Genomic DNA, 288358 nt, shown 5'->3' with positions numbered 1-288358 from the left:
GGGGAGAAAAATAAATACGTTTCTCCAAAAGCTGCTCAGAAATGGGTACCAAAGAAGACCAATAAAGCAACGAGTTCTATTAAGAAGGATATCCCAGACAAGAGTTCGACAAGGGATAACATCTTAAAAAGGTATGGAACATTTATTGAAAGTTTCAAGGAAGTTGTTAAATTCCTAGATTTCATGTTTGATATTGTTTCGAATACTTGTTGTGAGCAAGATCTTGCTCACCTCAACACAACCTGATTGTATTGAAAGTGCATCCTCACCAAGAAGCCCTACTAAATGCGGTGAGGATTTCAAAAGAATTGGGGCGCACATATTATGTTGGGAAATTTCTGAATATGTGGAACAATTTATTGTTTCGAGCTGAGTTTATCTCGCTTACATATTCCTCGAAATATGTGTTGGTAAGCTTTTCGCTTCAACCAAGTTTATCTTCACCTAGTGACGAAAGTCATAATGTTTGAATCACTTTGAAAATCACTTTGACGAGAAATAGTGTAACAACTATATAACGTCCTCTAAGAATATTTCAATGGTTGGAATGAGAGTTTAGGTCAATATAACCAATGATGGATATAAGCATTGTGTGGAAACACATATGTGCATAAGTCCTATTCCTTAATCCGAAGTTTGCAAACTTTGTTGATTGAGAGAAACCGGAGGAATTGGCTTTGCCAAGTCCGCGAACTGACGAAAGTTCTTGTTCTGAGAATTTCTGCTGGGATTCCAAATTCGTTCGTGTAGTACAAGTCCGCGAACTCAGTCCGCGAACCTAGTCCGCGAACTGGCGGAAGTTTCTTTGCCGATATTTTCTGCTGAGTTTGGAAACTCTGCCGGTTGCCTTAAGTCTGCGAACTTGTTTGTGAACTTGAGTGGGTTATGATCTAAAGATGTGCTCTGAACATGAAACTTAAATTACTAAGGAATGCAGTATGCAAACCGTGGCTATAAAGTTCATGAGCCGATTCAATCGAATCGAATCATCTTTGTTTCAATTGTGTCTTGTGTAGTTACATAAGATCTCATAGCAATTGAACAACTCTCTAACTAGTTTGTATTGAAGTCAATTGAAGTCAATTGAACTAGTTATGGTGAATAAGAATATGGTTAGATACCACATGTATAAATCTTAATTACCTAACTTGATTTGTGATTGAAATTCTTAAATATAACAGGTTAGAAGCAATTATCAAAGCCATGGATGTTGGTTTTTATTGTCAAAGAATATTTTTCATACTCTTATGGTAACCATTCTTGGTGTAAATCCTTATGGAAATGATTATTCTTCCTTCTAAGAATATAAATTCTTGTTCATACAAGTTTGTATCTTAGAAAAGATGATCACAATATTTGATCTTCATGATTACATATTGTGTATTATTACCATAAGATAGTTCTTTTGTTCAGTAACATGATCTCATGAGAGACTTTCAATGATTGGTTCTCAGTTCGCATCTCCTTGTGGGTTTTCTAAAATCCAATTTATAAATCCTTATCTCTGGAGTAAGGTCACTCTTGTTGTTCTTTCGGGAATGACATCAAATGGGGGAGAGTTCTTTTGAACTTGTGCTTAATGGTAATATCTTGCGGGGTGTGCGGCTGTTGAATTTTATAGGGGTTATCTTGTATCTTAAAACTCCTTGATGAATTCATTTAGCTCCGGCTTTATGATTGCATCTAAATTAAGTTGGTATGTATTTTTTTCTTTTAGTTTATGAAACGTCTCTTCTCGGAAATTTCATTAGGATCCCCTTCTTGTACCTTTGCAAATTTTATTGACAAAAAGGGGGAGAATTAATGTGTAGTTCTACTACATATATATATGGTTTTCGGATCATTGTGTAAGGGGGAGTGGTTTCCATGTGAGATGGAGTATCGACTAAGGGGGAGTGATACATATCACCGTAGTATTATTGTCAAAGTTGTGATACAATGAAACTTTGATGCTGTGTAATAATACTATGATGGATCTTCAACAAGTACAGGATGAACACATGAAGAGTTGAAGAACCAAGGAAATCAAGATTGTCGTTTTTACTTTTAACAAGTACAAGCCATATATAAAATGGTTTTGTCACTAAAATTGACAAAGGGGGAGATTGTTAGAGCACTGCTCGGTTGAACCCACTAGCCTTGGTATGTCAAGTTAGTTTTCAATTTTAGTTGCCAAAATGCATTCTTGATTTAGCATGCTAAAGATAGTTTCGGACTAGATTAGGTCTAAGAAGTTGAATCGAAGCTATCCGTAAAGGATGAAGATTGAAGATTGAAGACTACAAGAAGACATCAACAAGTACTTCATCAAAGGTATGTGATTGATTTCATTTGGATTCTTGTTCTATTCTACCTTTCTAATCTATCAAGATATATGCTCACTATATGGAACAATTTCGATGACGGTAAATGTACATTTATGTATATATACTTGAGGTTATTTGATTCACGACCTTGGAGACAATAACCTTTATCCTTTTAAAGAATCTCATGTTATAGTGAATGGGCTTATGAATCCAACGAGCCAAGAATCACTCAATTCCGAGTTATAACGATGAAGTTATGAGTGATTTATTAAAGTATCAATTATAAGTGTTGGATTGTTACAGTTCGTTAGTAGGAAACAATCCATGGACTGTTTGTAACAGTTCAAGGACTTGGGCCCAATTACGTGACTAAAAGGCATTTTTGGTCAAGTTGGTGATGTTTTCTTATCTAGGCAAGTTAGCAATTATTCCAAACATCTTTGATTACCACATTAAAGTGTTTGTGATTCCTTCCTAATTTAATTTGTGATTTATTCACAAAAATACATTTTTCTAAATTAATTAATTACTTAATTATTTTGGCAAGAGTTGTAACTTAGGAAAGACTCCCTTATTTAGTAGAGTCTTGAAAAAGGAAAATAGCTTTGCTTAGCTTCCAAGCTATTGCTCACTATAAATAAAGGGTTCGTGAGTTTACACAGTTTTCATCCCTTTGGAAAATTGACATAAGCTCTGCAGGTTGTTTTCCACGTCTTCCGTTCTTCGTGAACGAGAGTGAGATAAAAGTCTTTGTATTAGTGATCACAAAGCCAAGTTGGATTTAATCTTCGTAATTGATCATACAACTTGTAATCTAGGTTTTTCACCTCTTGTCTATTCTAAGGTTTTCTCTTATGATATAAAACCATCCAAGAGTTGTTGATCATAAACCATAGGTTTTGATAGATTTCAGTTTCCGATCGTATACCAACAATTGTTAGTCGAAATCGGAGACTAGAAAGAAAAACTTCTATTGAGGCATCTCGTAAAAATCCTTGAGAAGTTTTAAACAAGATATCTCTAGATTTATTCTAGTTGTTCTTGTTGTAGAATTATTAGGATTTTCTTAACTTGGAAATTGATCTTTGGAATCACCCAAGTTTACTTACGGAAATCAGGTTCACGGACTCCTTGTGTGTACGCATACGGATTGTAAGTTAAAACCCTAATCTACAAGTTTATTTTGATATTACTTTTACCTAGTAATTGTTTTTATCAAATTAAACACAAGATTTTCAAAACCTTGATTCACATCTAAAGGGAAATCGAAGCGGTGTTTTGTGCATACAAGATATCGAATCGTATCAATCGTGGTGGTGTGTCTTCTAAAGAGAACTTTGGGTTCTGCTAAAAGATTTGTGTGAAGAGTTCTTTAAGAGAATCGATATTCTGCTAGGAGTTCTACAAGTGTTGAAGAAGGTATTACATCTAGTCCGAATAGGTAGTAGGAAATTGGTGTAACAGCTTACTGTTCAGTGTGTGTTTATTCTGGACTAGGTCCCGGGGTTTTTCTGCATTTGCGGTTTCCTCGTTAACAAAATTCTGGTGTCTGTGTTATTTCTTTTCTGCATTATATTTTATTTATATAATAGAAATATCACAGGTTGTACGTTAAGATCAATCAGTTCTTGTATCCGTCCTTAGGGTTGTTGAGTGAATTGATTGACACTTGAGCATTGGTCTTTGGTACCGTTCAAGTTAATTCTCTTATATTCAATCGGGCTCGCAAATTCCTATTTGGTGATTGCGGATTGAATCAAGAGATAGAGATATAAAACTCTTTGATATACTTTTCATAGATTGAGTCTAACTGTCTAGTTGATTCTCTTGAAAGTATATTGGAGTTTGTCTATTCAGATTGCCAAACGAAATATTGGGTGGTGTTGTTAGACCCCCGCTTTTTCAGTTAGCTTGGTAACAAAGAATTCAATATTCACCGTTAGATGAAAACCTGATTAGATTCAAGCTAATATCTTTCAACCGTTAGATCGAAAACTAGCTTCTTACACACAAATGAAATGCACGTTTCTAGGCTTGTGTAACCGTACCCAAACTTGTACATTTGTTGGTTCAACAATAGTCAACCAAATGGTTAGTCATATGATCACTTTCATATCAACCATATTCTTCTTCACCATAACTAGTTCAAGTGACTCAAATGAACTAGTTAGAGAGTTGTTCAATTGCAAGGAAATCTTATGTAACTACACAAGACACAATTGAAACAAAAACGACTTGATTCACTCGAATCGGTTTATGAACTATATAGCCACAGTTTGCAATTTGCATTCCTTAGTTTATATAAGAATAAGTTCACAAATATCGTTTTTAGATATAACCTACTCAAGTTCGCGGACTGGGTTCGCGGACTTAAGTTCTCGAACGGAGTTCACAAACTCCAGCAGAATTTCTCGGGTCGAGAACTTCTGCCAGTTCGCGCACTTGGCTCATGCCACCATTCCGTTTCTCTTGATCAACAAAGTTCGCAAACTTCGGTTCAAGGAATAAGGACTTATACATATATACATTTCCACAACAATGCTTATATCCTCCAATGGTTATATAATCTAAAATCACATTTCAATCATTGAAACATTCTTAGAGGACGTTGATATTCTATAGTTGTTATTCACAAACTATTTTCAAAGTGATTGAAACTTGTCATGACTTTCGTCACTAGGTAAAGATGAACTTTCCTAAAGCGAAAGCTTACCAACACATATTTCGAAAGTTAGATAGGAGAGATAAACTCGGCTCGAAATAGCAAATGTGTATACTCTAAGTTTATATAGCAAAACGACTTTTGTCTCAAGATAGGAGATAAATAGACTTTTGAGTGATAGATAAGTTCAAGTCTCCACATACCTTTTAGTCTATGAAGATCCATCGGTTCCTTGAGTAGTCCTTCGTCTTGTATGATGATTGCCATGGAGTTCTTGAGCTCAACTACACTTTCTATCCTAGTCCGAGACCTTAGATATAGTAGACTAGAAATCAAAACTTATAGTTTTGATCACTAACATTGACAAACATGCTTGAGATAGCAACGCATGCGAGTTCGACCTAGCAATGCTCTAACAACCTCACAATAATTTTAATCGTATGGAAGCGAAACAAGATATTGTGGAATCACAAACGATGACAAGAAGATGTTTGTGACTACTTTTTATCTTACCTACCAGAGATTAAATCTCGAGCAAATCTTAGAGAAGATAGTACTCAATACGATAGAACAAAGTAAGATCAGAACACACAACTACAGAGAAAATAGTTGGGTCTGGCTTCAGAATCCCAATGAAGTCTTTAAGTCGCAACTAGTATCGCACAGGAGGTGTGGGGATTAGGTTTCCCTGTTGCTAGAGTTCTCCCTTATGTATTCTTCAAATCAGGGTTTGATAGCTTTGAAACAAAGCAATCAATATTCACCGTCAGATGAAATCCTGATTTAAGATTCAAGCTAAGTTTGCTTAAAACCAAAGCAATATCTCTCCACCGTTAGATGGTCTTATCTTATTACACACAAATGAAATATACCTTCATTTAGATATGGGTAACCGTACCTAAACGTGTATATTGAGTTGGCTCAACAATAGTTAACTGAAGTTAGCCATATGAACACTTTTCAATTAACCTCATTCATATATCTAACTGAGAAACCGGGGATCTAACAACCACACCCAATATTTCGTTTAGGCAATCTGTATGAACTAACTCCAATATAATTCCAAGAGAATCAACTAGATAGTCAGACTCAATCAAGGAAAATACATCCAAGAGTTATATCTCAATTTCTCAAATAAATCTGCAATCGAATAGATAGAAATATGTGATCCGGATTAATATGAGAAATAAATTGGAGTGTACCAAAGACCAATATCTAAGTTTCAATCAACAACCAAAGGTTGTATTTACCAATTGATTGAACTACGCACAACTTGTGATATTTCAATTATATAAACATATAATGCGGAAAAGAAATAACACAGACACCAGAAATTTTGTTAACGAGGACACTACAAATGCATAAAACCCCGGGACCTAGTTCAGATTTGAACACCTCACTGTATTAAGCCACTACAGTCTCTAGCCTACTACAAGTTAACTTCGTACTGGAATGTAGTTGAGCCCTAACCAATCTCACACTGATTAAGGTACCGGATTCTATGTACTTGATTCCTTTAGATGATCTCACACACAACTAAGAGTTTCTACGACCCAAAGTCGAAGACTTGATAAACAAATTTGTCTCACACAAAAAAAAGTCTATTGAATGGATAAAACTGTCTCCCACAGAAATACCTTGTAGGATCAGAATCTCGCAGCAATAATGCCTCAGTGAAATTATCAACAACACAACACAACAGTGTCGCAGAATAATAACAGAAATGACATAATAAACGACGTCAGCTAAATCATGAGAAAAATGTGATGATCCTGCGAAAATTAGAGAGTTTGCAAGATTAACATTTGTAAGGTTGCGAGAATGTCGCAAGCCATATCCGAAAATAAAGGACAGATTAGCTGTCATCCACTATGTAATTCCCTATAAATATTCGCTCAGTTGTAAAGAAAAGGAGAGAGATCTTTTCTGAGTGAGAAGAAAGTAAATAGGAGAGATCTTTTCTGAGTGAGAAGCAAGTAAATTGGAGAGAGAAAATCGAGAGCAGTGGTTATTCTGGATTCCTTTATCTTCTCTTGTAAGATTGTTCAAAGATTCATCAATAAAATTAAGATTGTTAATCTAAAATGAGTTGAATGTTAATGAAATCTTGTGAGGGGTGCAGTGTAGGATTTCCTGCAACTAAATAATGGCGCTAGAAACAGGGAGGCTGAAGATTGAAAGTTGAAGATTGTTGTTGAGATTGTTCAAATCAAGAAAGTGATTAAACAAATCAGTGAACCAGTTAAAAGAAAAATGATTAGAGTCAATGAAGATGACAAAAGATTGGAGTGTAATATGATAACAAAAACAATGGTTAATGAATTCCATGAAAACATCAAAGGAAGGATACATAAACGAATTTTGAAGGAAGGAAGGTTATGGCGGTAGAAAAGACATCACCCTTGAAAGATTGGGAAAAGCAAAAAATCACATTCATGGCGGCAGAAATACCAAAAGAAAATTTGAACCACACATCTCCATTGGTTATTACAGTGCCTATTACGCGAAAAGAGAAGGGGACAACAACAAAATCCACGGAAGAATGGATATTGAACAGAACTTTAGTCGATACAGGAAGTTCAGTGGATATAATATTTTATCATGCGTTCAGGGGAATGGGATTTAAAGATGAAGAAATGTCCAGTTCAACATATCTTGTTCATGGCTTTGGAAAATCCACAACAAAACCTAAAGGAGAAATAGTGGTACGAATTCCACTAGGAGAGATCGAAACACACGTGACACTATGCGTGGTGGATATGGAATCGCCATATAATATGTTGCTAGGACCATGGATACATGCGATAAAAGTGTAGTATCAACGTTGCATCAATGTATTAAATTCCCCACACCAAATGGAATAGGTGAAATCAGAGGAGATGTTGACAATGCGAAATTATGTCATCAAATTGAAGTAAAGCATTATGAAGGACGAAAAAAACAATTTCGCAGAAAGTTGGCAAAGGAGGCAAAGAAAGAAGAAGAATTTAGAGTACATGATAAGGGCAAAAGAAGGCAGGGGAATACCCAGCGAAATTTCGGAAGAAGGAAGAAGGACCTGTGAAAACAATAAAAGAACCAACACCAATGGGAGAACCCAAGTCCAGTTACACTGCCGCAGAACCAACAAAAGAAGTAAACGTTGGGACTATAGAAGAACCTCTAATATTGAGAATTGGAACCAAGATGGATGTAGAAGAAGAAGAAAGAACTGTTAACCTTTTGCGAGAATATAAAGACATTTTCGCAGGGAGCATGGATGAGATACCGGGAATAGATCCATCAATTGCATGTCACAAGTTGGAGATTAACAATGTGAGACCATTTAAACAAAGAATAAGAAAAATCGCAACAGCCTACCATTCCCAAATAGAAGAAGAACTACAGAAAATGCTTGATGCAGGAATTATAAGAGAAGCTAAATACCCAGAGTGGATAGCGAACATGGTCATTGTCCAAAGAAAAACAAAGGAATAAGGATTTGCATAGATTTCACTGATTTAAACAAAGCTTGCCCTAAAGATAGTTTCCGTTACCAGATATTCCTCAAATGGTGGAATCAGCAGCGGGAAATGATAGGGTATCGTCTTTAGATGGGTACAAAGGATATAACCAAATCCCTCTCGCTGAAGAAGATCAAGAGCATACTGCTTTTTCGCCCCTAGAGGTTTATATTGTTACACGAAAATGCCATTTGGTTTGCGAAATGCGGGAGAACATACCAAAGAATGGTAGAGAAGGTGTTCGCGAAATGGATACACAAAATTAGAAGTATACGTGGACGACATGTTAGTAAAGAGTAAAGAAGCCAAAGACCATGTACAGGACCTGAGGGAGATTTTTGAACAAATGCGGCAGTATACATTAAACTGAATCCTGAGAAGTGTACTATTGGAGTTGCATCGGGAAAATTTTTAGGCTACATTGTATCAAAGGAAGGAATACAGGTTGATCCAGAAAAAGTGCAAGCAGTTCGTGACATGCCAACACCAGCAACAATAAAGATGTACAGAAGTTGAATGGACTTTTAGCTTCGCTAGGGAGATTCATTTCGCGATCATCAGACAAATGCAAATATTTTTTCGATATACTCAAGAAGGGTGCGAAATTCAAATGGACTGATGAATGCGAAAAACTTTTCAAGGGATCAAAGAACATCTTATGAATACATCTATTTTACAAAAGCAGAATCAGGAGAAGAATTATTATCTATCTTGCGACGACGTCGCATGCATTAAGTGTCGTGTTATTGCGAATAGACGCAGGAGTGGAGAAACCCATCTATTACATTAGCAAAACTTTTAATACTGCCGAGAAGAATTACTCAAAGATTGAGAAGCTATCTTAGCATTAGTTATGCATCATTTAAGCTCCGCATATATTTTCAAGCGCACAAATAAAGGTATTAACAAAAGTACCAATTGAATCAGTGATGAAGAATTCAAAAAGATCAGGAAGAGTGGAGAGATGGAATGCACAAGTAGGCCACTTTGATATTAAATATGAAATTTTATCTTCACCAAAATCACAAGTTGTTGCAGATTTCTTGGCAGAATTTCCTTTAGAAGAAGATGAAGCGGTAGAAGAAATGATGGATATAGAAGAAGAACACGGAGATCCAAAAGACTTATTAACAGAACCAGATAGATGGGAGATATTAGTAGATGGATCATCAAATGGAGAAGGCAATGGAGTTGGAATTGTTTTAATTTCGCCAGAAGGAGCGAAGATGGCTTTTTCATTCAGATTGGAATTCGCATCCACTAATAACGAAACGGAATATGAAGCTGTGATACATGCCTTAAAGTTCGCAATAGAAATGAAACTAGAAAATGCCAGGATCACTAGTGATTCGCAGCTAGTTATTCGCCAAATAAAGGGAGAGTACACTACAAATGAACCATCCTTGAAGAAATACAAGAAGCTCGTTGAAGAATAGTCAGCGAAAATCCCAAAAATAAAGTGGAGGCATATTTCAAGGAAGGATAACAGACTCGCAGACGCTTTTGCTTTCATCTCAAGCATGATGACAGATCCAACTGCGAGATGCATAAAAATACAAACACTTCTGTCACTATCAATCAATAAAGAAGAAGAATAAGTGGACGTGATGATAATAGACGGTGGAGAAGAAGAACAAACGAACAATATCGCAGATTGGAGAACAGAACTTCATGCATATTTGGCGAAAGGAGAAACACCAAGAAATAGATTGGAAGCACATAAGTTAAAAAGCCGAGCAACAAATTATGAATTAAGAGATGGGCTGCTATACCGAAAATCCTTTAATGGACCATCACTCAGATGTTTGACACGAGAAGAAGGAGAAAAGGTGCTAAAAATGTTACATAGTGGGGATGCTGGAAACATAGCGGGGGAAGATCTCTGGCACATATAGCAAAAATGCAAGGCTATTACTGGCCATACATGCATGAAGATGCAAAACAAATATCAAGACGTTGCGAAGATTGTCAGCGGCATGGAAAGAAAATACATGCACCTGGAGAACCATTGTCATCTTCAACCAGTGTGTGGCCTTTTGGAAAGTGGGGCTTAGATATTGTGGGGTCCATTTTTACCAGGATCTGGACAAAGAAGATACTTAATAGTCGCAACATATTATTTCACAAAATGGACAGAAGTGAAGACAGTACAGCATATTCGCGACAAAGATATCTTTACATTCATATTCGAAAATATCATTTGCAGATTCAGAATTCCTTCGCAGTTGGTATCTGATAATGGGAAACAGTTTGAAGGACAGAACATAGAAATGTTACTTAATGTATTTAAGATAAAATGTGGAAAGTCTGCTCCTTTGTATCCACAAGCTAATAGGCAGGCAGAGACAACAAACAAAACAATTGCAGATATATTAAAGAAGAAATTAGAAGTACATCATAGAGCATGGTGCGAACAAGTACATAATGCAGTATGGGCTTATAATATAACTAGAAGAGAAGCTACTGGAATGTCACCTTTCTGTTTAACATACGGAGTTGAAGCGATGTTACCTACAGAAGTTGTTATTCCAACAACAAAGAGAGAAACTTGGGAGAAAAATCTTAGTGCGGGTTTGATCTTAAGCAAACTTGATGAATTAGAAAAAAAAAAGAGTTTTACAACATATGGAGAATTATCAGCGAAGATTAGCCCGAGAATATAATAAACGTGTCAAAGTACGCGAATTCCAACCAGGAGATTTAGTTCTGCGAGAGACACCAATATATCAGCGAGAAAATGGTGGAAAGTTAGCGAAAAATGGGATGGACCTTACATCATTAAGGAGATAGTTGGAACGAGAGCTTATAAATTAATGGATCCAGAAGGTAGAGATGTTGGTCGTAGACTTGACAGACCATGGAACAGATTGTACTTAAAAAGATATTATCCGTAAGAAGCTTTGAGAAGTTTTGGATTCTGAAAGAATAGTTGCAAGATTATTCATATCAAAACAAGATCATGATGTGCGAAACTTTCGCAGAGATAATCATAGAACAATGACATAAAAGAAAGGGGCTAACCTTTATGGCGTACACCCTAGTTCGCGAATAAAATTTCGCAAGAGGCAAATGTAAGACCTAAAGTACGTCATATAAGGGGGTACCTGTTGCATGGCTCAGGGAAAGGCTACACCGCCACCGGAACCTGAGTCATGGAGATTTGGGGTCAATAAAGCCCATCCAGGAGAGGCACCTTGGATTCTCAGCTTAAGCATATGACTTAGGTTGGGCGAGTAAGGTAATAAGGACTCTCCCAAGGAGTGCAGAATCTGACCAAGGCGCTGAGGTACACGGTTGAGTAAAGAGTGCCAGGGGCGTCTGGAGCGTACCTTGCCATTCTTGACAAGTCTTGGCTTATACTGCACTCGGCCCGAAGAAAACCCCACTTAGGGTGCAGTCTCGTAACCATAAACCCTATAGGTAAAAGGGATAAGAGGCTGCGAAAACAACTGGTTGTTGTTAAGACCGGATGGGAGGAGCCAACCTTGTATGGTAGAGGTACGCCTCCTTGAAGGGGCAACCAGGGGGGGAGATAAGGGCGACACCCTCCATTAGGGAGATGATAAGTGTCTTAAGACGCAAATGTCATGAGGCTTTTTACTCGCAAGGGTATTAAGTCTTGTCATATTTGTGCAACAATCCTGAAGAGGCAATAATACTAGAGAAAAAGATAAGACGAGATCAATGGGTTTTCGCATGAAAGTACGAAGACGTCCTGCAATTTCGTCGCAAGACGGCAATGTAATGGGACTTTATTTTCGCAAGAATATTTAGGCCTATCATATTGTCGCAACATTCCTTAATAGGCAATAATACAAAAGAAAATTTTAAGGCAAGATCAATGGGGTTTTGCATGAAAGTGCAAGGACGTCCTGCGATTTTGTTGCAATGACAAGAGGTGGCATAATAAGACATTTAATTAGGAAGGCAAAATAAGACCACATGACAAAACAAAATATTTATAAGTATTCATAACAGATCGTTTCTTGCAAGAAAGATAATGAGAGGCGAGTATGGGAATCAGTAAACAAGAGGCATTATCTTTCTCGTCAGAAAAATACTAAAAGAGAAAATTAATTCCAAGGTTGGTTGAAGAATATTATTCGCAAGAAATAATAAAGATGAAACAATTCAAGAAGATAGAACTAGATAAAAAGCTCATGCTTCAGTATTAATTCCAGTAGAACGAGACAATGGACGCTCTTCGCCAATGTTCTCATTATCGCCAACTTCTTCTTCATTTCGATTTTGATCTTCACCAACAATAATTCCTTTGAGAGGGACTTCTTTTTCGCCGCCACCTTGATTATAGCCAGCAGTTACTTCTTTAGAAGAGATTTTTCTTTCGTTTTCATCTTGATTAGCACCAGAAGTTGGTTCCTTAGAAGGGATCTCTTCTCCATCTTCCAAAAGACTATTCTCTCCACCACTTTCATAATCATAATCACTGTCAGCAGGACGAGGAATTTCATCATCATCTACTTCCAAAGGATCGACTGATATAGGAGGAAGAGATTTGGACAATAAAATATCATTTACAAGGACTTCAGCCCGAAGATGAACTTGACAAAGAAGTGCTCTCTGATGATTCCTATCTTGAATATCCTTAAAGTAAGCAAGATAATCAAGTCTTCTTTATGCTCGGTCGTGAGAACCAGTAAGGACAGAGACGAGTAGTGCATTTTCTTTGCGAATTTTAGCATATTTAGCCTCCAAAACAGAAATAGAGGAATGAAGATTTTTCTCAGACTCTGCGAAAAGTAGAATACAAAATTTCAGTAAGATGAAGAACTCAGAAAGATATGACAAAGAAAAAATAGTTAAGGCAGTCAAACTATTATGACTACCTTCCTTTTTCGAAATAAGGTGTTGAATCAAGGTCAGACAACTATTCTCCCAACGGTCCATCGCATCATCAAATTTATCTCCAACTAAACCTTTAAGTCGAGACTGAAGATTTTTCTCTTTAGAAATAAGAAAGGCATTTTTCTTCGCAAGAGAAGAATAAGATTCTTCTAATTTGGAATATTGTTCTTTAAGTTTATTCTCCTTTACATTTAAAGCTATTCTACCTTGAATGAGTGTGTCTCTTTCAGCGATAGATGACTCTGTTACTTCTTTAAGTTCATTTCTCAAAGAGCGAAGAGATTGTTCTTGGTCATCACATACTTTCTGGAGGATGCTAAGTTGTTGCGAAGATATCGCCATCTTATTTAAACAAATTCTCTTCTCTTGAGATAGAGTTTTATTCTCATCTGATAAAGATTTCATCCGTAGATTAGCTTTAGTTAAAGAATAAGAGAGGCGAGATATTTCATTACTTAATAAATCTTGCCTCCGAACTAATTGGGTATTTTCATTGGTAAGATTATTTATATGATCAACAGAGTATAAATAGAGGTTATCTAACTGGTTATATTGATCCATCAAAATCTCTTTATCAACACGGGCTTCTTCAACAGCAGATTCAAATTGATATCTCTCCATTATTCGTTTCTGGTTTAAGGCTTAACATGCGAAAGAGGGATTTCAAGGATAATTAAACATGGAAAGGATAAAATCATTAGAAATGCAAATTGAAGACACAGATAAGGAAATCATACCTCTCAGTTCATCATTCTTCTTGCGAAGATTGTCACGATCCAGCAAAACATTCTGGAGCTTTTGGTTTTCGAGATGAAGAGCATTACACTCTTTTTCCAAAGTTGTTTGCGGAGCAGCTCTGTCAGAGCCAAAATACTTACTCATAATCAAGGGGATACTTCTTGCCATCATCCAGGACCTCAGACAAAACTTTGAAAGCAATATCTATTCCTTCCACGGTTTCTTTCGAAAAAGGAAGAGGATCAGATAGAGAACTGGCAATGATAGAAGGTTGAGAAACATTATCAATAGGAAGAGAAGAAGTTTCATTCACAGAAGGATTAATAAGGGGGGTTTCAATCATTGAAAGGTCATTTGAAGAAATGAAATCTGAGGCAACCTTTTTGCGAATTGGAGATAATGATTTAACTTGCGAAGATGTCGCGAGAGATTTTGAAGAGATAAGTAAGTGGAATGGAACAGAGGTTTCAACGATTTTAAGGTGGCGAGATTTCTTGAGAGGTTTGTTGGCATCCTTATCACCCTGCGAATCATAATCCAGATAAGAAACAGAGGCAACAATATTGTTATTAGAAAAGAATAATGTTTTTTACTACTATAGGATCAGATTCTCGCAACAATTGTATCTCAGCGAAATTATCAATGGAATTGCACAATAGCGTCGCAGAACAGTTTCAGAAAACAACGTCAGCAAATATCATGGGAAAGATGTGATAGTCTTGAAAAAATTAGAGAGCTTGCGAAGATTAACATTTGTAAGGTTGCGAGAATATCGCAAACCATATCCGAAAATAAAGGACAGATTAGCTGTCATCCACTATGTATTTCCTTATAAATAGTCATTCGAGTTGTAAAGGAGAGATATATCTTTTTTGAGTGAGAGATAAGTAAATAGGAGAGAGAAAGTTGAGAGCATAGATCATTCTTGATTTCTTTATTTTCCTTGTAAGAATATTCAGAAATCAATCAATAAAATTAAGAGTGTAAACCTAAAAATAGGCTGATCAACAATAAAATCATACGAGGGGTGTATTGTAGGATTTCTTGCAACTACATAATGACACTAGAAACAGGGACGATTGAAGATTGAAGACTATTCTATAAAAAATTGAAGATTAACATTGAGATTTGTGAAAATTTAAAGTAGTTGATTAAGAATTTTTCATAATTTCTTGAAACACTATTAGCATTGAAGAAATGTCTAGAAGAAGAAATACATCCGAACAACCAACTACTATTAGAAGAAGCAAAAGAATTGCTGGAAGAGAAAGAAGTGAAATGGGAGAATATACTAGAAGGATAAATAATAGAGAAAATATAATTCAATCACCTATTCAACAAACACTAGTTCAAGAGAGGAATACAGATTATGACAGAGTGAGCGTACACACTTGGCGATCAAATTCAGCAGAAGAAATAGAAGAAGAACAACAAAATAGAAATTATAGACAGGAAGAGAGAAATCAAGAAGCAGATGAAGGAATAATTCATGGAGATGAAGAAATTGGAGCGTTAGAAACATTGAGACGAAGAATGCATGAGGAAAGAAGAGCTGAGGCGGAAGAGCGTGCAAATTTAACAAGACAAAATCACGAATTAAGGATGGAGAATATCAGATTGCAGAATAGAAGATCGAGAAGTATTGAAAAAGCATATTCCAGATCAACTAGAAGATAAATGAGGCAAAATTCACCTACAATCAATGTTGTAAACAATATTCAGGAAGAAATGTCAAATCCTAATGAAGAATATCGTGAAAATAGAGAAAGAATTGATGATCGTTACATTCCACAAAATGAAACTTTTGATGATAGGCAAATTAGAGGAAATCAAGAGAACGGGCAAATTCAAAGACAAAGTAACCAAGATGCCGAAGGAAATCAAGAGGAGGGAAGAAGAATTTTACATGTGAGAGAAAATCAAAGAAATCAACAGACAATTGAAGAAGAAATTGAAAGACATAATGCTGAACAAGCACGTTTAATCTGCGAACGTGAAAACTTGAGAGCGGAAATGGAAGAGCAAGAGCTTCAGGAGACAATTCGACAGAACAATCATGACAACCGAGAAAGAAGGCGTATACAAAACTGGAATAATGATAATCTCAATGAGGAGTATGATAGAGTGAAGAGAATGGCTGAAAGACAGCGAATTGAGTTGATAAGAAATGAACAAAATTATGGAGGGGAAAATGAACGACATCATCACTTGCGAATTCAAGATAGGGATGAGGAAGAGAATCGCAGAAGAAGACGAGATGAGGATAATGAAGAAGAGATACAAAATTTCGCAAGAGAAGATAAACGTGAACGCAGAAGAAGAGAAGCAAAATTAAAGAGACCAATGGGTCAAGATTCAGGAGTAAATCAACAAATCTTGAAAGAATTAGAAGAAATGAGAGGAATGTTAAATAACAGAGGAGAAGTAGGTAGAAGACAATTGGATGAAGCAATAGAAGAAGCTGCGAAAACTCCATTTACCAGAGAAGCACAATTAGGAGGAATACCACCGAAATGCAATTTGCCCGCATTAACCAGCATTTTCGATGGAACAACTTGTGCAATTCAACACATTAAAGCTTATGTGAAGTGCATGTTACAATGGGAAAATCATGATGCGGTATTGTGCAAATATTTCGCATCCAGCTTAACAAGAGAGGCGTTAAAATGGTTTGAAGGTATACCAAAGAACACAATAACCTCCTTCAATCATTTGCAGACCACATTCTTGGGAGCATATATAAGTAATAATTCCTCACGACCTAGTATAGAAGATGTGTTTGGATTAAAACAAAGGATTGGTGAAAGTTTGAAACACTTGACTAAAAGATGGAGAACCATGTGTAGCGAAATGGCTGGCCGTGTAGATGAGAGATATCTCATATTATCATTTATCAATTCTATGTTTGCAAGAAACCTATTGTATGTCCAAATTTTCAGAGTCAAGAATACAATTACAATGACTGAATTGCGAGAACTTCAAGAAGAATACATTGCTTTGGAGGAAAGACAAAATTAAATGGAATCATATCCAGTTGCGAATACCATCTCACAAGCAGCGAATGCAAGCTTATTACCCAAGCAAATAAATACAGTGGCGAATACTTCGCAAGTACAACAAGAAAAGGTGACAAGTAACAATCAGCAGAAGTTGGTAGCTAAGGGAAGTCGATATCAAGAAGAGTATGAAAGAGAAAGAAATTTCTATAGTCGTGGAGGAAATAACAAGATTCAAAGACTCGATCAACCGCAAGAAACTTATGGAGGTCAAAGACCAAACTTTAATAGAGGACAAGGAGGTCATAAGGTAGTATGGGAAGAAATCAAGATGCCACCTATAAATGCAAGTGTGGAGAAGATATGGGAAGATATAATATTGATGGAAAATATACCAATACCGTGGAACATGGGAACGAAACCACATCCAAATCACATAAGTCATGAATTTTTTTCTTATCATCATTTTCATGGGCATACCACAAACGATTGCAGAAATATAAAGAGGATTATTTTGAGAATGATAGATCAAGGGAAATTAAACGACTTTCTGGTAGGGCATCCACAACCTCAACCATTACCACCACCACCAGAACATCACAAAGTGAATACAATGAAAAAGAAAGAAACATTCTTCATATAAGTGGGTGCAAAAGCAAAAAATCTATTTTGTCACTCTATCGTACATTCATATAAGACAATTGAAGACTTTCATGATAATGTTTTTAGTCGAGTGTTCGCAAGAGATAATAATGGAAAAGAAATTATGAATATTGCGAAAATTTCGCAACTAGAGGAATGGCAGAAACAGATAATTTCCTTTACCGCAGAAGAAGTTCCCGAAGGAGAAGAGATGCATGACAATCCATTGGTAATAAATTTAGAGATTAATCCAAAAGCAAAAGAAGATGAGGATGATGAAGCTGAAGACTCATGGGCAATCAATAGAATCCTAGTCGATACTGGAAGCTCTGTGAACATCTTATTTTATCATACTTATAAAACCATGGGTGGAAGAGATGATGATCTTATACCATCAACATATAAGATATATGGTTTTAATGGTACTGCAAACAAGCCTAAAGGGGAGGTTACTATGCAAATTCCATTGAAGGGAATATCTTCAGAAATATCATTCTGTGTTGTTGATGTAGAATCACCCTACAATGCGTTAATTGGTCGACCTTGGCTACATGGGATTCTGGGTGTAGCTTCAACTTTCCATCAATGCATAAAATTCCCTCACCCCAATGGTGTAGGAATCATAAAGGGAGATTGGGTTGAAGGAAAGAAATGTTACGAAACTGAAATAGAATCTTGCGAAGGAAGAGCAAATAAGAAGGAAAACTGGCGACATAAAGTCAAGGATGTACAAAGAAGTGACAAGTTGATGGTGGATACAATCGAAAAGAAAGGAGAAGAGATGTTACAAAATCAATGCTAGCTCAGGGTAAAAAGGATGAACATACCATTACTAAGGAAGCAGTAGCAGAAAATCATAAAGAAGCAGAGGAGGGCAAAAGTAATAAAAGCAAGAAATGTATGAATGATTAAGTTGTTGTGATAATCTCGCAATAAGTAAAATTCTCAAAAATACATTTGATTGAACAACAAAATTGAGATTGCGAAATTCAGATACAATATTATGAATTGCGAGACTCTCGCAGAGATAATGAACTTTACATAAAATAATCAGAAAAGAATGACAAAAGAGAAAGAGGCGAACCTTTATGGCATACACCCTAGTTCGCGAATAAAATTTCGCAAGAGGCAAATGTAAGACCTAAAGTACGTCATATTAGGGGGTACCTGTTACATGACTCAGGGAAAGGCTACACCGCCACCGGAACCTGAGTCATGGAGATTTGGGGTCAATAAAGCCCTTCCGGGAGAGGCACCTTGGATTCTCAGCTTAAGCATATGACTTAGGTTGGGCGACTAAAGTAATAAGGACTCTCCCAAGGAGTGCAGATTTGATCAAGGCGCCGAGGTACACGGTTGAGTCAAGAGTGCCAGGGACGTTTGAAGCGTAATTTGCCATTCTTGACAAGTCTTGGCTTATACTGCACTCGGCCTGAAGAAAACCCCACTTAGGGTGCAGTCTCGTAACCATAAACCCTATAGGTAAAAGGGATAAGAGGCTGCGAAAACAACTGGTTGTTGTTAAGACTGGATGGGAGGAGATAACCTTGTATGGTAGAAGTACGCCTCCTTGAAGGGGCAACCAGGGGGGATATAAGGGAGGCACCCTCCATTAGGGAGCTGATAAGTGTCTTAAGACGCAAATGTCATGAGGATTTTTATTCGCAAGGGTATTAAGGCTTGTCATATTTGTGCAACAATCCTGAACAGTCAATAATAAAAAAGAAAAAGATAAAACGAGATCAACATAAGCATATGACTTAGGTTGGGAGACTAAGGTAATAAGAACTCTCCCAAGGAGTGCAGATCTGATCAAGGCGTCGAGGTACACGGTTGAGTCAAGAGTGCCGAGGGCGTTTGAAGCGTCCTTGCCATTCTTGACAAGTCTTGGCTTATACTGCACTCGTCCCGGAGAAACAACTGGTTGTTTTTAAGACTAGATGGGAGGAGCTAACCTTGTATGGTAGAAGTACGCCTCCTTGAAGGGGAAACCAGGGGGAAGATAAGGGCGACACCCTCCATTAGGGAGCTGATAAGTGTCTTAAGACGCAAATGTCATGAGGCTTATTATTCGCAAGGATAATTAAGGCTTGTCATATTTGTGCAACATTCCTGAAGAGGCAATAATACAAAAGAAAAAGATAAGATGAGATCAATGGGTTTTCGCATGAAAGTGCGAAGACGTCCTGCGATTTCATTGCAAGACGGCAATGTCATGGGGCTTTATTTTCGCAAGAATATTTAGGCCTATCATATTGTCGCAATATTCCTGAAGAGGCCATAATACAGAAGAAAAATTTAAGGCAAGATCAATGGGTTATTGCATGAAAGTGCAAGGACGTCCTGTGATTTTGTCGCAATGACAAGAGGTGGCATAATAAGACCTTTAATTAGGAAGGAAAAATAAGACCACACAGGAATGAGATTTTGAAAAGAAACAAAATTCACTTCGCAAGAGCTTGAAAAATTGTACAATAAGAAAAAGTTTATGAAATCTCTCATTTGGATTCAAATAACAGAGGCAAGTATGGGAATGTATGAAATTAGAAAATGCTATTTGTCTCCATATGAGAGATTTACTCAAAAATTCAAGAATTAATGATTATATCGATTAACTGTATTGCAAAGAAGAATTGTTTTAATTTACGCAAGCCAAAATGAAAGAAACACAAATATACAGAAAGAAGAAATAAATATACAAGTGCTACAAAGAATCAAAGAAGAAATAATGACTATTTCTTGGTTAATCCTTCATTATCTTCATCAAACTTATTTCTTTCTTCATCTGCGTCAGAATCCTCATCACCATCAGAACTTCCATCACTATCAGATTCTTCATCGTCAGCTTCACTATCAGATATAATCAAATGGGAGTATTCTATGGGATTTCCTCTAAAAGACAAGGGTAATCAGAATGTGGGATATTATGATCATCACAAACCATCTGGATGGTTTGATTGCGAAAATGCGTAGCATCATTCTTAAAATTTTCAATGGTGATTTTGATTTGATTCTTCAATCTAGAATACTTGTCGTTGCGAGAAGAAAGATTCTTTCCGAGTTCCTCCTTTTCAGCTTCAAGTTCTTCAATCTTTTCACGATATCTATTTTCAGAATCTGCGAACAAAAGACAACCAATTATTAATTTGATGAAAATCTATAAAAAGCAAAAGATTAGTAAAGAAGAGCAATTAGCAAACTTCTCTGTCAGAAATCATGTCTCTAATCAAGGCTGTATGTTCAACTTGGAGACTAACATTTATGCCTAAATCTTTTTTAGCATCATCTAAAATTTTCGCAGCCCAGACAAATTCTTCCTCACTACTTATGAGAAGACGAGAACGAATTTGATTTTCCCTTTCGCAGAGTTCAATATTCTTGCAGTTAGCTTCATCTTGCTCAAGTTGAACTTCAAGGAGAGCCTCTTGGAATTTCGCCAGAGCCTTGGCACCTTGATCAGAGATACGATCTTTATCATCTATGAGACCGCTAATCTTGGTTCTCAACTCATTGGTTTTATATTTGGAATCAATAAGGAGACGTTTAAATCTGTTAGCTAATCCTAAACTGGATCTATGATCAATTTCTAAGAGGCGAAATTGTGATCTAAGTTCATTTAGAGAAAGAGATGAAATTCTATCATTAGAAAAGCTATTTAAGGAATTGTTAAGACGTTCAAGAAGGGTATCATTATCCAAGGCATTAGGAAATGAACGAAGAAGGGTAGCTTCATCAGAAAGACCATAAATGTCTGCATAAAGGATCATTTAAATAAGATAAAACAACAAGATGAATGAATAAAGAGAAAAGAGAAAAGTAATATACCGTAAAGCTGATTATTAGCTTGTTGAAGACTAGAAATTTTGTTCTTATAAGAGGAAGAATCAATTTCTAATTGTCTATTCTTCTCGCGAAGACCTTTAACTTCAACTTTCAATTCTTCATTCCTTTTGCGAAATTGAAGATTCTTCTTTTCAAGAATTTCGCGTCTTCTCTCTAGATCTGAGGCAACCGCAAAAGAAGCTTTTCCAGCCTGCGAAAAGAAATAAAAAATATTAATATAGAAAGATATTTTGAGTTATAACAATGAAAAAGTAAAAAGATGAAAGTATACCAAACTATTGAGAGAATGCAAGAAGTCGGGAGTCACTGATCTAGAAACTCCGTAAAGAGAGCTATCACCATCTAGTAAAGGGACATTTCAAAGGGTAGCGAGAGATTTGCAGGTATTTGAGAACTGGCTATCTCCCATTCCTTGTATTGAATCAGAAAAGAGGCCAGAAAGCTTAGCCATAGAAGATTCGGGTGGAGAATTTTCAGTTCCAGCGAGATCATCATTATCCTCATCATCCTTGTCACTTTCGGAATTCTCGTTAGGAAGAAAATTTGAAGGAGAAGAAGAACGCACTTTTCTTTTCTTTGGAGGAGGACCAGTTGATTTTTCCTTACGAAGAGAACCTTTACCTTTATCACCAATCTTCGCAGCATCAGCAGATTCTTCTACTTCAGCAATAATCTTCGCATACAGATAGAAGTAAGAAACGGGATCATGGGAATGACAGTACTATTTAAATTCATAAGAGAAAATTTCTTAACTTATTTGTATATGAGCGAAGAGCTAACAGAGTACTAGATTTCCCAGTCATGTTATAACTATCTTTTAGTTTTTGGATCTGCGGAATATCGCAAGAGTTAGCGAACATAATAGTAAAAATCAATAAAGAAGTATAAAATGAGTTAAAGGGGAGAAGTATACCTCCTTCTCCTTTTCGGGCCAGGAGAAAACCCAAGGTTCATATGCTGCGAGATTCGCACGAAGAACGTTTGACCCAGCAATGTAGGGTCCCATTAGCATTAAAGGAAACACGCACCATTTATCGTCTTTGGATTGGCGAGGAGTTGTGTTTTTACCAGAATGCCAGTCAATATCTTGCATAAGAATTTTGGCTTCATCAATGTTATCTTTCCTTCTTAATCGAATACCCCAGCGAGTATTCTCTTTCTTCATGGAGATAAGTTCGTAGTTTTCAAAGAAATTCACCATTGTATACTTCTCAGCAACTATCTCTAGGTTTGCGAATTTTGGATCCCTAAGTTCTTTGGAGTAAAGAGATCCTCTACCAGCACCACGATTAGCGAACTCTAGCATCAGACGGATGCAGTCCCCACTTAGTTGGAAGATGGCTCGCGAAAATCCCGGATGAGCGAGAATTTCATAAAATAAAGGAAGTTCTGGGTTATAAAGAGGAATAGGAAGACCTGCGAGAATCTGACCTAGCAAAATTATGATTGATTGATCATCACAATTTTGATTAGAGAAAAGCTTGACGGAAAGAATTGATTTGGCATTGTCACCAGGAATGGTGGAGAGTGTAAAACCTTTATCAGCAAGATCTTTTTGGACATCTTGTAAATTCTTCTCATATCTATGACCACTTGGAGCCATGTTTGAATATAGAGTATGGGAATGTATGGGAAGTAAAAGGATTGAAGGAAGGAAAAATTACAGCATCAGAATTTGCAGAAGAATAACAGAGTTGCAGAGATGAGAGAATAAAAATAGAAGAGAAAGTAAAAAGAAAAGTGGAAAAAGGGGGGATAAGAGTATATAAAGAAAATTTTTTACTCGAAGAAATAAACACCATTAAGATGAAGAGACGTGAGCGGTTGAAAAGTAGCGGTTACAGAAGACGTGTCAAGAAATAAATGGAAGAGAGAGTACGTGTGATAAATGTGGAATATGAAAAGATAAGCAGCTGCGACATTTCTCACATCATTGTCTACTTTGCAGAGAAAGATATGAGAAGAGGCAAGATGTAGGATCAGAATCTCTCAACAATTATGTCTCAGCGAAATTATTAATGGTACATCACAGTAGCGTCGCAGAACAGTTTCAGAAATGATAGAATAAATGACGTCATCTAAAGTCATGAGAAAGATGTGACAGTCTTGCGAAAATTAGAGAGCTTGCGAAATTAACATTTGTAAGGTTGCGAGAATATCGCAAACCATATCCGAAAATATAGAACAGTTAGCTGTCATCCATTATGTATTTCCTTATAAATAGTCATTCGAGTTGTAAAGGAGAGAGAGATCTTTTTTGAGTTAAAAAACAAGTAAATAGGAGAGACAAAGTTCAGAGCAGAGATCATTCTTGACTTCTTTGTTTTCCTTGTAAGAACATTCAGAAATTAATCAATAAAATTAAGAGTGTAAACCTAAAAATGAGCTAATCAACAATGAAATCATATGAGGGGTGTAGTGTAGGATTTACTGCAACTACATAGGAAACCGAAAATGCAGAAAAACCCCGGGACCTAGTCCAGATTTGAACACCACACTTTATTAAGCCACTACAGACACTAGCCTACTACCAAGTTAACTTCGGACTGGAATGTAGTTGAGCCCTAACGAATCTCACACTGATAAAGGTACAATCGCGTACCTTACACCTCTGAATCCCAACAAGACTCTGCATACTTGATTCCCTTAGCTGATCTCACCCACAACTAAGAGTTGCTACAACCCAAAGTCGAAGACATGATAAACAAATTTGTCTCACACAGAAAAGTCTATTGAATAGATAAATCTGTCTCCCACAGAAATACCTATGATTTTTTGTTCCTTCTTTTGATAAATCAAGGTGAGCAGGAACCAATTGATACACCGGTCTTATATTCTTGAAGAACAGCCTAGTAATATTAATCACCTCACAATAATCTTAATCGTATGGAAGCAAAACGAGATATTGTGGAATCACAAACGATGAGACGAAGATGTTTGTGATTACTTTTTATCTTACCTACCAGAGATTAAATCTCGAGCAAATCTTAGAGAAGATAGTACTCAATACGATAGAAAAAAGTAAGATCAGAACACACAACTACAGAGAAAATAGTTGGGTCTGGCTTCAGAATCCCAATGAAGTCTTTAAGTCATTAATCTATAATGGTTTTAGGAAAAACCTAGGTTAAAGGAGAATCGACTCTAGTCGCAACTAGTATCGCACATGAGGTGTGGGGATTAGGTTTCCCTGTTGCTAGAGTTCTCCCTTATGTAGTCTTCAAATCAGGGTTTGCAATCAATGCTACCTTGGTAAAAAAACATTCAATATTCACCGTTAGATGAAAACCTGATTAGAGTCAATCTAATATTTTTCAACCGTTAGATCGAACTTAGCTTGTTATACATAAATGAAATATGACTTCATTTAGGTATGAGTAACCGTACCCAAACGTGTGCACATAGTTGGCTCAACAATAGTTAACCGAAGTTAGCCGTATGAACACTTTCATATCAACCTTGTTCATCTTAATCACAACTAGTTCAAATGACTCCAATGAAACTAGTTATAGAGTTGTTCAATTGTTTATATTTTTCATAGAAGTATACAAGACACAATTGAAGCAAAATCGATTTTGATTCACTCGAAATTCATGAACATTCTAGCCACGGTTTGCAAAAAATTGCATTCCTTATTATATAAATATATTTTTCATGAAAAAATCGATTTTAGAACTTAACCCAATAAAGTATGCAAACAGGTACGCATACCTAAGTAGGCAGACTTGGTCTGGGTTCGCCAGTATGCGAACGGGTATGCATACTATCGTACGTGACCAAACTCAGTTGAATTCCCATACTTGAACTTTTAAGCCAGTACGCATACGGGTCTGCATACTAAGTCCCCAGACTTCAACTATCAAACCAGTACGCATACGGGTATGCATAATATGGTTCCCGGACTTTGAATAACTTGCAACAGTTAGCATACAAGTACGCATACTGTGTTATATCCAATCAATGGTTGATCGTTCTAAACTCCATATTAATCATTGAAACATTCTTGTAAGACGAGAAGAGTGTCTCACATAAACTATTAGCTTCAAAGAAATTTTCAAGTGATCAATAGATCAATACGAAACATTCTGAGTCTACATCAAATGTCTATCTCACACAAATCATGTAAGATGTTACCAGGAGATTTTTACATGATCATCTTTGACTTTCGTCAAGAGTAAAGATGAACTTGGTTAAAGCGAAAGCTCACCAACACATATTTATGTCTCACACAAAAGCGAAAGCGAAAGCTTTAACCAATTTCATCTTTTGACTTTCATCAAATGTCTGTCTCACACAAATCATGTAAGATGTTACCAGGCGATTTTCACATGATCATCTTTTGACTTTCGTCAAGAATATAGATGAACTTGGTTAAAGCGAAAGCTTACCGACACATATTTTGAGAAATATGTAAGCGCGTTAAACTCAGCTCGAAATATCAAATGTGTATAAAATAAAGTCTATATAGGTATACGACTTTTGTCTCAATAGGAGATGGAATAGAACTTCTGAGTGATAGATGAGTTCAAATCTCCACATACCTTTTGTTGATGAAGTTCCACAAGTCCCCCTTAGTAGTTTTTGGTCTTCAATCGATGAACGCCGTAAAGTCTAAATCTCAACTACACATTTTATCCTAATCCGAGACATAGTTATAAGTAGACTAGAAATCAAGATTTATAGTTTTGGCAACTAAATTTAACAAACAAGCTTGAGATAGCAACGCTTGCGAATTCGACCGAGCAGTGCTGTAACACTAACACTTCCAGATCAAATAATAATCAAATGAATCTAATTATGTTACTCATAGAGTTTTTCAATTGTTTATATTCTCATAGAAGTATACAAGACACAACTGAAGCAAAATCAGATTGATTCAAAAGAATCAGTTCATGAACATTTAGCCACGGTTTGCAAATATTGCATTCTTTATTTTCTATATATGTATTTGTTCATGAGTATGAAATCATACTTAACCGATTTTAGAACTTAAACCAACTTAGTTTGCAAACGGGTACGCAAACTTATGTTCCGGACATTGGTCATATACGATAGTTCGAAAATGGGTACACATACTGTCGACCCGGACCGAACTCAGGTGAAACTGTTCGCATACTAGTATGCATACTTCGTTCCCGAACCTGAATCACACTACAACAGTATGCATGTTGTGTTATATCCAGACAATGGTTAATTGTTCTAAACTCCCATTTCAATCATTGAAACATCCTTAGAAGAAGACAATAGCTGTCTCACACAAACTAATAACTTATAAGTAATTTTCAATTGATCAAATGATCAATACGAAACATTCCGAGTCTACATCAAATGACTGTCTCACACAAATCATGTAAGATGTTTCAAGGAAATTTTCACATGATCATCTTTTGACTCATTGCTTAGTTTCCAATAATAAATTGTTTCCAACTAAACTCATCAAGAATAATGATGAACGTAGTTAAAGCAAAAAGCTTTCCAACACATATTTCGAGAAGGATATAAGCGAGTTAAACTCAGCTCAAAATATCAAATGTGTGTAATGTAAAATCTATATAGCTACACGACTTAGTTTGAAAAAACGGGGGTACAACAACCTCACACAATATTTCGATTAGCAATCTGTATGGACAAACTCTAATATACTTTCAAGATAATCAACTAGACTCAATCTTAATAAAGTATATTGATAAGTGAATAATTCATATGATTTTAGTGTTCATTCCATACTTGTTTTAGCTATTATTCTTGCATATTTTCATATTATTACTCTTGTTTTCTCTTATTTTCCTCCAATAGGTGAATCATCCAAAAAGGAGCTGCAAAGTGCTGAAAAGATCTAGGAAGAAAAGTATTCCAAGCATTCAAGTGCCAAAGTCCAAGAGAAGTGGAAGAAAATGAGCAAAACACTCAAAATCAAGACTCAGGCCAAAGACCGATCTTAAATAATTCAAATTAAGGATTTCTCATCATAATCTTGAAGAGAAATGAAAGATAAAAATAATGCAAAAATAATGAGGTCATTCCGAGTTCGGACGAAGAAGTTGTGACCAAAACGAGTTTTTATTGAATACCGAAGACACTCGTACGCGTACCCTAGTTCCGAAAATTTCTGTAGGAATTTGAGGTACGCGTACGGGTACGCGTACCTAGTAAGTAGGAAAACGTGTATAAACTCCTTGGAAGGCCTAAGGGAACGTTTGGGAATGTTATTTCGTTATTTTGGGTCGGGTTCTTGAACCGAACTAAATACGTGAAGACCAAGCAATGTAAACCTATAAAAAGGTGTTAGGTTATGTAAAATGATATCATCTCATTAGGTCACGAAATTGTAATTCTTGGAGAGGAGAAATATCAAAGCTTGGGTTTCGGAGCGATTCTCAATCGTAACGCTATCTCTTTACTTTTCTCATATGTATATCATGGATGTTTCTACATCCATGAGTAGATAAACACCTATTGATTAAGGATGAATTCTAAGTTGTAAACAAGATTTGAGTTATTATATTAATCTACTTTGGAGTTCTTCGTACGATTATCGTTTGTTTATACAAATTAATATTTATGATTGATTGATAGATTGTTTAGGTGGCCAACTAAATTGATTTGTTGATTCAATCTATTGCTAGTATTGAGTTAGGAGATAAGTAATCGTCGAATAACTTGTACACAAGTAGAGAACACAAAACCTTGCAGAGGGATTCTGTGAAACGATTGTGTGTATAAAAAACACTAAAAAGTGGACCTTGATCTAAGAGTCTAACTAGTAGGATCAATCTATAAATTCACAAAAGATAAAGCATTCGATTGGATTACACCTTGAGTGATCTACTACTTGGTGGTTCGTTGAACATAATCTGGTAGGCGAGAACTTCCGTATCCAGTGATATAAGGAATTTAGGGTGTAGGATCAGAATCTCGCAACGATAATGTCTCAGCGAAATTATCAACAACACAACACAACAGCGTCGCAGAATAATTTCAGAAATGATACGATAAACGACGTCAGCTAAAATCACGAGAAAGATGTGATGGTCCTGCGAAAAGTAGAGAGCTTGCGAAATTAACATTTGTAAGGTTGCGAGAATGTCGCAGACCATACCCGAAAATAAAGGACACATTAGCTGTCATCCACTATGTATTTCCCTATAAATAGTCGTTCAAGTTGTAAAGAATGAGAGAGATCTTTTTGAGTAAGAAACAAGTAAATAGGAGAGAGAAAGTCCAGAGCAGAGGTCATTCTTGATTCCTTTATCTTTTCTTGTAAGAACATTCAAAGATTGATCAATAAAATTAAGAGTGTAAACCTAAAAATGAGTTGAGTAATAATGAAATCATATGAGGGGTGTAGTGTAGGATTTCCTGCAACTACATAATGGCGCTAGAAACAGGGACGTATTGAAGATTATTCTAGAAAACATTGAAGATTAATATTGAGATTTGTGAATATTTAGAGTGATTGATTAAGATTTTACATAATTTCTTGCAATATTGTTAACATTGAAGAAATGGCTAGAAGAAAAAAACATCCGAACAACCGACTACTGTTAGAAGAAGCAAGAGAATTGCTGGGAGAGAAAGAAGTGAAATGGGAGAATCTACTAGAATGAGAAGTAATAGAGAAAATCAAATTCAACCACCAATTCAACAAACACTAGTACAAGGGAGGAATACAGATTATGATAGGGTGAGTATACACACTTGGCAATCAAATTCGGCAGAAGAAGTAGAAGAAGAGCAACAAACCAGAAACCATAGACAGGTAGAGAGAAATCAAGAAGCAGATGAAGGAATAATTCATGGAGATGAGGAAATTGGAGCGTTAGAAACGTTGAGACGAAGAATACATGAAGAAAGAAGAGCTGAGGCAGAAGAACGTGCAAATCTAACAAGGCAAAATCACGAATTGAGGATGGAAAATATAAGACTACAGAGTAGAAGATCGAGAAGTATTACAAAATCATATTCAAGATCGACTAGAAGAGAAATGAGGCGAAACTCACCCACAATCAATGCTGGAAACAATATTCAAGAAGAAATATCAAATCCTAATGAAGAATATCGCGAAAATAGAGAAAGAGCTGATGATCGTTACGTTCCACAAAATGAAACTTTTGATGATGGGAAAATGGTAGAAATCAAGAGAACGGACAACGTCAGGGACGAAATGACCAAGATGGCGAAGGAAATCGAGAGGAAGGAAGAATTTTACATGAAAGAGAAACTCAAAGAAATCAACAGACGATTGAAGAAGAAATTGAAAGACATTATGCTGAACAAGCACGTTTAATTGCGAACGTGAAAGATTGAGAGCGGAAATGGAAGAACAAGAGCTTCAGGAGACAATTCGCCAGAACAATCACGACAATCGAGAAAGAAGGCGTACACAAAACCGGAATAACGGTAATATCAATGAAGAGTACGATAGATAGAGAGGATGAAAGACAGCGAATGGAATTAATAAGAAATGAACAAAATCATGAGGGGAAAATAAGAGACATAATCATTGCGAATTCAAGATAGAGATGAAGAAGAACTCGCAGAAGAAGACGAGATGAGGATAATGAAGAAGAAATGCAAAATTTCGCGAGAGAAGAAAGACATGAACGCAGAAGAAGAGAGGCGAAATTAAAAAGACCAATGGATCAAAATTCAGGTGTAAATAAACAAATCTTGAAAGAATTAGAAGAAATGAGAGGAATGCTAAATAATAGAGGAGAAGTAGGCAGAAGACAATTGGATGAAGCAATAGAAGAAGCTGCGAAAACTCCATTTACAAGGGAAGTACAATTAGGAGGAATACCACCGAAATGCAATTTGCCCGCATTAACCAGCATTTTTGATGGAACAACTTGTGCAATTCAACACATTAAAGCCTATGTGAGGTGCATGTTGCAATGGGAAAATCATGATGCGTATTGTGCAAATATTTCGCATCCAGCTTAACAGGAGGCGTTAAAATGGTTTGAAGGTCTACCAAAGAATACAATAACATCCTTCAATCATTTGCAGACTACATTCCTAGGGGCATATATAAGTAATAATTCTTCGCGACCTGGTATAGAAGATGTGTTTGGATTAAAACAGAGGATTGGCGAAAGTTTGAACACCTGACTAAAAGATGGAGAACTATGTGTAGCGAAATGGCTGGCCGTGTAGATGAGAGATATCTTATATTATCATTTATCAATGCTATGTTTGCAACAAACCTATTGTATGTCCAAATTTTCAGAGTCAAGAATACGATCACAATGACTGAATTGCGAGAACTTCAAGAAGAATACATTGCTCTAGAGGAAAGGCAAAATGAAATGGAATCATATCCAGTTGCGAACACCAACTCACAAACAGCGAATGCAAGCTTATTACCCAAGCTAATAAATACAGTAGCGAATACTTCGCAAGTACAACAAGAGAAGGTGACGGGTAACAATCAACAGAAACTAGTGGCTATGGGAAGCCGAGATCAAGAGGATTATGAAAGAGAAATAAATTTCTACAATCGTGGTGGAAATAACAAGATTCAAAGACTCGATCAACCACAAGAAACTTATGGAGGTCAAAGACAAAACTATAATAGAGGACAAGGAGGTCACAAGGTAGTATGGGAAGAAATCAAGATGCCACCTCTAAATGCAAGTGTGGAGAAAATATGGGAAGCTATAATTTTGATGGAGAATATACCAACACCATGGAACATGGGAACGGAACCACCTCCAAACCACAGAAGCCATGAGTTTTGTTCTTATCATCATTTTCATGGACATACAACAAATGATTGCAGAAATGCAAAAATAATTATTTTGAGAATGATAGATCAAGGAAAACTAAACCACTTTTTGGTAGGGCACCCACAATCTCAACCACTTCCACCACCACCAGAGCATCACAAAGTGAACACGATGAAAAAGAAGGAAACATTCTTCATAGAAGTTGGTGCAAAAGCAAAAAATCTATTCTGTCACTCTATCGTACATTCATAAAAGACAATTGAAGATTTTCATGACAATGTTTTGAGTAGAGTGTTCGCAAGAGATAACGATGGAAGAGAAATTATGAATATTGTGAAAATCTCGCCACTAGAGGAATGGCAGAAATAGATCATTTCTTTTACCGTAGAAGAAATTCCCGAAGGAGAAGAGGTGCATGATAATCCATTGGTAGTAAAATTAGAAATTAATCCAAAACCGAAAGAAGATGAGGATGATGAAGATGAAGATTCATGGGAAATTAATAGAATTCTAATCGATACTGGAAGCTCTGTGAACATATTATTTTATCATACTTATAAAACTATGGGAGGAAGAGATGATGATCTTATACCATCAACATATAAGATATATGGTTTTAATGGTACTGCTAACAAGCCTAAAGGGGAGGTTACTATGTGAATTCCATTGATGGGAATATCTTCTGAAATCTTATTCTGTGTCGTTGATGTAGAATCACCATACAATGCGTTAATTGGTCGACCTTGGCTACATGGGATTCTAGGTGTAGCTTCAACTTTCCACCAGTGCATCAAATTCCCTCACCCCAGTGGTGTAGGAATCATAAAGGGAGATTGGGTTGAAGGAAAGAGGTGTTACGAAACTGAGATAGAATCTTGCGAAGGAAAAGAAAACAAGAAGGAAAACTGGCGACACAAAATCAAAGATACACAGAGAAGCGAGAGGTTGATGGTGGATGAAATCGAAAGAAAAGAAGAAGAGATGTTTCGAAACTGATGCTAGCTAAGAATAAAAATGATGAACATACCACTACCAAGGAAGCAGTAGTAGAAAATAATAAAGAAGCAGAGGATGGCAAAGGTAATAAAAACAGGAAATGTATGAATGATTAAGTTGTTGCGACACTCTCGCAATAAGTTAAATTCTCAAGAATACATTTTATTGAATGATAAAATTGAGATTGCAAAATGCAAATACAATATGATGATATACGAGACTCTCGCAGAGATAATGAATTTTACAGAAGATAATCAGAGAAAAATGACAAAGAGAAAGAGGCGAACCTTTATGGCGTACACCCTAGTTCGCGAATACAATTTCGCAAGAGGAAAATGTAAGACCTAAAGTACGTCATATAAGGGGGTACCTGTTGCATGGATCAGGGAAAGGCTACACCGCCACCGGAACCTGAGTCATGGAGATTTGGGGTCAATAAAGCCCTTCCGGGAGAGGCACCTTGGATTCTCAGCTTAAGCATATGACTTAGGTTGGGCGACTAAAGTAATAAGGACTCTCCCAAGGAGTGCAGATTTGATCAAGGCGCCGAGGTACACGGTTGAGTCAAGAGTGCCAGGGACGTTTGAAGCGTAATTTGCCATTCTTGACAAGTCTTGGCTTATACTGCACTCGTCCTGAAGAAAACCCCACTTAGGGTGCAGTCTCGTAACCATAAACCCTATAGGTAAAAGGGATAAGAGGCTGCGAAAACAACTGGTTGTTGTTAAGACTGGATGGGAGGAGATAACCTTGTATGGTAGAAGTACGCCTCCTTGAAGGGGCAACCAGGGGGGATATAAGGGAGGCACCCTCCATTAGGGAGCTGATAAGTGTCTTAAGACGCAAATGTCATGAGGATTTTTATTCGCAAGGGTATTAAGGCTTGTCATATTTGTGCAACAATCCTGAACAGTCAATAATAAAAAAGAAAAAGATAAAACGAGATCAATGGGTTTTCGCATGAAAGTGCGAAGACGTCCTGCGATTTCGTCGCAAGACGACAATATCATGGGGATTTATTTTCACAAGAATATTTAGGCCTGTCATATTTTCGCAACATTCCTGAAGAGGCCACAATACAAAAGAAAAAGTTAAGGAAAGATCAATGGGTTTTTGCATGAAAGTGCAAGGACGTCCTGCGATTTTGTCGCAATGACAAGAGGTGGCATAATAAGACCTTTAATTAGGAAGGCAAAATAAGACCACACAGGAATGAAATTTTGAAAAGAAACAAAATTCACTTCGCATAAGATAGCGAAATTATACATAATTAACTGCGAAATTGAGGCATAAAATAAGAAAAATTTATAAAATCTCTCATTTGGATACAAATAACAGAGGCAAGTATGGGAATGAATGAAATTAGAAAATGTTATGTGTCTCCATATGATAGATTTACTGAATTGCAAGGAAGAATTGTTTAACTGTATTGCAAGGAAGAATTGTTTTAATGATTATATTGATTAACTGTATTGCAAGGAAGAATTTTTTTAATGAATGCAGGTCAAAATGAAAGAAATAGAAATATACAGAAAGAAGGAATAAATGTACAAGTATTACAGAGAATCAAAGAAAGAAACAAAGACTACTTCTTAGTTGATCCTTCATTATCTTCATCAGACTTGTTCCCTTCTTCGTTTGCGTCAGAATCTTCATCACCATCAGAACATTCATCACCATCAGATTCTTCATCATCAGCTTCGCTATCAGAGATAATCAGACTGGGAGTATTCTGTGGGATCTCTTCCAAGAGACAAGGATAATAAGAATGTGGGATATTATGATCGTCACAAACCATTTGGATAGTTTGATTGCGAAAATCCATAACATCATTCTTAAAATTCGCAACAATGATCTTGATTTGATTCTTTAATCTAGAATACTTGTCGTTGCGAGAAGAAAGATTCTTTGCGAGTTCCTCCTTTTCAGCTTCGAGTTCCTCAATCTTTTCATGATATATACTTTCAGAATCTGCGAGCAAAAGACAATCAATTATTAACTTGATGAAAATTCATAAGAAGTAAATGATTAGTAAAGAAGAGCAGTTAGTAACCTTCTCTGTCAGAAATCATATCTCTAATCAAGGCTGTATGCTCAACTTGGAGATTAACATTTACACCTAAATCTTTTCTGGCATCATCTAAGATTTTCGCAGCCCAAACAAATTCATCCTCGTTACTTATAAGAAGACGAGAACGAATTTGATTTTCCCTTTCGCAGAGTTCGATGTTCTTGCGGCTAGCTTCATCTCGTTCAAGTTTAACTTCAAGAAGAGTCTCTTGGAATTTCGCCAAAGCCTTAGCACCTTGATTAGAGATGCGACCCTTATCATCTATGAGACTGCTAATTTTGGTTCTTAACTCATTGATTTTCTCTTTAGAATCAAGAAAGAGACGCTTAAATCGGTTGGCTAAGCCTAAACTAGATCTATGGTCAATTTCTAAGAGGCGAAATTTAGATCTAAGCTCATTTAGAGAAAGAGATGAAATTCTATCATTTGAGAAACTATTTAAGGAATTGTTAAGACGCTCAAGAAGGGTATCATTATCCAAGGCATTAGGAAATGAACGAAGAAGGGTAGCTTCATCAGAAAGACCATAAATGTCTGCAAAAAGGATCATTTAAATAAGATAAAACAACAAGATGAATGAATGAAGGGAAAAGAGAAAAGTTAGATACCGTAAAGCTGATTATTAGCTTGCTGAAGACTAGAGATTTTGTTCTTATACGAAGAAGAATCAATTTCTAGTTGTCTATTTTTCTCGCGAAGACCTTTAACTTCAGCTTCCAATTCTTCATTCTTTGTGCGAAATTGAAGATTCTTCTTTTCAAGATTTTCGCGTCTCCTCTCTAGATTCGAGGCAACAGCGGAAGAAGATTTTCCACCATGCGAGATAATATAAAAAATATTAATATCAAAAGAAATTTTGAGTTATGATAATGAAGAGATTAAAGGATAAAAATATACCAGACTATTGAGGGAATGAAAGAAGTCGGGAGTCACTGATCTAGAAACTCCACGAAGAGAACTATCACCATCCAGCAAAGGGACATCGCAAATTGTAACGAGAGCCTTGCAGGTGTTAGCGAATTGGCTATCTCCCATTCCTTGCAGAGAATCAGAAAATAGGCCAGAGAGCTTAGCCATAGAAGATTCAGGTGGAAAATCTTCACTTGCGGCAAGATCATCATTGTCCTCATCATCCTTGTCACTTTCGGAATTTTCATGAGGAGGAATATTTGAAGGAGAAGAAGAACGGACTTTCCTTTTCTTTGAAGGAGGAGCAGTTGATTTTTCTCTGCGAAGAGCACCTTTACCTTTATCACCAGTTTTCGCAACATCAACAGGCTCTTCTATTTCAGCAATAATCTTCACACACAAATAGAAATAAGAAATGGAAGCAACATTATACTATTTAAAATCATAAGAGAAAATTTCTTACCTCATCTGTGTATGAGCGAAGAGCTAACAAAGTACTAGCTTTCCCAGTCATGTTATAACTATCTTTCAGTTTTTGGATCTGCAGAATGTCGCAAGAGTTAGCAAACAAAATAATAAAGACAAATAAAGAAACATAAGTGAGCTAAACGGGAAGAAACATACCTCTTTCTCCTTCTCTGGCCAAGAGAAAACCCAAGGTTGATAAGCAGCGAGATTCGCAGGAAGAACATTTGACCCAGCAATGTAAGGTCCTTTTAGCATTAAAGGAAAAACACACCATTTATCATCTTTGGATTGGCGAGGAGTTGTGTTCTTACCAGAATGCCAGTCAATGTCTTGCATGAGAATTTTAGCTTCATCAATGTTATCTTTCCTTTTTAAGCGAATACCCCAGCGAGTTTTCTCTTTCTTCATGGAGATCAGTTCATAGTTCTCAAAGAAACTCTCTACTATGTATTTCTCAGCAATTATCTCTAGGTCTGCGAATTTAGGATCCCTAAGTTCTTTGGAATACAAAGATCCTTTACCAGCACCACGGTTAGCAAACTCTAGCATCAGACGGATGTTGTCCCCACTCAGTTGGAAGATAGCTCGCGAAAATCCCGAGTTAGCGAGATTTCATAGAATAGAGGAATATCTGGGTCATAAAGAGGAATGGGGAGACCTGCGAGAATCTGACCTAGCGAAATTATGATTGATTGATCATCACACACTACGGGAAAAATATACATCTACAACTGGAGATTTACAACACTTCGATATACATCGTAGAAAGTCATATGTTTTACAACTGGTTTCAAAGGAAGAGTTGTCGTATATCATCACTACCAACCCTTAGGAACAAGGGGTTGCGCTAAGAAAACAAATGACAACTCCTTTAGCAAAACTGTTGTGACGACATTCAGGTATAACAACTTTGTTTCATAAGTGTAGTGACTTAGCCTATCACAATTCTCACAAGTGTTGTTGAAGAACACAAAAATATGATAATGAAAAATACGTTAGAGGGGAGATTCAAACATGAACCTAATGCATGGATGTCTAGCTCATCAACCATCCTTACAGTTCACAAGTTTAGGTTTTTTTTTTTTTTTTAATAGAAACGTATAACAACACTTATAAGTGTTGTTGAAGTTAAAATATAGAATGTGGGAAAAAATGAGGTTTGGGGGATTCGACGGCCAAGTTTCGATCTTGGATCCGGGTACGCATACAATATGCAGAAATATGATTTTTTTAATGTTTCATAGAATATCTCAAAGGAATCTTACCTGTAAATGGATGAATTCGTCGTTCTTACCAAGTTTCTGACTTATAGTAGTCAACTCACGGCCAGGTTTCGATCTTTGAGCCTGGTACGTATACAATATGCAGAAATAGGTTTTTTTAAAGGTTTCGTAAAAAATTTCGAAGGAATCTTACCTGTAAATGGATGAATTCGTCGTTCTTACCAAGTTTTTGACTTAGAGTAGTCAACTCACGACCAGGTTTCGATCTCGGATCCTGGTACGCATACAATATGCAGAAACAGAGTTTTTTTTAAGGTTTCGTAGAATATCTCGAAGAAATCTTACCTAAAAAGGGTCTGTTTAAGGTTTGGGAGAATTACCTGAGAAGGTCCGAAACTCTTGTTTGCGTACCTAGAATGCGAACACAGTGGTTAAGTTCTAGAATCTGTATTGTATGATTCTCATACTCATGAACTAAAACATTTATGATCTAAGGAATGCAAAGTTTGCAAACCGTGGCTTAATGTAAAGTTTAAAACAAAATTAGATTCATTTTATTATCTTTTATGATCATCATATTTGATCTAGAAGTGTTAGATAAATATGGTTAAGTTAAAAGTGTTCATGTGGCTAACTTCGGTTAACTATTATTGAGCCAACCCAATATACACGTTTAGTTACGGTTACCCATATCTAAATGAAAGTATATTTCATTTGTGTGTAACAAGCTAAGAACATATAAAAGTGGAGATTGATATTCCTATGAAAGTATATTTCGATCTCGGAGCTAGTTTCTTTCTCGAAGTTGACGAATTTGTGTGTGTTTAAGTTTTCGGAGAATATTCCTATGGAATTTTACCCGTAAATGGTTGGATTCATCGTTTTTGCGAACTCTCGAACTTATAGTAGTCCGCTCCTGGCCAGGTTTTCAGAGAATATTCTGATGTATCCTGCTAAGGTTGAAGTCGAAACCCTCTCGGAGCTTCTTGGTTCATAGTTTGTATGACGGTATACCACATTTGAAGTTCGAATCGACACTGAGCTTCATATTTATCGATTTCGATGATGTATCGTGCTAAGTTTGAATTCAAAACCCTCCCGGAGCTTCTTGGTTCATAGTTTGTATGACGGTATACCACATTTGAAGTTCGAATCGAGACTGAGCTTCATATTTATCGATTTCGATGATGTATCATGCTAAGTTTGAATTCAAAACCCTCCCGGAGCTTCTTGGTTCATAGTTTGCATAACGATATACCACATTTGATGTTCGAATCGACACTGAGCTTAATATTTATTGATTTAGATGATGTATCATGTTAAGTTTGAAGTCTGAACCCTCCTGGAGCTTCTCGGTTCATAGTTTGTATGCCTTTATACCACATTTGAAGTTCGAATCGACATTGAGCTTCATATTTATCGATTTTGATGATTATCATGCTAACTTTGAAGTCAGAACCCTCCCGGATCTTCGTTCTTCATAGTTTGTATGTCTTTATATCACATTTGAAGTCTTAATCCATCCGGAATTTCGTGGTCCATCTTTAGTTATCATATAACCCGAGTCTACAAGTATGAACTAAAGCTACTTCATGACATGTATGTCTAGTCAAAATTATTTCATGACCTATGTGACCAGTCGACATTCAAATCGGAAGCACAACGAAAAAGTACAAAAGCACAAAGAGAAAGCACAAAGAAACACACCAATTATCGAATTCATTTTCATTTTCCCTATTTATTCTTATACATTTTTTGGATTTTTTATATCAAATTGTCGATAAAATGTCCTAAATTTATTAATATTTTTTTTGGATTTTTTTCGGGTCGAAGGTTGATGATAAAACCGAATACATGAGTTCGTACACATGTTTCTTAATCCGTATGAGCATCCCAAATGCAATCTCAACCGTCAAGATCTTTTCTTAATCCGTATGAGTGGATCAAACGAAACCTGGTCCGTCGATTCTTTTGGTTGTATCACCAAACCCTCCCTCAACACTCAGAACTCTAATTCCTATCATTTTTTTTTCTTCCTCTCCGTCTCTTTTCTTTCTCAGCCTGCGCCTTTGACTCTCCCTCTCTTTTTTTTTCTTCTGCATATCTAATCCGTGGTCTTGATATTTACTTCTTCCATATGGATCTGCAGAGTTCTAATGAGTATTCATAAAGAGAGACAGAGAGATTAAGAAATCAGGGTTTCAGTAGATAGATGAAAAATTAGGGTTTCAAAAATAAAAATTTCTTCGTCTCTGACAAAAATCAGGTGAAGGTTATGCTGCATCAAATCGGAATTAAAGGGTTAGGTTCTGTAGGAGTTGTTCTTGAAGGTTGAGACCTTCAATTTTTGGAATCTGTTGAAAATTTGTTGGAGATGAACAGAGAGAACAAATTGGTTCAGATTCAGGGTTTTCTATTGAATCCGAGAATAAATTTAGATTAGCAGAGGCACGATGATTATCATGGGTTTCTGATTAACTGGATTTTTTGATTAACTCTTTCTCGCATCCATGGTAAGTCCTTCGGATCCATCTCTTCACTCAATTATTGTTTCATGATTGTTTTGATCTAATCGTTATTCTTTCCCATGTTTGATGATTCCAGAGTTTTATTTTGATTTTTATCTTCACCGAAACGAGAGTTTTTTCATTTTCTTATGTTTTGATTAGATTCATTGAAAATCCAGACTGGATTTGGGTTTGGAGTTTTGTTCAATCCTCGTCATATTCAACAACATTTTGATGTAAGATTATTTTTTAAATTTAATTTTTTGGATTTTTTTTGATGAATTTGTGAGTTTCTGAATGTGGGTTTTGTTTGAAATTGAAGTATTTATATGAAGATTTGTTTGATGAGATGAGCAAGTACGGAGATTGAAAGTCTTAATATCAGTGACAATTTGGCTGATCATATGGTGGGGAATGTTTATGTTCAATTTATAGAGGAAGAAAATGTTGCTAATGCTCTTAAGAATTTGACGGGAAGGTTTTATGCAGGTAACCATTTTCCGAGCTATCTTGGTAGAATTATTTGGTTTGTGTGAACATTGGATGCCTGTGTTTGTGTGTACTGATTTGGTTTTATGTTTTCAGGGCGTCCTACATTATTGTTGATTTCTCTCTTGTGACGGATTTTCGTGAAGCTACATGTAGGCAGTATGAAGAGAATACTTGTAATCGAGGTGGATATTATAACTTTATGCATTTGAAGAAGATTAGCAGGTTAGTCTCAGTTTTTATTATATTGCATGTGATGTTAGCAGGTTAATTGATTGTAGAGCTAGATTTTACAGTTTTTTATACTTTTGTGATTTCTTGGCTTGGAAAGTTATTTTGCAACTGATGTATTTTATCTGCGGAATGTCAGGGAATTGAGGCGGCAATTATTTGGTAGGTATCGTTCAAGGCATACCCACAGTAGAAGCATAAGCTGCAGTCCTCACAGGCATCGAAGTTATGAAGAGCGTTCATATGGTGGTCATGGTTATGATAGAAGGTCTAGTGATCGGGGTATTAGGAGGACTAGGAGCCGAAGTCCCGGAAGGTGAAACAGGAAGCTGGGATTGACAGAGACTGGTGCTGTTAATGACTGAGATGTGATAGTGTGTATGGGAATTTCAGTGATGGGTTGAGCTGGAACTGTATGTTAAGATGGGTTTATGCAGTTCAGTGTTTAGATTGTAGATCTTTTTTTGAGTGTTTTAGTGAATGTTGGTTTCTTTTTTTGCAGGCAATGCCAGCGAAGAACTACCAGCCTTCTTCAGCTGTTATTAGCTTTTTCACTGCAGTTGCTGTTGAGGTACTTGGTGCTTTGAAGGTTATAGATGCTGATACCGTGAGAAATGTTATCCCCTTTGTACTTAATGGAGTTGATCTAAATGCGAATGGAGGCTCTGACCACAAGGTAAAAGGCTGCATTTATTTTATGGATTTTGAATTTGGATGAGTTTTACTTTGTGACATTATTTGCTTTTTTATGGATGTACTGTACATTTAACTTCTTTCTTTCCGTTTTTAAACGTTTCTATCAAACTCATAGTGTTTGCAGTATGTTTGTTTTCTGCGTATGTCGAAATACATCTGATTGTCCTTGAATATTGCTAAATTTATGTAGTTGGCTTAAAATTTAGCTTACTGCATTTGGTTTGTGTTCCATTTGTATAAGCCACCTATGTTTGGCTCGTGCATTTATAATTCTTGTTCTTTTGTCTCTTTGTGTTTTGTCAGTCACAGATTCAGATGTTCCCAAAGAAAGCAATGGAGAGCCTTAATGAAATTAGGTAGTTCTCTTGGAAGTTGGAACTGAACTCGAATAATTTTTTTTATTGTATGACATGCACTTCTGTCACTTGCTAACTATCTGCTGCAATCTTTTTCATTTTCTTGAAGGGATTTTGTTGGAGTACTTTTTGAGAAAACTAACTTGTTTGAATCTCTTGGAAATTCCACAGGTGTTAATTACTAAGTAACCTCCAACTGCATCTATCCAATCTGTGCAAAAAGCAGACTACAAGTTGTGGAGATTCAAGATTTGCTGGTTTGCTTTACAATTGTATCCAAGACACATTAATACCATTAGCTAGGACTTGTAGACTTGGATTTTTTTTTTAAAGTTAAGTGCTAACTAATGAATTGTAGAATGAATATTGATTTTTACATAAATGGTCATTTGGATTTATGGATGCAGGTTTCATTTCATTATAATTTAAATAAATGGTCATTTGAATGAATGTAAATGTGTTATACTGGCAGCTTAATGTGAATGTGAAATACTTTTTGAAATTCGGTTTCAGCTATAAATTTTTTTTAGAAAATTTTTTATGCACACAACTTATGATAAGAGTTGTGTTCCATATTTCAACTACACAAATTAGGTGTTGTCCAAGATAGTTCTACAACTCTAACAAATGTAGTGCAAATCTTATTCATAATACTAATAAGAGTTGTTACACATTTCTACGATACACATTCTAGGTTGTCCAAGATAGTTCTGCAATTTTAACAAGTGTTGTGTTACATATTTGTACCATACACATCCTTCGTTGTCCAAGATAGTCCTACAATTTTAACAAGAGTTGTGTTACATACTTGTACGATACGCATCCTTTGTTGTCCAAGATAGTCCTACAACACAAGCAAGAGTTGTGTTAGGCTTTCAAAAAAAATTCGAAAGAGAATCACAACTTTGGAAAAATATTGTCGAACCATGAATCACATCACTCTTTACAACTCTTAGTCAATCATTGTAGAAAAGCTTGGACTTTCTACAATACCCCCTTCCACAATGCATAAAATGGAGTTGTCGTAGGGGTACTACAACTCTAATATGTAGTCGTCAATGATGATTTTTCCCGTAGTGAATACTGATCAGAGAAAAGTTTGACAGAAAGAATTGACTTGGCACTTTCACCAGGAATGGTAGTGAGTGTGAAACCTTTCTCAGCAAGATCTTTTTGGACATCTTTTAAATTCTTCTCATGTCTATGACCACTTGGAGGCATATTTGAATATAGAGTATGGGAATGAATGAAAATTAAGAAGATTGAAGGGGGAAAATTACAGTAGCAGAACTTGCAAAAGAATAACAGAGTTGTAGAGATGAGAGAATAAAAAGAGAAGAGAAAGTAAAAAGAAAGTGGAAAGAAGAGTATATAAAGCAGATTTTTTTTACTCAAAGAAATAAACATCATTAAGACGAAAAGACGTGAGCGGTTGAAAAGCAGCGGTTACAGAAGACGTGTCAAGAAACATATGGAAGAAATAATACGTGTGATAAATGCAGAATATGAAGAGATGAACAGCTGCGGCATTTCTCACATCATTCTCTACTTTGCAGAGAAGATATGAGAAGAGGCAAGATGTAGGATCAGAATCTCGCAACGATAATGTCTCAGCGAAATTATCAACAACACAACACAACAGCGTCGCAGAACAATTTCAGAAATGATACGATAAACGACGTCAGCTAAAATCACGAGAAAGATGTGATAGTCCTACGAAAATTAGAGAGCTTTCGAAATTAACATTTGTAAGGTCGCGAGAATGCCGCAGACCATACCCGAAAATAAAGGACAGATTAGCTGTCATCCACTATGTATTTCCCTATAAATAGTCGTTCAAGTTGTAAAGAATGAGACAGATCTTTTTGAGTAAGAAACAAGTAAATAGGAGAGAGAAAGTCTAGAGCAGAGGTCATTCTTGATTCCTTTATCTTTTCTTGTAAGAACATTCAAAGATTGATCAATAAAATTAAGAGTGTAAACCTAAAAATGAGTTGAGTAATAATGAAAGCATATGAGGGGTGTAGTGTAGGATTTTCTGCAACTACATAGGGGATTGCACTGATCTAGCTGTTATTCCACGGTTGGTGATAATCCATGATTAACGACAAGTAGGAAATTATCATAACTCATTGACGGTTTATTAATGAAGAAGGATTCCTCGATCATATCTCTCTCTATTGATTACAATACAACTTTATTTGCTTTGATTATTTACTTTGTTCACAATCTAAAACAAAACCCCCCTTTGTGACACTTCGACAACTAAAACTCACTGCTCTTCGTGGGAACGATCCTTACTTCCATTATATTACTAGTTAATTGTGTGGAAATAAGATTATTAATTTGTTGAGCCTACGACACCCATCAAATTTTGGCGCCGCTGCTGGGGAGCAGTCGGTAGCTTTAATTGTTATTTCTTTTAGTTTTTTTTAATTGTTTTTAGAATTTCTTGTTAGTTTTTAATTTCGTTTTCTATATTTTTGGTTTCAAGTACTTAATCTCTGGCACCGAAAGGTTGGGATTATTTGAGGTGCGGTATTCGAACCCGTAAAGGAACGGTACTACAAGCACGTCAGCAAACAAAACAAGAACCTTTAGAAGAGATGGTAGACGGAGATAATCCACCACCACCTCCACCTACGACGAGGCCTCTATGACGCCCCAATTACTAAACCTGCTTAGCTAATAGGATTACAACCTAACTGAAGTATCAAATATAGATTGTTGATCATAAGAATCATAATTACATAAAGTTCTAACAATAAAACCCAAAGTCTCTGATATGGTATAGATGTATTCCTTCTGATAGATATGAATACAATAATGTGTTGTTTTACAGAATAAAGATACATATAATAAAAGATACACAACATCTTTATATCGATAAAGCTCTAAGATACGGAAACGGAAGTCTTCACGTACATCGTCTTATCTGGAAAACTGAAACTGAAGTGGGAACGAGTGAGCACATCATCCCAAAGGGTTCTCAATGAAAACATATAACTCTCAAGTAATCACTAACATGTTTCGTAGTTCTAAAAGAATATAAATTGAAATAAACAAGAAGTAACTAATCGTTTAACTATTTATGCATCATGAAGCAGGTGTCACTCTAGCCTCGCCAAAATCATTGGAGAAGACGACACAATAGCAACTCTAATCAATAATAATAACATCGTCCACACAGAATTCCCATACAAACCATGATTCAAAATATTACCATCAAGATTAGAAAGTTAGACAAACAAGTATAATATGCACACGAGTGATTTCCCCAAAATAAAGTAGTATATATAATAATGAAACGGGGAAGAATCCGCCCTACTAGGTAATATTATAACGGGGAAGAAGCCTCCCTACTATATATTATTTATATACTATCGAAACGGGGAAGAAGCCGCCCTAAAAATATATTGAAACGGGGAAGAAGCCGCCCTACTAAGTAATATTAAAACGGGGAAGAAGCCGCCCTACTAAGTAATATTAAAACGGGGAAGAATCCGCCATACTTAACTTAGCAAAGAGCCGTGGGGAATCACAGAAACTCCTTGCGGGGAAAATCATACAACGCATATTACACGCACATCGAGACACATACAAGTATTTACATAGATAATAAAACACACAAACATGCCAAAAGTAATAAAGACTCATCATGCTAGCAATAGAAAGAATTCTCAATGATTACATGAAGGTTACAGAGTTCCCACATGATTTGATGACAAGCCACGCCTACCTCGAGATCCTCAATCCACTAGTTCATTCTTTTAATCGATCGTTTTTAATACAGATTAACTCTTAATCACACAATCACTCGAATAGTTATCCAAAAGGCTCATATATGGCTCATATCATAATTCATGCAAGTCTCTAATTAAAGACTAAGGGAACTATCTAATTGCTCTAAGTCCATTTCTGGTTCTACAACTTTCATTCTTTACCTTTAACATATCTAAGGTTTACTAATTTCAATTAGGTTGGTTATATAGTCCATTCAATAGGTCTTATGAAGATCCACAACTCTGTAGAAGGAACCAAAGGATAATTCGGACCATAAGGGGTCATCAAGATAGGAAAACTAATCTAAGCCCAAGTTCACGGGCCTGATCCGGCACGACCCACTAGTCCGTCCCATTACACAAGGCCTGGACCAACTGGGTTAACTAACGGTCTCTAGCTGTCAAAGGATTCATCTAACAGTCAACGTCTAAGTCCAGTCAACGGTCAAGTCAATGGTCAAAGGTCAACTCGGCCCACTGAGTCTGTACTGAGTCGAAACGATTCAATTCAGTCAGATACACTGAGTCAGCTGAGCTGACTGGCTGACTAACAGGCCAATGCATATGCCAAAGCCTTTGCACAGCCAAAAGAAACGGTTGCACCATCATGGTGCAACAACAACACAAACCTGCACCAAACACTAACCAAAACTCTATTTATAGCTTCACTTCTCACAAAAGCTTCACAAGAGCATTCTTAATCACAACTCATCTAATCTTCTTCAATCCATACATCAACCTGCCACCATTAATACTCACAGCAAACCCTTTAACATATACCTCAACACCATATTCAGAGCCCTTCAATGTCTTGCATACACTCTTCTACAATTGTGCATTTGAACTGCAACATTCTCTAAGACATTCAATTATAATTATCTTCATCAGAACTGCAACAATCCTAACATTCATCAATCTAGAGTTGATACCACCCTCAACTTCAGTAATAACTACTCTTCCTTCCCAACATCCAAGTATTTCACATCAGCATATCTCCACAACTAAGCTTAGCTCATACACCTTAACTGGAATATCACTTAAACTCAATATCATCATCTCATCATTTTCTTAGACACAACGCACACACACCCAACACAACTCTCCCTTCAGTTTTGTAGTTTCAATTCCAACTAAGACCAACATCATCATTTGAACAATACCCAACTACAGTTCCAGCTCCACCGACATCTTCCCTATTTCACCATTTAACTCAACTCTTCTCTGTAGTAACCATTAGAGCAGTTCCTATGGAATGAACAAACTTTAAGTTTTTTCATTTTGATCCCATTATGGGATGAACAAACATGAAAAATGGATGTTCAAACCAACAAATCTGTTGGTTTGAATATTGAGTCGAAGGAACAACCGCGCGTTTTAATGCATGACGGGCGTCATCGTCACTGACGCTGGCGCTCAAAATAAAAACGCCAGCAACCGAACCCTGGACGCACGGTCTTGTCTATGTCGCCCGCGTCATTCATGATGACGCCAGCGGCTAACCTAATGTCACCAACGGATGCATCTGAACGGCTGGGAAATCTTGTGATCCAACGGCTACATTTTCTAAAATCTATAAATACAACTCATTTCAACTCCAAATTCACACATTCTACACATTCTTCATTCTCAAAGAAACTACTAAAATACCTCCCAGTATTCGAGTTAGTGCTGTTAGATTCACTCAACAAGAGGATTTAGCTATTTGTAGAGCCTTTGTTTTTCATACATAAGATGCTGTCATGAGTAATGTAGCTGAACCGACGATTACTTTCTGGGAGAAAGTTTACCGAACAATCACTGTTGAAACGGGGAATATATATGGGTGTGATTCTAACGGATTGCAGCATCGTTTTAGTGTAATTAGTATGAATGTATTGGAGTTCATGGCTTTACTGTTTGAGAATCACAAAAATAGGCGCAACGGTGAAGCCGAACCTGAAGTGGAACCCAAAACCCTAACGATGTGGCCAGTAACTCACGGGGGTCGTCCTTTCGACTTCCATACTTGTTCCAACATTATTAGGGTGCTCAACAGATACAATCCCCTACTGTTCCAGAACTAGGACGCCTATGTAGTACTTGTTTTAATCTAATGTATTTCTTTTATTTTCATGTATGATGTTGTTGTTCAATGCAGTACGTTTTTATTTATGATATTAATATTGATGGTGCAATTTTTAATCCAGGAAAAATTTAAATTACTGATGTACAAATGTGAAGATAATCGTAATAACATAATACCATAGTGAATCGATTTGTCCCACAACTTCAATCAGCCCACTCCACCAAAGAACACCTGGGACATTCCTAGAAATGCCTTCCACATGTGTCTTCTTCAGAAGAAGTCCGCAAATGCATAAAAATCCTGCAACCGGACTTTGAGCATGAACTGATTCTCTGTGGACAGTGTTTGTATTCGTAACCTCCATATACACAATGTTTTCAGTGTAATAACTCATTCTTCATTTTGGCCTTAAGTTTGAAGTTTTTGCAGAGTGTTGCAATCCTTTCTTCTTCTTGTTTTTTAATCTTCATATCATCATATAGCATATGTGCTTCCTCTGGACAATTGGGATCTTGACATTGCAAATACCTGAGCTTTTCCGGTTGTGATTCAATCACCATTCTGATGCGTGAACAACCTTCCCGCGGACACTTTAAGCGGAAATCTATTTTCATTCATTGATGTCATTTCTTTTACAAGATATAAACGTAGGCAATAATAAAACGAACTAAAGACTACTTCAATAAAAATCGAGTACAAGTTTTGGCCTCCTGTTTATCTTCATTTGACGTATCTTACATTCAACGCGCTCTTTCACAGTTTCGCCTTTGTTTTAGAATTTTTTGTTGTTAACTTTCAAAACTGGAACTCTTCCTTGCCTTTTAGCGGAACATTTTCTAGGAGCAACTTCTAAAACTTGCACTTCCCTCTTACAATTTTCAATCTTTTTATAATTCTTACATATCTTAGAAACAGAGGCTTCCAGTTTTGCATCGTAAAAAAGTGTGATCGCTTTTTCAGCCATTTTAGAAGAGAAAATTCAAGAGAAGTGAATTTGGTGTGAGTGAATTGTTTGAAAATGGTGGTAAAGTAAAAAGTGAATTTCTAAATTTTGAAAACTACCCGTTGGCGTTCACCTACAAAATGCCAGCGATATTCTTTGTGACGCCGCGCTCGTTATTCCAGCGCCAGCGTTCAGATTTCGGACGCCTGCGCTTGGCCTACTAACGCCAACATTTTTCTCTGTGTCGCGCGCTTATTTGTCTGACGCCCACTACTTTCCATAGTGGAAAACTTTGTTTGGCCATCCACCTGGCTGAACAAAGTATTGGATTTGTTCATTCCCATAGGAACTTCTCTTGGACCTAGCAGTCATCTATACTCATCACTTCAGTTCAAATAGCTTAACCTAATCATTCATCTAAATTTCATCCTCTTCCAACTGATTTACATCGACTCCCTTACAGATCCACCATAACTAGTTAACACCTTTCAGCTCCACTATTCTCATTCATAAAACCTGCAACCTCGGTAAACTTCAGTTGCACCACCAAGCCACCATATACAACCAATCTGTTAATACCTTGCCATTATCTTCTCATCCATTACTTCCCGATTAAAACAACCAGAAGCACCAGTTCAACTGAATCGGAATATCCTCTTCACAGTCTCAAGTTGAGACCACAATTCAATCTTCATCTATCACCCAAACTCAGGAACCCAAGGTGATTATAAAAACCCTAATTCCTAAATTGATTTGATATAGAAACTAAAATTAAACCTCGACAACCCCTTAAAATATAATTAACAACAAACCCACAAAATACATCACCAAATTATACTAAAATTCATAAAGAAAAACAAACAAAGTCGAAACCCTAAATTAATCTCCGATTTACCTTATTTGTTGATTTTGAGTTCGCCAGAATAATCAACCACCACCATCAACTAACCCTCGATCGTTCCCTGCTTCTCTTGATCATCTAAATCGCTAATTTAGATTCCTAATTCACCAACAGGTGAAGAATGAGAAGAAGAAAACAGAAGAAGAAAGAGAAAAGAAGAATAAAGAAGAAGAAAAAAGAGAATAAGTACCGAGTTTATCTTCTCAAGTGGAATATAAGGATGACGAGAATTATTAAGGAACCCAAGAATTTGATAAGGGCCAAGCGGTTTATAAGAGAAATGGTTATTCTACCCTTCACATTAATCTGATGATAACTTCTTCCTCCGGTGTCCGAATGACACGCTCGGGTAGTCCATCTCGCATAATTTTTTCGAGTTCTATCTAACGGTACTAGTTTCGTATGTAGATCGTTGTTAGGTTAATTTCTATTAAGTAAGGTTCATCTCTAATTAATTGAGTCATTAGCGGCTTAATCGTCTCTTGACTAGTCTAATAGCGTTGACGGGTTGAGGGTCCTTACATTCTCCCCACCTTATTCATTTTCGTCCTCGAAAATCGAACCATCCTTCTAGTCATCAAAACTTCCCACATTATATAGAAGTACCTTCTCTCGACTAAATACAAGTACTTCTCATACTTACAAATGCGCGAAAACTAACTCATTTCAAATGAGTTCAAAACTACATGGAATGAAATACGAACATACAAGGTTTTCTACAATCAAAATCTATAATTTGTAGCTCTAGGTTCAAAAGTCTAATTTCTATTTCCAATGGACTATTGGTTCTAGTTATCTAAAAAGATAGTTTATAAGCTTCTAAATAAATTTCGAGATCTATTAGTTCACTAATAGAAGCAAGTTTTCCTTCTATGCCTAGAAATACAAGAATGTTGTTGCCCTGTCTAGGTTAGCTAGGCTCGATAATGCTTTCCTACGAACAAAGATAACACAAACATTCCAGAATTACAAACCTCACTATTCAGCACTGGGAATTGCTAAGTGATAAATAATTAAGACTAATTAATTACTATTTCTCAATTGAAATCTCTACCTACAATGTAATTTGTTTCAACCTACAATTTTTACTTCATATTTTATAAATTAACACACACGAAACAAAGAACAAGCAAATCAACATGTTACACAAATCAATCAATCAATTCATTTCAAAAATATTTTAGTTCTTGATTGTTTTTAGTGTTTAAGATTTATCTCACAAAATCAACCAAGTTCTAAACTAATCTATTTTACTAATTGACACTGGCTATTATCTATTGTTTCCCATGTAAGATCTAATGGTGAGCTCTGATACCAACTTGCGACGCCCCAATTACTAAACCTGCTTAGCTAATAGGATTACAACCTAATTGAAGTATCAAATCTAGATTGTTGATCATAAGAATCATAATTACATAAAGTTCTAACAATAAAAGCCAAAGTCTCTGATATGGTATAGATAAATTCCTTCTGATAGATATGAATACAATAATGTGTTGTTTTACAGAATAAAGATACATATAATAAAAGATACACGACATCTCTATATCGATAAAGCTCTAAGATACGGAAACGGAAGTCTTCACGTACATCGTCTTATCTGGAAAACTGAAGCTGAAGTGGGAACGAGTGAGCACATCATCCCAAAGGGTGCTCAATGAAAACATGTAACTCTCAAGTAATCACTAACATGCTTCGCAGTTCTAAAAGAATAAATTGAAAGAAACAAGAAGTAACTAATCGTTTAACTATTTATGCATCATGAAGCAGGTGTCACTCTAGCCTCGCCAAAATCATTGGAGAAGACGACACAATATCAACTCTAATCAATAATAATAACATCGTCCACACAGAATGCCCATACAAACCATGATTCAAAATATTACCATCAAGATTAGAAAGTTAGACAAACAAGTATAATATGCACACGAATGATTTCCCCAAAATAAAGTAGTATATATAACAATGAAACGGGGAAGAAGCCGCCCTACTAGGTAATATTATAACGGGGAAGATGCCGCCCCTACTATATATTATTTATATACTATCGAAACGGTGAAGAAGCCGCCCTACTAATATATTGAAACGGGGAAGAAGCCGCCCTACTAAGTAATATTAAAACGGGGAAGAATCCGCCATACTTAACTTAGCAAAGAGCCATGGGGAATCACATACACTCCTTGTGGGGAAAATCATACAACGCATATTACACGCACATCGAGACACATACAAGCATTTACATAGATAATAAAACACACAAACATGCCAAAAGTAATAAAGACTCATCATGCTCGCAATAGAAAGAATTCTCAATGATTACAAGAAGGTTACAGAGTTTCCACCTGATTTGATGACAAGCCACGCCTACCTCGAGATCCTCAATCCACTAGTTCATTCTTTTAATCGATCGTTTTTAATACAGATTAACTGTTAATCACACAATCACTCGAAGAGTTAGCCAAAAGGCTCATACATGGCTCATATCATAATTCATACAAGTCTCTAATTAAAGACTAAGGGAACTATCTAATTGCTCTAAGTCCATTTATGGTTCTACAACTTTCATTCTCTACCTTTAACATATCTAAGGTTTACTAATTTCAATTAGGTTAGTTATATAGTCCATTCAAAAGGTCGTATGAAGATCCACAACTTTGTAGAAGGAACCAAAGGCTAATTCGGACCATAAGGGGTCATCAAGATAGGAAAACTAATCTAATCCCAAGTTCACGGGCCTTATCCGCGACGACCCACTAATCCGGCCCATTACACAAGGCCTGGCCCAACTGGGTTAACTAACGGTCTCTAACTGTCAAATGAGTCATCTAACAGTCAACGTCTAAGTCCAGTCAACGGTCAAGTCAAGGGTCAAATGTCAAGAGTCTAACTCGGTCCACTGAGTCTGTACTGAGTCGAAACGATTCAATTCAGTCAGATACACTGAGTCAGCTAAGCTGACTGGATTACTAACAGGCCAATGCATATGCCAAAGCCTTTGCACAGCCAAAAGAAACGGTTGCACCATCATGGTGCAACAACAACACAGACCTCCACCAAACACTAACCAAAACTCTATTTATAGCTTCACTTCTCACAAAAGCTTCACAAGAGCATTCTTAATCACAATTCATCTAATCTGCTTCAATCCATACATCAACCTGCCACCATTAATATTCACAGCAAACCCTTTAATATACACCTCAACACCATATTCAGCTCCCTTCCATGTCTTGCATACACTCTTCCACAATTGTGCATTTGAACTGCAACATTCTCTAAGACATTCAATTATAATTATCTTCATCACAACTGCAACAATCCTAACATTCATCAATCAAGAGTTGCTACCACCCTCAACTTCAGTAATAACTACTCTTCCTTCCCAACATCCAAGTATTTCACATCAGCATATCTCCACAACTAAGCTTAGCTCATACACCTTAACTGGAATATCACTTAAACTCAATATCATCATCTCATCATTTTCTCTGACCAAACGCACACACAGCCAACACAAATCTCCCTTCAGTTCTGTAGTTTCAATTCCAACTAAGACCAACATCATCATTTGAACAAAACCCAACTACAATTACAACTCCACCGACATCTTCCCCATTTCACCATTTAACTCAACTCTTCTCTATAGTAACAGTTGGACCTAGCCGTCATCTATACTCATCACTTCACTTCAAATAGCTTAACCTAATCACTCATCTAAAGTTCATCCTCTTACAATTGATTTACATCGACTCCCTTACAGATCCACCATAACCAGTTAACACCCTTCAGCTCCACTATTCTCATTCATAATACCTACAACCTCGGTAAACTTCAGTTGCACCACCAAGCCACCATATACAACCAATCTGTTAATACCTTGCCATTATCTTCTCATCCATTACTTCCCGATTAACACAACCAGAAGCACCAGTTCAACTGAATCGTAATATCCTCTTCACAGTCTCAAGTCGAGACCACAATTCAATCTTCATCTATCACCTAAACTCAGGAACCCTAGGTCTGATTATAAAAACCCCAATTCCCAAATTGATTTGATATAGAAACTAAAATTAAACCTCGAAAACCACTTAAACTATAATTAACAACAAACCCACAAAATACATCACCAAATTATACTGAAATTCATAAAGAAAATCAAACAAAGCCGGAACTCTAAATTAGTCTCCGATTTACCTTATTTGTTGATTTTGAGTTCGCCAAAATAATCAACCACCACCATAAACTAACCCTCGATCGTTCCCTGCTTCTCTTGATCATCTAAATCGATAATTTCGATTCCTAATTCTCCAACAGGTGAAGAACGAGAAGAAGAAAAGAGAAGAAGAAAACAGAAGAACAAAGAGAAAAGAAGAATAAAGAAGAAGAAGAAGAAAGAGAATAAGTACCGAGTTTATCTTCTCGAGTGGAAGATAAGGCTGACGAGAATTATTAAGGCACCCAAGAATTTGATAAGGGACAAGTGGTTTATAAGAGAAATGACTATTATACCCTTCGCGTTAATCTGATGATAACTTCTTCCTCCAGTGTCCGAATGATACGCTCGGGTAGTCCATCTCGCATAATTTTTTCGAGTTCTATCTAACGGTACTAGTTTCGTATGTAGATCGTTGTTAGGTTAATTTCTATTAATTAAGGTTCATCTCTAATTAATCGAGTCATTAGCGGCTTAGTCGTCTCTTGACTAGTCTAATAGCATTGACGGGTTGAGGGTCCTTACATCCTCCTCCAAGGAGGACGCTCAAAGATCTAACATCTCCATCGTTTGATCAACAAAAGCTTGCATCAACTTAGATGATTCTATTAAACTCAAATCTCAGTTGATACATTGGTTGTCGAAGTTTAAAGGGCTACCTGGAGATGATCCGAATAAACACTTGCAACTATTTCAACATAGGTTGACAAGTTTGAAACCAACTGGAACTGATAAAGGCAGAGCTTTACTTACAACTTTTCCATTTTCTTTGACAGATTCTGCGGAAGAATGGTTTTACAACCTTTCACAAGGAAGTATTACATCATGGAATGACATGCATAAATTGTTTTTAGAAAAGTACTTTCTCGCTTCCAAAGCTGCAACTATTCGTAAAGAAATAAGTGGAATTGAGAATATTGTTGGTGAAACTCTTAACGATTAATGGGAACGGTACAAGAAGTTATTATCTAGCTGTCCACACCACCAAATCAGTGAGAAACTCATAGTGCAGTATTTTTATGATGGTATGCTTCAATCAGAGAGAAATCTCATAGATGCTGCTAGTGGTGGCGCATTAACCAACAAAACCATTGATGAAGCCACGGAACTGATCGAGAACATGGCTGCAAACACGCAACAATTTAATACAAGAGGCACATCGATGTCTAGGAGGGTCAACGAAGTCATTTCTTCTTCACACTTAGAGGAAAGAATGGGTAATATGGAGAAGATGATGCAACAAATGGCGGATGTGATCATTCCTGCTTATGAAGAAGAGGCCGAACAGGTGAACGTTGTTTTCCGAATCAGAGGCAAAGGTATGATCCATACAATAATACTTATAATCCTGGCTGGAAAGATCATCCGAATTTCAGTTATGCAAATAAGCAAGCTGCAGTTTCCAACCCCGTTTTCGGAAGACATGGTGGTTTTCAACAATCACAATTCCAACCACAACATCAACAGCAAAATCAAATCTCAAGTTTAGAAGAGATGATGAAATCCATGATGCATAAACAAGATGAAATATTACAACAGAACACACATTATCAACAAAAGAACGATGCTACTGTCAAAGATCTACAATTACAAACGGGGCAAATAGAAACTGATGTGAATTTACTGAAGGCACAAGCTTCAACAAATTTGCTATCAGAACCTTTCTTAAACCCAAGAGAGCACGTCAATGCAGTAACATTACGAAGTGGAAGACAAGTTGAGGAGACGCAACAACAAGGTTCTAATCTGGATACAAAAGAAGTACGTGTACCAAATGACGATATTGAAAAGGAAGTAGAGGCGCAAACCTTACCAACGGAGAAGCCAACCTCAACCGGGAAACCTATGGATACAGTTCCTACTTTTACCATACCACCTACTTTTCCTAGTCGTTTTGTTAAATCCAGAAAAGAAGCTCAAGACAAGGAGATCATGGATATTTTCAGCAAGATACACATCAACATTCCATTTATTGAGGCCATCAGAACCGTACCCAGGTATGCTAAGGTTTTGAAGGATTTATGTACAAGGAAGGATAGGTTGATTGCTAATGAGATCACTCAAGTAGGCGAAAGTGCTATAACTATGTTACTTAAGAAGATGCCTACAAAGTGTGAAGATCCTGGCGGTTTTATGGTACCGGTTATCATTGGTAAACGAAGATTTGAGCGTGCTTTGCTTGATTTAGGAGTATCCATAAGTGTTATGTCAGCCGATGTTTATGATTCTCTGAATCTCGGACCTTTAAAAGAGGCAAAGATCACTATTCAATTGGCTAGCAAGTCCAATATATATCCTAAGGGATTCGTGGAGGACGTGTTAGTTCAAGTGAATCAATTAATCTTTCCGGTTGATATTTACATTGTGGATATGCACAATGGAGATACTTGTTCATCTACTTCGTTACTTCTTGGGAGACCGTTCATGAAAACTGCAAAGACGAAGATTGATGTTGATAGTGGTGCACTCACTATGAAATTTGATAAGGAGATCATATGTTTCAATATTTTTGAAACTATGCGCTATCCTAGTGATATTCACTCAGTTTTCTCCATTGATGTTATTGGTTCGTTAGCACAACAAACGTTTGATTTGAATGTTGAAGATGAACTTGGAGTTGTGCTACGGAATAACATTGATTTGGACGTTCATGGACATCCGAAGATGGACGTTGAGATATCCAAAGAACTGGTGGAGATGTGTGGTTCCTTAACAACACTAAAAGAAGCAAAAACGGGTAATATTTCTCATATTTCGTTACCCATAACTAATGAGGTTCCATTACCTTCTATTGTGCAGGCACCGAAACTAGAACTGAAGCCGCTTCCAGACCACCTAAAGTATGCGTACTTGGGTGATAAAGAATAACTTCCGGTGATCATTGCAAAGAACCTCACCCCAATACAAGAAGAACGTCTCCTTAGGGTTCTGAAAGAGCACAAAACGGCTATTGATTGGACAATTTCTGATATCAAAGGCATTAGTCCATCCATGTGCATTCATAGAATCCTAATGGAAGATGATTTTAAGCCTGTACGTGATGCTTAGCGTAGTCTTAACCCCCCAATGATGGAGGTCCTGAAGAAAGAGATCCTCAAATTACTAAATGTGGGGGTAATTTACCCAATTTATGACAGCAAATGGGTTAGCCCGGTTCAGGTGGTGCCTAAGAAAGAAGGTGTCACTGTTGTTAGAAATCAAGATGATGAACTCGGTCCTACAAGAGTTCAAACAAGATGGAGAGTGGCATAGACTACAGAAAGCTTAATGCCGCAACCCGAAAGGATCACTTTCCTTTGCCTTTCATTGATCTGATGTTAGAGAGGTTAGCAGGACATTCACATTATTGATTTTTGGAAGGTTATTCGGGCTACAATCAGATTGTTATTGCACCGGAGGATCAGGAGAAGAATACTTTTACTTGTCCTTTTGGTACGTTTGCCTATAGACGGATGCCGTTTGGTCTTTGCAATGCGCCTTCCACTTTTCAGAGGTGTATGGTCAGTATATTTTCTGATTATATGGAACACATCATTGAGGTATTTATGGATGATTTTAGTGTTTATGGTGATTCATTTGTTTACAAAATCTTGAACTTGTGCTTAACAGGTGCGTAGACACTAACCTTGTTCTTAATTGGGAGAAATGTCATTTTATGGTAAACCATGGCATAGTGCTTGGTCGCATTATGTCCTCTCGAGGTCTCGAAGTTGACAAAGCAAAGATAGACTTAATAAGAAACTTACAATATCCCACTTCGGTGAGGGGGATTTGTTCTTTTCTTGGTCATGCAGGTTTTTACAGGCGGTTTATCAAGGATTTCTCCAAAATCTCAATGCCGATGTGCAAATTATTGCAAAAAGAGATTATTTTTGACTTCAACAAGGAGTGCAAGGATGCCTTTGATAAGTTGAAAGAGTTTTTGACAACTGCACCAATAATCAAGTCACCGGATTGGAGTTTTCCATTCGAATTAATGTGTGATGCAAGTGACTATGCAGTTGGAGCCGTTTTGGGTCAATGAGTAGACAAGCTGTCTCATGTGATTTATTATGCATCTAGGACCCTAAACGATGCGCAAATCAACTATTCTACCACCGAGAAAGAATTTTTGGCTATAGTGTTTGCACTAGAAAAATTTAAATCATATTTGGTGGGTTCAAAAGTGGTTGTGTATTCCGATCACGCAACCCTTAGGTACCTACTAAAGAACAAATAAGCTAAGCCAAGACTTATACGGTGGATTCTACTATTACAAGAATTTGATTATGAAATAAAGGATAAAAGAGGTGTTGAAAATACTGTTGCTGATCATCTTAGTAGACTGGTTGTTTCCGAAGAATAACTTCCTTTACAAGTTCGTTTTTCAGACGAACAACTTTTCTCAATTGAAGATTCAACACCTTGGTACGCGGATATAGTGAACTATTTGGTTACAAGACAAGTACCTAGTACAATGTATAATTTTCAAAAGCTTAAGCTTAAGAAAATAACCAAGCAGTATGTGTGGGATGAGCCCTACTTGTGGAAATACGGTTCTGATCAAATCATCCGCAGGTGCGTACCTAATTCTGAATTTCGGTATATTCTTACTTTTTGTCATACATATGCATGTGGTGGTCACCTTGGTTCTAAACGTACTGCTTTCAAAGTACTTGAAAGTGTCTTTTATTTGCCTATGAAGATGCATATATTTTTTTGTAAATCTTGTGATAGATGTCAAAGAACGGGCAATCTAGGTGCTCGAAATCAAATGCCACTCACACCAATTCTTGTTGTTGAAGTATTTGATGTGTGGGGAATTGATTTTATGGGTCCTTTTATCAATTATAATAGAAAATTTTATATACTTCTTGATGTGGATTATGTTTCAAAATGGGTGGAAGCCAAAGACATCCCTACTAATGATTCTCAAGTTGTTGGTGAGTTTGTGAAGGAATATATTTTCTCTAGACATGGTACACCAAGAGTGGTTATCAGTGACGGAGGCTCACATTTTCAGAAATCCTTGCATGCTCTACTCAAGAAGTACAACATAACACACAAGGTTGGTGGTACGCCATATCACCCACAAACTAGTGGGCAAGCCGAAATCTTGAACCGTGAGATTAAATCCATTCTTGAGAAAACCGTAAACACTACACGGAAAGATTAGAGTTATAAGCTTAATGATGCATTATGGGCTATAAAACGTCGTACAAAACACCGATTGGTATGTCTCCATATCGGTTGGTTTATGGCAAAGCTTGTCATCTTCCGGTTGAACTTGAACACAAGGCATATTGGGCAATAAAGATGTGCAATACAGATTATAACAATGCGGGGAAACAAAGGAAGTTACAACTTAACGAGCTAGAGGAGATATAATGACGCTTATGAGAGTTCTCGTATTTACAAGGAGAAGACGAAAATTTTCCACCATAAGATGATTTCTCGAAAGAGTTTTGTTGTGGGGCAAAAAGTTATTTTATTTTATTCTCGTCTTAAACTATTTCTTGGTAAGCTAAGATCCAGATGGATTGGACCGTATGTCGTTACTAATGTTTATTCTCATGGCGCAGTTGAAATTTCTAGTCTTAGAGATGGAACAAATTTAAAGGTGAACGGCCATAGATTGAAGCCATATTATGAAAGCATTGCTTAACGTGGATATGGATGTGCACTAATTTCATGATTATCTCCCCCTGGAGGAGTAATTGAAGGATGCCAAGTCGGGCTGAGGACATTAAACCAAGCGCTTCGTGGGAGGTAACCCATCGGTTTTGTATCTCTATCTCTTTTGTTTTTAATTTTCATAGTTTTTCATATCATATCTTGCATTCCCATCTTAGATTCTACAAAGTCCTATATTTATAATGAAAGTTGTGACGAAACTATTCTCGTCAGAAAATTCCGACTGCGTACTTGTCACGAAAATAGCTCTCGAGACTTCATGGAGTCCGATTTGAGTGGTTGACCCTAAATTTTAAATAGGACAGACTCACCTTTATTTTCAAAATTAAAACCTGAATTTGGAGTCTGTTAAGTTGGAGCGATAGGCCTGGACATTTGAGTTTCGGTATTTTTACAGAACTTTTTCAGATTGCATGTCAGTCAGTTCGGAGGCCATAAAAGTCAGCCCATTTATCGAAACATTGTGCCCTTTTGACAGGTTATAGAAAATACGTAGGTGAACAAATTTCGTTTAGGATGTTTTTCCTAGTTCCCTACCCATTGGTACAGTTTTGTTTTTTAGGGATGTTATATCAGAAGTCAGAATTTTCGGTTTTGAACATTGAGGACAATGTTGAGTTTGAGTGTGGGGGAGCATTTAGTGTTACACTTTATGCATATACACATAATAATAATACTCTTTGATTTCTTGCATTCTTGTGACTTCATCTTTTGGAGTTAATTATGAGCTATTTTGGATGACACTCTAAACCTTTTAAGGTTGAAACAGTTCTTATGGCTATAGATTGAGTTCCAATTTATCGTTCTTCAATCCTTAATTATATATACGTTCATAATTGATTGTGAAACTAAGATATGGTATCCGTTTGAAAGATTTATCCTCGCAATAAATCATTACTGAATCACTTCCTTTTTATTTTTGCAGTTATATGTTTCTCTGAAGTAATTTGGTGGGATCCTGATACTGCCGTGGATGTTGTAGCAAGGTAATCATTTGTTGAGTTTACATAAGCCCCATAAGACAATTTGTCTTACACTCATAAAGAGTGAGCCGAAAGAAGAAAAAAAAAAAAAAACTCTATGATTTTTCTTGGCCTTTTGAAACTTCATCTCTTTGAGGTTTTTGAGCTAACTAGGATGACACCAAATCTTCCTTCCGGGATGATAATTTCGATTCTTTTCGATATAGAATTTATTTTCATATCCGAGAAAACTCAGTTGCTAGAAATAACATGATAGTCGTAAAAACATCAAGACAAGAACTTGTGCATGCATTACTCGTAAGTCGTATTCTATCAATACTGAATCACATTGTTTTTAATTTTGCAGTATATGTTTCTCTAAGTGATTTGGTGGGACCCTAGTATTGCTGTTGTCGCGAGGAAAAATCGTTGGTTGAGATAGAAGCCCCAAAGATAATGAAAACCGATCAAATTAGTTGGTTATATGTATTAATTTATGGTGAAGATCACATCCTAAGAAACGATGTTTTACATTTGTTTAAAGGAAGTAAGTTCGTGAACTTATTTCATGAATTGAAAGGGAAATCATTAGGTATATTGATCCTAAGTAATCACCATGATATGGTATGATCGATCCTTGTAATTGGTGTGACCGATCCTAGTAATTGGTGTGACCGATCACAAGAGCTTGTGTAACCGATTCTTGTAATTGGTGTAACCGATCCCAGTTACTGGTATGATTGATCACAAGTAGGTACCAAAATAAAAATCAGTCTTGATTACCACATTACTACTATTTGTATTAAATCCAAAAGATTTGAGGTGGTATTCGACACTTGATGACAACAGTGTGTGTTCTCCCTGTCTCCGTCGCTTAAACAAGCGTGGAATGCAGGATCCATGGGAACTATCATGAGTATGTCGTTGGATCCAAAAGATCCATATTGGTTAAGTTGTCGATAATTGAGATGAAACTACATCATTATTTATTGCGATCCAAAGCAAAAGGATTTGATATGGGCATACGTGAGTGAAACCTATCATCATTATTTAGCAAGTCAAAAAGATTGTTGATGAAGTTCTCGACACTTGGATAGAAGTATGTGTGAAACGTTGTCCCTGTCTCCGTCACCTAAACAAACGTGGAACGCAGGATCCAAGGCAACTATCACATACTTGCTGAAAAGAACATGCGCTTAGATAGTATCTAATCATGTTGTCGAGTTAAATGAGTTCTTATCTCAACTAATGCGCTAAATACATTTATATATCCTTTGACGACATTCATACAAGTACTATGAGTAACATCGTTCATTTTAATCTACATTTGCACACTTCATTTTTCCATCCATTCTCTTATTATCCATGTGATTCAAGTTTAAATAGATACGCTAGTACTATGCGTAACTGATGAGTCCTAAAAAGTGCATATTTCTATATCTTTTTGTTGGCATTTAACTCATCTTTTGTGCATTAATTCTACATTTTATCCCATATTCTGTATTTTCTTTGCTTTCAAGAATAAATATTTTTATTAACTAATTTTGCATTTTTAGGTAATAAATAAAGTTTGGATGAATAGCGGAGCAAAAAGAGCAGAAAAGTGGTGGAAGCCAAGAGGAATCACACAAGGAAGCCGCGAAGAATGTTGTGCGCAAGACCAAAAGGCTAGAACTGGGCTTGAAGAGGAAGAATTGTTCTTAAAGAAGATATGGGCTTGGCATACCCAAGGCCCAAAACCCTCACCCAAACCCATTTCCAATATCCATACCCGCCTTCATATTCAGCCGTCGGATTGGATCATCTCAGCATCCTACGGTCGCTTCATCGTCGATCATTGAAGTCTGAAGCTCCTGTCAAACACTACAGCACCTAACTCCATCTTGAGCCGTCAGTTTCGTTGTATCGGGCATCCAACGGTCGCTTCCCGCTTCCTTCCATCTCGCCGTTAGATCGATCCATCATCTTCGCATCCAACGTCTCATCCTCGCTATTCATCAACAATTGCTAAACCCACTCAACACCCTAGCATCTAGGTTTATAACCCAAAACCAAACAAACCCAATCCATTTTCCATCGATCCATCTCCTTCTTTCCCTTTCTCTTCCTCTACAGACGCCATACCACCACCATTTCCACCACCTGCTCCGCCACCAACTCTCTATCACCACCTCAACCATCATCATAACCACCACGTCCATCAAAGGAACCTAATCCCATCATTTTCCCTTCTCCTTAGCCACCTATTTTCTCAATTTCTGCACGTTTTCTATCAGAAACCCTAGCGTGTAAAATTGGGAAATTAGGTCGAAATTGAGAAGCAATTGAAGCGTGGGGAGCATCAGGAGAAGAATTGGAAGCATGGGTGAGAGTTATCATTCGTTTTCAGAGAGTTGGTAAGGAGTAATTTTAAAACCCTAATTTCACTGTTTTGGGGAAGAGGGTGTTAACCCTAATTTTGGATTTGTGTATAAATAGGGATGATGGGTATGTGTTAGAGGTATGCCTGGGCTAGCCAGAGCTTCACCCAAGAGGACTGGACTAGCCAGTTCCTCAACTGTCCTGTTTTTAGTTCAACTGTTTTGTGTTATTTTCAATTGTTTTGCACTATCAATTATGTTCTAACCTGTTCTGCTAGGGTTGAGATGAAGCCCTAGCTTATTGCTTGTTATTCATGCTCTTGTCAGTAGCCATGATGTGTGTAAATGCTCATAGTGAAACTCCATCTTAGGGCTTCAACACTAGTCTTTCACATTGGATGTCAGGCATCCATTGTAGTTAGAATCATCTAGTGTTGCTGAACTGCAACTCATGCTTAATTTTATATATTGTTCTTTTGATTAATTGTGCTTTAAACAGACAGTTAATACTTAGGGAAGATACCTTAGTTGTGATAGGAGATTTCATACCAAAATGACCCTTGATATATAGAGGATTGACATCCCTCTTGCTGGTGGTTATAGAAAAACAAAGTTACTGTCAGTGATGAATAGTCAGTGTGAGTTAGAGGTGGATTCAAAAGCCCTAACATGTTCCTGTTTACTTGCTTTACATTCTACTGTTTTTCAGTTCAGTCACTGCCATCATCTCAAGTGTGTTTTAACACAACCAAGACTCTTTGTTACAACTCAGTTTTAGTGAAACTCTAAGCTTCAACTACACACACCTTGTCCCTGTGGATTGACCCGTATTTGCATTGTTCTACACCTCGACACCGTGCACTTGCGGTATTAGTTTGTAGGTCTTTTAGAGAGCCACCAAGTTTTTGGCGCCGCTGCCGGGGAGTCCTAAAAAGTGCATATATCTATATCTTTTTGTTGGCATTTAACTCATCTTTTGTGCATTAATTCTACATTTTATCCCATATTCTGTATTTTCTTTGTTTTCAAGAATAAATATTTTTATTAACTAATTTTGCATTTTTAGGTAATAAATAAAGTTTGGATGAATAGCGGAGCAAAAAGAGCAGAAAAGTGGTGGAAGCCAAGAGGAATCACACAAGGAAGCCGCGAAGAATGTTGTGCGCAAGACCAAAAGGCTAGAACTGGGCTTGAAGAGGAAGAATTGTTCTTAAAGAAGATATGGGATTGGCATACCCAAGGCCCAAAACCCTCACCCAAACCCATTTCCAATATCCATACCCGCCTTCATATTCAGCCGTCGGATTGGATCATCTCAGCATCCTACGGTCGCTTCATCGTCGATCATCGAAGTCTGAAGCTCCTGTCAAACACTACAGCACCTAACTCCATCTTGAGCCGTCAGTTTCGTTGTATCGGGAATCCAACGGTCGCTTCCCGCTTCCTTCCATCTCGTCGTTAGATCGATCCATCATCTTCGCATCCAACATCTCATCCTCGCTATTCATCAACAATTGCTAAACCCACTCAACACCCTAGCATCTAGGTTTATAACCCAAAACCAAACAAACCTAATCCATTTTCCATCGAGCCATCTCCTTCTTTCCCTTTCTCTTCCTCTACAGACGCCATACCACCACCATTTCCACCACCTGCTCCGCCACCAACTCTCTATCACCACCTCAACCATCATCATAACCACCACGTCCATCAAAGGAACCTAATCCCATCATTTTCCCTTCTCCTTAGCCACCTATTTTCTCAATTTCTGCACGTTTTCTATCAGAAACCCTAGCGTGTAAAATTGGGAAATTAGGTCGAAATTGAGAAGCAATTGAAGCGTGGGGAGCATCAGGAGAAGAATTGGAAGCATGGGTGAGAGTTATCATTCGTTTTCAGAGAGTTGGTAAGGAGTAATTTTAAAACCCTAATTTCACTGTTTTGGGGAAGAGGGTGTTAACCCTAATTTTGGATTTGTGTATAAATAGGGATGATGGGTATGTGTTAGAGGTATGCCTGGGCTAGCCAGAGCTTCACCCAAGAGGACTGGACTAGCCAGTTCCTCAACTGTCCTGTTTTTAGTTCAACTGTTTTGTGTTATTTTCAATTGTTTTGCACTATCAATTATGTTCTAACCTGTTCTGCTAGGGTTGAGATGAAGCCCTAGATTATTGCTTGTTATTCATGCTCTTGTCAGTAGCCATGATGTGTGTAAATGCTCATAGTGAAACTCCATCTTAGGGCTTCAACACTAGTCTTTCACATTGGATGTCAGGCATCCATTGTAGTTAGAATCATCTAGTGTTGCTGAACTACAACTCATGCTTAATTTTATATATTGTTCTTTTGATTAATTGTGCTTTAAACAGACAGTTAATACTTAGGGAAGATACCTTAGTTGTGATAGGAGATTTCATATCAAAATGACCCTTGATATATAGAGGATTGACATCCCTCTTGCTGGTGGTTATAGAAAAACAAAGTTACTGTTTGTGATGAATAGTCAGTGTGAGTTAGAGGTGGATTCAAAAGCCCTAGCATGTTCCTGTTTACTTGCTTTACATTCTACTGTTTTTCAGTTCAGTCACTGGCTCACTGCCATCATCTCAAGTGTGTTTTAACACAACCAAAACTCTTTGTTACAACTCAGTTTTAGTGAAACTCTAAGCTTCAACTACACACACCTTGTCCCTGTGGATCGACCCGTATTTGCATTGTTCTACACCTCGACACCGTGCACTTGCGGTATTAGTTTGTAGGTCTTTTAGAGAGCCACCAAGTTTTTGGCGCCGCTGCCGGGGACTTGGCTGTTGTTTTGTTGAAGTTTTTCTTGTATCTTAGTTTGCTGTTTTTGCATAACTTGCTGTGCATCTTACTGTTTTGCATTGCATCTTAGGTTAACTGCATCTTAGTGTAACTTGCATTAGCATCTTGCATATTGCATATTAGTTTGCATCTTAGTTTGCATATCACTGCTGTATTGATCCCTCATTGCTTCTTTTTCAAGAGAAACTTACTTCTCTTTTTGAGCCAACAGGTGTTGCTGGTGCTGCTGCTTCCTGTTGCTGCTGCCAGCCTCTGCTGCTGTGCTGCTGCTGCTGGGCTTGCCACTTGCTGCTGCTGGTGCTGAGCCTCTGGTGCTCTTGCTGTTGTTGCTGCAGTTGTGCTGCTACTTTCTTCTTCTCCCTGCTGCTGCTGCTACTTCTTCCTGCTGCTGCTGGTGCTTGGGCCATTGCTACAGCCAGCCTCTGGTGCTGGTGTTGTTTTCCTTCTGCTATTGTTGAGTTGCTGGTCTGAGCTTGTTGCTGAGAGCCAAAGCCCAACTGGGCCTCTCCAACAAAAGTTTAGGAAGATCCCAAGCCCAACTGGGCTTGTGCAACTTAAGAAAAGGGATAAAAGCCTAACTGGGCTTCCCTCCAAAAAGGTAAGCCTAAACCCAAACCCAAATTTTTTGGGCTTGTAATTTTTTTTGGTTTGTATTGTTATTCTCTTTTGGGCTTGTAATTGTAATTATCTTTTTGGGCATGTAATAATTATTTTAATTTTATTTCTTTTATTTATTTGGGATTGTAATAATTTTAGTTTTATTTTTATTTTATTTTTTTTTGTGGGTTTGTAATAATTAGTTTTATTTTTATTTCTTTCTTTATTTGGGCTTGTAATTTAGTTGTTTGTTAGGCTTGTAGTTTCTTTTAAACTAAAATTTGGGCTTCAAAACCCAACAAAAAAAAAAAAAAAAAAAATTTGCTCCTAATTTCGAAAACCAAATTTTTAATCCCATAAAAACCAAAGTTTTCAAAACCCATAAAAACCAAAATTTTCCCATAAAAAACCAAATTTTTGAAAACCCTTTAAAACCAAATAGTGGGCTTTGTGTCTTTTCAATATAGGCCAACCTAGTGCTCTCCATGAATACATGTATCCCACAATAAAAATTCCATTATCATGTATTGTCTTACCTCAAACCAATAACCCTTTTAAAATAAATGCAAGCATGATACAAATACTTCCTTATTTCGAGGGTTCGATTCTGAGAACCCCTATACTCATGTAAGAGAGTTTGAACAAATTTGTCGGACTATGCAACCTGATCATATGTCCGAAGACTCTGAAATTGCGTTTGTTTACATTTTCTCTAAAGGAAAGGGCCAAAACATGGTTTTACGGTTTGAGACCACAATCAATCAACACTTGGGACCAACTCACAGATCTATTTTTTAAAAAATTCTTTCCACATCATAGGACCATCGCTATTCGTCAAAGTATCAATTGTTTTGTCCAATTGGATGAGGAAACTGTTTTTGACTATTTTGAACGTTTTAATGATTTGTTGAGCGAATGTCCACACCATGGATTTGAGAAGTGGAGACTTGTCGCTATCCTCTATGAGGGACTAGACTTTAAATCTCGAGCCATGGTTGAGTGTATGTGTAATGGTGAATTTTTGATAAAACTGTGGATGATGCATGGAAATTTTTAGCTGAGATTGCGGAGAAAACCCGTCAATGGGAATCCATTAGGGAAACTGAGACACTATCACATGATATAGGTGGTAATGAATTGAACTTTGAAAATAGCATGTCTAGTCCTTCTCATGTGTATGATATTGAATATGAACCTAATCTAGAGGAACATGAGTTGACTAATGACACCACAACTGCTAATAGGGACAAGTATGCATATTACTATGATGATGATGATGATAATGTTATGTTAGAAGAACATGTCTATGCTGAAAATGTTGTGGAACCTTTGGTTTCAAATACAATAGGCTTTTCTGCCCCGACCTTCATGAATGATATTTCTTCTAATATTCCATATGCATGTGATGTTGATACTGATTTTGATATTGTGCAATTATCCTGTGAAGAGCATGACTTAGGTAAATCTTCTGTTGACACTAATGATCCTATGCAGGAAAACATAGTTGATGTGTCTGATTCCATACTTAAGCCACAATATATTGCTTCTGTTGATGATAATTTGAATATATCGGATAACCACGATTCTGAATTAGGACTTGTGCAAATTTTTTGTGATGAGCATGCTACACATCTTGAGTGTGACTTAGATAATGCTGATGTGACTGATAATATTGATACTCTTGATCTCATGCATGTGAGACACTTAGATGTCACTTTTTCCTAAGTCACAATCTGATAGCCTTCCACCCAACCTAGAGTTGGTTTGTACCCATATTGTCAAACCAATTTTTCTGAGAGTCCCTAATCTAGGTTTGGAACTGTGTGCTTCCCAAGTCCTTTTGGACTATTTTGCATCTAAGTATAATATCTTTGAGGAACCACAGTTGGAATTAGCATGTGTACCCGTCCCTAGCAAAGTTCATTTCGAATTAGACCTTGTGCATGATGAACCCCAAAAACTGCGAGATTTTGTATCCAAAATTTTATCTGTTGAAAAATCCAGGTTTGGGGGTAGCTCATTTTGTTTCACAGCTTCACTTGCATGCCTATCATATTATTATTGTGTGAAGCTGTTGAAACCTCTACACTTTGTCTTTTGGGTTGATCCTCAACTCTTTAGATTGTTAGTGTACGGTGAATTTTTTGTATATAATCCAGTAGATAAAAATTTTAAAAATCCTTTTGTTCCTTTTGTATATATTTTGCTAATCCAATATGATCTCGGCTGACATTTGTTGGATTCTTGCCTTGAATAACGGAGTTCTAATCTTGCTTTCGCCGAGATCGGGTATTCTCTTTCCTTTTTCTCTACTCAACATGATCCTCTTCACATGTTGTTTTATAATTTTGTTCATATTTTGAAACATTGAGGACAATGTTTAGTTTAGGTTTGGGGGTATAGAGTAGATACCACGATCACATGTTATAATTGAAAACAAGAACTCCTTCTTTTTTTGAAAAAAATTAAAAAATAAAAAAAATAAATAAAAAATAAAAAATCATAAAAATGGAGCTCATTTACCTTGAAATGTTGACTCTTTTGCAAATATGTAAATTTTAGGAGTCTTAGTCTAGATATTTAGGCACCCTGATTCTAGCACAATTCACATGTGATAAGAAACTTGCACGCGCACGATCTACCAATACATGTATAGCCTTGATCTTCAAGGTGTTTGATAGGAAGTTAGATTGCCAATCACTTTAGAATACTGAATGAGACTTGACTAGCTTGTTCTTTGGTTGGCTGGGATAGAAGTTGGAGGATACGTTAAGAAAAGCAACCATAGAATTTGACCGGATGCATTCGATAAGGGCCACCTCTTGCTAAGAGTCATGTAATTATGTTTTTCTTTTTGTTCATGTATCAAAGTGTCACTATGTTGTAAAGATCAAAGTTATTTCTTCAAAAAAAAAAAAAAAAAAATCTGAAAAAAAATCAGAAAAATTCAGAAAAATCAAAAAAATATCAAAAAAAAAAAAAAAAGTCAAGTATTAATTTATTCCATGTTTTGTCATGTTAAAGACAATAGTTCTCTCTTGTTCCAAAAATAAAAGAGAGTAATCAATGTAAATAAGAGTCATGTAAAGAGTCATCTTTTTGTTGTAAATAGTCTTGTAATAAGCAAGGAGGGTGCAGCCATCGATGTATAACGCGGGTAAACTGAAATATCACCAACACATTGGGTGAACATTCACAATTCTCGTAAAGCCGGACAGCTAGCTTGGCTTAGAATTCGGTTCTTAGCCTAAAAACTATCTCTTGGTGATTAGTAGTCATAACTTCAGGTCATTCTAGAAACATGTGTAGATACACTTTACACTCTTATCACGTGTCTTTATTTGTTATCAGTGCTAGGATTGTGCCTTTGATAGCTAGATTGACATCTCCATTTTGCTGTGAGCTTAAACTGTCTTGCACATGTCACATTTGATGGAATATGAGCTTATATTTTGTCCTAGAACTTTGTAGGTACGTTCTAAGCAAACCTTCACGAGAATTCACTCGTCCACTAGGGACACTTAGTGGTTTAAAAGGCTTAGTGCATATGCTAATGCATTCGAGAGACCAGCGACAGTGGTATAGGTAGGATTTCCTTAGTTTTGTTTTACTTGAGGACAAGTAAAATTCAGGTTTGGGGGTATTTGATGAGTCCTAAAAAGTGCATATTTCTATATCTTTTTGTTGGCATTTAACTCATCTTTTGTGCATTAATTCTACATTTTATCCCATATTCTGTATTTTCTTTGTTTTCAAGAATAAATATTTTTATTAACTAATTTTGCATTTTTAGGTAATAAATAAAGTTTGGATGAATAGCGGAGCAAAAAGAGCAGAAAAGTGGTGGAATCCAAGAGGAATCACACAAGGAAGCCGCGAAGAATGTTGTGCGCAAGACCAAAAGGCTAGAACTGGGCTTGAAGAGGAAGAATTTTTCTTAAAGAAGATATGGGCTTGGCATACCCAAGGCCCAAAACCCTCACCCAAACCCATTTCCAATATCCATACCCGCCTTCATATTCAGCCGTCGGATTGGATCATCTCAGCATCCTACGGTCGCTTCATCGTCGATCATCGAAGTCTGAAGCTCCTGTCAAACACTACAGCACCTAAATCCATCTTGAGCCGTCAGTTTCGTTGTATCGGGCATCCAACGGTCGTTTCCCGCTTCCTTCCATCTCGTCGTTAGATCGATCCATCATCTTCGCATCCAACGTCTCATCCTCGCTATTCATCAACAATTACTAAACCCACTCAACACCCTAGCATCTAGGTTTATAACCCAAAACCAAACAAACCCAATCCATTTTCCATCGAGCCATCTCCTTCTTTCCCTTTCTCTTCCTCTACAGACGCCATACCACCACCATTTCCACCACCTGCTCCGCCACCAACTCTCTGTCACCACCTCAACCATCATCATAACCACCACGTCCATCAAAGGAACCTAATCCCATCATTTTCCCTTCTCCTTAGCCACCTATTTTCTCAATTTCTGCACGTTTTCTATCAGAAACCCTAGCGTGTAAAATTGGGAAATTAGGTCGAAATTGAGAAGCAATTGAAGCGTGGGGAGCATCAGGAGAAGAATTGGAAGCATGGGTGAGAGTTATCATTCGTTTTCAGAGAGTTGGTAAGGAGTAATTTTAAAACCCTAATTTCACTGTTTTGGGGAAGAGGGTGTTAACCCTAATTTTGGATTTGTGTATAAATAGGGATGATGGGTATGTGTTAGAGGTATGCCTGGGCTAGCCAGAGCTTCACCCAAGAGGACTGGACTAGCCAGTTCCTCAACTGTCCTGTTTTTAGTTCAACTGTTTTGTGTTATTTTAATTGTTTTGCACTATCAATTATGTTCTAACCTGTTCTGCTAGGGTTGAGATGAAGCCCTAGCTTATTGCTTGTTATTCATGCTCTTGTCAGTAGCCATGATGTGTGTAAATGCTCATAGTGAAACTCCATCTTAGGGCTTCAACACTAGTCTTTCACATTGGATGTCAGGCATCCATTGTAGTTAGAATCATCTAGTGTTGCTGAACTGCAACTCATGCTTAATTTTATATATTGTACTTTTGATTAATTGTGCTTTAAACAGACAGCTAATACTTAGGGAAGATACCTTAGTTGTGATAGGAGATTTCATATCAAAATGACCCTTGATATATAGAGGATTGACATCCCTCTTGCTGGTGGTTATATAAAAACAAAGTTACTGTCAGTGATGAATAGTCAGTGTGAGTTAGAGGTGGATTCAAAAGCCCTAGCATGTTCCTGTTTACTTGCTTTACATTCTACTGTTTTTCAGTTCAGTCACTGCCATCATCTCAAGTGTGTTTTAACACAACCAAGACTCTTTGTTACAACTCAGTTTTAGTGAAACTCTAAGCTTCAACTACACACACCTTGTCCCTGTGGATTGACCCGTATTTGCATTGTTCTACACCTCGACACCGTGCACTTGCGGTATTAGTTTGTAGGTCTTTTAGAGAGCCACCAGTAACGTCGAAAGATATTGCATCAAGTATATGTCAATGGCTATCTTAGTAGAGTTTACTTATTTTTATGAATGTCACACGCAAGAAATTGCTTGGGTGTGATGATTTGAATTCATGTGGGATATTGATAGCTAAAGAACATTTGCAGGCTAATTATTTAGCTTGCTCATTGTCAATCCTTAATTTCTCTTTTGTGGCTAGAACTTGGAGTAGGTTTTGTGGGTATACCTCTTGTAAGCCTCACGAGACTACAACTCGTCCACTAGGGACACCTAGTGGTTTAAAGGCTCGTTGCACATGCTAAGTGCAACCGTTTTCTCAACGATATGGAGTTGTTGCGAATTAGGATTTGGTTTTAGTTGGGTAGTTTTCTCGAGGACTAGCAAAACCTAAGTGTGGGGGAATTTGATAAGTGCATAACTTACTATACTTTTGTTATCAATTCCATGCTTGTATTTTCTATATTTCTTGTGATATACCTTGTATTATTATTGTTTTCTTTTGTTTGTCTTATTTAGGTAGAATCATCCAAAAGAGAGCTAAAGCGGACATAAATGTGAGATTGAACTAAGGACCAGGAGGAACTCGACCAAATTCAAGAGTATTCAACTCTATTCTGTAGAGAATGAAGAGACAAAAATAATGCAAAAAGAATGAGGTCATTCCGAGTTCGTATGCAAAAGTTGTGGGCAAAACCGCGGATCAAATAAGGACAAATTCTTACCTACGTGTGTGACCGATCATACCAACCAAGTATCAGGATCAGTTACACCCTCCAAGAAATGACGAAAATAATTGCCAAAATTGGTTTTCTTAGTTCCGAAATATTTTCAAACCCAAATATTCTTAAGGATATTTAAAGATACTTTCAAATACTTTTCAAGGGAGTTCCAAGGACCAAACAGAGATATAATCAATAGATATGGAAGTAAAGACAAGAAGACAAGGAGTGAAATCTTGGGTTTTGGGTTCTTCCAATATCGAAACTATTTATCTTTGATTTTATCATATGTATATCATGAGTTTCACTAAATCCATGAGTAGCTAAACTTCTATTTGATTGAGGATGAATTCTAAGTTCTAAACATGATTTGATTTAATATATGAATCCATTTTGATTTCTTCATATGATTATCGTTTGTTTCTACTATGATTAATATTTATGATTGATTGATTGATTTAGGAGGCCTACTTAACTGATCCCTTGATTGATCTATTGCTAGTAACGGATTAGGATATCCGTAATTGTTGAATAACCCTTACACAAGTAGAAAACGTGAGACCTTGCAGAGGGATTCTGTGGAGCAATCGCGTGTAGAAATAATACTAGAAAGTGAACCGATCGTACTGAGTTTAACTTCTAGGACCGAACCTAGATTCATAAACCCTAAAGCATTCAATTGAGTTACATCTAGTAAGCGTACCTCAAGGTGGCTCAGACGGATAGAATCCGATAGATAGGCGTACCTGTTATTCGGTGATATTAGGAGTCTTGGGGGTAGCTAAGCGTACCTGTTACCCTACGGTTGGTGATAATATATGATTAATGACGAATAGATAATTACATTACTTTGATGATTGTTTAGTAACGAAGAAGGATTCCTCGATCATACTCCTCATCCTTGATTACATCTTAATTTATTTGCTTTGATATTTACTTTGCTTTATTTACAACCTACAAACAAAACCCCCCATTTGTGACATTTGACAATTGAAAACTCCCTGCTCTTCGTGTGAACGATCCTTGCTTCCATTATATTACCAGTTAATTGTGTGGAAATAAGTGATTAAATTTGTTGCGCTCACGACACGCATCAGTATTAATCTTCTTTAAAATGGGTGATTTGATGATGACTGGTGCACTTTGGTACTATAAATGTATAAGCACGACAAATATTCAAATTAAACTGGATGGTGCCCCTGCTCTCCAATCCAACATGAGGATTAAGGAAAGGGGATCCTCTATCCCCTTACAATTTTTCTCTTGACCATGGAAGTTTTGCCAGAGCCCTTGTCCATGCAGAACAGAACAAGATGATTCAAGGTGTCAAAATAGCTCGACATGCCCCTTGGGTATCACATTTTCTATTTACGGGTGATTGTTTGTTATTCACCAAAGAAAACATTCATAACGTAAATAACCTCTTGATGTGACTCATGCTTTGACGTAAAGTTCAGGCCAACAAGTGGATTTTCAAAAGTCATCTATTTTCTTCTCAAAGAATGTGCATCCAAGACACCCTAGAATTTTAACCAGAATACTTAAGGTAAATAAGATGAGTTAATATGAGAAGTATCTTAGAATTCCATTATTTCTAAATAGAAGAAAGACTACTCCCTTCTCAAGTCTGGTTGACAACATGAGATCAGCTCAGTGGAGGGGAAAGTTTATCAACCAAGTAGGGAAATCTACTCTAGTAAAGACAGTCCTTAACGATGTACCAGTTCACCAAATGAGTATCTTCAAAATCCCAGAAACTATTATTGAAGAAATGACAAGATACAAAGACAATTTTACTGTGACAAAAAATCGAACAAAGGTGGAAGTATTGCTGTTTGGACTAGACTTTGCTAAAGTAAAGAAAGAGGTGGTTTAGGTTTTCGAGACTTAAGTTGTTTCAATGATGCAATGCTTGAAAAAATAGCATGGAGATTATGTAATAGTGAAGATCAGCTTCGGGGCAACGCTTTTAAGGAAGACTTCCCTAATTCCAGTTTACTTCAAGTTGAAGATAAGAAATCTGCTACTTGGGTATGGAAGAGTCTTTACAGAAATGTGAATTCTATAACCAATATAGTGTATTATAACAATTATCACTAGTTCCAAAAAGGTCTTAGATATGAATGGACAAAAAATCAAAAAAAAAAAAATTGGCTTAGAAATGGAAAAAAAAAATCAAAATTTTGGGATGACAAATAGGTCTTAGATATGAATCATCCACCGGCTCCTAATAATTAAGCCGAGCAATACATCATGGTTTCCCAACTTATAGACTTTATTTATAGAATGTGGAAATATGATATAGTTAACTCCTTGTTTGAAGATGAAATTGCAAGGAAGATCTTGAGAATTAGAATTACCGTAAGCTCTAAACACATGTTGGTATGGACTCAAACTAGAAATGAGGCATTCACATCAAAATCTGTCTACTATAAATTGATGCAGTTAAAAATAAGAAACCAACAAAGAAATACAAATAAAAAGACATGGAATAAGTTCTAAAGTCTGAAAACAATGCCTAAGATAAAGCATTTTATATGGAAATGTCTATCGGATTCTGTTCCTTCTAGTGAAAGACTGGTGAGGAATTTTAGGGGAGAAATATTAACTTGTGTTGTTTGCAGTTAGAGTTATGAAACAACAGACTACAAGAGAAGTGCTAATGTCTGTCCCTGGTAGCAGCATATCAATGGCAGGATTTAATAATGCTCAATCTTGGATTTCAAGTTGGTTTGCAGAGATCAATTCTGACATCTTCATGGATGATAAATGGATTTCCCAGATTTCGGTGACGCTGTGGGAAATCTGGAAGGAAAGATGCACATGTGTCTTTGATTGGCCTAATCGTTAAATTTTTTGCAGGTGTACACCAATTCTCAAGATGTATCTACAAGATTGGACATCTAGATTCGAAGGAGGCTAAATGTGATGTTGTATTAGAAGCAGTTCGATGAGCTATAGCTTTGGGAATACAAAATCTGCAAGTGGAAACTGACTCGAAGAATGTGGCAGCTCCTATTAATGAAGAAATCACAAGCTTATCCTGAGAGAATCAAAGAATAATAGAAGACATAAAAGTCTATCTTAATAGCTGGATATGCCAACATGTTAGTAGAGATTGTAATAAACCTGTTGGTTCTATGGTTAACCATGCCAGAAAATTCAAAATTCTTCCCAAATTACATATCTTAACAAGTGATTGCTGAGATGAACAATGTAATTTTGGTTTAAGAGTCCCAATAAACTTATTTTTGCATCAAATATGAAAAAAAAAAATTGCTATCAAACGCTCGTATAACGTGTCTATGAGATACAAACGCTCATATTACGTCCACAACCAATATCCAATATCCAAAGCCCATTTTCCAGTAGCAAGTACCAGGTTGGGCAGAGATAATCTCTCGTAAAGGTCTTATCTCCAAGATATGGTTAAGTTTCTACACCGGCTCACCTGCCTGGGAAACCTGTCGAAGACAGTAGTAAGTCCTTGGCACCTTTCGTGTCCCGGGTGGAACAGGGGGTGGTCGCACCATTTTAGTAGGGTTTACGAGTTCGCGACCGTTAAAGTAGCATACCCACTTTATCCCTGCCCAGAGCAAGCAGGGCTACAGGGAGGAGTCCCCCTTTCAAGATCCTGTTGCCTTGCATAGCCACAGGAGAGAGTCCCTCCTTTCACATATGCTAGGATGGTTTCACATGTTCACTGTTGTAAGGGACAATAGTCGATAACTTTTCGACAGCTAAGCACAGGGGACCAAACTATTCTTTCTCTCGGATAACCGAGGAGAAGGCTGAAGAGGTAGTCGGGCTAGTTGTCGCCGCGTGAAACTGGGGCCAACCAGCACCGAAGACCAAACACTACTCATACGCCAACACGTATTTTCCCTTTAGGAACGACCGTCTCAGGAAGAACTAGCAACTCATGTCAGTGATGACAAGAGAAACACGCGCTCCCGGGGCAAATCGATCCCAATGAACACGTTGTACGCAGGGACGGAGCCAGCCCATTGCAAGGGGCGCACTTGCATCCCCTGCCCAGCTGGTTCGAAAGCCCATTTCAAGCCTGATTAGAAATTCTTTTAATATCCAGCCTATTTTTACATTTTTGTACCCAAAAAAATTTATTGCACCCCATAACAAATTTTTGCACCCATCCAACATTTCTTGGCTCCGCCCCTGACTGTGCGTGAACAACCAACCTCATATAATTTGCATAGGCGTTTCATTGGAACGTATTTACCGTGTTTTCACGAACAAATTTACTTATATCGCTTATTAAATCTCTGTCGCAATTATTAAATATATTTCAATATAATATTTCCTTCACCAGTGTGCCAAAACACAAAAGGTAAAACTAAGAGCTGTATCCGGCTTAACTATTTGGTTTTCTAGCAACTCTTGACTGCATGTGCTCCTATACAAAAGGGCTTAGATGGAGAGTTTCTAATGGTTGGACTAAATCCTAAGTTGATGCCTTCGGCTGGATATCACTGGCAAGTTGGACAAAATTCATTGCTCATTCAAATAATTGGGTTAGTTTTTGTGGTTATGAATCAACATAAGTTTTTGTGGTTATGAATCAACATAATAATAGATTCAACCATTGAATAGATTGTTTTCACGAGACAAATGATGTGTGCAGCATAGCCAGTGTGCTCATACCGATCTGTTTACTTACGTGAAATGGGTCATTTGTCCAAATATTTTTAAAACATGATTCTAATGGATGAATAAAAATTAATATGGGTGAAATGGACACCAAAAAAATAGCAATGATGAAACTGGATTCATCCCGATTTAAACTTAAAAAATAGCGAGGATGAAACTGGATGCATCCTGATGTAAATTAAAAATAAGAAAAAGTATTTGAAAATGGGTAGGATGAAACTGTTTACATCCTAGCTATTTTTACATTTTTGTCCATTTAAACAGTATAAAATTTTACATGTCTTTTTCACCCAGAAATTGTCGTTATTGGGTTAATTGACCAATTTTGTGTTTACTTATTGAGTGCATTTTTTTTTCTTTCCCTGAAGCATGAAAATTATCGGATTAAACTGAAATTACACGAGGATATGTTATCTCGGTAGAGTGTTCTTACAAAAGTACTTATAGAAGGTGGGGTTACATGATCCCACGGTATTGTGACGGAAATGGGTACTTTTCTTTAGTTATTACTTTCTTTAGCCGTACTTTCATGAGAATAAGTTTCTATCCTACCATATGTAACATTAATGCAGTTTGGTCTTGTATCTTTGTTTATAGAGAATGTAACAAAGCAGCTGATGCTCTAGCTAAAGCTGCTAGAAAAAATAATCTGTGTGGGAAATGGTAGTCTTATCCACCTGAATTGTTAATTTCTCACATAACTAGTGATGTAACTTCTGTTCCTGTGTAATAATATGTTGGTTGTTCTGTTAAAAAAAAAGTTTCTATCCTACCGTAAAGGCTGTAGATATGTTGATAGTCAAGCTCATGCATGATTCTAAACATCCTAGCCAACACTTGTTTGGGATTTTCGCACCGGTGTCGAAGAAACCTCTGAAAGGCAATTAATCAAACAACAATAATAATAGTTATAAAAAAAGAAGAAGAAATACAGCGATCATAATAATTATAAAGAAGGGAGACATAGCACCTAACCTCCTTGAATAGATGGGAAAAGGAAAAAAGAAAATATAAAAAGAAGAAAATTCTCATAAAGTATCACATTTTATTATTGACCTCCTCCACCAAAATATTATCAAAGATCCAAGACTTTTCAATAGATGAGGTAACTGTCAACTTACACTTAACTAGTTGGAATACACTTTTTGAATTAAACAGTCAAAATTAAAAATGGCTAAATTGGGGCGTATGGTGATTAATTGGGGCCTATGACTAAAAAACAAAAGGGTCATTAAGAAGTAATCTCTAAAAAACCCTTATCCAACTATTTTAATTAATGACTAATTTGTCGTTGATTACTTAGCGTTAATTTAGTTGATTAGTAGTAAAAAAATCGTGTTAGATGTGAAATTAACTTGTGTTAATGAATCATCTAAACATGAAAAAATTTAAAATTTTGACATATTTTTAAGAACACCAACCAAGAATCGTTCTTTGTTCACATTAGTATCAACCAATTGTAACTTCAAAAACATACATAATTTTTTTGAAATTTGCTTTTACCCAGCATCATTATCCATAATCGGTTTATATGGACATGAACATAACCCGATTCTGGTAATTTTTTTCTTTTTGATCGGGAAATTATGTGTTGTTAAACATCAAATACAACTAACATTTATTCTACTCCATACATATACTCAAGTTAAGAATGAGTATGATTTCATACTCATTTTCAAATCGCTTGAGAAGTTATACTCGTTTTCAAGTTGGGTGCAAAATCATACACATTTTCAATTCGGGTATAACACTATTTTCACTTGTACTCGAACTGAAATCGAGTATGATTTCATACTCATTTTGTGATCGAGTATTAACTAGAAGAAAAAAATGGGTTAACCAGAATCGGTTTATGTGGTCTTTCACATAATCCGATTCTAGTAAAAAAAACATACAGAAGACTTGATATTTCACATAATCGGTTTATATGTGAGGCATATAAAGACCGATTCTTGATTTCTCTACAAATCCAAACTTGGACTCAGAATCGGTTTATGTGCGCATTAGTATAAACCGATTGTGGTTGATGTTCATCACATCAACCCAGAATCGGTTTATGTATGTGTACACCAAAAACCGATTCCTGGTAACATCAACTACAATCGGTTTATTCTAGTGCACATATAAACCGATTATGGGTTGATTTTTCAGAAAATTAGATGAAGAAATTTCAGAGATTCATTGTTAAATCATTGTTGAGTTTCTCTAAAGGAACGGATTAAAGGGAGTTAACTCAATCACTCGAATTTGTTTGTCGTCGAAATTTTTTTCAAAAACCAAAAAATAGAGAATTGACTTGTTGTTTGTGATGTAGTTTTAGTTTTTTTTTTTTTTGATGAATTCGGTTTTAATTTTTGATTGAAGATTGTTAATAGAAATGATTTAGATTTTAGAATTTGTTTTAGGAATTATTCATAACGTATAAGGATAACCTAGTATTTTAATACACTTTAGACACGCCTTATCATTCTCTATTGGATGGATGAAGAAATCCATAGATCCAAATTAATCGTCATAGGCCCTAATTTAGCCAGGTTAGTAAAGTCAAAAAAATAAATAAATAATTGGAATTGGGAATAAAATTTTAGTGAACTAAGACAAGTGGCGTGTGTGTGTGGGGTGGGAGGGGGGGGGGGGGGGGGGGGACATCTCTATTTTTTTTTTCACACTCCTTGGTAAGTAGAGAGTTCCACCAACAAAGAGCAGTAGCAAAGGCTCCGAATATAACTAAGACAAGTGGGGGAGCCAGGTTATAGGAAGGGGTGCAAAAATTGTCCTTACCATGCTAGGGGTGCAAAATGGGCTTGTGAGACTATTTTATACCAAAGAAAAGCCTAAATAGCTAAAGTTTGGATTGAGAGCCGGCTAGGCTTCGCCCATCACTAAGAAATCCGCACAAACATTACCTTCCCCGTAATTATGGAACTCAATTATCTTCACAAAAGTGGAAACAATTTTCCTAATGTGTTCATAGTTTTGAAGGCACTAATGGAAAACGACATTCATGGAATTACATGCTACAAAATACAATGAAGATTACGAGCTTTTGCTATATGTTTCGCTCCCCAAAACTCAGCTTTAACTGAATTATAAATGCCACTAGAAAGTAGAAACAAAACAAAACGGCTGGATTTCCGGCAGAAAAAGTCTTTAACATCAGCATCAACAAGTACAACCATAAAGTATCAATCTTTTTGTCAGAGATTATGAGTTTGTGGCCGGTATCAACATCATCAATATCTCTTTAATTACCGGCCACAAACCCATCATCTCTAACAAGAAGATTGAAGCCATCATCTCTGACCAGATCATTTTATAAATTGATTCTTGGTACCCGCAATTCTTCTCTTCTCTAGAATATCCAGTTCTGTAACCACCTCAGGAAATTCAATGTCAGTCCAAGTAACCTATCAGCGATTGGCTTTAGTATCTCCTTTCAATGACCGGGCATGCAAGAGTACCAAACTGAATATTGTCCGATGCAAAAGATCCTCACATGCTAGAGTGTCCCATCCGCCAAACCCTGATCACCAAACTACAACTCCGATTAGTACTGGGGTGGAAAGAGATGGAAAATTTTTATTGGTGAACCCTAAGCCTAAGAAAGGAATTGCTTCTCAGTTCTTTGATTTTTTTGAGAACTTGATAGTCAAGCTCATGCATGATTCGAAACATCCTAGCCAACACCTGTCTGGGATTTTCGCACCGGTGCACGAAGAAACTCCGCCTCAACCAAATCTCTTGTTAAAGGATACCTTCCCGTAAGAACGAATAATCATCCGGCACATGTATATATTTTGAGAACTGTACGACATACCTTACATACACACATATATATATCTCGCCAGTTAACCGATTAATTTTATGTGATGCTATACATACAGGAAGGATTGAATGTAGAGTTGCTAATGGTCGGTCCAAATCCCAAGTTTAAGCCTGTCGCTGGATATCACTGGCAAGTTAATTAGACGAATATCACTGTTCATTAACTGGTCGAGTTTTTGTGGATATGATTCATGTGAATCGATTATATTTGATTACATCATTTGACACTGTGCAAATTATTGAAGATTATTGTAAGTTTCTTGTCCGGTACCTTGATAATAACTGTTTAACTTATTGCGTGCAGGTACGATGGAGACGGGTACGTGTATCTTGTTCTTTCTTTGTTTATCGATGCTATTATTTTCCCTTTTAACGTCCAAGAGTGCTGAAATCTGCCTTACAAGTCAAACCCGACAGTTATGCTGGTCTACGAGTGCTCAAAGATAATATGTATATTGGTTCAAATGCTTAAAGTAGGACAAATGCCTGCACCCCGTGCTGTACTTTCCTGTTAATATGAGTTACGGTATGCTGCAGAATGGTTCATGGTTTGCGAATTAAAGATGGAAAGGCAACATATGTTTCACGCTACGTAAGGACATCTCGTCTTAAGCAGGAAGAATATTTTGGTGAAGCGAAATTTATCAAGGTATATATCTGTACAAGTCGTATACCTGCTTTTTTCTTCAATTGCTGTTTTCATTGTTTTCGACCATGTGAAAAAACTTCTCCTTTAAGATATGCATATAACTGAGAACGTAGCCACTTCATTTTTCGGCTCTACGGCTGTTATATATACATAAGACTTATCAATCTCGACTGTCTTTACGTGCTCTGGAATTGTAATGCCATTTGCAGATTGGAGATCTTGAAGGACTATTTGGATTGTTAATGGGTAGAATGTTTCATATGGATGGGGACAGAGTAGGTTTTCCATTGACAATTTTCTATTTACTAGTATTTTCCTTTTATAAAGAAGAAGTTTGTATTCTTAAAAAAGACAATTACTCCGGACAAATCCGTCCATTGAGGTTATACCAAAACCGCATAGACATATGAAAAGATGAGGTCGTCCATTGAGGTTATACCAAAACCGCATAGACATACGAAAAGATGAGGTTATACCAAAACCGCATAGACATATCAAAAGGTGGGCCTTGTGCCCCAGAAAAACAGATGATTTCATATGTGGATTTAAGACTGCACAGGAACCGGATCGGAATCGGAAAACCAGACCGGCACCGGTAAATTTGGACCGGAACCGGGAAAAACGGTACAGCAACGGGAATAAGTTTTAGAACCGGTGTAGAGGGGAACATGTACTGGTTCGCGGCCTATTCCCGGCAGTACCGTACCGAAAAAACCGGTTAATCCTTACTATGGGTGTAAATAAATCCTAACCTTCCATTCTAGGTATTGACACTCTTCTTTGCTTCTTTTTCTTCTTCGGTGCTGTTATCTAATACTCCCCAAGACTCAGACGCAGAGAAAAAAGAAAAAAAATTGAAAGAAGAAGCCATGGGATGGTTTTCCTGTTATGGGAAATCAGATAAGAAAGCAAAGCTCGAGAAATAACCATTTGAAATCAAATCCTAAGAAACAACCCATAGATCAGATCCATTTTAAGTCTACAGGTATCTTATCAATTAAATTATTACAAACTCTCAACAAGAACAGTTTCTTAGTTTAATAGTATAACCTTATTCAATTTTAGCATATGTATGATTTTGGATTGTACAGGTACGTCTATCTGATTTCTACTGTTGGGAGATTACTTATATGGATGAACGATGAGTTGAAGAAGTAGAAGTTTGGTTTAAGCTCGGTTTAAATCCAGAAAAAGATTGTTGATATAGCCAAAATTGTAAGGGGATCTGAAGCTGTTATGGTTTATTGGTGGTTGAAATTGTGAGGTTTGATTTTGCATGTATTGTGTTTTACTAATTTGGATTATTTCTTTTCTCCAATTTGAAGAATTATCATGATTTTGGTTTTGCTTTTTCTTTCTGGGGTGGGATTGAATCAAGATGTGAATTTTTGGGGTGGGATTGAATCAAGATGTGGATTGCACGTTTACTGATTTTTCTAAGGTTAGATGGTAAAATTCAGCTAAGATACGAGAGTAAGAGTGTGGATAGGGGTGTAAATTCAGGCAGGCCAGGCCGCCCGGCCCAAAAACTAAGACAGGCCGAGCAGGTCAGGCTTAATATTTGTGAGCCCGTAAACAAATTCAGGCCGGGCAGACCTGGTAAAAGTAGATAATTTGCTACCCAAAGACCGCTCAAAGCCCGCTTTTTATACGGGCAGGCCAGATCGGGCCGGACATGCCACTATTTTGAAAAAAAAAAATTTAAGTTTAAATTTTCAAATGAATGGTATTAAATATATTTATTTTTAATACAATATCATTTCCTTTCTAACATTGCATACCGTAAGTGATAGTATTATTTTATGTTTAAATTATAATGACAAACTTTTAAGTTTAGCCTATAATAAATAATTAATTAGAGTACAATAAACTTTCTATAAGAAAATTTATTATCATTAATGTTTTGAAAAGACTAATTATAAGTAAAAACAACTGTATATTTTATTTTTCTTGATACAAAATTGACAATTATAAAATGGTAACTTTTAAGTCTTTTAAGAGGATATTAAATGATTAATGACACATAAAAGGCTTTCAAGTCGGGCACCAGGCCGGGTATCAGGCCGGGCATCATAATTAATTGCAAAGCCCGAGACAGCCCAATTAATTAATCCAGACCAGGCCAGGTGGCCCATGACGGGCCATAACAGGCTTTGGGCTACTTCGGGTACGGACGGACTCGGGCGGGTACATGAAAGCCGAGTATTTTCGGGTATTATTTACACCCCTAAGTGTGGAGACCAGAAATAGGGTAAAAACCCGGTACCGGACTGGAACCGGACCGGTCTTACAGGTCCAGGTACAGGTCCTCAGAATGAGGTACCGGTCAACACCAGGTACAGGGACCGGTTCCATAAGAAAATCGGACCGTACCGGACCTTGTGCAGCCTTATGTGGATTTGTTTGTGTCTATGCAGTTTTAGTATAGTCTTAATGGTGGTGGATTGTCCAAATTTTTTGCAAAACTAAACCTTTGGGAAAAAGAAAAAGGATGATTCTAAACAGACCGAGAAAGTAGATTGCACCAAAACAATATCTCATTTTTTGTCTCACAATTTTTTTGTGTGGTCCCGGTGGGCCTTGCGGAGGATAGCAGGGGGTCCCATTTTTTGGATTTGTTGTGTCTAGTGGTTTCCGTGTGGTTTCAATCACGCGGTTCACCAAGAATTTTTGAAAGAAAGGGATGATTCTAAACAGACCGAGAAAGTAGACTACACCAAAACAATATCTCACTTTTTGTCTCACAAATTTTTTGTATGGTCCTGGTGGGCCTCGCGGAGGACAGCAGGGGTCCCATTTTTTGGATTTGTTGTGTCTAGCGGTTTACGTGTGGTTTCAATCACACGTTCACCAAGAACCGAGAAAGTAGACTACACCAAAACAAAAAAGGGTGCCTAGGGTGTTATGTGCCGTCACTGTCGTGTTGTGTTGTGCGTTGTTGTGTGTAAGGATGCACAAGAGTCGGTACGGTCCGATTTTCTGTTGGAACCGGTCCCTGTACCTGGTGTCGACCGGTATCTTATTTTGAGGACCGATACATGTACCTGGAGTTGTACCTGTACTTGTAAGACCGGTCCGGTACAAGACCGGCACCGGGTTTTTACCTATATTTTGACACATAAATGGGAAAGAAAACTTCACTTGAATGAACCTCTAGAAGCCTGGAACCAAAAAAAAAATAACACTGCAGTTTCAATCATACGACAACATCATTCCAAACTTGACCCTAATTATTTGAGCTGGCTACACAAGATACTAGTTCATGTTCAATACTAGTAAACAAATTTCAATCACACATAGAGGTAGCCGGATAAAGAGACACAAAATCACACAAGAGAGATTGAACAAAGACCGTCAGAATGAGTCCATCAACAACCAGCAATCGGGATTGACGATATTTTACTTTCAGTTCTTCAATCGGCTTGAATCTCGAACAATGATTGTGACCCTAATTTCACTTTCAGTTTTAGAGACTCAGACTGCGGCTATGGCGATTCGTTCTTCTTCTTCTCTGTTGTCAAATCTCAAAAAATACCAATCAAAAACACATCTTTTCTCTCCTTATCCAGAGCACCATTCTCTTCTTCATCATCAGGATCTGTATCATTAATAACCAATCATATCGAAGAAGAACCAGAGAATCAAGAAAATGGTGATAATCTCAAAACCAGATTACCCAAACTCAGATTCCCAAATCGGAGTGCAACTACAACTATTCAAAATTGGATTAACGAAAGAAATCAAGTCACACTTCCAGAATTACGTCAACTCGCTAAAGATCTTAACAAATCTCATTGATTCAAACATGAACTTGAGGTAAATCAATCAAACAGTATCTATCATTTAATTTCTCCTTGTTCGATTTCAAATATGCAAAAAGTTCAATCTCAGATCTCCATCTCTTCTTCATATCTTCAATGACAGTATCAACATGAATTAAACTTAATATCAATTGAAACCCATTATTCATTTCCATCTTTCCCTTCTTAACGATTGCAATAACACCCAAAATCATATTCAGACCAATTTCTTCTCACGGACCATCAATATCAACAACCCATTCAAATCCTTGTCTTGATTATTAGCAGCAACAGAAATCCCTGACTTGTTGTTGTTGATTGAATAAGAAGAAGCAGAAGAAGTAATTGATTTCTCTTTAGAAGAAGGTGGTGGTGGTGATGAAGAAAAAGTTGAACTTGAAGAAGTGAATCTAAGAATTGTGCAACTGTTTTTATTTCAGTTGAGAGAAAAGAAGAAGACGAGTGAGAGAATGAGAAAATGATACTCGATACTCTCTAATCTCTATAGATAAGACCTACGATTGATGGATGAGATTAACTAATTTGGACGGCTTATATTAACCGGTTCTTATGGTCCGGTACAAGCCGGTACCTACCCAAGAACCAATCCCTATACCTGGTCCTACACCGCTTCTGATTTACATTCCCGGTCCCTGTACCGCCTACACCGGTTCTGGTACGGTTCCGTTCCGATTTTTTCGGTTTAAGTACGGTACTTGGACTTCTGACCGGTTCTTGTGCAGCCTTAGTCTTGTGTGTGCTTTTTAGTCAAAAGCTAAGCATGACATGACCTGCGGATGCAAAACACACAAAACCAGGGGTTGCGCCGTTGCATGTTGTGACAACCCAATATTTTATGTTTTTCAGATGAAACGTTTTCCAAATATTTGTATAGGCTTCTCTTATTGGGCATGCCCCAGTTAGCAATTAGTTTGGGGTAACCCAAAGGGCCCAAACTGATTGGTGTACATAGAAATTTAAGTGGACTTGATTAAAAGGTTAAGGGGTGTCCAAACATGATAAAATTAACTAACTATCCTCACCAAATTCTATTTTTTCCCGACCTCAAACTAATTTCATTCTCCTTCCCAACCTAACAACAACTACTTTATTTTTCCATCGTCTTCTTCTCCTTTTCCATTATTTGTTCTCAAGAAAAACTCGTCTCTCAAAAGTAGTTGCTTGTTTTTATCAAACTCAAATGAATCTGTTTTCCTTCCCAACCTAACAAAAACTACTTTATTTTTACATCGTCTTCTTCTTTTTTTCCATTATTTGTTCTCAAGAAAAACTCGTCTCTCAAAAGTAGCTGCTTGTTTTTGTCAAACTCAAATGAATATGTTTTCCTTCCCAACCTAGCGACCATCATTTTTATTTTTTGTTTGAACGTTAAATGAGGTCAGAAAATTTTTAATTGTTGATTTGCATTTATGTAGTCTTCATGGTATCTCTTCATCGACCTTGACGAATTTCCAATATCGTGACGACTTTTCATCACTGAAAGTAATGTTCACATGGTCCCCATGATATTCATCCCAAACCTTGAAGACTAGTTAACGGATATGATTAGTCGTCAGGTTATGAAAATCTAAATCATTTCGACTAACACTTTCAAAAACTTATTTTACTCGTGTTTGTCCCTCTTTGTGTTTCATTGTATGAATCATTTCATGAGCCACAATAATGTTGTCATGAATATCTCTTCCTGGGACAAAGGCTCTTGATAAGGAGCTATAAGATGTTTCAAAAATGGCTTAATTCTATCAGCAAGAATTTTAGAGATCACTTTGTAAATAGTATTACATAAGTCTATTAGCCTAAACTCAACAGGTTTAGTAGCACTATCAGTTTTAGGTATCAAACTTAGATAAGTTTGATTAAAAGAAGATGGCATAAACCCTGTTTCAAAAAGGTGTTGCACAACATTAATAACATCTTGTCCTACTATATCCCAGTTATACTTATAAAAGCCTGGCTGAAAACCATCAGGTCCAGAGACCTCCAAGCATTCATATTCTTAATAGTTTGAAAAATTTCATCACTTGTAGGAGGTCTATTAAGAAAAGAGTTATCCTGAGAGGTAATGACAGTTGAGATGATATCAAAACTTATATCAATAAACCTAGGATTAGAGGTTTTACTAACCTGTTCAAAATGAGAAACAAGCATGTTAGCAATCTCAACATTATCATCAATCCAAGAACCATCATTAGTACAAAGACAATCAATGTTTTTCTTAAACATTCTCCTATTGGCCAGGATATGAAAATATTTAGTATTCTGACCCATATCAGTAATGAAAGAATCACAGATTTTTGTTTGTAGAATTCAGTCTTAATGTTGAACCATTCATCAAGTTTTTTTGTAAGCAAAACAATGTTATCATGTTGAGAAACAGAATTATGGTTGTTCTGGGCAGCTTCAAGTTGAGCTTGTAATCTATCAATATTTCTATCAATATCACCAAACTCAATTCTGTTCCAGTGAGAAAGTTTTTTCCTAGTACTTTGTTGCTTAGCAATAAGTTGAAAACCTGCAGAACCATGAGTATTAGTATTCCAGGCTATAGTTAACTAATTTCTAAAAGCATGATGTTTCATCCACATTGCAAAAAATTTGAATGGTCTTCAAGAGTTATTACTTAAATTTTCTGGAACTAGTAAAATTGGGCAATGATCAGAGCCAGCCTGAACAAGATGATGAAGTTTAACATGAGGAAAGGAAGTACACCAGTAGGTATTACCTATAGCCATATCAATTCTATACTTTCTAGTACATGTTCCAAAACTATTACTAGTCCAAGTATAGTGTTTGCTAGTGTATCCTATATCCATCAAACTACAAATGTTCATTTTATCTTGAACATATCTATCCTCCATAGAAAAATTTTCAGCTTCAGATAACTCATGCATATGAAACTTTAAGTCACCTATAACCAACCAGGGTTGGCTTATATTTTCACTAATCCTTTGAAGATAGTCCCACTGTTCTTTCTTTTTATCAAAATAAGTGGAACCATACATAAATGTAATAAGCACTTCAGGCTTACTAGGATTAAGTTTAGTGACCACATGTATCATGTCATTAGAAACACTTGTATTTCACAGTTTATTCCATCTTTCCACATAAATAAGATACCTCCAGCTAGGCCAAATCTGTCTATAAAGACATAATTGCAGTAGTTTTGACTATTTGCTTGGGAAATCATTCATGCACTATCTATCTTGGTCTCTTGTAGAAATAAAAAATCAGGAGATTGTTTCTTGACTAGAACAAAAAGTTGATCCCTAGTAAATTTTTTAGCTAAGCCTTGAATATTCCAGGCCAAAAGTTTCATCTTTGAAAAAAGAAAGCAATAAAGATAAGAAAAATTAATTTGTAAAGGAAGAGTTAAGAATTTAGTTGCCACAGTTGCAGAATCCTCAGCCATTTCATGAGAGTACTCTCTTTCAGATGGTCCTCCCTCTTCAGCCAAGTCATGCTCCATGCCATCAAAGTGTTCCAATCTCACAGTAGATCCAATATTAAGACCAACATTGTTTGTATGAGTAATATGAGTCACCCTGGAGTCCATATTTTCTTCAACATCCTCATTTCTAGCTCTATTTGCCTTCCTTTCTTCCTCTTGCTTCTCAGCTTGTTCTTCAATTTGTCTTTGGCTAGCTTCACAAACTCTTTCCAGCAACAAGTCAAGGTCCTCAATAATTTCAACACCATACGCCTTTGCAAGATTGTGGCAGTAAGTGACATATTCTTCATTAGTATATCTCCTGATTTTTAGATCCAATGCAGTGTTTTCACATTCTTCATCATCATGATCTATAGTGTAACAATCCTTGCAGAGCAGATGTGGCTGCCTTTCCCAATGATATCTAATCCAGGTAACTCCTCCATCTGCAGTGTTCCACCATCCTCCTCTATGTATAGGCTTCTTTAGATCAATATTGACTCTTGCAGTAATCATTGAACCATATCCAGGTCGACAGTTATCTGGAACAGTTCTAATTTTTTGACCCAAATCAATTAAAGCTTCATCAATTACCTGAACTGAATGATGCTCAATAAGAATATTCTTAAATTGGACATTCCATTCTTGATGAGTAAAGGTTTGATCATTCACAACAATGGTAGGGTCGTATTTTTTGAGATTGAGATGGTATTTTTTAACATTCCAAGGACCCTTTTTGAGAATAGCTTTAACAACTTCATATGTTGTAAACTTGAAAAGAAAGATGTTCTTTGCCAGAGCACGCATATTGAGAAGTTTATATTGTTTCCAGAGTTGAGTTACTTCCTTTATGATTGCATCTGTCTCAAAAGTATCTTTGGTGAAGAGCTTTCCAATAAGAGTACTGCCCAAATCTTCAGTAGCTGCTGAGATAGCTCTGTTGGAACCAACAGATTTTCTGACTTGCCTAGAGCTGAGATCTCTAAGCTTAGTAGCTTGCATCTTAGAGGTGATAAGAGAAACTTGATTGTTTGAAGAAGACGACATGTTTCTGATCTTCCAAAGTTGAGACTTTTCTTGGGAACATATTTTAATAAAAAGCTTCACTTTCTTTATATTATATAGATGGAGATCGAAAATATTATAACTAAAATTAGTTATATTGGTATAAATATTCTGAGATATTCTTGGAATCGATATCTTCTTTTGAGATGGAAGAATAATGCTGGCATTCAATGAGATATAGGTCAACTGATATGTATTCATGACTATATTGCATGGCCATCTATTACGGAGAGTTATAAGGGGAAACTTTGAATTTTGAAAATTCAAAAAATTCTTCGTGCAACAATGGATCAGACTGTTTAACTCGTAGAGACTTAAAAAATCTAACCCGTTGTGATCATAAACATAATCTAAACTAAAATAATGGATCATACTGATAGAAACCACCTTTTGATCGATGACTTGCAAAACTGCTGTCGGAGCTGAAATCAAAACTGTCGTTGGCTGCAACAATATAGTTGCCAGTGTGAGATACCACCATACTGAAGTCCAAAAATTGATGCCCGTCATGATTTAATGGATGAGGTCCTGCAAAAGAAGTTTAGAAAGCCATTAGAAGATAAAGAAAATTAGATGAAAGGAAAAATTGAATGGGTAGAGGAATTGTAACAAGAGATGTTAACCAGTCTAGATAAAATTATGAAAACTTGATTTATAAATCCTTGAAAGAGAAAACCATTAGGATAGTATGAGAAGACATAGATGCACAAATATTAATCAAAGCAGAGATCAAAAACTATTGAGAAAAGATTAAAATCAAGATCGAAATCAAATTGTTTTGGAACCGAGTTGACTCATAATCGCCCTGAGTTTAGGAGAGAGGGGAGAGCTCCTTTTGAAAAAGAAAACTCCAAGCTGCGTACTTAAGAGATCAAACTTTACCATTTCCTTTTCCATCCCACAGAGCTGCCCCCGTATAAACCCTAGGCATCTATCTCCTTTGGTAAGTATCGCCCCGATTTTCAGTTATGTTCTTATTTATCAGTCTATCAGATCTGTGATTCGTGGGTCTGTGTTATTTGGTGTTTGCTTCCGATTTGATATGGTTAGAGAGGTGATAATGGGTAACAAAGCTAAGAGGAATGGCAGGAGATTACTTAAACTCAATCTAGCTAGTAAAAATTTTTACGGGAAAAAAAGGAAGAGACATGAGAGTAATGATACCAGAAAGAGTAATAAGTGTAGTAGTAGTGCCAACCCAGAACTTGTTGTTGGTAGTAATAGTAGCAGCAGCAAAAGGGAGGGGGAACATGAAATCATCGAACAGAGTAAGAATAAGAAGATGAAGTGTACTGACGACAAGGTTAGGGACAGCAGCAATAGTATTTTCGATCACTATGGAATATTGCTTGAGATATTGAGCTGGTTCCCGGTCAAATCACTCATGCGTTTCAAGTGTGTAAGCAAACATTGGCAGTTCTCAATTTGCCAAGATCAAGGTTTGATTGATTTACACTTCACTCGGTCAAAGCAACATTGTCCAGACTCTTTATTGTTGTTCCAAGTTATATCAAGGTTGAAATCTCTAAAAGAAACGGGTATGTGGGTATGAGGGACTATAAGTATAAACAGTCTGTTTTGCTAGGCAATTTGTTTGAAAGTGGAAGATTGCAAGCCATAAGAACTACTGTTACAAGATTAGAGCAAGAGTCATTTTGTTATACTGAGATTCTAGATCCCGTTAATGGTTTGATTTGTTTTGTTAACCGTCGTTTAGCTGCTGTTCGCATACTGAATCCGAGTACCAGAGAATCAACACCATGGATAGCTTCGTCACTTCGTCAAAACAAAAACTACAATTTCATTGCAGATTATTCTTGTGGTATATGGTTACCTATCTATTTCCTTGGATTTGATCCAGCCACCAAACAACACAAAGTTCTATGCACTTGGAGGGTACGTGGGCCGGTGACACGCAATTCTAACGTCGTAACTATAGGTAAAGACATACAGTGGATTGACTTTTGTGAGGTCTTGACCTTAGGAGAGAACACTTGGAGATACATCGACGAGAAGGTGCCATTTTCATATACTGTAAAATTTTCAGTTTACGCAAATGGTTTTATCTATTAGGGTAAGCAATCCATTGGGATCCCGGAAATATTAAATGCATTTGATGTTGGACAAGAGAAATTCAAAGTGATTCAGGTTCCTCAAGAAATCAGAGACAAATGTAAGAATCCACCAGGAGGCGATAGTTTGGTCCTTTCGATAGTTTAACAGACGTGGGTGGGCATATAGCTTTACTTCAGAGATGGTCTGATAAGGTTGTAAAGCTATGGATTTGTGGTGATGTTACTTCGACTGGCAGGTACAGCAAGTGGACTGAAATTACTATGGAGTTACCTTTTAATTGGGGGGAAAGGCATGGTAGATACCCTTACTTCCATGGTGTTGCAGGAGAAGACCGGATTATTATAGAATCCTACCCAACTGTGACTAGAGATATAACAAAAGTCTCTCTACATTCTTATGATTGGAAACAGAAGACGTCAACAAAAAAGGCTAAAAGTGGTGTGGTTACGGAATTGGTTTCTGCTTCCTTATTTTCGAAATTAGCTTCTGCTATCCTTATTTAGATCTTTTGCGCAAGCCTTTGGCCCGTTCGAAAGCGCCCATTCAGACACAACCAAGAAGTGAGTAATTTCCTTATTGTGTATGTTTTTGTTTTCCTCTTGACATTCATTAAATATTAATTCCTTAAATTTGCTTGATATATGATGAATGTTTGCATGCTGCAAATGTAAAGATTGCCTCAAGTTTGTACAGATTACTGGTCAGTTGTCCTTTTTCGCAGGCAGTAATGTTTGGTCGATGGTGTTTTGTATCATGAGTCTAGTAATTGTCACACAGTGAATATTGTTATCTGAGTTGCGATTCCCTTTCTCAATTTTTCACGTAGAGTAGGTTTTCTTGTTACTAATTCACGAGCACCTAGAGGAAAGATGAATTAGAGAAGAAAAGGACACACGATATAAGGGCAATTTTATGTGAATATAATTCTATGTGCACTTTTTTTTTTTTTTTTTTGATAAACAAGGAACCTTTTCATTAATGGGATTTCAAGGTTACAATGAGTTTAAGATCGAAAATAAGAGAATACAAAGTAACAAGAACATACCGTAAGAGTATAATACCGAGAAATCCGACAAGAGAGAGAGAAGGATTACCGGAGTAAGACAAATACAAGTATGAATAAGATCCGATTAAATCGGAAGAAGAATGGTTTTTCTCGGAATTAAATTCCAACCATTTAGTTTGTTTTTCTTCTTTAGAAAGAAATGCTCATAATGTAGGAGTGATTTGCTCAAATCTCTTATAACTAGTGATGAAGCTTCCGTTGTCAAAAAGACCACCTATGGAGATTCCGTCGCCGGATAAATTGATGATGAAGATTCCGTCGCCGGAGACAACCAAAATGAAGATTTCGTCGTTGGAGAACATGGAGAGCATCACTATTGATCTTACAACCCAGCCCAATAACCAAGAATCGCCATTAAAGCGAAGATAAACCTCAAAAGAGTACATAAAACCACCAAAATAGTGTAGATAAGTAGAAACATAATAAAAACCAAACTAATCTACTAACTAACCTAGAAAGCAAGAAAAACTGAATAAATCTGCTCAGATATAGTCCAAAAATGGACTAGATCCGAGCAGAGAAGGGTTGTTTTTGATGATTTTGTTGGAGAAGAAGGAATAAGAGAGAAGAGAGAGAGAAAAACTCTATGTGCATTTTGATAAACATGATATTTGCGGTTAGTGGCGGACAACGTGGATAAAGACCTCTTTTATTTTATATCAAATAATATTACAATGTGATCTGATTTTTGTAAATGTAAAGTAAAAATCATTTGCCTCTTAGCTAACAAACATTGATATGTTAATTGGTGCAGATAATCAATAGTGAATGTAATTGATGCCAAAACAATGTCAGTGGATCCAGTTGCTGTTGTTGAGCTTCCAGAAAGGATTCTCTTCGGATTCCATTATTTCTTTGTGACCGAGGTCAGTCTTTATAGCTCAGGTTGAAAATCTTTAATAAGTTTTTAACGTGTGAATTCGGAGGATTATGAATTTTGGGGGAAAATCTAATTTCATTCTACGCGTCATAAATATTTTTTGTCAAAATATGATAATTTTGTTAATTTTACTATATCAACGGATTTTACCACATTTTTCAATTGCATATGGTTAATTTGGTTTGGGATTCAGTAATCTACCCAATAGAAAAAGATTGATTCAGTAATCTACCGAATAGAAAAAGGAGGAATGTGCCTCGGGTTAACATGGGTGCACAAAGTCGCACTCGCTTTTTTGTAATAGTTTAACTAATCAACGTAAAATCCAAACTCAGTAACGAACAAATATCCGACCGGGACACTAAATTACTAGAATAGTAAGAGAATGTTTAGGGTGATAAAACCGGTGTTGGAATCATGAATAGTGTATCGAGAAATGTACTTCAGAAAAATCAGATGGCCTTTTATAGCTGTTCTTCCATTGATATTTGTGCCGTATAACTGGCCCTTTATAGACCATGTGGGGTAAACTGTTGAAGGTTGTGTGCATTTACCTATAGTAGGTAAACAAAGACAACTGACTCCGCTTGTCTTTAACTGGGTCCATGGAGTTCTGGCCCAGGATAAAACAGTGCACATACCGAATATTTTTGTTGGCACCGTGGCACATTAGAGACATAACATAACAAAATTGAAGAAAACTATTGCCGTGATTTTGAGTTCTTTTAGAACATTTTAACTTGGTGGTTGAAGAAAAGTAAAAAACGAGAGAAATTTACACAGGGAATGACGGGATACGATGAAGAGAGCAATACGATACCGATCCAGTTTGGGAAGAACTGGTTAGAAAGTGTAGCTACGGGTCAAAAAGGTCGCCAGATGGAACGTCAAGCTGTTCAAAATCTCTACTCTGTTCATGTCCAGAAAGGCTTAATTCATTGCAATTTCATAGTACCGAAAAGCATATTTGTGAACATAATTAAACCCATAAAATTTAGTGGTCTTTGCCTTGATCTTGTTCTGGATTGAATTGAAATTCTGGTGATATTTTGATATACTTATGTAGGATGGAGATGGGAATTGGCATGTAGGATGAAGTAAAAATTGAGGCTAAAGTACTGGGACATCAAGGAAATCTTTCTTCAGTGATGGTGGTGATTAAAATGAAAGAAAATGGTGATTTGGTTGCTATAGGTAAACTATGGATGTCTGCATTTGATATCAATCTTAAAAGCGAGATGTAATTTGTGCAAAACCTCTTATTCATGGATCTTTCTAATGTAGTTTATATTTGCTCAAGATGCACTACTTTGCCTTCTTGTTCTAGTTATTGGGGTGTATTTTTTTTATTTTTTTTTACTAGTAAGTAATTCTCTCTGGTAAGTATCGGATACAGTAACAGGCATGAAACAGTCACACAACCATGTTAATTGCGGCCTTGCTAATGGAAGATAAAAAATCCCGGAGTTAAGCTTCTTTAAAATGGGTGATGAGATGAAGACTGTGCTTGCTAATGAATGCAGACAGTTTACCCGGATTCCATTTTACTGAAAATGCTGCATTATGGTTTTATGTGCAGGAATCATAGTAAGTTACCACGGTTTCCAATTTCTACTGGGACTGCTGCTGTAAGGCTTAAGCTTGAAACATAGTTATAGTTATAGAGAAACCAATTTGTGAGCTGATAGTTTAGCTAAATAGGTTTTTGATTGAATGGAGGCGAGAGGGCAGAGGGAAGAGTGTAGTGTCGGACTAGTTTTCTAACTAGGATTCAAAGGCTGGAGGTTTCTTATTTTCGATTTCTATTGGAAATAGTTATTACCCTTTTGGTTTTAGCTTAGGACGAGAATATAATCATGATGCCAATTTGGCTATTCCAGGTACCGTGATTTTTTTTTTTTTTTTTTTTGAAAAGCCATTGAAAAATTCATAAAATCTAAACCTCAAACCATCAAAGATTCCTGGGATCTCACTATTAAAGAAAATCATCCTGAGTCTCTGATTTTGAATCTTCAAAATTTACAAACTAACTTAGAATTTTGGAAGAAAAACATTTTTGGTCTTCCTTCCAAACTGATAAAGCAAACTTTATCCCAAATTGAAACACTGAATAAATCTAGTTTTGTGTTCCAAAAAGAAGAAAAGGTAAAAGACAAACTTTTATACCTAGAAAACTTTTATGCCACCCAAAAAGCCATAGCAAAACAGCAATCCAGGGATAATTTGGTTAATGTAGGAAAAAAATACCAAATATTTTCGTACTAAAACTATGAAGAGAAGGAAGTGGAATAATATTGAGTGTCTTAAAAAGAGTAATAATGTTATTACTTTTAAAAGAGAAGAAATGCACAAATCCTTGATGGATCATTTCTCTAAACTCTTTTCAGCTCCCTCTCCTCCTCTAGTTTCTGACCCTTTGTTATTTCAAAGTATTCATTCTTGTATCTCCCATGAGGAGAATATTTCCTTAAATTCGATTTCCTCTGCTGAGAAAAATTGGTTAGTCATAAAAAAGCTTAAACCAAATAAATCCCCTGGTCCTGATGGTTTTCCAGCTAGCTTTTTTAAAATGAATTGGGAAACTGTATGTGAACAAGTAGTCCTTGCTAGTCAACAATTCTTTGAATCAGGAAACCTTCATCCTTATTTCAACACAACTTTTCTTTTCTTAATACCTAAGAGCAAACATCCTAAAGATCCTAGCGGCTTCAGACCTATTGGCCTTTGTAATACTATTTACAAAATCATAGCTAAAATTCTCTCAAACAGGATCAAGCCTCTTCTTAATTCAATCATCTCACCTTTCCAAGCATCTTTTCTATCTAAAAGGAAAATTTCTGATAACATTATCATTGCCCAAGAGATAATTCACTCCTTTAAAAAAAAGTGAAGCATGCTGAAATGGGTATCAAGATAGACATGTATAAGGCTTTTGATAGAATAGACAGTGACTTCTTATTAACTGCCATGAAGGCTTTTGGATTTAATAATAAGTTTTGTAATTTAATTCATCAATGTATTTCAACTTCATACATTGCAATTTTACTCAATGGTTGTCCTGGAGAATACTTTTAACCATCTAGGGGGCTTAGACAAGGGGATCCCCTTTCCCCTTATCTCTTTATCATTTGTATGGAGATTTTCTCTAGGTTGTTACTAACTAGTGAACAAGAAAAACTTATCAATGGGGTCAAGATTACCCCTAAAAATAGTCCAATTTCTCATCTTTTCTTTGTTGATGATTGCCTCTTATTCATCAAAGTTGACTTTAAGGAATGCCACGACATTCTTGCTCTTATTGAATCATTTGGCAAAGCCTCAGGTCAGCTTATTAATTTTGAGAAATCAGGGGTCTTCTTTAGTAAAAAAGTTCAACCAAAGCACCAGAGAATGATTAGTAAAGTCCTAAAAATCAAGAAAATCAACCCTAAAGACTCCTACCTAGGAACCCCTCTCTTTATCAGTAAAGTCAAATTAAACTGTTTGAAAATTTAGTAGAAAATATGGAACAAGAGATTCAAGGTTGGATGGGTAAAATTCTTGCTCAAGCCAGTAAACTTATTCTTAATAAGTCAACTTTGGCAAGTATGGCTAGCTATCAAATGAGTCGTTTTATCTTATCCAAGAAAATCACTAATAAGATAGATGCCTTACAAAGGGATTTTTGGTGGGGCAAGGAATCAGAATATAAGGGTTATTACCCTAAATCTTATTCTTGTCTTTGCAAACCAAAAAGTAAAGGAGGTCTAGGTTTTAGGGATGCTCATAAATTTAACATTGTTATGATAACTAAACTTGCTTGGAGATTACTAACTGAGCCAGATGCTCTGTGGGCGTCTCAGTTAAAGCCTAGATACTTTAGAAATACTTTTGTTTTTAAAGCTAAAATCCCATCAACTAGTTCCTGGATATGGAAATGCATAAGCAAAGGTATTCACTTAATTGAACAAAATAGCATCTGGGAAATTGGGGATGGTAACAATATTAACATTTGGGATGATAGATGGATACCTAATTTGGAAGGAAGCCTTCGGAACTTTATAACTCCTGCTAACTCTTTTTTAACACTTGTGACGGATCTGATTGACCCTCTCACAAAGAAGTGGAATTTAACTTTAATTTTCGAAATGTTCCCTGCTCACATTGCTAAGAGGATCATCAATACTAGAATAGCTAGTAACAAACCAAACACTCTGAGATGGCTCCTCACAACCTCTGGAGTATATACAGTGAAATCTATGTATAACAAACTCATTGAAAGAACAAACCTCTATAACTTAGGACAGTCTGCTTCTTTTTGAAATAACTTGTGGAAACTTAATGTGTCACAAAGAATCAAAATTTTTGCTTGGAAATGTTTACAGGGTGCTCCATCAACAAATTCACAACTATCAAAATTCATGGAAGATGTACACCCTAATTTTTTTTTTGGTTGTGATATAACTGAAACCATAGAACATCTTCTGATTGCTTGCCCTTATGCCAAATCTGTTTGGGATTTAGAGCCTACTCCTGTTGTTTTTAACTCAGATAATATATTTTCTTTTCTAGAAATCTGCAAAACAGGGATAAGGAGAGTAGAGTCTGAAATACCTATTGAAATGATCTTGACAAAAGCTTGGTTTATTTGGAAAGAGAGATGCAACTGAGTTTTTGAACAGAAACAGCATCAACTAGGCTTAGAGATATAAAGATTTATAGACTTCTGGTACAAGGGTAACATGCCTTCAAGACAGTTCTCTAAAGGAAAATTGAAGATACAAAACTGGTTTTTGCCTAAAAGTTCTCAGTTAAAGCTTAACATTGATGCTGCATGGATTTCCATAGATTTGCCTGCAGGTTTTTCTTTAATTCTTAGGAATAATGCAGGGACTTCGATCTTGGCGGGAAGGATCGTTCACAGCCTCTTCCCCTGAAGAAGCGGAAGCCATAGGATTACTACAAGGAGCAAACTGGGCAGTTGACAAAGGGTTGTCAAATTTCACAGTGGAAGAAGACTATAAGAATCTGTTCAATTACTTAAATGGGAAAGTTTCTCAAATAAGTTGGCAGAATAGATCTATTATGGATGAAGTCAAAGAAAAAATTTCTCAGTTTCAAAATTTGTTGGGTTTTTGTTTAGTTCTTAGGATTGCAAACAATGTGGCAGATGTACTAGCCAAAGAAGCTAGAACATTTTAAATTGGAGAACTATTCTTCCCTCTTGTATTATTCAAGCTATAGCAGTAGATAAATCAAATGTTAGGGGTGCTTCTAATAGACTAACATTAGATGGCTCTACTCATTCTGTTGTAAGGGATACTAACCCCCTAAGTTAGTCTTTTGGATTGCATTTTAACTTACAAAAAAAAAAAAACTAAATGTAACATAGTTTTTATTTTTTTTCTAGCTTTGGGGGCGGATCCACTCAAATTTTAATTCTCGCACTATCTCACACCTTGGACGTTATCGTTTTCAATAAAACCAAAATGCTTACGGATTTGAAAACTATTGTTCTTACACTAACTCACAATTCATCAAAACATGCTCTAGAATCTAATCTAGAAAACAAACATTTGCAACTGTCTTACACAGAATACGCTAAACATAATGGACATGTGTATATAATCATAAATTACTTCTATTTAAGAACTTAAAGGGACAAGTGAGTTCTCACTTATTTTTCAACCTTAATGTAAATTTGGTTGGTTTTTCTGAAATTTCGAGATATTACAGGGGAAATTATATAGGGTCGTACTCCAAGCCTGCACGACAAAACTACCTCAACACACTTTTTAAGGTTCCTAGATACTAGCAAACAAATCCGAAAGACCAAAGTCCACAACAACCCTCAGAAGTCTAAAACACCCTTTTCTGTTGTTAACATGTTTGTGAAAATTCCCGATTGAAAACCTTATCGAGAGCCTTTGATTGCACCTAATTTGATTATTCTTGAGAGCTTTATCTTCTGATATAAGGTCATTCAAACTAGATCAATGTATTGACGGGATCTTCAGAACTTTTTTTTAATCTGAAGACAACTTGTGATCATCCATTGTTAGCAGACTACATTCAGTATGTGATTGATCATAAGTGGATTCAATTTTGTGTGGTGTAGGTACAATAAAAGGTAATTGAAGATTTGAATACAAGAAGGTTTTTATTGTTTTTTTTTGTATCTCGTGATTTGTGCACACATCTTGATCGTATGGGATCAGACTAAAATCTGATTTATCTTTGATAGATTTGATCATATAGTCGTTTAAATCGTCAACTATCATTTGGTGGTATTCTTCAATATCTGAGTCTGATAATTGTGAATCTAGATCTTATTATTTTTGGACTTGGATTGACCTTACGCGGCAAAGGAGTTTACTAGTTTCAACGGAATAGCCTTTGTCACAAAGTCAACGAATCTTTTCTAAAAGATTATTGGAGTAGTTACCAAACAGCTTTGTTCCTTTGATGTTTGGAAGATGCTCAAAACGAGTTGAGTGCTTAACACTTTACATCGGTAAACAACTCAAGATAATGATTTTTGTCTTGGGATTCACGTGTGTTGGCCAGACGGTTGTAGGCGCTGGGATATTGAGGGGTAGATTAATTGGTCTCAACTAAGTAAACAGGGGTAGATTATTTGGTCTCAACTATGCGAAGTTGGATTTGTTCTTTGTACATCGGCTTAATTCTGAGAGTATCCAAAACTGGACTAGGTCCTTTGGTTTTTATGCATTTGCGGTTTCCTCGTTAACAAAATATTGTTGTGTCATTTACTTTACTTCCGTATTATAAATGTTTATTATAATAAAGTAAATAACACTTGTACGTTAATCCTAATCACTTGATATTGTTCCTATAGTAAATCGGTTTCGGACCGTAACTATTATCAAGTGAATATCTTGAAGTTGTATCGTCCCGACTTTGTCTATAGACGATCACTTAAGATATCGGACTTATAGGTTGAAACGAAAATATTGTGATGTACTTGAGTACCCTCGTCATTTCAGGAGTTTTTGTTGTTTTCTTCTTCTATTTTTTTTTTTGCCACTATAGCTTAGTAAAATTTCGAAATTGATCGAGCAAAAAAAATATATATATAACAAAGAGATGATGTTGACGAAATTGGTCTAAGAATTGACTAGCAAACTTATTCACGATCACATGATAGGACCCAATATTCCAATGGAACAAATCACCAAAACGTGACAACGTGGTATAATATGATGAATGCATGTATGCATATGTTCCACAAATTTTGGGAATTGAGTCCGAAATTCTCGTAGCATTAGCAAGCTTGCATAGTTCTTTGTAGTACGATAAACAAGAGATGTAACAAATTTTTAAAATAATAAACAATTGAGTTGTGAAAGTTATATAAACATTACCCTCAGGACCTTTTATCGGTACCAATATAATATATGCTCATTTCTCACACATTTGATCAGCTCCATAATAGTTGTTTTCTCGTTTTTCCCATGATAATTTTAGATTGGCATGCCTCGCTCGTTATAGTGTTATGAATACTGACATCCCAATCGATAGCATTTAATTAATTTTTCAAGTCATCAACAAGTTTTTGTGCTCTATATTCAAAGAATTGGAGCCGAGACATTGAATGATATATTATAACCATAATTTCATCCATAAGAAACATGAAATCCTAATATTTATCCAGCGTCCGAAAAAGTGGATGTTCAAGAATATTGGTGGGAAAGTGGAGATATACTTCCAGGAGGTGCTTTAAAACTTGTTATGGTTTTATCATTAGCAAATAGACAATCATGTGGGTTATTAAATAATCGCCAAAACAAGAAGAGAACATGTACAAGTAACAAAGCTATACAACATACAAACTAACTATACAAAAACCTAAACAGAATCAAAAACATTGTTAAATTTTTTCTAATTATCAACGGTAAATACTAAACATCAAAAAAGTGGAAGGAAAAAAGGTTGGTCGTTAGTGCAAAGAGTACATGAATTATTGGTGATTCATTGGCTTGTTACAGGAAAAAATCACAATTACACAATACTGTAACACTAGCACTATTTTAATAAACCAATTTCTTCGATAATGAGTTTCACAATTTCATAAATTTCTTGATGTAAACTTGCGTATTTTGAGTTCAACGTGAGGTATATTCAAATTCAATTTGCAACCCAAATTAGAAAGAAGTTTTCACCCAAGATTGTTTCATAAAGGGAAACAATTGAAGCTTAAAATTTGGTATGAGCAACATATACTTATTTCGAGCATCAATGTCCAACAAATATATTTAGCTTCTTCACCCCAACCTATTTTTTGATTTTTTAACCGAATTGTATAATGTGTCAAATACTAGCTTAATCTAAGAAGGTATGGTTTATAAGAAGGTTATGATCCTTGAATTATGGAACTAACCGACTTTATTTGTGTTTCCCAAATGGAAAAGACAATTGATGCTCTTTTGAATGAGGTATCCCCCTACCTTACCTTCTTATCCGAGGATATTGATTCCAGCTATTTCTCTCTAGAACCAAAGAAAAATGGGTTATATCCACAATCTTCTCATCAGCAATATAACCCAACTTCAACCCATTCCCCACAAACGATCTTTGAAGATTTAACTACGACCAGAAAGTGGTGGGATTTATGACATAACCGTACTAAGTTAAATTATTCTAACTTTTATAACTTTATCGTTTTTCCCACGATAACTTGTAGATTGTTAAGTGATCATTATAGTGTTAGGAATGTTGACATCTCAATGGATAATAATTAGTTAATCTTTTAAAATTATCGACAAATTTTTGAACTCCAAATTCCAAGAGCTGAAATCGCGTGACTGAGTGAAATTATAATTAACAAGAACTTATTAAGCAAAAATAATAATTAACAATAACTTCATCCATAAGACACGTGAAATTCAAACATTTGTTTCTCTTGTGTCCAAAAAAGTAGATGTTATAGAAGATTGACAATATTCTAAGTAGACTAAAATTTGAACTCTTAAAGTTAGTCAACAAATACATATGAATCTGAAAGATTGATCAAGGCAAAGAAATACTAAGAGAACCTCATATGATATCCATGAAATTCAAACTTAGAGTAAAAATGGAAATACAGATAAATAGTCAAACTATATTAAATTATAAAATAGAGAAAGATGTATTTTACACATGAAAACCCAGAAATTACATGTACAATACATATATAACTATATTTATTTTAAGAAAAACTGATATTGAAGATTTCATCTTAATCTTGTTCTTCACCAACACCATCAACACCTCTTTTTCCTTCTCCTCTTGCTGGTGTTACCATGGAATTACCACCGAACCATAGAACTTCTTCTCTAAGTCCAAGCTTAAACTTTTCCATGATCAAGTTTTTACATAGCTACCAGAATCACCTCACTTTAACCACCCCCATTGGTTATCCTCAAACTAGATAAAAAAGACAAGTAAAAAAAATAAAATTTAGTAGATTAATTCGAAATGTTTGGTGTAGATCCAAAGACTTATCGAATAACTTGACTTACATTCTGCATAAGAGAAACCTTGACCCTAAAAAAATTTCACTCATCCCCAGTAGCGGACAAAATCATTGTCTCATCAATTTTGTAAACTTTTCGCACATCTGTAAAAAACATACAGTGAGATGTGTAAAAGCACATGACAGTTGACAAGATATAGTTAGACCTTGTGCAAATTCTTCCAATAGATATGCAGTTATGTTATAGATATTTGTGTATATGTGTTTACCATATTAGAAAATGCATTCAGGATATTTGAGATGTTGAGGATCAATTACCACTGAATGTGATTTTTTCTCATACTCTCTGAAAGTGTGAGGAAGTTATATAAATGGTATCAGACGTAGGTTAGGTTTGATCCCATTTTATTTTGTTTACTTTACTTTTTTTTACCTATATCTCTAATCTTTTATAAGGAAATATTTTCTCTACCCTAATAGGATCTACTGAAAATTATACCTCAATGAGTTCTACTAATGATTCTGTTATTTCTTTACCATCTAATATTCATCATTTGATAGATACAGCACAGTAGCTGTAAAAGCAAAAAATAAATAAAAAATAAAGAACAATTTTTTTTTAATGGTAAAACTTACCGACGATTTATGGTTCTACTAAACTGACCACAATGCTATCTTCATAATTATCATCAAGCTCATATCTACTGGGTTTTATTGAAACGCTATCATCACCCATAACGACGCCATCTTTGGGAACTAACCCAACAAGGGTCGTCCCGTGAAATATTTCTTCTTTAACCTCTGTTTTTCTTTGTTCTTCAGTCTATTCTTCTTCTTGAAAATCATGATTTTAAAAAAACTTTCTACTTCAAATCCAAAAATCCTCATTCAGACATCAATCAATAATAATCGATAGGGAGAAAGATAATTTAATTTCTGATACATATATAGTTTTTTTCATTTTTCTTCAAAGTTCAAACCCAAAAATCTATTATCCGTAATCTTTACCTGAGAGGTGAGATGTAGAATCGCAAATGTACCCACTTAAACCCTTTTTTTTTACAAGAACAAACAAGATTTTGAAAAAAGAAAAAACACATCTTTTCCAAAATAAAAAATAAAAATTAGTTCTCAATATCAATCTTAGTCTAGGGTTTGTAAATTATTTCTCCGTCCCCATATCAGCTTAGAGCATTCAAACCAAAATCAAAAATTAAATTTCAATATATCAACAAGGTTTTGATAAACGTCTTTTTTGGTAGAAATCGGCATATGATTATAACTCTGATTATGATATTTTGATAGCACATGAAAAATATTTGATTTAGAGTTTTGATTAAACAACTTAATTTTCGACCCACAAAGAACATTTATAGATCAGAATAAGAAAAAAAAGTAAAGGTTATAGAAGAAGAGGCAAAGACTGGGAACCAAGGGACATAATGGAGATAATAAAATATTAACATCTACGTTACGTCACTAATCCATGGAGGCCACATGATTTTCGGCGGTTTCAGGGTGGGTCTAGAATCACCCTTTTTTTGGGGGGGGAAATAATTGTTTTGTTCATTTATATTCTAGCGTTTTTAGGGGCCACTCAAAAGGAATTAGGGGCCACCTTTTATTCCCATCCATTGAAGGAGGTTAAGGGATGTCTTAAAAATAAAAATTTGTCTATATTGTCCTTCACCTTTATACTAAATCTAAACCTATATCCTTTATTTTCATAACCATATCATTCCACTTCTTCTTCTCTTTTCCACCCATTGAAATTTTTTTCCATCATTTTAATTTTGATTGAAAACAAAGATCATCGATCAAAAAAATGTTATGATTGATTGTTTAAAATTAAAACCCAAAATTCATTAATCTTAAAGTTGAAACTTAGAACATCAAAAAAAAAAGGAGTTCAACAAACAAAACGAATAGATGATAGTAGTTGTGGTTCAAAATTAGGATTTGATTACTTGAAATCAAAAATTTGATCCGAAAATTTTCTTGGATTTACAGTAGCAGAAACATAATCGGTAGATAACTATATATTTTACCTACCGATTATGGTTGATGTTCTTGGATTTACACTAGCAGAAACATAACCGGTAGATAATAATCTACTTTACCTACCGATTATGGTTGATGTTCTTCGTTTCTTAAGAACATCAACCATAATCGTTAGGTAAATTGATCGATATCTACCGATTATTCTTGATTCTAAAAATTAAATTTCTCTGTACAAAAAGTTACGCACAATCGATAGATAATGAACACCATTAACTACCGATTGTGAAAGTAGAAAATTTTGAAACTTTTGTTAAGTTTTGAAAATTTAAATTTGAGGCCATGAAAACAGTCGGCAGATAATAAGCATCACTTATTAACACAATTCACTTCCGATTATGGTAGTACTAAAATTCGAAAATTTAGTATATTCGGAGGTTAAAGTAACACACTTTACTACCGATTATGGTAGTACCAAAGTTCGAAAATTTTAGGATTTTGGCAAAATCATATTTTGGGGCCAATATACATTCGGAAGTCAAATTTACTACCGATTATGGTAGTACTAATATTCGAAAATTGAATATATTCGGAGGTTAAAGTAACACACTTTACTACCGATTATGGTAGTACCAAAATTCGAAAATTTTAAGATTTTGCAAAATCACATTTTGGGGCCAATATACATTCGGAAATCAAATTTACTACCGATTATGGTAGTACTAATATTCGAAAATTGAGTATATTCGGAGGTTAAAGTAACACACTTTACTACCGATTATGGTAGTACCAAAGTTCGAAAATTTTAGGATTTTGGCAAAATCTCATTTTGGGGCCAATATACGTTCGGAAGTTAAATTTACTACCGATTATGGTAGTGCTAAAATTCGAAAATTTAGTATATTCGGAGGTTAAAGTAACACACTTTACTACCGATTATGCTAGTACCAAAGTTCGAAAATTTTTGGATTTTGGCAAAATCTCATTTTGGGGACAATGTACATTCGGAAGTCAAATTTACTACCGATTATGGTAGTACTAAGATTCAAAAAATGAATATATTCGGAGGCTAAAGTAACACAATTTACTACCGATTATGGTTGTACCAAAGTTCGAAAATTTAAGGATTTTGGCAAAATATCATTTTGGGGCAAATATACATTCGGAAGTTAAAGTAACACACTTTACTACCGATTATGGTTGTACCAAAGTCGAAAATTAAAGGATTTTGGAAAAATATCATTTTGTGACCAATATACATTCGGAAGTTAAAGTAACACACTTTACTACCGATTATGGTTGTACCAAAGTTCAAAAAAGGAAAAAAAAAATCCCTCAAACTTTTTTATCACCCGAATCCTGCTCAAACTACCGAATATCAAAGGGTAATTTTGTCATTACGAAATATGGGAGATAAGGGGTGAACACAATTTAGGATTGGGTGACCCTTTTTGTTTTATTGTTGGCCCCTAATTCCTTTTGAGTGGCCTCTAAAAACCCCAGGATTTATATCTGGGCCCATATCTATTTGGTCCTATGGGAAAACGCGTATTCTATCTGGTCTATAATTTTTTGAAAATATAAAATGGAAAATAATACCCTCACCTAACTGTTACTGCCATAAACACAATCACATACCAAAAGAGCGTAAATTCTTCTTTCTCCTTTTTCAATCTCTTCATTTTCCCTTTGCAAAAACCTCTTCTCTTTATTATCTTCGTCTTCTCTCTTCATCTTATGTTAATTTTTAAAACCAAAAATGAACATATCAAAAAACAAATCAAAACCAACATCAATTATCAATCATCAAATCCAAAAAGGAAACAGATCAAAAAAAAACATCTACCAGCAAAAAACCGAGAAACTAAAAAAATAAAAACTATAAAATGAAGAGATCGAAGAAGAAAACAATCAATTAATTGTAGTTGAAGAAGAACCAGTTTCAAAAAAATCAAAATCAAACAAAGCAGCAAAAGAGACGATAAAAAACCCTAATTTGAAGTATTAGAAGTTGATTTTTGATGTTGAATATTCTTCTCTAATTGAATTGTGATATTGAATATTCCTCTGAATGCATATTCATCATATTTTCTGTTGTTTTTGCATGTTGATTCAGTTATATTCAGCTATGTGTAGGGCATATCTTGTCGGAGTTCACAGAATAGGATGAAGTCTAAAAAGTTGTAGATCTATTTGATGTTTGATGTTTGCTATAATCCATTCTATTTGATGTTGATGAAGTATAAGTCCTTATTTGATTGAGTTCATTCTATAAAAATGAACTTCAATCTTCTTTGAGAGTTCAGGCAAGAGAGTGAAGTCTAGAAAAATTATAGGTATAGATGCTACAGTTCATTCTATAGATTAAAGTCTAGAAAAATTATAGAATGAACTTCATCCTTCTTTTAGAGTTCAAGGAAGATAATGAAGTCCTCAAGTATTAGTCTTTCTTTTCTATATAAATAGTTCATTTTATTGAATGAACTCCGAACTGCTTTCATCTTTGAGAGTTCATTCAGTAGAATGAACTAAGTATTGGTCCTTCTCAAGCTACACTTTATCTTTTTTTATCATCTAATATTTATGAAGTGACCATTAAATTACTTTTTTTTTAATATAGAAAAGAAGATAAAGTGTAGCTTTTCTGCACTCATTTCACTTGTTGACAAAATTAAAGCACTAGAAAAACAAGAGGCTTTGAATGAAGACTAGAAAAATGCTTTGTATAGTAGTCCATTGGGAAATGTAATGAAAGTATTTCTGGAGACAATATCGTTGCCGATGAATAGAATAAGACAACAAATGATGTAAAAATTCTCTGTAATGTACACCAGTTTATTCGTGATATAAATGATGATACCTTCGTTTTCATATTAGGGGAGGAAACATATGTTCAAAGATCCTCACCTGAAGAGTTATTGATAGTGTTTGGAATTCCATGTATTGCTGGAGGAGGAATAAAAGAATCTAGACTCAAGAAACCTCACAGAGTACACTTGTGGAAGGTTCTACAAACCTACAAATTTGTTCCCCCAACAAGAAATAATCTGATATAAGAAACAAATATTTAAAATAAAAAAGTCATTGAGTTGATCAAGAATAAAAAGTCTAATTAAGATCTTGTAACCATGTTTGAACTATTTATCTTGTCAACAGGTTTTCTTACTACAGGTGATGGAGGTTCCATCCACACCAAGTACCTATGTGTCCTAGAGTCAGTGGGTAGAGTATCTTTGCCACATCTCATACACAAACATTTGATGGAAAGCTTGAGTAGAGGTTCTACTAAAGGATGTTACCTTTACTTTTTGGTGAGATGAAAACTTGTTAGATAATTGTTCATAATTTTTTAGTGGTTCATTTGTATATTTTCTTTTTTATATTGGTTGCTGATAACTGACTAGTGTAATTCTTCTTTTTACAACTTTGGTTTGCTGAGCATTCAAACAAAATAACACCTAGGTGGAAGGTGCAGAAAACAGTAGAAGATAGAGTCTATTGTCCAAGATTTTTAAGGTGTAACATTGACACCATTTGCAAACACTTAGAAATGAATATTGAATATTATGGAGAGGTAAGAGTTCATTCCACAAAAATGAACTCTTACTGTTAATGTACATGCCTATGAATTTGTAGTTCATTCTTTGTAATGAATTCCGACTATAGGTGATGCTTAAGATAAATGTTTAATAAGGATGCAATTGGGGTTTCATTGTGTGAAATGAACTCTAGATATTGTTGATGATATCTGACTATTTGAACTTTGTGTGTGCATCTATCACCAAAATTCATGGTATTATACACTAACGCTAAGAATGAAGTACTCCAACAACAAAAATCCAAGACAAAAGTGGAATTGCTTGAGGAAGAATTCATGAATATGACCTCTCAAATAGAAAGTTTAAAATCGACATATTGTCAAGAGATAGAGAACCTAAGAGTTAAACATGTTCAAGAGATGAAAACATGCTGCAGAGATGGGGAATCTTTTATTAAAGCAAGAAGAACTTGAGAAATCACTTGCAGAAGCAACAACTTCAAACAAAGCTTTTGAAAATAAGATGGAATGCCTTGCAATACACTTGGCTTCTAAGCAAACTGAAATTTATGCATTGCTGGAAAAAGACGGAAATGTGGCAAAAATTCATGGTAGAGCAAACATCAAAATTCATGCGTACTATTTTCATCTCTGAGTACAAGAGTGCATTGTTGGGTGATCAAATAAACACAATACTGAATCAAGTTGTGGATGAAGGTATGTAAGATGGTGGAGGTTATGAAGGTGTTGGGATCTCTGAGAATTAAGCTGCTGAAATACCACATGATGTGAATGAAGTAAATGGAAGCAATACCAGATGCTGTGAATGAAGGAATGCGAGCTGATGAAATGGAATCTGTTGGAGGTTCTGGTAAGCCTGGGAACATTTTCCCTGTCTTACCTATTGAAAATCTTTCTAATGAAGTCGCTGGAAGTGGTATTCAACATAAGCTCCTCGATACGATGACTGAAGAACAACTTCCTTCGTTTCCGATAGACAACATTACTGATGGAGTTCCCTTTGATATTGATCAATGTGTGGACCTAGGTAAGAATTCCAAACATTTTTGTTCTTTCTGTAAAAAGTTTATCGTTTAGAGGTCGGAGTTCATTTGTATGGAATGACTCTGACTGTTAATGCAGAGGTTGGAGTTCATTCTGTGGAGAGAACTCTGACTACAATAGAGGTTGTGGTTCATTATGTGAAATGAAATCTGACTGTTAATGCATAGGTTGAAGTTCATTCTGTGAAGTGAACTCTGACTACAGTATAGAGGTTTGGAGTTCATTCTTTGGAATGAACTCTAACTATCAATGAAGAGATTAATCATTGATTTATGCCTCTTCAATTATCCTTACAATTCTGTAACCTTATAGTTTTCCATTATTACGAAGGCAGATTCAATAACAAAAAAAATATCTGAAATTATCGTACAATGAAAAAGTAACTAAAAAATGTTTTGTAGGTTATTTTATATCAACACTTATTTTCGGCTTGTCTCTCATCATTTTCGTATATATATTCCTTGTGTGATAGACGGAGGCTGTCTTTATTTATCTTGTAAAATAATAATGCTCTCTCCATTTCAAAATAATAGACTGGTTTCATATGTAATTTATACGTGAAACCATCGTAATGAAACAGAGGTAGCAATAATAATAACAATAAGAAGAAGAAGGTAAACGAAGACAACCGACTCTGCTTGACTTTAGCTGGGTAAACGGTGAACAGTTCACATATCGGATAATTTTGGTGGCACCGAGGCACATTAAAAATATAAAACAACCAACAAAAATTATTATCATTTCCAAATTCTGATTTTTATATCAACGCTTATTTTCACTCGGTGGTTGAAGAAAAGTGAGAATATGAGAGAAATTTACACGGAAGAATGACGGGAAATGATAAACATACTAGTACAATATCGATCCAGTTTGCGAAGAACTGGTTAGAAAGTGTAGCTACATGTCAAAAAGGTCGTGCGATGGAACGTCAAGCTGTTCAAAATATCTGCTCTATTCATGTCCAGAAAGGCTTAATTCATTGCAATTTCATAGTACCCAAAAACTTATCTGTAAATATAATTAAACCCATAAAATTTAGTGGTCTTGGTCTTATTCTAGATTGAATTGATATTCCAGAGATTTTTTGATATACTTATGTAGGATGGAGATGGGAATTGGCATGTAGGAGCATTTGCAACCTTTATTGACACTGTTGGTGCTTCTGCTGTACATACCATACATGCAAATATCCATGTTTCTGTTGATTTCAATATTTCATATTTTTCATCTGTTAAAGTTCAGGTATGTACCTTTTAATTCTTACACTCCACTGAAGTACTCCAAAAATTATAATGAATTTGTAATTTTCGTTTGAATAGGAAGAAGTAGAGATTAAGGCTAAAGTGCTGGCACATAAAGGAAAACTTTCTTTAGTGATGGTGGTGATTAGAAAGAAAGAAAATGGTGATTTGGTTGCTATTGGTAAACTATGGATGTCTGCATTTGAGATCAATCTTAAAAGTAAGATGTAACTGGTGCAAAACATCTTGTTCACATTCTAATGTAGCTGCACTACCTTGCCTTATTATTTTAGTTATTGGGGTGTTATTTATTGTTTTACTAGTCCGACTAATTCTCTTTAGTAAGTATCAGATACAATAACAGTCGATGAAACTATCACACAACTGTGTTAATTGCGACATTACTAATAAATAATCCCGGATTAGAACCTCTAATTTTGCTTCATTGTGGTAAAGATCAAGATATAGTTTTGCAACTTCAGTGATATCATACAAAGCTGATTAGGGAGTGTGTTCAGCTTTTTAAATCCCAATTATCAAAGAAATATGCCTTATAGCAGCTTGTGCTACAATGATGAATCTCTTGCTTAGAAGAAATAAGGTAGTGCTTGAAAATTATGTTCCAAATGTGAGGAATTTGAAGTAATGCGGTTAGTCGAAGGGGTTTATAGAATGAAGAACAACATGTGGAACCAGCAATATGAATTGTAGGTGTTAATCTTCTTTAAAATGGGTGATGACGTAAAGACTGTGCTTGCTAATGAATGCAGACAGCCATTTTACTGAAAATGCTGCATTATGGTTTTATGTGCAGGAATCATTTATGTCAAGTTGTTGTTGCAGTGTCTGGTCACTGGTGGAATTGGAATAGTAACCAACCATCTGACTGAAGTTCATGCTAAGATATATGCACTAGAATGGGGAACAAGTAAAAACAAAAACAGCAAGACAGTTTGTTATAAGCTGAAATCTGTAATTTTGAACTTTTAAGTGGTAAATTACAATGGTTTGCACTTGCTAGCGAGACTCTTAAATGTAACAGTCTAGTTCCATTAAGTTTTATTCATGGTTATAGATAAGCCTATTTCTGAGCTGATAGTTTAGTTAGATAGGTTTTCGATTGAATAGAGGCGAGTGGGTAGAGGAAAGAGTATAGTGTTGGACTAGTTTTCTAAGTAGGATTGAATTATGGAGGTTTCTTATTTTCGATTTCAATTGGAAATAGTTATTACCCTTTTTTGTTATTGGTTTTTGCTTATGTTTTGTTTGGCTTACTTGCTTCGAGTATGTTAAAGCTTACTCTTTTATAAGTTCTTGTGGACATATGGTTTTGATTAATAAATTTGTGGTTAAAAAGAAAACCTTCTAATTTTGTAGTTTGGTTTCTGTAGATGGTGAAATTTAGAGAAAGGGTAAAAGTGTCATTTCAATCCTATAGACAGAATTCAACTCTCACGGGAGAGATTAAGCCCTTGGTCCTCAAGGCGTCCTTAGCCAAGATTTCTAGTATACGTCCCCGCGAGACACTGCTGGTCGTGATGCCCTGATTCCTAGCGCACATCCTCAACGAGATACTTCTGGTCACGTAAGTTCTGTAGAGCGTAAAACGTCCCCGGCAGACTTATGAACCAGAACAACCACAATTCCAGCATGTTTTCGCGAGACACAACTGATTGTGATGCCATGATTCCTAGTATACGCCCTCAACGAGATGCTGCTGGTCATGTAGGCTCTGTAGATGCGTAAATACGTCCCCGAAGGACTTATGACCCAGAGCGGAGATTTGCATATCTCCTGTAAGCACGACTCACCCTATTTGAGAACAAAGACTGGTTCCAAGTACATCATCGCGAGATACACCGGTCATGTCTGCTCTAGGCTCTGACTCGACTTACTGAGGTTTCCGGATAACTCATAGGACATCCCCGCGAGATACGCTGGTTATTCTACCTCTGAGCTTTTTCGACAGACTCCTAGAACATCCTTTCGAGATACACTGGTCTTGTTGGCTCATCATATGGACACACAGTTGATTCCTAGCACATTTCTGCAAGATACGCTGGTCAAATACAAGTGAGCCAAAGTCTCGCAGAGACATTAATCGGGCGTACAAAGCCTTATCTCTCTCTCTCTCTCCAGGACGAGTCCCAGCTGACCACAGAGAGATACAGATCCGTTATAAAATCTTCAGAGAGATTTTGGGCCGTCCGCAAAAATCTCGGAGAGATTTTTGGTCGTCTGCAAAATCTCAGAGAGATTCAAATCTCTTCACAAAATCTCGGAGAGATTCAAATCTCTCCTCAAAATCTCAGATATATTCACATGATTGGAACACGCCTTACCTAGTGCTCAAGCATATTTCTCAGCCTCTCAAATACACTCACGGTTAGTAAATTGATCCTGAACTATGCACGGCTGTCCAAAAACGTGGATAAGCTCTCTTGAGCTCTGCATGCTCAACAAAGGGACCCACAAACAATAATACGGTCTTCACATGACATATGTGACCGCCCATGGAGAGAGGGGGATCAGCCTCAGCTCCTCTCACACTCTGCACACGACTCCTAAGGAATTCCATGCCTTTTCACGTGACTCATCCTAGTCACTCTCACAAATCAGAGAATATCTCTCTATCTTGGCCAACTCGGATACAGAGAATATTTATCTCTCAACACATCATCACAAAGGCTGACTCACATTCACACAAACGGGGGTATATCAATTAGGGTTTTGGTCTGGCGGTCTATGACACTGTGAGAAATAGCCATCTTATTTCTTACCGCAGAAGAGATTAAAGATGGCGGAATAATGAGATAAACTCGACCTAGTTTATCCCTATTCCCGAAGAGACAAGAGAATTTTTTCGCACGACACGGAAAATAATTCTTATCTTCACCGACTTGAGATTAGAGAATTCAGCTATAAATAGGTCATCTATTTTCCAAGCTACGATCATCTTTCTCATAACCTCTCAGAGTAATTCTTCTTCAAACCCTAGAATTCTCTGATCTCTCTCTTCGCCTGCTTCCCTCCCTAAGACCAGCCCTAAACCTCTTCCCTGTGACTGAAGAATCCTTTGAACGACCATTGTGCCTGGTTTAGGCAGAGACCGTACGTGCTCAACCTCCCGTAACTCACTTTCAGAAACCCTAGAATCCCACTTCTAATTAACCTCTCTCAGATTTTAGGTAACTACATTTTGGCGACCACAGTGGGAGGTTGTCCACTCATTCACAGTTCCAAATCAATCCCAGATCGTATTTATCAATCTTAATCATGGTCATTATCAAGATGGGAAGCTTTATCAATTCTAATGGAAAACGATCTATGGAAACTAGATCTGATCAAGACAAGGAAAAGTGAGGCCCATGTCCCCGATTTCTTGATCAACCCCATAATCTAGAGGAAGACGAGATCCAGGATGCACCTCCCCAACTGCAAGATGCTACGGCGTCCAGAACAGATACTCTTGAAATGGTAAATGCTGGAACTGAGATGAATCTCCCAGACCTATATCTATCAGTGCGTCCATGTCACCAGAAGAACGTATAGTATTGGTAGCTTTGCTCAAGGAATACCAAGATATTTTTGCATGGACTTATGAAGAAATGCCAGGGCTGGACGAAAAATTGATAACGCATCATCTTCATATAATTCCTGGATCTAAACTAGTGAAGCAGCATCCAAGACAGTTCAGACATGAAGTAGAAGAACAGATAAAAATTGAAGAACAAAAGCTTCTCACAGTCGGGTTTATCAAACCTATCCAACATCCTACCTGGTTAGCGAATGTTGTACCAGTCAAGAAGAAAAATGGGCAAATAAGGTGTTGTGCATATTTCCGGGATCTAAATGAATGCTGCACGAAAGATGATTTTCCATTAACAAATATCGACATGATGGTGGATTCCACTAGCGAACATGCCATGTTCTTTTTTATGGACGACTATAGCGGGTATAATCAAATACAAATGTTCGAGGGAGATGCCGAAAAAACTGTGTTCCTCCTATTGGGAATTTTTATTACACTATCATGCCTTTTGGGCTTAAGAATGCAGGAGCCACTTACCAAAGAGCAATGACAGAAATCTTTCACGACATGATGCATAAACAAATTGAAGATTATGTTGACGATGTGTTGTCAAGTCAAAAACCATAGCGTCCCATTTTGAAATTCTCCGACAGGTTTTTGAAAGATGCAGGAAGTACAATCTTCGGACGAACCCCTTAAAATGCGCTTTCAGGGTCTCTTCTGGAAAGTTTTTAGGGTTTCAGGTGAAGGAGGAAGGAATTAAAGTGGATCCCAGTAAATCTCAAGCGATAGCTACTATGACTCCGCCGAAAATAGCGAGAGAACTTAAAAGTTTTATGGGGAAAATTTCATACATTCGGCGATTCATTCCAGGCTTGGCCCAGTTCGTAGCTTCCTTTGTCTCATCTTCTTAAAAAGGATGCTCAATTCAGATGGACTTCATCTCAACAGCACGCCTTCGAACAAATTCACCGGTTTTTGCTCTCTCACAATGTTATGAAATCCCCATTGCAAGGAAGGCCATTACTCCTATATATGTCTTCGAGTGATGCAGCAATTGGTGCCTTACTCGCTCAAGAGGATGATGATGGGACCGAACACCCAGTTTACCACATCAGTCGTACGTTGGAAGAAGCAGAGTTGAGATATCCGAAGGTAGAAAAGGCGAGTATATCCCTGGTATTCGCTATCCAAAATCTCAGACAATATTTATTGGAAAATAAGGTCACGCTCATTACCAAAACAGATCCCATAATATTTCTATTGGCGAAACAGGTTCTCTCTGGGAGGACGGCCTGATGGTTATTACAAATGTATGACTTCGACATAGATTGCATTAATCCGAAGGCAATAAAATGGCAAGCCATAGAAGATCTTCTAGCAGCTTTTCCAGGAAAAGATACTACCACATTACATAAAGACGTATCCGGAGAATTCCCAGAGATCTCTTTAGTAAAAGGTGATGAATGGCTCCTCTACCTTGATAGGTCAGCCACCCCTAGCACTAGAACAGAATGAGCTGGTATTGTTTTGGTATCCCCAACTGGAGAAATATTTTCTCACTCATTCAAGCTCGACTTTAAATGTACCAACAACTCGGTCGAATATGAAGCATTCCTGACAGGATTATCATTAACCAAGCAAGCTGGGGCTTCACGTCTTGAAGTCTAGAGGTGATTCTAAATTATTGATAAACCAAATGAATGGGTTGTAGTCGTTAAAGGATATTACATTGGCGCAATACAGATCCGAAGTACGAAAGCTCCTTTCACATTTTTCTGAAACAGTCATGATTCACGTGGGGCGAACAAGTAACAGTCATGCTGACTGTCTTGCTACCTTGGCATCAAAACGCAAACTCGAAGAAGCTGAAAAGACTTTCACTGTTCAGAGGCATACTCTCCCTTCAACATGGCTTGAGCAATACACTGATGAGAATAACGACTGGAGGTCCTCCATAATTAAGGAACTTAACGACCCAACGTGCGAGAAAAAGGTTCATCTCAAAGAACTTAAGAATTTCTTCATGCATCACGGAGTATTGTATCGCTAGAACCCTGACTTGTCTTTATCAAGATGTGTTGGAGAAACGTAAGCACAACAACAATTAGAGATGGTTCACAAGGAGATATGTGGTCATACATTAGATATTACCCTATATAGAAGGCTACAACGTCCGGGTTACTACTGGCCTACAATGGAAGTTCAAGCCCGAGCACTACAAGGGGCATATCCTGATTGTCAGGTGCCTCCTCATCAAGACGAAGCATTTGTTATCAATGATAGTGAAGATTGTCTAGAACCTTTTATCCTTTATCTCAGTGATAATGTCTTACCTTCAGACAAACGGGCGGCTGCTAAACTTTCCATGTGTAGGATCAGAATCTCGCAACAATAATGCCTCAGCAAAATTATCAACAACACAACACAACAGCGTCGCAGAACAATTTCAGAAATGACATAATAAACGACGTCATCTAAAATCATGAGAAAAATGTGATGGTTCTGTGAAAATAAGAGAGTTTGCGAGATTAACATTTGTAAGGTTGCGAGAATGTCGCAAGCCATATCCGAAAATAAAGGACAGATTAGCTGTCATCCACTATGTACTTCCCTATAAATAGTCGTTCTGTTGTAAAGGAAGGGGAGAGATCTTTTTCGGAATGAGAAGCAAGTAAATAGGAGAGAGAAAATCTAGAACAGTGGTTATTCTTGATTCCTTTATCTTTTCTTGTAAGATTATTCAAAGATTCATCAATAAAATTAAGATTGTTAATCTAAAATGAGTTGAATGTTAATGAAATCATATGAGGGGTGTAGTGTAGGATTTCCTGCAACTACACCATGAGGGCCAAGAGATTTATTTATCATGATGAGATATTGTATCGGAAAAGTTTTGTAGGGGATTTATTACGTTGCTTCGGAAAAACTGAAGCGGATACTGTCCTCAAGGAAGTCCATGAGAAGGAACACCAGGAAAGAGAAGGTTGTTTCTTCAGGTACACGGAAAGTATTATTGGCCGACAATGGAAGACAACGCTGCGTCTTTCATTCGAAAATGTCACAAGTGTCAGACTCATGCGGATTTGATCCATGCACCAAGCGTTCCCCTACATTCCGTCAGTAGTCCTTGGCCATTTTATAGTTGGGGACTTGATTTAATTGGAAAAATTAACCCACCTTCTTCGCAACAGCATGAGTACATAATAACGGATGTGGAGTACTTTACCAAATGGGTAGAGGCTATCCCTCTTAAAAGTACAAAAGGGGTTACAATTGCAGAGTTTATCAAGGAACATATAATTTGCAGGTTTGGTGTCCCTAAATATATCATATCTGATAATGGAACCCCGTTTGCTAATCAAAAGGTTTATGATATGCTTCAGGGATATGGTATAAAGCATATTTTTTACACCCCTTACTATCCCCAAGGAAATGGATTGGCCGAAAGTACTAACAAGACATTGATTCGTATTCTAAGTCGAACCGTGCATGATAACCCTATGTCTTGGCATGAGAAATTACCAATGGCATTATGGGCGTCTCGGGTTGCGCCTAGGACTTCTACAGGCGTGTCTCCTTATTCTTTGGTTTACAGAACAAATGCAATTCTACCTGTGGAAATTAAGATTCAGTCAACTCGAGTTGCTATGGCAAGCGGAGTTCAGTGGGACGCGACTGAGGCATCACTCTCTCAAATAGAGGATTTGGATACGGTGGAGGCCAGACGTGCTAAGGCAGAAGAGCATCCTGCTTTCTACAAGCAACGACTTTCGCGCACGTATAATAAAACACTAAGGCCAAGAATTTTCCAAGTTGGGGACTTAGTTTTGATGACAGCAAAACATGTCCGGCAAAATCAATCATCTCCGAAGTTTTCACTTAATTGGGAAGGGCCATTTATCATCTCGAAGGCTACAACTAGTGGGTACTACGAGATAGTAGACATGAACGGCAAGCAGGAAGGTATCACAATCAACGGAAAGTGGCTTAAGGCATATTTCGTTTAGAAATTGAACACCTCCTTTCTTAATAAAGTGTAATATTGCAATATCTCATGGAAGTTTTAAGTAGTGTTATTTCGAATCAAAACCTATTTAGATAATTGAGATCATTCAAAAGAAAAAAAAAACCTTTAGAGGAAATCTCCCAGCACTTTCTTCTCCCTGCGTGCCCATGTTCCAAACTTCTGTAAATAGGTTGAAACTTTCTTGTCAAAATTCTCTTTCATACGTCCAAGAGCCAATCCTTACTCGACCAGTTGCTGTTCTTCCAATACCAAGACAGGATATGAAAAATCGGGGAACTCTCGAAGAGCCGCATACTCTTTTTGAATGGACTCAAACTTCGAACGCAACCATCCTATGTTGAAGCGAACGCCTTCGCAAGAGGAGATCATCTATTCCCATCTAGATATTGATTCTTAGGTAACCTCATTGAAGGATTTTGAACGCATTTCCTCCACAGTAGACAAAAGTTCGTCCACAAACGTAACAAGAAGAGGTCTGTGTTTTAAAATCTCGGTAGTAGCAACATGACCAAATTTTTCCTATATTTCTAAATACAGCAAGACATGACGACTTGAAACGCGAAAGCCACCTATAATTTCATAACCAGGGTAAGAAGTTTCCATGCTCGGAACGAAGTAAAGTCCGCCCGTCAAACCATCACCAGACAACTTGGCGGGTACGGTCGTAAGTGAAGGAGAAATTAGAGCTTCCACGTTCGCTTCAATATATTTCAGAGGACGAGGGTTACGCTCTATGATATGACTCGAATTCAGGGTAACTCCTATTCCACTACCAGTTTCGGTTCTCTCCTTTGCATTAGAAACCTAGTGTTATGAAGAGTATTAGATTCATAATGGAAGAGTATAAACGGAAAATCAATTGAAAGGCATGTTTCCGATTAATTCAAGGAGATCTACTGAAGCCATCATACTCAAGGGATGACGTTTAAACATTGGGTCATGTCAAGAGTCCAAATAATACAAGGACTCCCTTATCAGCTCGGATTACTATACAATGAGGAGCAACGAATTGGAAAACTGAAATCGAAAGTGCATGCCTAATTGGTTAACCTAATTGAATCAGAATCAAGTTATTCCTTTTGCGTCGGTTAGCTTTTTCTATTTCTTTCCATAACATGGGTTCTAGGTTTCCAAGCCGAATATGCATGGACGACTATTTTGAGCACTTTAAATCTGGCTTTATCACTAAAGAACTAAAGCTTGAGCTCTAATGAATCAAGTTCCTGGGAACAAAATCGCAAGACCAACCTAGAGTTTATCGTGGAATTCTTCCAGGATAGCTTGGCAAGAAAGAGTTCTGGTTCGCCTGCCCGGGGACTCTGGCGTGTGTTCGGGATCACTTGCCTGAGCATTATGTAGTTTTCCAGAAATACATGTTCTGTCAGAATGTGAAGCAATAAAACGAGAAATAGTGAATTAAGAGTAGGGATGTATACCTGCACAGAAGATTTGCGTTTTACAGCTGAGGTAACAGAGTTCGCGGGTTTCATTGAACTCTGGTAAGAATGGGAGGAATCTCTGATACTGTTAATATCACTGGAGGACATAACGTTGAGCGTGTTTGAAAACATGATGGAAGTTTTAGTCAAAAGAAGAGATAATGTGAATGAAGTCTGCTCTTCTATAAAAGAAGAAAACAAAACTGTTCACGAAATCCAACTGCACATGCGTATATATATGAATGCCATAGCCAAAGATATGGAATTCTAATGAAAATAGAATTCGTGAAAGATGGTGGATCGGTTTCCATGGAGCTAAAAGAGGAAATCGAAAAGAATTTGGGTCAAATAAGGAAACCAAGGTCTTTTCTCCTTCCAAAATTCTTCCAAGCCGTGTCCGAGCCTTTCCTATGTGTGGGAATAGTTTTCTAGGACAATGGGACGTCACTTATTCTCTCGGATTTTTTTTCCAGAAGGATTGAAAGTCTAAGAGAATTAGGGTTTTGAGGAAAATAACCCTAATTTGGCTCAAATAAGGAAACCAAGGTCTTTTCTACTTCCAAAACTCTTACAAGTCGTGTCCAAGACCTTTTCATTCGTGATGATACTCTCCTAGGCCAGTGGGACGTAATTTATTCTATCGGGATTTTTGCAGAGGGATCAAAGTTGAAGAGAATTAGGGTTTTGGCGGAAAATCCCTAATTTCAAGAATTGTGTGAAAAAAAAGATTTATTTTAAAAAAGAGAGGAGATTGGGCATCTCCCATTCTCTTAGACGTTTATCTAAGCCTTTATCAATCCCTTTTAGCTCATTACTCTTCAACGACAAAACGAGCTCATAAGGAATTTTGACCAAAATACCCTTATATTGTGGTTTTGAGTATTTTCGAAGAAGAAAACCTTGATACAGCTAGAAACCGACCAAGCTCTCATCTACTCTTCCAAAGGGACTCATACACGTGAATATTGAGTTCTCTAAGTGTTCGAAGAAGGATGGGATTGAAACGGAATCCAGAAAAGCAGAACTTCGGGGAAAATAAAGGGAATCTGGCTCAAAACAGGGAATTCGGATTCATGATTTCCAAAACCAGGACCAGAGATGCGCCAATCCCTCTTTCAAGACGAGACTATGCGTAGGGAGGCTCCATGCTTCTCTCATGCCAAAGAAAATCAAGCTCATAGTGGTTTTTAACGAAAATACCCTTAGTTTCAAAGGTATGTACTTTCTCTAATAAAGAGAAGTCTGATTGGTACAAGGAATTAAACAAGATCTCATCACACAAGGTGCTGACCCCACAAGATAGATGCACGCCTTCCAAGCCTTGTCAAGCCTCTCTAGAATGTCGGAGGAGTCAGACGCGAAGAAGAGAGAAATTAGGGTACAACACAAGCCTGGATTCAGAATCTAGATGGGATAAAGCGCAAAAATGTCATTTCAACCCTATAGATAGAATTCAACTCTCACGGGAGAGATTAAGCCCTTGGTCTTCAAGGCATCCTTAGTCACGATTTCTAGTATACGTCCCCGCGAGACACTGCTGGTCGTGATGCCATGATTCCTAGTGCACATCCTCAACGAGATACTGCTGGTCACGTAGTATCTGTAGAGCGTAAAACGTCCCGACGGACTTATGAACCAGAACAACCACAATTCTAGCATGTCTTCGCGAGACGCATCTGATTGTGATGCCATGATTCCTAGTATACGTCCTCAGTGAGATGTTGTTGGTCATGTAGGCGTTGTAGATGCGTAAATACGTCCCCAATGGACTTATAACCCAGAGCGGAGATTTGCATACCTCCTGTAAGCACGACTCACCCTATTTGATATCAAAGCCTGATTCCTAGTACATCATCGCGAGATACACTGGTCATGTCTGTTCTAGGCTCTGACTCGACTTACTGAGGTTTCCGGATAACTCCTAGTACATCCCCACGAGATACGCTGGTTATTCTACCTCTGAGCCTTTTCGACGGACTCCTAGAACATCCTTTCGAGATACACTGGTCTTGTTGGCTCATCACATGGACATATAGTTGATTCCTAGCACATATCTGTAAGATACGCTGGTCAAAGACAAGTGAGCCAAAGTCTCGCAGAGACATTAATCGGGCGTACAAAGCCTTTTCTCTCTCTATCCATACCGAGTCCCAACTGACCACAGAGAGATACGGATCCATTAAGAAAATCTTCGGAGAGATTTTGGGTCGTCCGCAATAATCTCGGAGAGATTCAAATCTCTATGCAATAATCTCGGAGAGATTCAAATCTCTCTGCAAAAATCCTGGAGAGATTTTTGAGCCATCCGCAAAATTTCGGAGAGATTCAAATCTCTCTGCAAAAATCACAGAAAGATTTTTGAGCCGTCTGCAAAATCTCGGAGAGATTTAAATATCTTCACAAAACCTCAGAGAGATTCAAATATCTCCTCAAAATTTTGGATAGATTCACATGATAGGCACACACCTTACCTAGTGCTCAAGCCTATTTCTCAGCCTCTCAAATACACTCACGGTTAGTAATTTGAGCCTGAACTATACATGGCTATCCAAAAATGTGGATAAGCTCTCTTGAGCTCCGCATGCTCAACAAAGGGATCCACAAACGATAATACGGTCTTCACATGACATATGTGACAGGCCATAGAGAGAGGGAGATCATCCTCAGCTCCTCTCACACTCTGCACATGATTCCTAAGGAATTCCATGCCTTTTCACGTGACTCATCCTAGTTAATCTCACAAATCAGAGAATATCTCTCTATGTTGGCCAACTCGGCTAAAGAGAATATTTCTCTTTCAACACATCATCACAAAGGCTGACTCACATTCACACAAATGGGGGATATCAATTAGAGTTTTGGTCTAGCGGTCTACGGCACGTGTGAGAAATACCCGGCTTATTTCTCACCGCAGAAGAGATTAAAGGCAATGGAATAATGAGATAAACTCGACCTAGTTTATCCCTATTCCTGAAGAGACGGGAGAATTGTTTCGCACGACACGGAAAGCAATCCTTATCTTCACCGACTTGAGATTAGAGAATTAAGCTATAAATAGGTCATCTATTTTCCAAGCTACGATCATCTTTCTCATAACCTCTCAGAGCAATTCTTCTTCAAACCTTAAAATTTTCTGATCTCTCTCTTCGTCTGCTTCCTTCCCTAAGACCATCCCTAAACCTCTTCCTTGTGACTGAAGCAGCCTTTGAACAGCCATTGTGTGTGGTTTAGGCTGAGTCTGTTCGTGCTCAACCTCCCATAACTCACTTTCGGAAACCCTGGAATCCCACTTCTAACCTCTCTCAGATTTTAGGTAACTACAATTCCGAAACAGATACCTATAACTGAATATCACATTGTTTCTCTCGTTTATAAACTAGCAGGGCTGCAACTTCTCGTCCTTGTTTGTTTGCATCTGACTCGGTGTCTGGGTCTGATTCAACCCATGACTCGCACCGAATCAGCAGTCAAACCGTTTGTTTTCTATTTTGAGTCAGATCTGACTCGACCTCTGACTCAGACCCGTTTGAGTCAGGTAACAAAATACCCCTGACTTATGGGACCAAACCACTGACTCACATATTTTTGAGTCAGATAAGTCAGATCTGATTTAAAACAAACATATCGAGTCAGATCCAGATGAGTCAGGTGATTTCACTCAAATTCAGATGACTCAGATCCAGACGACTCAGATGAGTCAGGAGTAAACAAACATGGTATTCCTCAAGTAGAAAGCGACGCTCCGTCAACACATCAAATATGCACGGAATTGTTTATAGAGTCTGGAATATCAAAATTGAAGGACGAACTTATAACTAACATCTGAAATGGGACAAGAATATAATCAGCGCGTCAATTTGACTATTTTAGTTACCGTTACCTGCGTGAAAAATTCGTAAATGCTTAACCTAAAAGTTGAATTTAACATAATTTTTTCTTTTACTTTTAAGAGTGGATCCACTCACACATTAATTCTCACACTATCTGATATTTTGGACGCCATGTTTGTAAATAAAACCAAAACAGTGATGGATTCGAAAATCATTTTTTCATACTATATCACACTTTTACTTTTTGAACTTCCGCTCTCTAGATCGCCAATTTTTTTTTTTTTTTGCAACTGGTCCTTATATTCTATCTCTAGTGAGCTATATATTTGCCTTAAATAAACTCCTACACAACAACGTGCATAACCTGGTGACCACCTAATATTGCATGCTACCATTATCGTTTTATTTTCTCTATTACCTCATTATCCGTGCGAAAACATGTTCTAGAATCTAGACAGCTAACATTTACACCCGTTGCTTACACAGAATGTGCAGAACATAATCAACATGCGTATATAAGCATCAATTACTTCTACTCATGATAAAATTGTACTTATAACATGGTGGGGTTAATAATAAACTTTATAGATATGGACAAGTGAGTTCGCACTTATTTTTCAATCTTAATGTAAATTTGGTTGGTTTTTATGAAATTTTGAGATGTTATAGGGGCAATTAGCCTGCACGACACAACTGCTATTTCAACACACTTTTTAAGGTTCCTTGATGCTATCGAACAAATCCCAAAGACCAAAGTCCCCGAACCCAACAACTCTCAGAAGTCTAAAACACCCTTTTTCTGCAGTTAACATGTTTGTGAAAAATCCCAATTGAAAACCAATACTGATTTTCTAAGGTTTTAGTTCAGTTTTTCGTGTTGGGTTTTTGAAGATGAAGAAGATTATGATAGAGTTGAGAGATTCGTTATATTTCCTTTGCTCCATACAGTTCTGGAGAATGGGAGTGTTATGGACATTTTCTATCATCTACTCTTACTTACAACTATGGCTAAACAAAGTCCTGTTTCGAAAGTGTAAATCCTACCCTCGTTGCTCTCTGAAACTATCTCCATCAGCTGCTAAGCGACCCGTCTGCGTCGTCACCGGGGTAATCTCATCTACTTCAGAATTTTTTATTGAATTTATAGCTATGAAGGGTTGAGTCAGAATTTTTTAATTAGCTAAACGAGATTGTTGATCTGTCAACATCTTGGTTATTTACTAATAGAGCTCCGATCCAGACCAGAAAAGTTTATTAATCTATTGTGCATTGATTGCAGGCCACATCTGGCTTGGGTGCAGCAGCTGCATTGTCACTTTCCAAGGAGGGATATTACGTTGTTCTGGGTATTTCTTCGATTCACGCTTGCAATCTTTTTTTTTAATTTGTATTTCATAGCTGATTAATGTCAAGTGGCACCTAGAAAATCATGGTGGTAATTGAGCACGTATTAGCTTAAAATTGATGAATTGAGCTTTAAAATTCTATTGTACCTGTAACCATATAGTGCAAACATGGAGAACAGCTTTTCTTATGATCAATGTATTCTCATATTAGCTGGGATTGGAAGCCTGCCTAACTCAAGTTTTAATATGTAGCTGAGGAACCAAATTCTATGTCTAGAAAGAAAGAAACTCTCTTTCTCTTTCAGTCAAGTTCTGTTTTAGACCCGGTTCCTTTATGCACTGCTATTATATCTAGTGTTCCTTTATGCACTAGATATGCTAAAAACACTTTTTCTTTCTACGGAGACTTGGATATGGATTATCTTGGTATCATGGCTATCTAACTTACATATATCATCATCATTGTTGCAGCTGGACGGAATGCACAGAAGCTATCTGAGGTATGTTTGGGTCATTTTCAAATTTGATATACCATTTTGTTTCCTTTTTTTTTTTTTTAATTATTATGTTTTACTTGGTTGCGACATAGGCAGTCAAAGATATCAAGCGTAGACAACCAGATGCATATCTCAAAACATTTCAGGTTGACTTAACATCTTTTGAGTCAATCCTGATGTTTAAAAACTCACTTCAGCAGTGGCTTCTGGATTCAGATATGCATCCTTCTATCCAACTTTTAGTTAACAATGCTGGGATATTGGCAACATCGCGAAGATTCACAGCCGAAGGCTATGACCAGTAACATCTCATTTCTTGGAACAACCTAGGTTTACTTATGTACATTCAATACTTTTTTCGCTCTATACGCTGATAAAAAAAATCCCCTTTCTTTTCTTTGTATATGCATTCTTGAAATACGTAATACGTGCATAGACATAGGTACTCTGAAGTACTTGATTGGTGGTTGAATTACATGATGTCCATTATGTGACCCTTGAAAAACAGAGATATGCATTGGTACTCATCTTAGTTAGTCAGTATGAAACAAAGATTTCATAACTTTGATTTGGATTTCTCACTTCACATGTTTCTCCAACATCTCTTGCCTTTTGTGGTCAGTAGGTCTCTATCAACTTTTCTGTATGAGAGCCGAGGATGCAGTTGTTTTGTTTCTTGTTTGTTTCGCTGACCTGAAGTATACAATAACCTACAATGTTACCCAGTAATAGGCGAATTTGAGAGATAACACTTTCTTTTGAAGCCATGAATCTAATGCTAATAAGTTCATGGTTTGAATCCCAGGATGATTACGACGAATTACATCGCTGCATTTTCTGTTACCAATCTTCTCTTACCACTGCTGAAAAATAGCAGTGCTCCTTCTCGCATAGTGAATGTGACCTCGTTTACCCATCGGTGTGGTATGCTTCTGAACGAGGTCAGGCAGATCCATTGATTTGATGTATAATTAATAAGTTTTGAAATATTGTGGTTATCCTGCAGTATCTGGTATAGACGTCTGCAGAAAGGGATTGACTGGGAACGACTCCCTGGCATCGAAAAGATACCCTTGTGCTCAAGTTTACGAATACACCAAGTGTAAGTTGCATGGAAAAAGAGCTTAGAAGAGTTTTCTTTATTTCATACTGCTGTACTACTTTCCTAGATCTAACTGCAACGTATAATTTGTCAACAGTTTGCTTACTGATGTTTTCTTTCCAACTACATCGGCAATTTTGCTTGGATGGACATTCTCATCAGGTCTCTGTCATGTATGTATTTTCATTGTCTCTCATACATTTTTAGCGAGATTTATTATAAGAGTAATGGATCTTAAAGCTGTTGTACCATAAAGTTTGGTTTACAAATGTATTCTCATAAATTATGCTGCACACGGAGAGTCTTCTACATTCAATTTGCTTAATTTTTTATTTAGCGTGCTTCTAGCAAAGACGTGTACGAGGAACAATTTTGACCCATAGATTATTAACGTAAATTGTATGTAAGGGTTTCTATTCCAATCCCACGCTGTATCCGTCCTTCCGTGCACCATTAGGTCCATCACCACCATTGCAGAATTTAATGTCTCTATCACAGACGTGGTTTTGACCACGCAGAGGCAAATGACACGCTTACACAGTGAGGGCTAAAACCCGCAGTTGTGATGAGATCATAGAGAGAAGATCTATAAGTACGGATAGGAGTAGGAGGTTGAGTAAATTTAGGATTTCTTACTGGCTTTTCGCGGTGTTCGCCTTACAAAGTTAAATTGGGTTTCTGCAATGGCCAGAACATGGATTAATGGATTTGTATCGAAGGGTCAGTAAACCTACTAGACCCAGTCTTGAATCAAGTGCAACCTCAAATTGTAGCTTCTGTTTTCATGTCAAACATATAGGTGATTATTTTGCTTCAGCATCTTGTAGTCATGGGAGTTACAGTCCTTCGCTGCAATCAATTTTCAAGAAATTCTTATATCGTAACTACTTTATCATTGCTACTTAAATTTGTACAGTGCGGCAGATCCAGGGGTAGTTGAAACAAACCTCATGCGAGAAGTTCCTTCACATCTTTCCTTTCTGGCTATTCGCATCCTTAAGTTGTTGGGCCTTCTTCAATCTCCTGACAATGGGGTTGAAGCTATAATTGATGCATCTCTCGCTCCTCCAGTAAGTTCAGTTTACTTATATTTCATTTTAAAGATGCTACAGAGTATCATGTTCTGGTAACTTGTATGTAGACTGCTGTTTTACTTTCTTGCACCAATAGAGAAGATAGTGTACTCACTTCTTTCTTCTTCTGAGTATCCCATTCGAGCCAATGGTTGGTATGTGTTAATATCTTGTTTCCTAGGCTCCGTTGGCATAGAGAGTAATAGATTCTTGAGTAGTTTACACATTATCAATGATCACCACTACTGTAACGTGCAAGGAAAAAGAGTGCCCTTACTGATTTTTTTCAGCCTTGAATGCACTTTCGAGTTTCGAGCAAAGTAAATTTACTTTGTATTCAAGATGTTTAATATGGATTTCCTGCTATTATTGCAGGAAGTATCTGGAGAATACTTCTTTGGGGGAAAGGGAAGGGTGACAAAATCATCTTCTCTATCTTATGACCCCAAACTGGCAGAACAGCTGTGGACTACTTCCTCTAATCTCTTTCTGGAACTTCAGCTTTCATACAAGAATCCGGCAGAAAAGGCATAAGAAAATTCAATATAATGATGGCAGCATTGAAGAACAGTTGGAATTGAAAATTATTTTTCTGCACAGATCTAAGTCTAAGCTTGTTCTCCTATCAGGTAAAATTTAATATCAAGTATATACATGTTGTATTCAGATCACAGATTCAAATAAGATAGCTTGATAGTTGAAGCATTACAATTCCATATTCATGAATTTCTGATTTTTACTATAGCATATGATTGTTAGATACAAAATGACGGGGGTCATTATTTTCTTACTGTGATACTTGGATGACAAAAACTAGAATACAATCGAAAATATTTTGTTGATAATTTCAGTTTTGAACATTATAGATTTTATTCTTTTCGAGAAATTATGGGTTTTATCTTGTATATTGGGAATTTACCTGCTCAAAAGCTAATTGTAAAACTCTTTCATGATTCATATTCTATAGGAACAAGTCTTTAAGCCTCTAGAGCGTGGCATTCATGGCCTACGAAGGTTGTTGGTCTAGCAATTTCTCTCAATACACCATACTGATCAATAAAAAACATCAGCATTTTCAGCAACGAATGAAAAATCAGTGGTTGGTCTATGCCACCGCCAAGTCCGCCATTGCCAAGCCGCAACCAAACGTACATTGGTCCAACCACTGTGGTTGTCCCTGGACAAGCCACGGCCATATCCGTGTTCCCTGAACGCCCATGGCCAAGCTATGTGTATTCCCAATCACAGATTTATCAAAGGAAAATAACCAAATCCCTCTTGGCTATGAAGATGTGCAAGTTGCATTTAAATCTTAGAATGCAACTTGATAATACTTTTGAAGAGTTTCCCGGATTCATAAGCTGATTAGTTGCCACCCTTCACTGGCCGGTAACCAGGAATTAATAATACAGTTATGCAATGGAAAATGAAGTTACATACATAAACAGATAAATAATTTGGAAGATTAAAAATCACAATTGGAAGAAGTGACTTCTCGCTCATCAATCTTTCCAGCAGAAATATGTCCAACTAGGCTTTGACTTGTATCTCCTTGACTAGGCTCGTTTCAACTCGGTACCTCTTCGATTGAAATTGCTGATATAGCTGGATGGTTTACTTTCCTCTTGTGTTACATCTCCAACTCTAATATCCTTCAAGCCTTTCAATACGTTTGGGAAGATCACATTTGTACCTTATAATTGCTGACCATCCGCATCAGAGTTGTCTGAAATCGAAGTAAAAATACTAGGATATTAGTCCGCCTTGACCATGGCTTTTCCGTGGAAATGCTTAACCCCAAAGGCATAATGATCTGTGAATCAAGCAAAATACCAAGATGTCATCAGTTGGATCATAACAAAAAAACCAAAAATGCACAGGTAGTTGTTGTAATAGTAATTGCATTAATTGAAAGTAAACCGAATACCTTTTAATCGCACAAGGGGCCTCATGAAATACCTGCAGAGTTCACAGATCCAGCAAAACAAATGTAAGATTTTTTATTTTTTTCTTTTATGAAACTAAAAAAATCACTTGTTACAATGACAGCAGAGAGTATTGTGATCATCTTACCCATTTGTTGAGAGCATTTTTTTCCCATACAAAACTCCTTTTCAATCCATGACCCGTTGGTGATTTATTGCCCCTGATTCAAAAAATAATTAAGGAAAAAACCATTTCAACACTAGAAAGTAAAAAAGAAAAACCATTGAACATTTGAAAGACTAGATCAAAGCAAAGATCAGAGACGGAGTAGTAAAAGAAACACCTTTTTCTCTTCCTCATCAGCTTCTTCTTCTAGTTCTAGTTCACCCAGAAAATTTAAGTTAAGACTAGTTAAGCAGTAGAAGTGTAAACAAGTTTTTGACAGAGAAAGAGACCAGTGAAGTTGTGGATACAAAGATGATAAGATTTTTATAATAACTGGGGTGAATTCCCAAGGTTTAACCATGGTAAGGTTACTTCAATTCAGGGTAAATTAAAATGTAAAGGAAAACCTGCAAAGTGTACCATATGACAGAAGCATTCATTTTTTTAAGAGTGCATTTCAGTTACCGGGGCAGGAGTGGACTGGGTTTCTTGTACTGTGTTCAAGGAAATGCTGAGTTGATTGCTGTAGGGAAACAATGGATTGAACACTTTTAGGTGTTTACACCCTAATTAGCAATTTGCCCAATCATTCGCGAATAATACGCGAATTTTATGAATAATACTCCCATCCGAATGGAACCCCGACTCCTGTATGCGTGTTTTATGAACTTTTCGAATTATACGTATAAGAATTCGCCGTATCCGAATAATACTCCCGTCCGAATGGAACCCCGACCCCTGTACGCGTGTTTTATGAACTTTTCGAATTATACGCGGATTATATGTATAAGAATTCGCCGTATTGGTTCGGATACAGTTGAGTAGCTTAGCTCCAAACATATAGGCCCATCTTCGCAACCCAATTATTAATAATCAGCCCAAACGATCTTTTATTCCAAATTTCCCCAAAAACTGATTCCAAGGGGAGTCGAACAACAGCGTCCAAAGCTCGTTAGACAACATCCACACCACTGTTCCACGACCTTGTTGGTGCACATTATTGAAAATAGTACCTATATATTCTAGATATTGCAAAATCACGTCATCCACGTACATTTCTCCACTAAAATGTGTTTTCCTATCATTTAACATACCCCGAATTTTGCGTGCCGAACTCATATTTCTGAAACGATTTATACACGTACGTATGCCATACCGATTCATAGCCGAATCACGAACCGTTGACCGGACTATTGACCTAATCTGACTTCTAAAAATCCGAATAATACTCGTACGTTTGCCGTTCCGTACGTTTCCCAAATACCGAATTGCTAACTAGGGTTTACACCACCATCCATGAAGTTTGTACCATTATCCCTTCTAAGATTTCAAAAAATTACAATTAGTCCCTGGTCACCAAAAAAAAAAGGAAGATGCAAGTAGTTGATGGATCTTTAATCTTTTGTCTCCTGTACGGTAAGACACTAATGAGCAGTGGCGGTGCCAGATTTTTTAAATTAGGGGACTAAAAAAGGAAAACACTAAGGCGGTCGAAGGCCGCGGCAAATTTTTTGGACGTGATGGACCAAACTAGTGAAAGTGGTGAGCTGAATGTTTTAGCCCCTTAAACTTTCCTTCTTCGTCTCTTCTGTTCTCTCTTCTTCCCACTCTGCAAATGAAATCACCAAGCCATCGATAGATTTTTGATTTGGAAGGTGGATAATAGGGCTTTGGTGGACAGAATTACTGGGAACATGTGGACTAATTTAATGGATCAGGTGGACTAACTTAACAAAATTTATTTTGTAAGGGGTAAAATACCGATATGGTAGGGTTTTGTAAGAAAAAAGGGAGGGCTACGGCCAGGGTTAGTCCCCCTTTAATTCCGCCACTGCTAATGAGTGTGGGTGAGAGGATAAGAATGAAGATACTCGAAGGGAAAGACAGGCTAAACAAGACTGCTAATGGGGTACCAATTTGGTTGGGGGTGTACCAACCCAAGGTAAATGTTGTTTTGTCTTGTTTGTATTTTGGTAGATCCCCAAACAAACAGATCACCCCTATTAGCAACCTTGAGTCTAAAGATCTCCCCCAACTGCATACACATGTGATTAATATTAAAAATGTTTCAACGGTGCCCCTGCTGCTTTATTCGTGCTGGTATGATTGTTGCTGGTTCGTCATTTAATGTTGCTCAGTTGGCAAATGTATTTTTGATCTTAAGGCTCCTAGTTGGGCAGTTGGGATATATATTAACTGCAGTAACTCGTAAACGATGTTATCAAATCATGATCCTGTTGCCCCTTAACAATTCGCATACACGTCTATATAAGAGGGAAATTGTTAATCCAGAGTCCAGACGCACAGAACAAAGATCTCTCTCTTTCGCTCTGACCTCACAACTATAGCTACTTACATTTTTGTTTGTTGCTCATCGTTCAAGCAGGATTTGATGTATTAGGAGTCATTGAAACCTGTATATATAGAAGAAAATGTCAGCGACTAATCCAGGGATCTTCTCTGGACTGTTGAGTGCCATGAACTCAGAAAATTCAATGTCAGTCCAAATGACCCATCAGCGGTTGGTGGCTTTATTGGTTCCTTAGTAATGACCGGACACGCAAGAGTACCAAACTGAAAATGGTCCGATGCGAAAGATCCCCTAGGTCAAGAGAAGGAAGAGTTTTGTTGGTGGATCCTAAGCCTAAGAAAGGACTTGCTTCTCAATTCTTTGATTTTTGTGAGAAGAACGATTTTTTAGGGGCCATGTATTTTTTGAAGGGACCGTGGTTTTATTAGGCCACCTTTCCTATAGTTATAAGGGGTGTCCTAAAGTATTGAAATGACTAACCTATCCTTAATCTAATTTAATTTAAAATCAATCCAATAACCACCTATATATATATATATAACCACCACCTCCTCCCACCACCACCTCCCACCATCGCCGATTACCACCACCACCACCTCCGATTATCACCACCACCCACCACCGATTACCACCACCACCGCCGCCCATCACCACCACCACCTCCGATTATCACCACCACCAACCACCGATTACCACAACCACCTCCGATTACCACCACCACCACCAACCACCACCACCACTATATATATATATATATATAGCTTAATTTAAAACATTAACAAAGATATTCTCACAAACCCATTACTTGTCATTCGTTTTTGGTTGAATAAATGAGAAATAATCATTAAAATGAGTTGAAAATGGAAGTTGCAGAGAGGTTTAATGGAGGTTTTTTTTTTGCAGAGAAAAGTTCGATTATCACGAATTAATTTCTTCTTAACCGAACTCAGAGTTCGGTTGATTCGCAAAAAAATACTTTTAACCGAACTCCTTGTATTAGAACAACACAAGTCCATAAGTTCGGTTCATTCGCAAAATAAGGATATCACCGAACTTTAGTTTACGAAAATAATGAGAAGTCCACAAGTTCGGTTCATTCGCAAAAATGTTAAGTTTTCTTTGTAACCGAACTCTACCTTTGAAACTTCGTAACCGAACTCTACCTAATTCTCCAAGAAATAAATTTCGTAATAACCGAACGTTTGCCTAATTGCATATATACATATATAAGCCCAGTTCGGTTGATTCGCAAAATATGTTGAAGTTTGCGAACCAACCGAACTTCTAACACTAGGTAACTTTTAACCTGCAGTTCGGTTGGGAACTTGGTTGCGTTGAAGTTTGCGAACTAACCGAACACACAAGATGTACCCAAATAAATTATTAAGTTCAAAGTTCGGTTACCTACCATTTTATCCTAGGTAACCGAACATCACACTGTACGACCAAAACCTCCATTAACGAGCGAGTTCGGTAACCTGCGTGTTTGGAAAACGTAACCGAACTACACTTTCAGGTGTGTTCGGTTACATGTTCTTGACATATGGTAACCGAACTGGCCCAAATCTACATAAAAAATTTCATTTTTTTTTTTTGAAAGTTTGGAGCAATTCAACCAACATTATCTAAGTTTGAAGCATACCTGGGTACCCAAATACCCTTCCTTCGGTTGTCGTTGGTAAAATCCATCGTTTTTCATGTTTTCCTTCTTCATCTTCTCTAACTTTACTCTCTCAATAGTTCTACTTCTTTAAAAAAAAAAAACCATCTGATTTTTTAATCTCACTAATTATCTTTAACTTAATCATCTTACTAATCATTACACTAACTATTATTAACACTAACTAATCATCACCCAAAATTAATCAGGAGGGTAATTTAGGTATTAATATAAATATCTAGATAAGGGGTGACCTAGATTTACTTCTAATGTCTTTACCCAAAATAAAACCATGGCCCCCAAAAACCATGGTCCCCAAAAAAATCGTTCTTTGAGAACTTGATAGTTAAGCACATGCATGGTTCAAAACAGCCTAACCAGTACTTGTCTGGGCTTTTCGCACCGGTGGACGAAGAAACTCCGCCTCAACCAAATCTCCTTGTCAAAGAATATCTCCCGGTAAGAATGATAGTCATCCGCACTTACGGATTTGGAGAACTATATATATCCCGTCTGTTAACCGCTAGCTTATTATATCATGATATCAGGGACGGACCCAGAAATCTTGCATGGATAGGACTGGAACATCATCAGTTGGCAATGCGGTTGGAGGCCGCAAATTTTTTTTTGGAACAAATCGAATGATAATTGAGATGTGCCTATAAAATACTAAATAGATGACCAATGAAAGATAAAAATAAATAGAATGTATATGACAAACTCAATGGGATAAGAAAAATATGGTTTAGGGAAAAAAAATGGAAAAATAAATATGATTAAAAGAAAAAAAATTATGTTTTAAAGAAGATACTTCCTTTGTCCTAAAATTTCTGTCCTCTATTCTATTTTCGTCTGTCCTAAAATACTGTCCAGCTTCTGTTTATAATCATATCTTTTAGTCAAACTTTCATATTTACCCTTCAACTTTTATTAATTATAAAATTATTTGTAATATAATCAATCTAAAATCTTAAATGATATCTTCCCCAATAGGAAACAAATCTACTAAATCAATCCATACAAATTTTTATTTTTATCTTCTATTTAAACATTTCTATAAATAATAAAACTACCAAGTATTTATTTATCTTACACACTCCATAATTCGTATACTCCTTTTAATTTGGGTAATAACATAACATTTAATAGGGGTAGTTTTGTACAGTTCTCCGGTCTCCTTAATATCTTGACTTAGTCAAAGCGGACTAATAATTTAGGATGGAGGGAGTATTAGTTTTAGTTTTCTAATAACAAGGGCTAAACCTATTTGGACAAAGAAAATACATTAGCTAGGTATAACCATGGGAGGGCTAACCACTAATTTTCAAAAAATTTACATAACTAATTTTTTGTTTGCCAAATATAGGGACGGGCTATAGCCCGGGTTAGCCCCTTGCTAGGCCCGTCCCTGCATGATATGCAGGAATTTGATTGAATGGAGAGTTGCTAATGGTTGGTCCAAATCCTAAGTTTATGCCTGTTGCTGGATATCACTGGCAAGTTACTTACACAAGTTGCACTGTTCATTATCGAGCTTTTGCAGTTACGAACCGATTATACCTTAATTAAGAGACTAACTTGATTAAAACTTCGAAAATAAATTTTATGTATACTTTATATTTCATTCAAAGTTTAGCGAGGGCATTTGATGCACGCGCCAGGCATGGGTAAACTCACTTTTCAACTGGCAAAACTTACAAAAAGTCTGTGATTTCGTGTTTTTCATTTATTGTTTGCGGTACACATAATAAATATCATATTATTTTCTGAATAAATTCAAGCAGATGAAAGTATACAATAATACATATTGTGCATAATTGACATTGGGGATACAAAATTTTAAGTGAGACTGAAAATTATTGAAGTTTAATGTATCTTGTCCGATATCTTGTTACTAACTGTTTTACATATTGTGTGCAGGTTCGACGGAGATGGGTACCTGCATCTTGTTCTTTTTTTAACTGTGCTTTTATTTTCACTTTTAATGAAGAGTGTTGCATTTGGCCTCCAAGAATGATTGGTATATCGCGGGTTGAATCCTGTGGTTTATACCGATTGAAAAAAGAGTCCCAAACGCACCCCAATGGACTAATCCTGCTAATTCATGTGGGTCGAGTTGGAGTCCCACCCTTTCTCTCTCGATTGGTATATCCCGCATTATACGGCCAGCCTAGGGTTGCACAAGACCCGTCCACGATACCCAAACCCACCCGTACCCGCTAAGTCCGTGGGTTTTTAATCCATACCCTCCCGTTGTGGATGCGGGGTTGGTTATGAAAAAAAAAACCCGCTGTCTGTGGGTGCGAGGTTGGTTTAAGCTAATACCCGCCCATACCCGCCCAAAAAACCCGCAGATTATATACCATTAGATAAAACTAATCCTAGTCGTTCATTATGAAACCCTAATACTAGTAGATAGGATAACTGATAACCCTCATTCACTTTCTACACTCTTCTCTCTGTTCGGCATCTCCTCTTCTTCCTCCTCGGTTCTTCTTCTTCACCTACGAACGACAATTACCAGAAATCTTCACCAGAAATCGACAATAACAACTTCGAATCTTCACCAGAAATCGACAACAATCGAAAAATCAACAGATTCAACACTTAATCTTCATCTGTGAACTTCCTAGATATGAATATTTTGGGGGTTTTGGTTTTTTTTTCTCACTTAATCAAGGAGAATAGAAGTTACTCTAAATACTTGAATATAAAGCGGGTTTAAACCCGTTTAAACCCATACCCGCCCAACCCGTAGCGGGCGGGTAACAAAACCCGCCCGCTGTTTGTGGGTGCGGGGTTGGTTATGAAAAAAAAAAACCGCAGTATGTGGGTGCGAGGTTGGTTTTAGCTTATACCCGCCCATACCCGCCCATGTGCAGCCATAGGCCAGCCTCAGTAGAAGCAAGGTTTGAAAAATAGGTCACGACTCAGATCACGGCCACTGGCGCGACCGTCTCGACGTGTTTTGACGGGTGTGAGCACGCTTTGGGAAAAAAAGCGTTATTTAGTAAAAAAAACGCGTTTTTTATAAGTCATTCTAAAATAACTAGCGTCATGACGGTTAAATAGAAAATAAAAAAGAATTATGGTTTGAAATTCCTATCTAACGGTTACAACGTGCATAAAAGCAGTTATAAAGGGTTTAATAACGTTGTTATAACGTTTTCTATGTATTATTATTTTATTTTTGAAATTTTAATTTTTTAATCTTTAATTTAAAATATAAAGAATCGTAACATAATATTTTTTATTTTCTTAAAAAACGGCTATAACTGACGTAAAAACGGAAAAATGATCTAAAAAACTTGCGTTAAAATGTTATTTAGAAGAAAAATACGTAAAATTCAATTTTAGAAAAACAATTATAACATGCGTGAGAACGGTTATGACGGGTCTAAATAACACCGTTATTTCCTATTTATTGGTAATATATAGACATGGATGTCGGTGACCTTCACAGACACGCTACATAAGTGTAACCGTTTTAACGGCAGTTTTTTAAGAAATAACAACCGTTTTTCAAACCTTGAGGAGAAGTACAAATACATTTTGCTATACTCGCTCGAGTAAAATACAAATTTTAAGGTCGTAGTTCACTCTAGTGTGTGCTTCGCTTCCAAACTAAGGCACTTGAGTAAAATTATTGTATATCGTGCACTCATTTTGGAACGGAAGTGCACACTAGAAAGATTATCCACATTTTTTGCGGCATGCTTAAAGATAATCTGCATTGCAGTCCCAAAACATTTGTCCAAAGGTCTGAAGTACAACAAGCGCGTGCATGGCAAGTGGAAGATTCCTGTTAACATGAGTTGCCCTATGCTGCAGAATGGTTCATGGTTTGCGTATTAAAGATGGAAAAGCAACATATGTTTCCCGCTATGCAAGGACATCTCGTCTTAAACAGGAAGAACATTTTGGTGGAGCTAAATTTGTCAAGGTATATATAACTGTAATCCATGCACGTCACATATCTGCTCTGGTCTTTAATATACATATCAATCACCTCACATAGTTTGTAATGCCATTTGCAGATTGGAGATCTTGAGGGACTATTTGGAATGTCCATGGCTAGCATTCATTTTCTTAGACCAATATTTAAAGTATTGGATTTTTCCTATGGATGGGGAACAAGTAGGTATCAACCTCGGAATTAACAAAAACAAGAAAAGAAAGTTCCTTCTCAATCATATATACGTTGTTGAAAACTTCGTCTTCAAAACACCACAAACATTAGCAAGTGAATGACTAGCATTTTCAATTTCTCAGCTGTTATATATTATTACATTCCCGTTTTGGTGGAATTTATTCATGACTTATGCCAACAGATAATACTAATCTCTCACGTATCACCATGGAAAGCTTTTGGTTCTCGGAGAAATGGACAAACCCTGTAAGTAATTGTTTATATTGCAAGTTTGGAACATCAGGTGCCAAATTTCAAGTTTTGGACAAAAAGAAAAAAAAAACAGACAAAACAAAACAAAACAAACAAAGGCAACAATCATTATCCAACTTATCATTGAAGATGCGCACACATTCAAGAGAATCAAATAATAGTATAACAATTTCAAACTCATTAAAGATCAAAACTTGTATCATTCTTCTCTTTTACAATTTTTCAGATGTTCTTAAAATTTTAGAAGATGGAAATGTGCAGACAGTCGGAGTGTTAGATTATGACAAACAATGGGAACATCCTCTTACTGCACACCCAAAGATCGATTCACTGACTGGTAAAGCTTAATTGTGTAGCTAGCCCATTAATACTCATGAAATAATACCTCCTAGTTTTCGTTTGATATAATTGTTATTGTTGATTGAAGGCGAGATGTTTACCTTTGGGTGTCAATTCACTCCACCTTATTGTACATATCGGGTCATTTCTAAAGATAGCTACATGCATGATCCCGTGCCAATCACATTACCAGAGCCTACCTTGATGCATGACTTTGCCATTACAGAAAACTTCGCAATTTTCATGGATTTGCCTCTGAAATTTCGACTGAAGGTAATTAGCTTTTGTTGTTGTTGTTGTTGATTTAGAGATTTAATGATTATCTTATTATTTCGGGCTATATATAATAATTATATATAATTTTGTGGGCTTTGTAGAATGATTATAAAGGTCTGTTTGGTTAGCATAAACACTTATTTGGATGGTCTATGGTTAATAAATGTGTGGGCTACATTAAAGAGAAGCCAAAAAAAAAAATTCTAAGATGATATTCTTTTCTCCCAATCATGATTCCATTAAATTGAGTATTCTTAAAAATCATCAATTATGCCATAGTCCTTACATAATTTTAATTATGAAAATTATTTAATTAACTTTTTTTTATTTTTTTATTTAGGAATTTGATAATTTTGGGCTATATATAAAAATTGTGTATAATTTAATGGGTTATGCTAATAATAATAAGAATCCGTTTGGTTAGATTAATGGCTTATTTTATGTGGATTATAGTTAATAAAAACATGAGCTATGTTTAAGAGAAGCCTTCTTTTAAACTATGTGGCAGTGTGGATTTCAAGAATAATCCCCTAAGCTTGCACGGTATAAACATTTACAAGTAATTAAACCTGTTGTCTCTTAAAACACAAGCTGGCTAGCATAGCACAAAACAATTTTCCCAATATTATGACTTTCTTTGTTATTATATTTCAGAATTTCGTGATGGGAGAACCCGTTCTCGCATTTGATGCCACAAAGGAAGCTCGCTTTGGTGTTCTTCCCCGATATTCAATTGATGAGCATAAAATTAGATGGTTCAAACTTCCCAACTGTTTTATATTTCACAACGGTAAGCCATATTGTTTCACTCAACACTCTCTTGAAAAGCACAGGAGTAAAAAAAATTAGGGTCTAGGAAACCGATTAGAGACAATGCGTAGCCGGCATATCACAAGTCCTAAGATCCATACTCGCCAAATGCCTATGGAAGTTCTAATTAAGATTCATATTTTCCGACCAAGGAATTGTGTTTTTGCGCCAATATTTTTCCTTTTATTGATTGAAAAACTATGTACATTTTATTCGTGGTTAAGCTTGTTGAGATTATTAGTCCCACATTGTGTGGGTTATCTAAGATCCTGCGGTTCATAATTCTTAGGGCCTCTCCACTCATTGCCAATTGGTTTTGAGTTGGATGCCCATATTCTAACATGGTATCAGAGCAGGCTATTTGCCGCGAGTCATTGACCGCGCCTTACTCCACGTCACTCGATTTATTGTCCACGTGTTAGACCCAAACGAGGCTACACGTGAGGGGACGTGTTGAGATTATTAATCCCACATTGTGTGGGTTATCTAAGATCCTGCGGTACATAATCCTTAGGTCCTCTCCACTCATTGCCAATTGGTTTGAGTTGGATGCCCATATTCTAACAAAGCTAACCACTCGAGTGAAAAACGAATTAGTAGTTTCCATTTTTTTTTTATTCTGATGTATATTTAGTCCAATGATTAGTCAATGCTTGGGAGGACGGTGGTGAAGTAGTTTTGATCAGTTGCCTCCTTCAAGATATAGACTCAATGAGCGTCGCCTACTGGATTGAAAATCCTTTCGATTTCAAAAGTGAATTGTAAGATGTTTAATTTTTCCTACGCATGAAAAAATCTGTTTACCTTGCTTTTTTTTAACATTGCTTCTGTTTGCTACCAGGTATAAGATGCGGTTCAATATGAGAAATGGTTTAGCTTCACAGAAAAAAATTTCGCTATCTTCTGTAGATCTTCCCCGGATTAATGACTATTACATCGGAAGGTAAGTTTCATTTTATTTTTATCTTGTGATATTTTCTAACGATGGTTCTTGTTTGGATAATGCATCATCTATAATTCAGGAAACAAAGGTTTGTGTATGCAACTATAGTTGGAAAAAGGACAGGAATAATTAAATTTGATTTGCATGCTGATCCATTGCTGGGAAACCAAAATTTTGAGGTAGGAGAAAATATTAAAGGTATCTTTAACTTGGAACCTGGAATGTTTTGTGGAGACACTATTTTTGTTTCTCGTGAGTCAGGAATAACATCTGAAGAAGATGATGGGTACTTAATATTCTTCGTATATGATGAGAACACTGGGTAATTATTGTCTCATCTTTTCTGAATTCTCATCCTTATTGACAATTTTCCTTTTCAATAATGGCTAAATGATACATATAATTATATGAACCTAACTAGAGATTAGATAAGAGCAAGACAAAGACAACTGAGAATGTTCTTCAAGATTTCAGCCTTGCCCCATAAACCATTCTTCTAATTCTCATGTCACATAGCTAATAGCATGGATAATCTTTTTTGTTGTATACTAGGAGCATGTATCTCTGTGAGGTTTGGCTTTACCACGGCCGTGAGTATACGACCATTCAAGTATGATACATTGCGATGCCAACAATACTTGTTCTCACCATATGGTTCACAACTTCACATAGACATGGTCCCAAGTTTGCTTCCAAAGTATTTCATTCCACTTCAAATTTTCTGTTTAATTACTAGGAACAAGTTGATGTTGAATTATATTTTGCTATCATTCATTCTCTATCGGCTAACAAATATTGGTATGTCAATTGGTGCAGAAAATCTGTAGTAAATCTAATTGATGCCAAAACAATGTCTTCTGATCCAGTTGCAGTTGTTGAGTTACCCCGTAGAGTTCCATTTGGACTCCATCATTTCTTTGTAACAGAGGTCAGTTTTTAGTTCAGGTTGAAATCTGTAAGTTTGCACATTGTTTTTTCTAGGCCAGGATCGCCAAGTTCAATTACTGAGCTGTGTAGAATTGAGATGTCTTAGGTTCTCACAGAAGTACCCGATTATTTAAAATGATATGTAGTCTTTTAAGTTACCACAATTCATAATTTATTTATGGAACTATTTTTTGGTAATATGGCTTTTTACGGGGACCACTGAATCATTAGGCAACCCGTTGTTAAGAGATAAGGGATGTCTTAATAAGAGAAAATGACTAGATTGTCCCTTTACTTATTTACAATTTCTTTTTTAAATTTCTAAATTATCTTTTTTGTTTTTGTTTTTGATTTTTTTTATTAAGTTATATTCGGGTAGCTAAAGGGAAAAAAGACAAACCTAACAACTGAGCCTAATAAAAAATTTCAAACAAAAAAGGGGAAGATGAAAATTAAATTAAATATAAGTTAAAGTTTTAAAAAATAAAAATAAAAGCATTTTAGCCACTCTTATAAATATATGAATAAGAGATTTTCATTTTTACATCATAATAACCAAGTAAAAATTTGAGGAACATTCCCCTTAAATTTTTAATGACGCCAGAAAATCGTTTTATTTGAGCTACTGCCATTTGCATTTAGGTCATAGACTAGGCCCACTGCCTCATTATCTCGTATTATCTTTTCTTTTAGCTTCCGGTTATAATTTTGTTTTAATTACCGTGTGTTAATTGGTTTAGGATTTTATGTATATGTACAGGAGCAACTCCAGGCACAAACACAATTTTAAACAATGAAATGCTCGGTGATTGCCACTATAATATTGGGTAATGATATTAGTGATCAGGAACTGCTCAAGATGTGCAAAATATTCATGATTTATAACGGGGATATCAGTTCTATTAAGTGTTGATACCGTTTCATATAGGACAAAAAATTCCCACCGACATTGGCCGTTGGATCGATGAAATGTTATCAGCACTTAGTAGGACTGGTATCCCTTTATAAATCGTGAAAATATTGATTCAACACATTATGGGTCTACTTTTATGCAAACTCTTTAAAAAAATATGTAATTCTAACATCTACATGTGATTGGCTATTTTTACCTCGTATACTAGATTGAACAGAAAAGTTAACTACATACCACAGGATGATGTTGTTGTCAGAGAAGGCCAACACCCTATCCATGTTTAGATTTTCATAAATAAAACTAGGAGGTTCGGACCGGATATGTGTTGTAAACTTGTAATTGCATTAACGTGGTAAAAATTTCATCTCTCATTTTATTTTATATAACTTTAAAAATCGAATAATTCAAAAGACGGAATTCAGGGGGCACGCTGCCAGACCCTGCATTGGCTTCTACTAGATTTTTTTGAGTTGTGGTTCTGTAGATTTTCCCTACGTTGAAAAAAAATCCAGTCTACTCAGGGAAGAAGGTGTCGACTGTTGACAAAGCATTGATGGAAAGTCGGAAACAAAACGTAATCTTTGTCCTGTCCAAGTCATACTCAAATCACTTCTTTGTACTATTTTTTTTCTTATGGAGACAAATTGACTGAGAAAAAACAAGGAGTAAAGATGGGAATGAATCGATCAACATGGCAAAAGACTGGAAACAAAATTTAGCTCAAGGTCTCTGTTAATTTCAACATATACTACCCCTCAACGTACGGCTAAGATTAACGTAAGACTTGTTCGGTCAAACTTAGTTGACAAAGTTAAGCTGTTGAACCTATTTTGGTGGGCAGTTCGTTAAATTTGTTCTTTTATTTCTAAGGTTTTGGTATGAAGCTGCTGGAATGGACAGGAAGTAAAATGATGAGTTAATTGCTCTAGGAAAACAATGGATGTGTGCATTTGATCCCAAACTTGAAAGTAAGGCAGCTATACTCGATTACATGTATATCGAAATTGCGCTATGTTCTCTCTGTGTATGTATATATGAGTGCATAACTGGTGGATGTTCTTCCATCTGTTCATTGGTGTCGGTAATTCTCTGCAGTTAGACTGCACATTCCGGCCTTATTGTCGGCTGAAGTATAACCTCCGCAATAGTCCCTGGTCAACCAAAAAAAGAGATGCAAGTGGTGATGGTCCTGATGGAGTTTTTGTAAGACACTAATGTGTATGGCTGAGTGGATACAAATTTACGATTGAAGATCGAAGATACGTGAAGGGGAAGGGCAGACTGTAGACCATTCCCAACTGCATACCCTTGTTGTGATAAATATTATCACAAGTTCAAAATAATTATGTTGACTTGACTCCAAATGAAGACTTCTGATAACAAAAAGAAACGTCGAGTATTATATATTACCTTCTGTAACTTGATTAATCATCACCACTTGAAAACTAAACTGTTCTTCTTCAGATTATTAAAATGTTTCGACAAGTAAACGCTGCCACTGCTACTTTATTTCTGTTGGTATTATTGTTGCTGGTTTCGGCTTTCAATGTTACTCATTGTGCTTCTGGTGCTTCTTTTTCTTTGACGCATAAAAAACAAGTACATGCAGTGAAAGAAGAAGTTGATGCTCTTTTGAAATGGAAATCATCCCTCACCAGCCATACTCATTTGCTCCTCCCTTCCTGGAAGGGAAATTCTTCTGCCAGTACAGTAAACCCATGCAAGTGGTATGGAATCGCTTGTAACAACGAGGGAAGCGTTACTGAACTGAATGTAACAGGCTTGGGTTTACAAAGTACGCTCGATAATTTCAACTTCTCATCTTTCTCCAACTTTGTTGGTATCGACTTGAGCTCCAACAAACTCTTCGGATTCATTCCTCCTCGAATTGGTAATCTTTCGAAACTCACCTACCTTGTTCTTTCTAATAATAATCTTTCTGGTCATATTCCACCAGAAATAGGCTTCCTTACCAAACTGCAATATCTAGTTCTTTTTGAAAATCATATTAGTGGATTCATCCCTCGAGAAATTGGCAATTTACATTTGCTCATTGGTTTAGCACTGCAAAAAAACAGTATCTCTGGAAACATCCCTCGTGATATAGGCAGGCTAACGTCTTTAACTAGATTATACTTGTATAAAAACAATCTCAATGGTCCAATCCCTGCTTCCTTGACCAATTTGACTAGTCTAGTCCATCTTTACCTTTATGAAAATCAACTTTCTGATAGCATTCCTCGAGAAATCGAAAAGCTAAGTTCTCTTACAGGCTTGGATTTGTCATTGAACAATTTCACGGGTTCAATCCCTACTTCTATATGCCAGTTAGCCAACCTCACCTTTTTATCAGTTTTTTGGAAATCAACTTACCGGCCCCATCTCTCAAAATATTGGAAAGCTAAGGTCTTTAGAGCATCCACAGTGGGCGAGTATAACTAAATTTATGGGATGAGATCGTAACACAGTGGGACGGAGTAAAGATCAAATTTGGACCAAAGATCAAATTCCAGACCAAATATGGTCGCGACCAAATCCCAAATTCTAATATAGTCGGGCGTAAATTTAAAGTACGTTTGATGCTGGGCGTAAATTTAAAGTACGCTTGTTAACGGGCGTAAACCAAAGTTACGTATGTTGGTGGGGCGGAATTTAAATTTGCGTTTGTTGCGGGCGTAACATAAATTTACGCCTGATGGGACGGACAGAAGAATTCCGCGCGTTGCCAGGCGGACACCAAATTTCCGCCTGTCTGGGGCGGACACCAAATTTCCGCCTGTCTGGGGCGGACACCAAAATTCCGCCCCTCTCAAACGGACTTTTTTTTTACGCCTGAGAAAAATTATGAAACATGAAATGAAATTTTCGAACGTTAGAATGATAAATTTTTCGAACGTTGGCGTTGGATTGCGTAGCAGATTTTTGACCGTTGGTAAGATATTTATATCTTTCGAACGTTTGAAATTGAATGTTAATAACGGGTTTATTTTATACCTATATATACCAGATGAATTCCTTTCACATTTTCATATCATTCATTTGTATTCGGCAAGAAAAAAATAGTATCAGGAAGAAAAAATAGTTTTCCATATTTCAAATCATTTTGAAAATTTTCATCGAATCGTTTTTAATGTCAACACCACGAATAGCAAGAGGTCCAAATTTTACGACAATCGAAGATGTCACGATGTGTAAAATTCATTTATCAATATCTCAAGATCCCGGCGTTGGAGCCGATCAATCAGAGATTGCGTTGTGGACTCGTATCAAGGATGATATTGAAGCTCATTTACCGGATAAACCAGAGCGGTCTTGGAGTTCCTGGCAAAAACGATTTCAGGGAATAAGTAAAGAAGTGGCGTTGTTTTCGGCAAAACAGGCGGAAGTGGAAGGTGAATATCATACGGGATGGGGTCCGGAAATGACCGTGAGTATTCTCTCTGTTTTGAAACAATTATTTTCTAATATTGAGATGCCCATGAACCTAATTGTTTTTAAAAACATTAACAGCTCGAAGAGGTAAACAAACGGTTTAAGGAATGCAATCATGGAAGAAAATTTAGGCACGAAGAGTGCTACCCAATTGTCATAGAAAATATAAAATATAATCGTCGATCGACTTTTGTTTTTGATACGACGCACGATTTGGATAGTAGCGTGAATACCGAGGAAGATGGCACTCAAGTCGAGTCCGGTAACGACACAGATAAAGGAGACATAGAGAATACATACCTTCGTCAGATGGGAAAAAAAGCAGCTAAACGATTGAAGAAAACCGGGCGAGAGAAATCCAACAGCCAAGAGGAATTGATGGGAATAATTATTACACAGCAAGAAAATTTCAATTCTCATTACCGGGAACAATCAAGATTCAAGATGGAACAAAAAAAGGCCGAGTTTGCACAAAAACAAGCTGAGCATGCGGCTAAAATAGCCAAGGAGGTCGCAGACGATGAATTTCGCATCATGATGATGGATCTTTCCAAATTGGATCATGTACAAAAGGAGTACTTCGAACTTCGAAAGGCTTTAATAGTACGGGACAAAAGGAGCCAATTATAATCGTCAAAACGGGATAGTTCAAACCTTAAGTATTAAGTCTAATAATAAGTGATAATAGTTTTAGTAGGTTATTTACGTTTTAATATGTATTAATTTTGTCATTAGTCGTATTATTATGTAATATTTGGGATTTAATTTTATCTTCATTTAATTTAATCAACTTTAACTTATTTTGTAACATCTTACTTTAATTTACCAAGTGATGAGTATATGAAATAGAGTTAATACATTTCTTCGAAATTATTCGTTAAAATAAAATCACATAATTTTTTCATATGGGAAACAACATTTAATTTCAATATTTTTTCCTCGTCTCCAACCTTTTAATTCCCATATTCTGCCCATATATGTTCGATTAAGTCATCGCGCAAGCGAATATGCCTATCTTTGCTGCGCATATGACGTCGGCGTTGCTCAGCTCTAATTTGGGAAAACTCCTCACTGTTGCCTCTTAATATATTAACCGGTGTCGGGTTGCTACGATGATCATAAACATGTGGCCATTCACCGGGTAGACGCTCATCCTCGACTATCATATTATGTAAGATAATACACGTTTTCATGATATAGGCAAGCACATCTGGATTCCACATTCTAGCAGGTTGTTTGATGATTCCAAACTGTTGTTGAAGTACACCAAATCCCCGCTCTACGTCTTTTCTTGCACCCTCTTGCATCGCTGAAAATATCTCTTTTTTCCTACCAAGCGGATGTTTAAACGCCATAATAATAGTAGCAATTTCTGGATATATTCCATCACCTAGATAATACGGCATGTCATAAGAATGACCGTTTACCACATAGTTCACCGGTGGTGCTTTTCCCGTGACCAGAGATTAAGTAGCGTGCGGCTTATCATCTTCCACTATAGGAAACCTCCCTAACCCGGGGACGTCGACCTCCTCAATTTGACCGGTAGAGATTAAGTTGTAATCAGCTTCGGTAGATTTTTTTCTCTTGTTGGTCTTTTGGCGACCACTAAACCTCGATATAAACTTGTTCATTCTACGCACAAACATGTTAAATACAATTTCATAATTAAAAGACCAATCCACGAACCATAATAGACATAAATTTAACCGAACAAAATTTCAACATCATAAAATTCCATAAACATAAATTTAACCAAAAAAATAATTATCCAATTAACTATATTTATAACTATTTATAATTAACAAAAAATTCAATTAAAATACGAAACTAAATTAACAAAAAGATAAATTAAATTAAATCACGTAACTAAATTAACAAAAAATAATTATCCAATTAACTATATTTATAACTATTTATAATTAACAAAAAAATAAATTACGAAATTAAATTAACAAAAAAATATATTAAATTAAATCACGTAACTAAATTAACAAAAAATAATTATCCAATTATTAATATTTATAACTATTAAATAAAACATGATATTAAATTAAATTACGATTAACCCAATTTTAATAAGATTTGATTAACCCAATATGAATATCCAATTAGTAATAAAGTCTGATTCAATTTTCAACGTAAAAACCCTAAATAAATTCGAACAAAAAATACAATACCTGCGCATATTATTACACAAATTGAAATAAATTCGAACAAAAAATACAATACATGATATTATTATTACACAAATTGAATAAAGAAAGTAGAAAATACATACCTTATATCATTAGTTTTTAGGGTTTTTGTGGAGTTTTTAGGGTATCTGTACGGTTGGTAGATGGGAATGGAGAAGAAGAATATGAACTGAAGAGGAGCCGTGAAGCAAACAAGAATATGAACTGTGTAAGAATATGAACTGTGGAAGAAAATGAACTGAGAAGAAGAAGGCTCGTGTAGAAGAGATCGGTTGTGGTTGGGAAGGAGAGGCGGTATTGGTGGAAGGTGCGGTTCATTAAGATTACGCCCGATTTGATCGGACGGACAGGAGAGTACGCCATAACCCTAAACCCTAATGAAACGGAAATTTTGGTTACGCCCGTATCAGGCGTAATAATTTTTTACGCCTGACAAATTCATCACGCGGACAGAAGATGTCCGTCCGTACAACTCATCACGCGGACACCAAAATTCCGCCCGTCTGATCTCACACGTGCTGTGTGACCGTGTTTAACTCGGACGGAATTTAGTTTTACGTTTCTTCGAGCGGTCATTTGGAATCCGTCTGATCAACGGGCGGAATTTAAGATTCCGCCCCTTACCAAACGTAATTTTTATTTACGCTTGATAACAAACGTGATTTATATTTACGCCCGTTTGAAACGTAATTTATAATTCCGCCCAGAAATGAAACGTAACTAATACTTCCGCCCGTCTTCATGCGTAAAACTGTTTTACGCGCGACCAAATTTGGTCTTCTCCCCATAACGTCACAATACAAATTAAACTCATATTTAGTCTTTTTTTTTAGTCTTTGATCTTTGAGTTTAGTCGTACCATTGCAGTCGCTCTTAGCAACCTTATATATGTCCTTGAACAAACTCACTGGTGCAATCCCCGCATCAGTGGGGAATTTGAGAAATTTGACACTTTTATCTCTTTTTGGAAATCAATCAAGCAAAATTTCTTGTTTGGTCCTAGGCCCATATAATTATTTATAATAGGGTCCAACCGGATTTTTTATTTATCCGGAGGTCCAAAATTAATTAAAACATGGAAATGTCCATAATGCCCATTACTACCAAACGTGTGTGTCTACACTGCTTACAAATTTGAGTACATATCTGGTACACCGCTTAAAAATTCAAGTACATATTTGCTACACCGCTTACAAATTTGAGAACATATCTGTCGCATGTTGTAATATTTCGATTGCGGTAAATACGGATTCGTTGCTCGGACTTGAAAAGATTTTTAAAACAAAAATATATACAAAATTGTCACAGGATCAAGAGATACTAGGACTCAGGATTTCACCAATTCTTATACTCATGTATTTATTCTAAACAGTTATAGCTTCTAAACATCGACTCTTTATTTGCCAAAATAAATTTTCAAAATATTAAGTGTAAATCATAAGCATGATGCATCAAGAGTTCCTAGACTAAGCATACATCATCAGATAAAATCACAAATAAACAAGAAAAATCATAAAACAACTCATAATAGTGCAAATAGTCATAAAATAATTAAATAGAATTACTCATGCATAAAGAATGGTTTCCTCCATCATCCCAGTAATGGGGTTTAGCTACTCATAATAATCATGTTCTAAAAATAAATATTTGATGCTCAAAATATGATTAAAAGAGTGAAAAATATAATACAGTGAAACTACGACCCTCTTTAAGCGTCCAGAGAAGAACGATAAAACACCACTGCTGTAAATAACGATACCTCACTGCTGCTGTTGACGATGTTGTTTTAAGACCCACAGCAGCTAGTCGTTGTCACTGTTGATAAACGACTGTCTTATGGAGTCTGTTCTTCGTGCTCTTTAATGGCAGCAGCAGCAGCAGAACTCCTCCTTCCTGCAGCTCCCGTTCTTCGCTCCTCTAGCCTCTCTCTGGTCTCTGCTCGACCCCAAACCTCTTGATAATCTTCTCTCACTTCTCTCCACCTCTTATATACTTCACATCTCAAAGAAATCCCGACAGAATCTCTATTTTTTCTTTCTTCCAAAGTCTCGGAAAATACTGCTCAAAGCTATTCGTACGCGTTTGTTAGCTATAAACTTTCCACCAAACTCTTATCAAGACTTGAACAGGACCTAGTACGTAACTATCCAGCGTAAAACTCTCACAAAATCTTTCATACAAATCCTTGAAACTGGACAGAACAATACGTATCCTGTTTGGACTTTGATCGCTTCTCCCAGCCATTCCAGCCCAAGTTGATCGATAAAATCACTTGCATACGGTCTGTTTAGTCTTAACATGCCTAGCCCAATTGATTTCAGGGATTTTATCTCCCTCAAAACTGCCCAGAAATCCAACAGCAAGTTATCAGACATGAACTTTAGTTTTCCCGCCAAATTCCATTATTTGAACTTTGAATGTGGTGTCCCCTTAACCAGACTAGGAGTCCCTTTAGCATGTGCCTTGAAATGGGGTGCCCCTTAGTAATTAGGTTACCCCTTATCCAAAGTGAGAGTCCGTATAGTAATTTTCTCCCACGGGCGCAAAGACCACTTTTTTAGCCAATTTCACCGCAAAAGCTTATTTCTCCAAAAATACCTACAGGGACATAAAAAGTCATAATAAATATAAAATCGAGCACTAATAATATATACAATTGAGATTATAAAAGACACAAAAATGTGCCTATCAAATACGCCCAAACTTATTATTTGCTAGTCCTCGAGCAAATCAAATAGAAAATAAAATCCTAACTCACTGTCGCAGGCATCGTCGATTGCATTTAGCGTTTGAAATAAGCCTTTAAACCCCTAGGTGGCCCTAGTGGCTGAGTTATAGTCTCGGGAGGGATTACTAGAGATATACCCACAAAACCTTTATACTCCAGACCCTAGATATCTATAACGAACCTTGGAAGGCACTAAAGAATCTCCTTGGTTGGCATACTTATTGACTACAGGAAGAAGTACCCTGATGCGAAATTCCAATTGATGTACACGAGTTTGCACTCAAGCATACTAAAATTCATATAAAGTGACAGAGCTCTACTCAGATAGTTGCACTATGGACATCATATTCGGAGTCAAATTAATCACATGGAAAGATTAAGAGATGGATATAGAAAAACATAGATGGTTTTGATGTTTACTAAGTGAACGGCGTTTCCCATATCTGTCTGAAGGCCTCCGCCAAAATGAACTTATCCTAATGGATTGGGATATTAGTCTGACTAATATCAACACACTGGCATATACAAGGGAACCAGTGGTCGATAACCTAACTCTAGGTCAACACAACTGGCATATACAAGGGTACCAGTGGTCGACTTTATTGAATTTATTCCTTTTGGTCAAATGGTCTGGTCTCAATATTTTTTTTTTTTTTTTTTTTTTTTTTTTTTTTCAACTTTTTGGTAACTACCATTTTTTTTCATCTTTTTTTTTTTTTTTTTTTTTTTTTTTTATCTCAATCACTCTAATTCACCCTAGCATTGGTAACAACTTGAATCGTGGGCCCCACCTATCACTTAGAGAAACATAGTTTAAAAACAAAATAAAATAAAAATAGAAGTGAAAAGGACTCAACGAGATATGGTGAAACTATCATGTTATTTCTAACACCTGAGCTCTGTGCTTTTATGAATAGACTCTTAGATGTTTCCATCTAATCAGATTGGTTCCTCAACTCCTACATCAAAATGCTTCCATCCACTTAGATTGTTAGTGCATCCTAATAGCATAAATTTCTAGCTCTGGAGTTTATTTATTCATACTGCAACTAAAAGTTTCTCCCATACCCCCAAACTTAAACCTAACATTGTCCTCAATGTTCTAAAGATGAAATTAAAAGCATGAACAAGGAGAAACTGTTACCATTTGAAGTGAAAGAGTTACGGAAGGATATTACCTGGTTGCATGAGATTGGGTTACCTCCCAAGAAGTGCTAAGTTTAAAGTCTTCAGCCAGACTAAGAAAAGGATTAGTCAACTCGAACCGTATAACAGTAGCCGGAATAACTGTGGGTCTTTAAAACCAAAAAGAGCTGACAAAAGGAAACTGCAGTGAACCAAGAAAATGTACAAGACTAGCATGCCCTTACCTAGTTTCCTGATTAAGATATCTATATCTAATTGTGGTTCAGGTTCAGGTTCTATAAAAGGGTCTAAATATATTTCTTTAGGCTGCAACTCCTCAAAATTGAGATCCGAATTATTAGGTCCTAGAGTCTGTAAATACTTAAATAAGAACTTAGAAGCACAAAATAATAACCTAAATAATTGAGGATCCTCTAAGTCAATCAGGTTTGACTTACATAATTGACCACAGTGAGAGTAGTGGTCATTCTTAAGAAAATGTGTCGATTCTAATATCCTAAAGTAATTAGGTTTAGTCTCAGAACTTAATAATTGACACATTTGAAATTTATACGTTCCCACAATTGTTTGAAAAATATTTGGTGGGAAAACAAAGTCGATCTTAGTATCATAGCCTGGTCTAACCTCATCAACCAGAGGATGGGTTTCTAACAACTGAACTTCCTTATGGACATCACTAGGTTCAGGAAAACGAGTATGAAAGTAATCTTGTAAAATGGTTGAGGCATTGATGTCAAGTCCTAAGTGTGGGGACTTTCTGAGAGTTAAAGGTAAGGCACTAGGGAAGTGATAATCACCCCCAAACTTAGAGTTTTCAGTTTCTCTAGATAGACCTCTAATTATTTCTTGAATTTCCGTATCTTCAGAGTCCTTAAAATATTCAAGAGATTCTTCTAAGTTATTATCAGGTAGTGCATCTTTACTCATCTCTACGGGTCTATCTTCTTCTTCCAAGACTATTGTTTCTAAGTCGCTAGACTCTAAAACAGTATTTTCGAAATGAACCCGTTCCTCTAAACCACTATCGGCTTCGTAATCAAAAGGAAAAACTACATCGTCTAAAACGGTGGTATCCCTAATCAAATCCTCGTCCTTTTGAATAGGTGAATAATCATAAAAATTATTTGGATTTGAAGTAGAAATAATATAATCACTATAAAGCTCAATTGGATTACTAGATTCCTGATTACTATGCCTACATATTTCAGATTCTTCATCACTACTATCCTCATCATCATAATAGTACGAAGATGATTGAACCTTATCTAAATAAGTAGTGTTACCAATTATAACCTCGTTATCTTGATTATGTGAAAAAGTATCTTCATTCTCAAGGGTATTATTGGATACACTATATTGGCAATTCAAGTTATTTCGAGCAATACTTTCGTTCGTCTCTAACTCAAGTCTACGTGTCGACTCAGCTATCCTCTCAAGGGTCTCTTCCAAAGAAAGTTCCCTTAGTGTAGGATCTAAGTTTTGAGTTAATCTATTGAGGATATCTTCTACAGATTCAGTTGTTGTTGCAGTTCTTTCGTCCATAACTACATTATTCACCTCATCTAATTTATACGTCGATTCAGCTAACTGACGTGATGACTCAGCTAAATTCCTGAGAGTCTCTTCTAGAGAAGGAATAGGAACTGAAGGATCATAATAAGGACTACTTTTCAATAGTTTGATTGTATCCTCTAAAGACGAAGAACTAGTATTATAATCTTCTTGCTCGTATGACTGATGCGCGTGCGGATAGTAATTGGGCTCACCATGGTATGAACCATAACCTTGAAAAGGTTGGCGTCCCCAGTCACTATTCTCACTATGGTCATAATACTGATGATGTCCATATTCAAATTCAGGTCGATATTCATTGTATTGGCTTCTATCATACCAGTTCGACATTCTTAATTGCAGGGGAATTCTACGCAATCACAAACAAGTCCGACTCGACCAAATCAAACCTATAGAATCTAGCAAACAAAAAGCATGATGGCTCCACTTAGATTGTTTTCTAGACCAGCTTCTATTCCTTCGAAAAGGAATTCGTTACAATTTGAGCACACCCCTCTGGAATCAATCCGAGCTAATGTAAGTTGAATCGAGGCGAGGGAAGCTCAGTGGAGCTTTGATACCCAAGGCCTCACCGCTATCACAAGGCGGCGCAGTCACGCATTCAACTCACAGAAACCATCATGAACTTTGAAATGTGCTTAAAGAGCAACCAATATTTTTCGAACGAGTTTCCTATTAAGCTCGTTACCCTATGGTCTCGTTCTATTCAAATTTTAGCTTGGTTCGCGTTAGGTTTCGTTTTCCTAAGGCGGGCAAGAAGGAACGGTGATGAAATCCGAACCTTATCTTGTTTAGGCCAGGCCTTGCCCTTTACTAGGAAAATAAAGACAGTCCGGTTCGTCCTCAAACAATTATCACCTTAAGGCAGACAGTAACCCGCTTGCAGGAGATTCACGGGTGTTTCGATTGGACTTACCTCCCGTACCAGACGGGCGATGAACCGTTGTCGTCGACTCGGGCCACGACTCCTATGACGTGTGCGAACCCGAGGGGACGAGACGATATAGTAATCGTCGTCCTTCCCTGCAAACAGTTTGTATTTAAGGATACCCTTCCGTAGGGTTTAAAAATAAAAATAAAAATGTCCAAAAGTCCAGAATAAAGTCCAAATAAAAAGTCCAAAAATTACAAAAATAAAGCCTATTTACAAATTCTAAAAAAATAAATAAATAAAAGCTATATACAAAAAAAAAAATAATAAAAATTAAATCCTAAAAAAAAATTATGTCTTTTTTTTTTTTCTCTTTTAGCTTTTAGCTTTTAGCTTTAAGCTTTTTGTTCCCAAGTCCTTAGTATTCCACTTCGAACCTGTAAATCAAAGACACAAAAAGAAACGTAAAAAGGAACAAATAATAATAAAAAAAAATTAAACCTAAAAACAAATCTATATACAAGTCCCCGGCAGCGGCGCCATTTTGTTGTAATATTGCGATTGCGGTAAATACGGATTCGTTGCTCGGACTTGAAAAGATTTTAAAAAAATATATATATACAAAATTGTCACAGGATCAAGAGATACTAGGACTCAGGATTTCACCAATTCTTATACTCATGTATTTATTCTAAACAGTTATAGCTTCTAAACATCGACTCTTTATTTGCCAAAATAGATTTTCAAAATATTAAGTGTAAATCATAAGCATGATGCATCAAGAGTTCCTAGACTAAGCATACATCATCAGATAAAATCACAAATAAACAAGAAAAATCATAAAACAACTCATAATAGTGCAAATAGTCATAAAATAATTAAATAGAATTACTCATGCATAAAGAATGGTTTCCTCCATCATCCCAGTAATGGGGTTTAGCTACTCATAATAATCATGTTCTAAAAATAAATATTTGATGCTCAAAATATGATTAAAAGAGTGAAAAATATAATACAGTGAAACTACGACCCTCTTTAAGCGTCCAGAGAAGAACGATAAAACACCACTGCTGTAAATAACGATACCTCACTGCTGCTGTTGACGATGTTGTTTTAAGACCCACAGCAGCTAGTCGTTGTCACTGTTGATAAACGACTGTCTTATGGAGTCTGTTCTTCGTGCTCTTTAATGGCAGCAGCAGCAGCAGAACTCCTCCTTCCTGCAGCTCCCGTTCTTCGCTCCTCTAGCCTCTCTCTGGTCTCTGCTCGACCCCAAACCTCTTGATAATCTTCCCTCCCTTCTCTCCACCTCTTATATACTTCACATCTCAAAGAAATCCCGACAGAATCTCTATTTTTTCTTTCTTCCAAAGTCTCGGAAAATACTGCTCAAAGCTATTCGTACGCGTTTGTTAGCTATAAACTTTCCACCAAACTCTTATCAAGACTTGAACAGGACCTAGTACGTAACTATCCAGCGTAAAACTCTCACAAAATCTTTCATACAAATCCTTGAAACTGGACAGAACAATACGTATCCTGTTTGGACTTTGATCGCTTCTCCGAGCCATTCCAGCCCAAGTTGATCGATAAAATCACTTGCATACGGTCTGTTTAGTCTTAACATGCCTAGCCCAATTGATTTCAGGGATTTAATCTCCATCAAAACTGCCCAGAAATCCAACAGCAAGTTATCAGACATGAACTTTAGTTTTCCCGCCAAATTCCATTATTTGAACTTTGAATGTGGTGTCCCCTTAACCAGACTGGGAGTCCCTTCAGCATGTGCCTTGAAATGGGGTGCCCCTTAGTAATTAGGTTACCCCTTATCCAAAGTGAGAGTCCGTATAGTAATTTTCTCCCACGGGCGCAAAGACCACTTTTTTAGCCAATTTCACCGCAAAAGCTTATTTCTCCAAAAATACCTACAGGGACATAAAAAGCCATAATAAATATAAAATCGAGCATTAATAATATATACAATTGAGATTATAAAAGACACAAAAATGTGCCTATCATCGCACTGCTTAGAAATCTGAGTACATATCTGTCGTACTGCTTACAAATCCGATTATATATCTGAATGCTTACAAATTCGAGTACATATTTGCTGCACTGCTTCCAGGTAGAGTACAAATCTGTAAGAATCAATGATAAATAAATTAGAAAACGTATTACATCACATACATTCTGATGATTATAATTTTTCTTCGACTGTATTGCCATGCTTCTGGGGCAAAGCAAGGATCTTCTATTATCGTTTTCTTCTTAACTGCATATAGATTGACTCGCTTTACGTACTGCTAGTGTCAATGCCTGCAGACACACAAAAATTAAAACGTTCATCATAGGGGCCATAACTTATGCCCAAACATACAGAGTCTAATTTGAGGAACCATACAAACCAATGCAAATAAAACTCATAATGCACGACAAATGGTCTCCACCAATAAATCCAGAATTTAATGAACCTGAAAAACTGTGGGCTGCACGGTGATATTACTGACTGAGCCATCCTGCTCTGTTGCGGTCTCCACCAATAAATCCTGCAGAAATACATCGAAGTCTGGTCAACAAAAGCAGCAATCTCATAGAAATCCAGTCATAATATAACTGAAAAACTATATTACTTCTGCTGAAATAAGTCGTGCAGCTATGTTTTTAGTTTTTGCTAGTTTCTTACAGTTAATCGACAACCAAAAAACTAAACTGGAAGCACATAATTGGCATTCTTGATGCCCCTTCCATTAATCCAAAGCATCTAATACGCAACAGTTAAAACATTAAGAAAAAGAAAAAAAAAACATTAGTATCAACAATGAGAAGACATTTACAGCATAAGCTGCGCTTTACCCCGAAGCTAACATTAATAGTTTTCCTCAATCATAGCCATAAAGAATTTAAAAGGGGTGTAATTAAATTCAAATTACCATGGGAGGTTATCAATGATTTTACCTGTCGGTTATTACCACATAATGAGAAATTTTTTATCAGCAGTAGCTTAATCAAATCTAAGAAGAGCCGAACCTAAAACGCATGAGACATTAATTTAACATCTAAAATAAAAATGGTTCTAAGCAAGCACAGGGATTGCAATTCGGTGGATCAATGAAGGAACCCCAACCTTGAGTGTTACTGAGAAAAGTACACATCTGTTCCAACAACGAACTTAACTTTCCGGTCCAAACACTGTAGTTTGTATGCTTAGTAATTTGTGCCCATATCCATCATCCATGGATGTAATGTGATGTCAAGCAAGGTAGCAAGAGCCTGCTAGCTTTCGTATTAAACATGTATGCACAGGCTTCAACTCCAGAAATGTACCTCTTCGGCTGGCTCTTTGCTGGTAATCCGAATAAACGTGTGGACAAACCATATACAGTATATAGGTATGGTACCAAATAAATATCAAATAGACGTCATTTTATCACTTTCCTGAAGGAAGAAAGACGTCATTTTTATGGAGAAACAAGATCATATATGGATTTTCCTGATGTCCAAGAAACGAAAGTTGCAAGTTAACCAACATGATGATATCTTACAGAGAAGTTAAATAGTATGGGTTAATAATAACGAACTATAAAGGAAGATCTAAATTGCCTAAAAGCACCAAAAGTTGATCACTACATTAGTTTTATCAGATTATTCATCACTACCAAGAATTTGAATCATTTGATGTCTGAACTATAAAGGAAGTACCAATGGAGTAACGGTGGTTTTGAGCAGCAAAAACAACACACGGAAAAAGGAAACACCAATGAAAGCCTATTCTACACAGTAATCTACTTTTCATGGATTTCATAGGTACGTCAGATGGAGAAAAACAAGCAATACCAAAAGGAGAGAAATTAAACCATGGTTGTACCTGCAAAATGGCGAGTACAAACCTGTATATGAATACGTACCGCGTAAAACACATCAAAAAAACTAGAATCTATTTCAGTATTTCACACACGTACTGAATCAAACACAACAAAAAGCACTTACTATCACTATGTGACATATGTACTAAAGATTCTTGAATTACAAATCAACTGCATGACAAGAATAGGTGACAGATCTATGAAAAATAAGAGAATTGAAAGACATATTACCGTATTTAACATACTTACTGAAGGATAAGACTAAAAAGGTGACAAAACTATGAATCAAACACAACAAAGAGCACTTCATATCAGTATCTGACATATGTACTTGTGGATAATAACATCTGAATCTACAAACAAGCGTGGTTTTGAAGAGCAAAACAAAAAGATAATCAAATTAAGGAAGTTCTTTTCAGTATTCCATGTATGTACCTATGATTCATAAGTTAAAATCAACTGCATGTCAAATTTTTTTTATAAATCTACAAATACAACAAAATCAAAACAGTTATATCTCAGTATTGCATATATGTACTTCTAGATCAAGCAAAAAAAATTAAAAAACTATAAATACAATAAAATTAAAGCAATTTTTATCAGTATTCCATATATGTACTGCTGATCCAAACAATTTGTAACAACAAACAAGCATGATCTGAACTATTTTGATCAAAAACTACCAGTACATCATATATGTATTGATGGTTCATAAAGAAAAACAAAGTGAAAAAAATCTAAAACTAACAAAAAGAAACTAGTATAGGCAAATCTCATAACGAAATAAACAAAAAATGTGAGGATTCATCTAGATCTGACCTATTTTCATGAAAATAAACTAATAAAGCATTGTGATCAAAAAATCAAACATCAAAAAGGATCATATATGTGTACGGATCGAAAAAATCACCAAACAATTCAAGATCAAGATAATTCAAGTGATTATGTAAAAATTGTACATTCAAGCAAAGATTACTAGACTGAAGTGTTGACTTACCAAGACAGAGCGATTAATTGGAAGCACTAGTAGAAATAAAAGCAGCAGTGAAGATCGAGAGACTTGTTTAGTGTAGAAATAGCTTATATCCAATAAGTCTTAGAAATTGCACCAGCCTGATAAATCTCGGGCTCGATAACAATGGACTGGTTGATAATATAACAGAGGCGTTTCACGTGTATCCACATCTAGATAGGTTTGTCGTAACTAACAATATGTTGTATGGTGAAATCTCAAAAGAATGGGGGAATTGTCAAAATCTGACAGCCTTATATCTCTCGGGGAACGGTATTACCGGTAGAATACCTTCTGAACTCGGCAAGTTGAAGATTTTACGTGAACTCGATCTTAGATCGAATTATTTAGTAGGGGAAATTCCGAATGAGTTGTTCAATTTGTCTTCGTTAATCAGATTAGAAGTGAGAAACAACATACTTACTGGTGGGTTGTCTTCCGAAGTTGGAATGTTAATTAACCTGCAACATCTCGATTTATCCACCAATAACTTTACCGGACCGATACCCGAACAGCTTGGAGATTGTTCAAGCTTACTATCTTTGAATTTGAGTAGAAACAGTTTTAACGAAAGCATTCCTTTTCAAGTTGGAAGCTTGGATTCACTACAAATCATGCTGGACCTTAGTCGAAATGAGCTAACCGGAGAGATACCGCCAGCTCTCAGTAAACTAAAGAAACTCGAAATCTTAAATTTATCCCACAACAAGCTTTCCGGTTCAATTCCTTCTTCATTTGATCAAATGCTCAGCTTGACTACTGTAGATGTTTCTTACAATGAATTAAGTGGTCCTGTTCCAAACATCAAGGCCTTCCAGGATGCTCCCTTTGATGCATTGAAAAACAATATAGGCTTGTGCGGCAATATCTCCAGAGGTTTGGAACCATGTTGCGGTTGGAAGAAAAGAGGCCAAGCATAAACGTTTGCTGATAATCCTACTTCCTTTGTTTGGTTCGTTGTTTCTCTTATTCACACTTCTTGCCAATTTCTTTCGCCTCCGAAAAAAATCTGCAAGAGATATGGCGCCTACAGATCAAGCTAGAGTTACCAATATCGGAAGCAATTTATTTTCGGTATGGAACTATGATGGGAAGATAGTGTTCGAAGACATAATCGAAGCAACGGAGGATTTTGATACCAAATACTGCATTGGAGCGGGAGGATATGGGAGCGTGTACAAAGCAGAGTTGTCAACTGGTCAAGTTGTTGCTGTGAAGAAACTTCACCCATCAGATGAAGATTCTGAGATACTTGATCTTAAGTCATTTGAAAGTGAAATTCATGCTTTAACAGAGATCCGACACCGAAACATTGTGAAACTTTTCGGTTTTTGTTCAAATCTTGAAAGGAGGATCTCATTTTTGGTTTATGAGTTCTTGGAGAAGGGAAGTTTGAAACATGTTTTGAGCGACAGGGAACAAGCAATGGAGTTTGACTGGATAAAGAGGGTAAGATTCATCAAGGGAGCAGCTAATGCATTTGCTTACATGCACCACGATTGCATTCCAGCAATAGTTCACAGGGATATATCTAGCAACAATATTTTGTTAGACGCTGAATATGATGCTCGTGTTTCTGATTTTTGTACGGCGAGGATATTGAAGCCAGATTCATCCAATTGGACTTCACTTGCAGGAACATATGGGTATGTCGCTCCAGGTATACAATCCAACTGCAACTTTTATAGTTTACTATTATTGGGTACCTTTTTTATGAAGTTAAATAAACTTACATACATTTCTTTGTAAAATAATGTTATTACAGAGCTTGCATATACAATGAAGGTGACCGAAAAATGTGATGTTTATAGCTTTGGAGTGATCATATTAGAAGTACTAATGGGAAGGCATCCATCTGAAATCATCACATTACTCTCTCAAAATCTTCTCTCGTCTTCGTCTTCGAGTAATGTTGGACAAAACATAAAGTTGAGAGACATCTTGGATCAATGCATTGAAGCACCAACGGATGACGTTGTTAAGAAAGAAATACTGTACCTTGTGAAGGTTGGATTTTCATGCTTACGTAGTGACCCATACACTCAGCCAACTATGCAAGAAGTATCAGTAGAGCTAGCATTGTCGCCTAGCAGGGTAGATTTTGCAAAGCTTTTTGAAATTATTACACTAGGAGACATACTACTATCATAATAATTTATGTAAAAGTCATCTTCTCAATTATTTTGCTTTCATTTCCTTGGTCTCAATAATTCAGCTATGAATATATTTTTATTTCAACCGGAATCCTTCGATTTTTCAGTCTCAAATGCCATTCTTCTTATCGTTTTTATGTCGCATATATAACAAGTAGCACTTTACGTGTATTTTTGGCTATCCTATACGCATGCAACTACGTTGGGTTTGGCTTTACCATGACCTCGAACATGTCATTCAAGTCTGAAACATAACTAGTGAATGCCATGTGGTTCCGGGCTGTAGCTCCGAGGCTGGGAGAGAAAGAATTCATATTTAAATTTGGGTCCCATCATTTGGAGGGAAATAAATAATAGATTCTCCAGTTGACTGAGAAACAGATATCCATTCCAGAGAAGGATACAAGATGAAGAAAGATGAGGATGATTCAGATGGATGGATCAAGATGGCAAAGGACTGGATACATAATTTAGCTAAAGGTCGTAGTGGAATTGAAACCCAATCTCTTCAACATCTCCACTCAATCCATGCCCAAAGAGGCTTAGTTCGATGCAATTTCATAGTACCTAAAAGCTTATCTGTAAGTAACCATCTCAATTTCACCTTCTTCTTTTTTTTCTCCTTTGTTTTTTTTCTTTTTGATATAATTTTGTTCTGGTTGCAGGATAGAGAAGGAAATTGGCATGGAGGAGCAATCGCAACCCTGATTGATATCATTGGTGCTGCTGCTATTGTCACCGTTGTTGGTAACGTCAACGTCTCTGTTGATTTCAGCATATCCTACTTCTCGACGGCTAAGATTGGTGTAAGACTCTGTTGACCAAGTCAAGTTCGACACTCTTTTGATTCCATTTTGGCGTGCAATTTGTCTTTGGTTAGTTAAAATCTTCTTTTGTTTTGAAACTGGATTGAACAGGAAGAAGTAGAGATTGAGGCTAAAGTGTTGGGACGCCAAGGAAATCTATCTTCAAACATGGTGGTGATTAGAAACAAAGAAAATGGTGAGTTAATTGTTGCAGGGAAACAATGGATGTCTGCATTGTGGTATTTTCTGTGGTTATAACTTTGACTTTTGGTCAAACTGTATTGATGCCAACTTGTTCCTAAAATTTAGGAATTAACTTAAGAGCCAAGTTAGGAAAAATAACTTGTTCCTAAAGCTAAGGTTTTTTAAGGGCAAAATTTGTGTTCTCAATATATATAGTGTTATAATTGTAGAGTTGTAGACAATCCAACCTAGAAGAGTGGTAAATCCTTGTGCTTAGGATTTTGGTCTCTTTGTTAGGGAGGATCGTGTGCTACCGTAAAGGTCAATATCAGTGTGAGAGAAAAACTTGTAGAGAGAGGATTTTGGTGTTCTAGTGTTTAGGGTTTAGGGCTTTTCCCTAAACCAAGTTTCTAGACGGTTTCCATGTTTCTCCTCTGTTAGTAGCAACTATGAAGATGGTGTAGAAGAGAAGACACGAGGCTGGTTTGAGGAGTGATTATAGAATTGGTTTTTATGGTTTCTTCGATGGTGTTCTCGGGTATGTCTTGTTGACTTTTTGGGTCTTGTCTTGGGTTGCTTAAAGAGCATGTAATGGTCTTTGTTTAATGGAAGTTTTTCTGGTGGTGTTGGCCGTGGATGTAGCCTGTAAAGGTGAACCACGTATATCTTGTGTTGCGGTTGTGTGTTTGTTTATATTATGTATCTTTCTTATTATTTCTCTCACGTTTGGTTCAAATCACCAACTGCCCTTTGTGATCCTGATTTTTGTTGCGCTCGGGGTGCCAATTTTCTCAACAATTGGTATCAGAGCAAAGGACGGGTTGGGGTGATTGAACCTGGAATTGGATGATGGTTTATTGTTCGGGTGGAGAAATATGTTTTGAAGATAATGTTTCAACCGGTGTTTACACAAAGATGGATTTGTGATGTGATTTACAAATTGGGGGTTCATCTTGGTAGAAGTATATGTTCCTTGTTTGGGTTTGTGATGTAGTATGGGATGCAAAATAAGGTCGAATGAGGTGGAATACATATATACTTCTTTAAGAGTGTTAGTAATCATACACTATAAAGAATGGGTTATAAATTTTGAAGAAAGGATGGGGCTGAGAGGTCTCATGTAGAAGCTAGTCCAACAACGCTTCGAAGTTATGCACGAGATGTTATAGATTTATGTTCTTAAGTCTATGTTAAAGTATTCTTGATGGCTTGCACGTAATATCAAGAATGTGCCCGATCTCGGAAGCATGTATCACGGTAATATGGGGATTCACACGGTATATATTCTGAGCGAGTATATTGGGTTTGATGGTGGTAAAGGTATGTCAGATTGGTGATGGATTTGAGAATCGCTTGAAGGATTAAGCCTGTTAATCACAGTGGACATGTCTGATGGTTTGCTTCAGATACACGGTAATCATGACATGTGCTGGAATATGATATTGAAGCTAATTTTTTCCTTTTCTGGGTTAGAATTCAATATGTTGTTAGCTTACTGGTTAGGTGGAGCTAGTGGAGATTCTTCTAGATGGTTCTCTTGATGATCAATGATGGAGTCAGTGCAAGGATTCGTTGATACTGATTAAAGATTTTCATGGTGTTTGTGAAACATGATCAGTTTCACAAGTATTCTTCATAAAGAAGTGGTTTGAAGACTTTTATCAATATCATGGTGTTTTTTGATCGAAGAGATGGTTCTATGAAGATGGAAGTTCGGGTCCGAACTTTAAAAGTAATTATACACGTATATAGAGATGGTGTGCAACCAGATGGAGGTGATTCTTTGTTTGATCATCTCATGCTTGAAGACATGATCCGAGGTGGAGAATTGTGGTATTTTCGGTGGTTATAAGTTTGACTTTTGGTCAAACTGTATTGATGCCAACTTGTTCCTAAAGTTTAGGAATTAACTTAAGAGCCAAGTTAGGAAAAATAGCTTGTTCCTAAAGTAAGGTTTCTTAAGGCAAATTTTGTGTTCTCTATATATAGTGCTATAATTGTAGAGTTGTAGACAATCCAACCTAGAAGAGTGGTAAATCCCTGTGCTTAGGATTTTGGTCTCTTTGTTAGGTAGGATCGTGTGCTACCGTAAAGGTCAATATCGGTGTGAGAGAAAAACTTTTAGAGAGAGGATTTTGGTGTTCTAGGGTCTAGGGTTTAGGGTTTTTCCCTAAACCAAGTTTCTAGATGGTTTCCATGTTTCTCCTCTGTTAGTAGAAACTATGAAGACGGTGTAGAAGAGAAGACACGAGGCTGGTTTGAGGAATGATTATAGAATTGGTCTCTATGGTTTCTTCGATGGTGTTCTCGGGTATGTCTTGTTGACTCTTTGGGTCTTGTCTTGGGTTGATTAAAGAGCATGTAATGGTCTTTGATTAATGGAAGTTTTTCTGATGGTGTTGGCCGCGGATGTAGCCTGTAAAGGTGAACCACGTATATCTTGTGTTGTGATTGTGTGTTTGTTTATCTTCTGTCTCTTTCTTATTATTTCTCTCAAGTTTGGTTCAAATCACCAATTGCCCTTTGTGATTCTGATTTCTGCTGCGGTCGGGGTGCCAATTTTCCCAACATGCATTTCATCTCAAGCATAAAAGTAGCTATAAAAAATTATCAGATACTCGCCGAATAGAAATGCAAGGTCAAATGAAGTACATTGTATCATTTAGGTGTTCCGTTGTTTGCAATGAAATTTCTTTGAACTTGGTATACGCTTCTCTGCATCTTTATGTATCTATTTTCTGTTATTGTCTTAATTTAAGATTTGTTTGGCTGTACCACTCAGTTTTATTTTTTTCACGCTGCTCCATTTAAAGTTCATCAAAAAGTTTTGCATCTTCAAGATAGTCGAGGTTCTTCAGACTATTCGGTATTGTCTCCTTCAACTTGTTGCACTTCGTTATGATTTCATGAGAGAAAATTGTATTCCCGTATCTGGTATGGATTTCAGTTATCTATACCAGATTATACTTGCGAATGCGGGCGATTTTCCTTTGCACCCTGACTATCCTTTGACTGTAGTCAACAATTTTTTTTCAAACTCAACAAAACAAAAACAAAAGAAAATAAACAAATTCTTTTCGATCAGCCATTCAAGTCAGATACATTGTGAATTCCATATGGCTCACATGGTCCCAAGTTTTTTTTTTTTAGAAAAAGAGGGTAACCTCAATACATTAAGAGTTGCTGCTAAGTTGCTCCAGATATGGAGTTCCGAGCTTTCATTACAATTTCATTCCACCGTTGGATGTTCAGATAGGTTAATAAAGCCCTTAGACTATAATCTGCCCAATTATATTTAATTTCATAATTCTTGCAAAAAATAGAAAGTTTTGCTGACCATAATACATCATTTCTCATAACCAAAGTAAAATCCTGGGCTAAGAAGTTGATTTCAAATCTTTTTGTGTTTCCAAAATCTTCACTGATCAGATAGCGATGTCTTCTAGCTTCTGCACACATTCCCACCAGCAGCACCAGAGTTGGTTCCGAATCGCTTCTAAAGGAGATCATGTGGCCACTCCAACATGTTTCCCATTGGAAAGCAGCTTCTGCTCCAGCTTTTTCAAGTTCTTCTATTGTTGTATTGTCAATAAAGGTTCCTCTTGCTTCTCTGATTGTACCTGTATGGTCAATCAAAGTTAAACCAATCTCTACTCTCATAGAAGAATATGATATAGTCAGAGCAATGCTAATATGTAGAGCCAGATTTCTTCCTTTCTCTAGAACAGGATTTTTAATTATTTGGAGGACAACATCATTTTTGGAAGTATAGTACAGATCTTCCATTATATTGTGACCAGTTTTTGTCACTGTATTTTATCTATTAATAAAGGAAATAATGTTGTTGGCAGTTACAATAATGGTATAAGTTTTCTTTTTAAACACAACATCACATCTTACTTTCCAAATAGACAAAATAATAATACTACAAAGAACAGGCCAGTCTATATCATACTCTCTGATTTTCGGGTTTTCAAAACAGCTTGTTAACCAATCATGAAACGTTGTTGTACCATTTCTAATGAAATCCATATTGAAATTGAAATGCATCCATGCCTGAGTAGCGTAATTACAATGAAGGAACAAATGAGATAGAGTTTATTGGCTTTCATTCCAAAGTTTGCATTTGGTATTTATATCAGGTAATATGGCTGCCACTCTCATGCTATTGGGTAGAATGGAATGGGTTGCCTTCCAGATGAAGATCTTAACTGCTGGTGTTGTCTTCATATTCCATATCCTACTCCATTTAGTTTCTACATTTTCATCATTGTTTATATGGTTGTACAGAGATTTTACAGAGAACATATTGATAAGTGCATCATTCATATGATTTTATCCATTCCATACTTTTTTTAGTTATTATTCTTGCATGAATTCGTATTATTACTCTTGTTTTCTCTTATTTGCCTCTAATAGGTGAATCATCCAAAAAGGAGCAACAAAGTGCTGAAAAGATCTAAAAAGAGAAGTATCCCAAGTATCCAAGTGCCCAAGTCCAAGAGAAGTGGAAGAAGTGCGACGAAAAGGAGCAAAACGCTAAAAATCAAGAGAAGGGACAAAGACCGATCTTAACTCATTCAAATTATTTATCATCGTCATCTTGAAGAGAATTCAAAATAATGAGGTCATTCCGAGTTCGGATGAAGAAGTTGTGGCCAAAATAGTTTTTATCGAATAACGAAGACAGTGCAGTCCGCGAATTAGGCCTGCAGACTTAATTCCGAAAATTTCTGCTGGATTTTGAAGTTTGCGGACTGGGTTCGCAAACTTAGCAAGTAGGAAACGTGTATAAACTCCTTGGAAGTCCTAAGGGCACGTTTGGGGTCGTTATTTCGTTGTTTCGGGTCGGGTTCTTGAACCGAACTAAATACGTGAAGGCCAAGCAATGTAAACCTATAAAAAGGTATTAGGTTATGTAAAACATATCAACCATCGAGTCTCATATCACAAGTTCTACATCAAAAACTAGGGTTTACCCCTTTAGGGGGAAACCACCATTATCATCTTCTTTGTAATATGAGTAGCTAAATCCTTTGTTGATTAAGGATGAATTCAATGTTCTAAGCGTGAAGCTTTATTAATAATACAAGCATATTAGAAGTTTTAATCATCATAGTTTTTTTTCATTATATCTAGGGTTTATGATTGATTCTTAGATTGGTTTGGGTGCGCAACCAGATTAGTCTATTGATCATTCTGTTGCTAGTAGTGAGTTGAGCGGTCCGTAATTGTCGTGCATCTCCTACACAAGTAGAAAATATGAGACCTTGCAGAGGGATTCTGTAAAGAAATCGTGTGTGGAAACAACACCAGTAAGTGAACGGAGCGTACCGAGTTTAACTGCTGGAATCAAACCAAAATTCATAAACCCTAAAGCGTTCGGTGAGTTACACCTTGTAAGCGTACCTCAAGGCGGCTCAGTTGAATAGAATCCGGTGACTAAGCGTACAAGTTAGCCGGTGATACAAGGAGTTTTGGGGATAGCTAAGCGTACCTGCTATTCTACGGTTGGTGATGAATGGTTCTAACAGAAGATAGATAAGTATTTTAATCCTGTTAACGCTTGGTAACGACGAAGGATTCCTTAATCATCCCTTTGTTCTTATTGTCTTTTTATTTGTCTCATAATCGAAACCCACCTTTGTTATTTACTTTATTTTGCTGATCAAATAACCTATCAATTACACATCTCTCTGTGGGAACGATCTCTTACTACCGCTATACTACCAGTTAATTAGTGGGAAATATCTTTATTAATTTGTTGTGTAAATGACGCGCAAAAAATTTTGGCGCTGCTGCCGGGGAGCAGTCGCTAATTGATTTGTTATTTGTTTAACTTGTTTTTATTTTCTTTGTTCTTGTGAGTCGTCATGTTTCCTTACGGAAATAACATGTACGGAGCAAAAAACCAATCAACATATAATAGTGGTAATCAGTATGGTTTTCAATCTCATTCACATGATAAGTACCAACCATCCTATGGGTATAATCAAAACTAATCTTTTGGTTATGATCATTATCCCACGGAACCATATGGATATGCACATACATATCAACAACCTTATGACGGGTATGTATGTGGACAATCACAAGGATGGGAGGATAGTTACCCTTCTAATAGTTCATCTCCTGAACTTGAGCAGAAGTTTGATCAGATTATGCATTATTTAAAGGTCAGTATGTCCACACTGGAGTCACTTAATGACCAATTAAGCGCGGAGAACAATATGTCAACCGAATATTACTTCAATATATCTAACCAAACTCCTGATCGTTTCTATGATCATTCACCTATTCAAAAAGGGGGACTTGGTATGGAAATAGTATGGTGAGTGAAGGTGTTGGTTTTGATGAAGGTACTGACCAATTCCAAGCGATGGCACAACATAAACAAGGGATCCATACAATTGAAGATGAACAATACGAGAAACTTCAGGAAATTCAAAGGAATGTGGACAACTTAAAAATAAAAATTGCTCAACTCAAGGAAACAAGGAACGAAGAAGAAGTTTGGCCTCAAAACCAAAACGATCCTGAAATTCCTATGGATGACAAAGATTCCGATGAAGATGAGCAACCTTTCAAAAGTCCTTGCAACAATGATACGATTATTCCAACTCCGGATCATAATAAAGTTCCTTCACCTATTCAAAAGGAGGAGATTGGGTATGACATATCTATTGTTATCAATGGTGTAACGTACTCGAACGAAGAAATTAGGAGTTGCATCAATGAACTAGACGTTTTAGAAGAGGATTCTGATTCCGATGACGAGGTTGTTGAAGAGATTGAGATTGAGATTGAGAAAGAAACCGAATTGATTGAAGTCGTGAAAGACCCAATTGAGCTAGATACCAATAGTTTGATAGAGGACCACGATATACTTGAGTTAAATAATTCATTGGAGATAATTAATGAGGATCACGTACAAGGTTTGTTTAATTCTTTGCTTAATTCTATATCTATTGATCTTTTCCATCCAATTGAAGTAGATTCTAAAAGAGTTGTTAACCCAAATTTTAAGAAAATACCTCACTTAGGATTGGAATTGTGTGCTTCTAAAATTTTAACGGATCATTTTGCTTATAAGAATCCACCACTTGATGTGTTTGATTCGAGTATTGTGTAGGTTCACCAAGCTGAGGAACCTTTTGAAGTTCCCGAATTCTATGTTCTCTATCCACTTCCGAGTGTAGAAAGGACTAAGTGTGGGGGGAAAATTCAATAAAGTGATAGCTTCAATATTTATATTTTATGCTAATATTTTCGTGAAGTTATTATTTGAATTGCACATTGTTTTCTGGAAGGATTACCAAATTTCCAGATTACTGGTGTACGGACGATAACAATAACATCGGGCTGACGACGTTAAACCAAGCGCTTCATGGGAGGCAGCCCATCAGTTTTGCATCTCTATCCCTTTATTTTTAGTTTTATTACTTTTTCATATCATATCTTGCATTCCCATCTTAGATTTTACAAAGTCTTATTTCTATAATGAAAGTTTTGACGAATTCTTGTCAGAAAATTCTGAGTGCGCACTTGTCACTAAAATAGATCTCGAGACTTCATACGGAGTCCGATTTGAGCGGTTGAACCCAACTTTTAAAGAGTACAGGCTCATATATATTTTTAAAAAAGAAAACTTGAATTCGGAGTCTTTTAGGTTGGACCGATTGGCCTGGAAATTTGAGTTTCGGCATTTTTCCAGAACTTTTTCAAATTGCATGCCTGTCAGTATGGAGGCCATAAAAGTAAGACCATTTATCGAAACTCCGTGCCCTTTTGACATGTTATAGAAAAGACGTAGGCGAATAACTTTTTTTAGGATGTTTTTCCTAGATCCCAACCCATTTGTACAGTATTCAAGTTTTTCAGGGTTGTTACGTCATAAATCAGAATTTTCGGTTTTGAACATTGAGGACAATGTTGAGCTTAAGTGTGGGGGAGTAGTTAAGCATGTTTTGTTTGCATACAAAATAAATAATAATACTCTTTGATTTCTTGCACTCTTGATACTTCATCTTTTGGAGTTAATTATGAGCTATTTAGGATGACACTCTAAACCTTTTAAGGTTGAAACAGTTCTTACGGCTATAGATTAAGTTCCACTTCATCATTCCACAATCCTTAAATATATAAGTTCATAATTGAATGTGAAAATAAGCTATGATAGTCATTTGAAAGATTCATCCTTACAATTAATCATTACAAAATCACTTTCTTTTTATTTTTGCAGTTTTATGTTTCTCTAAAGTGATTTGGTAGATCTGATACTGTCGTGGATGCTGTAGCAGGGTAATCATTGGTTGAGTTATTTAAAAGCCTCATAAGATAATTTTCTTACACTCATAAAGAGTTATCCTAAAAAAAAAAAATATATATATATATAAGGCTCATCTTCATTTATCGACACTAATAAATGATAGGTCCGTAATCGCGGATAATCATAGTCGATTAAAACAAAAATCATATCATCATTATATAGCAAGTCAAAGAGACTATTGATAACGTTCTTGACACTTTGATAGTAGTATGTGTGAAACGTTGTCCCTGTCTCCGTCGCCTAAGAAAGCGTGGAACGTAGGATCCAAGGAAATTATCATGTACTTGTTGAAAAGGAACTTGCACTTAGAGTATCTAATCATGTGGTTGAGTTAAATGGGTGCTTCTCTCAACTAGTGCGCTATAAATATATATCCTTTGACGACATTCATACAAGTATTGTGGGTAACATCTTTCACTTTAGTCAACATTTGCACACTTTACTTTTCTATTTCCATTCTCTTATCTATCCATGTGATTTTAGTATGCGAGTGTTGTGACAAACTTTGCAACAAGTACGATGACTATGTTAGTAGAGTTTTGCAATCAGTTTGAATGTCGCACATAAGTAATTGCTTGTGTGTGCGGATAGGAATGTATGTGGGATGTTTGCATCTAAAGAACATATGCAAGCTAATTATTAGGCTTTTTTCGTTGTGTCTATCCTTTGTGGTTCTTCCAAGGCGAGAAATTGGAATAGGTTTTGTGGGTATACCACTTGTAAGCCCTCACGAGGCTATAACTCGTCCACTAGGGACACCTAGAGGTTTAAAGGCATGTTATTCATGCTAAGAGTAACCGTATCCTTACGAATGGAGTTTTTTTATTTAGGATTAGTTTTGTATAGTTTTCTCGAGAACTAGCAAAACCTAAGTGTGGGGGAATTTGATAAGTGCATAATTCATATGATTTTAGTATCCACTTCATACTTGTTTTAGCTATTATTCTTGCATGTATTCGTATTATTACTCTTGTTTTCTCTTATTTGCCTCTAATAGGTGAATCATCCAAAAAAGAGCAACAAAGTGCTGAAAAGAGCTAAGAACAGAAGTATCCCAAGTATACAAGTGCCCAAGTCCAAGAGAAGTAGAAGAAGTGCGACGAAAAGGAGCAAAACACTCAAAATCAAGAGAAGGGCCAAAGACCGATATTAACTCATTCACATTAAGGATTTCTCATCATAATCTTGAATATAATTTAAATATAAAAAGAATTCAAAAAGAATGAGGTCATTCCGAGTTCGGAAGAAGAAGTTGTGGCCAAAACAGTTTTTATCGAATAACGAAGACAGTGCAGTCCCCGAACTAGGTTTGCAGACTTAATTCCGAAACTTTCTGCTGTATTTTGAAGTTTGCGGACTGGTTTCGCGAACTTAGAAATTATGAAACGTGTATAAAGTCCTTGGAAGTCCTAAGGACACGTTTGGGGTCGTTATTTCGTTGTTTCGGGTCGGGTTCTTGAACCGAACTAAATACGTGAAGGCCAAGCAATATAAACCTATAAAAAGGAAATAGGTTATGTAAAACATATCAACCATCGAGTCTCATATCACAAGTTCTACATCAAAACCTAGGGTTTACCCCTTTAAGGGGAAACCACCATTATCATCTTCTTTGTAATATGAGTAGTTAAATCCTTTGTTGATTAAGGATGAATTCAACGTTCTAAGCGTGAAGCTTTATTAATAATACAAACTTGTTTGAAGTTTTAATCATCATCGTTTGTTTTCATTATGTCTAGGTTTTATGATTGATTCTTAGATTGGTTTGGGTGCGCAACCAGATTAGTCTATTGATCGTTCAATTGCTAGTAGTGAGTTGAGTGATACGTAATTGTCGTGCATCTCCTACACAAGTAGAAAATATGAGACCTTGCAGAGGGATTCTTTAAATAAATCGTGTGTGGAAACAACACCAGTAAGTGAACCGAGCGTACCGAGTTTAACTGCTGGAATCAAACCAAGATTCATAAACCCTAAAGCGTCCGGTGAGTTACACCTTGTAAGCGTACTTCAAGGCGGCTCAGTTGAATAGAATCCGGTGACTAAGCGTACATGTTAGCCGGTGATACAAGGAGTTTTGGGGATAGCTAAGTGTACCTGCTATCCTACAATTGGTGATGAATGGTTTTAACGTAAGATAGATAAGTATTCTAATCCTGTTAACGTTTGGTAACGGCGAAGGATTCCTTAATCATCCCTTTGTTCTTATTGTCTTTTTATTTGTCTCATAATCGAAACCCCCTTTGTTATTTACTTTATTTTGCTGATCATATAACCTATCAATTACACAGCTCTCTGTGGGAACGATCTCTTACTACCGCTATATTACCAGTTAATTAGTGGGAAATATCTTTATTAATTTGTTGTGTAAACGACGCGCAACAAATTTTGGCGCCGCTGTCGGGGAGCAGTCGCTAATTGATTTGTTATTTGTTTAACTTGTTTTTATTTTTGTTTTTATTTTCTCTTTTGTTCTTGTGAGTCGTCATGTTTCCTTACGGAAATAACATGTACGGAGCACAAAACCAATCAACATATAATAGTGGTAATCAGTATGGTTTTCAATCTCATTCACATGAAAACTACCAATCATCCTATGGGTATAATCAAAACCAATCTTTTGGTTATGATCATTATCCGACGGAACCTTATGGATATGCACATACATATCAACAACCTTATGAAGGGTATGTATGTGGACAATCACAAGGATGGGAGGATAGTTACATTTCTTATAGTTTATCTCCTGAACTTGAGCAGAAGTTTGATCAGATTATGCATTATTTAAAGGTCGGTATGTCCACACTGGAGTCACTCAATGAGCAACTAAGCGCGGAGAACAATATGTCAACCGAATATTACTTCAATATATCTAACCAAACTCCTGATCGTTTTTATGATCATTCACCTATTCAAAAAGGGGGGACTTGGTCTGGAAATAGTATGGTGAGTGAAGGTGTTGGTTTTGATGAAGGTATTGACCAATTCCAAGCGATGGCACAACATCAACAAGGGATCCATACAATTGAAGATGAACAATACGAGCAACTTCAGGAAATTCAAAGGAATGTGGACAACTTAAAAATACAAATTGGTCAACTCAAGGAGACAAGGAATGAAGAAGAAGTTTGGCCTCAAAACCAAAACGATTCTGAAATTCCTATGGATGACGAAGATTCGGATGAAGATGAGCAACCTTTCAAAAGTCCTTGCAACAATGATACGATTATTCCAACTCCAGATCATAATAAAGATCCTTCACCTATTCAAAGGAGGAGATTGGGTATGACATATCTATTGTTATCAATGGTGTAACGTACTCAAACGAAGAAATTAGGAGTTGTATCAATGAACTAGACGTTTTAGGAGAGGATTCTGATTCTTATGACGAGGTTGTTGAAGAGATTAAGATTGAGAAAGAAACTGAATTGATTGAAGTCATGAAAGACCCAATTGAGCTAGATAACAATAGTTTGATAGAGGACCACGATATACTTGAGGTAAATATTCATTGGAGATAATTAATGAGGACGCGTACAAGGTTTGTCTAATCCTTTTCTTAATTCTATATCTATTGATCTTTTCCATCCAATTGAAGTAGATTCTAAAAGAGTTGTTAACCCAACTTTTAAGAAAATACCTCACTTAGGATTGGAGTTGTGTGCTTCTAAAGTTTTAACGGATTATTATGCTTCTAAGTATCCACCACTTGATGTGTTTGATTCGAGTATTGTGCAGGTTCACCAAGCTGGGGAACCTTTTAAAGTTCCCGAATTGTATGTTCTCTATCCACTTCCGTGTGTAGAAAGGACTAAGTGTGGGGGAAACTTCAATAAAGTGATAGCTTCAAAATTTATATTTTGTGCTAATGTTTTTGTGAAGCTATTATTTGAATTGTAGATTGTTGTCTGGAAGGATTACCAAATTTCCAGATTACTGGTGTACGGACGATAACAATAACGTCGGGTTGACGACGTTAAACCAAGCGCTTCATGGGAGGAAACCCATCGGTTTTGTATATTTATCCCTTTATTTTTAGTTTTCTTAGTTTTTCATATCATATCTTGCATTCCCATATTAGATTTTACAAAGTACTATTTCTATAATGAAAGTTTTGACGAATTCTTGTCAGAAAATTCCGACTGCGCACTTGTCACTAAAATAGATCTCGAGACTTCATACGGAGTCCGATTTGAATGGTTGATCCCAACTTTTAAATAGAAGAGACTCATATTTCTTTTGCAAAAAGAAAATTTGAATTCGGAGTATGTTAACTTGGACCGATTGGCCTGGACATTTGAGTTTCGGTATTTTTCCAGAACTTTTTCAGATTGCATGTCTGTCAGTATGGAGGCCATAAAAGTCAGACCATTATCGAAACATTGTGCCCTTTTGACACGTTATAAAAAAGACGTAGGCGAACAACTTTCGTTTAGGATGTTTTTCCTAGTTCCCTACCCATTTGTACAGTTTTCGAGTTTTTCAGGGCTGTTATGTCAGAAATCAGAATTTTCGGTTTTGAACATTGAGGACAATGTTGAGTTTAAGTGTGGGGGAGTAACTAAGCATGTTTTGTTTGCATATAAAATAAATAGTAATACTCTTTTATTTCTTGCACTCTTGAGACTTCATCTTTTGGAGTTAATTATGAGCTATTTAGGATGACACTCTAAACCTTTCAACGTTGAAACAGTTCTTACGGCTATAGATTAAGTTCCACTTTATCATTCCACAATCCTTAAATATATACGTTCATAATTGAATGTGAAACTAAGCTATGGTAGTTATTTGAAAGATTCATCCACGCAATTAATCATTACTGAATCACTTTCTTTTTATTTTTGCAGTTTTATGTTTCTCTAAAGTGATTTGGTGGGATCATGATACTGTCGTGGATGTTGTAGCAAGGTAATCATTGGTTGAGTTATTTAAAATCCCCATAATACAATTGTCTTACACTCATAAAGAGTGAGTTGGAAAAAAAAATTATATATATAAGGCTCCTCTTCATTTATCGACACTAATAAATGATAGGTACGGAATCGCAAATAATCATAGTCGATGAAAACAAAAACCATATCATCATTATATAGCAAGTCAAAGAGACTATTGATGAGGTTCTTGACACTTTGATAACAGTATGTGTGTAACGTTGTCCCTGTCTCAGTCTCCTAAGCAAGCGTGGAACGCGGGATCCAAGGCAACTATCATGTACTTGCTGAAAAGGAACATGCGCTTAGAGTATCTAATCATGTGGTCGAGTTAAATGGGTGCTTCTCTCAACTAGTGCGCTATAAATATATATCCTTTGACGACATTCATACAAGTATTGTGGGTAACATCTTTCACTTTAGTCAACATTTGCACACTTCACTTTTCTATTTCCATTCTCTTATCTGTCCATGTGATTTTAGTATGCGAGTGTTGTGACAAACGTTGCAACAAGTACGATGACTATCTTAGTAGAGTTTTGCAATCAGGTTGAATGTCACACATAAGTAATTGCTTGTGTGTGCGGATAGGAATATATGTGGGATGTTTGCATCTAAAGAACATATCCAAGCTAATTATTTGACTTTTTTTCTTTGTGTCTATCCTTAGTGGTTCTTACAAGGCGAGAAATTGGAGTAGATTGTAATCCCTCACGAGGCTATAACTCGTCCACTAGAGACACCTAGGGGTTTAAAGGCCTGTTATTCATGCTAAGAGTAACCGTATCCTCACGACATGGAGTTGTTGTATTTAGGATTAGTTTTGTTTAGTTTTCTCGAGGACTAGCAAAAGCTAAGTGTGGGGGAATTTGATAAGTGCATAATTCATATGATTTTAGTATCCATTCCATACTTGTTTTAGCTATTATTCTTGCATGTATTCATATTATTACTCTTGTTTTCTCTTATTTGCCTCTAATAGGTTAATCATCCAAAAAGGAGCAACAAAGTGCTTAAAAGATCAAAGAAAAGAAGTATCCCAAGTATCCAAGTGCCCATGTCCAATAGAAGTGGAAGAAGTGCGACGAAAAGGAACAAAACACTCAAAATCAAGATAAGGGCCAAAGACCGATCTTAACTCATTCAACTTAAGGATTTCTCATCATCATATTTAAGAAAATTCAAAGATATAAGGAATTCAAAAAGAATGAGGTCATTCCGAGTTCTGATGAAGAAGTTGTGGCCAAAACAGTTTTTATCGAATAACGAAGACAGTTCAGTCCGCGAACTAGGTTTGCAGACTTAATTCCGAAACTTTCTGCTGTATTTTGAAGTTTTCGGACTGGGTTCGCGAACTTAGCAAGTAGGAAACGTGTATAAACTCCTAGGAAGGCCTAAGGACACGTTTGGGGTCGTTATTTCGTTGTTTCGGGTAGGGTTCTTGAACCGAACTAAATACGTGAAGGCCAAGCAATATAAACCTATAAAAAGGTATTAGGTTATGTAAAACATATCAACCATCGAGTCTCATATCACAATTTCTACATCAAAACCTAGGGTTTACCCCTTTAGGGGGAAACCACCATTATCATCTTCTTTGTAATATGAGTAGCTAAATCCTTTGTTGATTAAGGATGAATTCAACGTTCTAATCGTGAAGCTTTATTAATAATACAAACCAATTTGAAGTTTTAATCATCATCGTTTGTTTTCATTATATCTAGGGTTTATGATTGATTCTTAAATTGGTTTGGGTGCGCAACCAGATTAGTCTATTGATCATTCTGTTGCTAGTAGTGAGTTGAGCGGTCCGTAATTGTCGTGCATCTCCTGTTGACAATTTGAAGTATTCTAATCATGTTGACGTTTGGTAACGGCGAAGGATTCCTTAATCATCCCTTTGTTCTTATTGTCTTTTTATTTATCTCATAATCGAAACCCCCCTTTGTTATTTACTTTATTTTGATGATCAAATAACCTATCAATTACACGGCTCTCTGTGGGAACGATCTCTTACTACCGCTATAGTACCAGTTAATTAGTGGGAAATGTCTTTATTAATTTGTTGTGTAAACGACACACAACACATACCTTGTTTGTTTAGATTTCATCTTGGTGTATCCATTTTTTCTTCTCTTGGTATTCTAATGTTCTTTATTTTTGCTGATGTTTGGTTATCGAAGCATTTAACAAGTTTTTCATGGTCCCAGGTCTTGTGCTCAGTTATTAGATCACTAACTTTAGCAAAACCCTCAGAAGATTGAGGGTTCCTATGAAGTGGTTGTTTAGTACCTGGTACCCATAAATCGTCCCAAATGTCAATATTTCTTCCATTTCCTAACTCCCAGAAGCAACATTTTTTTATTTGGTTGATCCCTGAGAGCATTCCCTTCCATAACCAACTATAATTTGTTTTAGGTTTGCTATTTATATGTAAGATATCACAGTTTTGATAATATTTGGCCTTTAAAATTGTGGCACATAGCGACTCAGGGTTTTGATTTAGGTTCCATCCCATCCTAGCAATCTTGGCGATGTTAAATTTCCTAACATTTTTTATCCCTAGCCCTCCCTCTTCCAGGCTTTTACAAATAGAATTCCAGTTTTTAAACAAATCTCTTTTTTCCCATTTTCGTTCAAATCTCTGATTGCAAATTTTTACTGGTATTTTAAAACAGTTCATTTGAAACACATAAACAGACGAAGTAACAATTTTTATCATAACTATTTTCCCTGCATTATTTAGGTTGATTCCATCCCAGCCAGACATCCTAGTTCTCAGATTATCAAGTAAAGGTTCAAAACATGAAATTTTAGATCTATTAGTGAAAAGGGGAGAGCCTAGGTACTTATCAGTTAGGGGGATCGCATTGACCCCTAGAATTTCTTTTACCCTTTTTCGAGTACTAGTCTCAGTTTTTTTACTAAAGAATATCCCAGACTTGCTTAGGTTAATTAGTTGGCCTGATGCCAAACTGAAGTCTTTGAACAAATCAACAAGATTTTGACATGTTTGATCATTTATCTTACAGAAGACAAGGCAGTCGTCTGCGAACAAGAGATGACTCAAAGAGGGGGCCTTATGAACCAGTTTTATGCCTTTAATCTTTCCAGTATTCTCAGCATTCTGGATACATCGAGACAGAGCTTCAATGTAAAAGAGGAAAAGTTAAGGTGAGATTGGATCTCCCTGATGCAGACCCCTAGTCGGTTTAAAAAAAGTTGTGGGAGAACCATTAAGGAGGACAGATAAAGTAGTAGTAGAAACACATTGGTGAACGTTACACCATTTGTTATTAAAGCCTATTTTAGTCATGACTTGGTGAAGAAAGTCCTATTCGACTTTGACGAATGCCTTGGACATATCGATTTTCAATCCCATAAAGTGTTTCTTAGATTTGGAATTTTTCATTTTATGTATTATTTCGTGAGCTAATGTTATGTTTTCAGCTATCTGCTTTCCAGGAATGAAGACAGACTGATAGGGCGAGATTAATTTACCTAATAGGCCTTTCATACGACCTGCCATAAGTTTAGAGATCACTTTATAGCAAGTATTAGAAAGAGCAATTGGTCTGAACTCTACAGGATTTTAGGGTTCAAAGTTTTCGGGATTAAATAAATAAAAGAAGCATTCATCTCTTTGGATATATTACCAGTTTCGAAGAAAGTTTGTACCATTTTATTAGGTCATCACTAATGATATCCCAATTCTGTTGAAAAAATTGGGAGGGAAGCCATCAGGATCCGAACTTTTGTCTGGTTCCATAGAAAAAAACGTCTTTTTTATTTCACTTTCAAGGGGCAGAGTACACAGCATATCATTATCAGATTGGGTTACTTTAGAGGGGATAAGGTTTATCAAACTCTGGTCGATATTTGGTTTTACAGTAGTAGCAATTTTGAGAAAGTGCTGGGTTATACACTCAGATATCTCTTTTTTAGTATTAAGCCAAACATTGTCTTCGTTTCTTATCATATCTATTATATTTCTTCTAAACCGTTGTTTAGCCTTTGTGTGAAAGTATATCGTGTTTCTATCACCTAACTCTAGGTTCTGGTCCCTTCTTTTGTCTTTCCAGAATTTTTCTTTGATAGCATACCAGTTAACAAGATCAGCTCTAAGTTTGGTTAGCTCAATAGTCTTATTTGGGTAGTTATCAGTCATGTTGATTTGTTCTAACTTTTTCTTATGTTTTGTAAGTTACTATTTATGTTCCCAAAGCTTTTTCTATTCCAAAGTCTAAGGATTTGTTTTACATTTCCCAATTTTTTGTTCACCTTATGAGCTGGTGAACCTTTAACATTTGAGTTCCAACTCTCCTGAATTATGGCTTTACAGTCAGCATGCTTTATCCATTCTCCAAAATATTTGAAGGCAGTAGGACCATCATCCCATTGATTATGCATATTAAGTTTGATAGGAACATGATCAGAGGCTAGTGATCCTAGATGTGTTATACTAGAGTTTGGATATTTTCTGTTCCATTTATCGTTCACTAAGGCTCTATCTAGTCTCTGTTCAATGTTTTCATCCTCATGTCTATGGTTATTCCAGGTATAAGTGTATCCTGTGAATCCGAGGTCCATAAGATACGCTTATCAAACATTTTATGTCACATTTTATTCGCTTCAGCCATGATACGTAATCCTTTTTGGTTGATTCCGTATGACCTGAATCTAAACTTTCCGACCACAATAAAATATTATTTTTATTACCAGTGCCGTTTGCATTTGAGCAGACCCACAGACAACAGGAATATTCATCTTCGGACATCAAATTTGGTTCCCAGCAACTGGAAGGAAATACTATATAATACCTAATGGAAACAAAATCGACTGAGAAACAGAGATAAAGAGGAAAACACAAGATGAAGAAAGATGAGAATGAATCGATCAAGATGGCAAAGGATTGGATACAAAGTCTAGCTCAAGGTCGCCAAGGTCGTGAAATTGAAACTCAAGCTCTTCAAAATCTCTACTCTGTTCATGTCCTGAAAGGCTTAATTCAGTGCAATTTCATTTCAGAGTACCCAAAATCTTATCTGTAAGTAACAATCTCAATTTCACTTTTTTTTTTCTATTTTTTTGTTTGTTTTTGGTATTGTTCTGGATTGAATTAATCTGTTTTTTTTAAACAAAAAAGATGATTGAATTGATTATAAATTTTCTGTGATTTTGGTGATAGGATAGAGATGGAAATTGGCATGTAGGAGCAATTGCAACTCTAATTGACATCGCTGGCGCTTCTGCAATTGTCACTGTTGTCGGTAACATCAACGTCTCCGTTGATTTCAGCATATCCTACTTCTCACCGGCTAAGATTGATGTAAGAAACTAAGAATCTTTTGTGGTCAAATTCAGTTGACTAATTCAAGTTTCAATGATCCCATTTTAGTTGGCAATTTTCTTTTATTCCTAAGGTTGTTGTTTTTGAAACTGGATTGAACAGGAAGAAGTAGAGATTGAGGCTAAAGTATTGGGACGCCAAGGAAATCTATCTTCAAACATGGTGGTGATTAAAAACAAAGAAAATGGTGAGTTGACTGCTGTAGGGAAACAATGGATGTCTGCATTTGATCTCAAACATAAAAGTAAGCTATAATAACAAATTGTCAGGTATACTCGTCGGAAATTAATTGAACATTTTTAGGTGATTATACAATGTTGGAGAAAATAAGTTATTTAATAAATGATTTTTTGATCTTGATGTGGTTTGATCTCATAACCTAAGGGTCTAAGGATACTCACTCATGTTTTGACCCATGCTCATTGGCGTGTACGAAGCACCACGTCCGTGTCTACTTGAAATTATTTTTTGCAAATTTTTAACTTGATAAATAATTTATTTAAGAGTTTTATTTATGGAAAAAGTTCCTTTTTTGTGTTTAATTGTTTACAAGAAACAAAATTCGTTTTATAAGAAAAAACTTAAACCTAACTTGGTTTGCAAGTTAATTTTCCTATAAATACAACTCGAAAATCTCTTTTCAAAACACACAAGCAGCGACCATCTCTAGGTCTACTTTTCTTCATCTTCTTGCTTTTATTTTCGTGCGGCGTTTTACTTCCATCCCGGTTGCTGAGTTTAAGAGTGGGTAACTTGTATTGTGCTAATATAAGTTATATCGGGCAGTCTTATCCTGGACACATCTTCGCACGTTGGGGTTTAGCATTACTTTAGAGCATACCCGCGAACTAATGTGTTAAGGACAGCTTGTTAAACATGTGATTCTGCCCTCATCAATTTGTTCGTGGTAGAGTTGTTTGATACGGTTCTTTATATTTATTGTTTGATACATCTGACGTTTCTTCTATTGTTGCAAGACTCCAACATACAATTGAGCTAATCATGAACTCGGATATTTAGTCTGCGGAGCCAAATAGAATGCAGGGTCATATGGAATACGTCGTACCGTTTTGGTGTGCCGTTGTTTGCAATGAAATGTCTTTGAACTTGTTTTACGCTTCTCTGCAGCTTTATGTATTTATCTTCAGGTACTGCTGTTAAGATTTCCTTCAAATTTGGGACTTCACTGAGTGGAACTTGAATTGAAAATGCGTCCCAATTTAGAACATCGCTGAACGGTGGAACGTAATGGTCTGAAATGAGAACAGGAACACATTCTGCATAAATAGCTTCGACGACTCTAGGGCTTGCAACTTCATAACCACTTGGACATATGCAGTATTTGCTCTTCTTCATCATGCCAAGGTAGGATAATTCTTTGGGGAGAGAAGTATAAACTTTGATATCTTTGTCGCCTTTGTCTTTCCAGTAGTTTACGAATACTGAACGAACGTAACCATGAATCCCACCAGCATAGAATGCTAGTAATTTACGCTGAGAAGGCGGTGGACCACCGATGAAGCTTGTAATGTTATCTGATCTAAGATTGATTTCAGGAAATGATACGTCCCTTGAAGGGTTAAATCCTTCTGAGGTATTAGCATTGCATAAAACCCTTATGGAGTTGTTGTGTAGATTAGGAATGTGAAATGATACCTCCGGTCCCTGAATGAGAATAGCATTAGCAAACTGAAAACAATCAATCAAAATGAGTTTAGAAGGGTAATGAGAAGGCTTTGCTGCTTACCCAATCATGGCATGAGAGCATGAAATGGTCACCTCCAAGACTTCTATTCCAGTAAGGATATTTTTGTGCAAGAATGTTAACATAGTCAAGCGCAGCCCGTTTAATGCCTCGACTGTCGCGTGTTTCAGGAATGTACAAGTATGAAACCATTTTCACAACACTGAATGGAAGGAAATAAACATGAGCTTCATCTGGATTGTAGGTACGAAACCTTGTTTCTTGCTCCATTTGATGAATAAACCTTCCTTCTGTTGAGTATTTATTTATGCACGGACCGTCATGAAATAGCGGTGGTTCGCCTTCGTTGTACACGAAGATCTTGAATGTCTTCTCCATTTCTAAGTAACTCCTGTAATTTAATTTGCAACCAAATCTATCACGGCACCGAACAAAAGTGAAATGCAAGTTTATTGATTTAACCAGTTACAAGTATACCTGTGAAATGCTTGAGCGTTGTTATAAATGTTGCCTTGGGGAACAAAGTTATTTGAATCTTCATGAATTGGTGTCGATCTAGTCTGTTTCTCGCCATTTAAAATTGCTTCTCTAATCGAACCGCGAGCTTTTGCTAGATCATGTTCTACCTTCTCTATTTTGCTAAATTTCTTCGCAAATAGCCCATCTTCCTCCTTTGGCTTGACCTGCAGACATGAATGTAAAATTACCAAGTCTCCAGATCAATTAGAAAAAAGGTAAAAGTTTAAAGAAGTACAGTACCACTTACAGTTGGTAATGGTGCTGTGATGCTTATTGTTTGCTTGGGAATTGTTGGCAGCCATGAATAAGGACTGTAGATAGGAGAAACCGAAAAGGATTTTGAAAATTGTCTGCTTTCAGAACCACCAAACAGACATAAAATTAGAATGAAAATCAATGAAGAAGAAGAATGTGCCGAGGAAGAAGAAGATGAAGAATTTGAGAGCTTCATTTTCTTCTTCTTTTCTTGCTCTGCTGTTGGCTACTAGCACTAAATTACCTCCAAGTATTCTGCTGTTAATACAGAGGGTAAATGCTGCCTGCAGTGTATTCAATTCGGAAATGACTTTTGTGACACCCACGAAGTTTCCTTGTTTCCAAAAGGAGATGGAAAACTAAATTCAAAAGATAAACCGCTGAAAAGTTTTTACTGCCGAATATGGAAGTTCATGAGTTGTCAAAAAATGTGGAAGAGAAATACATATACGACCAAGTTATAGCTGATCAGTGGCCATGGGATGATGATCTATTTACATGCATTGTATCTGCACTGTTTTAACTTTTTTTTTTTTTTTTTTTCTGAAAACTAGACTCACATCTAGCCTTCCAAATTTGCCAAATAATAAGACCACATAAGTCAGACCAACCAAGAATATACTTCCCTTTGTTTTCATCTCCCCAAAAATATAACCATTAGTGAAAAGTGTGACAGTTGTTGTCAAAGAAGGCCAACACCCTATCCATGTTTAGATGTTCATAAATGAAACTAGTAGGTTCGGACTGGGTGACACATGTAGTAATTGCATTGACAGAGATAAAATAAAATGATAGTAATATCTTTTTTCATAAATGTATTCTTCTTTTTATTAAGAGCAAAACGTCCAAATTCTTGCATATACCTCGCTTGTATCATCATCCAAGACCTCTAATGCCGGTCCCTAAAGTCCAGATGGCTCATGCATGGCTGAATCTGAGTGGGAATTTGACTGAATCACGTGACTGTTTAAGATGATATCATATCAAATTTGTACAAGTTTGCATTTCAGCAAACCCTCTGGAAGAGGACTAGAGGAATATTTCATTTGCGGAGTGGGACATCAAGTTTGGGTCCCAGCAATTGGAGGGAAATATTAGTATATTACATTAATCTTGCGGAGTGGACATCAAGTTAATTGCTGTAGGAAAACACGAAAATGCTTTACACCCCGCTTTTTTGCCCCCGCGACGTATCATCGCATTAGTGGCTCATCCAACACCAATGGATCCCCTGCTTGCTCCAGCACCAATGAAACAATGCACATCGCGAGGGAGAATGGTGGGGGTACGAGTGGGGTACGTAGCAGTGTCGAGGAAAACAATAGACATCTGTGTTTGATCTCAAACATAAAAGTAAGCTATAATTACAAGTTGTCGGATACTCGCTGGAAATGACCCTTCTTCGGGCATTTTTATTGAACATTTTTAGGTGTTACAAAATTTCGCATTTCGTTTTTTTTTTTTTATTTAAAAAAATAATATTCCTCCGGTTAACATATAACTAGAAATTTTACACTATTCAAAAGAAAACTCGTCTGACAAAAAACATGTTGGAAGCCTAGCAACAAGTTGGGCTCCAACACCTTTTTGTACTACCACGCTTAGCATATAGAAAAGAAAAACCTCAACACGCACGTTAGCAATTGGCTAGATGAGCTTTTTTGTTAAAACTAATAAAGGTTTTCTCCAAAAGTCAATAACTAGGGAAAATCAATTGTGATGTAACTATCAGATCCACAAATACACCTTGCAAATTTTCCGCGCATATGTAACCCGGCAGCACAGCGGTTCAGTGAGTCAAGCTTCACCCATCTGTAATTCAGCCTTATAAGTTTGCACAAATGCAAACAACCAACTCTTCAGTTCTACAGCGGAAGGCTTTAGAGCAACTGCAGTGGTGCGATCAAAACCAAAGATCAAAGATCAAAAAAAGACCAAAATTTGGGTTTAGTCCGTGTTGTGACGCAACGGTACATGATTAAAATTTCATCAGGCGGACTTTAAAAGTCCGCCCCATTTTTTTTTTGTAAAATTTCATCAGGCGGACTTTAAAAGTCCGCCCCATTTTTTGTAAATTTCATCAGGCGGACTTTAAAATTCCGCCCCATTAAAATTTCATCAGGCGGACTTTAAAAGTCCGCCCCATTCTTTGCAACTTTCATCAGGCGGACTTTAAAAGTCCGCCTCATTCTTTTTTTTTATTTATTTAATTAAAATTTCATCAGGCGTAATTTAAATCTCCGCCCGTTAACAAGCGTACTTTAAATTTACGCCCAGCAACAAGCGTACTTTAAATTTACGCCCGACTATATTAGAATTTGGGATTTGGTCGCGACCATATTTGGTCTGGAATTTGATCTTTGGTTGGGATTTGATCTTTACTCCGTCCCACTGTGTTACGATCTCATCCCAAATTTTTGGTTATACTCGCCCACTGTGGATGCTCTTAGCCTTCTTTCAATTTTCTTAACTTCTCAGATGCTTACCAAAAAGCACTCAAACAACGGAAATGATTGATATCCCGCGGGATTCCGGACAGGGAGAGTGGGGGTGGGTCCCAGTCTGAAACCCACCCCCTACAGAACCGCCGGATCACTCCCTACCCCACCAACTCCCCTATCGGGACAACCCGCGGGATGTCTATCACTTCCCCTCAAACAATGCCAGACATTACTAATGACAATCAGCCAACCAAGAACATGACACAATTAACTCATTTTATTGTATCAAAGCGAAGATATACAAAAACTTTCCCATTTAGGGACTTACACAGATTTGTTCCTCTTGAACCAAGCCTTAACCTTATAAAAACTCTCTCAATTTAAGTCTTACAATCTCCTATATACGCCTAATGATTTTCCTATGTCTTAGCACTATTTATATAACAGCTTTCTTGGCCAAAAATCATGCACAACCGTTGCACATGCATGATTTCTGTAAAACAAAACAATCCTGACTATTGGATCGCTGGATTTGATATTCATACCTCGCATTTGGTATCCCATTATAAATTGTGCTTGTGGACAACTTATTTAGCGTTGGGATAAAATAGCAAGATATAACTTTTCACTCTTTCAAAATGCTCAATAGCATTTTTCATCAGCATCGCAGATAATATTTTATAGAAATAGTAAAAACATGTCTCTCCTAGTAAAATAGAGGGGCTACATAAATTTTGTACTACATGAACATTATTTGTATCTACAGTCATCGCAGATAATATTTTGTACTACATGAACATTATTTGTATCTACAGTCATCGTATTTAATTAGTAAAAAAGAGTAATAATAAATGATCATATACTTGCATGCACCCTCGAATCTTTTCATTGTGGTATTGTGTTCCCAAATTGCACAAATCGCGTTAATAATTCCTGACCACAGAGTTTATGACCGACAATTGATGATATCGGGATGATCATGAAAAATAAGAAGACAACGGAAAAAAATGCTAACATAATTTCTCGCCATCCTGAAAAACCCTGCTGAAAAAAATGTTACCAAAAAAAAAATGGTTAAGATATTTTGATGGGATAATTAGATTCAAGTTAAGTGGACATTTTTGCTCCATGATCAGCTGGAATGAATAATGACAGCTGTTGTGTCTAAAAATGTATGCAAAGCACGTCGTCTTACCCTAAGGATTGGCCTGACAAGGGGCTAACCTGGGATACAACCCGGCCCTTAATTTGGTAAGGAAAAAACTCTCAAAAATTTTCCCGTTATTTTTCCCGTTAGCCCAGGGAATAAACAGAAATTAGCCCAACCATATTAAGCACATGCAAAACTATGTTAGTAGGAAACTAGTGATTGGATTTCAAAAGAGAAGTTTACAAGAAACTGGTTGGGAGTCTAGCAACAAGCTGAGCTCCAACTCCCTTCTGAATAGTAATACATATCCTGTGAAAAACAAAACTATCCAGTTTGCCATTCATGGTATGGCTTGACAAACAATTTTTAAGTCTCTTTAAAAGGACTACAACATCATCACTCAGTTCGCCTAAGGTAGTGAAAGCAAAAGTACAAAAACTGTAACCATGATCCGAACACTTGTCTAAGTACTTCCTGTATTTGCGAATAACCGCATTGGAGACGGCTTGCAAAGCAGCTTCTTTCCGGGTAGGAACGCCAGAGTTAAATCATATATCCGCAAGCACATCGCGAACTAAATCATGTCGGAATTTGATTCCGACGTCTTTAGTACTGCGCAACGCGTGATCACCAAACGTATCCATCCTTTTGCCGCAACTAGGACAAGTACTATCTTCATCAAAGAGTGGTATGCCTAATCTGTAGCACAATATGGAAGCAAACTGTCTTGGCCCCACAGACTGGTTGAGCTCACTAATGGGGATAGCCATCAAGTAGTCTTGTGCATGTTTGGATTTGTTACATTGCCACAAAATCGAGTCTTTGTCAGTCATCTGAAATTTATCGGGCATCTCCTTCATTACGACATCAAAGTAGGGTGCTGCCAAGGTCTGCATGGGATGGGGGCAGTGTCATTGATGTTGTAGTTTGAAGGAGATAAGCCACATACCTGTAAGTAATCGTGCAAGGCATGCTGAGAGATGAAGCTTGACTCTGAGACATTTGAGTTGTGAAGAATGGTACTCTGCAGATGGCGTGTTTGAATTTGCGATGCTAAGTAGCAGTAATGGATGGTGTCAGTCATTGTATAGATGTCTAGACCACCACATTTAATCGGGAACGTTCAAATACGATGTTGCAAAAGACCGAACCCAGCACCATCAGTTGTGATGAGTTGTCTCAAGTATTGTAGGAGATGAACGTCAAAGTGAGTTTTAGCTAGTTGTAGACCTACTGGATCAGTAGGTGATTGGATTAAAGAAGGTTGTCACCGCTTAGAGCATCTCCAACAGAAGGTACAAAATATCTTATGTGGCATTTTTATTTAGTCCTTTAATTTATGGGTTTACACATAGAGTAAATATATGACCTCATATCTAAAAAACCATCTCAACAATAGAGAATTTATTTTAAAAAAAATAGTGAAAAATATGACTTGGAGGTGGAGCCGGAGATGTAGATGTAGATAAACTTTCTTGAACACCTTCATATTTAGTAATTGGTCCCTACTAGTTTATAGGACCCTATTATTGGAGATGGATTTATGCCAAACAAGGATCTAAAATCCTATGTGAAACAAAAATTCATCCTCTATGGAGAGGCTCTTAGATCTTTAAGGTGATTATGATTTCCAACTTTTATTTTTGCTTGTCAACATGGGATTCTGGTTACCAGTGGTACCGAGATTATTTCTTTTCAAAATTGAAGGGACTTATTTTGCTCATGCAATTAGTTATATGAAAATGTCTATATAGTCCAGTCAGCAAAAAAAAAAATTGTAACCTTCCGCCGCCTTACACGAACCTGATATAATAGCCCTACCCAAGATTTTGTTTTGTGTCCGTCCCTAGTCTTACCCTATGTTAATATTGAGAGAGATCATGGGAGTATGCTGTGTGGGCGTTATGACAGTGTCCTTAGTTTAGTTAGGTTTAGTAGGTATTTTAAATATTTTAGCGTATCTCTTCTGATTTAAAATACGGGTTTTGATCGTATATTAAACAAGTCATTTTGATATACGGGCTTGTATATAAATTCCATGACAAAACTTCATTAAAAAATCATTTAGTGCAGGTATTCGAAATTTGTATGTCAACTGATAAATCGCGTGAAAACAAAAACGTTAACAAGTATTGCATGCTGATCCACCTATAAACAGTAAAAGGTTTTGTGTAGCAGATGTAGCAGAGTTAGATCAATGTAAAAGGCAGAGTATGTATGCCGACGTATTTAATTGTATCGTTGTCGTTGTTGATTTAAATGGATCTCTCCATGGCGGGATAAGAGCTAATGTGAAGATTGAAATGATGGAGCAAACTGAAAACTCATATCAAGAGAAACATATTTAGCTGTCGATCAAAAGTGACACATAATGAAAAGGACCAATTAATGTGGTGAGTTAATTACTGAATCAGAATTAAGAGTTTTGTGGAACAAGATGACATATAAAGAAGATAACTAATCTTGTTAGTTATACAGTAAATGTTACGGTGGAACATGGCAGTATCTTGTCTACTTGTAGAGGAGCCACTGAACAGACTTAACTACAAGGTTCTATTGTCTACTTTGTTGTTTCGGCATAATAAACCTGTGGACGGGAACACATTGGGTTACATTATTGGGGGACTACAGTATCCGTTACTCACTGATCAGTTCCGTTCTCAGGAGAAGTATTTGATATACAGTTTACATAACCATCGATGTGTAGTATACAGATCCCGATCACACTGACTGCTATTGGTTTCTTTGAGTTTTGTTAATTTCTCAACCCATGCATAAATTAATGGTCTTTAAAATATTATTTTTTTACCTTGTATTTTTAAATATTTTTGGGAATCATAGAAATTCTTGATTGATGAGATGGTATGTTTTGGCAATCCTATAACTATGTGGCAGTTTGATATTTTTACCATGACCTTGAATATAGGACACTCAAGCCTGATACAGCCCCAAGTTTGCTTCTTAAAGATTTCATTTCACATTTTATTTCCATTTTTACCATTCTGTTATTACCATGACCGAATTGACGTGTTTATTTGAGCTACATCCAGTATGGGTCCCACCATTTGGAGGGAAATAATAAATTAATCTTCTTAAGTTGACGTACCGAGTCAACTGACTAACATACTTAGTTGACTGAGAAAACAGAGCGAAATCGAAAGACAGAAGATGAAGAAAGATGAGGGTAAATCGATCAAGATGGCAAAGGACTGGATACAAAATTTAGCTCAAGGTCGAAAAGGTCGTGAATAGAAACTCAGGCTCTTCAAAATCTTCATTCTATTCATCTCCAAAAAGGCTTACTCCGATGCAATTTCATAGTACCCAAAAGCTTATCTGTAAATAACCTCTCTCAATTTCTCCTTCATCTTTTTTTTTTTCTTTTGGTGTTGCTCAAAACTGAATTTATTTTAAATTTTGTTGTGATTTTGGTGAGTATAGGATAAAGATGGGAATTGGCATGCAGGAGCAATTGCGACACTCATCGACGTTATTGGTTCTTCTGTTATTGTCACTACTATTGGTAACATCACCGTCTCTGTTGATTTCAACATGTGAAAACTACAGTCACGCCCATTTTTCAGATTTTCTCCACTGTGAAACCCACGCCCAGAAATCTGAAGGCGCGCACCCATTTTTTAGGGAAAAATTATTCTCAAACCCATAGTTTATAAAATTCTGTTTCGTTCTTTTCTCTTCTTCATCATCTTCTGTGAGAAGAACACAGACGAGAAAAGATTCAGTCGAGTTGAGATCGATGGGGATTTCGAATATGTTGCAGTCAAGAATAAGATGAAGAGGAATTATAGCTTCTGATGTTCAGAACTTGGAGAAGATTCAGATATGATTATTAGCCGAGACAAGACGGGGATGAAGAACAGATTGATGCCATTGATTCCCGCTGCTGAGTGGCGAGGATTAAAATGTATTTGAGTGATTGAGGGTCTGCAATGGCTGGAATTCGAATTCAAAAAGGAAGTTAAGATGGACACGGGATTCTGGTCAGAATTTATCAGAGTTTGATATGGTTTATGGCCAAAGAAGCAGCTGAAGAAATTCATATTGTTGCCGTAACTTATTGCAGTGAACTAACGGAGGAGGCTAAGAAGAGATTCGAGTCCTTCATTGGGTTAGGATGAATGGGTTTTGCTGAATTCGAAATAGAATTCAGTGAAGAATGAATCGAGAGAGGAAGTTGAACGAGTTGGTGCGGGAAAGTGTTCTTGTTGCCACTGATATTGATGGTTTTGTTATGAATGTTTTCAGAGTTTGTATGAATGTTTAGTACACTGGGTTTGTATGTAATCCAAATTTGCGGGGAAGGAGATGGAATGGCCTTCGAAATCTACAGCAAGTTGTATATCTGCATTACCAGCAAACTGCATGAGAAGTGTTTGTAAAAAGGCCTAAACGAACTCTACTTCCAGCCTAGTCTGCGGTGACCAAGAATTACGAAGGATATCAGGAAGCATGAAGAGCTCGAGAAGATCGTTGGTGATGGCAATGAATGTTGTTCATGGTTAATAGTGGGTTCAACGGAGCTGAGCTGTTGTGGTTCACTGATGGCAAAGAGGAATAATGGGAAGATAAGGAAGACTTGGTTCTCGCCGAGAGATGAGTTTGGTGTGGAACAGATATGTAGTGATGCTCGATAATGGAGGAGCAGAGCTTGCTTCTTAGTAAGACAAGGGTAGATGATAAGGTGTTGTGGTTGGATGGAAGATGATAATGCACCATAATAGGTTTTGGTACAGTGAACAGATGAATAACCTGTTATGCATCTACAAAAATTGCTACATAACTTGTTATGCAGTCCAGAAAATAGTTGCATAACACGTTATGCAACAACCTTTTTGTTGGTATAGCAACCAACAAAAAAAAGGACTGCATAGCTTTTCATGCACCTACAATAATATACGCATAACATATTATGCAGTCATGAAAATGGATGCATAACATGTTATGCATACGAAAACATGGCTGCATAATGGATTATGCATCGAGAAAATTGTTGCACAATCCTTTATGCATCGAGAAAATAGATGCATAACCTGATATGCATCCGTAAATATGGATGCATACTGCATTATGCATTAATTTTTTATATGTACGGCTAAAATCAACCAAAACAATGGTTACATAACTTGTTATAGATGCATAACTTTGTTATGCAGATACATAACTTGTTATGCAGTCGAAAAAATGGTTGCATAATTCGTTATGCGTCTGCAGAATGTGTTATGCATTGTTTTTGGTGACTGCATAATGGTTAAGTATCAAGTTTTCAAAAAAAATCCCTAAAATGAGGATCACATCCGATTTTTTCGTTAAAAACAAAAATTTGATATTCTTGTTTGTACTCGTTGCGTAGCTCTTTTAAAAAGATTTTCAACGATATAAAATTTGTAAAATTTTAAGGCGCGGATTTTTAGATATGTTATGTCCAAGTTGCGCTGCCAATTATACCCCTGAAAAAGATAGTATGCATAACGAATTATGCCTGAAAAGATAGTATGCATAACCAGTTATGTATTGATTCATATAATAATTTCGTATAATTATGCGTGTCACGGTATACAAAATTAATTGTGGGTCTGAGAACGAGAATATTATTTTTTTTGGATCTCCCCCTAATTTCCCCAAAACATATCCTACTTATCATTATCACCGGCGAAGATTGATGTAAGTTTTTCTGTTACCGGAAAGTCAAATAATCGGTCAATGAAGTTGACCAAGTCAAACATGGCACTCTGTTGCCTTTTTGTGGGCAATTTTCTTTTATTTTGATGTTTTTGTTTTGAAACTGGATTGAACAGGAAGAAGTAGAGATTGAGGCTAAAGTGTTGGGACGCCAAGGAAATCTATCTTCAAACATGGTGGTGATCAAAAACAAAGAAAATGGAGAGTTGATTGCTGTAGGAAAACAATGGATGTCTGCATTTGATCTCAAACATAAAAGTAAGCTATAACACAGTTAGAGGAACTTGAATTGAAAATAACCCTTTTTTCGGGCATTTTAATTGAACATGTTTAGGTGTTTATACAATTGAGCTAATCATGAACTCGGATATTTAGTCTGCGGAGCCAAATAGAATGCAAGGTCATATGGAACACGTCGTACCGCTTAGGTGCGCCATTGTTTGCAATGAAATGTCTTTGAACTTGTTTTACGCTTCTCTGCAGCTTTATGTATCTATCTTCTGGTATTGCCGTTAAGATTTTCTTCAAATTTGGGACTTCACTGAGTGGAACTTGAATTGAAAATGCGTCCCACTTTAGAACATCGCTGAACGGCGGAACGTAATGGTCTGAAATGAGAACAGGAACACATTCTGCGTAAATAGCTTCGACGACCCTAGGGCTTGCAACTTCGTAACCACTTGGACAAATGCAGTATTTGCTCTTCTTCATCATGCCGAGGTAGGATAATTTTTTCGGGAGAGAAGTATAAACTTTGATATCTTCGTCTCCTTTGTCTTTCCAGTAGTTTACGAATACTGAACGAACGTAACCATGAATCCCACCAGCGTAGAATGCTAGTAATTTACGCTGAGAAGGCGGTGGACCGCCGATGAAGCTTGTAATGTTATCTGATCTAAGATAGATTTCAGGAAATGATACATCCCTTGACGGGTTAAATCCTTCAGAGGTGTTAGCATTGCATAACACCCTGATGGAGTTGTTGTGTAGATTCGGAATGTGAAATGATACCTCCGGTCCCTGAATGAGAATAGCGTTAGCCATCCGAAAACAATCTATCAAAATGAGTTCAGAAAGGTAATGCGAAGGACTTTGTTGCTTACCCAATCATGGCATGAGAGCATGAAATGGTCAGCTCCAAGACTTCTATTCCAGTAAGGATATTTTTGTGCCAGGATATTAACATAGTCGAGTGCAGCTCGTTTAATGCCTCGACTATCGTGTGTTTCAGGAATGTATAAGTATGAAACCATTTTCACAACACTGAATGGTAGGAAATAAACATGAGCTTCATCTGGATTATAGGTGCGAAACCTTGTTTCTTGCTCCATTTGGTGAATAAACCTCCCTTCTGTTGAGTATATACTTTTGCACGGACCATCATGAAATAGCGGTGGTTCGCCTTCATTGTACACAAAGATCTTGAATGTCTTCTCCATTTCTAAGTAACTCCTGAAAACAAAAATTGCAACCAAATCAATCACAGCAACAAATGAAAGTGAAATGCAAGTTTGAAGATGTAACTAGTTACAAATATACCTGTGAAATGCTTGAGCATTATTATAAATGTTGCCTTGGGGAATAAAATGATCTGGATCTTCATGAAGAGGCGTCTGCTTCTCCACATTTGAAATTGCTTCTCTAATCGAAGAGCGAGCTTTTGCTAGATCATGTTCTACCTTCTCTAATTTGCTAAATTTCTTCGCAATTAGTCCATCTTCCTCATGTGGAGGTGCTGTGATGCTTATTGGATGCTTGGGAATTGGCCATGAATAAGGACTGTAGATAGGAGGAACTGAGAAGGCGTTTGAAAATGATCTGCTTCCAGAACCACCAAATAAGCATATAATTAGTGAGAGTATAAACAAAGGTGCCAAAACTAGAATGAAAATCAATGTAGAAGAAGAATGTGCAGAGGAAGAAGAAGAAGATGAAGAACTTAAGAGCTTCATTTTCTTCTTTTCTTGCTCTGCTGTTAGCCACTACTAATTTCCCTGAAGTAATAATGAATCGATATGAATTCTACATTAAGACTGTGAAAATTACGAAGTATCTGATTAATCGAGGTAAACGGCACTAACTCAGTTGTTTTACTTATACGTACCGTTCTTCTCCATATATCTTTAAATATTCTTTGATGGCGCCTATTGCTAGACATCGTAAAAAGAAAATTAAGACCTTGTTTTCAGTAAACCATCAAAGTCAAATTTCGGATCATGATCCACTGTATCGGTTATCGCATCGCTATTGACCCATACAAGTTGGCATGTACCAGTAATTGGCAATGGCAAGTATTGGTCTCTATCGGCAGGCGACCGGTCAGTTGTCCACCCATAGCAGTTGGCACTATTCTCTGAGTCTCTGAACTCATACCATACTGCTGATACTGCAAACTCATAATTGGAACGCCTTTTGCAGCTTCAAGACTGCTGCGGTATCAGTCCCACTCAATCAATCAGAATATGCAGCACCGGCATGTACCCAGCTGTAGAAAATCTCATCTTGTCACAGCAATGACAAAAATGTATGTATCCAATGAATTCTATAACTTTATATCATATATTTGTATGTATTGCATCCATAAAAATACATTGAATCGAAATGAAAATGAAAAAAATAGAATATATACAGATAAAATCAGCCTGAACTCATCATATTCTGCAATGTCTGAGACTTGATAAGCTCTTGTCTTTCTTCTTCTTTTTCTTTCAATTCTTTCACTTCTTCTTGGTTTTCTTCTTCTTCAACTTCTTTGCTTGGAAGTAGTCTTTCTTCTGCAGTTGGTCCATACGCCCAACAGCAAACAAGAAAATAAACCAAATTTATAATACTCAGTATAGTTAAAAGCCAATAGTAATAGTCGTAGTGACCGTTGTTTATATTGTTCGAAACCCAACTGTTTTTTCCTCCTTTCTTAGTAATATCATCAACAATATTTATCAGAAGACCAACTATCAAACTTCCAACAGCGCTGCATAGACCATTTAGAGATGTTGCAATACTACCCATACTTTTTGGACATTCAGAATAATAGAATTCAGTCTGCCCGATTGCATTGAAAGCTTCAGCTAAACCCAAAAGGCAATTTTGAGGAATAAGCCACATTGCAGACATGTGTACAATACCTTGTGGGTTTCCTGACAACCCTTCTCGAATTGCTGTCTTTCGACGTATTCCTTCGACTATAGCTGATGTTGCCAATGATAAGATCGAAAATACTAATCCAATACCCATACGTTCTTTAAAACTTAATCCGTATGGACGTCCTGTGACTTTTATGAGTAACGGAAGGAGTAAACGATCATATATACCAACCCAGATTGCTAGACTGATGACCACAAACGTTCCAAATGATCCTGCTGGAATTTGAAATTTTGAGGTGATATGTCTATCCATGCTGTTCGCTTGGAGTATAGGTAATGTACTTTGGCTCAAGGCTACTCCCAACATGATACCAGTTGACCAGATTGGCATAACTTTCAACAGAGATTTGAACTCCTCAACTTGATCAACTGTACAGAGTCTCCATGGATTTGAAGCTGATCCATTAGGGTTCAAGTCCTTGTCATGATCTGTAATCATGCATGCCTTGTTCAAAAACCTGAAGACAGTAAATTAAAATGTACAGAAAACTGTAATTGGAATGAAATCTTTGTGGCGATGAAAAATATAAACTGAAGGTTGTAGTCTAGCGACCATGGGATGCCAATTCGTACCTTAATTTTGGTGTAGGCACAGTGAGGATTGAGTCCTTATAGTGATGATAACATCCCTCTTCATCTTTGGGAGGCAAAACAAAATGTTTGTTTTTCACTGAAGCGGCAATAACATGAGCAAATCCACTGAATAAGCTTTTATTTGCATTGACTTTGATATAATAAGAAGAAGCGAAAATGAATGATGCAGCTGATATGAACATAAGAATCGCAGGAACTCCAAATCCCACTTTCCATCCAAATCGGTCTTGTATATAAACTATAACAGTAAGCGCAAGGACGACAGAAATTCCAGCAGAAGCATAATACCAATTGAAAAAGTTCTGTAAAAGCCTGTCATAACTCTGATTGTTTTTCTTGTGTAACTGATCTGCGCCAAAAGATATAGAACACGCTCTAATTCCACCAGCTCCAATCGACATAAGTATGAACGACGAGAATAGAAGAGAGAGCTGAGCTGCTGTAGATGATTTACAGTCTTTCGAGAATAGTTCACAATGAGGAGGTTTTGCTTGTGGAAAAACGGCTGTGAACCATAGTAAAGTCATCCCCTATTAAAACAAAACTAAAATGTTGTTATATGTTTCAGTCATGGAGCTACGCACGCTTAGCAAATAAATCGACTCTTTTCTAACTTTCAACATTTAGTTCAACTTAAAGTGACTTATTTTTGGCTTTACGAAGTTGAAGAAGTTTTGAAGGAGATTAACAAACTCAAATGATAACAGAAAATGAACCCGGATCTAAGCTATCAACAACAACAAACACTGGCAACTAAGCTAGCTGACACTTGCAATGTTAACTACTATGTAATCTGTCAAGCACCAACTAGCACAGTTGGTAGTGTCTGTTGTTGATGACAGCTTAAACCCGGGTTCAATTCCGTTAGTGCTGTGTTGGTTGATCCACTTCAAAACCTCCTCACCTTTCAGAAAAACAAAAATCTAATAACCATACTACTAAGATATCAGTGAGCCATTTCTCAAACACAATGGGAGCAGTAAACATTGCATTAGTATCCTGGGAAAAGAAAATCTCAAGAAAAGATATTTTCATTCTGCAAGATGCTTTACTAAACTCTGATTGTAACTTGCATTTTGAACACTTGTAGAGACAAATGGTGGTGAGTATTTGCAGTTCTGGAACTGCCAAAAATTCTTACACCATTTTCCCTCGGTGTTTAAAGGGCTCAATACATTCTACAACCAGAACCAGCATCACTTCCAAGCAAATTGACAAAAAATTTGCTCAACCCAAAACAGATCCCTGCTCAACTTTGACAAATTCATTACAAAATTGGACATTTACAGACACTAAAAAAGGTTGAAATATTTTCTAAAAAAAGTTCTTAACATTCAAGAAACTATTGAGACCAGATCCAGTTTCTTAGTCAGTCAATGGTCAACCAAAACACTGTATGTTGAAACAAACCTTGAAAGCATACAACAAAATTATTTTATAAAGTTAGAAAGTAGGGTTCCCTTTAGGAACCCACAAACCCATTACAATTCCAATCAAGAACAATGATTTTTTCACAAATCTAATGAAAATTGAGAAGAAAAAAAAAGTGGGTTTGAAGTCAAAATAAACAATTGTATACTTACAAGAAGACTAGCAATGGATCCAAAAGTGATAGTCCAAAACCTTCCCAAGTAAGAATCAGAAAAGAAAGCTCCAATAATGGGTGTAAAATTAGTAACACCAGACCATATTGATAGAACACTAGTCCCAGTTGGAATTGTCATATGATAATCTTTCATCAGATACAATATCATGTTTGGTAATAACCCATAACTTGCAACTTTCTCAAATGCTTCATTTGCTGTTCATCATCATCAAAACAAAACCAAAAATCAATCAATCAATCAAAAAAAAAAAAAAACTGATAAAAGGTGAGATTGATGTTTACCAATAATGAAAGGCAATGTGATAAGACCACCCTTTTGTTTAGACATTTGTTGAAGTTCATGGGTGTTCCTGTTTGGATCTGTTGAAGTTGAAGAAGTAGATGTAGAAGGAGAATTAGAAGAAGAAGAAACCTCCATTTGAGTTTCTGTCTCTGTTTCTTCTTCTCTCTTATTATGTCAAACTGAATCAATGAGGTATTTATATATGAATAGATCTCTCCTATGACAAAGCTAGAGACTAGATTATGTTATAGCTAGTAGTAGCTTCATCATCACTGTTGTTGATAGAAGATAAAATGCTGGGGGTTTAAAAAAGTCTTAAATTTGATGGATTTTAGGAAATCACATGGCTTTGCCTTGTAGCGGTAGTGTTTTCTGCTGGGGGATATGTATAGTATTTTTCTTTTAACATGTAAGACTGTGGGGCCCATGTCCCACACTGTCACACCATCCTTACTGGCTTGGCTTTGCTGCTCCTATACCAGACTCAGAGGAGGAGTGCACTGCAGTCTGCAGTGTTGTGATTCATATCTTACTGTTTCCATTTCATTTGACATTTAATTTCTATTCCAAAAATCATTTAATTTTTTCATTTACTAAGCAAGAGGAGTTAGGTTCAATGTCTTTTAGAAAATGGATAATAATTATGACATGCTAATTAATGGTGCTAGTATCTTTCAAAAGAAGATTAATGGTAGTGAGAATAATTGATGATAATGAATTTCCTTAAATGTACATTTTGAAGTCATCATTTTGTTTGAATGAAATATTTATGGATGCATGATCACATAGGATGAGGGATATTTTTTACTTTTAACATGGTTTTGGAAAACAATAATTGACCGGAATTATCTCTTGAAACATTCGGAAAAAAAATTATATTTAAACTCATTCTCCACAATTTCACGGCATTAATAAATTTTTCGGAAAATAGACTATTTGTCCAAATATATTTAAAACATGGTTCAAATGGACGAGTATAAATTTGTATGGATGAAACGGACACCAAAAAAATAGCAAGGATGAAACAATTAATTAATTTTTAACCAATTTTTTGTAAATTTTTCTTCTTTGTAATATACGGTAGAAATAATTAATGATTTTTTTCTTTATAAGCACAAATGATGGTATCATGTATATTTTGGATCACCAAATGGATTTGGGGATTGAGGAAAATTTCGAACACATAGGCAAAGTTTGAGTCAAAGTATAGTTTATGCTAATGAGATAAAACTATCTTAGGCCACAAACCATTATCCGAGTCACTAACCAAATTTCAAGACACGAGCCTGATTCAGACGAAAGATTTTGAATACGTGGTAAATTTTGAACCAAAGTGCTAAATTCCATATGATGTGCAGATTTTTGAGTCACAAGATAAATTTCGCTTATTAATAATTTCTGGTTTGCAATTACAAATTGGAACCACATGAAAAATTTGGGTTACAATCCACAAATTTTGATTCTACGAGATTAAGCTCTAAGCATATTTCAAGATAAATTTGAAGTTAGATATAGGTATCTGAATTATTGGAACTTTCAGTTGTCATACAGTTATTTTTTTTTTCACGAGGCAGATGCTCCACTATTGTGCGCGGATTTTGGGTTACAGTGCAGGTATTGTCTAATGAAGGTAGATCATGGATCAAAATGTAGCTTTTGAGTGACGGGATAAATTTTAATAAGTAGTGGTTTAACTTTTAGGATAACAGAAAAAGGAAAAACACAAGACACCAATAGTTTTGTTACTGAGGAAACCGCAATAGCAGATAAATTCCGGGACCTCGTCCAGATTTGAACACGTAATTGTATTAAGCCGCTACAGACACTAGTCTACTATCAGACTTCAGACTAGAATGTAGTTGAGACTGAATCCACCCTCCAAGCGAATCAGTTACAATCCTTACATCTCTTGAACCTCGCAAGGGTCTATGCAATTGATTCCCTTAGCTGGCATCCTTTACATCCTAAGAGTCGCTTCAACATGAGCGAAGACTTTTGATGCCAATCTGCCTCTGACAGATAAGCCTATTTGATTTCCGTTTAGATCAAAGATCAAGGTGAGGAAATATGTTTGCAATAGACAAAGCTAGCAAACCTCACAAATACGGAACTTACGACTCTAGAAGAGCAGCATAGATTCTTAACCACCTCTCAAGAAAAATATTCAAAATATCAATCATATATCTATCTTGAGGAATCACAAAGTCTGAGACGAACAGAACTTTGTGATTACTATCTATCTTGACTGAAAGAGATTACGAAAACCTCAATAACAGAAAAGTAAGATCAAGATACACGAACTATCAAGATAAAGATAATCGGACCTAGCTTCACGAATCCCCAGAGCGAAGTCTTTTAGTCGTAGACCTAATTATGTTTCTCAAAGGAAACCTAGGTCTATAGAAGACGACTCAAGAATCAACTAGGACACAAAATATCAGGGAATGAATTTCCCAGTTGAAATAACATCTCTATTTATAGATTTCTAAGGATAACCTGAGAATCAAGCAAACACTTTTAGGTCTTGAAAACAAAATATATGAATATACGCTAGGAACCGTTTCTGGAACCATTTATAATAATTGTTCGGTTTGGTAAGTATGCCAAAGAATTAAAGCAATTTTATGCTCATTTAAACACCTAAGAATTTAATCATGATGCACATACATAAGCATTTGAGTGATCAATGAAGTCTTATAAGTGTTCGAGAGAATTATAGTAATGCTAAACATATTTACAAAAATAAGTCTTTGAGCTTATACTAACAACTTAAACTAGGACAGTTGATACAACGGTTCATGAACCGTTAGGCTTGTGCACGATTCAGGGTGCAACAGTTCATGAACTGGGTTCGCCAACCCTACAAGACTACCGAACTCAGTTGACCACGGTTCGTGAACCGTTAACTGCTAGCCTTTAATGCCAACTTTCAAATTTCAGATTCGTGAACAGTCTACAACTAAACTTGCGGTTTGTGAACTGGTACAGAACCCTCTTGTATTTCTGAAACTCATATATCTATAGTTTCCGAACTGGTTTGCCAACCTACCGTGAGTAGAAATATCAGAAAGTTCAATATTTCTCTTTTATGATGTTTGAAACATTCTTGCATGATAAAATCATTTGTCTGGAAATTTTAAATTGCTCTACTAATTAATTCACATAATAAATTGTTTAAAACCAATATTACCAACTTATCCCCATTAAATCCTAATAATAAAAACTAAAGCAAAAATCAATTCATTTCCATCTTCATTTCAACCGATTCTTCTTCTTTTCTTCTCCTTTTTTTTCCCATTTTCAAACAAAAACATTATCGGTAATCACCTAATCCCCTAAAGTAGGTACTTTTTCATTTTAGCTCGAATCATGTAATTTTCTATCAACCCAATCCCCTAGAGTAGGTTTCAATAACATGCAATCACTCAAAAATCCAATTTTTTGAAATCAAAGTTTTCCGGGTTTCTAAGAATCGATCTATGTCAATGCACTTGTAAACCGATTTCATTTAGAAACAGTTGTTATTCATGCCCACAAAGAACGATAGTCCTGGATGGGCATTTTGGTGGAAAAAATTGAATCGGAATTGATCTACGTTAATGTCCACATAGCCTGATTCTGGTATGAAAGTAATAACTGTTTTTTTTACAATCGGTTTACATGAGTAATTTTATAAACCGATTCATATTGTGCAATGTCAAAAATCGGTGTTTATGTGTGTATCGTGTAAACCGATTCTCGTTAACCCATTTTTTTCCAGTTAATACTCGATCAGAAAATGAAAATGAAATCATACTCGATTTCATTTCAGTTCGAGTACAAATGAAAATAGTTTTATACCTGAAGTGAAAGTGTTGTATGATTTTACACAATTTGAAAACGAGTACAATTTTATACTCGAATTGAAAACCAATTTTTGATAACTAGGGAACTCGACTACAGCAAAGGGGAAGTTACACTCAATTTTACTTCTGGCATGAGAACTTGAGATGAAGTAACAACACTTGAGATGGAGTAACAACTATACCTATATATGCATATGACTTCTAAAACTATCTGAAAATGAGTATGAAATCATACTCATTCTTAACTCGGGTATATATATGGAGTAGAATGAATTTTAGTTTTATTTGATGTTTAACAACACATAATTTACCAATAAGAAAAGGAAAATTTTATCTAAAATCGGTTTATGTTCATGTCCATATAAATCAATTCTGGATAATCGGTTGATTTTCATGTCCATATAAACTGATTCTGGGTAAAAATAGGTTTCGAAAAATTACTGTACGTTTTTGAAGTTAAAATCACAACATAAACCGATTCTGGGTTGGTGTTCTTCATAAAAAAATCAAAATTTTGAATTTTTCATGTTTTGCTGATTCATTAATACAAGTTGATCTCACATTTAGCACGATATTTTTTACTACTAATCATCTGAATTAGCACTAATTAATCGGGGATAACTTAGCCATTAAAAAGAATTGAATAAGGATTCTTTTTCCTTTAAAATGCCTTATTTTGTCACGTAGTAATAGACCTCAAATAATTTTTATAGACCCGAACTAGCCAGGTTTTGAATATTGTTAATTATATTGTTATTTTAGCAATAGAGTATATTTTTTATTTGAAATCGCTCTCAATAAGTCCGTGAGATAGTAATTTGTGTGGGTCAAATAAAATAAAGTTCACTGCTTTAGATTATTATTTCTTAACAAAATTATTTTGTTCATGGAAATCGATTTTTATCGGTTATGGCCTCCTGAATAAATCGACCAACAATCTCATTTTGGGTTATTACATTCTTATGCTATTTACGATTTCAGAAAAGTGTTACTATCATATTTTCTTTCAATGTAATCTATTTTAGATTGAAATAGAAAGATGTAAGCACTCATTTTCCAGAAACATAGGCTATACACAATGTAACTCGTGATTTGTGTATTCTAAACTCTAAACTTTATGTGATATTAGAACCGAGAGGAAACAAATCACCGATTCTTGGTGCTAAATCCACGATTAATTTTCACAATCAACACGATAAGTATCTCTTACAAAAATCTCGAAGTCTTGTTTTATGGTACTACTAGTATGTATGTACGCTGCCTCTTGACCATAAACTAATTCATTCACCAAGAGCCGCCACCGTCCCCATCCGATATTTATTGAGGGGATTTGCTTTGCCATATCTTAGCTTATTAAATTCGTTTCTCACTGGACAGAAACCCCCTGTTTTTTAAGATCTTGTTGTAAAGTAGAATCTTAACTTGATGGCGACTACACTACAAAAAATTATCATAGGATTCTTTAGAACTCCGTGACCGGCCATTGACCGTTTTTTGAGTTCATATTAAAAGATTATATTATTGCTGGTGTGGTGTATTTTTATACGTAAACATCTCAGGCGTTTTAATACCAACTAGGCTACAACTACACAAAATACAATACTCAGATTTCTATTCAAACGAATCAATATATCCAGTACGACACGACAACCATACAAAATACAACGCTACTGTAATTATCGTGCCGGTGTTAGTAAAGTTACCGGGTGATGATAACAGTGACCTATATTCAAAATTCACCAGCTCCAAATTCTTTATCGATAAAGATAAAATTTATAATCCGTAGGTATATTCAAATCTGAATGACTAATGTTGTTGTGCATTTGAATATACCACAATTATAAAAGTGACAAGAGAATAATTTATGTAGGGAAAATTCTAAAACTGGGACAACTAGCATGGGCCAGATTTTGGACAATCAATCCACCGCATTGTCATTTTCCTCTCCATTCCACTATTAATCCCTTCTCATCATTCAGATCGGGCCACTCGTATCGTCCTAAATCTAGACAAACCCTGCTGGTTAGGTATCCGAGAGTGGTTCTACATAGTTCACTTAGACACTCCATGCAGCAGCCAGTCCCTTGCAAATCGAGAGTGGCTCTACTAGTTCACATAGCCTAGCTGGTTAGGTATTCGTGCATAATGTAACTATTCCTTCTAAATAAAAATTCTTATATTCTAACCAAAATAGAAGAATGTAAAGATATTAGAGGCTTTCGAGGGATATTGTTGAGATCGGAGGATCCAAATTTTCAGATATCTGTGGGGTTTGTAATATTCTCCTCTAGTGACTAATAATGGTACTTGATTAAGCTGATCTTGGATCTCCACTTGAAGCTGGGGATACTTTTAATTTTGTTTTTGATGGATATTTTGGGGCAAGACAAACGAGATTTTCGATAGTGGTCCTTAAGGCTTATTAAGGTAAGCAATTATACAGATTTTATGAAGAAAAGTGGCTTCCAGTGATTATTTGAGCTAACTATATGGTGAAAAGGACAAACTAATTATAGAGCACTCAGAATCAGCTGAATCTATTTGGAAAATGGTCAACAACTTTTGATATGCTCGGGGTTTGAACTTCCAAATGTGAAAATCCACATTAAGCGGTAAAGAAAATAATCCTATATGGTCGTCTAGGGCGGAGGCAGCCCTATGCAAGGGTTGTCAATTGCACCCCTTAATTTTCAAAATGTCTGCCAGATGTCGTTCTTTTGAAGCCCCAAAAGAAGAAATATCCATGTTTGCACCCCTAAAAGCCCATTTACATGAGAAACATAACACCTAATTTAGTTCTAAAAACCAAATGTAAGTGTCGCTCATGATGTGATTACTTTATTCTCTCGATTATATCACCAGATTTGAAGCTTGGGAGTTGGGACCATCTAATTCTTTCTTCTGATCTTTATTGTCTTGTAAATTAAATTATCGGGCCATGTACTTATTTTCAGCTGCTCCACAATTCGTTATAAAATTCTCTGAGGACTAGAATTAAGTTAAACATTTAGGGTAGACATGAATGCTAAGATATAACACATTAGATTGATTGCAATTACCCATTTGGAAAATAACTTCGAAGTCTGTTACAGTAACGTTATTGCAAATTGGCTTTGAGTGCTATTTGTCGACCAACACTGTTTATACTTGTACATCTTTGAAAATTATATTTATAGACGAAAATGAAACATATAACCCCATTTAAGACCTCGTGTCTTTTAATTTAGTTGCCATAATAGTTTTTGCTATTCTTTTTCCCGGCTAAATTGGGGTCTATGCCACTTAATTGGGGGCTATGGATTTTTTCATCCACCTCATAAAAAATGATAAGGGGTGTCTAAGTTTGATGAAACTATCATTTTGCCCTCTATCAAATATTAATACTACTAATTTTTCCCCATCAAATCCTAATCATAAAATTAAAAACTAAAATCAAAATCATAAAATTTAAAAACTAAAATCAAAATCAAAATCATAAAACTAAAATCATAAAATTAAAAACTAAAACTAAAATCAAATTCATTTCCATCTCTACTTCAACTGATTCTTCTTCTTTTCTTCTCAACCCAATCCTATAAACTAGGTTTTAGTAACGTAAAATTGCTCAAAAATTGAAAATTTTGAAATCAAATTTTTCCTGGTTTATCAGAATCGGTTAACGTTAATGTATATGTGATCCGATTACAAATAGAAACGGTTTATGTTCATGCCCACAAAGACCGATTGTCCTTGATATGTTTTCTGGTTCGAGAAATTTGAACCAGAATCGGATTACATTAGCACTTATAAAAACTGATTGTTGATGTATAATGTTAGAATCGGATTTTATACGTGTGTCGAGTAAACCGATTGTTTTTCTCAATTTTTCTGTATCTTTTTTTGTTAGAATCGGATTACATGAGCACTTTTATTAACCGATTCCTGTTGTATAGTGTCAGGAAACGGTTTTTATACATGTATCGTGTAAACCGATTCTGGTTAACCCATTTTTTTCAATTAATACTCGATGATAAAATGAGTATGAAATCATACTCGATTTCATTTTGATTACAAATGAAAATGAAAATAGTTCTGTAGTACAACTTCTTAAACGATCTGAAATCGAGTATGAAGTCATACTCATTCTTAACTCGGGTATAAAAATGAATTTTAATTTTATTTAATGTTTAACAACACATAAGCTACAGATAATTTTTTTTTTACCCACAATCGGTTTATGTTCATGTCCATATAAACCGATTCTGGATAATCGGTTGATTTTCATATCCATATAAACCGATTCTGGGTAGAAGCAAGTTTCAAAAACTCTCTGTATGTTTTTGAGGTTACAATCGGTTGATACCAATGAGAATATAAACCGATTCTGAGTTGGTGTTCTTCAAAAAAAATTAAATTTTAAATTTTTTCATATTCAGATGATTCATTAACACGAGTTAATTTCACATTTAACACGAAATTTTATCACTAATTATCCAAACTAACACTAATTAATCAGGAGTAATTTTTCCATTAAAAAATAATTGGTTAATGGGGTTTTTCATTTTACTTCAAAATGTCTCTTTTTTGTCACGTAGTGATAGGCCCAAATTAATTCCTATAGGCCCCAATTTAGCCAGGTTCTTTTTACATTGGCCCCAAAAGAATTTTTTACGTCCCCTCTGTTAAAATCTTGGCTCCGCCCCTGCGGACGACAATATAGAAAATTCAGATCTCGATCTCGTATTAGACAGTTTTATAAGGTGAGATTCTTGATGGAATTTCGGAACTGTGGTTTTCAAACTTTATACTACATTTTATTAAGCACTTGACGAGGTCATTAGGATTTGAGACTAACCTGAACTCGCCCCTTGTAATATGATTCACAGTTCCACATGATGTAAAGAAAATTAATTTTCAAAGCGTGGTTTTCTATTACAAAATTTACGTACTACCACTAGCCTCGCTAACTCATCTCGCCTAGGGGTGTCAAATTTTTCCGGCAGTCCATGGCCCAGTACCAGCCGTCCTGTCCCATGGAAACTTATGGTTGTCCGTGGCGTTACAGGCTAGCTCGGCCTATCCCGTTGAATTAATGGGACGGGCAAAGGCCATGTGTTAAAAAGTCTTGATCGGCCCTGTACCCATCCCATTAGCCCGTCAACATTAACCGGCCTGTTAGCCCATTAAATCTACCCGTTTACCGCACCTAATTGCCTATTTCTTCTTTAATTTTATATTTTAATATACTCGATATACCAATATCTCCCAATATATCTTTCTGCATATATTTCATTTTCCTAATTATAACGAGAAATTATAGGGTTTCCTCTTGAAATATATCCAATATTGGAATAATTATAGGCAATTTGGCCATATTTTAGTCAAATTAATTAGGTTACAATTTTGTCGCATATTTTTATCTGGTCTAAAATTATTATTGTATATCCAAGGCCCGACCGGCCCTGCCCGCCCTATCCCAAATTACTTAACATGCTTGGACAAGTCATGGGTAGTTTATTTTGTAGTATGGCCATGCCCGCCCGACCCTTTTAATTTGATGGGTAAGAGAAGTTCCTGCCCGCCCTGTCCCGGCCAATTCAATAATTAGGCCGGGCAGCCCGTCCCGGCCCAATTTACACCCCTAATCTCGCCGAAGGACCGAGATCTCGACTCTCTCGAAGAAATTGATTATATAACTTGTGGATAACAAAGAACTCACATTTGGGGGACACCTCCACGAATTGGAAGATATATAAAATAGATCAAACTAGTTAGTGGTCTTACATTAATAGCCTTGGTAAGTCTGTTTCAGTTCCTTGGTTAGTTCTAGGAGATCTTGACATCACCATGAATCCTTCTAAAAGAATTTTTTTTGTAATCTTCACACACTTCTGATGTTGTTCTTGACCTCATTAGAGATTCCGATCTATCAGTTATGGGTTTCCAAGCGAATCCATTTACTTGGACCAGTAACAGTCATGGATCTCCCAATAAATGTAATAATTCAGTAATCTCAATGATCTCTTCATTATTCAAATTTCTCTTCAACTGACAATTCCAATTTCCTCCGATCACCATATCTCGGAGACAAGCATTTTTATGTTTTGCAAGCTTGAAGATTCTAGGAAATTTCTCCTTGAGTGGCATATTTATCTTCCACTTGTCCCACCATAATTTAATTGATCTTCCATCTTCAATTTTTGTATATGTCATATCTTCAATAATCTTTTATGCTTCTGAATTCCTTTCCATATTCTCCCTCCTTGTGGCAATGATGAGTCTTTTACCCATAAATCTTGATGATTTCCCTTCATTTTATGTTGTACCACTCTCCTCCATAACTGGTTCTTCTTTTTAGCATATCTCCAAGTCCACTTTGATAATAATGCTTTATTTGTGGTTCTTAAACTTCTAATCGCCACACCTCCTAGTTTCTTTGGTTTACTCATTTTATCCCAGCCAATCCAAGCAATTTTCCATTGATCTGCTGAAGACCCCACATAAAATCTCTCATAATTTGTGTCCATTTCTTCTCCACCTTGACTGGCATTGGAAAAATAGAAAGAAAGTATATTGATAGACTAGAGAGTGTAGTCTTTATAAGGGTTATCCTTCCATCTTTTGTGAAAAATCATATTTTCCAAAGAGCCAATTTTTTCTGAAATTTTTCTATTACTACTTCCCAAATAGATACAATCGTGGTAATAGCTCCAGAAGGAAGTCCAAGATACTTTAATGGTAGTTGCTCAATGTTGCAGTTTAAGATTTTAGCCATGTCTTGAATTTTGTGATCTGCTCCCACACTTAAGATTGACCTTTTGGGTAGATTCACCTGTGATAGACACATTTTTGTGTCTAATTTGTCCTCAATGTCCGTATTGTTGGAACTCTATTTTTGTACTAATATTGTGTTTTTATGTATTTTTAGGAAATAAACAATTTTGGAAAAATCAGCTCGAAAAGTTTCCCGGGGCAACCTTGAAGGACAATTGTTATTCGGACTCTCACTATTGGTTAAGGGGCACCTCAGTTGGACACCTGCTATTCGCACCCCAGTTCAGGATAGGGGGACACCCTTCCTTCTTCTCAAATTCAAATAAACTTTTTGGCGGGAAAATAATTTTACTCTCTGGAAGATTTTCAATCAACAAAATGAAGGTGTTATAGGGAGATTAAATCGCTGAAAATTTGTGGTATTGTTCCTGGGACATTTAGAAATCTATTGCGAGTGTTGTGGTCGATTAAATTTGGCTAGAATTGTCTAGGGAAGCCACGAACTGGAAACATGGGAGAACTTGCAGAGAAGAATTATTCACGGGATTTCTTGTGTTTGCGTATGGCTGAGATGATCTGGGAGAGTTATAACTATTGTTTGATGCGTATAAATTCTAAAAAAGGGAAGAATCAGAGCTGGAAACGCGTGGAGAAAGAAAATATCTCAAAATATTCTCTCTTCACTGCCCGAGTAAAGAAGAATTATTTGGAGTTATTGTGAGGGATTTCAGCGTGCATGTGTGTATATAAAGGCTCCTTGGGTCGACTACCAGGGGTGTCGAGAGTTGGGAGGAGAAAAGAGGAAGCTGCAGAGGAAGAATCACGAATTCTCTCTGCTGCTGCTGCTGTTCGTGATGAAGATGAAGAACATGAAGAACGGACCAGCAGAAGCAGTCGTTTATAAACAGTGAAAAGACTCGCGACCGTGGGTCGTAGGTGTGGGTCTTAGAGATACAGCAACAATAGCACTTCTTCCGTGTCGTTCATTTTGGACGCTTTCTGTGGGTCGCACATCCACTGTTTTATTATTTCATCTCCATTTTCATCCTTGTAAAAACCCTTTGAGCAATAAATAAATACTTTGAGCGTGTTTTTATCATGATGAGCTAAACCCAACACTGGGACGACGGAGGAGGTCGAGTTTCATCCATGTGGTAATTTCATTAATTCTTTTATTTACTTTTTGCACTAATTTTAATTGAATTAAGATTTTAAATTAATTACTTGTGATTTCATTTGATGGAGTATGCTTAGTCCTAGGGATTTTTGATATGCCATGCTTAAGAAATACAAGTAATATTTTATAAAATCTATCTTGGCAATAAACTAGAGTTAAAGTAATGGATGTAGTTAGGTCTTAAAAAGTAATAGTTGGAATAATATCTGCGGATCAGGGGAATCCGGGCGGGGAAATGATGAACCTTATTCTATTTGACGGCAATACAGATGTAAAGATTTTTTTAAAAAACAAAACAAGAAAACTGTAATATGGAAAGAAGAGTTGAGACGTGCTGATTTTGTTGATAAAACACACATACATTATTTGGTTTTCTAGAGAGGAAACTTTTAGTAAAATTCAGTGTTTCAAAAAAAATTTTAATTAGAGAGGATTAGAGAATGTTGTTCCGTTGTAAATTAAAGCTTGTTTTTACTAAGCCTTGTGTTTTAGCTTTTTGGTACACCTTGTAAATATTTTTCCTCTTTTTTTTCTTATAAAATGAAGAAACCAAAAAATCGCCATAAGAACATGAAATTTAATTGTATGATCGACATGATGGTCATAATTTTCTTATGAAATTTGACTTATATAAAAAATCACTCAGATAATTTTAACACCAAAAAAGAAGAAGATAAATGATTTTTCGGACCTACTATCGGGTAGGAAATAAGCAGCCTTGGAGTAGAAACGAAAATATGGACTCCTTGTCACTAACATTTTCGGCGGTTATTCAGGTCTAATATTTTTTTCTTTTTTAATGATTTGGAACAATTGTCCTGGACTACACCAGTAACTCCTCAAGGAGTTATTTCTAATTATGGATCTGCTCTCCCCATTTTATCGTGGACTCATCATGCAAAAGGTACGCTTTCCGGACCTTTATCTCCGTAGTAGGAGAGAGTATGCCAACCAGGAGACCATATCAGCCTAGCTCATTGAAGGCCTCAAGTTCGAGTCCGTCTGTATCACAAATTTCGTTGTTGCAAATACATATCATCGGCAAATACATATCAATGGCTGAAAATTGTGGGCCAGATCTTGGTCATAACCAGCACCAACTTTACAAACAAATGAAAAACCAGGTCGCTCCTACCTAGACTATTACGGTTGCAAACCATCTGGTATTATGTCCTTATTCTCCAAATTAGGGTTTCTCCCAGCTTCCATCTTTCCAAACAAGATGATTCAATTTCTTCTTCATTAGTTTTGCACAATCATTTTCAGGTTTCCTTCATATGTGTAAGTAAATCTCAATATCATTTACTCCAATTTTGAAGTTAATTTCAAGATCGATCCCTAATTTCATCATATTAAGATTACTAAATTTCTAAATAATTTAGTGGCAATTTGGTTTTGATTTTCTGCAGGTATTATGTTTTGTTATTGTTAGTTCATATACTTGTTAAAAGGCAACATTTTAGGTTTTAAATTTGACTTTTTATGAATGGATGATGGGAATAGGATTGAGTTAAGCTTAGGACTACCCTGTGGTGGTGGTGGATCAGTTGATAAAGAAAAGAACAACAAAGATGGTGGAAATTCCGTAGATAATAATCTTCTTTAAGATCAAATTTTCCATGTCACTTTTTACATGCTTATATTTGAAAATCATACAAAGATTTGTTCAACTTACAAACTTTATCTTCATAACCTTTCATTACATAGTCCTCAAGTTGGTCTATGTAATTTTCTTTATTTAATTCACGGTTTTAGAAAAGTTGTCTTAACATCCATCTGATGTATCTCCAAGTTGTTTATGGAAACAATATCAATTAACATCTCAACAGAAGTAATTCTCGTCACAAGTGAATAAGAATCAAGGAAATCCACACCTTCTTTTAATCTACAGCCTTTAGATACCAACTTAGCATAATATTTTTCCACAGTTCCATCTACCTAAAGTTTCCTCTTAGACTCAGTTACATCCTATGGTCTTACTCCCTGGAGGTAAACTAGAAAGCTCCCAAGTCTGGTTCCAATGGACTGAGTCCATTTAACTAAATGAAGCTTCTTACTAGAATGGGTTTTTCAGTAGATGTCAAGACTTCTTTACAAGTCTTGGGCTCAGACTAAGCTAGGCATGTTATGAAGTCGGCTTCATAAGAAGTCTCAAGTCTAATTGTTTTTCTTATCTTAGGCTCAACCTCAACTTCATCTTCCTTTAAGATAAGTTCTGACTATTTGAAAATAAATCCAGGGGATCAACAACACATCTCTAATGAGGTACAGGTTTAAGAATTAACATGTTCAAAGAACTCAACATCCCTAGATTCCGTAATAATATTCACACTAAAGTCAGAGAAATCACAGCAAAGTTTGAAAAATCAAAACACACAACCAAAAATCTATATGTAGAAGTATACTCAGCATACCCTATATGAAGACACAATCAACATTTTTGGTTTCTATCTAGTTCTTTTAGGAAGAGGAATGACAATCTTAGTCAAATACCCCACACTTTGACGCATTCATAATAAGGTCATCTATTTTTCCATAAATTATATGGAGTTTCATCTGATCCTTAAAAGGGTACTCTATTCAGGATATACTAGTTAAGAGGACTGCCTCCCCCCATAAGGCCGTAGGTAATCCTGAACTAATCAACATGGCAATTATCATCTCCTTAAGGATACGGTTGTTATCTTCTAATTGGTTTTCAACTTAAAGTTTATACATCTTAAGGCTTCTAAGGCATCAGCCTTATCCCTATGCAAGTATACAAGATAATACCTCGTACAATCATCTACGAAAGTTATAAACCATTTTTTAGCATAGTGGTTTTGGGTTGAACTCATGTCAACTAGGCCTAACTGAATTAATTCTAAGGGCTTAGAATTACTCTGAACATTTTTGCTAAAAGGTTTTATAGCATATTTTGATTATACACAGTTTTCACTTTTGTGTTCAATATCAAAAATAAATTTGGGTAAGCAGCCTACGCTATCCAGTTTATGCATTGACTTATAAGTTTCACTTTATCATTTTTCTGTTAAGCTTATTTAGACCTAAAATCTTATAACCCTTGCCTAAAAAAATCATTGCCTAGTTACAAAAAGTTTTCTAGATTCAATTAAAATATTGAATCTTTTACCATCTACAACAGAACAAGATACAAGATTCTTGCATATGCCCGGAACATGAAAACTCATTCAATGTGAGAATATTACAGATGTGAGCTTCTGCTCGACCTTTTCCTTTTATGCAACCTCTGTCGCAGATGAGTTACTCACAAAGAGTTTCTCGACATCCCCTATCCTCTAATAGGAGGTGAATAGGTCTCTGTTTCAACAAACATTCTTGGTGGCTCCAGAGTCCACCTACTGGTCTTTCACATTGGTTATTAAAATAACTTCCGACATCATGCCATTGAACTCGTTCTAGATTATTTCAACTAAATTAGCATTAAATTTCTACTTATTAAGGTTTTTATGTTGTCTACAATTTATTTCTATGTGGCCAGGAATTTTACTAACATAACAATCACCCTTAATTAAAGTAATGTCAGATTCAGTTTTACGAAACATACCTTTCTTATGGATACTACGGTTAGAGTTGTGTTTGATGTTCTTGCCTTTATTATCTTTGGAAGACTTGTGTTCATCCACATGCGCCTGGTAGCCATGTCCCTTTTCAATTTCATGTCACAATCTTCGTTTACACTCTTAACATGAACACGGTAATTTCCCAATCACCTAATACACCACATCTCACAAACCTTAGTTCCGAATCGGAAAATAAAATATGATTTTGAAGATAACATCTAGATCTACAAACTTCGTTTGAATCACCATTTGAAAAAACTCATGGTTACCCCATAAAAACTAATTTAGTCAACATCAAATTTTTGTTCGTCAGAATTTTTCAGGAACGTTTCTTTGTTTTGTAAAATATCAATAAAATACTTTTACAACTCCAAAAATTCCGAAATTTTACGTGGGTAACTATCAGGAGGTCTAGTACTCTAGGTAAAAAGGGTTTATCGAAATTCCTTATAGGTTAAGAGATAAATTCAAAACCCTACAGCTGACCGAAAATTCGTTTTTGTTTTCCACTCCACAATTAACATCCATGATTCAAAAACCAATCAACCATTCTCGATTATTACAAATGATAATGTCTTTAGATTGTTGGGTGTAATAATCAAAAACAAGAAAAAATTGAATAAGCAAAAGTTATTGATACTTAGCTCCTTTATAATGAAGTGATTGATTTGACGAAACGGACAAGCTCCCCAGATCTTCGCTACAACAACAAGACAAAACTTTGAAAACATAGTGAGTCACATGTTCAACATGCTATCCTTAAGACATTAGCGTCCAGCTACACTCAAGAGTGATGCTATAGCCCTCACAGGATGGATATCTCCAGGATAAAACACCCTACTACACCTACTACTAGCATATGTAGTAGATGTTCAACTTGAGATTGGCAACTCCGAAAAACTTGTAAGGAAAATCCCGAAAGCTTAAGAAAACAATAAAAATATTTTCCCTTTGGGGTCTCTCTAAAATATAGATAAACCCCTTTCCCATAGATATTTTGAAAAGTAGAGAATTTGTTTATATAATGGAATAATACAATTTTAAAAAGAGGAACTCCCGGTGTGAGACTAAAAAGTTTCATTCACAAAGAAAATAATAAGTTATTATTTTTCTTAAAAACTTTCAAAATCAATTTTCTATTAATTGTTTTCCAACAGAATTTACAAACCCAATCTTTTTTAGAGAAGTTTCAAGATTTTAAGTTGGTTAAAATTCACAATAATACACATGTCAAGTACTACCTGTCAATCATCAAAATGTATCCTCTCATCAATTCCATGCCTATATTTATGTTGAGAGAAACTAAGGGTTGGATAAGTGAGAGAAAATAAGGATTGCAGAAGTATAAATACTCCTAATTTTTTAGGAAAGAAGAAAAAAATGATGAATGGTTACTGAAACCGTGTTAGTTGTTATTTTGAATTTTCTTCTTGGTTTCTTGCTCATATTTGAGATGATGGAGAGAGTTAAAGCAATGAGTGTAGTTAGGTCTTGGAAAGTAATATTTGGAATAATATCCACGAAATATGGGAGTCTGGGCGGGGAAATGGTGAACCTTATCCCATTCGACCAACAATATAGATGGAAAAAACAAAACAAAAAAACTGTAATATATAAAAAATTAGTGTAGTTAGGTCTTAGAAAGAAGGGTTGAGACGAGTTGATTTTGTTGATAAAGCGCACATACATCATTTGGTTTTCTAGAGAGGAAGCTTTAAGTAATAATTAATGCCTTAATATTTTTTTTTGATTTGAGTGGATTAGAGAATATTATCCTGTTGTAAATTAAAGCTTGTTTCTTCTAAGCCCCGTGCTTTAGCCTTTTGATACACCTTGTAAATATTTTTCCTTTTTTCTTTCTTATAAAATGAAAAAACCAAAAAATCGTCATAAGAACATGAAATTTAATTGTATCATGATTTTCTTATGAAATTTGAGTTATATAAAAAATCACCGGTATAATTTCAACACCAAAAAATGAAGAAGATTAATGGTCTTTCAGAACTATTATCCGATGGGAAATAAGCATCCTTGGGGTAGAAACCAAAATATGGACTCGTTGCCACAGACATTTTCGGCGGTTATCCAGATTTAATATTTTTTTCTTTTTGATGATTTTGAACAATTGTCTTGGACTACACCAATAACTCCTCAAGAAGTTATTTCTGATAATCACGGCGCTGCTCTCCCCATTTTCTCACCGATTCATCATACAAAAGGTATGTTTTTCGAACCCACCTCCGCAGTGGGAGAGAGCATGCCAACCACGAGACCCCTCGATGGTTGGCCCCGGATCTAATATCCAGTTTGAGGGTTTTGCAAGTGCATTAGTCTAGCTCATTGAAGGCCTCAAGTTCGAGTCTGTCCGAATCACCATTTTCGTTGTTGCAAATACATATCAACGGTTGATAACTGTGGGCCAGATCTTGGTCATAACCAGCACCAACTTTACAAACAAAAGAAGAACCAGGTCGCTCCTACCTAGATTATTACGGTTGCAAACCATCTGATAATCTGTCCTTATTCTCCAAATTAGGGCTTCTCTCAGCTTCCATCTTACTAAACATGATGATTCAATTTCTTCTTCATTAGTTTTGCACAATCATTTTCAGCTTTCCTCTATACAGGTAAGTAAATCTCATTATCATTTACTCCAATTTTGAAGTTAATTTCAAGATCGATCCCTAATTTCATCATATTACCTTCAGGATTAGTAATTTCTGAATAATTTAGTTTCAATTTGGTTTGGATTTTGTGCAGGTATTATGTTTTGTTATTGTTAGTTCATAGGCAACATTTTCAGGTTTTAAATTTGATTTTCTATAAATGGAAGATGGGAATGGGATTGAGTTAAGCTTAGGACTACCTTGTGGTGGTGGTGGTGGATCAGTTGATAAAGAAAAGAACAGCAAAGATGGTGGAAATTCCGTGGATAATGATGTCAAGAAAGAAATTATTGAAATAGACGAATCAGATAATGAATCGAAAGATTCGAAACCAAATGATGTGACTGAGGATTCTGTGAAAGAGAAGGAGGTGCCGGAGAATTTTTTTACAAATCTTGGAGGGAAGCCCGAGTCTTCTGTTGGGGATACTGAGGTATCGACGGAGAGAAATGATGCGAAATTAATCAAGTATGAAGGACTTTGGGGTGGAAATGATAATAAGTTGAAAGGAGTTGCTGAGAAAGAGAAATCTGATTGTGTTGAGATGGGACAGAAATCTTGGTTAGAGGCTAGTAATAGTAAACGGAAATTGGCGTTCGAGGATATAAATTGCTCGAAGAAGCATGAGAGTGAAGTCCAACATGTTGAGACGGCTGGTAAGAACCCTTGCCTTTTGTTCTTGTGAACGCCATGGAAAATTCTGGAATTGTGTTTGTTACTGTAGGTGGCATGTGTAGGTCGGAAGGTTGTGACTTATATCAGCTATATTCATTAAATACCTGCAATGTAGTACATATTGAAACGTAATAGTGCCATCATCTTATAGGAATTAGTGGCTTGAAAATGTTTTCATGACCTTTCCCTTTTACCTGGTAAAATTAGTTTCTGTATTGGGTGATCGAAATAGATTCTCATCGATTTATTTTTGAGGCCAAGGATATTGGCTTGTTTAGTGACACCATAATAAAATAATTTAGCACTACCGCTCTCTTGTATAGATTCTGATACATTTAAGTTTTCATTTTTTTACTATTTTGGATGCAGCTATTGTCGAGAGACCTCCTCAGGGTTCATCAGAAATTTTAACAGATGAAAGAAAGACAGTTGAGTTGGTGCAAGGTGATAAACAGCCTATTGTAGTAGAAGAAGGCGGTTCATCTTCCTCTTCTCAAGCACGACATGATGTGAACGAAAATGGTGTGAATGTGAGGGCCAATGCAGCATCTCAACAGGGGGTGGAAGGTTTCCCTCCTGCAGGTTCGGCTATAAGACCAGGTATTGCTCCAGGTTTGAGATTTGGTGGATCTGGATCCTACCCTAATTTACCATGGGTGTCCACTACGGGTCCTGGACCAAATGGCAAAACTATCTCTGGGGTTGCCTACAGGTATGACAAAAATCAAGTGAAGATTGTTTGTGCTTGTCATGGATCCCATATGTCCTCTGGAGATTTTGTTCAGCATGCACGTGGAGATCAGTCTAACCATGAATTCAACACAGATCGATTGTCTTATTCGACTGGCAATCCTGCAGCCTCGACTAAGAGTTAATGTGTTCTTCAGTACTAGGCACCCATATAAGTAAATTTGTTGACATAGTTTGCCACAGGAATATCGTCGAAACGAAGGAAATGTGCAACGTGTAGTTTCATGGTTGGATTTGTAATCTCTGTCAGTTGTTGTAATCGTAATTCTTATCATATATGTTCATTGATTTATGTTCTCTGATCAATTCTTTGAGCAGCAAATGGTTTAATTCTGTTTGAATAAGAAATTTATAGTTTGCATAATACTTCTAAAATATACAATTATGTTTGGAACATTCTTGACTTCTTGTCTTGATTACAGAGATCAGTAGCTTTGACTTGTGTAGTGAAACAGGTTACCAAACAGCTTACAGTTTGATAGTTGTCGAATTAAGAAATAAGATGTTTTAAGGTGTTGCGACGAAAGATGTCTCTACAAGCACTTCTTATTCTTACTGGCTACTGCTCAACCATAAGGATGTCAGAAGTTTTTGTCTATGAGCTTCAAAAGATTTTAAGTACAATCAGAGGTAAAATGCTTTTCTGTATGCTTTTTTATATATTGTCATCTTTTGTTACTTGCGTCAATATCTTATTGTATCTGAATGTACGCAAACTTGACTCTTCCACAGTAGGTTGTACGAACTAAACCATTAAACTGATTAGCAAAATAAATCTGCATAGGGTACACTATTGTGGCAGTGAAATACAAGAAGAGGACTTCAAAATATAGTAGATCTATAGGTTATATAGCTATTTATCTAACTAGACTGTGTCTCACGGTTTTGCAGGTTCACCCACTCAGTAAACCATGAATCCTTGGCTTTCGGAGCTGTCTACGTCAGAGTTGGTAGAGTGGGGACTACGCATTTTCCTGGTGTTGCGCAACTGACTACTTACACTACTGTTTGGAGTTTCTTTTCTCTTCTCCCTCAATCTTCTCCACTCCCATTTTCTGAGCCAGTGTTGTACCAAAATAACCCCAAGACCCATAGAAATAGACAACAGAGATCCTGCTCCAATTGATACCACAGAGACCAACATCCAATTTGATCCCTTTCCCTTCCTTGTAATGACAAACGCTGCTGCAATATAAGCGGCTGCCATGAATGAAGCAGAAAACCACATGATTTTGTGTGTCACAACCAACAGTTTCATCATTGTTTTACGCCGAAAAGGGATGACACTAACAAGAACAACAACGATTCCGATTGATGAAAACAAAGCCACATTGTTGCAGAACATGAAGACCTTGAAAGGAGTTGTCTTCCCCATAATTGCCTTTCCCATCAAAACACCGTCTTGGTATACGCCTCCTGGGGGATTGATTCCAGCAGCAAATGTTACAGTTGCTATTAGAACAGCCACCAGAGTTACTGTGTTTCGAGCATTCAGAATACCTTCATTGTGGAGTGCAAGTTGCTTTCCTCTTCTGTGAGTGTGACGCTTTCTCTTGTGATGAGTTTTAGGTGAAGAATCAAGAGTTTTCTTTGACCACCAAGATGGTGCTCTGAAAATTTTCTCAATTGATCTTGCAGAAACTGTATTATTAACTCGTCTTATTTCAGGTGATTTTGTTGGCAATTCATCGCTGTTTTTGGCTCCGGCCTCTTTTAGCGTTGGAATAAGCAGCAGCGCACCAGAATTGCTCACATCTTTTTCAACGACATCTAGAGGTGTGAATCCCCTTCGATTAAGAGCATTTACATCAACACCCGACTTGTTTACTAGGTATGTAACCATCTGTGTTTATACACATGGAAAGCAAAAGTTGATAATCAGAAACAGAATTGTAAGATCTTAGTGACTTAGTAGGATATTTGTAAAATCATTATAACTTTAATATGCAGTTGAAGTTCTCTCCAAACTCCAGTTTTCAAACTGTATGTCAATGGCCAATTTGTTGTTTCTGCATCAGTTCCCTACACCCCACATGTACATTGAACACATTGGACAAAAATAGGAAAAACAGGATAATGCATTTTTGTTCGGTCGATTATCTAATTCTCGTTTACTGACAAAACTAATGAACAAAATCTTAATTAACATGGATGATTCTCTTCCAGTTTCAGGTTTTCTTACAGTGGTGAGTTTTGCAGCCGACGCGATATGTAAAACGGTGTTGCCATCATTGTCAGGTAAGTTAACCATGTTGGTGATGTTTAAGGTTTCAACCAAGTACTTAATCGCGTCGAATTGGTTATTCTTCACAGCTAAATGTAAGACAGTTTCACCTGATTTCGTTATCATCTCAGCCGATTGAAGACTTTTTGAGATGATTTCATCAATGATATTAACACGACCTTTGATTGCACACAAATGAAGTGGAGTTCTTCCTTCATTATCCTGTAATGAAGATAGGTCTTCATCCACCTTTAGGATATCTCTTGTTATGCCTAGATGTCCTTTGCTACAAGCTATGTGCAAGGGTGAGCATCCTTGTGAGTCCCTTTTCCACGCAAATGCTGGTTGGACTTGTAATATTTCTTTGACAATTTCTGTTATAATAAAATGTAATCAGTCAGTTTTTCCTCTTTTGATGCAAACCAAAATTAAATTAAGAAGATTATTAGTATCCTACAAAGAAGTAGGTTCACCCATAGTATAAAATCCTAATTTTACTTGGAAAAACTTCTGAGTCAATTAGTAAGTGGAGGCAAGTGATCCCACTTACGTTTACCTTATGTCAATTTTTAGGGGTTACAGAGAATGTCATTGGAACCCTTAGCTCTTTAATCTATTCTATTAGAAAGAGTAGAAAAATGAAAACATAAAAGGCTCAATTGGTACTCCAATTATTGCATTGCTGAAGCATGTTTCCATTGATTTATTCTTGATTATAGCCTAATCAAGGTGATAATGATGTATTAACTTACCGCGTGGTGGCAGTCCACGCGTTAGATTATAGATTAGGCCAAGACCAACTAAAGAGCTTCCGAGTTCCCACTGAAAAGCTGTTTGTACACTAATTATTACACCCAGTTATTATAACTGAAACTCTGATCTTTTTAGCTGAAATATCTTCTCACTGTGCATAAGATAATTGACCATCATGATTATGAAGCCTAAACTCTAATTTAGGTGGCGTTTCGAAACAAACATTTAGAAAACATTTAGAATTCTTTGTTTCAATTTTGGTGAATATGATCTACTTGGTGAAAACAGATTAAACTGGGATAATAATCCATCTTGTATTTAAATGTAGAGCTAGAAGTATACCTAAATGACCTCCGGCAGCCGCAACATGCAACGAAGTTGTTAATCCATCTTCTTCCAACCCAATCAACCATGCATAATTCACCAACAGATGTTCCACAATCTCCACTCTCCCACGTTCACATGCAACAAATAAGACACTCTCATATTCTCGGTTAACTTTGGAAACCACAGAAGGATCAGTCTCCAATAAAATCTTGGCAACATCAAGATGACCTCCTCTACATGCTTCATGTAATGGAGTTTCCATATTTTCATTCTCCTTTAAAACCAGCTCCCATCTTAACTTGATTATTTCTTGTACTAATTGGCTGTGCCCAAATCTTGAAGCCAAGTGTAACACAGTGTTCATGGAGTTGTATGTAGTTTGTTCGATGAGATTCACATCATTTTCTCCAACAAGATTGAGAAAGGTCGAAACGTCCCCGCTTACAGCTGCTTCATGGAGTGTACGATCCATCTCGCGAACTCAAACGGTACCAGCAGAGGATTCTGTGGAATAGGAGAGGGATAAAAATGGTGAGACAGAGAGAAAGGATTGCTTCAGAGCCGACACTCATTTATAATACAAACATGAAGAGGGAGTTTAATTTTCCACAAATGTAGGCACCACGAAATTTCTTTGAAAGTTGTTTGTATTTTTGCGAGTTTAAGTTTTTAGTGATGGGTCGATCTCTATAGTCAACACAAGTAGTTGGCACTAGCTGGTTTTTACTTTTCATGCTGTATAAATTAGAATCTCAACCAGTAACAGCATTTTTCTTCTAGAACTACTAATAGAGGTTACATACTTACAATTTAGTAATCACTTATAAGAGTCATGTCAGGGAGTACGTCCATCTACGCTCCTACGTGGACATCTTTAAACGGAAAACTGATCAAGCAGAATATCAGGCAAGTTAGGAGAACGAATGGTCGAAAATTCACAATGTCAGAATATCAGGCAAGTTAGGAGAACGAATGGTCGAAAATTCACAATGTCACTGGAAGTGAGGATGCAAGTGGCTCAATTTCTAACATTTTTCATTTGAGCAAGAATGAGTTGAACAATAGATAAGATTGTAGTATAGAAGGGCATCTTTTTTAGTAAGAGTTATTCAACAGTCAGACTTGAACTCAATATGTCCATGTAGGAGATTTCGCTACTAAACATGTTCGTTATCTGTTTTTTTAGTTAGGAAAGAAAGATTATAAATCGATTGGCAATGAGTGGAGAGGTCCTAAGAGATTATAAACCGCAAGATCTTAGATTGCCCAACAATGTGGGACTAATAATCTCAACACGCCCCCTCACGCGTAGCCTCGTTGGGTCTAACACGTGGACAATTAAATCTGGTGACGCGGAGTAAAGGCGCGGTCAATGACTCGTCGCAAATAGCCTGCTCTGATACCATGTTAGAATACGGGCATCCAACTCAAAACCAATTGACAATGAGTAGAGAGGCCCTAAGAGATTATAAACCGCAAGATCTTAGATTGCCCAACAATGTGGGACTAATAATCTCAACAGGTAGAGAGCAAGCGCTATACAAAATGTAGGATCAGAATCTCGCAATGACAATGTTTCAGCGAAATTATCAATGACACATCACAACATGGTATAAAGAAATGATAAAAGAAATGACGTCAGCTAAGATCACGAGAAAGATATTATAGTCCTGCGAAAATTAGAGAGTTTGCGAAATTAATATTTGTAAGGTTGCGAGAATGTCGCAGACCATACCCGAAAATAAAGAACAGATTAGCTGTCATCCACTATGTATTTCCTTATAAATAGTCGTTCGAGTTGTAAAGAAAGAGAGAGATCTTTTTTGAGTAAGAAACAAGTAAATAGGAGAGAGAAAATCGAGAGCAGAGATCATTCTTGATTTCTTTATCTTTTCTTGTAAGAACATTCTAAGATTGATCAATAAAATTAAGAGTGTAAACCTAAAAATGAGTTGATTAATAATGAAATCATATGAGGGGTGTAGTGTAGGAATTCCTGCAACTACATAATGGCGCTAGAAACAGGGAGGTGTTGAAGATTATTTTAGAAAAAGTTGAAGATTGATATTGAGATTTGTGAAAATTTAGAGTGATTGATTAAGAATTTTCCATAATTTCTTGCAATATTGTTAACATTGAAGAAATGGCTAGAAGAAGAAATACATCCTAACAACCGACTACTGTTAGAAGAAGCAAAAGAATTGCTGGAAGAGAAAGAAGTGAAATGGGAGAATCTACTAGAATGAGAAGTAATAGAGAAAATCAAATTCAACCACCAATTCAACAGACACTAATTCAAGGGAGGAATACAGATTATGATAGGGTGAGCATACACACTTGGCAATCAAATTCGGCAGAAGAAGTAGAAGAAGAGCAACAAAACAGAAATTATAGACAGGAAGAGAGAAATCAAGAAGCAGATGAAGGAATAATTCATGGAGATGAGGAAAGTGGAGCGTTAGAAATGTTGAGACGAAGAATACATGAAGAAAGAAGAGCTGAGTCAGAAGAACGTGCAAATTTAACAAGGAAAAATCACAAATTAAGGATGAAGAATATAAGACTACAGAATAGAAGATCGAGAAGTATTACAAAGTCATATGCAAGATCGACTAGAAGAGAAATGAGGCGAAATTCACCCACAATCATTGTTGGAAACAATATTCAAGAAGAAATATCAAATCCTAATGAAGAATATCGCGAAAATAGAGAAAGAGATGATGATCGTTACGTTCCACAAAATGAAACTTTTGATGATGGGAAAAATGGTGGAGATCAAGAGAAATGACAACATCAGGGATGAAATGACCAAGATGGCGAAGGAAATCGAGAGGAAGGAAGAAGAATTTTACATGTGAGAGAAACTCAAAGAAGTCAACAGACAATTGAAGAAGAAATTGAAAGACATTATGCTGAACAAGCACGTTTAATCTGCGAACGTGAAAGATTGAGAGCGGAAATGGAAGAACAAGAGGTTCAGGAGACAATTCGCCAAAACAATCATGACAATCGAGAAAGAAGACGTACACAAAACCGGAATAATGGTAATCTCAATGAAGAGTATGATAGAGTAAAGAGGATGGCTGAAAGACAGCGAATTGAATTGATAAGAAATGAACAAAATCATGGAGGGGAAAATGAAAGGCATCATCATATGCGAATTCAAGATAGAGATGAGGAAGAGAATCGCAGAAGAAGACGAGATGAGGATAATGAAGAAGAAATGCAAAATTTCGCGAGAGAAGATAGACATGATCGCAGAAGAAGAGAGGCGAAATTAAAGAGACCAATGGATCAAGATTCAGGTGTAAATAAACAAATCTTGAAAGAATTAGAAGAAATGAGAGGAATGCTAAATAATAGAGGAGAAGTGGGTAGAAAACAATTGGATGAAGCAATAGAAGAAGCTGCGAAAACTCCATTTACAAGGGAAGTACAATTAGGAGGAACAACTTGTTCAATTCAACACATTAAAGCCTATGTGAGGTGCATGTTACAATGGGAAAATCATGATGCCGTATTGTAAAAATATTTCGCATCCAGCTTAACAGGAGAGGCGTTAAAATGGTTTGAAGGTCTACCAAAGAACACAATAACCTCCTTCAATCATTTGCAGACACATTCTTGGGGTCATATATAAGTAATAATTCCTCGCGACCTGGTATAAAAGATGCGTTTGGATTAAAACAAAGGATTGGCGAAAGTTTGAAACACCTGACTAAAAGATGTAGAACTATGTGTAGCGAAATGGCTGGCCGTGTAGATGAGAGATATCTTATATTATCATTTATCAATGCTATGTTTGCAACGAACCTATTGTATGTCCAAATTTTCAGAGTCAAAAATACGATCACAATGACTGAATTGCGAGAACTTCAAGAAGAATACATTGCTCTAGAGGAAAGGCAAAATGAAATGGAATCATATCCAGTTGCGAACACCAGCTCATAAAAAACGAATGCAAGCTTATTACCCAAGTTAATAAACACAGTGGCGAATACTTCACAAGTACAACAAGAGAAGGTGACAAGTAACAATCAACAGAATCTGCTAGCTATGGGAAGCCGAGATCAAGAAGAGTATGAAAGAGAAAGAAATTTCTACAATCGTGGAGGAAATAACAAGATTCAAAGACTCGATCAACCGCAAGAAACTTATGGAGGTCAAAGACAAAACTATAATAGAGGACAAGGAGGTCACAAGGTAGTATGGGAAGAAATCAAGATGCCACCTCTAAATGCAAGTGTGGAGAAGATATGGGAAGATATAATCTTGATGGATAATATGCCAATACCCTGGAACATGGGAACGGAACCACCTCCAAACCACATAAGTCATGAGTTTTGTTCTTATCATCATTTTCATGGACATACCACAAATGATTGCAGAAATGTAAAAAGAATTATTTTGAGAATGATAGATCAAGGAAAACTAAACGACTTTCTGGTAGAGCATCCAAAATCTCAACCACTGCCACCACCACCAGAACATCACAAAGTGAATATGATGAAAAAGAAAGAAACATTCTTCATAGAAGTTGGTGCAAAAGCAAAAAATCTATTCTGTCACTCTATCGTACATTCATATAAGACAATTGAAGATTTTCATGATAATGTTTTTAATAGAGTGTTCGCAAGAGATAATGATGGAAGAGAAATTATGAATATTGCGAAAATCTCGCCACTAGAGAAATGGCAGAAACAGATCATTTCTTTTACCGCAGAAGAAATTCCCGAAGGAGAAAAGGTGCATGACAATCCATTGGTAGTCAAATTAGAAATTAATCCAAAACCGAAAGAAGATGAGGATGATGAAGCTGAAGATTCATGGGCAATCAATAGAATTCTAATCGATACTGGAAGCTCTGTTAACATCTTATTTTATCATACTTATAAAACCATGGGTGGAAGAGATGATGATCTTATACCATCAACATATAAGATATATGGTTTTAATGGAACTGCTAACAATCCTAAAGGGGAGGTTACTATGCGAATTCCATTGAAAGGAATATCTTCTGAAATCTTATTCTGTATCGTTGATGTAGAATCACCCTACAATGCCTTAATTGGTCGACCTTGGATACATGGGATTCTAGGTGTAGCTTCAACTTTTCATCAGTGCATCAAATTCCCTCACCCCAGTGGTGTAGGAATCATAAAGGGAGATTGGGTTGAAGGAAAGAGGTGTTACGAAACTGAGATAGAATCTTGCGAAGGAAGAGCAAACAAGAAGAAAAACTGGCGACACAAAATCAAAGATACACAAAGAAGTGAGAGGTTGATGGTGGATACAATCGAAAGGAAAGGAGAAGAGATGTTGCGAAACTAATGCTAGCTCAGAATAAAAATAATGAACATACCAATATTAAGGAAGCAGTAGCAGAAAATAATAAAGAAGCAGAGGATGACAAAGGTAATAAAAACAAGGAATGTATGAATCATTAAGTTGTTGCGATACTCTCGCAATAAGCAAAATTCTCAAAAATATATTTGGTTGAATGGCAAAATTGAGATTGCGAAATTCAGATACAATATGATGATTTGCGAGACTCTCCAAGAGATAATGAATTTTACAAAAAGTAATCAGAGAAAAATGACAAAAGAGAAAGATGCAAACCTTTATGGCGTACACCTAGTTCGCGAATACAATTTCGCAAGAGGCAAATGTAAGACCTAAAGTACGTCATATAAGGGGGTACCTATTGCATGACTCAGGGAAAGGCTACACCGCCACCGGAACCTGAGTCATGGAGATTTGGGGTCAATGAAGCCCATCCGGGAGAGGCACCTTGGATTCTCAGCTTAAGCATATGACTTGGGTTGGGTGACTAAGGTAATAAGGACTCTCCCAAGGAGTGAAGATATGATCAAGGCGCCGAGGTACACGGTTGAGTCAAGAGTGCCAGGGACGTTTTAAGTGTACCTTTCCATTCTTGACAAGTCTTGGCTTATACTGCACTCGGCCTGAAGAAAACCCCACTTAGGGTGCAGTCTCGTAAACATAAGCCCTATAGGTAAAAGGGATAAGAGGCTGCGAAAACAACTGGTTGTTGTTAAGACTGGATGGGAGGAGCTAACCTTGTATAGTAGAAGTACGCCTCCTTGAAGGGGAAACCAGGAGGTAGATAAGGGCGGCACCCTCCATTAGGGAGCTGATAAGTGTCTTAAGACGCAAATGTCATGAGGCTTTTTATTCGCAAGGATATTAAGGCTTGTCATATTTGTGCAACAATCCTGAAGAGGCAATAATACAAAATAAAAGGATAAGACGAGATCAATGGGTTTTCGCATGAAAGTGCGAAGACGTCCTGCGGTTTCGTCGCAAGACGGCAATGTCATGGGGCTTCATTTTCGCAAGAATATTTATGCCTGTCATATTGTCGCAACAATCCTGAAGAGGCCATAATACAAAATAAAAAGTTAAGGCAAGATCAATGGGTTTTTGCATGAAAGGGCAAGGACGTCCTGGGATTTTGTCGCAATGACAAGAGGTGGCATAATAAGACCTTTAATTAGGAAGGCAAAATAAGACCACACAGGAGTGAGATTTTGAAAAGAAACAAAATTCACTTCGCATAAGATTGCGAAGTTATACAATAAGAATTTTTTTTATGAAATCTCTCATTTGGATTCAAATAACAGAGGAAAGTATGGGAATGTATGAAATTAGAAAATGTTATTTGTCTCCATATGAGAGACTTACTCAAAGATTTAAGAATTAATGATTATATTGATTAACTGTACTGCAAAGAAGAATTGTTTTAATTAATGCAGGTCAAAATGAAAGAAACACAAATATATAGAAAGAAGAAATAAATGTACAAGTATTCCAAAGAATCAAAGAAATAAATAAAGACTACTTCTTAGTTAATCCTTCATTATCTTCATCAGATTTGTTCCCTTCTTCGTCTGCATCAGAATCTTCATCACCATCAGAACTTCCATCACTATCAGATTCTTCATCGTCAGCTTCGTTATTAGAGATAATCAAACTGGGAGTATTCTGTGGGATTTCTTCTAAAAGACAAGGATAATCAGAATGTGGGATATTATGATCGTCAAAAAACATTTGGATAGTTTGATTGCGAAAATGCATAACATCATTCTTAAAATTCGCAACAGTGATCTTGATTTGATTCTTTAATCTAGAATACTTGTCGTTGCGAGAAGAAAGATTCTTTGCGAGTTCCTCCTTTTCAGCTTCAAGTTCTTCAATCTTTTCACGATATTTATTTTCAGAATATGCGAACAAAAGACAATCAATTATTAACTTGATGAGAATTCATAATATTCAAAAGATTAGTAAAGAAGAACAATTAGCAACCTTCTCTGTCAGAAATCATAGCTCTAATCAAGGTTGTATGCTCAACTTGGAGACTAACATTTACACCTAAATCTTTTCTAGCATCATCTAAAATTTTCGCATCCCAAACAAATTCATCCTCACTACTTATGAGGAGACGAGAACGAATTTGATTTTCCCTTTCGCAGAGTTCGATATTCTTGCGGTTAGCTTCATCTCGTTCAAGTTGAACTTCAAGGAGAGCCTCTTGGAATTTCGCCAAAGCCTTGGCACCTTGATCAGAGATGCGATCCTTATCATCTATGAGACCGCTAATTTTGGTTCTTAACTCATTGGTTTTCTCTTTAGAATTAATAAGGAGACGCTTAAATCGGTTGGCTAAGCCTAAACTAGATCTATGATCAATTTCTAAGAGGCGAAATTTAGATCTAAGCTCATTTAGAGAAAGAGATGAAATTATATCATTTGAGAAGCTATTTAAGAAATTATTAAGACGCTCAAGAAGGGTATCATTATCCAAGGCATTAGGAAATGAACGAAGAAGGGTAGCTTCGTCAGAAAGACCATAAATGTCTGCAAAAAGGATCATTTAAATAAGATAAAAAAACAGGATGAATGAATAAAGGGAAAAGAGAAAAGTAACATACCATAAAGCTGATTATTAGCTTGCTGAAGACTAGAGATTTTGTTCTTATACGAAGAAGAATCAATTTCTAATTGTCTATTTTTCTCGCGAAGACCTTTAACTTCAGCTTCCAATTCTTCATTCTTTTTACGAAATTGAAGATTCTTCTTTTCAATATTTTCGCGTCTTCTCTCTAGATCTGAGGAAACAACAAAAGAAGCTTTTCCAGCCTGCGAAAAGATATAAAAAATATTAATATAGAAAGAAATTTTGAGTTATAACAATGAAGAAGTAAAAGGATAAAAGTATACCAGACTATTGAGAGAATGCAAGAAGTCGGGAGTATCACCATCTAGTAAAGGGACATCGCAAAGGGTAGCGAGAGCTTTGCAGGTATTTGCGAATTGGCTATCTCCCATTCCTTGTAAAGAATCAGAAAAGAGGCCAGAAAGCTTAGCCATAGAAGATTCAGGTGGAGAATCTTCACTTGCAGCAAGATCATCGTTGTCCTCATCACCCTTGTCACTTTCGAAATTTTCGTTAGGAGGAATATTTGAAGGAGAAGAAGAACGAACTTTCCTCTTCTTTGGAGGAGGACCAGTTTATTTTCCCTACGAAGAGCACCTTTACCTTTAACACCAATCTTCGCAACATCGGCAGATTCTTCTACTTCAGCAATAATCTTCACACACATACATAAATAAGAAATGGAAGCAGGGAAGTAACAGTATACTGTTTAAAATCATAAGAGAAAATTGAAGAAAATTTAAAATCATAAGAGAAAATTTCTTACCTCATCCGTGTAGGCGCGAAGAGCTAACAGAGTAATAGATTTCCCAGTCCTGTTATAACTATCTTTCAGTTTTTGGATCTGCGGAATGCCGCAAGAGTTAGCGAACAGAATAATAAAAATCAATAAAGAAATATAAAGTGAGTTAAATGAGAAGAAACATACCTCTTTCTCCTTTTCGGGCCAAGAGAAAACCCAAGGTTGATAAGCAGCGAGATTCGCAGGAAGAACATTTGACCCAGCAATGGAGGGTCCTTTTAGCATTAAAGAAAAAAAACACCATTTATCATCTTTAGATTGGCGAGGAGTTGTGTTTTTACCAGAATGCCAGTCAATATCTTGCATGAGAACTTTGGCTTCATCAATGTTATCTTTCCTTTTTAAGCGAATACCCCAACGAGTATTCTCTTTCTTCATGGAGATAAGTTTATAGTTCTCAAAGAAATTCGCTACTGTGTATTTCTCAGCAACTATCTCTAGGTTTGTGAATTTAGGATCCCTAAGTTCTTTGGAATAAAGAGATCCTCTACCAGCACCACGATTAGAAAACTCTAGCATCAGACAGATACAGTCCCCACTCAGTTGGAAGATAGCTCGCGAAAATCCCGAGTGAGCGAGAATTTCATAAAATAAAGGAAGATCTGGGTTATAAAGAGTAATAGGGAGACCTGCGAGAATCTGACCTAACGAAATTATGATTGATTGATCATCACAATATTGATCAGAGAAAAGTTTGACATAAAGAGTTGATTTGGCATTTTCACCAGGAATGGTGGAGAGTGTGAAACCTTTATCAGCAAGATCTTTTTGGACATCTTGTAAATTCTTTTCATATCTATGACCACTTGGAGCCATGTTTGAATATAGAGTATGGGAATGAATAAAAAATAAGAGGATTGAAGGAGGAAAAAGTTACAGCAACAGAACTTGCAAAAGAATAACAGAATTGCAGAGATGAGAGAATAAAAATAGAAGAGAAGGTAAAAAGAAAAATAGAAAGAAGAGTATATAAAGGAGATTTTTTTACTTGAAGACATAAACACCATTAAGACGAAGAGACGTGAGCGGTTTAAAAGTAGCGGTTACAGAAGACGTGTCAAGAAACAAATGGATAAAAGAATACGTGTGATAAATGCAGAATATGAAAAGATGAGCAGCTGCGGCATTTCTCACATCATTCTCTACTTTGCAGAGAAGATATGAGAAGAGGCAAGATGTAGGATCAGAATCTCGCAATGACAATGTTTCAGCGAAATCATCAACGACACAGCACAACAGCGTCGCAGAACAATTTCAGAAATGATAAAATAAATGACGTCAGCCAAGATCACGAGAAAGACATGATAGTCCTGCGAAAATTAGAGAGTTTGCGAAATTAAGATTTGTAAGGTTGCGAGAATGTCGCAGATCATACGCGAAAATAAAGGACAGATTAGCTGTCATCCACTATGTATTTCCTTATAAATAGTCGTTCGAGTATTAATGAAAGAGAGAGATCTTTTTTGAGTAAGAAACAAGTAAATAGGAGAGAGAAAATCGAGAGCAGAGATCATTCTTGATTTCTTTATATTTTCTTGTAAGAACATTTTAAGGTTGATCAATAAAACTAAGAGTGTAAACCTAAAAATGAGTTGATTAATAATGAAATCATATGAGGGGTGTAGTGTAGGAATTCCTGCAACTACACAAAATTTTACTGGACCACAAAAAGAGACTGCAAGTAAGGAACCACTGTCTTAGTACAGTGAATTCCTATCAGGCTATCACCTTCCCTGTGAGGGAAGGTCTTAGGCTCGACCCCATATGGAGTCTTAATATGTGGCATAGTAATTGGGGTTGGCGACCGGGTCAGGTTCTTCTGCGAAGAGGTCAAGGACTTAGCTTTCGCCTAGTACTGCACTCCCATTCCTTAATTTTCAGGTACCCCAGTCGGATTGCAATCCAAATCCAAATAACAAATGAAGTTTGGACGTGGCCTTTTACTTGTTTGAATTGTGCATGACGAATGTTTTAGCACAGATTAATTTATATAGTTATAGGAAGAAAAGAAATCCCAGCCCCCACGGATAATACACGGCAAGAGCCCAACACATGCGGAAGACGCAGAGTTTTACTCAACTCAATATAATAAAATGGGTCTACCTGCTTTCATTCTGTGACGTCCACAGCGAATCTGTTGTTTCTACTGGGGACAAATAAGGGAACCTTACACAGCTACCAACTTATCTACCAGGCGTGGTGGTTATATGCATATGGATTTTACTGGCACCGTTAAAAATTCCATACAGTCTGAAACTCTAGGTGCATGCATGTCTTTAAAGTTTTAAACCCATCATGATTGGAGGCTCGGTGACACACTGACATGTAGTTTTCACAGTCAACTTAAAATCATACATTAATTAGGGTTTTAACGAAAAACAATCGGGATTTCTCTCGATGAATGGGTGTAGATCGTAGAAGTACTCTTTGTGTAATCTGCATATGGATTATGGGTATAAACATAACTATAGTTCAGATTCACCTGCATTATTGGTGATGACGAGTTCACTGACCTCATACACTCAAGAGTCACAGAGGAAAATGAAGAATACGTAGGAACCGCTTATATATCACCTCGTGTCTTGTTTACTATGATATGACTTTTCCCCATTAAGATGATTCTCAAGTGTGAACATGAAACATTAAAAGCCGAAGAAGTTTTTGCAAAACTACAAACACTGTAGACGACAGAAAAGGACTCTAACAAAAGTGCGTAGGTCTAGCAGCTTGATGTATTGGGTCGGGTTTTTGGTGATGCATTGCTGTACTTTTTAGTTGAACCACGAATGTATTTCCGTACTCTTCTCTCCTTGGTGAAGTCTGATCCTCATTCCCCATGCTTTGAATTCGTGGTGTCAACAACTTTCCTTATCTTGGTCATGGTTATAACTTTTGGCTCTTTTGCATTTCATCCCCTGTGAAGATAGTGACTCCTCGTTATGTTACTCCATGGAAACTGCGAGTAGTGGGAGTCTTTCTCTCGCAGCTCACCCGCACTACGAGATAAGGAGATGGGTATTTCCCAGACTACAATGGCGACTCCCACAGTAAGGCTACACTTAGATTACCATTTTTTAGCCAACTGTTTCTTTTCCCGAAAAAACGTACGCTTATTTTTCAAGCCTGGGATACAACCATGAAATAGCTAATTAAAGGACAATCTAGATATGAAGTAGAAATGAAATCAATCACACAAGCGCGCACACACACTACACAAACTTTTCAAGCGGTGCGATCAATGTGATCAAAATCCGCTGGGAATATGATAAAAATAATTCAACTAGGAACAATAAGATTGCAATATACCACACCCAATAAGGCCAATACCCCTCTCAATAGGGGTGTGCAACGGACGGACGGATGCGGATTAGGATTCACCCGCGTCTAATCCATCAAAGTTGCGGATTTGGTAAATCCAACCGTGTCCGGTCCAATCATCCGCGGATTTGACATCCGCGGATCAACGGGTGATACGGGCCAGATGCAGATTAACCGCGGATCTAGTCAAAAAAAATAAATAAAAATAATCCAACATTGAGGAAGCCATTGTTATCCAATCTCGGACCCTTACAACAGTGGTAGCTAACAACTACAGCAAAACCAACATTCTTAGTCCTTTAAATAACATAAGAGGCAAAATCCTGGCGAAAGTAATGGATGCACAGTTTCAGTTTGCAAATTAATAAAAAGTGAAAAAAATAAATCATACGGTGTAGTGTAGTTTTGAAATCCAATGCATTTCTTTCTGAATTTGGCTACAAATTTAAGTCTTTGGGGAAATGAGGAAGTAGGAATTCGGCTCAGTCTCATTTTGAAGCTGGTATTTGTGCCATTAAATGGGAAATAAGTTGACATTTTCCTTGCTGTTTCAGCCACTGTCTGTAGTAGAGCAGAGAGCGAGATGAACTAATTATGGACTCCCATCCTGCTACCAACAACCAAAACAAAATAAAGGATATATTCAGCCAAGGAATATGCAAGAAAGTTCTAAACTTGGTGTTCCAGTCACCTGAAACCGGATGACGCTTAACACGAGATTCAGATTGCCTGTGTTCCAAACATGCTGAAAACGAGTATCAGTCCATTGATGATGAAGAATTGGGATGCACAGTTTGCAAATGTCAATGCAAAGGTATTGAGGGAGTTAATGAAGGCTATAAGTTCTCTTAATACTTCTATTAATTTCTCTTACTGCCCTACCGTGCGGATGAATCCGCGGATTTCAAAGTCCAACCGTAACCAAACCACTAAAAATGCGGATTTGAGAATCCCACCCCTGTCCGGTCCATAAATCTTGCGGATTGGGTTACACCCGCGATTTAAAGTACGGATACGGTTCCGAACTTTTTGTTCACCCCTACCTCTCAAGAACTAGAACCACAAGATTTAACTTGTTGTTGGGCCCAAGTTAAAGGCAGACCCAAGCACACTCACATGGGCTTTGAATTCAAGGCGTACCTATCTTAAGGGCCGTCCCTACGCAGATAAGAAAGATATTCGGCTATTCGCCGCTCTTATACCCACTATGAATATGGACTAAGTGGGAAATATACCACTTAGTCTGGTGTGATATAGCCTCTACAAAGCGATAGAGACTTCATCAATCGATAGTCACTTAGAGTTCAGCAAATCTTTGTTATCAGTGTCAGAAATAGCATGAGGGAACAATCTATCAACATCCAAAACATCACATTCATTCATAGAGGAAGAAAATATATTTGAAAAATGATTAACAACAAGGTTTTCAATTTCATTAATATCTTCAAGCCATCTACCAATATTATTCAACAGCCCAAGGCTTAATCCTATGGTGTGCTAAACAACATGGTTTTCAATTTCATTAATATCATCAAGCCATCTACCATTATTATTCAACAGCCTAAGGCTTAATCCTATGGTGTGCTAATCTAGCAGCTAGATTAGCAGTCCAGGTCAGCTAGGGAAACCTCCTAAGTCCTATGGGAGTGCGAATCTATTATACTAGATATGCGAATGGAACAGAGAAAAGAAGTTGTGCTGAATCATTTAGCAAAAAACATATTTTCTCAGTGCTGAAAAATTCAGCGCAACCAATCGCAGCCGTCAGATCAAAAAATAAATCAATCTGTGCTGAACCATTCCGTGAAAAACATATTTTCTCAGTGTTGAACCATTCAGCGCAATTATCTCGCTACTAGTTCAAATGCGAGCAAATTCTACGAGAGATAACTAGTGTTAACAAATAAAAAACACATATTTTTTGAATTGCAGCACTTTTTGGCTCATATAGCCCATATGACTTAGCCTAATTAGCATATTTCTACTTCTCCTAACCAGAGTGGAAGAATGAAAAAACTTCGTGTTTAGGTCCCCTTCAACTAACCAACTAACTCTGAATTTCTGCTTCCAAAAAATTTCCTCCAACCTGAGACAATAGAAATATTCACATAAGCAATTAGTCATATAAATTTTATTATCATCAGACGGGTTATTATCGAAGTTACTCTGAGCCTGGCTCAAATCCTGCAAAGCTTTTTCAATGTTAGCATTCATATTCGCAAATACATTTTTATTCAATTTTGTTGAATCCTTTTGAAATTTATCAACAGAGTGAAAATAATGTTGTTGAATGTTCGAAGACATATTAGAGTTCTAGGCATTTTTGACAATCTCATTGAATCTTTAATCCGTAGTTCAAATTGCCTCGAGTCTGTATGGTCTAGGTTTGAAGATTCTTTTGGGCTCTGAATCTATTAAAAGAACTCTATGGTCCGAATCATAATAAGGAAGATGTAACATTTGCGCATTAGGGAAACTACTGCACCATTGAGGGTTAGCAATAACCCTGTCATGCCTTTCCTTGATATTTGCCATCCTTGTTCTTCTATTGTTCCAAGTCCAGTTAGGATCATGGGCTCTCAAATCAATAAGACCACACTGGTTCATAACACTCTTCAGCTCCTCCACATTAATAGCATCAAGTTTCCTACCACCAGTCTTCTCATGCACACAAGACATGGTATTTAGATCCCCGTCACCATCCATTCAGTGTTTTTTTAAATTTCAACCTCATCAACAAGTTTTAAAAGGTAGGTATTTATCAATTATAAAAATAAATTATGTATAAATATATGCATGCTATCAAATATTAGATATCATGTTTCAGAAAAAAAAAGATAGTAGATATCCAATAAAATATTGGCATTACCGAATCCTTTTCCATAAGATAAAAAATGTCAGATAACATATTCATGTTCAATATCCAAAACTTCCCATATTTATTATCCATCGAGGAGTTTATCTATCAATCTATGGGTCTATGGCGAAGTCCTCTTTGTATCTTTTGCTCAAAAGTCCTGGTTGCATTTTTCTTTGCTTACTCTTAGAGTTTCAGCAAACCTTTCTTAGAGTTCTAGAAAATATTTCTTTGATCTATCTCGATATAGTATGCTAAAGATTTTGTTGAGTTATCTCCTATTGAGTTTTTTTTTTTGTTTGGTCGATAAAGAAAGGATTAGATTGATCAAAAAAGAGAGGGTATAACAGGATTACACCACCCTAACAGGACTACAAAGGAAAAGAAAGCGAAAAAACTAAGATGGTAACAGAATACCAATCTTAGTTAGGATGAAAGTAAATGTTACACCATTATTTCATTACATCAGCTGAGCTAACATCTTCAAACTCCTTAAACACTAAATCCCAAAATAACAAATATTAGACTTCCTTGTTGATAACAGCTTGTGCATTATGTCTTTTGTCAGAAAAAACACGATCATTCCTATCATTCCATATGCTCCATAAAATAGTTGCAGGTATTATATTTCATACTGCAGTACTGACCTTATTATGTTGAATCAAATTCCATGCATGCAGAGTAGCAGTTGTATCATAAGGCATTAAGAAAAACCAATGTAACTTACTCATGAAGCCTTCCCAAACTAATCTGGCAAAACTTGAAAAAGCGGGGGTCTAACAACACCACCCAATATTTCGCTTAGCAATCTGTATGGACTATCTCCGAAATACTTTGCTAGAGAATCAACTAGACAGTCAGACTCAATCTAGATTAAAGTATCTCAAGGAGTTAATATCTCTCACTTGTTTTGATTTACTCAAGCTAAAACAATAGCGAGTCTTTAATTAAACACAAGGACTAACTTGGACGGTACCAAAGACCAATATCCAAGGATCAATCAATATCAATCAACAACCAAAGTTTGGATTTCCAATTGATGATCTTAACGCACAAACTGTATTATTTCGATTATATAAAATATAATGCGACAAAGAAATAACACATACACCAGAAGTTTTGTTAACGAGGAAACCGCAAATGCAGAAAAACCCCGGGACCTAGTCCAGATTGAATACACATTGTATTAAGACGCTACAGACACTATCCTACTGCAAGCTAACTTCGGACTGGACTATAGTTGAACCCCAATCAGTCTCCCACCGATCCAAGGTACAGTTGTACTCCTACGCCTCTGATCCCAACAGGATACTGCGCACTTGATTCCCTTAGCTAATCTCACCCATAACTAAGAGTTGTTGCATCCCAAAATCGCAGACTTGATAATAAACAAATCTGTCTCACAAAGAAAAGTCTATCAAAGGATAAATCTGTCTCCCACAGAAAAACCCTAGGTTTTTGTTTCGTCTTAAAATATAAAATCAAGGTGAACAGGAACCAATTGATAGTCCGGTCTTATATTCCTGAAGAACAACCTAGATTAATCAATCACCTCTCAACAATCGTTCTTGACTACACAAGCGGTTTGTCAAGGAATCACAAACAGTGAGACGAAGATGTTTGTGACTTCTTTATCTTGCCTATCGGAGAACTCTCACGATCTCAAGCCAATCAATAGATTGTACTCGTACGATAGAAGATGCAAGATCAGATCACACAACTACGATAAAAGTAGTATCGGCCTGGCTTCACAATCCCAATGAAGTCTTTAAGACGTTAACCTGGTTTTAGAGAAGAAAACCAAAGGTTAAAGGAGAATCGACTCTAGCGAGCGCACTAGTATCACACAGACCTGTGGGGATTAGTTTTGCACAATGCTAGATGTCTCCTTTATATAGACTTCACATCAGGGTTTTCCCTTAGTTACAAAGAAATCCATATTCACCGTTAGATGAAAACCTGATTTAGATTCAAGATAATATTTCTCAACCGTTATATCGAAAACTTAGCTTGTCACACACACTTGGGTAGACGTTTACTGGGTTTGTGAAAATCATGCCCAAACGTGTACGTGTATGTTGGTTCAACATAGTAACCCAAAAGGTTAACCATATGAGCAATTCATATTAACCTAGTTTTTCTTCACCATAACTAGTTCAATTGACTCAAATGAACTAGTTAGAAAGTTGTTCAATTTCTATGAGATCTTATGTAACTACAGAAGAAACAATTGAAACAAAGATGATTCGATTCGATTGAATAGGCTCATGAACTTTATAGCCACGGTTTGCATAAACCATTCCTTAGTAATTTAAGTTTCATGTTCAGAGCACATCTTTAGATCATAACCACTTAAATTCACAAACAAGTTCGCGAACTTAAGGCAACCGGCAGAGTTTTCCAAAGTCAGCAGAAAATCTCGGCAAAAAGACTTCTGCCAGTTCGTGGACTAGGTTCGCGGAATGAGTTCGCGTACTAAACACGCAAACGAGTTTTTGGAAAATCCCAACAGAAATTCTCGGCAAGAGAACTTCCGTCAGTTTGCAGACTGAGTTCGCGGACTTGACAAAGCCAATTCCTCCGGTTTCTCTCAATCAACAAAGTTTGAAAACTTCGGATTAAGGAATACATGGTTATGTAATCTAAACTCTCATTCCAATCATTGAGACATTCTCATAGGACGTTGTATAGCCGTTATTCACAGACCGTTTCACGTCAGAGAAATTCTCAAAGTAATTGAAACTTTTCATGACTTTCGTCACTAGGTGAAGATAAACTTGATCAAAGCAAAACGCTTTACCAACACACGATTTCGAGAAAAAGATAAGTAGTGAATACTCGGCTCGAAATGTCAAATGTGTATGATCCAGTCTATATAGCATACGACTTTTTGTCTCATAAGAAGTAGGAGATAGAATAAATCTTTTGAGTGATAGATAAGTTCAAGTCTCCACATACCTTTTGATGAAGTTCCACGGTTCCTTGAATATATCTTCGTTGTTGTATGATGAATCTCCATGAAGTCCTTGAGCTCAACTACACTTTTTTATCCTAGTCCGAGACTTAGCTATAATAGACTAGAAATCAAAACTCATAGTTTTGATCACTAACATTGACAAACATGCTTGATATAGCAACGCATGCGAGATCGACCGAGTTGTGCTCTAACAATCTCCCCCTTTGTCAATTTTAGTGACACAATTATTAATACATTTGGAATACAAAAAAGATAAACTTTAGTGGCTCCTATTCCATAGTTTCATCTTCAACGTTCCTTGAAATCTTCGTCCTTCCAAGTACTCCAATGATCCCAAAGGTTGTAAGTTTAGCACCACCGTTGTTGAAGATCCGTAGCTAACAATGAGAGAAATCGAGATTCTCGATCATTATTATACAATGTCATAATATCATTATGTAACATCAAAGTCCAATTGCATCACGACTTTAATAACATTGCTATGGTGATCTGTATCACTCCCCCTTAGTCAATACTCCATCTCGATCATGGAAACCCCTCCCCCTTACATAATGATCCGAAAACCATATGTATTTGTAGTGTGAACTACATTATTTCTCCCCCTTTTTGTCAATAAAATTAGCAAAGGTAAAAGAACGGGATCATAATAAAATTTCCACAAGAGACATTTCATAGACTAAAAGAAAAAAAATACATACCAACTTAATTTAGATGCAATCATAAAGCCGAAGCTAAATGCATTCATCAAGGAGTTTTAAGATACAAGATAACCCCTATAAAATTCCACAACCGCACACCCCACAAGATATTACCATTAAGCACAAGTTCAAAAGAACTCTCCCCCATTTGACGTCATTCCCGAAAGAACAACAAGAGCGACCTTAATTTAGAAAGAAAAGAAGGATTTTTTAATTGGACACCAAAAACCATGGAAATGATTTTCTATATCCAAAACTCAATCAAATTAATCACAAGTAAACCCATGATTAATTTAATTAGAATACGCAACTAAATCAAACCACAAAAGTGATCAATTTAATTGATTGTGCTCAACATAAGAAAACTCACGGAGCTACGACTAAGATAACCACACGGAGATGACTACCTTAATCGTTCAAATACTCAACATAAGGAAAACCTTACAGAATATACGACTACATCAACCAATAGAACATGATTAGTATAGCCTATCATATACTCAACACAAGAACTTGTGGAATATATGAAAAACTCAACTAGATTAATTACAAGAGAACCTATAATTAATCTAATTGGAATACACAACCAAACTAATTACCGAAGCAATCAATTTAATTGTCAAAAGATTTTGCTCGACAAAACAAGACTTTCGGAGCAAATAACTAAATAACCAATCAAGATGATTAATTTAGTTCATAATGCTCAACATATAGCATCTTGTGGAACAACCAACAAAGCCAATAAGAATAATCGACTTAGTGCTATCGTGCTCAACATAAGACACACAATGGAGCCTTCACGGTAATACAAAAAGAATGGATCAAAGAAGATCAATACCGCGGAATACATACAAGGATCTATTCTATCTTTCCATCACTATATGCATAATGACATAATAGACTTTATCTTTGTCACACAAAATATTTTATCCTATTTTCCATCAAATAAATGATTGCATAGGCATAACTTTTGTATTTTTCAAAAGTCCATTCGTCCTTTCATCAATACGAAAACCAATTCATGAACGACTTCACTTTTGACAACATATGGGACCTTCAAGTTCACGGATGCAAACAATACATATCCCATAAACAATTGCAATATCACAAAATCATAAAGATTAATACTGCAGTAACAATATTTGCCCTTAGAAGGTAGAATCAATCTTTTTCGCATGGATTTATACCAAGAGTGGTTACCGAAAGCATATAAAATGATTTCCTTAACAAAGAAGAACATACAAAGTCATTGACGACTATGCACCATAGTTTACATGAGATGATTGTGAACACTCAAGAATATATAGAAATGTGAACTACTACCCATTCTCGAACTTCCTTCTTTGTGATTCACCAACATCACTCTTGTAACAACCACAAAATAGCTTAGAATAGGATTTCTCCAAGAATCCTAGTGCCTAAGTCCAAGAGAATAGAACAAGTGCAACGAAACGGAGCAAACACTAAAAAATAAGAGACAGGACAAAGACCAATATTAACTCATCCAAATTCAACAATTCTCATCTCCATTTTGAAGTAAATTCAATAAGGAATAGAATGCAAAAAGAATGAGGTAAATCCGAGTTCGAACGAAGAAGTTACGGCCAAAACAAGTTTACCGAAAATCGACGTCAAGTACGCATACGGGTTTGCGAACTTAAACCCCTGGATTTTGATTTTGAATGTTGTTATGCATACTTGGTATGTGTACCATGTAGTCCAAACATCTCGGACTATTATTTTCAAACCTAAACATTTAAGAACCTTAAACACAAATTAAGTTAGGTAGAAATGAACGATAAACAAGATTATTATAAGTATTCTAAGCAAATAAAAGTACAAATCTTGCTCAAGTTTATAGACATACCTTTTTAGATGAATCCAATCGAATTCTACCGCCTTACCGAACATAATCTGTGTGCCCCAATTCTTTTGATTCCCTCACCGTATACAAAGCAGGGCATTCCTTGGTGAGGATGCACTTACAACACAATCAAGTTGTGTTGGAGTGAACAATGTCTTGCTCACCACAAGTGACCTTTGGATTATCATGAAAGAGATCGCCTTTAGAACCTTTCATATCCAATTCCATTTTCCCAAAAAACTTGTTAAGTTCCAACATCATGGATATTGCCTTTTCCATAGTCATGGAATTTTCTGGGAGATCATTCCTTTTCACACTCAAAACATCATGAACTTTCTTTGGTATCCACTTCTGAGTGCGTTTAGAAACAATTTGAACCTTCTTCCCATTACTCTCGTCTAGAATTCTCGGAAGAGAATTGGATTGACTATTCTTTTGCAAGTTAGTCTTTATCCAGTTGGGAGCATCGGATCATGTCTTCGTCTTTACAAAGTTATCCTTTTGATAACCATTACGATTGTGAAAAGGATTCGTACGACGTTTATAAGCAAATCTAGGTTTATCATAGAACTGATTCCCTTACCTAAAGGTTGGACAATTACAACCTGTAATGTTAAGAGGATCAGTCTTAACATATGATCTTGGTTTCACAACTTCTTGTGATGCCCAAACAAGAACATCATGAAGTTTCTCATTCCTTATACGGAAACGACATCTCCTTTCCACGTGATCTTTATTTCCGCAATAGTGGAAAACATAAGGAATGTTCTTACCTCGATCCATGTGTGCTGTCTTTGGAGGTTGATAAACTTTGCTCTTTTGAACCTTAACTGCAGGTGAAGGTATTTCACTTTTTCCATCAGTGGAAACCTTTTATTGAGAAGAATCATTAGCCTTGACAAATTTTACCTCTTTGCTAATACTTGGAGCATCTATTCCCTTATAGCCAAATCCTCGTGTATCACGATGATTTTTACTTGCTCCTAGAATAGTGGTTAATTTGCTTGAACTAGTATTGAACTTTTTCAAGTCATCTTCCAACATCTTGATTTTATCAAGAGCAGCAGCTAAATCAGCCTCAAGGTGTTTTTCTCGAGCGAGACAAGCACTTTCTCTGTCATCAAAACTAATTTGTTGAGAGTTAAACCTTGCTTCAGATTCTGCAAGTTTCTCTTCCAACAAAAAGTACTTTTGATAAATATTGTCACATTCAAGTGACTTCATACATAGGTTTTCCTCAGAATCCTTGAGGATCGATTTGCAAGAACGATTCGAAAAATAAACACCTGCGTAAAATCTTCTCAATTTTTTGTTATCTCGACAGAGAGGAATCAGAAGAGGTGAGACATGAGAAGTTGTAATCTTCTTCATTTTTCATGAATCCAAAAACTTAACATACTCTGAGACTTCCTCATCAACATCTCTATCAATATCTGAATCACCTTCATCAGAAAGTTCATCCAACTGTTCTTCTAAGAGAGTTTCCCAATCAATAATTTTTACATCAAGAGAATGTTTAGATATTGACTTAGATGTGAAAGTTCTCTCAGTTGAATCCAAGCTTTTAGAATCATATGGTAATTTCTGAACTGGTACATTATTAGAGATAGACTCGTCCATAATCAGATCGCTACAAACACAGACTTATAAGGTCTTTAATGTGTTTTCCTGCTCTGATACCAATTGAAAAAGCGGGGGTCTAACAACACCACCCAATATTTCGCTTAGCAATCTGTATGGACTATCTCCGAAATACTTTGCTAGAGAATCAACTAGACAGTCAGACTCAATCCAGATTAAAGTATCTCAAGGAGTTAATATTTCTCACTTGTTTTGATTTACTCAAGCTAAAACAATAGCGAGTCATTAATCAAACACAAGGAATAACTTGGACGATACCAAAGACCAATATCGAAGGATCAATCAATATCAATCAACAACCAAAGGTTGGATTCCCAATTGATGATCTTAACACACAACCTGTATTATTTCAATTATATAAAATATAACGCGGAAAAGAAATAACACAGACACCAGAAGTTTTGTTAACGAGGAAACCGCAAATGCAGAAAAACCCCGGGACCTAGTCCAGATTGAATACACACTGTATTAAGCCGCTACAGACACTAGCCTACGCCAAGCGAACTTCATACTGGACTATAGTTGAACCCAAATCAGTCTCCCACCGATCCAAGGTACATTTGTACTCCTACGCCTCTGATCCCAGCAGGATACTGCGCACTTGATTCCCTTAGATGATCTCACCCACAACTAAGAGTTGATTCAACCCTAAATCGCAGACTTGATAATAAACAAATCTGTCTCACACAGAAAAGTCTATCAAAGAATAAATCTGTCTCCCACAGAAAAACCCTAGGTTTTTGTTCCGTCTTAAGATATAAAATCAAGGTGAACATGAACCAATTGATAATCCGGTCTTATATTTCCGAAGAACAGCCTAGATTAATCAATCACCTCTCAAAAATCCTTCTTGACTACACAAGCGGTTTGTCGAGGAATCACTAATAGTGAGACGAAGATGTTTGTGACTTCTTTATCTTGCCTATCGGAGAACTCTCACGATCTCAAGCCAATCAATAGATTGTACTCGTACGATAGAAGATGCAAGATCAGATCACACAACTACGATTAAAGTAGTATCGGTCTGGCTTCACAATCCCAATGAAGTCTTTAAGTCGTTAACCTGGTTTTAGAGAAGAAAACCAAAGGTTAAAGGAGAATCAACTCTAGCGAGCGCACTAGTATCACACAGACGTGTGGGGATTAGTTTTGCACAATGCTAGATGTCTCCTTTATATAGCCTTCAAATCAGGGTTTTGCCTTAGTTACAAAGCAATCCATATTCACCGTTAGATGAAAACCTGATTTATATTTAAGCTAATATTTCTCAACTATTAGATCGAAAACTTAGCTTGTCACATACACTTGGGTAGACGTTTACTGGGTTTGTGAAAACCATGCCCAAAAGTGTACGTGTATGTTGGTTCAACATAGTAACCCAAAAGGTTAACCATATGAGCAATGTTATAGTTTTGAAAGTGGTAGTAAAGGTTCGTTGCTCGGACTTGTAAAGATTTAAAAATAAAAATATATACACAATATTTGTCACAATGGGCGAGAGGTACTGGGACTAGGATTCCGCCAATTTCATTTCTTAAGGTTCAAATCATAATTCTTTTATCAATAATAGCTCGAAAAATATATTAAATATATCGACTCTAATTTATTTCCAAGATTGATTCTCAAAATATTAGGTGAATGTTAAGCATGGGACATCAAATCATCTAAGCTAAGCATGACCCATCAAATCAAAACACAACTAATTAATTTAAATCATAATTTAAATTAAAATTAATGCAAAAGTCATGAAAACAATTGAATATAATTACCCAAGTATGAAATAAGGCTTCCTCCATTGCCCCAGTGTTGGGATTTAGCTTCTCATATTAATCATAATCTCAAAATACATGTATGTTGCTCAAAAGTTGATTAAAATGATAAAAATGAGTAAAACAGTGAATGTACGACCCACAGAAGGCGTCACAAAAGAAAGATAAGAGACAGTTGCTGCTGATATTTAGACTGCGCTGCGACCCACGGATGTGCGTCTTAGACACTGGTGATAAACGACTGCCCTCGCTAGTCCGTTCTTCGTGTTCTTGGTGTTCTTCATCATCATCAGCAGCAGCAACATAGTTTCATGAACTCTTGATTTCTGCTTCTCTGGACCTCCTCTAGACCCCAAACTCTCGACAGTCATGGTAGTCGACCCAAGGAGGCTTTATATACTCACATGCACGCTGAAATCCCTCACAATAACTCCAAATAATTCTTCTTTACTCGGGCAGTGAAGAGAGAACATTTTGAGATATTTTCTTTCTCCACGCGTTTCCAGCTCTGATTCTTCCCTTTTTTAGAATTTATACGCATCAAACAATAGTTATAACTCTCCCAGATCATCTCAGCCATACGCAAACACAAGAAATCCCGTGAATAATTCTTCTCTGCATGTTCTCCCCTGTTTCCAGTTCGTGGCTTCTCTAGCCAATTCTAGCCATATTTAATCGACCACAACAATCGCAATAGATTTCTAAATGTCCCAGGAACAATACCATAAATTTTCAGCGATTTAATCTCCCTATAACACCTTCATTTTGTTGATTTAAAATCTTCCAGAGAGTAAAAATATTTTCCGGCCAAAAAGTTTATTTGAATTTGAGAAGAAGGAAGGGTGTCCCCCTATCCTGAACTGGGGTGCGAATAGCAGGTGTCCAACTGAAGTGCCCCTTAACCAATAGTGAGAGTCCGAATAACAATTGTCCTTCAAGGTTGCCCCGGGCAACTTTTCGAGCTGATTTTTCCAAAATTGTTTATTTCCAAAAAATACCTAAAAACACACAAAACACCATAATAAAGACAAAAACAAGTACTAATAATACAGACATTGAGGACAAATTAGACACAAAAATGTGTCTATCAAGCAATTCATATTAACCTAGTTCTTCTTCACCATAACTAGTTCAATTGACTCAAATGAACTAGTTAGAGAGTTGTTCAATTGCTATGAGATCTTATGTAACTACACAAGACACAATTGAAACAAAGATGATTCGATTCGATTGAATCAGCTCATGAACTTTATATCCACGGTTTGCATAAAGTATTCCTTAGTAATTTAAGTTTCATGTTCAGAGCACATCTTTAGATCATAACCACTTAAGCTCACAAACAAGTTCGCGGACTTAAGGCAACTGGCAGAGTTTTCCAAACTCACCAGAAAATCTCGGCAAAGAGACTTCCGGCCAGTTCGTGGACTGAGTTCGCGGACTAAACACGCAAACGAGTTTTTGGAAAATCCCAACAGGAATTCTCGGCAAGAGAACTTCCGTCAGTTTACGGACTGAGTTCGCAAACTGAGTTCGCGGACTTGGAAAAGCCAATTCCTCCGGTTTCTCTCAATCAACAAAGTTTGAAAACTTCGGATTAAGGAATACATGGTTATGTAATCTAAACTCTCATTTCAATCATTGAGGCATTCTCAGAGGACGTTATATAGCCGCTATTCACAGACCGTTTCACGTCATAGAAATTCTAAAAGTAATTGAAACTTTTCATGAGTTTCGTCACTAGGTGAAGATAAACTTGATCAAAGCGAAACGCTTTACCAACACACGATTTCGAGAAAAAGATAAGTAGTGAATACTCCGCTCGAAATGTCAAATGTGTATGATCCAGTCTGTATAGCATACAACTTTTTGTCTCATAAGAAGTAGGAGATAGAATAAATAGACTTTTGAGTGATAGATAAGTTCAAGTCTCCACATACCTTTTTGTTGATGAAGTTCCACGGTTCCTTGAGTAGATATTCGTCGTTGTATGATGAATCTCCATGAAGTCCTTGAGCTCAACTACACTTTTCTATCCTAGTATGAGACTTAGCTATAATAGACAAGAAATCAAGACTCATAGTTTTGATCACTAACATTGACAAACATGCTTGATATAGCAACGCATGCGAGGTCGACCGAGCTATGCTCTAACAAAACTACAATACAAAACAAATGAGGAATAAACTCATTCTCATTACAAAACAAGCAACCAGCTGAAACGTCAACACCTATTATGAGAAGAAAATCTCTAGAAGATAATCTGTTATGAGCAATGAGCCATATGAAGAAAAAAATCTTAGGAGGGGCATCTCAATTTCCAAATAGAACTGAAAATATAGTTAACTGGACCTGCATCCTCTTCTTGAGTAAGAATATGATAAAGAGACTTGACTAAGAACTGATTATTACCTGTAAGAGAACAAACCAACTCATCCTCAGTATTCAGATTAAAAGTAAAATAAGCAAGATTAGTACTTAGCAGATTTAACTCCACAATAACAGCAACATTAACTCTTCGAGGCAGTTTGAGATCCCAATTTATGGAGTTACCCAGAACAACACCCACCTCACCAACATAAAGATTTTTTGCTCTAGTAATAGCAAAAAATAAATAAATTAGATAACAGGTTTTGATAGAAAAATCATATAACCAATTGTCATCCCAAAATCTAGTTTTCAAGCCATTATTAACTTTGAATTTGACATACCTTAGAAAGAGAGAACTGCACTTCATGATATATTTCCAAACACTAATTACCATAAGAACATTTTGGAGTCTTTGAAATCCAACAAACTTCTCCTACACCATACTTCTTAGTTTTAATAGATTTCCATAAATCATTGTCTTCAACTGCATACCTCCAACACCATTTGGTTAACAAAGCCATTGAATTTGTGAAGATTTTTAATACCTAGACCACCAGGTTTTTTTCTTCTATATAAGACATCCCACCCAACTACATGAATTTTCTTTCTTCCCTTTTTGTCATACCATAGAAAATATCTCATAATCTTTTCAAGTCTCTTTATCACAGAAGAAGGAATCTTATAGAGGGACATGTAGTAAACAGGTGAGCTGGAGAGCACACTGTTGATGAGAGTAATTTTACATGTTCTGGAAACTAATGGATTTTTCCAACCATCTAATTTGATTAAAAATCTTTCAATGAATTTATACCATTTGACAATTCCACCACTTTTATCTCCCAGTGGAAGACCTAAATAAGTTGTGGGAAGAAGACCATAATAACAACCCAAAATGGAGGAAAAATAGAAACATCACCATCATAACCCACACCATAAATATGACTTTTGGAAAAGTTAACTTTCAACAGTAAGAAGTTCAAAAGAAAATAATACCAATATGAGATCTTTCACCTGCTCCACGTAGGCATCCAAGAAGATTAAAGTATCATCAACAAAATGTAAGTGACTCACCAATTTTTCATCTTGTTTTACTTGAAAACCAGTGAGAATGCCTTGTTCTTGAGCTTGTTTAACCATGAAATTAAGAGATTTTCCTACCAACAGAAACAAGAAAGGTTAAATAAGATCAACTTGTCTTATACCTTTTTCACTCTTGAAATAACCTGTAGAACTTCCATTTACAAGAATGGAAAATCTTGCATATTCAACACATCTTCTAATTCAGCCCCTCCACTTCACACCAAAACCTATTAAAGTAAAAATTTCTTCAAGAAAATGTCAATTGATATGATCAAATGCTTTCTCAAAGTAAATTTTACAGAGACTTCTTGGCTTACCACTTCTTACTCTTGAATCAATCAGTTCATTGGCTATTAAGACACCATCAAGAATATGCATTTTTCTTATAAAAGAAGTATGATTTGAAGAGATAATATCAGGAAGGCATTGATGGAAACTTTCTGCTATAATTAAGATCTTTAATCTCTTCTATAGTGTCTTTTTTAGGAATAAGAGCAATAAAGGTGTTCTTCAGTCTCCAGTCAAGAAAGTTCTTTCGTTGCAGCTTCTTTATAACATTCATAAAATCATCTTTGAGAATATCCCAGCACAAACAATAAAAACTGATTGGAAAGCCATCTAATACAAGTGCTTTGTTTTTTCCAAGTATCTTCATTGCAGCTACACATTCTGGTTCATATATGTCTCTTTCAAGCCATGCACATATTTCTTCTGAGATACTTGAGAACTTCATACCCTCCATATAAATTGTTCTATGATGTTGAATCTGAAAGTTATTCTTAAAATAAAATACCACTTTCAATTTCATTCTCATCTGAGGAAAAAGATCCATTTACCTTTATAGAACCAATATATATTCTTCTTCTCCTATCATTAGCAATTCTATGAAAATATTTGGTATTGTTCTCAAAGTCTTTCATATGAGTAACTCTTGATCTTGATCTCCATTTTTCAGCTCTTGAAATTGTAAGTTTGCAGTAATCTTGTCTTGCTTGAATTCTTTCATTCCATTTATCATCAGTGAGACCATTATTAGCATCTTCCTCAACATCCAATTCCACAAAAATATTTTCATTTCCTCTAACCTCCTATCAACATCACCAAATTCCAGTATACTCCATTCCTTGAGCCTATGAGTTAGCGGTTGCAACTTCTTGCAGAAGATAAAACCTGAACTACCAGACACATAAACAGAAGACCATAAATATCTTACAACAGAAATAAAATTAAGATGTGAAATCCAGTAATACTCATAGCGGAATGGAGAAGGTCCATGCTTCACACCTTCACAAAACAAGGCTATTGGATTATGATCAGAGCAAGGTCTAGCAAGAGTTTTTACAATTACTTGAGGGTACATACATTCCCATGAAGGAGAGACCATCACTGCTACTCTTAATAACATGAACTTGATTATTAGTCCAAGTAAATGAAGCACCAATCAAAGGAAGATCAATAAGTTGATATCTTGAGATGAAATTGTTTAGTTTTCTCATCCCTGAAGTATTACCTCCACAAGTAATTCTTTCATGAGAAAATATTATTTCATTAAAGTCGCCACAAACAACCCATGGATAGTTCTAGAAATATTTCACCTCTTCAATCTCTCTCCGAAACAATTTTACTTCATCAGTATAAGAAGCACAGAGAGCATAAACACCAGTGAACATCCACTCAAAGGAATTAGAGATGTTTTTACAAATAATTGTAATTGAATAAGGCCCAATTAAAGAATCAACAACTTCAATTTTATCAGAATCCCAAATACAAAGAATACCCCATGAGCTACCTTGAGATGTAGAATCTAACCATTTCACCAATTTCTTACTCCAACATTGCCAAACTAGAAGATTTATACATTGTTGTAATTTAGTTTCATGTAACAACAAAATGTACGGCTTACAATCTTGAATTTTCTTTTTCACAACATCCCTTATGTTTAATTCGTTAAGACAACAGACATTTCAACAAACAATTTGACAATCCATCAAAACTTAAACAACTGAGAAAACAATCCACAAAGCTATTTACCAATTTATAAAGCTTTCAATTTCTCCATATCAAAATTTCAGAGATGTAAACGAATAACATCAATCATGGCATCATACACAACTTTCTTAGAACCTTTACAATAAATTCCAAGTCTCGGGCAAATAGTCACCATTTGAAGTAACACAGTTTCAAATTCATTTCTTAAAAGTGGATCTACCTTGCATTTGAGAGTACTGCATTTTTCTATTGTACTCCAAAAAAAGCTAAAATCTTTGATTGGGTTATTAGAATTAACAACCTGAGGTGAAACTTGGGAGATATCACCACTATCATCAATCATTTGAAGATACGGAATTGAGACTGCAGTTTTCAAATATTCATTAACCTTATCTTCATCTCGAAAAGATGGTAATATGACCGTTGTAGATAACTGATTTGAATTTGAACTGTCTGAGTTAGTGGCCATTTTTTCTGAGTCAATTGTTGAATTTTCTGAGTCATTTTCTGAATTCAAAATATTCTTTCCCTTAGAATTCGCGGAAGAATTCAAATTTGTTCCGTACCCATGACAGCCAAAACACCTTTATTTTGGGAAGAAAATTTCCTGAACATATCTATTCGATGTGAATCATGCGACTAAAAAATAGGCTGAGGGATTTTCGGCCATTCAACATGTACTGAAATATTCTTAGTCGACTCAGTATATGGAAAATCTGAAATTACCGTATCAAGAGTTTGGACTTTGACCTTCATGTGAGAATTATCAACAACACCATTGATGAACTTCAATGAATAAATTTGAACTGGAAACGTATAAACCCCAAAGTAATATAAGAATGAAGATGAAATACCATCAAAAACTCCTGACTTTCAAACGAATATCCGAGGCATCCTCCCAGTTTTGAGTTGTAGAATGCACTTCAATTAAACCCCCAGACCTTGAGCAAAGATCAATATAAAAATTCTGACCCCAAAGATTAAATGGAACTCCACGTACCTCTATCCATGAACCATCAGAATTCAACTCAGTTAATGACACTGAGTTTGAAGCATTCCACCATGGCGAAATCCTGACAGACAAGTCACCAATATTCCAAATACCCATATTTAGCATTTTCTCTTTATCCTGAGAAGATGCAAAGAAAAAACTTTATTATGATCAAAAGGATAAATATAAAAACCAGTATCGACATTAAATCGATTAATAATTTCCAGGACAATATTGTTCCAGGAGACCACTGGCTTTAAGGTCTCAATGATAACTTCCTGATTCCAATTATGAATAGAGTTAACATTATCCAAGATCTGAGGTTCAAGATTGATAAAATCTTGAGAAGAAGATGAAGTGGTAGATTCTATAGAATTCTGAGGCTTAACACATATCTTTTTAGAGGTGATATCTGTGAAACCATTAACAAAATGTGATCATCTTGATCCACCCTCTTCTGCAGGAAAACACATAGAGTGTTTAATTTCTTCACAAGAAAGTGTTACGCAAAAAAAATTCACCAAATCTGTTTTGATTACGTGAGAACAAGAGATGTTCATCCCCACGATGAAAACTCCAATACCAGTTTCCATAAAACTTTTTTTTGATTCTTTTTTCAAAATATTCTTCATCCATACAACTCCCTCAAAGCTGACTAAAACATGAATAATGTTCCTTGTATTTCTAGTTTTTTCACCAAACAAAATTTCCTCCTTGGTATGTGAAAGATTAAAGGACTTGAAGCTACAATCCATAAAAACATCTTGATGAGAATATGATTATGAAACAAATCTTTTTGTTTCTTCCTGACAACCTGTCAATCTTCATGTTCTTCCATTGTATTAGATTTCAATACCTCCTTGTTACTAGAATCTCTGCTTCCACCAACAACTGCAACCCAGTTCTTAGAACCAGCTAAAAACCTTGTAAAACCCTGCAAATCTTGCTTACCTTGCCGATCGGAAACCAAAAACCTTGCCTTGATCCGTTGAGAAGACGCACCTTGCACCATCGAAGCTGCAAAAAAACAAACAGACATTCTCTCTGCTCTCCTTATTGGCGTATCTTTAATCCCTAATGAGAATTTTGAAATTGTAATTTTTTGTCCAGGTAAATCCTTAAGAGCTAGCACTATGGTGGCTCTCATCCCTTCCCTATCCCTCATATGTAGGAAAGAGATAGCATAAGGAAGGAAACCTCATTATATATGGTGCCCTCTTTTCCCTTCTCTACATGCAACGGCTACTGAGTAGCCGTATGAATAATGTCAAATATTATTTTTTTTAATTTTTGGTTATGGGAATTTATGTATGTAGGTAAAAAAAGAAGATACAATAGGTAAAAAAGGAATTTTAGTAGAAAAAATGAGTGAAAATGGAAAGTTTTAAGGTAAAACTTTAAAAATCAGAAAAAATATTACGGCTACTCAGTAGCCGTAAAGTGTAAAAGAATACGACAACTGAGTAGCCGTAGGTTTCCCTTCCCTGCAAGCGGGATCAGATGTGATCCTCCATGTAGAAATCCCTACATGAGTAGGGATTTGGGACACCATAACACTTGCTTTTTTTTTTTTTTTTTTTGTTTCAAGGGATATTAATGAGGGACAGGGAGGGGATGAACCCCTCCATAGTGTTAGCTCTAATGCTTTCCATTTGCTTTTCGTATACTTTGCGTTTTCAATTAAACCTGATAGAGGCCTAACCACAACTATAGGCTATAGCTAGCCATAGGCGAATAGAGAAGGAATAAAACAACAAAGTAAGTAGAGCTGCACTTCACCAACTTCATTCATCATTGCCCCCCAAAGCAATAAAAAAAATACAATTGAAATGACTAAAGGGCTATTTCTTTTTACATGCAACACATTTTTCTCACTCAAGCCAAATTGAAAACAAATACAGAAGAACGATTCACAAAAACAGCTAAATAGAAAAGAAAGAAATGTAAAAAATCTACAACCCTTTCCTCCTATCTTATTACAAACACAAATTTGGGTTTTGGATTTGAAACTCGCTTAATCATCAATCAACAAGAATTCAACTGTCTTAACTTAGAACTCATTGACGAGGGGAGCGTGCTCGGATTGCATGAACACGTTTCCGTAGGTAAGACCAGCTAGACCACCACCGATCAATGGACCGACAAAGTAGATCCAGAGTCCGGAGAAGTTTCCACTGGCAACAGCAGGACCGAAAGAACGAGCTGGGTTCATTGATCCACCGGAGAAAGGTCCAGCAGCCAAGATGTTGGCACCAACAATGAAACCGATGGCGATTGGGGCAATGGTTCCCAATGAACCCTTCTTGGGGTCGGCGGCGGTGGCGTAGACGGTGTAGACCAAAGCGAAGGTGATGATGATTTCAAAAACAACTCCTTCAATGGCTCCAACTCCGGCTCCGACGGCGTGGATGGGAGTGGCCTGCAAATTGAGTAATATTCATTAACATTAAGTACTAATTTAGGCGCTAATTAAATAATATCCATTCAATTAGTGGATTAAACATGATTTAATGAAAATTAAGGTATGATTTTGCGAGATTAATTACCAATCCACCGGTGACAACTTTGAGGAGGAAGCAAGCAGCAACAGCTCCAAGAAGTTGGGCAACCCAGTAAAAGAGTCCAGTTATGATGGTGATCTGTCCACCAACGGCCAATCCGAAGGTGACAGCTGGGTTTACGTGTCCACCGGAGATGTTGGCACCAACGGCAACGGCAACGAATAGAGCAAATGCGTGACAAATGGCAATAGCAACAAGACCTGCTGGATCAAGAGCTGCATCACCTGAAAGTTTGCCTGCAATACACATCCACATTACCCATTTTGTCAATATACTAATCAAATTTGTAAAGCTTAAACCCAAAGTCCAAAATCACTTTAAATCGCATTAGAAAATGAAGAAAACAAAAATGCTCCTGGATTAATCATTGGTAAAAGCTAAATTCAAACTTTTTAATATAAAACACACACCATTAATAACTAAATTAAGTAAACAAATCTCAATTAAGTTTTCACAGTGAAGATTCATAATTTCCTCTTATAGAATGGTTATAGTTTTCCAATCTTGAGAAATGGCAAAGCTAAATAATTTCAGTGCACTGGTTTTGATGAAATTCTACCAAATTTTGTTTTCAGACATACTATCAGGAAATGGTTTGATTTGCAAAGTGGTGAAACAACTGCACAAGAAAATTTTGTTGAGGTTTTTGATAATTTAAGAAAATCCATAAAATTGAAGCTAAAATTTGATAAATGGGATTCAAGGGATGGAATTCTAACCGTAGGCAATGGCAGAACCAACACCAGCAAAGACGAAGAGAAGAGTGGAGATGAATTCAGCAAGATAGGCCTTGAGAGACCCTACGCTGAATGAATCATCAAAAGCTCCGAAAGCAATACAAGGCATCTTCTCAGATAGTTTTTAGAAACTCTTTTTGTTTTTCTGGAAGTAGAAGAAGAAGAAGAAGAAGAAGAGAATTTCTAAAGATGAGAGAGCTTAAAGATGAGTTGGTGCTTGAAAAGCTGTGATAAGCAGTGTTTATATACACACGAATGAGTGAATAGAATACTAATAAATGTGGAGGAGGAGATGGTTCTAGTAAAAGGAATATTATCAAATCAAATATTGTTGGTGTTATCTTTTAGGGGGGATTCCTTATGTTGCTATTGCAATCCAGTCACGTTGTGTCCAATCTTCTTCATCTCATATCAATTCAAGCCTAGCTGTAACTGAGAGCGGTATATGGTCAATAATAATGCTTGTGAAAAACTAAGTTGTCGCCAACTTCATTAATAATTGGTATGTCCATGTGACCGACCGCTAAAAGTTGTCTGTCATATTAAAAAGGAAGATCTATCAAGATAACAAAGGATCGTGACAAACCATTGTACATGTACCCATATAGTGATCACTGTTGAGGCAGAGTGAAAAATGGAGTAAATGCACACCACAATTTGAGTAAATGAGAAAAAAAAAAGTACATGCACAGCACAATGGAGTAAATGAGATGATTCAAAGTTTTCTCTCGTTCCGGGAGAAATCGGGGCGATTTTACGGAATTATCTTTGGGATGTGGCTTGAATTCGGGTGTAAATTTTATAAAATGATGCTCCCTTAGTTTCAGAAAGATATGATTGTTTTATGTGTAGATAGATAAATCAATTCATGGAACAAGACTATATATCTTTTTGAAACGAAGACGGTAGAATTTTCATCTTAGGACACGGTAAATTTCTGGAAAGAAAATTCAGGTGGGAAAAGAATTATGAAAATGAGAATACGTGAATGATTTCACCAACCTGTGTTCGTCTTTAGAGTTAAAATAAAATGATAGCGGTGGCAGTCCGATCATGACTAGTGATGTCTAATCACTTTAACAAAAGGGGTAACATGAGCCAGGTTTTCGAATATCTGTGTTCTTCAATGATTCTTAATCATTGATGAGCAAATGAGGAAACCAAATGCCATCAAGGAAAATAAATACTATGAATCCAATTAATTGGTGTCCCTGAAGTATTTGCTTAGTATCGTAAAAGGTTATTTCAGAAAATTACTAAATTCCACGAGATTGACAGTAAGAAAATTATTAGCCCGTTAATTGTTCCGGATTTGATAATTTTTGTGGAATTTGATAACCCCGATAACAACCTTGGTATCGGAAGCCTGATTCTAACAGATGAAGCCTGTGGCTCAAGCACACATCAGTCACACAATCAAAAAGATAAACTCATAAAATGCTAATGGCCTAAATCATTCTAAGACATGGGTTAGGTTTTAGTGCAACATAACACAAACGTTGTTTTTGTTTGAGACGCTCAAGTCTTAACTCTTTTGGGACCATAGAAGGAACTATAAGTGTAGTAGAAGCACTATATTGGCTTTTGAATCTCTTTTGAGGACATTTGCCTATTTTGTATCACGTTCACACATAGTCCAAACCCTCCGTTTATATGACCTGTATTTATTTATTAATTTTTCTTTTTTTCTTTTTATATATTAAAAATATATTAAGATGTAAATAAGTTTCAACTTCACATTGTCGTTAATAATGGAAAGTAATTTACTCGTTTTGACTATATTCCCACTTAGGCAGGGTGGTGTTTGAATGTAACTTGATCTAGGATGTGAAATGTCATGCTCCCTCAATTCATTTTTAATAGGCTGGTTTTGTTTTTAAAGAAAATTAAGAAAATTAAAAGAACTAATCATTAAAAGTGGTTCTCATGACACTTGTCAATAAAAGAAGTGAAGTAAAATGGTCCTCATGATACTTGTCACCAAAAGAAGTATAGTGAAATGGTCACATGACACTTGTCATCCAAAGAAGTTAAGAGAAAAGTGGGCACAGAAAACTAAAGTAACATTTGACTTTTCCAATTAAGAAACCAGCCTATTTTTCTGAAACATTTATTTTAAGAAACCGACTTATTAAAAAGGAACAGAGGGAGTATATGAATTCGTTTTACATATTCAAATCAGTGGTTAAATTTTCCATGAAAATATCCACGGTGGGTGAAGAGTTATCGTTCATATAGCCCCAAATGACTTTTAAATTTATATTATTGATGAGCAAAAAACGAAAAAATCAACTACTCAGAACCAGTTATGAGTCACTATTTGTTACCCACTCCTCTCAAATGATGAATTCTCTCTACGGCTGATTAAGATGCCCTTGTTCTTTTCATTTTGCTTCCTTTGGAGCAGGGTTGTTGATCATAAGTAAAAGAAAAGGACATGATAGAGGGGGTGGCGCCGACCATGGTATCATGACAATGACTAATAATTGACATTTATTTATGTGTTTAGGAGATAAGCAATGAATTAATTAGATTATATAGCTAATAACTAGATATGTTTAATTAATCAAACTATTTTTGTATTCAGATTATTATTGTTTAATCTGATCGTGATTAACATAAGAACATTTTTGTTTGTTTGTTTGTTTAGGTCAGAAAACGAGAGCAACATATACAAAAAGGAAGAAAATGGGGAGGATAGAATAGCATGTTGGCTTGTTATAAGGTTTGGTATGGATATCTCTACAACTTTATAGAGTGAAGAAAACACTAAAAATAAAAGGTGAAAAATCAATATTCTTTTTGAGACAGAAATAAGAATTTGAAAAAACAAAGTAACATTGCTTTTGAATTTCCAATAAATGAAAGGCATGTACACAAAACCTTTGTCGACCAAGTAACATTGTGTAGTCTGAGCAGTAGAAGCTCAACCGCGCTAGGGTTTTTCAGAAGGGGAAGTTGAGTAGCCTGAGCCAACAAGTTCCTGACATAGTGATAATCAATCTCAATAAGTGATGGATGTATGTGAAAAAATATTTTACGACCGTTTTAATGTCATCACTTGTCTTGTATCTCTATTTACACATGAAACCAGCCTATTATTTTAAAACGGAGATAGAAAATAAATAATGTTAGTAAATCAAAGTAAAATAGAAAAATAGTTGTTAGTATTTAGTTTTTCCAACCACTAAATTCAAACATTTAAAACAAAATAGGGAAAAAAATTGTTCAGTAAAAACTAAAAATGCAAGATTGTTAAATAAGTATTGTCTTGATTCTTGATAAATGATTTTCGTGTCAATTTTCTTTGCCATTATTCCATTTACCCAACCAAACATGATATGCTTGAATAACCCTGAAATTACTTTGTTGAAGCATTAGGCTTCTGTTCTAGTTGGAACTGGTTTTTAAAGTAGAATTGGACCTATCAATTTGTTTTGTCAATATAGGGTTGCAATTGCAAATTGCAATGGGTGGTGGCTTGTTTTGTACCCAACGGTCCCAACCCATTAATGATGCAAATTAATTAGAAAGTACAAAATCATATTCGAGACATGGATTGGCTCATTGGCATATCTGCTTAATCAAGAATATGCTTTAATTAACTATCTAATTTCATTTTAAATGGAATTAAGAGGTTAGCTGAAATGAATTAGGTGGGTATATTCGGTATCTCCTCCTCCGCATCATCATCATAAATATATATATATATGACCCATCTAAGGGAGGGACGGGGACCCTTTGCATAGTGAAAGTAAAATGAGCTTACCTCATTTTAGACAACATTTGACATTAACGTAATCATTTGCATGCATATCCGTTCATTGTGTTCTTTCTCATTGATAGAGATTTATAAACAGGGATTAAAGATCATGACTGCGGCAGAGATTACCTAATTCAAGTAAAACAAAATAATCCGTGTAATCTTCCGGATAGTTTCCATTATATTTCAGAAGTTTTTTTGATTTTCCAAAAGTAAAAAGTCAGAGACTAATTTGGGAACAAAATTTTAGAGTGACTTCTAAAATAAAATAAAAGATCAACTTTTTATGAAGTAATTTGTTATTACTTTTGACTTATAAGATTGATTTCTTCCTTTGGAGAAGCAGAATCACATTTGCATCTGGTATTCAAATAAGCTATTACTACTACTTATGAAATTTAGTAACATCTTATAACGGTTTTAGTTAAATATTGGTAAAAGTTGTAAATAAATTTTGCAAAATCATCTTACACTATGTGAAGGGAAAAAAGAAGAAGAAGAACATGACAGAAGAATTGGGAGATCATGGCAGCACTCAACATATACTTAAGTATTTAATACTTAAGGGAAAACATAATTAAGCACATACTTAATTTTGAACTTGTCGTCAAAAGAAAACATCAACTCATTCTTAATTTATTAATTGTGCCGCCCCATTATGGAAAAAGACTACCAGTGACTTAAATTTTTATACTGATGCCAACTTAAATTTCTACTGATGCCAACAATGGTTGAGTTAGCTTATACCATTATGTGGGGGCAACTGCCCCTGGCGCATGCAATCTATAATTATCCAAATGATCCCAATATAGCTACTATTTACTCGATTTGAAACCAGCATTCATTGGATACGTACACCTGAAACCAAATCGTAGTGTGCATTAGGTTGGTTCTTTCCGGTAAATATCAACATCTACAAATTTTGAGTCAAGATAACATCACTTCCGTTTTGAAAAATACTTCCACAGCATTGTATTTTTGGAACACTTAAATGAAGACACCAGAAACCCAGCTAACTAAGCGTACGTCCATATCCAATATCCAAGTTGGATAGGTCATGGCGCCATCTCCACGTCGAAACCATCTGGCAAGTTTTATGATATGTATTTGTACAGGTTGTAGGATAAGATTCTTGATTATTTTCTTCTCTTGTTTGAATAAAACAAAAGAATTATTACGATCCAATCTAATATGCTTGTGATAGAGATATACATGTAACTAATGTGCAAATATATTATTTATGTCAAACTGAAATCAATTGTTAAGCCATCATTATCGATCTAATACTCCAATCAACTCATTATCAGATTTCTGTAGTGCATTTTACATGTGATATTCCAAATATTTTGTCCTCTTTAAGAGTTAGGTTGATTTACAAAACCATTTTCCGCACTGTAATGTACTCCAACTATGCATTAACATGTTAGAACATGGCCTTAAAAGCTCTGGAAGCAGGGAGTTTGCAAACAAAACCTAGCAACTTCTCTGAAAAAATGGTACACACAATCAAGCAATGAAATCAAACCAGAAGATATGTTGAATCTAATAGATACAGTATTGTCCACATTATTGTTCTGCTATGGCTATACACCAAGGGCAAACAAACGGAAAAGCTCGGACCACAACAATAAGAACAAAACAGATAAGCATTGCATATTTTGAAATTTGAGGAGCTGTACAATCATGTGAAGACATGTGGAGCAGCATGGCATATTCTTTGTGTTTGAATCCCACCAAACCTCTTATGGCAACCCTAAATGACCCTACTGATGGAGGGACATATATGAGATTCGCTTAATATTGGCCTTAGCTTTGCTCAGGGGACTACTTTTCCCACAGATTTTTCGATAATGAACCAAGGATGCAAATTTTAGTTCAGAGATATATTTCGAGTAAGGGGAATTGTATTTTCCAACAACGTAGATTGAGGCATTACAGTGTTTACTTGTTTGGCTTCTTGGAGAATGCCGGCTTGGGCCTATCTATGAGCGGAATTTTATTTAGTTGCTACTCTCTTCGTCCTATTATTAGTTGACCTAGTAGTACAATTTTATATCATTGAAAAGCATTTTAAAACACCTACTAACGAATATAGACATGAATATCAAATGATATAAAATCAATTATTAATGGAGCAAAATCAAAAAATAAATAGATCAACTAATAGTGGGACGGAGGAAGTATTTGGTAGAGACTCCCTCAACAGCAGTTCCTGACGTGCTAGCCTCTATATTTAGAGAAAGGCTTTTTCTCATGGTATCCCGCATGTAATGATTGATTTTGGCATTTTTGGCATTCACTTTTTTTTTTTTCTTTGGGTTTGTATTTCTATAAAATCGACAGAAATCCCTCTAATCAAGCCCATATAGAAAATTCAAGAAGTCTTGTTGGCCAAGTTGCTTACACATCAAGTCTATATCAGAATTAGGGTTACATAAACTATATAAATACATGTATCCTAAACCCTACAGAGACATGGAATCCTGGGTTAGCTAACCACAATAATTGTAACCTCATATCAATAGAATACTCCCTATGGGATTCCTCCGTGGATGTAGGCAACACTTGCCGAACCACGTTAAATCTTTGTCTTCTCTGTTTATCTCTAAATCGCTTCCAAACCCTTATTTTCAATAATCATCATAAAATCATCGTGTTTAGTGCCTAAAAGTAATTTTTGGGTACAAACACTATGGGCATGGCAAAGCCGTGAGTTTGCCACTTTTTCACCCACTATGGGCATGGCAAAGTGGCAAATTTGCCACTTAGCCAGGTCAAGTCAAGTTTCTATTGGGAGACCGAGTCTCGGCCGCACGGTCAAGGCTACACCGAACGGTCTAGTTTAGACCGGTAGTGGATGAGACTCGAACGCTAGGTAGAAACTAGACCGTCCACTAGATCTGATCCAACGGGCATAACTTCATACATCTATAAATACCCAATTCTAATTTCATTTTAACTCACACCTTCTTCATATTTTCTTAGCTTTTTCTCAAAATGTGTTTTGAAACAATTTCTCAAAATGTGAATATGGCTCAGTTCAAGTAGAGCAACATGTTGCTGAAAATAAAAGAGTTGAAGGTCGAGATGATATGCAAAATAAAATAAGAATGGCCAGAAGTGCAACAGTTGCACATCAGCGTAATTTTAGTACGTTAGAAGATGAATGCATCGATCTGCGGGAATTATGTTTTCTTCACTATGATCTAATCGTTGATGGCGCATTACAGTCCATTCCGTTTTGAGGACGCGTTTTACAGAAATCTGAAGAAGAAACAATAAACCTCAACAATCGTGATTTGATTTTGTTAAGTGCTCGGTTCTCCATAATTTCTAAGAATGTTAACAAATAGATTGATATGACAAGGGAAGCAGCTCGAAACACGAGAAGTGATGAAATCCTACTGGACATTGAAGAAAGGTGTCGTGCAGAGTGGCTCCGTGACAACAGAAAAGAGATCTGATATGGAAGTTGTTATGAAATCTTAAAAGTGTTGCCCAAATTTAATCTAATTTGTATGTTTTAAGTTCTTAATTTTAACTTAAGTATAAACCTCTAAAAGAAGATTTTTATTTATGAAACAAAAGTACAGTTACATTTAACCACGATTCAAACTAACGATTAATATCTATCGAACTAACGATTTTCAAATATATATTCCACTATGCCTGTTTGATCCTCCGGAAACTCACCAGTTTGAGTCTGAGATGGTGGTTGAGTAGCATCAGGCGATTCATAACCTTGATATGGTGCCGGAGATGGTTGAATTGGATGAGCAGGTGCTTGAAATGGGTGGAATATTGAAGTACTTGTTGGGGTATAACTTGCGAATTTCCTAAATGCATCAATATTTTACGCCACCACCAGGAGTAAGTACAGGACCTTGGGGCATGAAACCAATAAGAGACTAGAACCAAATATCTATCATCTCCACGTCTGCCGGTGATGTTGCTCCTGATGTTGTTGGTAGATGAGTCTCTTCCACCATAGTTGGAGTAGAATGGCGACTTTTACGAACTCCACTACTTTCACGACTTCTCACGCTACTATCACCAGGGGAAATGCCATCACGACCTAAACCCATTTGAGAACTTGACCCTAAACCAATTTGAGAACTTGACCCTAGGAGTCTCAGGCATTTCGTAACTCGAATTATCCATTTGTATCTGCATCTGTCTCAAGTGAAAACTCTAGAATTCATCAAAAAGAGGCGTTAAAGTGTTCAACTGGTTCTGATACTCTTCTGGTGATACGACCACACCGTTGTATGGATACCTTTGTTGCAGACCTTCACTAAGTGGAACTGTAACAATATCTCCATCGGGTGATAAAGTCTATACTTCCCAAGATATTTGAAACATATTTGACGACCCCATTTGACTGCTAGGGTACGTATATGCTTCGCCCGTCGATGGTGGAAGTTTGGATGGAAGATCTGTAAGTGGGAAATTGTCAATTGCTGGAAAGTCAACACTACCTAAGTTTTGTGGATGAACTGCAATATTTAGCTTGTATACCTTTTGAAACTAATTGTAATAATCAAAGTCTTCATCTGGGGTTTGGATTAAATCTTCAACTTCTTCCCAAGGTTGTCCATTATTTATCAGCGTGATCCAATCATCATGTGAAATTATTGAAGTTGGAAACGGGTTGATTGATTTTACCTTTATGTTTTGTAGCTGAAACATATGTCTTTTACCATAGTACTAAATACCATGACCCGTAATAGGACCGTAAAACAAAAGTAGCTTAACTCTTAACTGTAGCATGCTTTGTGTTATTGATTCATGGTACTCATCAATAGAAGTATACGACATTGACCTAATGTTGATACTAGTTCTGCATAGTTGTTGCATCCTCTGAATAGCAACGACATTTGGACCATTATTAATTTGACCAATCCAATTATCAGCTTTGTACTTGTACAAGATTGGAAATTTATCGTGTTTCTTGAAGCCCAGATTCACATACCTTAAAGTAAGTATACCACCAATACTAAAAAAATAACATTGACGAACATTGTTGTGTTAGTACATTTAACACCACTTTAACAATTAACTCGATAATGAATCATCTAATAGAAAGGGATTGTGGTTATTACCTCAAATATGATACCTAAAATCCATTCAATCTATCTTTATCCTTACACGAGCATTCACCGAGACTTATGTATATCTCAGCTAAAATTGCAGAACTCCAATCATAATTTGGCGCTTTAGTTAAATCCTCTAAAGAATCGAGAAAACCAATTAATGCCACTGAGCTAGCAGTGGGGGAAAAAACTTGGCCTAACACCCATAACACAATTATACGTTAACGCTCAAGATAATCTTCAACTTTGTGTATCCCCTTGCCAGCATAACGGTTCAAAAAAGCCTTCAACCCAGACATTCTTAATTAATATGAGTGTAATTTTATGGATTCTGGCTTTCCTTCAGTATCATTTGAGTACACGGGAAGTAGTTTTTTCCATCGTCCTTCTGATATCCACTTTAGTTTATTAAATTTTACTATTTCACCCTCACATATTATTCCCATCAACATATACAAATCTAACGATGTGAACCCTAAAAACAACATGGTCATAAAATAATTAAAGTTTGTATGTGAAATTAAAGATTGTATGTGAAACTAAAATTTGAATAAACTAAAACTTTGAATCTTTCAAAATTAAAGTTTGTTTCTAAACTAATAATTAAACTATTAAATGGAAAAATAGAACTTACCACACTCTAAATCCTTGAAAAAGAACGTATTTGCAGTGTTCCACCAACATTCTACTATAACTCGCACAACTTGAATCCTAAGGTTTTTTCCTTTTATGAAATATAAAAGCTGCCAAGGATATCTTCGCAAGGATTATTGAACAGCTTCGGGGAGGAATCCAAACCGTGAATACCAAAAATCTGTTGTGCCACGTGGCACAATATTAAAGGTGGAGTAACTTATTATGTTACAACAACGGATACTATATCTCTCCTTAGAATGCTAAGTTATGATGTTATCTCTATCGACGTGTGGCGCAATGTTAAAGGTTGGAGTATCAAAGTACGCTACAACAGAGTACACCAAATCACTACCAAGATTGATTAGTTATTAAGCAGTAGGTTGTAGTATAGGCACATGGGTGTGTTTGTCTGCCAGAGGTAGCTGAGCAGTTTGTACAGCTTTTAGTACGAAGGCGCAGTCGTCAACCACGTGGACTCAGATTACGTGGAATCCTCTGACTGGCGAAGGTACGCGGACAACGAAGGTATAACGAAGGTACAACTTGTACAAAGGTTTCACAGTTCACGATGGAATGTGGGGGAAGCTAAGGTGGCATCGTCTGATTGGAGATGGTGGGCGGCCAACGAAGGTACTAGATTGACTAAGGACCATCAGATCTCGATGGAACATAAGACACCAAAGATATCCATGATGCATGTGGATATATAAATACCCATCATCATCTCAAGAGAAGGGGGGCAATTGGGTTAGCTAGGATTAGGGAATAGACTCACTTTCTCTTTCTACTTTCTCTCTTATTTTCTAGAGCTTCATACTTTCTTCAATGGAGTTCTTCCAACCAATTGTAACAAGATCAATAATAAACTTATCATCTTTACCCGTGGACGTAGGTTAAGATTAACCAAACCACGTAATCTCTTGTGTGATTTATTAACTTAGTTGCACTTATATTATCTTCTCACTTAACTATTTACTTACTGAGTTATCTCTGTTCTTAGAGTTATCTCTGTATTCTGAGTTATCTCTGTTCTCTGAGTTGTCTCTATTCTCGGATTTATCTCTGTTCATCTGGGATATTTCTTTATTTAGCTTATTCGCTTACTCGCCTCTGTATTACAGAGATACCTTTGTTTTTTAAGCATCTTCTATTTCGAAGTATCTTTACTTACTTAGTATATGATCTTCTGAGTAGATCTTATTTCGAACATACCTTTTATTTACTCAACAATATCAGTTCAACTGAGGTATCCATACTACTTAGTATCGGATTCTCTGAGCTATTCATATTACGTAGACTATGGGGAAAATGGTAGTCACAGTTTGGCGCTAGAAACGAGCTGGACCGAAAAGCTCTCAATTTTCGTTATTTTTGTTATTTCATCATCTGTTTTCTTTAGATCTTCGTTAGAAGATCAGATCTAAGAATAAGAGGCATAGATCTCACTTTCTAATGAAGATTTATCATTCTTTGACAAGTTTTCGAGTATTAAACCTCGAAGAAATCTTGAAATCTTACGGATCTACAAAAAGTGGTTAAGAAACACCTTTAGAAAAATACTTTTCAAAGCTTAAAAAGCTATTATTTTATTGTTATTTGCTTGCTCATGAGAAAACCTTTTCTGGATCTGAATATCTTTGTCTCCGAAGGAACCCCAGTAAAGGTTTTGGAGTAAAATCCCTAAGGTTAATTATGAGCTGAGGGTCGTTTCCTTTCACATACGCCTTCTTTTACTCAGCTTGTGGTATTTCTGTCATTTTTTAATATCTGATCAAACCTTCTCTGGATCTGGATACCTCCGTTTCTGAAGGAACCTCAGTAAAAGTTTTGGAGTAAAATCCCTAAGGTTATTTATGAGCTGAGGGTCGTTTTGTTTCGCATACGCCTTCTTTTACTCAGCTTGCAGTACTCTGTGCGGTTTTTAAATCTGAGGTTCATTTAGGAACTAAGTCCCAAATATTGGAATGTTCTATTAAATACGAACTCAATAAACATATCTCTGTTAAGTTCTATACTAAACTTTTAATTTTTATTTTTTTTTTATTTCCGTAATGGGGCTACTAGGAACGTACCCTACCCATTTTTCTCTTTACTCTCAGGAAACGGAAATGTGAAGGTTAAAATTACGAAACCTTGGAGCGAAAATGAAGCTTATCTTTGGCTCGAGTGTATTTATTTACATTTTCAACAGCCAAAGAAAAAAACGAAGACTGTCCTTGGTCCGTACGTACTAAGTAAGAACTGTGTGGGGAAAAAAACGAAGGTTCTCTTTGGCTCGAGTGTATTCACATACATTCTCAATAGCCAAAGACAATTACGAAGGCTGTCCTTGGCTCGTACATGTCTAAGTACGAGTATACAGGGGCAAAGATGGAGCTTATCTTTGGATCATGTGTATTCATACACATTCTTAACAACCAAATATTATTACGAAGATTGTCCTTGGTTCGTACATAACTAAGTACGAACTACGAGGGGTAAAAATGAAGGTTCTCAACGAAGATTATCTTTGGCTCGAACTTATCCATATACGTTCTCAACATCCAAAGACAATTATGAAGACTACCTTTGGCTCGTACATATCTAAGTACGAGCATCCAAGGGAAAATATGAAGCTTATCTTTGGCTCGAGTATATTCATATACATTCTCAACAGCCAAAGACAAAAATGAAGACTGCTCCTTGGATCATACGTACCTAAGTACGAGCATCCAGGGGAAAAGATGGAGCTTATCTTTGGATCGAATGTATTTATATGCATTCTCAACATCCAAAGACAAAAATGAAGACTGCTCCTTGGATCATACGTACCTAAGTACGAGCATCCAGGGGCAAAGATGGAGATTATCTTTGGCTCTTCTCAACAGCCAAAGATTAAAACGAAGACTTCCCTTGACTCGTACTTATCTGAGTATGAGCAGCCAAGGGCAAATACAGAGCTTATCTTTGGCTCAAATGTATTTATACACATTCTCAATAGACAAAGACAATTACGAAGGCTGTCTTTGGATCGTACGTACCTAAGTACGAGCATCCAGGGGAAAAGATGAAGCTTATTTTTGGCTCGAATGTATTTATATACCTTATCAACAGCCAAAGAAATTACGAAGACTGCCTTTGCCTCGTACATATCTAAGTACGAGCAGCCAAGGCAAATACGAAGCTTATCTTTGGCTCGAATGTATTCATATACATTCTCAGCAGCCAAAGACACATAGAAAGGATGCCCTTGGCTCGTACATATCTAAGTACGAGTATACAGGGGAAAATATCGAGCTTATCTTTGGATCTTCTCAAAAACCAAAGGTTAAAACGAATACTTCCCTTGACTCGTACGCATCTGAGTACGAGTAGCCAATGGAAAATACAGAGCTTATATTTGGCTCGAATATATTTATACACATTCTCAATAGCCAAAGACAATTACGAAGGTTGTCCTTGGATCGTAGTACCTAAGTACGAGCATCCAAGGGAAAAGACGGAGCTTATCTTTGGCTCGAATGTAGTTATACACATTCTCAATATCCAAAGACTATTGCGAAGGTTTTCCTTGGATCGTACGTACCTAAGTACGAGCATCCATGGGCAAAGATGGAGCTTATCTTTGGATCGAATGTATTTATATCGCTTCTCAACATCCAAAGACAATAGTGAAGACTGCCTTTGCCTCGTACATATATAAGTACGAGCATCCAAGGGAATATACGAAGCTTATCTTTGGCTCGAATATGTTCATATACATTCTCAGCATCCAAAGACAAATACGAAGGCTGCCCTTGGATCGTACGTACCTAAGTACGAGCATCCAGGGGAAAAGATGGAGCTTATCTTTGGCTCGAATGTATTTATATACCTTCTCAACAGCCAAATACAATTACGAAAACTGCCTTTGCCTCGTACATATCTAAGTACGAGCAGCCAAGGGAAAATACGAAGCTTATCTTTGGCTCGAATGTATTCATATACATTCTCAGCATCCAAAGACAAATACGAAGGCTGCCATTGGCTCGTACATATCTAAGTACGAGTATACAGGGGCAAAGATGAAGCTTATATTTGGCGCGAATGTATTTATATACATTCTCAACAGCCAAAGACAATTACGAAGATTGCCTTTGGCTCGTACATATCTAAGTACGAGCAGCTAAGGGAAAATACGAAGCTTATCTTTGGTTAAAATGTATTCATATACATTCTCAATAGCCAAATACAATTACGAAGGCTGCCTTTGGATCGTACATGTCTAAGTACGAGTACAGGGGTAAAGATGGAGCTTATATTTGGCTCGTGTATATTCATACACATTCTTAACAGCCAAAGACTATTACGAAGGCTGTCCTTGGCTCGTACGTACCTAATGTACGAGTATATAGGGGAAAATACGAAGCTTATCTTTGGCTCGAATGTACCTATACACATTCTCAACAACCAAAGACAATTACGAAGCTGCCCTTGGATCGTACATATCTAAGTACGAGTATCCAGGGGCAAAAGCGAAGCTTATCTTTAGATCGAGTATATTCATAAGTAAATCAAGGGGGATCAACAGGATGCAAGGCTATGCAACCTAGCGGCACTAGTACAAACCTTCACATAGGCCACGTTTTTTGGTTTACAATCCAGCCACGTTTCGGGTTATTTGTGTGGCTACTGGTCATCAGTATAACTATAGCTACGTTTTGTGTTACCATGTAGCCATAGTTCACCATTTGGTCATGGGTTTAATCCTAAACCCATCAACTGTAGCCATAGGGTATCGTTTGGTCATAGTTTTTAGTCTAATCCCATCACATGTAGCCATAGATGCCTATATAGCCACATTAAATAATTATGTATGTGTCGAAAGTGTAGGATGGCAATAGCCACACCTATTAATCCGTGGCGGAAAGAGGATTTATTTAGCCACATTGGTTTGTTTATGTGTCCATAATATATGCTAGAATAGAGTTCGTTTAAGGTTTCAGAGAATATTCTGAAGGAATCTTACATGTAAATGGATCGTTCTTACCAAGTTTCCGACTTATAGTAGTCCAATCCCGGCTAGGTTTCGATCTCGGAGCCAGTGTATGCATATAATATGCCAGAACGGGGTTTATTTAAGGTTTCGTGGAATATTCCGAAGGAATCTTACCTGTAAATGGATGGATTCATCGTTCTTACGAAGTTTCCGAATTATAGTAGTCCACTCACGACCAGGTTTCAGTCTCGGAGCCAGAGTATGCATAAAATATGCCAGAATAGGGTTTGTTTAAGGTTCCAGAGAATATTTTGAAGGGATCTTACCTGTAAATGGAGGGATTCATCGTTCTAACCAAGTTTCTGACTTATAGTAGTCCATTCATGGCCAGGTTTCGATCTTAGAGCAAGGGTGTGCATATAATATGCCAGAAAAGGGTTAGCTTAAGGTTCCGTAGAATATTTCGTTGGAATCTTACATATGAATGGTTGGATTCATCGTTCTTACAAAGTTTCCGACTTAAGCTTGTACGTCATAATACCACATTTGAAGTTCGAATCGAAACTAAGCTTCATATTGATCGATTTCGATGATGCATCTGATAAGTTTGAAGTCATAACCCTCATGGAGCTTCTTGGTTCATAGTTTGTATGTCTTCATACAACATTTGAAGTTTGAATCGACACTGAGCTTCATATTTATCGACTTCGATGATGTATCATGCTAAGTTTGAAGTCAGAACTCTCCTGGATCTTCTTGGTTCATAGTTTGCATGTCGTCATACAACATTTGAAGTTTGAATCGACATTGAGCTTCATATTTATCGATTTCGATGATGTATCATGCTAAGTTTGAAGTTAGAACCCTCCCATAGCTTCTTGGTTCGTAGTTTGCATGGCGTTATACCACATTTGAAATTCGAATCGACACCAAGCTTCATATTGATCGATTTCGATGATGTATCATGCTAAGTTTGAAGTCAGAACCCTCCTGGAGCTTCATGGTTCGTAGTTTGTATGTCTTCATATCACATTTGAAGTTTGAATCGACATTGAACTTCATATTGATCGATTTCGGTGATGTATCCTGCTAACTTTGAAATCAGAACCCACCAAAGCTTTTGGTTCATAGTTTGTGCATTGTTGTACCACATTTGAAGTTCATGACCTGTATGACTAGTCAAAATTGCTTCATGACCTATGTGACTAGTCGAAATTCAAAACGGAAGCATAAAGAGAAAGCACAAAAACACAAAGAGAAAGCACAAAAAAAACACACTTTCTTATTTTTCTGCTTCATTCCCATATATTTTTCGGATTTTTTTTTCATATCGAAAGTTGGTAATAAGATCGAATACACGAGTTTGAACTAGCACAAAGAAAAATACGCGAGCTTCTCAATCCGTATGACAGTCTTAAATCAAATCTTGGCCATCCAAAGAGTTTCACAATCCGCATGACAGTCTTAAATCAACTCTTATCGCCGTTCAAATTCTTTTACATATAAGCAAAAAAAAAAATTCTCCCATTTTCCTTCTCTCACTTTTCCTTCATCTCTTCTGCCTCTCAAACAAAGAAAACCCTAACTCTACCAAAGAAACAAATCGGCTCCATCTTTATTATTTTATCATCTTACGATTTGAAGAACCCTGATCTCTCTTCTTTTGTTTTTGATGCATAACCCTGAATTTGTTTGACATAATGGGAGTTCAGATAAACAGGAACATGGGTTTTCCTTGACTGAGTTCAGAGAAGCACAATAAGGTGATAGTAATTTGATTTATATTTTCAATCTACGTTGTTTAATTGGATTTAGGGTTTTATTGATTTTTTTTATGAAACGATTTTAGGGTTTAAGTGGTGGGATATGATGTTTTCTGTTATTGTTTGTGAGGATATGAAGTCTTCTTCTCATAAGATCAGACAGTTAATTCTTCTTTTTCAACTGGTTTTTCTGCTCCTCCTCTTTATTTCGTTTCGATTACTTTTATCTTTACACCTCATTTTGTTTGTAATGGTTCGATTTTGTTTCAATTTTTTGGGGGTTTTCATCATAATGAATCCCTACGTTTTATAATTGGGTTTTTCATAATATAGATGTTTGATTTGGTGTTTTGATTTAGTATTTGAACGATAGTGTAACAGGTTTAGTTTTGTTGTTGTGATTCGATTGAACATGGTTGGTTCTTGATTCAACAGGTCAATTCTTATTAAGAGATTGGGTTTGTTTGAATTCGTATTACATGAGAAGAATCAAGAGATGGGGTTTGTTTGAATTCTTATTACATGAGATTTTGTGTAAGGGTTTGATTGAATTAAGTCCTTACGTAAGGGTTTGAGATATTGATGCCATGGATTTGTGGTTGTCGGGTTATGAATCTGAGAAGATGCGATAAATGATATACACACGGCTACAGGGAATAAATGATTGAGTTGAATCCAAGTTGCAGGTGGTTTGAGCAGCTGATGGCCTTGAAAAGTTGGTTTGAAGGTAGGTTCTAGCGGTGCTGAAGAATGAATTTGGCTAAAGCTGATACTGTTGTTTGGTTGCAGTGAGCTTGATGGAGATTGCAACGGGCCAGATGTTGCTACTGAGAGCTTGTCATAATTTCAGGCTAGGCTTGTAAGCTAAGCTTGAGCTGGTGATTGCAGAGAAAAGGGTTGCTATATGCATTTTTGATGATGTTGCCGAGCAGTGTCAAGAAGCTGCTCTCAAGTAAGCACCACATAATAAGGTTCAATTCTGAATGTTGAGATTTCTTTTTATTCAAATTTATTTAATTTACTTTTGCTAACACGGATATTATGATACTTATCTTCCTATTGGAGGCTTGCAATGATGAAAATTCAGATTTTCGCCAGGTTCATTCTTTACTGAGTCCTGTTGCAGTTTCTATCTCTTCTTTATATATGGATCTCATATAATATGAAATACAATCTTCAGGCTGCTGTATATGGAGTTGGTATTTGCATAGAGATTGGTGGAGCAACGTTCAAACCTCTAGTATGAGGTAACTTACTTTTACTGCGCATTCTATGAACTATTAGTCGTGGGTTCTTGATATGAACAATGATAATTGTTGGTATAAAGATATATAAAAGCGTACCGACTTGTATTTTCATTACAGAGGAACTTTCCAGGCTAAATGTTGTGATTAGGCATCCAAATACGCTATCTATGGACAATGTTATGGCGTATGACAATGTTGTTTCAGCTGTTGGGAAAATATTCCGGTACCATCGAGACAGTATTGATTCATATCAGGTATTAGTTGCACTTGAGGCTCATATTCTTGGTTATTCGCCTTCATAACAGGACTTTTCAAGCTCATATTCCTATATGCACTTCTCAGTGAAAAGGAATTTGAGTTCCTTCTTATAGCATGATGATTCTTAATTAAGATTATGGAAGAGTCTGGTCCTTTTCGTATGATATCATCCTTCTTTGCTATGTCTTTATAATCAATTTTTAGAGTTGCTGATGCCTGATTGTGCTTTTTTTCCAAAAACTTAAATCAGCTATTTTGTTCGACTCATAACTTGAGTTTTATTTACCTAGACCCGTTATCTTTGTTATACAGAATTGGTCAGGAATTCAGAAACATAACATATGCATGTTTTGTTGTTTGGAAGGTTGTCCATGCCTGGCTAAGTTTCTTGCCAATCAAGGGTGATCTCCATCATGGTGTCATACTGTCGGTCACACTAAGATAATATTAAGCTTTGGTTCGAACAAAACTAAGTGTAACTTGATATCTTTATTTATCCTCTTACATGATAATCACCTAACTTATATTTTACCCTCTTACATGATAATCAGCTAACTTAAATTAATTGTGCATATACATGCCAACACAACTTACTCTTTATCTCTCATCGTTAATTTTGAAATAAAAAATTAGAGCGCATATAGCTTCATATGATATAATTTTATTTCAATTTGTTCAGCTAAAAAACAAGTAATTTGAATTCTGCAGGTCTAAAGAAGATCAACAAGGACAAGGATGAATCCCTGGTTCAAGATGAAACTGTCAACTGTCAGCTGCAGATCACTTGCTTGCTCCTCTGAGTGGTCAGTTCTGAAGTGTGCTGTCTATACAAAACATCCACAAGGTGCAGGTGGAAGGTCAACTACCTAAATGCTTATCTAGGTTATTGACTGGATTTTCTTTTTAATTTATCACTGTACAAATCTGGTCTTATTTTGTTACACCCTAATAAAGGAGAAAAATGCAAGAGCTCAAGTGTTGGAATACTGTCACATTTTAACGGTTTACATTTTAATGAATGCTGGTATATTTTAAGATTCGATAACTGTTGAGATCTTAGACTGGTTCAATTCTAATTGTAGTCTTGATTAATTTTTTATGGATGGTTATTTAGGTGAATTTTGCTACAAATGATAAAAGAGGGGGCCAATAGGTCCGTGAAGATAAATTGGGCGATAAAAATTGCAATTTTTTCGAGTGACTAAAAGCTAATATTTGCCACGTTGAATATGTTTTGTGTCATTTTATAAAGGTTATCGCCATGGTTTGTGGTATCCTATGTGTCCAAAAGGTGAACAATAGCTACATTGAAAACACTTGATGTGTCCAAAAGGTGAACAATAGCTACATTCAAAACACTTGATGTGTCTTTCGAAAAAATTTATCCACGGTGCTACAAATTTTTAGTAGCCATAACTTATCAATTGGCCATGTAAAATGTTTATCATGTGTCCAAAAATATGGATGACCATGGTACCATAGATTAAACGTGACTACAAATCATGTATTAGCGATGTTAAATTATTTTTCGTGTATCCAAATGATAGAGATGGCCATGGTTGAGAAAAATTAGTGTCACTGCAACTCATGAATTGGCCATGATAAAATGAATTTTGCGTGTCCAATTGATGACAAAGGCCACGGCTATAATAAAATTCACGTGACTTTAAGGTAAACTTTAGCTATATATAATTAAATTGTGTGTCTATAAAGATCCTATGGCCATGGTGATAGTGAAAATGCTTAACTTCAAAAAAAATATTGAGTACCATATAGACACGGTTTTAGAGTTATGGACATGGTAAATCATATTTTATAGCCACTCAAAGTTTATGTAGCCATAGGGATACCTTTTTGTCTCGGCACCTGATGCCACATTTTTGGAGTGAAAAAAAATCCATGACCAAAATCCTATGGACACGGTGATTAAGTGTGGCCAATGTGAAGATTTGTACTAGTGCGGAGGTAAGGCTGAACGAAGAAAGAGTCGCCGAACAACAACATGAAAGGAAAAGAAGAAGGGAGAATACCAACGAAGTGAAGAACGGAGACTTCAAGGTTCCCGGAGACCCCTCGCCTAAGGATACAAGCACTAACAACGCTCCGGAGGTTGATAGCTCCACTGAATGACAACTACAGAAACGGAAGGTCATCCAAAGACTGTCCTTGGATCGTATGTATCTAAGTGTGAGAAATTAAGGACGAAGATGAAGCATAATGACGAAGGTTCAAAATACAACTCTCATAGAAGGAAAAAGCATTGTTCATCTAAAATTCTTAAGCTTATCGCTTCGCCAATTAGCATCAACATCATCAACGAAGGTCAATCCCCCCAAACCGGACCTACAAACGAAGGTAGAGGTCATAATAATTAGAGCCAAATACATCAACGATGGTTGTAGTTTACAACTTAAGTCTGAATCCGAAGGTATGCATGGGAGCGAAGCCCCTTAAAGGCAGACTCACCACCGTCAGGCATATATGTGAGCGAAGCCTATTAAAGGAAGATTCACCACTGCAAAGAATGGGTATTCAATCCAAATCTACGAATGTACAAGTCAACAAAGCCCGTGTACATAGGTGTATGCATACTCAGCGAGGCTATAGACCATACTCATCTACGAGGAGTCACACGACGACGCATAAGCAGACGCAACCTGTCAACCAACGAGTGCGATGCTCCCAGTCTAGAAATGCACGAAGCTTATATACATTTGTATACCCAAAAGTGCACAACTCAAATGCAACGAAGAACGAAGTATGTATACATATGTATACCCAAACTCTCCAACCTGAGGAACATAAGAAGTGCCAAAGACTAATGCAAGGGGCAGTTCGTTGCAAGAAGAAATTCTTCAATACTAAGAAGAAGCAACAATTCAATCCTAGAGGGTGTCAAAGGAATTTGTATTTCTATGCAGGAGCGAAGCCTGTAAGACAAAACTCACTGCAACCATAACGAAGCCTACAAGGGGCATCTCACTACAAGCAAAGTACCCTGTGGCACCCAAGACGAACATGTATCTGATAAAGACGAGGAGGAAACCTCAAATTACATGGAAGAATGCTCCATAAATGCAAATACTTTTCCTTTCAAAAGCTGCAAGAACCATCTTTCAAAAGCAAAAGGGGGCAAACATATATCAATCATGGCGCCTCCACAACATCTAATAAAAACAACAAATGCATGGTGAAGGTAATACAATTGTAAGGTATGCTTATATACGTAGCCATCAATATAAAGCTTGGATTTGGAATATAACTTTTAATGCGTGTGAAATGAAACAAACATGCAAAAACAAAGGGTTAGAACTGACAGCCACCGTCAGAATTGACGACAAAAACGAAGGGTTAGAAATGACACCCACCGTCAGGAGTGACGATGAGGAAAGGCAAGGCATAACTGTGCATATGTCAATCTCGGATCCTCGGGGTGATGGCTCCTTTCAAGAGGCATAAGAAAAAAATAAGATATCCCCTATAGAGATACCCTATCGAAGTAAAGCAGTCTCCGCGTTGAACGCGTAGGGTTACAGGAAAATTATTACCCACGTAGGGACCCTCGCCACCACGGTACCTTATGGCCAAAGGATACTCTGGTAGGACGTTGGATGTTCCACCAAGGTTAATCATACCTTAGTACCGAGCGATGGCTTGATTGCGCGACAAACTGGACACACTATGTCATAAATATTGTGCAACAAAGCAAGCAAAATGCTATAACACACATTACCAAAAGGTAAAAAATACGGAGTGGTATATGTACGTATTATACTTACGCAGGTACAAACATTACATCTAAAATCTTAACCAAAGGTAAAGGTTTCAAAATGCATACTTCCATTGCAAAGGAGCGAAGCTACAACAACGAAGGTACACCAGGAGACAACTCCATACCGGGCAAGTAAAGAGACATCTTAGAATCACCTTAGCCGAAAGAAAATCTAAAAGGTAAATAATATACGCCTAAGAAATAAGCTCAAACTCAGCTAAAACTTAGTTGCATGCTATGAGGGGATACCTTCTTTCCACGTTATATCTTGCTCGGGTGCCGACTGGTTCAAAATGATAGCAAAGATACTTAAGCAGCGAGCGAAGGCTCCGCTTTTAAAAGGGGTGAAAACTATTATCCCATACTCAGCTTTCATTAACGAATGTGTGGGATTCGTATACAAATACATACATACATACATACTGATGAGTGCCAAATATTGTATATATTTATCCCTTTTTGTTGGCATTTAACTCATCTTTTGTGCATTAATTCTACATTTTATCCCATATTCTGTATTTTCATTGTTTTCAAGAATAAATATTTTTCTTACTTAATTTTATATTTTTAGGTAATAAATAAAGTTTGGATGAATTGCGGAGCGGAATAGAGCAGAAAAGTAGTGAAAAGCCGGAAGAAATTACGCAAGGAAGCCGCAAAGAATGGTGCGCACAAGTCCAAAAAGCTAGGAATGGGCTCAAGAAGGAAGAATTGTTCTTAAAGAAGATATGGGCTTGGCATACCCAAGGCCCAAAACCCTCACCCAAACCCATTTCCAATATCCAAACCCGCCTCCATCTTCAGCCGTCGGATTGGATCCATCTCATCATCCAATGGTCGCTTCATCGTCGTTCATCGAAATCGGAAGCTCCTGTCTAACACTACAACACCTAACTCCATCTGGCACCGTTAGTTTCGTTGTATATCTGCATCCAACGGTCGCTTCCAGCCTCTTCACTTTTAGCCGTTAGATCGATCCATCATCTCCACATCCCACGGCTCATCCTCGCTGTTCATCCAATTTGCTACAACCGCCCAACACCCGAGCACCCGATACCTATACCCTAACCCAAACACACCCTAACCCTAAAACTATCGACTTCACCTCCCTCACCTCCGTCTGCAACAGCCTCACCTTCATCACCTGCTCCGCCATCAGCCATGTCCGCCTCTACCACCACCACAACTCTCACCAAAGACATCATAGCTCCTACCAACTGAAACCCACTCTTCCCCTACTCCTCTAGCTTTCTATAACATCAATTCCTCGATCTTTTCCTCTCACAGGAACCCTAGGTTAGGGGTTGATGAAATAGATTAGCTAGAAAAGCAATTAGGGCATGGGAAGAACAAGAGAAGACGCATGAGAGGAAATTGAAGTATGGGTCGACACTTTGGAGCAGTTATCAGAGATTAGGTGAGTCGATTTTGATTTCTATTTCACAACAGAAAACCCTAATTTTACAAATTGAAGATTTTTGGGAATTGTTGATTGTAACTAGAAATAGCAGAGTGGGTGAAGATAATTGAGGAAAATCAGAGTTGTTAGGTGAGTCAATTTTGGATATTTGGTAAACCCTAATTTCACTGATTTGGGGGATTTTTGGGGATTTTGCTTATATGTATAAATAGGTGTTAAGGGTTGTGAATTTGGGCATCTCTGGACTAGCCAGTAGACATTTGAAGAAATTTTAATTACAATTTCAAATTCAGTCCCTTTATCACAGTTGTTTATTTTGAATGTTATGTGTGTGTTGTTTGAATTATCCTGTATGATGTTTATTGTTGTTCACAAGTTTAGCATGAGCTAAACTGCATTAGGCTGAGGCTCAGATGAAGCCTAGTGCACTGTCAAATGGTGAATTGCTAGGATAGTTATCCTGATGTATGTTTGATTGAGCAATGGGAAGAGATTAATGCTCATAGTGCCTGTGATTGATTGTTCTGTCAAAAGACAGTCAATGCTAGGGGCAAACTAGTGAGCAAATTAGTTTTCCTCCCATTCTAGATGTATGCATAGGATTTTCAACTCAACCTAGGATCACACTGCTTGGCTAGGACACAAAGGTGGATTCTAAGCCCTTAGCTTAGCCACAATCCCTTTTACAGTCACTTAATTTCAGTTCTATTTTGTTCCCTGCTAAATTTACCTTCCTTCACTGTTTTTCTTGCATTTTGAAGCTGTTGTGCACTGAAATCAGTGCACAAACTACCCCTGCCCTTGGCTCACAGCCTTGGTTCATGCCATTTGCCCTCTTTGTTTCACTGCCACTATAACATTGTGATCTTGCATCTTTTTACATCATCTGCCAGCATAGTTTAACTTCTTTATGCTCCCACTCCCTGTGGACTAACCCCTTGCTTACCTTCTATACTAAAACTTGGCCTTGTATACTTGCAAGTTTTGTGTGCAACCCCATTTTCACACCAAGTTTTTGGCGCCGCTGCCGGGGAGCTGGCTGCCATATTTTTGAAGTTTTCATTGCTGTTCTGTGGCCTTGCTGTGCTTGAAGCTGTTGTGGCCTTGCTGTGCTTGAAGCTGTCTCCTGAGATCATTGCACTCTTGTTCACTTGCAGGTGCCACTGAGTTGCTGCTGCTGCTGCTGTTGCTGGAGCTGGTGAACCAAGCCTGCTGCCAAGCCAAAGCAACTGGGTTTAGCCACCTGCTGCTGCTGGGCTCTGCCTTCTACTGGTGGGCTTGTACTTCTCTGAACTGGGCTTCACCAACTTCAACTGAACTGGGCTTGCCAAGTGCTGCTGGGCTCTGCCTTCTTTTGTTGCTGGGCTCGTGGTCTTCTGTGAGCTGGGCTTCGTTGCTGCTGCTGCTGGGCTCTGTTCCACCTGTTGCTGGGCTTGAGCGCGAAGCTGCTAAGGACGATCCTAAAGCCCAACTGGGCTGTGCAACTAAAAGGGGACCAAAAGCCTATTTTTGGGCTTCCCTCCAAAAATCAAGTAAGCCTAACCCATGAGTTAACCCACTTGGGCCTCATTTAAATTCAAATTCGGGCTTGTAATAATTAATTTAATTATTTAGTTGGGATTGTAATAATTTTTTTTTCCTTTATTTTCTTTTTTTTTTCTTTGGGACTGTAATTATTTTTTGTCTTTATTTTTCTTTTATTTTTCTTTTTCTTTTTCATTTCTTTTATGGGCTTGTCTTAATTATTATTATTTTTTTATTTTCTTTTATGGGTTGTGCTAATTTATGCTAGGTTTAGTTCAAAAATTTTCCAAAGCCCAATTTTAAACCAAAAAAAACCAAAATCCCTTGTTAGTCCAACACCCATTCAAAACCAAATCTTCGTAACCCTTGTGGGCCAAATTGTTTCCGATTGCTCTGTCTGACCAACATGTTAGTTGAGGTACCTACAAGGACATGATTGTGACCTATAGAGACCAAACAAACAGACTTGTTAGAATTAATCAAGAAGAACCTATCGAAATTCTGAGTTCTGAGGTAGACAGCCCAGATCAAACCGAAACAATGGGAGAACCCCGTACCCTCAAGGATTATATGTACCCAACTAGAGCCAGTCAACCTTCTTGTATTGTGCTACCCGAGGATAATGGCCATTATGAGCTGAAATCGAGCACAATACAGATGCTTCCTATTTTTAGAGGTGTTGAGAATGAAAACCCGTACCACCACGTGAGAGAATTCGAGGAAATTTGTGGAACTCTGCGTTTCACTCAAATGTCCGACGAAACCCTAAAGTTAAGGCTCTTTCCTTTCTCCCTGAAAGATAAGGCAAAGGCCTGGCTTTATGCTTTACAGCCTCAATCCATCATGACATGGGATGACCTCATAAAGGAGTTTTTCAAAAAGTTTTTCCCGAATCACAAGACTGCGACAATTCGTCAAAGTCTGAATAGCTTTGTGCAATTAGAGGGTGAGACCTTAGCTAGATACTTGGAGAGATTCAATGAATTATTGCTCCAATGTCCCCATCATGGTTTTGAAAAATGGAGACTTGTGCAAATTTTGTATGAAGGTCTAGATGTGTCCACCCGAACAACGGTTGAGTCGATGTGTAATGGTCTATTCGTAGACAAAACTGCTGATGCGTCTTGGGACTTCTTGATTGAAGTAGCTGAAAAGACGCAACAGTGGGAATCCATCCGTGAACCCAGAAAGACTACATCCGAAGCGAAGGCTTTTAGGATTGAAGCAGATTTCGAGGGAAAAGCAAACATGGCATCAATAGTTAGGAGATTAGAAGAGTTAGAACTACATAAAAATTCAAAACCTTCCACCACTACTCTCCGAGAACATGTCGCTTCGTCTGTATGTGCCGCTTGTAACGATCCCAACCATCAATTCCAAAATTGTCCCGATTTGCTTGCAGTCCAGGAATCTAGGCTTGAACAGGCACATGCCATGTTTCAAAAACCAGAGCATAACCCTTATTCACAGACCTACAATCCAGGATGGAGGAACCACCCCAACTTTTCATGGTCCAAAGGCCCCACTCAAGGAGGACCATCTCAACCCACCCAAAGCTATCAAAACAATCAGGATATCAATACCCTAGGAACCCTCAACAACAATCATATCCTCAACACAATACCGACAAGAGATATCCCTAGAGGAGATGTCCAGAGTCTGGTGCAAGGTCAGAAAAATCTTGATCAAAAGATGGTCAACTCTGCGATTCCATGAGCGAGAGAGAAAAGGGTACACTTCCTAGCCAACCCCAACAAAATCCAAAGAGGATATTTCAAGCAGGCACATCATCTTGCAATGAAACCTCACCCGATCAAGTCAGTCCATTCCATCACCACTCTTCGAAGTGGTAAGATTGTTGAGAACAATGTAGGCATACCACAATCAAATGAATCTGAGCCAAACATATCATTGCCTACACCACCCCAGAAAACCAATGAGCCTGAGCAAGTTGGAAAATCTGACAATTCTACTGCTGTGAATGTCCCTTTACCAACTCATGCTCCTGTGCCCCATTTCCTCAGAGGTTGTTTATCAACAGAAAAGCACCTACTACAATGAGATGTTAGATCTGTTCAAAAGAGTCAATATCAACATTCCTTTTCTTGAGCAATTAGGCAAATCCCTGCTTATGCCAAATTCCTCAAAGACTTGTGTACTCAAAAGCGCAAGCTCAATGTGCACAAACGTGCTTTCTTAGCTGAACAGGTGAGTTCCATCATTCTGAACAAAACTCCACCCAAGTTTAGGGATCCAGGATGTCCAACAATTTCTTGCACTATAGGAGAACACACGGTCAATAAAGCGTTATTAGACCTAGGTGCAAGTGTTAACCTACTGCCATATTCTGTTTATGAGCAGTTAGGTCTTGGGGAGTTGAAGCCAACATCTATCACTCTACAACTGGCAGACCGATCTGTCAAGATTCCTCGTGGAGTGGTCGAAGACGTTTTGATCAAGGTTGACAAATTCTATTTTCCCGTAGACTTCATTGTCTTAGACACTCAACCTGTACAAAACCCAGACTGTCACATTCCTGTCATCTTAGGACGTCCTTTCTTGGCTACGTCCAACGCAATCATTAATTGTCGTAATGGAGTGTTGAAACTGTCTTTTGGCAACATGACGGTAGAATTGAATGTGTTCGATATTAGTCAACAACCTGTGAATCTTGATGATGATGATGTGCATGAAGTTAATATGATTGAAGGATTAATACAAGATTCGTTGACTAACATTCTATCCGTCGACCCCTTTCAAGCATGTATGGAGAACTTTAACTCAGATTCCTATGATGATGCATACTGTAGTGACGTCCTATCTCTGCTCGAATCTGTACCTCAAATGGACGTCACTGAAAGAAGATATGAAGTGGAACCACCCTTACTCTCTGATTCCAAGCTTGTTCCATCCATTGTTGAGCCACCCAAGCTTGAATTGAAAACATTGCCTAGCACTTTGAAGTACGCATTCCTAGGTTCTCTGATACTTTACCTGTCATTATTTCATCATGTTTAGACACGGAACAGGAAAGTAAGCTCTTAGAAGTACTTAAGGAACACAAAGAGGCCTTAGGATGGACCATCTCAGACCTCAAAGGAATAAGCCCCACCATTTGCATGCACCACATTAATCTCGAAGAGAATGCCAAACCATCTAGGGAAATGCAAAGGAGACTTAATCCTAACATGAGAGATGTAGTCAAAGGAGAGATCCTGAAACTACTTGATGCGGGTATCATATACCCAATACCTGATAGCAAATGGGTTAGTCCCATTCAAGTTGTGCCTAAGAAGTCAGGCATTACTGTAGTTCAGAACGACAAGAATGAGTTAGTCCCTTCACGTACAACCACAGGATGGCGAGTATGTATCGACTACAGAAAGTTGAACACAGTAACTAGGAAGGATCACTTCCCGCTCCCTTTCATAGACCAAATGCTAGAACGTGTGTCTGGACACAGTCACTACTGTTTTCTAGATGGCTTTTCCGGTTATAACCAAATTCACATTGCACCAGAAGATCAGGAAAAAACTACGTTCACGTGTCCCTTTGGGACATTTGCTTATAGACGCATGCCCTTTGGGTTGTGTAATGCACCTGCTACTTTTCAGCGATGCATGATGAGCATTTTTTCTGACATGATAGATAGTTTTCTCGAGATCTTCATGGATGATTTCTCCGTGTTCGGTTCTTCGTTTGATAAATGTTTAAGACATCTTACCCTTGTGCTGTCCAGATGTAAGAAAAGGAACCTTGTTCTAAATTGGGAAAAGTGCCATTTTATGGTGAATTCAGGAATAGTTCTAGGACACATCATCTCGGAAAAAGGCATTGAAGTAGATAAAGCTAAAGTAGACCTCATCCGACATTTACCAAAACCCCGCTCTGTGAGGGAAATTCGATCATTTTTAGGTCATGCTGGTTTTTACCGGCGATTCATCAAAGACTTTAGCAAAATCTCAAGACCTCTGTGTAGTCTACTCGCCAAAGATGTTACCTTCAATTTCGATGATGCTTGTGTGAAAGCTTGGGAGGAATTAAAAACTCTTCTCACCGCCGCTCCTATAGTCCGACCACCCAACTGGGAACTACCGTTTGAACCCATGTGTGATGCCTCTGATTATGTTGTTGGTGCTGTTTTAGGACAGCGTGTTGATAGACTACCATACGTGATATACTACGCTAGCAAAACCCTTAATGATACTCAACTCAATTACACAACTACCGAGAAGGAATTGCTTGCTGTCGTTTTCGCATTAGACAAGTTTAGATCTTATCTCATAGGATCTAAGATCATCATATATACTGACCATGTGGCTTTGAAGTATCTTCTTTCCAAGAAGGATGCTAAAGCTCGCCTTATTCGATGGATACTCTTATTACAGGAATTCGATCTTGAAATCCGTGATAAGAAAGGTTGTGAGAATGTGGTTGCTGATCATTTGTCTAGATTAACCATTGAGTCTATTGATGAGTCCATGCTAATCAGAGAATCATTTCCTGATGAGCAATTGATGTCTGTATCAGACCTCCCTTGGTTTGCCGACATTGTTAACTACCTCGCTACAGGTAGAATGCCCTCACGTTGGTCGAGACAAGACCGCTATAAGTTCTTGGCTGAAGTTAAACATTTCCTTTGGGATGACCCATATTTGTTTAAGTACTGCCCGGACCAAATCATTAGGAAATGTGTCCCCAACACCGAACAGAAAGATGTGATATCTTTCTGTCATGACCAAGCCTGTGGAGGCCATTTCAGTGCCAAGAAAACCGCTGCAAAGATCTTGCAGTGTGGGTTCTATTGGCCATCGTTGTTCAAGGACTGCCATGATTACTGTGTTGCCTGTGAACGTTGTCAGAAGCTGGGAAGCATTTCAAGGAGAAACATGATGCCATTGAATCCTATTCTGATTGTTGAGATTTTTGATGTTTGGGGGATCGACTTCATGGGTCCATTTCCCATGTCTGACAGCAAGTTGTACATCTTAGTCGCCGTTGACTATGTCTCCAAGTGGGTAGAAGCCATCGCAACCAGAACAAATGACCACAAGGTGGTACTTTCCTTTTTAAAGGAAAACATATTTTCACGTTTTGGTACCCCGAGAGCTATCATCAGTGACGGTGGTTCACATTTCTACAATAGGCACTTCGAGTTTTTAGTACGCAAGTATGGCATAACCCACAAGGTCGCTACTCCGTACCACCCTCGGACCAGTGGACAAGTGGAAGTGTCTAATAGGGAAATCAAGCACATTCTAGAAAAGACGGTTAACCCGTCTAGGAAAGATTGGTCAATAAGATTGAATGATGCTTTGTGGGCCTATAGAACAGCGTATAAGACACCAATTGGCATGTCCCCCTATCGTCTAGTGTATGGAAAGCCGTGTCATCTTCCTGTGGAGTTAGAACATCGAGCTTATTGGGCAATCAAGCAACTGAACTTTTCTCTGGACGAAGCTGGAATTCAACGGAAACTTCAACTCAACGAGTTGGAAGAATTGAGAAATGAGGCTTATGACAGTGCCAGGTTATATAAGCAGAAGATGAAGATATTTCATGAAAAGCGTATTCTACGCAAATCCTTCACTCCTGGTCAGAAATTCTTGCTGTATGACTCCCGATTACATCTCTTTCCAGGAAAACTGCGTTCCAGATGGAAGGGTCCGTACCTAGTACGCACAGTTTTTCCTCATGGAGCTGTAGAGCTGGAGGATGTTTCCAACAAGACCGTTTTCAAAGTCAACGGGCAGAGATTAAAGCCATTCCTTGAGCCATTTCCACCCGACATTGAAACAACCAACCTGGAGGACCCGGTCTATGTGGACTAAACTGTTCCACTCTTTCCCTAAATAACCAAAAAGTTTTCACTCCCGAAAAAACCAAATTTTTCCCAAAAAGTCCAATCCCATTAAAAACCAAAATTTTCTTGTAGATAATGTGTTAGTTAAATTTCCTTTTGTATATATTTTGTGCTCATCCATTGTGACTCCGAATATGTTGGAGTTTTGCCTTGGATAACGGAGTTTTAATTCTGCTTTCGCCGAAATCGGGTATTCTCTCTCCTTTTACTCTACTCAGCATATGCCTTTCCATATGTTGTATTTTAATTCTTTCCATTTTTTTAAACATTGAGGACAATGTTTAGTTTAGGTTTGGGGTATGGAATGGATACCATGATAATATGCTATAATTGAAAATGAACTCCTTCTTCTTTTGAAAAAATCGAAAAAAATTCAAAAAAATTAAAAAATGATAAATCATAAAAAATGGAGCTCATTTACCTTGAAAAGTTGATTTATGTGCATATATGTTATATGTAGGGTTCTTAGTCTAGAACGATTGGGCACTCCTATTCTAGCACATTTCACATAGTGATAAGAAACTTGCACGCGCACGATCTACCAATACATGTATAGCCTCGATCTTCAAGGTGTTTGATAGGAAGTTACGATTGCCAATCACATTAAAAAAAAAAAAAAATTTCAAGTAAATATCAGTTTCCATGCTTTGTAATATTTCTCTCTTGTTCCAAAAATAAAAGAGAGTAGTCAATATAAATAAGAGTCATGTAAAGAGTCATTTTTTTGTTTTATTAAGCAAGGAAGGGTGCATGCCATTGATGTACAACGCGAGTGATTGTGAAATACCTCCTACTCATTCACAATTCTCGTAAAGTCCGGACAGCTAGCTAGATTTCGACCTCGGTTCTTAGCCTGAGAAACTATCTCTTGGTGATTAGTAGTCATAACATCCGATCTTTCTTTACACATGTGTAGATACACTTTACACTCTTATCACATGTCTTTAGTTGTTATTAGTGCTAGGATTGTGCCTTTGACAGCTAGATTGACATATTCCTTTGCTGTGAGCTTAAACTGTCTTGCACATGTCACGTTTCATGGAATCTGAGCTCATATTTTGACCTAGAACTTTGTAGGTACGTTCTAAGCAAACCTTCACGAGACTTCAACTCGTCCACTAGGGACACTTAGTGGTTTAAAAGGCTTAGTGCATACGCTAAATGCATTCGAGAGACCAGCGACAGTGGTATAGTTAGGATTTCCTTAGTTTTGTTTTACTTGAGGACAAGTAAAATTCAGGTTTGGGGGTATTTGATGAGTGCCAAATATTGTATATATTTATCCCTTTTTGTTGGCATTTAACTCATCTTTTGTGCATTAATTCTACATTTTATCCCATATTCTGTATTTTCATTGTTTTCAAGAATAAATATTTTTCTTACTTAATTTTATATTTTTAGGTAATAAATAAAGTTTGGATGAATTGCGGAGCGGAATAGAGCAGAAAAGTAGTGAAAAGCCGTAAGAAATTACGCAAGGAAGCCGCAAAGAATGGTGCGCACAAGTCCAAAAAGCTAGGAATGGGCTCAAGAAGGAAGAATTGTTCTTAAAGAAGATATGGGCTTGGCATACCCAAGGCCCAAAACCCTCACCCAAACCCATTTCCAATATCCAAACCTGCCTCCATCTTCAGCCGTCGGATTGGATCCATCTCATCATCCAATGGTCGCTTCATCGTCGTTCATCGAAATCGGAAGCTCCTGTCTAACACTACAACACCTAACTCCATCTGGCACTGTTAGTTTCATTGTATATCTGCATCCAACGGTCGCTGCCAGCCTCTTCACTTTTAGCCGTTAGATCGATCCATCATCTCCACATCCCACGGCTCATCCTCGCTGTTCATCCAATTTGCTACAACCGCCCAACACCCGAGCACCCGATACCTATAACCTAACCCAAACACACCCTAACCCTAAAACTATCGACTTCACCTCCCTCACCTCCGTCTGCAACAGCCTCACCTTCACCACCTGCTCCGCCATCAGCCATGTCCGCCTCTGCCACCACCACAACTCTCACCAAAGACATCATAGCTCCTACCAACTGAAACCCACTCTTCCCCTACTCCTCTAGCTTTCTATAATATCAATTCCTCGATCTTTTCCTCTCACAGGAACCCTAGGTTAGGGGTTGATGAAATAGATGAGCTAGAAAAGCAATTAGGGCATGGGAAGAACAAGAGAAGACGCAGGAGAGGAAATTGAAGTATGGGTCGACACTTTGGAGCAGTTATCAGAGATTAGGTGAGTCGATTTTGATTTCTATTTCACAACAGAAAACCCTAATTTTACAAATTGAAGATTTTTGGGAATTGTTGATTGTAACTAGAAATAGCAGAGTGGGTGAAGATGATTGAGTAAAATCAGAGTTGTTAGGTGAGTCAATTTTGGATATTTGGTAAACCCTAATTTCACTGATTTGGGGGATTTTTGGGGATTTTTCTTATATGTATAAATAGGTGTTAAGGGTTGTGAATTTGGGCATCTCTGGACTAGCCAGTAGACATTTGAAGAAATTTTAATTACAATTTCAAGTTCAGTCCCTTTATCACAGTTGTTTATTTTGAATGTTATGTGTGTGTTGTTTGAATTATCCTGTATGATGTTTATTGTTGTTCACAAGTTTAGCATGAGCTAAACTGCATTAGGCTGAGGATCAGATGAAGCCTAGTGCACTGTCAAATGGTGAATTGCTAGGATAGTTATCCTGATGTATGTTTTGATTGAGCAATGGGAAGAGATTAATTCTCATAGTGCCTGTGATTGATTGTTCTGTCAAAAGACAGTCAATGCTAGGGGCAAACTAGTGAGCAAATTAGTTTTCCTCCCATTCTAGATGTATGCATAGGATTTTGAACTCAACCTAGGATCACACTGCTTGGCTAGGACACAAAGGTGGATTCTAAGCCCTTAGCTTAGCCACAATCCCTTTTACAGTCACTTAATTTCAGTTCTATTTTGTTCCCTGCTAAATTTACCTTCCTTCACTGTTTTTCTTGCATTTTGAAGCTGTTGTGCACTGAAATCAGTGCACAAACTACCCCTGCCCTTGGCTCACAGCCTTGGTTCATGCCATTTTCCCTCTTTGTTTCACTGCCACTATAACATTGTGATCGCATCTTGTTTTACATCATCTGCCAGCATAGTTTAACTTCTTTATGCTCTCACTCCCTGTGGACTAACCCCTTGCTTACCTTCTATACTAAAACTTGGCCTTGTATACTTGCAAGTTTTGTGTGCAACCCCATTTTCACACCACATACATACATACATACATACATACATACATACATATATGCATACATATATATACATATACATACATGCATACGTACATACATACTTGCATACATACAAAAATACATATATTTGTGTGATAATATTAGCATCATAACCTTGTTCGATACTTCTATACTTCGAGGGTACCTCAGCAAATTACTTCGATACTTCTATATTTCGAGGGTACTTCAGAAAATTCTTCGATACTTCTATACTTCGAGGGCACCTCAGTAAACTACTTCAATACTTCTCTACATCGGAAAACTACTTCAGTATGTCGAGGCTCCCTCAGTAAATTAATACATCGAGGGTACCTCAGTAAATTACTTTCATACTTCAATGGTACCTCAACGAATTATTTTGATGCTTCAAGGGTACCTCAGCAA

The 288358-nt window shown here is 36.6% G+C and overlaps 12 protein-coding genes, 4 long non-coding RNA genes and 1 pseudogene across 19 annotated transcripts; 10 read left to right on the top strand and 7 right to left on the bottom strand.

The window, feature by feature from the left end:
* The first annotated feature begins 39902 nt into the window (after window positions 1–39902).
* Window positions 39903–40459, top strand: LOC113338036. The gene is made up of 3 exons (XR_003354551.1): window positions 39903–39947; window positions 40044–40172; window positions 40318–40459. It is a non-coding gene; the product is annotated as an uncharacterized LOC113338036 (long non-coding RNA).
* Window positions 40460–40739: 280 nt separating this feature from the next.
* On the top strand, window positions 40740–41436 carry LOC113337931. The gene is made up of 3 exons (XR_003354517.1): window positions 40740–40854; window positions 41178–41230; window positions 41402–41436. It is a non-coding gene; the product is annotated as an uncharacterized LOC113337931 (long non-coding RNA).
* An 8936-nt stretch (window positions 41437–50372) lies between these two features.
* Window positions 50373–53267, bottom strand: LOC113337913. The gene is made up of 3 exons (XR_003354506.1): window positions 53116–53267; window positions 51264–51348; window positions 50373–50535 (listed from the first exon to the last, which is right to left on the bottom strand). It is a non-coding gene; the product is annotated as an uncharacterized LOC113337913 (long non-coding RNA).
* A 26407-nt stretch (window positions 53268–79674) lies between these two features.
* Window positions 79675–155820, top strand: LOC113337977 (annotated as a pseudogene).
* Window positions 80091–82256, top strand: LOC113338023 (carotenoid 9,10(9',10')-cleavage dioxygenase 1-like). 2 transcript variants are annotated; one of them, XM_026583548.1, is made up of 6 exons: window positions 80091–80224; window positions 80321–80391; window positions 80566–80580; window positions 80799–80910; window positions 81120–81895; window positions 82002–82256. In XM_026583548.1, the coding sequence occupies exons 2-5, from the start codon at window positions 80345–80347 to the stop codon at window positions 81318–81320; spliced, it is 375 nt and encodes a 124-aa protein (XP_026439333.1). In that variant the 5' UTR covers window positions 80091–80224; window positions 80321–80344; the 3' UTR covers window positions 81321–81895; window positions 82002–82256. The 2 variants fall into 2 exon arrangements, with proteins under 2 accessions (XP_026439333.1, XP_026439334.1); XM_026583549.1 differs by having other exon boundaries at window positions 80138–80242.
* Window positions 124093–128273, top strand: LOC113338022 (dehydrogenase/reductase SDR family member on chromosome X-like). Its single transcript, XM_026583547.1, has 9 exons — window positions 124093–124479; window positions 124652–124718; window positions 125190–125218; window positions 125308–125516; window positions 126021–126139; window positions 126222–126317; window positions 126415–126490; window positions 127234–127387; window positions 127766–128273. Exons 1-9 carry the CDS (start codon window positions 124264–124266, stop codon window positions 127922–127924), a joined length of 1125 nt encoding a protein of 374 aa, XP_026439332.1. The 5' UTR covers window positions 124093–124263; the 3' UTR covers window positions 127925–128273.
* Window positions 128719–129767, bottom strand: LOC113338025. The gene is made up of 4 exons (XR_003354522.1): window positions 129660–129767; window positions 129464–129536; window positions 129318–129349; window positions 128719–129203 (listed from the first exon to the last, which is right to left on the bottom strand). It is a non-coding gene; the product is annotated as an uncharacterized LOC113338025 (long non-coding RNA).
* A 3264-nt stretch (window positions 155821–159084) lies between the features above and the next one.
* LOC113337976 (MDIS1-interacting receptor like kinase 2-like) lies at window positions 159085–159804 on the top strand. Its single transcript, XM_026583506.1, has one exon. It carries the CDS (start codon window positions 159085–159087, stop codon window positions 159802–159804), a length of 720 nt encoding a protein of 239 aa, XP_026439291.1.
* Window positions 159805–159904: 100 nt separating this feature from the next.
* Window positions 159905–161035, top strand: LOC113337975 (MDIS1-interacting receptor like kinase 2-like). Its single transcript, XM_026583505.1, has 2 exons — window positions 159905–160544; window positions 160650–161035. Exons 1-2 carry the CDS (start codon window positions 159905–159907, stop codon window positions 161033–161035), a joined length of 1026 nt encoding a protein of 341 aa, XP_026439290.1.
* A 409-nt stretch (window positions 161036–161444) lies between these two features.
* LOC113337974 (acyl-coenzyme A thioesterase 13-like) lies at window positions 161445–162101 on the top strand. Its single transcript, XM_026583504.1, has 3 exons — window positions 161445–161618; window positions 161703–161843; window positions 161955–162101. The coding sequence occupies exons 1-3, from the start codon at window positions 161445–161447 to the stop codon at window positions 162099–162101; spliced, it is 462 nt and encodes a 153-aa protein (XP_026439289.1).
* An 18086-nt stretch (window positions 162102–180187) lies between these two features.
* On the top strand, window positions 180188–180891 carry LOC113337973 (acyl-coenzyme A thioesterase 13-like). Its single transcript, XM_026583503.1, has 3 exons — window positions 180188–180333; window positions 180480–180615; window positions 180739–180891. Exons 1-3 carry the CDS (start codon window positions 180188–180190, stop codon window positions 180889–180891), a joined length of 435 nt encoding a protein of 144 aa, XP_026439288.1.
* A 636-nt stretch (window positions 180892–181527) lies between these two features.
* On the bottom strand, window positions 181528–183319 carry LOC113338134 (probable glycosyltransferase At5g03795). The gene is made up of 4 exons (XM_026583643.1): window positions 183108–183319; window positions 182819–183024; window positions 182384–182732; window positions 181528–182301 (listed from the first exon to the last, which is right to left on the bottom strand). Exons 1-4 carry the CDS (start codon window positions 183309–183311, stop codon window positions 181633–181635), a joined length of 1428 nt encoding a protein of 475 aa, XP_026439428.1. The 5' UTR covers window positions 183312–183319; the 3' UTR covers window positions 181528–181632.
* Window positions 183320–192624: 9305 nt separating this feature from the next.
* On the bottom strand, window positions 192625–194380 carry LOC113337808 (probable glycosyltransferase At5g03795). Of its 2 annotated transcripts, XM_026583393.1 has the most exons (4): window positions 193946–194380; window positions 193721–193858; window positions 193510–193621; window positions 192625–193426 (listed from the first exon to the last, which is right to left on the bottom strand). In XM_026583393.1, the coding sequence occupies exons 1-4, from the start codon at window positions 194356–194358 to the stop codon at window positions 192758–192760; spliced, it is 1332 nt and encodes a 443-aa protein (XP_026439178.1). In that variant the 5' UTR covers window positions 194359–194380; the 3' UTR covers window positions 192625–192757. The 2 variants fall into 2 exon arrangements, with proteins under 2 accessions (XP_026439178.1, XP_026439177.1); XM_026583392.1 differs by having other exon boundaries at window positions 193510–193858.
* Window positions 194381–194931: 551 nt separating this feature from the next.
* On the bottom strand, window positions 194932–198389 carry LOC113338081 (protein NRT1/ PTR FAMILY 1.2-like). 2 transcript variants are annotated; one of them, XM_026583600.1, is made up of 4 exons: window positions 198032–198389; window positions 197727–197944; window positions 196123–196673; window positions 194932–196007 (listed from the first exon to the last, which is right to left on the bottom strand). In XM_026583600.1, the coding sequence occupies exons 1-4, from the start codon at window positions 198165–198167 to the stop codon at window positions 195044–195046; spliced, it is 1869 nt and encodes a 622-aa protein (XP_026439385.1). In that variant the 5' UTR covers window positions 198168–198389; the 3' UTR covers window positions 194932–195043. The 2 variants fall into 2 exon arrangements, with proteins under 2 accessions (XP_026439385.1, XP_026439386.1); XM_026583601.1 differs by lacking the exon at window positions 198032–198389 and having other exon boundaries at window positions 196123–196687; window positions 197727–197845.
* A 17431-nt stretch (window positions 198390–215820) lies between these two features.
* LOC113337928 (ninja-family protein mc410-like) lies at window positions 215821–217840 on the top strand. Its single transcript, XM_026583465.1, has 3 exons — window positions 215821–216018; window positions 216152–216713; window positions 217102–217840. Exons 2-3 carry the CDS (start codon window positions 216218–216220, stop codon window positions 217605–217607), a joined length of 1002 nt encoding a protein of 333 aa, XP_026439250.1. The 5' UTR covers window positions 215821–216018; window positions 216152–216217; the 3' UTR covers window positions 217608–217840.
* A 378-nt stretch (window positions 217841–218218) lies between these two features.
* On the bottom strand, window positions 218219–221366 carry LOC113337927 (ankyrin repeat-containing protein NPR4-like). The gene is made up of 3 exons (XM_026583464.1): window positions 220802–221366; window positions 219665–220080; window positions 218219–219325 (listed from the first exon to the last, which is right to left on the bottom strand). Exons 1-3 carry the CDS (start codon window positions 221256–221258, stop codon window positions 218384–218386), a joined length of 1815 nt encoding a protein of 604 aa, XP_026439249.1. The 5' UTR covers window positions 221259–221366; the 3' UTR covers window positions 218219–218383.
* Window positions 221367–252855: 31489 nt separating this feature from the next.
* Window positions 252856–254686, bottom strand: LOC113338091 (aquaporin TIP2-1-like). Its single transcript, XM_026583611.1, has 3 exons — window positions 254377–254686; window positions 253643–253893; window positions 252856–253515 (listed from the first exon to the last, which is right to left on the bottom strand). Exons 1-3 carry the CDS (start codon window positions 254501–254503, stop codon window positions 253147–253149), a joined length of 747 nt encoding a protein of 248 aa, XP_026439396.1. The 5' UTR covers window positions 254504–254686; the 3' UTR covers window positions 252856–253146.
* Window positions 254687–288358: the final 33672 nt, after the last annotated feature.

This window comes from Papaver somniferum, unplaced genomic scaffold (assembly GCF_003573695.1).
Source record: "Papaver somniferum cultivar HN1 unplaced genomic scaffold, ASM357369v1 unplaced-scaffold_18, whole genome shotgun sequence".
Taxonomy (NCBI): domain Eukaryota; kingdom Viridiplantae; phylum Streptophyta; class Magnoliopsida; order Ranunculales; family Papaveraceae; genus Papaver; species Papaver somniferum.
Note: the sequence above shows the minus strand (reverse complement) of the source record. Positions and strands in the feature narration are given on the sequence as shown.

Excerpts from the sequence above, each read along its gene's own strand:
- LOC113338023 (XM_026583548.1), top strand. The coding sequence starts at position 80,345 with ATGGTCGGTCCAAATCCCAAGTTTAAGCCTGTCGCTGGATATCACTG. Across the intron at positions 80,911-81,119 it reads GTGAAGCGAAATTTATCAAG|ATTGGAGATCTTGAAGGACT; the intron begins GTATATATCTGT and ends TGCCATTTGCAG.
- LOC113338022 (XM_026583547.1), top strand. The coding sequence starts at position 124,264 with ATGAAGAAGATTATGATAGAGTTGAGAGATTCGTTATATTTCCTTTGC. Across the intron at positions 126,318-126,414 it reads AGTTTACGAATACACCAAGT|TTTGCTTACTGATGTTTTCT; the intron begins GTAAGTTGCATG and ends ATTTGTCAACAG. Across the intron at positions 127,388-127,765 it reads ATGCATCTCTCGCTCCTCCA|GAAGTATCTGGAGAATACTT; the intron begins GTAAGTTCAGTT and ends CTATTATTGCAG.
- LOC113337976 (XM_026583506.1), top strand. The coding sequence starts at position 159,085 with ATGTTGTATGGTGAAATCTCAAAAGAATGGGGGAATTGTCAAAATCTG.
- LOC113337975 (XM_026583505.1), top strand. The coding sequence starts at position 159,905 with ATGGCGCCTACAGATCAAGCTAGAGTTACCAATATCGGAAGCAATTTA. Across the intron at positions 160,545-160,649 it reads ATATGGGTATGTCGCTCCAG|AGCTTGCATATACAATGAAG; the intron begins GTATACAATCCA and ends ATGTTATTACAG.
- LOC113337974 (XM_026583504.1), top strand. The coding sequence starts at position 161,445 with ATGAAGAAAGATGAGGATGATTCAGATGGATGGATCAAGATGGCAAAG. Across the intron at positions 161,619-161,702 it reads TAGTACCTAAAAGCTTATCT|GATAGAGAAGGAAATTGGCA; the intron begins GTAAGTAACCAT and ends TTCTGGTTGCAG. Across the intron at positions 161,844-161,954 it reads TCTCGACGGCTAAGATTGGT|GAAGAAGTAGAGATTGAGGC; the intron begins GTAAGACTCTGT and ends TGGATTGAACAG.
- LOC113337973 (XM_026583503.1), top strand. The coding sequence starts at position 180,188 with ATGGCAAAGGATTGGATACAAAGTCTAGCTCAAGGTCGCCAAGGTCGT. Across the intron at positions 180,334-180,479 it reads GAGTACCCAAAATCTTATCT|AGATGGAAATTGGCATGTAG; the intron begins GTAAGTAACAAT and ends GTGATAGGATAG. Across the intron at positions 180,616-180,738 it reads TCTCACCGGCTAAGATTGAT|GAAGAAGTAGAGATTGAGGC; the intron begins GTAAGAAACTAA and ends TGGATTGAACAG.
- LOC113338134 (XM_026583643.1), bottom strand. The coding sequence starts at position 183,311 with ATGAAGCTCTCAAATTCTTCATCTTCTTCTTCCTCGGCACATTCTTCT. Across the intron at positions 182,733-182,818 it reads AACGCTCAAGCATTTCACAG|GAGTTACTTAGAAATGGAGA; the intron begins GTATACTTGTAA and ends ATTAAATTACAG. Across the intron at positions 182,302-182,383 it reads TGCTCTCATGCCATGATTGG|GGACCGGAGGTATCATTTCA; the intron begins GTAAGCAGCAAA and ends ATTCTCATTCAG.
- LOC113337808 (XM_026583392.1), bottom strand. The coding sequence starts at position 194,358 with ATGAAGCTCTTAAGTTCTTCATCTTCTTCTTCTTCCTCTGCACATTCT. Across the intron at positions 193,859-193,945 it reads AATGCTCAAGCATTTCACAG|GAGTTACTTAGAAATGGAGA; the intron begins GTATATTTGTAA and ends TTTTGTTTTCAG. Across the intron at positions 193,427-193,509 it reads TGCTCTCATGCCATGATTGG|GGACCGGAGGTATCATTTCA; the intron begins GTAAGCAACAAA and ends ATTCTCATTCAG.
- LOC113338081 (XM_026583600.1), bottom strand. The coding sequence starts at position 198,167 with ATGGAGGTTTCTTCTTCTTCTAATTCTCCTTCTACATCTACTTCTTCA. Across the intron at positions 196,674-197,726 it reads GATCCATTGCTAGTCTTCTT|GGGATGACTTTACTATGGTT; the intron begins GTAAGTATACAA and ends TTGTTTTAATAG. Across the intron at positions 196,008-196,122 it reads GTGCCTACACCAAAATTAAG|GTTTTTGAACAAGGCATGCA; the intron begins GTACGAATTGGC and ends TACTGTCTTCAG.
- LOC113337928 (XM_026583465.1), top strand. The coding sequence starts at position 216,218 with ATGGAAGATGGGAATGGGATTGAGTTAAGCTTAGGACTACCTTGTGGT. Across the intron at positions 216,714-217,101 it reads CCAACATGTTGAGACGGCTG|CTATTGTCGAGAGACCTCCT; the intron begins GTAAGAACCCTT and ends TTTTGGATGCAG.
- LOC113337927 (XM_026583464.1), bottom strand. The coding sequence starts at position 221,258 with ATGGATCGTACACTCCATGAAGCAGCTGTAAGCGGGGACGTTTCGACC. Across the intron at positions 220,081-220,801 it reads GGCTGCCGGAGGTCATTTAG|AAATTGTCAAAGAAATATTA; the intron begins GTATACTTCTAG and ends TTATTATAACAG. Across the intron at positions 219,326-219,664 it reads CGGCTGCAAAACTCACCACT|ATGGTTACATACCTAGTAAA; the intron begins GTAAGAAAACCT and ends GTATAAACACAG.
- LOC113338091 (XM_026583611.1), bottom strand. The coding sequence starts at position 254,503 with ATGCCTTGTATTGCTTTCGGAGCTTTTGATGATTCATTCAGCGTAGGG. Across the intron at positions 253,894-254,376 it reads TGGTTCTGCCATTGCCTACG|GCAAACTTTCAGGTGATGCA; the intron begins GTTAGAATTCCA and ends TGTGTATTGCAG. Across the intron at positions 253,516-253,642 it reads AAGTTGTCACCGGTGGATTG|GCCACTCCCATCCACGCCGT; the intron begins GTAATTAATCTC and ends CTCAATTTGCAG.